We start from the raw sequence: 288,358 nt of genomic DNA on the forward strand, positions 1-288,358 counted from the left end.
CCGAAATATTAGTAGTAGTAGTAAAAGACTTTATTGAAGCGCAGCACTTAGGCGCCTAATACATCGATAGTCTGCTGTACGAGCAGACGCTATTCTTCTTCACCCTCAGCACCAAGCCAGTCCACCCAGATCCAGATAGTATGGGAGGAGTGGGACATAATCCAGATTGGCATGAAAATAGGTAGTGTGAAAGGTTGGCATAAGGGAAAGGGCAGTTGGGGCATGATGGATCACGACGGAATTTGTTGAGATATTGAAGTGCAGGGGTTTTGAGTGTATTCAACTGTATTTGCCGAAGGATATGAGCCTCCCGAACGGAAAAATTAGGATGAGGGTCGGGGTAGAGCTTGCAGTCTAAACGAGCAGCATTGTAATATTCGCTGATGGTGGCGCGAAGAGACAGTCTCGACCCGCCCTCCAAGGATCTTGGCCAATGGATGAACGGTGCCCGGTTACGAGTTTCACGGGCGAGCTTGTTCGCCAGCTCATTGCCGTCAATCCCCGAGTGGCCAGGGATCCATCGGAGGAAGACGGGGCAGGGCTGCAGCACAACAAGTGCAGCCTCGAGCTCCGTGGACAGATGATGTGTTAGACTTTTAGATTGAATGGCACGGACAGCAACCTGGGAGTAAGTGTATATAATATACTGAGGCACAGGTGAGAGAGTATGAAAACTTTGAATGGCATGAATGATGGAGAGGACCTCAAGCGAGATAATATCCGGAGGGTGGAGAAAGAGCCGCTATTGTAAGTGACAGGGGTAGATAGACGAGGACGAAAGAGGACCTGGCTTCCGGACCCGCGAGGAGCCACATATGAGGCATCCGTGTAAGCGACTCCATGGGTATTGAAGGGCGAACTATGATGAGAGGCAGCAGCATGTCGACGGCCAGCATGCAGGACCAGCGACATATTGGCTGGAGAAGAGGAAATATACGGATGTCAGTGGCCTCTGGAGTGGAAGGAGTTGGCAGAGGGACTGACTGGATGGGGGAAATGTTAGCCTGCATGGTTTAGAAGCCAGCGTTCATGAACTGTGCCGGAGAGGCGAGCTATCTGTCGGTCACGGTGAAGAGAAAGGAGACTGCGAAGAGGATGAAAAAGCCCGGTGGCATAAAGCTTATCGATGGAAGTGGTTATGGGAAGACAAAGAGCAGCTTTATAAAGGACGTGAAGAGCTGTATCAAGTGTATCTATCTGGCTCTGGGTGAATGAAAGATATGGTATCCATGACTCGGTTTGGTTTGGTTTGGTCGATGAGGTTTAACATCTCAACGAGGCTAAGGCTATGGAGATGCCGTAGTGGAGGACTCCGAAAATTTCGACTGTTTTTAAACATGCACTGACATCTCATAGCACATGGGCGCCTTACTTTTCGCCTCCATGTAAAAGCAGCCGCTGCTGTCGAGATTCGATCCCACATCCTTAATTCGGCACAGAATTCGAGCGCCATAACCACTGCACCACCACGGCAGGGTCATCCATGACTCCCCGTGTAGCTGCCATGCTGCGACTGGCTAATTATGAGACACACCCTTTGCCAATATAGAAAACTTGTTTTAAAAGTCCACGTGCATCTACTGACTGAAGTGTCAAGTACATTAGAAAAGAAAAGAACAAAGGAAAAAAGTAGTCTGCGGGTGATGAAAAATTTGAGTCGCGTACTTGAATGACAACCACGCCTATATACCTTTTCTATTTTTTTTACGCCCACCATGTTTCAAGTCCGTATGAGTAAAAGCATTAAACAAAGTTCCCGAACTGCCCTAAGTATGAAACTGGCTGAAAGGGCGACGCTCCCTTTTCTCTTATAGCACCCAAGATTAGGGAGTCACCCATACTCCAGAGACAACAGCGGCGTACGCAACCTGCCGCAGTTGTTCTACGGCTAAGTCATTCGCATCTAAAGCCTAAGACTGCGAGATCGATCGCGAGAGCAACATTTGCGTTTCAGCGAATGCCGATTAGGTGTCCATCCGTTGTGCAGTGTCAGCGTACAGCAGGGAGGGAACTTTGTATAGAGCACTCGAGCCGTATGCTGCGGGTCAAACAACTCAACATACTCGCGAAGCTGCCCTGTTATGGGCGCTGGGCCTTGGCCATTTGCATGTCTATGCGGTTGCTCTTGAAACCATGCATTGCATATATGAAGCCCAATTCCTTGTTTAAAATTTCGCTTTCTTTGCTTGGCAGAGCCACGGTGCAGTGCCCTCCACAAGTCAGCTCATGACGGTACGTTGGCAATGAAAACCGCAGCGTTCTATGTAGCCTTTGTCACGTAAACATTCATGCAGTCAGCCAGTGTTACTAGACTGCGATCAAAAGCGCGTAGATTTCCTTGGACGGTAACCACAGACATTTCCGAGAAGTCAGAGACCGAACGGGATGCTAGCCCGTACTTTTCAATATATCAGATGTAAAGACCAGAGCCCGTATTCCGAGTTCGCGTCGTTATCTGTGTCGCTATCTCACGGGACCTAGAGTCCTCTGATTGGTCGTATCGCCGGAACCGGGTGTTGCCATTACACAACTGGAAAAGGTGGCAACATCATGTTACGGCATTTCTACCAATCAGATGACTCGAGGTCACGTAAGATAGCGACACACCGATAACGACGCAAACTTGGAATACAGGCCCTAGAGGATAACTAACAAAGCACTATAGACCCTTTACAGCACGAGCGCATGGGCGCTGCCATAGTTAATCATGTGACCCCTCCGCCATCGCCGGCCTTCGGGCCTTCTGGTTTGACGGCTTTAGGCGCGCTGGTACTCGGCTGCACGGTGCGGCGTACCCGCTATCGCTGGGGGCAACGAGCTAGTAGACAGCCAAAAAACTTCATGTGAATGACCATAGTATGTGTAGGTGCTAAAAATGTTTAATTTAACCATGCAGTTCATTTATTGCGTCCTCCTAACTGTCTGCATTGGCTAGAACGTTTCGACAAACCCGTCAGCAGTCGACTCGTTTTTTTTTTAATATTATTATTTTAACTATTCCCTCTCTAGCACTCTTTGTGGAAAATATGATTTTCGGTAAAACTGAACAGATTACAAACTGGTTATCCCCTCAAACTTAATTTTTTTTTAATTTTCTTGCGCAAAGGGCGAACGTGCATGTTTAGACCGTGCTGGCTGAGACGCGCATTATCAATGTTCCCCATTTAACATTGTGCACAATATTTACTTCTCAGTGTGGACGCGCGTGTAATCCCTGAACAATTGATACGTTATAGGTTTATCTCCGGTAAATATCCTGGCTTCAAAAGGCTATTACGCTGCTTGAAGGCCACATCAGACGCTCAGCGGCGTTCACCTGCGCTCGGGCAAAAGTGACTGGAAACTGCACCAGAGTTCAGAACCCACAGCAGGGAACCCAAGCAAGCGGGGATATAAAAAATCTTATAATAGTAAATTTCATCATTGGCCTGTGCATTAGTTTCATAAAAGCAGCAGTCATTACATGCATTGGAGCAGTGCTTGCCTAATTAAAGCTTGGTTTGGTTTATGGGGTTCAACGTCCCAAAGCAGCTCAGGCTATGAGTGTAGGAATGCGGAAAACCTCACCCCCTGGGGTTCTTTAACGTGTGCTGATATCGCACAGCACTCGGACGCCTGGGTTTTCGGCTCCATCGAAAAGCAGCCGCCGAGGCCGGGATTCGATCCCCCATATCCTTGGGAAATGTAGATTCACTAAAAGCAGATTCACTGACATGCCCACACTGACTTTCCTTCTCTGCACAATCAATTCTTATAAATGAATAGACATTAATAGCCATATCAAGGTACTTCTTACCGCCCTGCGAAAATGAAGCGGCAGCAGTGCGAAGACGCAATATATACAACTACTCAGAAAACGTCTGGGTCGTTCTCGCATTCCCATGGCTACTGCCGGTACTAAAATGAGCTGGTGTGTGAGGTATAGCCTTTCTCTACAATTCACAGGCGATTTCTTGCCCCAGAAAGGAACATGAACTCATGCTACACCTCCGAGAAAAACGGTGGCCTAGACCATGATGTGCACCTTATGTAGAAAGCATCGTCTGTTCTTCCGCCGATAAACAGGGTCATTAGCTCCAGGGTCATTACATCTACTTCCTTGCAGAATGCTTCGACAATATAGATGACACCTGCATCAAAGCAGCGGTGTTTAAAAGTCAGCCGGCATTCTTACACAAGATGCACAGCAGCAGTCCGCACTGCTCTCCGATGCGTTCCGAAGGCCAGCAATGACGGCCGTCCTAGTGGCGCCACCTGTTAGGAATAGTGGAACTACTCTCTGTAAACGGTCTATAGGGCTTATGTCGGCGTATACAGAGCCGGCACGCTGCTACAATTGCCTTTCTGGCTACGTAATCAGGATTGCATTGCAAAATATTTCGTCGGAAAAGGCAGAATGCAGATGCTCCGTGCTGGGTGGCTATCAGTCCACGGATTACAGCGATATAAGTAGCCCATTCAATCATGTATGTTTGAGCTCACCAACACAGCCTCCCATTGCTCGATAGAGTGCGAACTTGTACTACAGATTCCGGGGGTGGCTCTTCTTTACACTTCCACAATACGGGATCATAAGTGGCTCTGTCACCATATAGTGTACATTCTGGGTCGTAATTACCGGGGTATAATTCTGACAATAGGTAAGGAGTCATTAAAGATCGCGCCTGGAGTTTCCTCGAAGTGTTCTCCTGCTCCTTATGTGAGGCTTTCTCTCGAGGGGGGAATGTCATCCTTTCAAGCTTAAAATGATTGGTAATGTCGTGAAATGATACTAGGCCGTTCTGCGAGAAACTCTCAGTAACTACCGCGTCCCCTGCTCGGCTGACGAATCATCGAGCTTTGATGTGTGCCGCATCGTTACCAGGGTTCCCCGAGTGACGTGATCATGAAGCACACGTCCTAATCCCAACTGCCCTCTCGCGATGACTGTTTCATGAATACACCAACTGTCGTCCAGCCTCCATCCCTTGAAACAGAGTTGATTACCCAGGAAGACACGTGACGCTGGCGTTTGGACCTGGCAATCGAGCCCCGCTCCGCGGAACTGAGGAACTCGGCCGAAGTTATTACGACTCCCCTACATCGAAAATGTCCCATTCTCGCCACCCGCGGTTGCCGTTTGCGGCGGTTAGACTCAAGTCTGCGTATTTCGTTGCGCTCTCATTGGCGTTACGATCGAGGGGAAAATGAAGACCGGTTACGTCAAGCTGATCCCCTTGAAAAAAACCGGCAATCATGGCCTAGATGCCAACCAGCAGCCAGTCCTACGATAATTCACTAAAAGAACGACTAGTTAGGAACGGCTGTGGACCGTTAATAAGACCGCCTATTCCGATCTCTCTCTTTCTCTCTCTCTTTATCTTTCTCCTTCCACGTCCCTCACAAAATCACAAAGGCGCCTCACATTCTGTCATTATTTCCGGCTCGCGCTAGAGGGGCGACGGTGCATTACACTTCTAGCCTCCCCCCAACCACCGTCCGCGAGCAACAAGCCAGAAATAGCGGCGTAGTATCCGCAGCGCTGCGCCCTGAAACAGTTTCCAGGCCCCGTGCGTAGCGAAAATGCGGGCCCTAGGCGTTCCAATCACGTTCCGCGCATCGCGAAACGGGTGCTTGCCTCTTTGGAAAGCGTCCGTGCTCGCATATATATGCTGCGATACGCGCCTCGGACATCGTCCAGGAATGGAGCGCGCACGTGGCCCCGCACGTATGGGCCAGCTTCACGCTTCTGTCTGTACATTACACGCGGACGTGCCGTCGACGTCTGTACCGTCTCGCGAAGCCAAGCGCTGTTGTTGCTGCGTTGCTTGCTTGCTGTTGCGTCCACTATCGGCTGCGTGAGCATGACGCTGTCGCCGCGGGCTGTGATTATGCTAATGCGGACTGCGTACAGCGCTACATCCAGAGAACAGCGATGGGAGGAAGTGGTGGAGTGCGATGTGCGTGTGTTCATACTTCGATAAGGCTTTTAGCTCGATTGGAGGCCCCCTTATACCGAAGAGCTCCGTGCCGCTGCTGCTACTGCTGCAGCTGCTGCTGCGCACACGGCTGGTATTAACTCGGCTCGAAGCACTGGTCCTTCCAAGGTGGAACTTCTCGGTTTTTCTTGACGTTACAAGGGTACATGCACCACTAACGGCAGGCAACTTGTAAACTTCAGTAATGTGGGCATGGCTCGCGCAGTCGGCCGAACAAGTATAGATCGTGGTATAATGGTGGGATTACTAGGTGCTGGCTAATCTTCACCCGCATGCAAGTAATTACGCAGGAGTGTTTGAAAGAGATAAGACACGACATCGCATACCTCCCCTCTCTGCCTCACTTTTGTTACTGATTTATCGCCGTTTCTTCGACGCCTGATCTCCCTCAAGGAACCTAACAAAAGAGTCAGTTGGAAGCTGCGGCGACTCACGTCGGACTTGACCCGACACGAGAATAGCTATTCTCGTCCCTAACGAAAATGAGGAGGTGGTACGCATCACCTCAAATATTGCTTTTATTTTTTTTTTTTTCACGACTTAGTTGCGTACGATTAGGTGCAGCATCACCTGACTGCGGTGACAGGCGTGATGCACACCCTTTCTCAAAAATATGCAGCTCGACGGTTTTGCATCCAAGTTATGCATAGTGGGTTCCTCTAGCACCCTTTTGGCGAGTGTTCTCAGCTTCCAGACATCTAGAGTGCTTATGATGCAAAGAGAGCCACTCTGCTTGGAAAGGTGCAACCCCGTTACGCTGTTAAGCTTTATATTCTATATATAGTGAGGCCCTGCATATGCGATTTCAGTTCATTGTTATTCCCAACAGAGCATGCTAGGGATAAAATGGAGTCGCGCTCACGTGTGCCCATGCTAACTTGCGCATCGAGCCACTTATGCACTTCCTATATAAAACGATGACGGATACATGAGATGTTATGACATAAATCGGTGAAAGTTAGACAAAACCTTAAAACGAAGCAATTTTGGAGCGGAAAACACTAAAACGAGGGAGATGGGGAGTGTTGTTTGGAAATAAAACATTTCTCCCTGAAAGAATTCTCAAGGCCCACTGGGAAGGTCTCCTCATCAAAGAAAAAAACGTCTCCACCGGGAATCGAACCGCCAGCACTCGGATCCCCAGCCGAGCACTTCAACACATTGCGCCACGCAAAGGAGTGTTTTCTTTTTTCAGCATGGAGCATTAAATCAGTACCATACGCAATAGGATACAGCAAGTCAATGAAACTCTAAAAAAGGGGCAATGTAGAGCACATCATAAAGAGTGAGTTGCCACTCCGGTTGAAAGTCAGGCTGTGCACACAACTCCCTTATATGGAAAATCGTCCTACAGAAGTGGTCTTTTGTAGAAACAACAGATTCGATCGTGAGTATAGCGCACCTTAATTCTCCTTCTCTAGCGTGAGGATGATAGTAGCACAGCTGGCGGCATCGCATTACTAACTAATGACTAAGTAGTCACTAGTTTTATTTATTTATTTATTTATTTATTTATTTATTTATTTATTTATTTATTTATTTATTTATTTATTTATTTATTTATTTATTTATTTATTTATTTATTTATTTATTTATTTATTTATTTATTTATTTATAGGTACTGCGATCTGGTACAGATCATAGCAGGGTGGGAAAAACAAAAAGAAATACAAGCATATAAACGCACTCAAATTCATAAAATTTGCAGGCACTTTTCAAACATTAGTAAAGAACTTTGAGTTACAGTCTCGCTATTAAGTTTATTCCATTCCGTAATTGTCCTCGGAAAGAAAGAATATTTAAAACAGTTATTTCGCGCGTTAACAGGGGTTATTGTTAGTGCATGCCTTTGTCTCGTATTATAACCTGAAGAGTAAGTAATATAATTGGAAGTGTTAATATTATAATGACTTTTTACGAGCTGGAAAAGAAACTTTAATCGGCAGATACGATTGCGCTCAGTCACAGAAGGTAATCCACTACGCTTCACAAGCTCGCTGACAGACGCACGGCCATATGAATTAAATACAAACCTAACGACCTTATGCTGTATGCGCTCAAGTTTATGAATGTTAGTTAAGGTGAAAGGGTCCCATATAATTACGGCATATTCTAACAGTGGACGGATGAGGGAGTTGTAAGCTAATAGGCGGACACTGGGCGGAGACGACTTCAGTGAGCGCCTCAAGAAAAAAAGTTTGCGCAGTGAATTAGCTACAACCGCATCTATGTGTTTTGTCCATGAAAGGTTGTTAGTAATCCATAAGCCCAAATATTTATATTCTGTTACCTCCAATAATGATGTGTTGTTAGTACCGTACACAAAATGAAGAGGACTTTTCTTGTGTGTAATTCTCATGAAAACGGTTTTCTCACAATTAATACACATCTGTCAATCGTTGCACCACGCAATCACCTTTTCTAGATCATTATTCAAACACACCTGGTAATTAACTGAAGAAACCTCTTTGTACAATATACAATCATCTGCGTAAAGCTTCACTCGGACAGAAAGGCCAGACACAATATCATTAATAAATAGCAAAAATAAAAGTGGTCCCAAAACGGATCTCTGGGGGACGCCGGACACAACCTGGGCACTGTTGGAAGAAGTATGGTTTAGGGTGACAAACTGACATCTGTTTGAAAGGTAGGCTGTGATCCATGTAAGTATCTGGTCGTTTTTTATATAATAGCTTAGTTTATGAATTAGTTTGTTATGCGACACCTTGTCAAAAGCTTTGCGAAAATCCATGAATATGGCATCGGTTTGTTTTCCCTGATTAATCGATTGAGCGATTGACTAGTTAGCACTAATTAGTCAGTAGTCATGACTAAATAGTCATGAGTAATGACAATGACTGGCTTTAACGATATGTCATCACATGGTGACGCCATCTACTATGACGCCATGACTAGATTTGGCGTCATCATGACGCCATATCCGGTCATGTCTAATTAATTGAGATAGTAGTAGCGCAGACAGACATGGACGGACAGAGGGAGGAAGACGAACACAGCGCTGTGTTCGTCTTCCTCCTTGTGTCCGTCCATGTCTGTCTGCGCTACTACTATCTCAATGAATCACCAACTAGCCCCAAAAAAGAACTATGTATAATAACCAGAAGTGACGCCGTGATTACGTAACATCCGATTATGACGTCACGACTGGCGATGACGTCACCAGGCGAAGTTCACCCCGCCGGCCGTTCGATCCAGGCATCCGTGCGGCGCCATTCATTTGGGGCTTCCTCGAACGCCGCACCACACAGCATATAAAAGCAGACTCAGTGCAGCAGGCATCAGCGGCATTTCAAATTGGCTCACAGGAAATAAAAGACGCAGTATCGGTCACAATTATCTATAACCGAGTCGTAAGAAAAAGGAGGAAGGTGTGAGCGAAAATAGAGAGAAAGAGGTGCCCGAGTGAAGGGCTTAAGAAAACCGCGCAACAGACACTCTCGCCTCATTGCACTTTAGCAGTCAAAAGTGCCCCCTATGTCATGAATAAACCTGAAACTGTAGTGTAAACTACTATGTGCAAAAGCCATGTCTACTTTGAAGCCGAACCTAGGTGTAGCCATGCAGATAGCTCTAGCTTAACTCCAGGTTTTTCCACAAGCTAAACCACAGCGTTTTTTTTTTTTTGTTTTTTTTTTTCACTGACATTTGTCGCTTTGACAGGTAAACTACCTGGTTTCCTCAAAATCTCATTAAACGTACGCGCACCAGGTTGGTATGAGATCGACGCTAACACGCACAACAAAGAGCACATATTACAATTACTGATTTTTAAAACACATCTATGGCCCACATGAGTCGCATTAGGAGCCGGTAGAGAAAAAAAAAAAACTGTTTCAACAAAAAGGCGTCCTTTTCAGATGGTAGTGAAGAATGAATGCCATTAAACAAAAAAAAAATTGTTTCTTGCATACACTTTCCTAATGCATATAACGTACTACATGTTGCAGCAGTCTGAGGCAAATAATTTTAATATTAGGTGACCGCGACGGCGCAATCTTTCACGTCCAGCGGCGGCGTAACGGAGCTGTCGATGAGCTGGCTAACACACATGTGTCCATCCCACTCACAATGGCGAGAGAACGGGATTCTTCTCGGGCCGGTTTCGAAGAATCCGAACGCGCGGGCGCTTGTTATACACTTGCACACAAGAGCACACGGAAACCGGCTGTGCGGGTTGTTTCCTTTAAGTATAGGCAAGCGGCGCTGACTGAAGAGCACGAGAAACGGCTGGAGCAAGGCCAGTGCGAGCTATCAGCTGGTCCGAACCGGGAATGCAGTCGAAGCAAGTAAGCGAATACAACTGGTCTCTTCTCCTGCTGCCCCGCGCACTGCTTTCCTTTGCTGGCGACCGCGGAAGGCGAAGAATTCAAAGAGCGATACCTCTGTGGAGCCTGTGAAAGCATATGACGGGCAATTAAAGCCGAGAATTATGTGTCTACATGAACAGAGGTAGTGTGATGCATTAAAGATAGGAGTGACAAGGTCCTTAAATAGTTTTGGTTGGTATATATAACCCCATTGTTTTCCTAAGGGGATCTTCAGGAAACCGTGGTGGGTAAAAAGTTATACTGATTAATGAAGGCAAAGACGGATGATGGTCTAGCTGGGGACTGGTACCCATGATCTTCGCACCGGGCGTCGCTGGCCTTATACTGCATCAAGACTGTAGCACAGAGTTAGAAATGAAAGAAAAAACGTATATGTCGTGCACAAACTCTAAGTGACACTTATGAAATCAAAATCGCACCGATCATTACTGGCGAACTGCGTCGTTTTGTTATGAAACAGCCCGAAAAAGGGCGAAAAAAAAAAGGCCAAAGTACTCAACTTGCAGCTAATGAGTCAAAATCCCAACCTCATTCAGCCATCCAGGGGCGAATTCAAGAAGGCAGGGATATGTGGCAAAAGTATTCTGAGCGTTACGTGGTGCGACATGCGGTAAAGAAAAACACGAAACGCAAGATACATTGCAATCAATTACTGAGCTGTTCAGGCCCGCTTGTCAAAGCTCGGAGTTTATAGGGTGATATATTTTTCTTTTATTTACTTTTTTCACTGAGATCGCAAGGTCAATTGACAAGATTCCTTAATTTATAACCTGCAGAGCCACATGTACTGCTATGCTTCATTTCCTTTGTGTTACGCGGTTCGTAATGCCAGGGAAGCTGTCTCACTGCATGCAGACAACTCTTAGAGTACGTACAGCTGCATTTAGCCCTTTACGTTGTTTACCAACCAAGACGAAAGAGAAGTTACCAGCAAAATGTGCAGACGATTTGGCTGGCAACTATGACGAACGCTCACAGACCTGTGGACTGCCGGAAGTGATCGGTGAGCGCGGGCTATTGGCGCCGGCCCGCAAAATTGAAAGCTCAGCCCTCACGACTTCGTTAATATATCGAGCCGCATATACAAAGGACGTCGACACGAGAATCACTGGAAATCGTGACTGGGTGGGACAGCCGAAGACGCGTCCCCAGCTCCAACGCTGTGGTGGGCCATTGAGCAGAGAGGACTGTTTGTTGCCATTACTACATGTCTCTCATTTCGCACTCCATTGTTGCGAAAGTCACGTAATTGCGTCAAAACGCTCACAGCTGCTCGACTGCGTAAGCCCTCAATGCGTTTGTACAACGAGGACACTATGCTGTACTGCTATACTACAACGATCAGCGTGCCGTCACGACTGACGCGCAAGTAAGCGGAGAGGAAGCGTCGACACTGTGGACCGGTTGCTTCTATGCATGCTCCTAATGGAAGGTTCCGTGACGAGCGTGATGATTTGTTGGGCGTGTTCTGCTGCGGCGACTGCACTGATTCCGCATGGTCTGACCGACTCGTGTACGCAAAGCGCACTCCGTTCAGCAAGAGGGGTTGATGTATGTCTTGAAACTGGGACCGCTACGTTGTACATTTCCCAATCCTTATTAGACTATGCGTCTTGCGTCTGCCCGTCCTTGTCTGCGCCTCTCGGAGTCTCATCAGGCGTGATCGGCTCGGGTCTATTGAAAACACGTCTGCTGCAGCTCACAGGATCTCTGCCAGATCACCTGGCTGTGACAGCTGTCGCGGCGTTGGTGTCTGGCCTTCACCGCGATGTCAGCAGCTCAAACGAGACGCTCTGAACGGATCCTGTCCTCGTCCGTCTTACGTCACAAGCTTTCGTCACCGCTAATGGGGCGTGTCCCTGGTTTTGCGCACCTGGGTGCTTCGAAGTAACCGCTTAGAGGCCTAGAGTTCTGAGCATTTGCATTTCTGCAGGTGTCATCATGGTACTAATGAGCTTACGACTAGCCATTCTCTCAACCACAAGCCGACCTTATATGAACACATTTAAAATGAATTCATCATGCGACTAGCGGTGGACTATAACGAACTACCAATATATAGACGTCTTGGGCCATTGTGCAGTCCTTGGCGATGGAGACAAGTTTTTTTTTTCTTTTTTTTTTGTCACTGTGTACCGGGAAGGAGGTGCCACTTCCCAGGTGGCGGCGTGCTCTTTATACATAACTCATGCATTCTCTTCACTGACATGCCAGGAACTGCGAAAGCTCTATAGTCACTTGCAGTTCAACGTAGCACTCGAGTCAGACATCTTCCTTCATATGCGCTTCACGAGCGCTGTGTTTCCTGACCAACCTCTCAATAAAATCCTCGTTCAAGGGGTAATTACATAAGGTATAGCGGTAGCTAAAGAGATCACATCTGCTCTTCAGTGCTTGCCTGCAGCCTTCCGGTCTCTTCTAATAACATGAATAGAGTAATTAGTAATTAAGAAATTAAGGGCAGGTTAAGACACTCGCATTGCCTTCGATGACACAGTCACGCTGTAGCGGCTGCGGACCTTCCGGAAATATCCTACTAGGAGAAGGACGGCACGTCTAAAGTAAGGCTATCAAAAGATAACGATATACATCCGCGCATGCCATGGTGTGATATACCGTAGATAAAGCAGTAAATGATCTGCGGTAAATTAAACCACTACATTTTTGCCACAAATACTAGAGCATCCTTTTAACAAGGACCGTCAAAATTCGCAAAGTAAAAATACTGCTCTTCAAATGCTCCTTGGAAAAAAATGGCACTCGAAGCCTTGGTTCAAAAACAAAAACGGCATCAGGAGCAAAATTATCCGGACGTAAACTTACTATAAACCGACATTTCTTGTTGAACATAAGCGCCGAAGAGACGCGCATAAGATCATAAACGAATGAAAGCGCGACTTCGCAAACTTCCCTGAAGAAGTGGCTAACAGCATCGACCGAGACACATTGGTCCTGCTTTGCGCTCTACAATACAGTTGCTTATACGCGTCTTTTTCGGTGGAAAGTCTGAAACAGCTGTTTTGGCTTCGCACTGACACCTGCGGTTCTGTGGCGGAGGCTCTGCGCTGAGGCTAACTTAGCCACGTCTATTTTAGGCGCACGTTTGGTGATGGCTTGAGCTATGCGTCTTAATCTCCTTCCGATTAATATTGGTCGCTGTGCACTCCATGAACTTTTATTGATCAGAACGATTCATGCGAACTCCGCTTCAAGAAACATCGATGACTTCCCAAACGAAAACCACGCTGAGTATTTTCATTTTGCTTCGTCGGGCACTAATTCTGAAACTTTTTATTGGTAGTGCAAATATTTTTTACATCTTTGTGTCGCATCAAACTGAAAGGTTTGAAGAACAAGAAGAACGCACGCAGCAGCGCTCTGATGTGTTCTCCTCGTTCTGTTTCTCTTGTCGTTTGATGCGCTAAAACCATGCCTAGGTGCATATTCGTCAGACAGTTTGCCAGAAAACGTTTCTTATCTCGACAAACCGCGCTAAAATATCTGCACGAGTGAATTAATTTCGCTTCGTCTGTGCAGTGTATTCCAGCTGCTAACAATTTCTTCATATCTTCAAATATCCATATGGTAGATATCTGTTAGACTTTCCGAGAGTAATGATTGCAATGAAGAAGCCGCAACAAAGGATATTAGGTCTTCATATATATTTATACGTTGCCTCTTTGTATTCGAACGCTTTTCATCTATGCACTTTTCAATCCTTAGCCATTAGCCTTTCCACTTATATACTTGGGTAGTATATGAGTATTGGGCAAGCACTCGCAGATTATGACTAGCAGCTTACCGATCGCTCAAGAGGAAAGTATACAACAGTTGCATCATACCTGTACTCACCTATGGGGCTGAAACGTGGAGGCTAACCAAGAGGGTTCTACTTAAGTTGAGGAAACGCAGAGGGCTATGGAATGAAAAATGGTAGGGGTAACATTAAAAGATAGGAAGCGTGCAGGTTGCGTACGAGAAATAACTCAAGTTACTGTCATTCTAATGCAAATCAAGAAGAAATGGGCATGTACAGGACATGTAGTGCAAAGAGAGGATACCCAATGGTCGCTTAGGGCAACAAACTGGATTCCAAGGGAAGGAAAGCGTTGCAGGGGGCGGCAGAAAGTAAGGTGGGCGGATGAGGTTAAGAAGTTCAGGGGTCAAGTGGCTGCAGCTAGTACAGAACCGGATTAATTGGAGAAATATGGGAGAGGCCTTCGCCCTGCAGGGGGTCTAGTCCAGTTGTTGATGATGATGATGATGAGTTGGGTAGTAGTTGGCTCCACACTATCAACTGGACGGTTCATTAGCATTTTGTGTTCAGCAGTACAGTTGCCGATTTTGCCATATCTGAAATAATGCACAAGTTTACCTACACCAGCGAAGCATGCCCCAACCAGCTGGTAGTCTTCGGGGTATACGTATTACTGCATTATTGGTACAACCCTATGCGGCGAAAAAGTCATTATGCGTCCATGTGTGTGTATGTGCGCGCGCGGGTGTCGGTATGTTCGCATAATCAAGCGCTCGCGCGTGTGTGTGAGCCCGCGCATGTTTGTGTTATTACCCTTTTCGAGGAAATGATGATACACTGGTGGCCGGCTCCTTTACACAACGGGTGGACACAAACGATGTGCCTTGCTTTAAGAAATAAATATTACAAAAACAAAAAAATGCATCCGAGGAAAAAGAACAAAGGATAGCACGAAAGTAAATATATATATATATATATATATATATATATATATATATATATATATATATATATATATATATATATATATATATATATATATATATATATATATATATATATATATATATATATATATATATATATATATATATAACACTGTCACTGTTTTGACTCCTAGCTTCAGGATTGGTGGGCGGAGGTCACAGTGAAACGGAAGGACGGACGGATGGACGGATGAATATAGGAGCGTCCCCTATGAAACAGGGTAGTAGCAATTGCTATCATGCCCGTTTTTTCCCCCTATATCTCAATTATTGTTTTAGATCGGTTAACTATACCGTTATTCTATTTATTGAATTTTCCTGTCTACATTAGTAACATGTTGTTACTTTCCTGCTTTTAAGCCACCAATCTTCCAATCGTTTTTTGCTAGCTTCCACCGCAGGTTCATTCACCCTGCCACTGGTATCTCTAAACCCCAGGGCCTCAGGAAGGGTGACTGCGTCTGCATCGACTTCCGGATGGATACCATCACATTCGAGTATACGATGGTTAATTGTGTCTGTGGATTTTCCACATACTGCACATGTGTAATCTTCATGGTTAAATTTCTTTTTGTAGCGGCGTGTCTTAATTCACCCTGATCTAGATTTAAAAAGTAGGGCACTGCCTCTTGAGTTATCAAAGAAAGCTTCCTTCCTGATCTTCCTTTTCCACTTTCGGTATAGTTCCACGCTCTGTTTCTTTTCCATAGAATTTATCCAATTTTTACCTTCTGTGTTTTTTACTTGTTGCTTAACGCTCTTTATTTCTTGGTCCTTGTGACCAGCATACTTACTGATTAGTTCCCTAGTTATTTTCTTCCATTGTGAGTCAACACTTTTTAGGTATAGGTATTTAAATACTTTAGCTGCCCACCTGTTACTGTTCAATTTCCTCAGGCGTTCCTCATATAATATTTTACTCTGAGCTTCCCGTACTTCGAAAGATGCCCAGCCCATATCTTCCTGTACCGCCTCATTTGTGGTTGGTTTTGCTGTGGGCACCCAGTGCTAATCGTTCGGCGGCTCTCTGATTTATTTCTAATGTCGACTGTACCTCTGCTTTTAGGCACAAAACTGCATTTCCGAAAGTAAGCCCGGGCACCATAATTCCTTTCCAAATACCCCTCGAGACCTCATACTTGTTGTATCCCCACAATGCCCTAGGCTTCATTATCCCGGAATTTCTTCGCCCTTTTGCCATAAGTGATTGTTCATGCTTTTCCTTCCCAGAGATACCCCGAGATATTTATATTCTGCCACTCTGGGTGTTTCATGGCCTTGTATTTTAAGACCCTGATCAGTTGAGCCGCTGAAAATCATCAGACCCGACTTAACTGCGCTAAAACTGAAGCCTAGAGCACCCCCTTCGTCTCCGCAATACTTAACTATAATTTGCAAGTCTTCCTGGCTACCTGCTAACAGCACAATATCGTCTGCATACATTCAACTGGGGAGACACGGCTCTACACCCTTTCCGGCTAATCTAATTGGCTTTGGCTTTGGAAATTGGCTTTTCATGTTTCGACATATATCGGAGCTTGTGGTTTGACTTGGCTTTTACTTCACTGCAGAGAGAATAGTCCAATTTTTCGCTACGGTTTGTCCGTGGATAACTTTGCTGGGCATTTGTACGGGTTGGCGAAATAATTTGCTTCATTCAGCCTTTGTGTTCCGTCGCCGTTTGCTTATCTCAGGTTCCCTGTCATCTGTGGCCTGTGAACGACATTGTTCTGAATTTGGGATTGTGGACATATAAAGTACTCAACGGGCTTACAGGAGAGCATTTGCTTTTGTTAGCTGCGCCACGAAGCGCTGAACAATGAATTTCGGAGACTAGTGCAAATGAACATCCGTTAGTACGTATAGACGAGAAATCTTGCGTAGGGTTCTCAATCTGCAGAATTCCTGGAATTTCATGATGCAATTATAAACGAATTCTATTCATTCTTACGTTAAAGAAAAAATAGATCAGTTGTACAATAGCTGTGCGCAATCGCCTTTTTCCTCCTTCTTAAAGTCTTGTTTCTGAAAAATAAAGCAGTAAAACTAGTTTTCTCATGTGTCCTCAAATTGTACTAATTATTAAATCTCCAATTTAGATGGCAAAAACCTGAAAGTATTCAGTGAATTAAAGTGTCAAAATTGTTCACCACCAAGGTATCACAAAAGGTATTGAACCACCGCCTTTGTAGGCAGGTGTTAAAGTTTAAAACATCCAAAAGCAATAATGCCACCGAAAGTCAATTTAGTTTGCATTAACTGAAATTGCAATACAATTTAATTTTTTCTTCAACAAGTGTTTGCTCAGGAGCGAAGTGCAAATAGTGACATAAAATAAACCAACAATTGGTATAGTGATGACAGGACGGGCATCGAAGCGACGCCAGCACTTACTAAGGAACCCTGAGGTCACTGGAAGCAACCTAAAGAAAAATAACAGCGCTTAATGAAAGGACCAGTCAAGACTCCATTTAGTTAAGAAAACTCTAAAAAAGGCGAGCACTCTATTTATTCAGTGGAGTCGATGGTTTCCACTGCATTATTCCAAAGCTGTTGCACAAGTAGAGAGCAGGAAAAAAAAATCAGCAGTATTAGATCGCGCATATCGTTGCATCGTATTGCTAATCCTCCTAAACGAACGGATCTACTGGGTACAAAAAGGAAGTATCAATTTTAACCATGTGGCTAACTGATCAGTCTCTAATTTGAAATGCACACCATGCAGTAAATACGGAAATATTAAATGCCGTCCAGAGAGGAATTGTGGAATTCGTTTTTTGTTTTTGTTCTTTTACAGAGCGAAAAATCACCTTATTATGCGTCATGTGGGGATGAAATCAGCTAAAAACGAAATTAATGTATGATACGAAGGATAACCATAAACATAACCTTAAAGAAAATAGGTTTCCAAAGGCAATATTTAAATAGAAACTTGGAATGTGCAGTCTATACTAGTTCCTGTTGGAAATTCCAGTCTGAAATGCTTACAACCATGATGTCATTTATACATACATATTTTTACCTCCCAATAAAAAGCTGGCGAGATGCAAAACGTGTGGCGTATTAACGGTGTTCGATGATATACAGTGTCAGTTTGCCACGTGCTGGACGCCTCTGGAAACGCCCATTCATCATTTGTGACGTGCAGGATCGCAGATGGAGAAGTGCAGGAGTTAGGTACGGTGACACCCGCAGACCTGATCGGCGCCCCCTTCTGGATGGCGCCTTGTGCAACCGCACTGGTCGCCTACTTCTGAGGCCAGCACTGCCAATCAGTGTCCGATCATGACATCGTCCAACTACCACCTTCGAGAGGCATGCTTGTGACATTTTCTCTCATAATGATGATGACGTGCTATCGCGTTAAATATGACGGAGAAAGCGAGCCTCTACACACCAACCGCCTACCCGCCACTATGCCTCAAAATGTCTGCACATATACCACCGATAAAACTGCTATCTTACAGTGAGGTCCCTGCTCACGAAACTTACTGATCCAACGCTCCCAACCACGCAGCAACGTAACGGTTGTAAACGATGGCGAAGTAAAATTAAAGGCCGCAACAGGAGACGCTCATTGTGAAGGCACGCGCCACGATGACTAAACGACTTTCATCATCATCATCATCAGCCTGACTATACCCACTGCAGGGCGAAGGCCTCTCCCATATTTCTCCAATTAACCCGGTTCTGTGCTACCTGCATCCACTTGACCCCTGCGAACTTCTTAACCTCATCCGCCCACCCAACTTTCTGCCGCCCCCTGCTACGCTTTCCTTCCCTTGAAATCCAGTTTGTTACCCTAAGCGACCATCGGTTATCCTCTCTTCGCACTACATGTCCTACCTATGCTCATTTCTTCTTCTGAATTTCCACTAGACCGTCGGTAATTTGAGTTATTTCTCTGACCCACTCTGCACGCTTCCTATCTCTTCATGTTACCCCTACCATTTTTCGTTCCATAGCCTTCTGGGTTGTCCTCAACTTAAGTAGAACTCTCTTGGTTAGCCTCCACGTTTCAGCCCCATAGGTGAGTACAGGTAAGATGTAACTGTTGTATACTTTCCTCTTGAGCGATAGCAGTAAGCTGCTAGTCATAATCTGCGAGTGCTTGCCAAATGCGCTCCATCCAAATCTTATTCTTCTTGTTATTTCCTTTTCATGGTCCGGATCTGCGGTTACTACCTGTCCTAAGTAGACATATTCGCCTATTATTTCCAGTACTTCGCGACCTAATGTAAACTGCTGTTCCTTCCCGAGGCTGTTGAACATTACTTTAGTCTTCTGCATATTGATTTTCAAGCCTACCTTTCTACTTTTCCCGTTTAGGTCATCAATAAACGACTTCGGCTGTTGATAAAGATGGTGCGTTTAACCCAGGACTCAGAAGTCACATGTCGATGGAGCTGAAAAAAAAAATGAATCAATGAATGAATGAATGAATGAATGAATGAATGAATGAATGAATGAATGAATGAATGAATGAATGAATGAATGAATGAATGAATGAATGAAGCTCTTATTTAAAGGAAGAGATGGCTCTCGGCTGCTGTTCGGGTACTTAGGGAGTTAGGAGGGATGGGAGTGTAGATTAGTCTTCACGATTCTTCAAGCTGTTGCTTACTGCTTGCCATGCGACCGATCTTCGCGCTGTAAGTCGACCTCTCTCAGACTACTCGAAGCAGGCCGTTCTCGGTGCTTGATACAATCTGATCTGCTAGGGTGGGCATGTCACCGTGTGGAAAATGTGTTAAAAAAAGAAAAAAGAGAAAACATCCTTGTACTGTATGTACAATCTTTGTCAAAAATATACAGCCCAACGGTTTTGCTTCTAAGCCGCGTAACGGGGCTCAGTACGCATCTGCACCGTTCGCAATTTAGTAGACGACAAATCTAGTCCCGTTCTTCTCTGTGCTTACCTATATACTCCAGTATTGCTTCCAGGGGCTTAGAGTGCTTAGAAGCGAACCCCTTGGGCCGTGTATTTTTGACAAAGGCTGTACTTCTTCGGGACGCTACAAGTTACATGTCGCATTGCACGTTGCAAAAACCAAAGTGGGAAAAATTAAATATTAAGGTAATATTGCTAATGTACATTTATTGTGTCATATTGTAAGGTCTCCTGTAACTTTTTCTTTTTTTTTTTCTCTTCTTTTGCGAGCGGCACAGTTATCTTTGCTCACATGGAACATTAATCAAAGAAGGCAGTTTGGCTAGTTGGTGTGTTTTTGTAGACGACTGCGACATTGCAACTAGCGTGGAAAAAGACAAGGGGCAGCAACAATAAGGTGCCGACAGGACAGCACGCTAGACGTCAACTAACGTTTATTCCACACGCGAGGGAAATTTATACTTGACATTAGCGCATGCTCAGGAGACTCATTGAGCCAGAAGAGACTCTCACTTCTCTTTCAGGTATTGTAAGAAATACATCAAACCGTGCTAGCAATGAAGAAAAGGGTAGATGTGTGTCAAATGCCGTTGACTGTCTCCCTTCAGGACCCCGAAAACCTGCAATAAGATTAGCGGTCAAAGTTACGGTAGAACTTTAAAAGGTAACTTTCTGACTTTGTTTCCGATAAAGAAGATGGTTTTGTTGTTATCCGCAGCTATCGGCAAGAATCTTGTCCGTGCTATGAGCGATCCTCCTAAGACGAAAAAAAGAGCTTCAGCCCTATATGCCAGGAAATGAACCTTGAAAGCCTTAGAAAAAGTATTATGGGTTCAGAAAAGGATAGGCTGAGCTTGTTTTGTTTTGTTTTCTGCCAAGTCCCGTAAGGAAGGGATACTTCTTAGAGCAATAGTAACTGAAAAAGACTGCTGGCAGGGATTAGCTTCCCAGGTTTCTGCAAAAGTGCCTTAACGTGTTGTCACCAGATGATCCGTTTCTAATTCGGAACTCCAATCAGGTCATAGGCTTCCTATCAGGACATGAAAGAACCTGTGATGGGTTTTATGCTTTTTACATTGACGCGGTGGATCTTTTCTACTACATACCACGGACAGAACTCTGTGCTGTTGTCAGGGAGCGAATTGAGACGCAAGGTGCAGCCGACTTTATAATTCATCCGGGATTTCAGTAGATAACTTTTTAAAATGACTTAGATTTTACCTTTCTTCAACCCTTGTTGAGTTTGACGATGCCTCCTGCTTACAGAGGCAAGGCATATGTGTTGGCACACGAATTGCACCGGTTTTAGGTGACTTTTTAGCATCTATTGACAAAGAAATTTCTTCGCGTCTTGACAAGATTTTCGTCGCTAAGATTTTTAGATATGTTTATGACTATCCTGTTGTGTTGAAATGCGTGACGCCCGATGGAAGGGACGGCATTGTGCAGAGCGTTTTTAGTGTTTTTCAAGAGTGTGGAAAGGGTTTACGTTTTACTCGTGTGGTTCCTATTGAGGGTTGCTTGCGTTACCTTGACCTCAGCATTAGCTTTAGCCGTCGTTCCATATGCTGGACATACTTCCCTCGATCAAAAAAGCCAGTTATTAGATATAATTCGGAGCATTCAAAAACCGTCAAGACAGGGATAGCTCTGAACAGCCTAAGAGCCGCTCTTCAGTAGTTCTTTGAGCACAAAGTGAATGTGAGTGTTCAGCAGCAGGCTCTCCGCCTGCGTATCGCTGGCTTCCCTGACAGCATACTCGTGTCCGTCGCTGACAGCCTTATTAAAGAGCTCCGCGATAGGGACGCAAGACAGCAGGCTGCAGTAATGACGGCCCGCGGGGACGTCCGGTGCCTGTGCCTTACATGCACAACCTGTCTCATCGCCTCAAAAAGGCGGCGGGAAAGTGCGGCATTCGTGTCGTTTTTTCAGGCCCACAAAAGCTGTCAAAGATGTGCCGCATGGTAAACAATGTTCACCAGGGAAACACCTGTGGAACAAAACACGCTACGCGGTTTGTGAACTACACAATTGGGGTTGTTTATCTGATATCCTGGGCGTCGGCGCTCAGCGTCGGCGCTGTTGGCGTATGCAGAAACCGGTTTGAGCATGCGCACGGTACGAGACGCCAGCAAACTTGAGCGGAGCGCCGAGATCTGTCCGTGCTAGATTTCGGCGTCAGCGTTCACGCAGGCGCCGAGCTGCTCACCCGCGTAGGTCTCTCATTGGCGCACGTCTAGGCGCCGTACACCAATGAGAGGACAGGGTGGCCGCGACCTCTGAATTTTGAATTTTCGCTCGCGCCGGGTCTTCGCGTGCTTTTTCTTTTTACTTTTTTTTTTTTTGTCATCGCTTTGCATCGTCGCACGTGGCCGTGATGGTAAAACCCTTCGCCGCCCATCGGTTGATCTCAGCCGTGGAGGAACAAAACTCAAAAGACTCGTCTCAGCTACGGTCGCGGAAAGCGGGACAAACTGATGTTGCGTCGATGGCGTTGCAGACTGTATTGAAAAGCCGAGAAAAATGTGGAAGATGTATACATTTATTTGTGCAGAAGTAGAAAGTGTAAACTGTAATTAAGTTCCATGCCTAAATTACATCTCTTAACGCTTTAAAAAGCAGAAATTATTGGGTGAATATTGAAACTGCAACAACGCACCAGCGCGAATACAAGCGTCAGCAGTGAGCGCCAACTACGCCAGCGCCGACTCCCATGGAGATGCGCACCGCTTGTGACGCCCACTGTGGCACGGCGCTGACAGCGCCGACGCTGAGCGCCGACGCCTAGGATATGTCGTTGGAGTTGGGCCTTAAGGCCGCAGTGAAAAGCGACTCGCACGTGGAGTCGAGCTGGCGGTCGAACCCCCCACGCGCCGAGGCCAAAAAGCGAGCGCTGTTTTTTTTTTTTTTTTTTTTTTGTCCTTTTCTCCCCTTTTCTTGGGCGCGGGCGCGCGGGAGGCTTGGTTTGCTTTGCCCGTTCGCCCCGAGGCGTCGCCAAGAAGCGAACGGCAGACGCATCCTTATCAGCCGGGAACAACAGCAGCACGCTTCTGCGAACCACTTTACGGCCAGCTCGTCCAGCGATGTCCCGCCGTGGCGCCAAGCATGGGTGCAGGGAGACGCCGTTAATGAAGCTTTTTGCACTGCCACAAGCGCTCACTAAATGTCCTGCATAAGGCGACAATAGGCGCGACCCTTGGCCCTCCCAAGTAGGCAATCAGCCCAGCGGCCTCCCGCTGTGTCGCGAGACCTTTTCCTCGTACGGGACGGCTGGGTGGCCTGGTCTCCAGATCCCCCGCGGCGTTTCTTTCACAAAGGCGCCAGCTGCAAGGTCGCGTCGCAAACACGCTGAGGAGGGGAGGCAAAGACAGGCGCCGTGTGAGAGGATTTGGGGACCAGCGAGTGGAGAGAGTGCGTGTTTTGAATGTTGTATTTTTATTTGACGTAATTAAGGACCTGGGTCCGAGATTATTCCCAACCCACTGGGGTTGTGGCATGTTTTTAAATAATTTGATTGGTTGCTTCATTTTCGGGGCGGATCACCTAAGGTGACCGCCCTTGGGTATTTGTTGATGTCTGGTATCAAAAAGCGGTCCTCGGACCATGTTGGACAGTCAAGATTGAGGCTCCGTGCTTAGCACGTATTTACACCCCCTAGGCTTTAACCGAAACGCTCGGTAGGAAAGTAAAGGCCTGTAAAGTGACTTCTCTGTGTGAGAGTCTTCATTTTCTTTTAAGTTACAGTTGTCTGTGTGACTTGTTGCTGTAACTTTGCCTATGTATACTATTCTGCTTCTGTAAATATATATCTCCTCCTGACCATCATCAGATCATCGTCTTCTGCTTCTTACCTGCCGAAGACAGCTAAACATCACTCCGTGACTTCTGGCAAGTCCTATATTGGACAAACAGGCCAGTACCTGAATGAAAGATTGCGTAAACACCGGACAACTGACGCAGCTCTGATAGCCGGCGGCCATTTGTCGGCACATTGCCGCAAATGCAAAAATAAAAAATAAAGGCAGCAAAGAAGAAGAATGCGCTCCACATTTTCGCCACACGAGAGTGCTGAAGCGGTTCCACAGGCAGGTTAATAGGGAAATATTTGTGGGTTTTTGCATTGATAAGGCAGGGAACAAGTGCGTGAGAACTCCGTCAATAGCCCTCACGAAAAAAGAGATTACCTATTTGTCAAAAAAACACGTCCCTCAATGTGGTTTGAATTTTCTTTTTTTTTTTTTTAATTATAGCTTGCTTCTTTGATAAAGAAATGTGTTTGTGTGTGTGTGTAAAGGGGGGGGGGGTGCAAAACGTCTCCTGAGCATGCGCTGATGTCAAGTGTAAAATATTTCTATTACTGTGGAATGAACGTCAATTGAAGTCTAACGTGCTGTCCCGTCGGCACCTTATTGTCGCTGTCCCTTGTCTTTTCTCCGCGCTAGTTGCAATGTCGCAGTCATTTACATACACAGAACATCCGGTCGAATCTATGGGGCGTCACTAAAATTCACTGCTACCTGTGCATTTGCTTCTTTGATGGACGCTCGAGCAGTGCTATTCAAAATGAAATTTCCAGTTTATTTTAGCGTCGCTGAGCTTGCAGATTGCCACTGAAGACAAAACTAGGAAACTTTTTTTTTCTTTTTTTGGCGAGAGCGTTATTGTTTACCAATAACACGCCACAAACTCAGATGAAAGAACAGTACGTTGAGGTACCTGATTGTCAATCGTTTGATGCTTATTACAAAAATAAAAACGTCTGCTACTTGCATTAGTTTGCAAACAGCGCCTATGTTTCGGTAGCGCCAGAACCTCACAGTGTTCCGCGTTTCCTACCCTCGGATACGCCGCAGAACACGCGGCGCTTTTACCTGCTGGCGGCCTTTCTCCAAACACGGCAGAGGAACGGCAAGCTGGCGAGCTCCAGCCGGCAACTATGGGCAACCGCCCGCGCATGCGCTCCGCTTTCCGTCCGGCCGATCCCGTCGGTAGCGGAGCTCCGTGATGTGTCGGTCGGGGATGCGGGCTTCGCGTCTCGTCGGCCTTGTTCTTCGGCCAAATTGACGCCAGCGAAGCGGTGAGGTGAAACTCACGAAGCATTACGCTCGTCGTGCTCTGGACGTCGTTCCAGGGTCACGCCGCGACGCGACGGACTTTCGCACGGTCAAGCTGGACTAACACCTAGGAAGCCCTGGCTTCTCCACTACACCAGGTAAAAAGCGGTGGCGATAAGCCTGGCTCGCACGACGCGGAGGTTCCCTTTCTCAGCGCCCCGAGGCCTGTGACAGTCGTGCGGACAGTCGCCCCGCGAGATCCCGCCTCGCAAGGGCGCGTGCATAGCGATGCAAGCCGCGAGATTTCACAATCCCAGGTTGCATGCTATCGATTCAGCGACCCACTGGTGCTGTGCGTTGCTTCGACTTAGGCTTATCCGTTGAGTTCGCGTCCCGCGACGGAAGTGCCGTTGCCAAATTTAGCGGCAAGGAGGCTTTATATTCGGGGCGCCCAGACACCCCGATACGGTCGGTACGCGGGCCCGCGAGCCGCTCTCGAGCGCTGCGCCTCTGCAACCGCGGGTCGACCTCGGGCCGTACGCTGCGAGCCAGCGCCGGACCGTCCCCGTATCGATTGTCTTACGCGAGTAACGTAAGCTCGGCGCCGAGATCCCCGGGTCGACAAGATATAACCCTTTGCGTTCCGGCGTCATTTCTCCTCTTATCGCGACATCCTCCTGACTTTTCCGGTGCAGTGGCGAGCGCAGGCTACTTAGGCAGTGTCTCGTTGCGCTGACAAGCCGGCGCGACCTCAATCATAAAGGCATTGCGCTGTCAAACGGCCCGCACTTGTGGCGTTCGTTTTTGTGGGCGGAGCCGCACGCGTTGGGGAATGCCAGGAAGACCGTGACGCGCGCGTCAGAACGCTGTTCAGCTCAGCGGCTGGACGGCCTGCTTCGCCGGTAATGAGAAAAGTAGAAGTGGCCTAATCAGCTGTGAAGTTCACGCGAGTAGCGTGGTGGACCTTTGTGTAGTTTATTTTTCTGCTTTTTCGTAGTTTCAGTAGGGTGCGTAATGTCCATCCTACTGATGACTGCAGTGGTTCGAAAGCCTCCGGTGTTATCGCTCACGGAGAGAACAGTTTGATTACCGATAATCAGCTCCCTGTGAAGCAGACGCCAGCTGTCAATCATTCGCGACCTCGCATGCCTTGTTTGAAACGGGAAGCATGCACTAGCGGGCCTGTTCGTATCGTGGAGTGAATGTTGACGGCTGCCCAGTGTAGCGGGTAGCGTTTGCAGGAGGCAGCTGGAAATATTTCACAGTGTATTTTTTTCCGGGGCGATAATCGAGGTGGTTGGCCTGTCTTCTTGGAACATCGCACCATCACTGTCAGTTCGCGCTGTATAATAGGCAGCCTGTGCTGTGTGGCAGCTGTGTAGAATAGGCAGCCTGTGCCTTTGTCTTCGCAGTTTGAAGCCATGTAGAGCGTGCAACAAAAGAGCAGTGCACCTTTTTTCGTTACTTTTCGCCGAGCGGATGCATTACAAAGATGTTCAGGTTTGACATTTTAGCGGCCTTTGGTGCGACTTGAGAGCCTGTATGTATCTTTTCAGGCATGTGCATGATTTGAGTTAAAGCAGGACCTCAGAGTTTAGAGATTATATATAGACAGATGACTGAATGTTTTCACTTCGCTTTCGGTTTATTGCTGGTAGGAAGGTGATGACAAGTTACTACATTTAACGAAAGTGATCAACTGCAGTGCTTTTAAGTTCTGTTCTATGGCATGTTTATAACAGCCTTAGCAAACTTTGGTTGTGTCTAGCCATGCAACTTAGGGACTAATGTTTTACTGTAGCTCGAGCTTGCTATCTTGCCGTACAAGTTAAAGCTCATTAGATGAGGCACTGCATTGTGTGCATCTGTGTGAGGCACACTGCCCATTGTCACCTAATGCAGACTACCTTCTCATGTGCCCCACTCATCCCTCTATTGAACAATCTGTGAATGTAGAATCGCATTGCTGTTTACTGCTCATGTCTTCATCTACGTGAAACAGCATAGTTCACATTAATGTTCAAAGATGCTAGTTCCTTCGATGGTCTTGTGGTAGTCGGGTTATTTGCACTCGAGATGAAAGCTCGGCACTTAATTAAATGTTCATGTTCAATTCTGAGATGATATCTAGCATTATGGAACACTCTTAGTATCTTATGGGGCTCAGCTGCAGTGAAATGAAGGCCTATTTGGGGTTACACACATGATGGATGTTTTTTTATGTGCAGCATCACCTAATGTGCGTATTCAGATGAGCTCGCTTTTCTATAGTATTCTGGCTGTTGAAACATACTGCACCTTTGGCTGCACTGCACTGTTTTGTAGTGTTCTGTGTGCTTCACATTGCTTACAGCAGTGCTAAGATATACTAGCTTTATCAATCATGCATGGCATTCATTTATTCATTATGCTTCAGTATACAGCCTGGCTTAAGTTGTGTTAGATTGGCGGTTTGTGCAAAAGCCATATTAGCTTTCGTTCAATGTTCTTTAGGCGACAGCTATTTGAAACTGGAATGCACTTATGTTGAAATACAGTGCCACTGCAACTAAGCTTGTGTGAGCATCATCCTTTGCTTGCTGAAGCATTTGCACACTATTCCTCTTTACTGATAGGCTACAGAATATGGTGCTGTTTCTAGAATATATACTTCAAATAGCTAAAATGAATTTTGTGACCGTGCTGTTAAAGTAGAAATCATGGGATGGGAGCTGATCACCGTGGTTTTCGCTTCTTCATGGATTCTGAGCATAGCTGTTCATGTGAGAAGAAATTTCAGGGGCTCATGAGAGGGCTTTTATGTTTGTAAAAGCATTCTTTTTAAAATGGCAGCACAGAATACTCCTCACTATAAGGCCTGAAAGTTGAGCATGAACCGTAGGCACTTTCACAATTTTTGGTTTCAATCTCTCCTGCCTTTGCAGGGAATCACAAGTGACCTTAGATTCGGCTTATAATGATGTATTTAGCCTGAGGTCAGTGTAAGGCTAAGGGAGAGCAAACCAAATGGCTCTTTGTCTCGTGCTGCAGCATTCTCGAGAATATGCAGTTGTGCATAGTAACTATTTATTCTGCCCTTTTTCTTCATCCGCCAGGAGAGTCAGGCCCCCACAATGCCGCCGACGACGATTGAGACCGTCACGGTCGTCAGGCCGCTGAAGGTAAGTTGCCACTGGGATTTTTTGTAAAGGTGCTGTTGAATCTCAGGGTCACTGCAGGGAATTTGTTGCCACGATATTTATTTCTTTACAGTTACTTTCATGACAGTCTGGTTGCTTTGAGAAATACTTCCAGGTTTGCGGCGAGCACTTGGTCGTGATGACATTTTTGGTTTGTGTGGGGTGTGAGAAGTTCTGTCGCCTAATCTGTGAAACCACACAACACATTGTCTAGATGTCGGATCACACCACAAATGAACATAAAAACCAGATTGCAAAGGAACCAGGAACTTGTAAAGCTAGACTGTCGAAGGAAATTTATAATTTTATCTAACAGTGTGTTGTAGATTGAAAACATTTGGGTGGGCATTTAGGCAACCCCAAGTATTTCAGTGACATGCATACTGAGGGTTTTTTTATTATAGCTGTCGCATGGTTTTCTTTGCAGGCATTCTTTTGTAAAATTTCTTTCGTGACATGATTTCAATTTCTTGAAACAATATCTACGCAGGGATTGTTGGTAGTGTTCCATTTTCATGAAGTCTTTCCTTTCATCTAACCGTGTGGACCGCAGAGTGATGGTTTCCATCCGCAGTTCGACACAGTGGTCTTTATGTGCAATATTAACATGATACAAGGAAACTGTTAAATTATTGAACTTTCCTTAAAGTATCAAAGAGCTGTATTAGCTGGGAATTATTTTTTGTGTAGGGTTAGACAGCTGTATTGAAGATGTGTTGCTGAGTTCATGGCACCTAGTAGATTTTAACATTGAAAGGATTTCTTTTCCATGCCGTGATAGACTGTGCAAATGGCCTCTTCCATTTTGTAAGAGGCAAAGAGAACTTACGCATAAAGTAGAATGAAATTGTGTTATGTTTCACTTGCATTTCATGTGCAGTCATTTCTTCAGACTATAGTTCCAAATCAAGGGATTGGACTCTGCTGTTTATTGTAGCCATTTTTTTTTATTCAGTACTGCTATTCATTGTAGGCAGGAGGAGCAGTAGATAATGCAAAAAAGCTGAAAGAATGTTTAGCACAAAACTAAAAAAAGAAGCACACAAAGGGCTTAGCACGCGTGGGTTCGAAAACTAAGCAAGGAAATTTAAAACGGTAGAAATGTTGTGGAAGAATTTCACATCAAAACGTCAAATTTACTCATGAAAACTGTCAGTGGTCATTAGAAAAATGGGAGCTGGTTCCTATCTCTTACTTTTCGAGAAAAAGAAAAACTATTTCAATGTTGGTTCTTGAGAGATAATGGCGTAATTACTGAGCGTGACTATGTATTGTTAATAGCTCATTGATAACTTGTCAGCCCTCAGTGGAAAGAAAAATTTCAGCTGCAGAAGCTTTCTTCGAGTAACCAGTGTCTGAATGCTGTTTCATCAAAGTTATCAAAGTTTGGGAGTCTAGTGCATAATTTTGAAGTTATAGAATGAACGCCCTTCTGGTAGGCCATCTTTATGGCACAGATGTTGGCTTTAGTTAATCGGTACCACATCTCATGCAACACTAGATATTCAGCACCTACACTTAAGTGGCAGTACGCTCCCGACACAATTCCAAAGTTGCTTACGTGCCACAAAACTCCATTTAACTAACTAGCTCCTGACACAATTGTCACTCTTTAGTTGTGTACATCCCTTGTTTTGCACATGTTACTACACAGTCACTATTTTTATTTTGTTACATAGACAAAAAAGGCTTCAGAGAAGGGTGGGCTACTGTGCATATTTGCCGCTCTTGTTAAAATTTGTCTGGTGTTAACATGCGAGAAAGGTAATCTCTCGTCTTTGCGTTTGTACTAGCTTCAGATATGCTTTCTGAATATGCACTGAAATGGATTTTTACCATTCAGGAAGAGTTCCTTATTGTGTATTCTTCCTTTGGCATATTTTATCAAGATGTACGCACTTTGTTTTTTAGATTTCTTTTTTTTTTTTTACTTGCCCTCTATGTGAACATTGCGCACCTATTGCTTGCTTGCATTGGTGGTTTCATACTTACTTAGTGTCCAGAACAGTTAGAGGCCCCCTGGAAGTTAGAGGCACTTCTGTACTTCTGTGAAGCGTACTTAACGGTGTTGGCGAGAACCTGCCTGAAAAAAGTACTTGGCATCAAGGGCTGCGATGTGCCTATCATTGAGTGCTGTTGCTGTGTTGCTGAACTAAAATGCATCAGAGTTCTCCAGACTGCTAAAGCAGCAACACAGTCGTACGAATCTTTGGCAAGGATGTATCTTAGTGGATTTTTAAAAAAGTTCTGCTGTGAGAGGCTGAACACTTGCTTTGCAGAAGCTTATAGCCGCAGTGCGAAGCGCGTCACATGGTAGCATTTTTTGTTTCACTTGTCTCATAGCTACTTTTTAATGGTATGTAGTTGTCAGCAATATTTTTTGTGTTATGTTATAGGCACTCCTTATTTGGTTTGAGTGTCTGATCAAAGGTGAAGATGGCTGAGCTGAGCACGGAAGGCCAAACAACTCATTATTATTTGCATACGCTTGTAGAACGTAGTAGGGGCAGCCTTTCAGCCAGTCTGGCTCTGCTTTGTCATCATTGTGCAGGCAGATGACCCGTATTAATTGCTCTTACTCGCACTAGGGATATTTGTGTGAATGGGTGGCGGGGGCTCCTGTTAAGAATCTAGTGCACGGATGCGTTTCGTGGCTCTAGCATATGCCTCAAGACCGACTGGCGTGGCTCATAAAGTAATATTGAGGGCCGCCTTGTCACGTCGAGAACGAGGGCACCCGTCCGTCTTCACGCAATGTCGCACGCATGACGGTGCGGTCGGTCGGTCGCTGCACCGCCAAGTGACCTCTCTCTTTTGCGGTCCGACACTGGTCGGCTCTCTTCTTTGCCGCCGTCGACGACCTGGAAAAGTCGCGACCTTCCTGCAGCAATGGAGAAGAGGCCTTCTTTTTCGTTCCTCGGCTGTGCGTGACATGCTCGTCGGTACGACGTGCTGGCGTCTCTTCTTTTCAGCCCCTCAGGGCGCTCTCATGAACTCTTCATTTTGCCGCCATCCGTGCGTGATGATCCTTTTAGCGTAGCGTTTTCTTTTTGTTGCGCGCTTTGGTTTCGTGTGTGTTGTTTCTGAACATGATTTATTTATATTTATTGCTATATAGTGTTTCCTTTTTATATTCTTTCCCGATCTTCTTTTTTTCTCCTTTTGTGCTTGTTCGGTAACTTTGGGGTCCCTTGCATTCCATTGACGTGGCCCGCATATAATCTTTTCATTCTTGTGTTTCTTGCTTTTTTTTCCCCTCCACTCTTGGAAGCTCTGGTTGTTGTCGCCAGTCTAGTTCGGTTTGTGCCCTCTTCGGCGGAGTCACGCGAGGTTTTAGTCTTGACCGCTGTCCGAAGGCTTAGCTTTGAACTCTGGACTCTATGCACTTTCTTTCTGCTTTTTGAACTCTATACACTTTCCTTCTGCTTCCAAAAAGAAAAAAAAAATTGTTTCATTCCCCGTTGTTTACCCGCCCGGAGGGCGACTGTCAGACGGCGCCCGATCGCGGGGGCGCGGTGGGAAGGGCGCCCCCTTTTAAAAGGTCAAATGGCGATGCGGGGAGTGACCGCTGGTAGCGGCCACTGCGAAGGACACTGCTGTGCGCCCAGCACGGCTTTTCGGCGCGCGCTCTGTGTGTTGCCCTATACACGCCCATAAGCTCCGCGATGTGAAGTGGCCCAGGGCCGCGGATGAGCTTCGGCGAAGTCGGTTGTCGGCTTGGCATTGGCTTATTGGTGGGGAAGCGGAGCGTTTATCGCGGCTTATCCGCGTTTTATGAACAGAGACGATGTGGGCGGACATATTATTCCGTTCTTTGCCCGCGTATTTTGATCCGACGAAAGCTTCGCGAGGTAGGGAGTGTTACTCTTGCCGCGCGGAAGCCGCTAGCAGAAACACTTTCGGCGAGTTTGTCTGGGCTTTTTGTAAAGCTCGACTTCATCGGCGGACTGCTAAAAGGCCGCTCCTATCTACGGCAAGAGCACATAGCAGACACTGTGAGAAGTGAAAGCCGAAGAAGCGAAAACGTTTTTTTTTTTCTTTCTTCAAATGCATTCGCTCAGCAAACTTCGCGATTTCGGTGAGGTATCTTCAGATTGGTTCCTTTTACTTCACATGGTTTCTTTCACTTCACAGGCACTGAGCAACAAGACAGGGGAAGTGAAACGTTTCATTCGCGCCTCTAGCTGGGCCGCGTCAGTGCAACAAAGGTTGCCTTTCCGTAAATCACTTTCTATTGCTGGGTCGCGTCGATAATTAAGATGTGCTCCCTTTTTGGTAGATCACTTCTCACGCGTCGTAAAACCGTCCGCGGAAGCCGCGACATGCTAGAGGAAGGGAGCTTTGGAAACAGAGGCTGCTAGTATGTTCATACAAAGCAACTCGTCTGTTTGTATCATAGCGTTCTCGTTTCCTCCTCTTCCTCTTCTATTTGTTCATTTTTTTTGGTCTGAGTACAAAAGCCACGACAACCTTTAACGTAATTTGAAAAGGTAGTGTTTCAGCTCCAATTATGTTTCAGGCCCTGCTGTTAACGAGCCATTTTGGGCATGCGCTCATTGCGAACAGCTACCTTGTGCTGGGAACAAGAGTGTCAGCGTCTGACGAGACTCATCTCATGGGTGATTTTATTTCTGTTTACTAGTGTGTGCTACACGCCGGGTGGAATTTCTTCTGCTGGGTGTAATATATTGGTTGAAACTCGAATAACGCAGTTGCATTAACGATTAATGACGTGTATTGATTGCTGCGTGTCCCTTGATTTTTTTTTTTCTTCTCGTAACCCATTAAACGAGGCTTGCATGTAGTATAAAGGGAAAAAGAAAAGGAAGTGAGCTTGAAGCCCAGCACAGGTGATCTTCCCATCGCCGACGGCACCGTACTGCTAAAAGGCCGCTCCGATCCACGGCGGGAACCCTCGGCGGACCGTCTCTGTGGGCGCGTATGTCTGTAGATTCCAGCAGCCCGTGAAATCTCATCACTTCGTGCGTGGGATAAGAACCTCGGCGGTGCGTGGCGCATGTCGCTTCCCGTGGGCTTTACCGTGTGCCTCTTTGTGCCGCCCTCTTTCGACTCCCTCTCCTAAGCCCTTTCTTCCCCTTTCACTCTTCTCTGTTCACGATTTCGGGACGTCAGTCGTTCCCGCGACTGCCTGCGCTTTCTGCCCGGTGGCGAAGCTTTCACGCAGCGCATCACTGGGAATGTCCGTGTGTACTCGCTCGGCGTTCCTTCGACGGAGCCACGCGTTTTCTGGCGAAACGGGCGTATTCGCCCAAAAGAGCGCGGCGCACGCGTGCCGGCAGCCGCAACTTTTGTTCGTTTTCCTCTCTCGCCCGAACTCGGGCCTAAAGCCGAGCCCCACCTCCACGCGTCCTCTCGCGGTCGTCACTCAGTCTCCCGTCCCGTGCGCCCTCGTTCTGTGAAGAATCTCTCGCCGCCGCATTATTGTGGGCGCACGCAACAATGGCGGTGCTTCTTTGCTCGCATGCCAACGCTCATTTTCACGGACGGCGGAACGAAAAGCGCTTTCCTGCAGACACCCCCTTCCCTTCCTACACTCCTTTCTTTTTCCCCGGAGGAGCTTTCATAATGTACGCACACGCGAGCTCGCCGCGTTTTTTTGGGGCGCCCTCCGCCCTGCATCGTCTGCTTCTCTGAGCAGATGGCTTCGCTTTGCAGACGCCCCGCTGTCTGTCCATGCGTTGTGCCACGTGCTCACCTACCTACCCTCTGAGCGATTTACCGAGCGCGCGATGCGGAATCATCATGCTCTGCTCCTGTCGCTGGGCGTTTTGCGGGAGGCGCGCGACCGAATTACGAAGGAACGCCGCGCACTACCGCCGTCGTAGTTTACTTCTCCCGTCGGGCCTTGGGTTATGTGGGCCTTATTGTTGTTCCCAGCTGCGCCAGCTCGTGTCTGCGTCGTAACTCGGCGCCGAGGAGATTTTCACCGGCCGGAGTGGTAATTAACGGCTCATATCCCGTTGCAGCCACGGTGTGCGGGCCGCGCGTGTAACACTGTCCCGAGGTAGCAGGCACATAAAGTCCGCTTCAGTGCGCCCGAATAGGTGCATTTTATTTTTATTTTTAACCTCGTCGTGACGTGGGGAGCTGCAAAAGAGTGGTGTCAGAAAAAATATATATATCCTGCTTACAGAATACATTTAATGCGTTTTGAAGCGCCTGCATATGATATGACTAACAGATCGCAAACTGGCGAAATGCAACCCCCCTGCCGCCATCTACCTCGGAGCTTTGAGGTGAAGGACATTTGAGACTGATGTCAGTTGAGATAAAGGACTTGTGAGATACTGTGGAACTTCGCTGATATCGCATTAACTGTACACGGTACTTTAAGGGCACTCGGTAGGGAGTTTTAGAATAGGGGGACCCTATCGGTTAGGGGGATAGGGTAATAGCGGGGCGCGAGTGCGCATGCGCAGAACCCAAGCGGGCCTTGGGTTTTTGGGTCAGCGGACGACGGTCACCCTATCTTGGCGAAATAGCGTGGACCCTATCGCCGGATAGGGTCGGGGAAAATGGCGGCGTCCGGCCAAGCGGCGGCCGCTCGCCTCGGCACACATTCGTCGTTACCGCTCCGCGGTGTCACGCGTTCAAGGCAAACGAAAGGCCAACGAAGCTTGTGCTATGTCTCATGATGCCCGCACCACCAAATATAAGCGATAAAACGCCCTATATTTCCTGATTGCTTCCGGATTTACCGAGCCGCTAGGCTTAGCGACTTCGCCTCGTTTGGTTGCCATGGGGACCAGGCGTCGGAAAGCGCGGAAGGTTCAAATGAGGTTTCCCGGCTCAGCCTGGATTGGTAAAGATTGGCCGATTTCGTCTTGTCTGAATAAAAGAGTTTATATAACTGGTATTTTTAAGATAGCTTTGTACAATAACAGCAGTTTCATTTTAATGAAATAGCATTGGTTGGCTTTTATATATTTCTATGCTTTCACGGTTTCCCGTCTCGGCGCTGCAATCGACAAACGCATAGGGTGCCTCGATGTAGCGCGCCGGCGGCGCTGGTATCGAGGCACCCTACAAACGCAAGCCCCGCTCCGCTGCGTCGGTAAAACCCTATTCTAAAACTGGCCGGTCGGCTGGAACGTTGCGCCACGGCACGCTATCTTCTTAGGGGCCCCAAGCCTTGGGTTCCCCTATTCTAAAACTCCCTGGTGAGTTGTTCTTTCGTAAGCTGGATTCTTGCAGCTTCTTGATGTCGTTCATGACAGCTAGTGACAGCTACTTAGTTATACGCCACCCAGAATTAAAAAAAAAAAAAAAAAAGAGGAGGGGTGGAGGGGGGGGGGGGGGGGTTCTCTGGTCTCCGCCTTCCTCGCAACATAATTACGGTACAAAGGATGGGAATTCCGTTACACTGGGAGACGCTTTCTGTTGCTTGAACAACTTACACAATAAGGCCGGTCGTGAGGTCGATCGGAGCAGCTTGCGCCGACCCGGGAGCAGCTAAAAGGGTAGTGTTCCCTCCTAGCATTAGCGTCACGTACGGCTCGCTTAAAGGTCCGAGCTTCGGTTGATCAGGCCATGCCTGGAAGCTTTCTGCACATGACTGGCGGTGCTGAGTAGAGGTGCTGGTCGCTGAAAAAAGCGCGCGTCGCTCGGCAGCGCGGTGCGAGACAAAAGAATCTGCCGGATCTTTTGTCTTTTCTCGTCGGCTTGTTGGAGGAAGGGGGGGGGGGGGGGGGGGAGAGGCTAGTGCACTGGGGCGGATCGGATGGGGGTGCGAGGCGTTGGGAGGGCGGAGGTGGTGGTGGCACAGGTTGCGTCGGTTCGAGGAGGGGAGAGGTGAGGGGAGAGGGCGCGTAAAAACAAAGCAATTGCTGCTCAGCGACCGCGCGCAGAACCGGGACGCGTTGGCTTGGCACTGACGGCCGGTTCGGTACCGAAGTTTGCTGGGTCCGAGGGGAAAGAGTACGCAGGTAAGGGAAGTGGCCCAGCATAAATTGAACCACCGTGCGCGAGACACAAAGGCTGCGCCAAGGCGTGGTGCACACCAGCCGCCGGGTTCGATGTACACCTTGAGTCATTTTTTTTTTTTTTTTCATATTTCCTCGACGACGTTATCGACAAGGTCTGGCCTTTATCGTCTCGCTCGTGCGGAGGGAGGGGGAAGGGGGGGTGGGGCACTGGCGGGTTTCGGAAGCGATCGCTTCTTTGTTTCGGCCGTGGCCGGTCGTTTGCGCGCGCCCAGGCGCGTGTACACGCGCCTGCTGTTTATCCGTTTTCATTGACTGCGAAGTCTCTCCTCGCTGATCCCAGCGGGGCTGCTGCAAAGCTTGCCATTGATGCAGCGTAGGTTGAACGCGGCGCGAGGCAAACCCGACGCGCAGACCCCGCGTTGGAAGGCGCGCGTGTGTCGTGTCGTGCAAGGTCGGGAAATATAGGCAGACGCGTCTGGTTTGGGCGGGGGCGACCGTGCGCTGAGCATATTTGCGCGAGAATTTTGGATATTTGATACACAATTGAAAGTCATGGGCTACTTTGGGAGTCAAGACACTAAGTACGCTTACGCCATGCGAAAGTTTAAGGCTGTTTGTTATTGTTTGATAAAGCAGTTTTGTACATATAGGATTTTTATACGCGTAGGATGCCCCACATCACGAGCAATATCCTTAATGCAATCTTGCAGTTTCATCTTGCCCATTGCCGAGCCTCTTTAATGCGATCGCCCCGCGGCGGTAGTGCAGTGCTTAGACGCCCGACTGCTGTGCCGGAGTATCCGGCTTCGAACCCGACCGCCAGAGGCCGCGTTTCAATGGAAGCAAAACGCAGTGGCGCTCGTATGCTGTGAGACGTCAGTGCTCGTTAAAGTACTCCAGGTGGTCGAAATTTCCGGAGCCCTCCACTACGGCATCTCTCATAGCCTGAGTCGTTTTAGATGACACAACATAGTCCGGCAATGCATTGCACAACATGAACTGGACAAAACACTGTAGGAAAGGGTGTCTTTGGTCGCGGAGAAGCATGACCTTTAGAAATTTCCGGAGCCCTCCACTACGGCATCTCTCAGAGCCTGAGTTGCGTTGGGACGTTACCCTGCAAACCGAATCAAACCATGATTATGCCGATACAGCCGGAGTCCTCCACTACGGCATCTCTCATAGCCTGAGTTGCGTTGGGACGTTACCCTGCAAACCGAATCAAACCATGATTATGCCGATACAGCCGGAGTCCTCCACTACGGCATCTCTCATAGCCTGAGTTGCGTTGGGACGTTACCCTGCAAACCGAATCAAACCATGATTATGCCGATACAGCCGGAGTCCTCCACTACGGCATCTCTCATAGCCTGAGTTGCGTTGGGACGTTACCCTGCAAACCGAATCAAACCATGATTATGCCGATACAGCCGGAGTCCTCCACTACGGCATCTCTCATAGCCTGAGTTGCGTTGGGACGTTACCCTGCAAACCGAATCAAACCATGATTATGCCGATACAGCCGGAGTCCTCCACTACGGCATCTCTCATAGCCTGAGTTGCGTTGGGACGTTACCCTGCAAACCGAATCAAACCATGATTATGCCGATACAGCCGGAGTCCTCCACTACGGCATCTCTCATAGCCTGAGTTGCGTTGGGACGTTACCCTGCAAACCGAATCAAACCATGATTATGCCGATACAGCCGGAGTCCTCCACTACGGCATCTCTCATAGCCTGAGTTGCGTTGGGACGTTACCCTGCAAACCGAATCAAACCATGATTATGCCGATACAGCCGGAGTCCTCCACTACGGCATCTCTCATAGCCTGAGTTGCGTTGGGACGTTACCCTGCAAACCGAATCAAACCATGATTATGCCGATACAGCCGGAGTCCTCCACTACGGCATCTCTCATAGCCTGAGTTGCGTTGGGACGTTACCCTGCAAACCGAATCAAACCATGATTATGCCGATACAGCCGGAGTCCTCCACTACGGCATCTCTCATAGTCTGAGTTGCGTTGGGACGTTACCCTGCAAACCGAATCAAACCATGATTATGCTGATACAGCCGGAGTCCTCCACTACGGCATCTCTCGTAGCCTGAGTTGCTTTCGGACGTTAAACCCCGCAAACCAAACCAAACTATTTTTAATGTGATCATGCCGATCCCGCTTTCCTTGAGTGCGTGAATTTCATGGATTGCTTATAAACCATCGGTCTTTCGCTGTTGCGAGGAAAAAAGCCTTCCACAACTTCTTTGGGCCTTCGCGTTCACTGTGTATATGGTTTGTTTTTCATTTTTTGTTATTTTTTGCCCAGTGGCAAGAAAGGCATTAGGTTTCCGGGATGAGTAATTTTACCGCAGTTGCTTTCATTTTCTTGCAGCAGCGCCCGTTGACACCACTGTCCGATACATTGCCTGCCGCACGATGTTAGAACGCTGTAACGGACCATGGCCCGGTGGGATTTCGCCAAATGCACTGCAGAGTGCACCCGGCGTGTGCCACGCACCCTATCTGCTGTATACAGTATACGAAGGGACAGCTGGCTCGTAGGGCGGGGTTCGGCTGGTTAACGTCGTGTCCGGGATATGGTGGCCACCATATCCTATGGGGCTGAAACGTGGAGGCTAACCAAGAGAGTTCTACTTAAGTTTAGGGCAACCCAGAGGGCTATGGAACGAAAAATGGTAGGGGTAACATTAAGAGATAGAAAGCGTGCAGAGTGGGTCAGAGAAATAACTCAAGTTACCGACATTCTAGTAGAAATTAAGGAGAAGAAATGGACATGGGCAGGACATGTAGTGCGAAGAGAGGATAACCGATGGTCGCTGAGGGTAACAAACTGGATTCTAAGGGAAGGAAAGCGTAGCAGGGGGCGGCAGAAAGTTAGGTGGGCGGATGAGATTAAGAAGTTCGCAGGGGTCAAGTGGATGCAGCTAGCACAGAACCGGGTTAGGTGGAGAAATATGGGAGAGGCCTTCACCCTGCAGTGGGTATAATCAGGCTGCTGCTGCTGATGATGATGATATCCGGGAGTCCACTCCATTCTCGCTTGCGACGAACTCCTCTAATTTTCGCGGGACAGTGCGCCAAGGCTTGTCTTTGCAACGAAGTTAACTTTAAGAGGGACATTTATGGTCAGTGGGGGCGCTGCGGTGAATACTGCATTGCGCAGTCATGCCAGTCTGACCAGGGTTGTGCTGAACGACCGGGAAGTATAGTCACTGGGTCAGTGCAGCTTTCTGGTGGACGCCCCATCGTATACTATAGCGAAACTGTCTGCTAACCGACCTGACTGGCGCCGCGGTCGTCTCGGATGGACAGCGAGGACTGTTCGATTCAGTTCCAATTAATCTGTTGTTACTTGTCCGGGGCCATTTCATTGACAGAAAATTTCGGGTTGAAAAGGCAGCATTCCTTCATTCCCTCTAGATCGAACATGTGGCGTCGACGTTCGGTGCTTTAGATACGCGCCGGCTGGAAGTGCGTGACAGCGCGCGAGCAGAAAAACGATAGCCGCTGTCGCAGTTTGCCCTCTGAAAATGGTCTGTGGTGAGACGGTCGGGATTGGGATGCCCGCAATTCGTTCCTGCGGTGCTTTCCAGTTTATCGCAGCTCCATTCTCAGTGGAAGACGAGTAATCGATCAGCCTCGCTGTATATCACTTGCCTCATCCATTGACCTTACCCCCTGGAACTTCCTGCTCTCATCCTCCTACCTCGCGATTCGTTTTCCTTTCCTTGGGATCCACTCTGCTTCCTTAGTCGGCGATCGCTATCTTTCCCTTGCTTTAAATTGAGTTTGTTCTCATGGCAGTCTGCTTTCTTCCTGCGCCCGCCATTCTTAATCGTATATCTTTCCGTTTCCCTTAAAATTTTATTCAAATCCGTTAGCCCCACTCTCCTTCCTCCGCCTCCCTCAAGTGCACGCCGCATGGGTGAGCTCCGGACCGCTACTACTGTTATGTGCACTATCCCCTTGAAGCGTATTGGAAAGCTGACTTGGGCGTATGTACCGGTCAGCTGCACCCCATCTATTGATTTCTCCCTCGATGTCTCATCTGGGCTTACTGCTTGGTCCTGGATTCGATGCTCTGCATCACTCTATATGGCCGCATGAATTAACACCAGATACCCGAATCTGACAGAGAGAGAGAGAGAGGTTTTATTGGGAGCAGGCATGAAATATTAGCCTCAGGTGGACAGCCTCCTCGATCTAGGAAGCCGTGGGCCCGAGCCATCATCCTAGTCTTGTCGACGGGACTACACGTCATCCGGGCTAGGTCTTGACAGTGGGCCTGGCGCTGTTCTTCTATTAGGTCTCTGGTGACTAATGGTACCATGTGGTCCCTCCTATCTGCACAGCATGTTTTAAGGTGTTTGGCACGTCACATAATGTGCATTCATACTTGTAAGTGGTGGGCGATATCCTGTGTAGTAAGGTGCCGTGGACGTGGCTGCTGGATTGGATTCTTCGGAGGGTTACTGCAGCTTCTTTGGTTAGTTTCGGGTGAGATGGAAAAATAATTTTTTTCTGTGAACTCTGTAATGGATGAACTCTGTAATGGAGGAGGATATGGAACCTGTGTATACTGTCGACGATGTTGTGTTATTGAGGTCACCTTCAACGCGAGGTTCGTGTAGGGGGCTGAAGAAGGGGGCAGTTTCTGTCATAATTTCCGGCCAGCTGCGCATTCGATGAGGTGCGGTTCGAGTTAAATGCGAAACGGTGGGGACTCGATGCATATGCGTGAAAGGCGTACACGCGTGGACGCAGTCGTATAAGGCTCGGTGCACAGCGTTGGTCAGAAGCGCGCAATTAATTTTCCTGCCAGATGCGTCCGGTGATTGATGTGTTCTGCGCATGTGCCACGCGCCTAATTGGTGATCCCAATGGGTCGGACGGCCGTAACGTTCAAGTGGCTCGCTTGCTTCGCCCATTAGGCTTCGTGGAAGCGAAATCTCCTTGACGAAGCGGGCGAACCGACATATTTTAGCCCGCTGATCTTTCTAGGCTGTGTCGGCGGGGTCCTGTGTACAGAACGTGTTCGCAGCCTTTGTGTCGTTCACAAAGCTACGGTCAAACGTATGGTTGTAATAGATAGAGGATGATGTGAGGATGCTGCAGGAAAAAAAAAATATTTCAATGGGATGATAATTAATTAGAGCGAAACATTTTAAAGTAACATCAATCAGACGCCGAAATAGCCATACCAGTAATGTCGACGTTCAAGGGACGTGACGCCACGCCAACCGGAAGTGGATGTGTTTCTGACGTAATGAGTCAAATAAATGCGTGATATTGATCAGAAGTGTGTAATGAGTGTCAAAATCATCTCGCCTCGGCGAGATTCCGCGAGTGATCGATATTGCGCTTTTCCTTTGCTGAAAATCAATTATATAACTCTGATGAACACTGATACGTTTAAGGGGACGCTAGTTGTGCTCCACAAGGGGCGCGCGACGGTATGCAGCAGCAATGCTCAGGCTTCCGCATTTTTGAACTGGAGATTTTTTTCTTACTTCCTTTTTTTTTTCTTTTTTTTTTTTTTTTTTTTTTTTTGCAACCATGCGGTTAGCACACTCCCAGTCGAGACGTGTTTGTCTAGAGCTTGTGCAAACGGTCGCCATTTGTTACTGTTTTTAAAGGCTGGGCGCGGGAAAAAAACATGAAATAGCGAGGGAGCCGTATTCAATATTTTCCACCGCATGCGGCGTCTTTTTCTATGGTCACGTAGTCCGGGTTGTGTCTAGGCACATCGGGCACGGATGCGCGCAGTTACGCAACACCTGTGGCGGCGGCGCGCACGCTTCGCTGCGCGCACGTCCCACTGCCGCTGAAGGCAGCGTGGGAAAGATAAGGGGGCGCTCGCTGGGTGAGGCGTTGGCCACTCGGGGGGTGCACTGAGCTAGACCTGGCGGTGCATCTTTTTCCCCTCTCTTCGCGCTCCTGTGGCCACCGTTGGAATGGTTTGCGCGCGGACGGGCGCGCTGTGCTGTGCTTCCTAGTTGGCTGGTTGGATCTGGCCGGCATATGAGCAGTCCCCGTATCTGTCTTTTTATCTAAACTTAGTTTCTTCCCTTTTGGGGGGCAGTGTTGCCTAATTTGGCGTGTGTCTCATGGGCTGTTGCGGAACTCTCCGCCCGCGTTTTTGGTGCCGGCTCGTCTAGACCTTTTATCCTTGCAGCTCTTGGCTGTCCCTTTGCAGGGCTCTTTTTTCTTTTTTTTTTTTGTCTATCTCTGCATGCGTGTCGCCCTCGCGCGGACCCCGTCTCCCTACGTGTTCCGGCAGACCGGACAGCTCTTCGTTTAATGAGCGAGCTTTCCGACGTCCTTCCCAGCGCTGAGGAGTGGGACAGGGAAGGATAATCTGCTTCCACGATCCTCCGCGCAGCTTCATATGCTGCCCCTCCTTCTCATTCAGCGTAACCCCCCCCCCCCCCCCTTTTTAGCTCTTACTTTTATCCCGGCCCTATGCATTATGCCGTGCCTAGCCGCTGGAGTCTTATCTGCCTGCTTCGTGAAGCTCCTGGGCAAGGGAAGAAGAGAGGCTCAGAGCAACTTTGGCTCAAAGTAGTGCGGTAACGAAAGGCACTCTTCGGGAGTGGGACTATTACGGGTGAACTCTGCCGGCATGCGTCACGTGGTTGGCTGTGAGACAACGAGAGGGAAGGCGCGGCAGCACTCCGGCGCTCGGACTAGAATGCGCTTATTTTGCGATAAAGGTATGGATATGAGGGACGGTACATGACGATTGCAGAGTCCTCTCCCCTTGGCTCTGTCGCCCTGGCTCTGCAAAGAGGGGGACGGGGCCGAGTGGAGATTTTTTTGCCAGGAAGCCAAGGGAAAGAAATGGCGGCGAGTCCCTTACTGTCCTCATTGAACAGTGAGTGCCCGAACTGTCGCACTGTCGAGCAAAAATAAAGGCGGTACACGGATATGTAAATTGTGTGGTGGAATACTGAGCAGTGCCAAATTAAAAGGGGACGCGGGCGCACTGGTGATAGAGGGCGCTAGGGTGACCTGCACAGAGCGCCCCCTGACCGCAAGGGGCACCGGGAATAACGGATAATTCACTCGTCCTAGCGCAGCTAGTTTGTTCCGAGTGCTGTCGCCACAGGGTGTAAGGAACATGCGCACTCTCAAAGTGGACACTTCGGTAAATATATAGTGTCGATATTTGCTGGGCTGTCTGCGGTCTTTGCATACTGAGTACTTGACAAATACTCCGCGCTCTTGCGTTCTCTCGGAAATATTGGAGCCCTCCCAGCCTTCATTTACCCCGCTTGCCTCCAGCCTATTTGCTCCGCTGTTTTGGGGAAACCCCGCGAAGGTGTACGAATTAGGCGACGGGGCTTTTCTAGCTCATGCCTGTTCCTTAGTTTGGATGTCTGCGATGCCACGCACCCACCCGTCTCGCGCATTCTTTCTCATTTTGTTTCCATTCGTCACACGAAGGAACGAAGGTGCGACGAAAAATAAACGAAACGGGTGGAGCGAGGAAAATAAAACGAAAAGCGACGACGCCAGGGTGGAGCACGGGCACCAAGGATGCACGAAGGCCGCCGCAACAACAGCAAGGAAGAGGGGGAGGCAGCTGCAGAGCACTATGATCTTGAAGGCTGTCTTGCCGCTCATCCGTGTTACCGCGCTGCGGTGTCTGCCTGGTTGGCCCACTGCCTGGGGCCGTCCGTGCATGAGGAGACGCTCACGAACTCCACTGCCGACGGCGGGTCCAACAACGGTGCCCGCCGGGAAACCCCTGCCAAGGCTGTCGCTGTTGCTGCCTCCCCCTAGCGACGGCGAAGCGTTTTTCGCGCTGCTTTAGGACACGCCCTGCTCTCTCTCTCTTTCTCTATTTATGCATTTTTTTTTTTGTTTGAATAGATTGCGTAATGGGACGGTAGCCTTTGTCTTTTCCATATTTTTCGTCATATTTTGGCTTTTGCGCACCTTTTCTGACCTTGTTCAGTGTTTTTATTTGCCATTGCGGAACTCACCGCGCCCTGCAGCGCCTTCGCGGTGCTTTCCATATTTCGTTTGCTGCATCGGGCTATCCATCTTGTGGCTCTGTTGGCGGCAATCTGTGGCTAGTGAGTGCGTGCGTGTACGTTCCGGCCTTAGAGCAGGTTACTCACCCGAAGTTCGCCGCAAACTCTCGCGCAGTTTGGAGCATGACAGAGCACTCGAATGATGAACCGTCGCTGCCTCATTGTTTATGCGACACCCCTCTTCGTTCCTTTCTACTGGCGCGTGTGTCCGCCACAGCGCGCTGCTCTGAGTACTTGAAAATCTGCGCTACTGTGCAGCGGCTGGTGCGCGGGTTTCCCTTCTCTAATTCTTCTCATCATTCATAATTGTTGCCGTTTTACCGCGCAGCTTTCAAAATGTGACGCGGTGTACAGTCGCCGGATGACTTCTCCATGCCCTGCGTTGCACTCTCGAGACTTTTTCGCAATTCGCGCCGCACGTGGCGGCGCTCGGCATCGATTCGTTCGATCCACTGCAGTGGCTGGCGCGGGCTGAGGGAACTCGATTTCGTTTATTGTTTGAAAGCCTTGGGGTAACCTTTTGTCGCTCAGCTGTGTTGCAACTGTTCACGATCTTTGTGCAATAAGCTAGAAGCGTTTCGACGACTGCTGAGGGAAGTTGGTCGCCACGGCCCGTTGCGATTTCGCGCTTGTTGACTTTGTTTAGGAAAACTGTTTAATTGAGGACTCATTACACGAGGTTTAACGATGAGTTTGAAATTCGCACAATCACTTTAGGTCTACGTCTGCCTATATTTCGTGATACATGGAAAGGCGCTCCGGAAATTGCTTTTTCACCGAGACTGCATACTATAAACTTGGGGATACGAGACATGCGTACGCGACGTCACGAGGAAAGACATGTTTCACATCACCGAGCCGTTTACAGCAGCAACACTGTTGCGTAGTGTGTCTTGATACCGTCTTGATTGAGCGGCGTCATCGTATTGAGACGTCGCTTGTCTGATCCTCGAAGTCGCCGCCTTCAGTGGTGTATGCGGTGCAAGAGCATATCAGCGCGAAGTGGCGAACAAAGTCATTGCTGTCATTAATCTCGTTGCTTGTAGACGAAGTGCGGCTTAAGTTTAGCACAGTGACTGCGCGAGAAGGAGCTGAGGACAGACTTTCGCGGTGCCTCAGATGGCGCTGGTAACCCAAAACCAAAAGCTTTCTCACGTTCACGTATTCGCGAAAGAAGGCATTCACGACACGAGGCCTGCACGTTTTTTTTTTTCTTTTTTTTTTTTTTTTTTTTTTTGCTCTTTCCGCTTCCGGTAGTCGCGATTTGTGACGTCAGGATTGACTTCGAAACAACCAGTGTCATTCGCTGGCGTTCAAGACCCCGATGACAAATCGCGTATGCGATGCCAGGTGGGGAAGCGTGCCACTCAAGGTCGCATGGGGCCACGCGTGGTCCGTTTATGATCCGCAAGAATTGGTTCACTCGTGAGAGCGTCGAGCAATGCTCGTTTACAGCTGCCTCTTCTCCTTCGCCCCCTTTAAAAGGGCGAGTGGGCATTGTTTAGGTTCTTCGCTTTTGCGTTCCTTCTGGCTTCACGCAATCCCGTCAGAAGTGGCGCGGTCGTCTGGAGCACGCCCTCCTCGCGTCGTTACTGAGCGCGCCGCCTTTTGATGATGTCGCGATTCTTTCCTGTCACTTGAAGTCCATATGTTCGTGGAGAAGACAGGAACCCGGCGGGGTCTTTCGAGTTGGCGCGCTTCTCTTTGACGCGTCCCCTTTGTGCGGCGCCTTTCGACGTTTATCGTCTTCCCGCCCCCGTGAGGCCGCAGCCGCGAGCGAAATGCGGAACTGATCTGAGCGCAAGATATATATGCCCGTGTGCGTGACACCGCCCCCCCCCCCCCCGCCCCCCCCCCCCCCCCCCCCCCTTCTCTATCTCTGTCTGCACTAGAAGGCGTCCGCACTGGAAGAAAAAGCGGGCCACGGTAAGCGCACTTCGATCTACGCGTCTCTTCTCTTCTCCCCTTCTCGCGAGCGCTACTGAACGCAGCTGGCGTTGCAGCCGTCCCATTTATATAAAGGGAGTAGTTTGTTTAACGTACGCTGGCGAGAGTAGGCGTTCATACGTGGGGCAGAGAAAAAAGGGGTTCTATACGCTTGCTTGGCTGTGGTCTTTTTACAACCGTGTTTATTGAGCTCGACGAAGTGGAAATATGCACCCGTGCACGAGTGTTGTCGGGTCGGCGACTACTCCGGCGGCGTCTGCGTGGACAGAGCGCTGCGGATGTGCGTGGTCGCACCGCTTATCGCGAATACTCTGGCTGGTCGCACCTAAATGTTGTCAGGTTCTCAACAGTAGTGTGTTTCGTTTCTGTAGAGCCGATGGGCAGCACGCGTATATGCTCTCGCGAGAAATTGTTTGCAGCAGTCGTTGCCTTAAAAACAAGCGTAAATTCTGAACTTTACGAGCTGCGCAGTGACAGCTTGCTTTTGTGACCAGCACATATGCTTCGGTTAACTTTCGCATCTAACGGGAAGTTACAAATGAAAAAAAAAAAAAAAAAAGATCTCTAGCAAAGCATTGAGCCGAAGCCACAACTTCACTACTTGGCAAAGATAGTCCTCCGTCAGTTGCGTTTCTGGTCCAGTGATGACGTCACATATATAGTTGAAGGACGCTCGTTGGTGCTTTGAATGACTGAAATGCCGCACGCACGCAAACACGCACGCAAACACACGCACACACACACGCGCGCAAACACGCACGCACGCACGCACGCACGCACGCACGCACGCACGCACGCACGCACGCACGCACGCACACACACACACACACACACACACACACACACACACACACACACACACACACACACACACACACACACACACACACACACACACACACACACACACACACACACACACACACACACACACAAAGAACGGTCGCAAACGATGACTCCGTTATTGAAATACAGGGATCGAATGTGTACCACACCTAATATATTTTCTTCATTCGGCATCCGTGCCCAGGGAAGTCATTCCTTATAAAGCATCACTTTCCTTCGCCGACCTATAAACCGCGATTTTGTCATTCCCCGGGAGCTCCTCGCTGCCCATCACCGACAAGAGCGAATCCCTGATACGATTGATATATACACCGACGCATCGATTACAAGCGAATTTGCATCTATGGGCTGGGTATGCGATGACAACCCTTCCCTTTCAGGCGCCTATGCCTGCCACATACCTCAAGGTATCCCTCTTCCCTCTTCATGCTGAACTCCTCGCGACTTGGGGAGCCTTGTCAGGAGTGCCTTGCACCGGAACTGCTTCAATACGTATTCTTACTGATTTCTATGAAGCTTATAAGGAAATCGCTACTCCGGGTTCACAAGATGCAACAGCTACGGCCATACAGCGCCTCCTTAAACGCCACCAACTCGCGACCAGAACTGTCGCTATTCACTGGACCCCAGGTCACTCGGACGAAACAGGGGGCAATGCGGCGGCACACGCCGCAGGGATGTCCACATTTACTTCCCCACCCCCCTTGTTTCATCCTTACTCGACCTTGGGCGGGCAACTCACCCCTCTCTTACCCTTATGCCCTATACTCGGACCAGTCTTCGTAGCCTCAGTCAGCATCGCATGCAGGTGGCCACACCAGACCCACCTTTTACGAGAAGAACCCACCTCACCCGAAGTCAAGAAGTCTTTTTGAATAAGCTCATCGCCCATGCGGCTTACACGCCACGTATTATGGTCCGCTGGCTTCAGTATACGGAGAAAATGATTACGTGCCCCCATTGTACGACTATACTCGCGGCGGCATATCTAATCTACTCTGGGATTGCCCTGCTTTTTTTTATGGACGCTCCGAGATCAAACCCTACCGCCTGAACTACCGTTCCCTTCTAGAAACTGATGCTAACACACAGATGATATTTGCCAAGTATGGCTCGCTTAGTAGCCTGGTTAGAGCAATGTGATTCGAGTGACGACCTAAACAATGAAGATTCTGTCTACTCCCCTTTATCCCCATCCATGGCCATGAGCCTTCCCATTTAATAAAGGACATTCAATCAATCACTTTCCTTCCAGTCACCAGGTGCGCAGAAGTTCGAACTGAAACTAGCGAGAGTTTCCTAAATGTATCCTTGTTCTAACGCTAGACCGGTAAAGTTAGCTATATATTGCCATATTTTATAGATCGAATTGTCGATATATCGAACTGCCTCGCGATTCCCATCGAGTTGGAAATATCGGTGTTCGACTTTGGTCCTAAGCCGGCTTGGAATTTAGTTGCCGCTGCATGCAGGGAGCCATACTGCGAAAATGGATATGCGAAATGAATAGAATATGAACAGGAAAGAATGATATGAAATGTCGTCAAACACTTCAAAAGCGCTGCTTATGACCTCAGCCGCTTATGATTAGACCAGATAACGTGGCGTCGTTCCTTGAAAACCTTGGGCAATATTTTTGCGCCTCCGTTGCGTTTTAGATAAGCACATGCTTCTTAGAGCAGCATATGCTTATGTACCTATCCGTAACTGCATCGACATAGCCTGTTAGCACCGTTTTCTCGTGCTGTGTTTATTATTATTATTTGTTTTTTTTTTGTTTTTTTTTTGCACACTGTGTTTGACTGTAATCGACTGTGGCGACGGTCAGTCGGTAGTGTTTGTTTGTTTGTTTTTTCTGCACAGCGCCGCCCATGAATCGGGGAACTCGTGTTCACGTCCATCGATGCTCCTGGAAACTGCTCAAGGCTCTGCAGTGAATTTTTTTTTTTTTTTGCCCTCCCCTTGATTTCGTAGTTTGAGTTCTGATCACGTTATGAGGGACGACTTTCTGCGCATTATAGCGTCTTGTGTGGCAACGTGTATATACGTGCCGGTATGCTTTTCTTTTTCTCTGCTGCTTACTCAGATCGTATGTGGCCTGCACTGGCGTCCGTCTACGTATCGGTGGCGATACGAGCTGCTCCGTATGGAAACGAAACGCAGGCAACGTTGGTGTGAAGGCCAGCCGCCGCCACCGGCCGTTAAACCTTACTCGGCCAAGAAAAAGAAGGCACGGCCAACTCGCGGTGCCTTATCGGACAGCGGTTCCGCGGCTGGATCGCAGGCGGCGCGCATATATAGCTTCCGTCCTTGGCACGCTGACCTGTGCATGCAGCAGCTGCTGCGGCTGGACTGCGCGGTGCGTGCAGAGCTGACGCCCGCTGGTTTTGCCTACATATGCAAATAACCCGCGTACCTGTGTATCTGGGTGCGGCTGCCGCGTAAGCAGCATGGTCGGTATGCATAGTTAGAGACAGGTGATTTTTAGACCTTAGTTCTGCGGCTTAGTCCGCGTTAACCCGATTCTCTTGTCTTTACCTCGCCGTATAGAGCTGGTTGTTGTGTTGGGCTTCTGTGCGTTTTATTTTGCTTTATTAATTCACAGGGAAGCAATGGCGCGTGTGTTCCCCGCGGAGCAGTTCTGCACGGATCACTTGCTTTCTTTTATTTTTGTGCTGGTCGTGAAGTGTTTACATAACACTCTATGGATTTGCGCTCGTGGAAATTTCGTACGATGGCGTCGTAATTCAGTGATCGCGCGGCTTAGATCGGGTGACTGGGGAGAGTAAGCAGAGCGTGCTATTTGTACCGGGATCGACGTCATGCGCAGCCTCAAGTCGCACAGTGGGACTACGGGATCGCCGAGTTTATCGTCATTTATGGTATGCGACAACACCGAAGCGTAAATAATAGTTGTCTAAATGAGCGCACTTTATCGTGTGCAAGAAAAACACCCACGTTCACAGGTTTGAAGTATGTCGTAGCGATATTCGGTTGCTTGCTCACTAAGTTGTTTTTCTTGGGGCGCTGTTAGCAGGTAAGCAGTTCTCTGTTTACTGACGTTGATCCACGACACGTACAAGGTTTTTTTGGCGGCTTGCGACGTCTTGATGCAGGCTGAAACTCTGTCGTGTAGGCTGTCCTTCGCTTCATGGTGGATTAGTCGGGCGAAACAGCGAAAAGACGGGCACTCTGCTGAGTGCGTTGCTTTGACTTATTTACAAGGATTAGGCAGTTATGCGCTGCCAGGTTGCCCAGATCATTTTGTTAACCACGTTGATTATACTGTCTGATAATTACTGTTTTGGGGCCAAGGCGACCCCTCTATTAGACTAACTCAGCCTTGAGCGTTTGTCTTAAACGTGTGCTTAATCTTTCTTCGCGCGAAGTTTAATAGTTTGCTTACATGCCACGTACGCGTCACCTTTTAGAAACAGTGCATCCTATTCTGTAGCTTCATACCACCGGGTTAGCCTATGAAACACGTTTCCGGGCACCCTATTAAGTCAACTGCCGTGTATTTCATGCATCACTTCAAACTTTTATTTCGCTTTATCGAGCACCCTAGAAGGATGGCGTCATATTCTTACGCTTTTTAGATAGTAACGATGGCTGAGGTTTGCCTCTTACCTTTGTACAGCGTGCGTTTGGCGCCTCGCGTACAAGCGCGCAGAGGTGATGCACTGAGAAGGGACCTGGAGGGCATGAATAACGGCCACAAATTGGTCGATTGCAAGTGTGTGTGTGTGTGTGTGTGTGTGTGTGTGTGTGTGTGTGTGTGTGTGTGTGTGTGTGTGTGTGTGTGTGTGTGTGTGTGTGTGTGTGTGTGTGTGTGTGTGTGTGTGTGTGTGTGTGTGTGTGTGTGTGTGAGAGAGAGAGAGAGAGAGAGAGGCTGAGTATGTGGTTGGCTTGTGGGGTTTAACGTCCCAAAGCGACTCAGGCTATGAGAGACGCCGGAAATTTCGACCATCTGGGGTTCTTTAACGTGCACTGACATCGCACAGCACGGCACACGGGCGTTTGCTTTTCGCCTCTATCGAAAAGCGGCCGCCGTGGCCGGGATTCGATCCCGCATCCTTAGGGACAGTAGTCGAGCGCCGTAACCACTGCGCCACCCCGGCGGAGTATCGTATGTCAGGTGTTATCGATTGCGAATAAACCAGCGGGAGAAATACGCAAAATATATGTTGAATCCGACCACACCTTCCTGTTTGGGTTGCGCGCGTGCGCATTTTAATGTGTGCACGCACTAACGCAGGTATCTGGGCGGATTTCCGCTCTTGGCGCATTCGGGCCGAGGAGTTATTTTCTGCGAAGGGCGCTGGAAGGGAATCGGCTTTATTCGAGGTCTGCGCAGAAAGTTACACTGTACGGGAGAGGTTTGCGTGCGACCAACAAATAATGAAGTTGCCCTTTATTGCAGTTTAAATAAACGATATTGCTGCCAATACTATGAGCAGAGATTCGCTGTTTATCAGTTTAACTTTCGTAGCTGGCTTACGTTACTTCTGTGCCATTAGCGTCCAATGAAACACGAACAGTTTAAAACACAGTTATCTCCCGCTGAAGAAAAATAGGTAGGGCCAAGTGACACGCAGTGGTCTTCCTGCCGCTGGAGCAAAATCCTCTCTGTATTTTACTGAAACTTCCACGGTAAGTTCTGCATTTTGTGGTCATTTGTGTTAAATTCCGCGGCGCTTTTAAAATTCATTTACGCTGCAATAATAAATTATCAATTTGTGGCATCAATCCGGGAGTTTTGTACGAGCAAACTTGGTCGCGTGACCTAACTGGATATGCACGACCGGCCGTATTCTCTATGCGTTTGCTGCAGGACAAACATTTGAGCTTAATTTCGGTCATTTCAGACCACTATATATAGTTACCCTGTAGCTGTCACTCACACTTTCCATTTTAGCTGGTTAACACGCGCACGATTTTTTTCGCGGTCGTACCCGTGCCGTCATATATATAGCTTGGTATGTCGCGACGTCATTGGTTTGCCGAAATCGACTTTCAGCTTCGATTTCATCGTTCTTGCTATTTTAAAGCAATTCGACTTCGTATTAAAAAAAAGAAATCTGTTCTTGTGCAGGAGAATGGAGATTTTAAGAAATATGATGTGATTACGAACTCGGAATTAAAAAGCGGTGTCTCCCTTAAGCTCTGCTTATGACGCGATAGCGGCCTGTCGCCAACTGGGGTGCTTTAGCATTGAGAAATTAAGGAATACGAGCCGTTGATACTGTGTAATAGTTAAGAGCCAAATACGGCATCCTGTATCGTCTCCCGGCACTTTTTGCGGTTCTCTTTCCGCTCTCTTGTTCGTGTTTCTTTCAAAGCGGACTACGCGCTTTTGTTATCTTCGCCCTTTAGAACTTTAGACTGTCGATAGCGGAAATGCTGAGCTGTCACCGCCCCCATGCTTTTCGTACTTCGTTGCAGGAAGATGCCCAGGATCAGTAACGACTTTTCTTTCCAGCTTTGTCTGATTATCGTTTTTATCTGGAAAACATATCTGGCGTGCATAATTCTTCTCTTATCTGCGGCCCTGTGTGCATCGCCAGCGCTGCAGCTCCTCTGGCATGCTGCTTGTCGGCGGAATCTGTGGAATTTCCTCTCAGTGAGCCGAAAGCTACGGGACCGCGTGCCGTCGCCGTAAACGAAGGCGCTCGATGTCGACGACGTTTTTTCCTTTGTCGACTTCTTTATTGAGTTATCCATTTGGTGACATTGATGCTTTGGACGTTGCTTGTCTTTGGGCAATGCCGTTTTCAGAGAGGTCGGAAATAGCGGAGGATGAGTTGCGAAGCATGCTGAACTCGTTCTTGTCGCCTGGGTATGCTTTTGCTGAGAGGCGTGCAACAGCTATGACTCAATTCTGCCCACATAATTGTTCCAGGTACTCATAATTTCATAGAATAGCTGACTAGAATAACATTGCTAGGATTGTCGCTTTCATTGCTCAAGTCACACTTATTAGTTAGGAATGCTTTCGGGACCGAAGCAAAAATTGGCAACTCTGAGGGAGTTGGCAAAGAATTGAATACGATATTCTCTTAAGGAACGGCGCTAGGAACAACACAACACTCAGAAGGAAAGGACGGGCGCAGGCGCAGTCCTGCTGCTGTATGTGTTCGTCTGTGTTTTTGTGTTATTCCTAGCGCTGTTTTTTAAGTATGCAATACCAACTAGCCCGGCGCGTCTGAGAAAATGCGCAGAAATATGTTTTGGCAGCACATGAAAAATCATCAATCATATGGGGATGTCTTATGGGACACTGTAGATTCTTTTAAAATGTTGCACCTTTATTTCCCAGCAGTGCTAAAATATCAAAATTAGAATTGAAGTTAACATCACAATTTCCTTTGCCTACGAAACACCCGATGCTACAGGTCGAGTACACTTGCCGAAACGTTGTCTCGCCCACTGAGAGGCCCGTTCCCTTATCCGCCCTTTTTTTTTTTTTTTTTTTTTTTTTTTTTTTTTTTTTTTTGAGATCAAGGATGATGTTTTCCTGATTTCCCTCTTCCATTGTCAAAGTGTTCAGCACAGCACTTGAAAGACGACGACGACGAAGGGGTAACGTCCGAGATTTGATAAACGCCACTATTCACTATAGAAGGAAAAGACGTTGATACGGGCTCGTAGTATCCTGGCAGCACAGGTTCAGGTGGGGCGAGGCTGCGTCTGTTTGGAAACATCGCGTGGTTCGTTAGATGAGAAACAGCCATGAAATTACTGTCCCTTGCGCAATTTGTGTGAGTGAGAGGTGCTAAACAACCAAGCATTCCGTGCTGAAGTTTGATTGCGAGGGCATGTCGTATCTGTTTAATTTTTGGCTCATTCCGAGCTCGAAAAGTGAGTGATAACTCCAGATAACGCACTTATAGAGCGGAGTAGCTCGAGCGGTTTCGTTGCCTCCGCGCAGGTAGAACGCCTGCCGGCGCGATATGACCTTCGAGCGACCGTTGGCAATGCTTCGGTGTTGCGGCAGCCCTGAAAGGGCGGGGGTCGCTAGCTTCGTTATTTGCCGAATGATTACGCTCTTCGAACCACTTTCGGAAGCAGGTGCACGGTATCCGAAAGGGTGAATTGCGCTCATACGCAGAGCGGGCGTCAACGCGCAACTGTTCGTTGTCGCGAGTGCTTCGGTTAGTGCTGTTGGCGCTGCTTAGCGAGGGGTGTGATCGAGTTGGTGGTGTCCCCACGCGTCACGCAATGCACACGTATACGCCTCTGAAGATCACGAGGGTTGACCCTCTGCCCTGTTACTTGCGACCGCGGGTGAGTGGGTGCATCACTTGTCTATTGCTGTCGGGTGCGACCTAGTGATCGGGTATTATGCCGCCTTGCAATCAGTGTGCTCGCCTGCACTCTTTTAGACGAATAGCGACCTACCTTAAGTCGATGGTGTTGGCCTCCGAAGTAACACGTCACACTAGGCCGACGACGACACCAACACGACCGAAAACCAAATGTCTTCCCAGTGTGACAGGCTTTGAGGCCGGGGACACCGACAAAACCAGTCTGCCGACTGTCGGTGACGGAGTCTTTCCGAGATCGGCCGGCGAGCAAAAACTTTCTCGAAACGCAAAGCCGACTCTATACACCACGTCGACGGCGAATATCTTTCAGCACTAATATACGTAAAAAAGTAGAATCAATGCATAATCCCTGACCGAAACGCGAGCGTTAGCCGCCAAAATACTTGAGGCCGCCGAATGCGTGTGGAATATCAACGGCAGCGTTTTCTTTTCGGGGCGAGTGAATTCGGGGCGCATAGATTTGTGGCGCTCGTCGGGACCGTGAGCAATCTTTCCGCTTTTCCGAACTGCACAAAATAGTGCAAAATGAACATAGTACGTGATAAAGAAATGATGAAAAGAAGCGATTATTTTCCTGAAGCCAGCAGAGATGCCGATCCTCCTGCGCACTTCGATCATTGTGTTTAACGTCTAGCCGCTGCGTCGCTACTTCGCAACCCAATTTCAACGCTATGTTACGCATCACGCAATAATTTTTTGTTGCATAATTCAATGTGTTTCAAGAATTGTGTGCGCAAAAAGCGCAGAACTTGCGTTTAAACTTTACAACAGAACCAACAGCAGTCGTGGTCCCGTGGCCGGCCCTGTGAAATCCGCCTAAGGTTTTAGAAAATCCGCCGAAAGTTTTACCTGTTACTGCACAACATGGCATGATTCAAACTCTCTGCAGTTTACTCTCAGCAAGCTGGACAGTCAGTTAAGCGGTAAACGCTCCTACTACCTTCGCAACTTTCACACTGCAAAACAGCGTATTAGCTAGAACCATATCTTAACCTCTGAAAGTGCCGGTTAGGCCTATCGTGTTGTCTGTGTTTATGCTCCGAACGCGGTGAGCGAGCGCAGAACATTTTTCGAAAGTCTCGAAATGCATCTAGGTGCGACAAGGTAGTAATATTGATAGGAGACTTCAACTGTGTTTGTTTCGCTCAGGACTGCGCAAAAAATTTGCCAGTGAGGGATAAGAGTGCTCAGCTGCTGCACTCTTTAATTAATGAGTGTAATCTCGAAGACGTTGGCTATTTGTTCTCTTACGACGCACACCCTAAATACACGCATTTTCAAAGGGATAGCCACGCCAGATTAGATCGAATTTATGTCTCTGTTGAACTGGCTTCATTGTGCACAGAGTATGACGTTAAGCCCGTAAGCTTCAGTGACCATTGCTTAGTAATTGGAACATTTGGCAGGAAACAGCGGAGGTCACGATTTAACTGGCACCTGTGGAAATTTAACGTGAAGCTTTTAGAGGACGACAGTTTTCTAAGAGAGACAACGAAAGAACTCGATAAATTACTTTCGACGCAGGCCGAAAGCTATATAGTTGAGTGGGAGGAGCTAAAGCAGAGAGTAAAGCTTTTAGCTATCAAAACTGCAAGCGCAATTCGATATGAGGAAAAAAGAAAAGAGAAAGAAATGCACGAGGAGCTTGAGTTTTTGCTTAGCATGGATAGCATCCAGCCGGGAAGATATGCAGAAGAAATAAAAGCCTTGAAACGACAACTTGAAAACATTGACACTGAAAAGTATAAGGCAGCAGTGATAAGAGCAAGGTCGGAAAAATTTTGGGCGGGGGAGACGCCAACTAAGCGAGCGCTGTCAGATGAGAAACGGCACGCGTATCAAAAGGAAATACGGCAAATTGACAACCGAGGTGCTGTAACTAGTGACCCTGCTACTATCAAAAATACCTTTATAGAACACTACAATGAATTGCTTGGCCGTAAACGCGAAGTCAAAAATGGCTTTCAGGCAGAATTTTTGCGCCAAATGCCAAAGCTCGATGAGGATGTTAAAACGCGTCTAGAACGACCCATAAGTTTGACAGAAATAGAAAGTGCGATAGACGACCTTCCAATGGGAAAGTCGCCAGGACCTGATGGGCTTGGCGCTGCTTTCTACAAAGCATTTAAAGATTACACAGCCCAGATTTTGCTTAAAGTGCTGGATGAGTCATACGAACGTAAGCAGGTCCCACCTTCGTTTTCTACCTCGCACATTGTTTTGATTCCGAAGTATGATGAGCCAGGAAAACGCCTGTTGGTGGGTTCTTATCGGCCGATAAGCCTCACCAACGTGGGTTACAAAATATACATGAAAGTGCTGGCGAAAAGGCTTCAAAGTGTAATACCGAGTCTGGTTGGGCCACACCAGACGTGCGGCATTAAAGGTCGAAGCATCGCAACTAATGTGCACGTGGTACGAACTGTTTTGGAGTGTTGTGACGCGATTGGATCTCGAGTGGCAATGATACAGCTGGATCTCGCCAAAGCATTCGATCGCGTTTCGCACGATGCCTTGTTCGAAGTATTGACACACTCAAACATAGGGCGAGTGATTGAGGAAGGTGTTCGAATGGTGTATGCGAACTGCACGACACGGATAATTGTGAATGGAGAGCTCACTGACAGCATTCGTGTGCTGTCGTCGGTGAGGCAAGGCTGCCCCCTGTCACCCCTACTGTTTGCGGCCTACCTCGAGCCTCTCTGCCGGTCTATCATAAACAATGAACGTATAACTGGTTTTATGCTGCAGTCAGCACAGGTCAAAATGCTGGCATATGCAGATGACATCGCTGTATTCTGCTCAAGCAGAGAAAGCATTCAAGAAGTTACTGCCCTTGTTGAAAAATTATGCCGACAGACAGGCTGTGAAGTAAATTGGGAAAAAAGTGCCGGTTTCTGGCATGGAGACTGGGATGTTACGCCTGAATACTTTTTTCGTTTGCAATGGTCAAAATTGCCGACCCAGTATTTAGGCGTGCCGCTTGAATCGTACCAGGATCCCACCCCATTCTGGGCTGGCCAAGCAGAGAGAGCGAGAGAGAAAGCTGATTCATGGCAGGGCAAGCCGTTGTCAATGTTCTCACGCGCTTATGTGTGCAATGTTTTCCTTGTGGCAAAGATATGGTACGTAATGAATGTGCTTTCGGCGACGCGTGTTAGCATTCAAAAAATTCATCGTGTCTTTGCCGTTTTCATGTGGACATCAACATGGGAAAAGTGCAGCAGAACCAACCTCTTTCTGCCTGTTAAGGCGGGGGGCTTGGGCCTTGTGCATCTCTTTTTGCGACAGGTTGTCTCGCGTTTTTTTTTTTCCTTCGTGATCAAAACGACAAATTCTTGAGGACGGTCATGCAAGTACGACTGTGTAAAATGCTAAACGAAGTACGTAAACTTCGACACTTTCCGTCCTTTCGCCGAGAACGAGCGAAATCGGTATTCTACCCCGTCCCCTGTCGCTTACTTGCTCGCTCATGAGAGGCCTACCGCCAAGGCTAGGTTTAAATGCTATATGCTTTTTGTCGTCCTGGATTATAAGTGGTGTTTGTAGCCTTCTCATATTTACGTGCTATTGTTTTATTCCAGCCCTTTACGCGGCGTGTTTAGGATCATTCAGTTCTTTTTAATATACAGGAGCTTGCATCAGTCGATTCCATTTCGCTTGGTATACTGCGAGCAACCCGATACAAATAAGCTTTGTTTTGGAGCTGTTTGGCGTAAGTCACGCGCCCGCCTATATGTAGATATAAACGCCCCAACCTCGGCGTGCTCCTGACTAACACAGGTCATTTCGAATGCTTGAATCTAAAAGGGCCGCCGCGCTGTCCCTGCAAAACCGTCGAAGATAGGAATGACACGTGGGAACAGTCAACTCTACAGACGCTAGCTGTACGCCGAGGGCGTTCCTCCACTTATAAAGCAGTGGAGGAACACCATGAATAAAGCATGCGTGGTATATCGGATGCACCACGGGAAAAAAAGATTCGATACAAAATTTTTGTAAAGAAAGGTGTTAGGCAAGGAGACATGATCTCTCCAGTACTAGTCACAGCTTGCTTAGAGGAAGTACTGAGTCTGGGAATGAAAGGCGTTAAGGATGAGGGTAGATGGAGAATACCTCAGTAATCTGCGATTCGCTGAAGACATTGCCTTTCTCAGTAACTCAGTGGATTAACTGCAAAGAATGATTGATGACCTAGACAGAAAAAGCGGAAAGGTAGGCTTGAAAACCAATATGCACAATACTAAGTGTTCAACATCCTCGGAAAGGAACAGCAGTTTACGTTAGGTAGTGAAGCACTGGAAGTAGCAGGCGAATATGTCTACTTAGGACAGGTAGTAACCGCAGATCCGGAACGTGAAAGTGAAATAACAAGGAGAATAAGACTGGGATGGAGCGCATTTGGCAAGCACTCGCAGATTATTACTAGCAGCTTACCGGTATCGCTCAAGATGAAAGTATACAACAGTTGCATCTTACCTGTACTCACCTATGGGGCTGAAACATGGAGGCTAGCCAAGAGGGTTCTACTTAAGTTGAGGACAACGTAGAGGCCTGTAGAATGAGAAATGGTAGGGGTAACGTTAAGAGATAGGAAGCGTGCAGAGTTGGCCAGAGAAATAACTCAAGGTACTGACATTCTAGTGGAAATCGAGAAGAAATGCGCATGGGCAGGACATGTATGGTGCGGAGAGAGGATAACCGATGGTCGCTTAGAGTAACAAACTGGATTCCAAATGAAGGAAAGCGTAGCAGGGGGTGGCAGAAAGTAGGTGTTAAGTGGATGCAGCTAGCACAGGACCGGGTTAATTGGAGGAATGTGGGAGAGGCCTTCGCCCTACAGTGGGTTTAGTCCGGCTGTTGATGATGTGAAAAAGAGAGGTTATGGGAGCTATGACTTTGCGGTTTCAGACAGCGTGAGCTTTTAACGGTACGGTGAATGGGCATGAAAACATTGCGGAAACAGCGACCTCACGAAATCGAACAGAGGGTGGAGCGTGCGGCTCCGGGAGCGACTGTCACCAATGGCCGCAACGGGACAGGGCGACGTACACAGTGACGATTTGTGACACCTCTAGGTGCCCATTGGGGGATTCGCAAGCATGTTCGCGCTGTAGCGAGGCAGGCGTCCAGCATAGCTACTTATCCGAACACTGACATTACGCAAGGAATGCGACACTGTACACAGAAATTGTGGCTGTTACTGTGCAGCAGTTCCTTGTGACAGCACCGCAGCTCCAGTTAACGACGCGTACCGGTCGCCTTAATTGCACGCTGGCGGCTCGGCCGCTTCCTTTGCTTCGCCTATGCAACATTTTTTATTTGTCTTTGCATTCCCGCAGTTTAATTCACAGCGACCATGAATAAGCACGAGACTTGTGGACGCAAGTAAATTCATCACTTGTTCGTGGGCTAATAATACTGGTGGAGGTGCCTTAACAGTTGCGCCAACGGATGGTTGTCATCCGTGAAGAACAAGTCGAACCAGGGGGCGAAACAGGTGCACGACTGATGTAAGAGCATCTATGATCACACCTACACCTGTGTTGTGTGACAGCTACCTTAAAAGAAAACAGCCCGCCCTGTGAACTCGGCCCACTGGCGGCTTTCAGATGCAATCTCTCCAGAGTGTCTCACTTCGGAGGCTTTGGAGTGCATGTCGATCGCCCCTGGTTTTCTTCTGCTAGCTTTACTTTGAAAGCGATGGTAATGGCTGTCTTATTTGTGATGTTGGGTCAAGGGCCACTATACACTCATGTTTTATTAGTGAATTTATTACGCTGGTTATTTGTTTGTGTTTCTTTTGCACGCATGACTTGTGAGCCGTGTACATGTACTTACTCCTGCTGTTATCTTTCTTTACCTCGCTCGACGAGACAACAGCATTTGCAAGTAATGATGATAATAATAGCTGGTTGTAAAAAACCCTCCCCCCCCCCCCCCTCTCTTTAATGTGATCGCCATAACTTCGATATGTACATCGAAATAATTAGATATACGAATGAAAGCGTTACTCTAATTGGTCGTACTTTACATTTATCCCCTTTATCCGCAATGGTACAACTACAAAATGGATAGCGTCCAGTCCGTGCTACAAATCCCGGGAGCGGAGTCTGCGGACCTTTGTATCTTCTCCTCTCCTTCCTCCGCCAGACCATCTCCCTTCATTACGGACTTATCCACAGCGTTCCCCTCCTTCTGGTTTGACTGCCTCTCTTCGTTTTGAAACCGAAGTTCTTTTGTTCCTTCTTGCGTTCTTTTTTTTTTTATTATTATTATTTATTATTATTTTTTTTTCATGGGCGCCGGTATTGAGAAATTACGCAATTTGGCGGCGGCCGCTCGTCGCGGTTATTTATGGCCCGCGGCCGCTTCCGTCCCGCCTCCCCCTCCCCTTCCGCCGTCGTGTCCACGCTGTCTGTCGCGGGGATTATGCGGCCGATATGTGCACCGCCATCATCGAAAAGCTGGCCAAGAGAGGGAGAGAATTTAATGAAGTCTGGGCCGTTAATTCTGGCCTGAACCCAGCTTGCGGTTAGTCCCTTGTCATTTTCTTTCTCCCTTTCGCGGTATCGTACCATTTTTTTTTTTTTTTTTTTCTGTTCCCAATGTTAGTTTTTTACCTAGTGGATTTTCGGGGGGGGGGGGGGGGGGGGGGTGAGAAAGCAGAATTTACGACTTTCAGTTCTGGAGGCCGGGTAATGCACGCCCATTATACTGCATGTGCATGTTTTACTCTTGCGTGTGTTAATCTTTGATGGCGGTGTGTTATAACGGCAGTGCATGCGAAGGCGCTGTAACTGTCACGCTGGACTTTCAAGCAGGCATAAATATTTCCGGTACGAGCCAGATAGCAGTGTATATATATATATATATATAGGAATATTTTACTAGTGCATGTATGGTTATTACCGAAAGCGCCGTTAAACGTAACCAGCATCTCTCGAGCCTCTTCATTGTTTTAATTATTGTTATTGTTTTTTTTAAGCTAGGCATTTACAGTGCTCGACTCCTGGCGCGGCGCCATCTGCACTCTATTTCCTAAACCCGAGAAAGGATAAACGTATGAAGAACGCTTAGAAATGGGAGCGTTGTCCGGGCGTTATGTCCCAGACGTTTTGGCCTCGGCGTAGATGCGGCATTTGTTATTTCTCTTTTGACTGACAGGACCGAGCCAGCGTAGCGTCAGGCGCCATGTATCAGTTGCGCTCACTATACCCTTAACTTTATCGCCGCTGTACTTGCTGCCCCTCCGATAACTTTTTTTTTTTTTCTCTCGTCCTCTGCACATCGCAATGCAAACAGCGCTCAATGACAATCCTGTTGGACCCTCGGCTTGGAGAGTGTTTAGCCGTTTATAACAGGCGTGCGCTCCTCACCGCACGCCGAGAGCTCTCATCCGCGGGGCTCTGGGAACGGACTTATTACGCTGCTCACGCCATGTGTACGCGTACGCCTGTGCCTATAGTGCTTACGCGAAACGGAAACCCGTCCGACACTGTTTGGGCGAGCGAGGCCATAGTTCAGGAAGTTGGACTGTTGTGGCTTAGTCGTGGCTTAGTCGTGGCTTTGTCATTATAGGGGGCTGAGACCGAGGGTGCGTATTTCGACGCAGACAAAACGCGGGAAGCGCCTCTATGCTCTGAGGGGCATTTTAAGGGAACTGTCGTGACGCTGGGGCTATGTCGACCCGGCCTTCACTTGGTAGCGTGCAGAGACTCGGGGTTGAAGTAGGATTGAATCTTCGAAGTTGGTGAAATATGTACAAGCAGGTTTAATGGCACTTTGAGAAACTTATTTACAAGATTATTTACACGAAAAAGAAGGGTACATCAGCAAAATGGCAAGCGTTAAGAGTTCATAGCGAGAAGCGACTGGATGAGCCGTTTACCCAGGGCCCAGAGCGACATTTCGTGCTCTGCAGCGTCCTTAAAAACCCCCCTATGTCCAGCCCCTCTCTGAAGATGTTGACCAACCAAATCCAGGGCACGCCCCTCAGGTATCGGCATCCAATCGTACACATCACTGCACTGATGGTCTGAAGCACTGACTGGTCCGGCATTCATTCGTTGGGCGTGATCACTTGTTGGCGGGAAAAGCTTGGGAACGGCGAGGAGAGGAGGTACATTTCTATTCTTCAGCAAAGAAACCACAGGCTGGTTCTGACAAGGGGTTTTACTTCTCAGAAACCCGAGTGCACGTGGCGCCGCATAGGGCTCCCAACATTGTCCCTTTTCGACAATTGCAAATCTTTCCTGCATTCCCAGGAAATCACTTAATGGCCGTATGAGTCATGCTCCTTTCTTGTCCTGCACGTCAGCGGACATGTCACTCTGTCGTCTCCTTTGGATAGGAGGCATTCATCACTGGAGGATAGCACTTCTCGACTGGAAGGGTGAACAAAAGAAAGCACTTCCTGCTATTTCCCGCAGGGGGACGTTTCTTTGTGTTTTTCCAGACGTTCTCTTGACAGGGCCAATTTGGCATTTGCAGGTTGTCCACAAAGCAAAACATGCTTACAAAACAGGATTCCTGGAAACAGGCTCACTTAGAGCCATTGGACCATCACCACATATTCACAAAACTTATCCATGCCCACAGGCGAACAATAGAGCGCGCAAATGCGGATGCTTGGTCGTAACAGCCTCCTCCCCCGCCAGAAGAGACTCGGAGGGCAGCAGTCCCAGCTGCTGCATGAAGAGACGACTTAATGGCCTGCACGTGAACGCTTGAAGCTCGCTGTTGCTTGTCGCGTTGTCTTGATTGTTGTAGGCCAAATTGCTCGAGCTATCTGAAACTCAACCACATGTCGAAGCAAGCACTCGGCTCCCGTCTGAAGAGACCAGGTCAAAAGAAAACTGCCATTGTTGTTCGAGAAAAGCCCACTCTCAAGACGTTCAGGACCCACGTATGCCTCGAAAACCAAACGTGCTGCTTTACATAGTCATCTATATTCAAGCGCACGAAAAAAAAAAAAAACCTGATTATCAATTTGGATACATGGTGAGGAACATCTCGGACCGCTTAGAAAGAGCGGCTAAGCGCGTCCGCATTCCCATTTAACTTCCCCTTTTTGTATCTTATTTCAAAATTGTACTGCTGTAAAATCAAGCTCCACCTAAGAAGGCGACTGTTCTTCGATGTCGCAGTTTGCAGCCAAGCCAGGGGACAATGGTCCGTCTCTACGGTGAATTTGGCCCCTCCAAGATAGCACTGCAATTTTTGAATGGCCCATACAATGCAAGCGCATTCCTTCTCTGACGCGCAATAAGCCCTCTCTCTAGAACTCAGTTTTCTGCTCAAGTAGAGCACGGGGTGCTCATTACCGTCGTCATCTCTCTGGCAGAGAACAGCACCTAACCCTCGATCACTGGCATCACACTGGACCGTGAATTCTCGGCCATAGTCTGGAGCTCGCAATACCGGACGGCTAATCAGCACAGCCTTCAGGTTTACGAAGGAGGCTTCCTTTTGTTCGTCCCAGACTACATTTGTCGGTTCTGTCTTGCGGAGAGCGTCGGTCAGAGGGCTAGCCAAAGCTGAATAGTTAGGGATGTAGTGATTGTAGTACCCAGTCAGACCCAGGAATGCTCGAATTTCCGTCTTCGTGCTCGGCCGCGGGTAGTCTGCTACCGCAGAAATCTTAATCTCGCTGGGTTTCCTGAAACCTTGACCTACATTGTGACCCAAGTAGTCCACGGTCGCCCTTGCCAGGCAACATTTCTCGGCCTTTACGGTTAGTCCAGCTTGACGCAAAAGGCTCAGTACAGCTCTTAGATGTACCATATGGTCCGCCCATGAGTCGGAAAAAACCGCAATGTCGTCTAAATAAGGCACCGCGAATGTTTCACACCCCTTTAAAACCCTATCCATGAGTCGGGAAAAACAAAATGGAGCATTTTTGAGCCCGAAACTCATCATTGTTGGCTGGTAGCTGCCCGTCGGAGTGACGAAAGCCGCGTATCTGCTGGCGCGTTCAGTGAGCGGTACTTGCCAGTATCCTCGAGTAAGGTCCAGCGTAGTCACATATGCCGCTCTACTGACCTGTTCTACTCTCTCCTCAATATTCGGAATAGGATACACTTGATCCCTGGTGAGAGAATTTAGCTTTCGGTAGTCTACCACAGGCCTAGGGTCTTTACCTGGAGCTTCTACTAAGATCATAGGCGAAGCATAATCGCTTTCCGAGGGTTTTATTACTCCCAGTTCCAGCATGCGAGTTACTTCCCTATCCAGAATTTCTCTTTGCCTTGGAGAAAATCGGTAGCACCTTGATCGCACTGGCACGTCTGAAGTCAGCTCAATATCGTGCTCAGTCAAATCAGTTCTGCCTGGCCTGTCCACGAAGCAGGCCTCAAACTCTGTTATTATCTCGCCCAGATCGGACAGCTGGGATTTCTTTAGTTCTCCTCTCTGCTCCGTCTTTTTGAGAAGCTCCTGAGCGTTGCTTCCTTTTCCGCTGAGGCAAATCAAGTTGTCCCCCATCTCCTCGGGAAGGTTTAACGTTAGATTTACCACGGCTTCCCTCTGCACATAAGGCTTCATAAGATTGCAATGATAAATGCGCACTTCTTTACGCCTACCGGGAATTTTCACTGCGTAGTTAGTGTTAGAAAGCTTTGCAACGACTTCAGCCGGTCCTTCCCACTGTACTTCGAGCTTATTCTGCCTTGAACTTCTCAGCAACATCACCTGGTCCCCGATACAAAACGTCCTTTGACGGGCTTTCTTATCATAGTACACCTTGGAACGAGCCTGGGCTGACTTCATGCTGGCCTCAACGAGTTCCTTAGTGTTATGTAAGCGATTCAAGAGGTTCAGAATGAATTCTACTACTGTTGGGTCTTCTCCGCGCCCCTCCCAGGCTTCGCGCACCATTCGCAAAGGTGAGCGCAGTGACCTTCCGTACACCAACTCGGCTGGGCTAAATCCAGTGGATTCGTGCGGCACTGACCGCAAAGCGAAAAGCGCTGCAGGCAGGCAGGTATCCCATTCGCGCTTGTTTTCATAGCACAGTCCCCTCAGGACTCGTTTGAGAACAGAGTGCCATCTTTCTACGCTGTTGCTCTGCGGATGATGGATCGAGCTATGCACTACCTTAATGCCGCATCGCTCGAGAAAGGAGGTGGTGAGGACACTCGTGAAAACGCTACCCTGATCACTTTGGACCTCGGAAGGGAATCCAACTCGTGCAAACACTGACAGCAGCGAATCCACTACACTCTCGGACGTCACCTCGCGCAGCGGAACAGCCTCTGGAAACTTTGTGGCTGGGCATAACATAGTGAGGATATAACGGTACCCTGACTCGGTCACAGGAAGTGGCCCAACTATATCTATTACTAACCGGTGAAACGGCTCGGTAATGATTGGTACTAACACCATCGGAGCTTTCCACTTATCTTGCGCCTTTCCAACCCGCTGGCACGTGTCGCATGACCGTACAAAATTTTCCGTGTCCTTAAAACATCCAGGCCAATAGTATTCTTGCAACAGCCTCTGCTTTGTTTTCTTTATTCCAAGGTGACATGACCACGAGCTGCCATGGGAAAGTCGCAGTAAGTCTCCGCGATACTTTTGGGGAACGACTAATTGGTCCCGCTCTACTCCGCGCTTATCCTTGAATAAGCGATACAGCACTCCCTTTCTCATCTCGAAAGAAATATTGTTTGCTGTCTTAGTGGCGCGGTGGCGCTCCCTTATCTCCTGTATCTTGGGATCATTGGCTTGCTCTATAGCTAAGTCCTCTCGGGTTCCACTTAAAAGTCTCGTGAGATTACTAGACACTGGCGGCAAGAGGTTACTCTCTAGAACGTCCTCATTCCGTGTCTTATCAAGCTCACTTTCTAGTTGACTTATCTGAGATGCCTCGCTCTCAAAGTTTTCTGATCTGCTATCTTCAGCATCTACCACTGTTTTAACTGCCGTTTCCTCCGCTGTGGATTTTTCTGGAATGAGCAGTGTAGCTAGTTCTCGCGCCTTTGAACGTGTTAAGGCCTGCACATCTCTGTCTCCGAAAATCAGAAGGCAAGCTTTGACCTTCTCGTAGTTGTCCGCGTCCTCCTTGCTTAGCCGCGCGACAACCTCCGCTGCCTCGCAGGGCAGAACCGTCAATAATCTCTGAGACCACGTGTCTCGCTGGAAGGACAGTTCTTCGCAAGTTCGCTCAAAGTTACCCAGATACAGACCGATATCCCCTGATATCACATATGGCTGCATGTACTTTGACATCTTGAAATCTGCCTCCTTGTTGAGAAGAGGTACCGCTAGCTGGGGACAATTGCCCGACCTCTTGCTCAACTCTACTTCTAATTTCCGGAGCTCAATTTCTAGCTCCCGCTTTTTTGCTTCTCTTTCAATTTCACGCTCTTTCTGCTGTCTGAGCTGTTCCTTTTTTTGACCGATGAGGTTCCATGCTTCACTGAGCTCCTCATCATCGGTTCCCAGATCAGTGATTGCCTTTATAATCAAGGGTTTTCGTGCCAAACCACTTGTATCAATTCCCAATTCCTCACACAATAGCAACAGGTCCGGTTTCTGCAGCTTTTGTAGGTCCATGATCGCTCCGAGTGTCGGCTACTTCCAAAACAACTGTGCAAACTACCAAACCTAAAGGCGTTTCCACACTCTTTTTACCAGTTCTAAAATCTAACCCTGTTCTAGAACCTGGTCCACATCAGAAGAAAAGCCAAGCACTCACCCACACATGCGATCGATGTTCCGAGCTGCCCTCTTGGCCGATTGTTGCTCCTGCTTGTTGCTTGAGATGCCACCTCCGATCACAAGGTGTTGTGGCTTGTAGCTTCAGATCCACCTCCAATCACCAGATGTTGTGGCTTGTAGATTCAGATCCCAACGCTGGGCACCAGTCGTTGTGCTTGTAGATTCAGATCCCACCGCTGATCACCAGTTGTCGTGACGCTGGGGCTATGTCGACCCGGCCTTCACTTGGTAGCGTGCAGAGACTCGGGGTTGAAGTAGGATTGAATCTTCGAAGTTGGTGAAATATGTACAAGCAGGTTTAATGGCACTTTGAGAAACTTATTTACAAGATTATTTACACGAAAAAGAAGGGTACATCAGCAAAATGGCAAGCGTTAAGAGTTCATAGCGAGAAGCGACTGGATGAGCCGTTTACCCAGGGCCCAGAGCGACATTTCGTGCTCTGCAGCGTCCTTAAAAACCCCCCTATGTCCAGCCCCTCTCTGAAGATGTTGACCAACCAAATCCAGGGCACGCCCCTCAGGTATCGGCATCCAATCGTACACATCACTGCACTGATGGTCTGAAGCACTGACTGGTCCGGCATTCATTCGTTGGGCGTGATCACTTGTTGGCGGGAAAAGCTTGGGAACGGCGAGGAGAGGAGGTACATTTCTATTCTTCAGCAAAGAAACCACAGGCTGGTTCTGACAAGGGGTTTTACTTCTCAGAAACCCGAGTGCACGTGGCGCCGCATAGGGCTCCCAACATTGTCCCTTTTCGACAATTGCAAATCTTTCCTGCATTCCCAGGAAATCACTTAATGGCCGTATGAGTCATGCTCCTTTCTTGTCCTGCACGTCAGCGGACATGTCACTCTGTCGTCTCCTTTGGATAGGAGGCATTCATCACTGGAGGATAGCACTTCTCGACTGGAAGGGTGAACAAAAGAAAGCACTTCCTGCTATTTCCCGCAGGGGGACGTTTCTTTGTGTTTTTCCAGACGTTCTCTTGACAGGGCCAATTTGGCATTTGCAGGTTGTCCACAAAGCAAAACATGCTTACAAAACAGGATTCCTGGAAACAGGCTCACTTAGAGCCATTGGACCATCACCACATATTCACAAAACTTATCCATGCCCACAGGCGAACAATAGAGCGCGCAAATGCGGATGCTTGGTCGTAACAGAACCCAGTTTATGTCTACATGCTAACACCAGTGCTAAATTTGCTACTACACTACACTAAACTACACTACACTACACTAAACTACACTAACACTACACCATGCTATACTATACTATACTATACTATACTATACTATACTATACTATACTATACTATACTGTACTGTACTGTACTGTACTGTACTGTACTGTACTGTACTATACTATATAACTTACTTACTGTACTTTAGTACTGCGTTTTCATGGGCTCTACTTTGCTGTACTGTACTGCACACAATTCATCCTGATGGCCAATCGTAGTCGTGTCGGACGTTGCTTGGCGCAGTGCTTTTGTTTTCTTTCGCCGTAGTTCCGCTGTCGGTCGGAGCTGAAACAGGGCGGATGGAAACTCGACGCTGGAAGGGAGAACTGCAAGCTTGAAACAAACATTTTCTTCATTTTTTTTACGCGCATTTCACTGTGCTTTGTCTATGCGCGAAAAAAAAAAAATATTGGAGAGATAAAAGGAAGAACGGGAGGAAATACAGCTACGAAAATGGCGACAGAGCAAGGCATGCGCAAGTGGACTCGCGTAATCGCGGAGGGCGCGCACGCCCCGACCATTTTGCCGCCGTTACAAAACGACGCGCCCGTGGCGCTTAAAGGCCGGAATACATGGAGCGTTTTTGCCGCGTCAAACCGGCGTTTTACGCCCGACGGCGCGCACTCGACGCCCCGCGTCAGAAAAAACGCGCGCCGCCACCGATCTGGCCCTGCCAGATATTTGACGCGCGGGCGGCGCGGCGTCCTCTCGAACCGGAAACGACTGTCGACGCGAGCCAATAGGAGCGCGGAAAGCTGGCATTTCCGGTTTGAGCGGCCGCTGTCAACATGGCCGCCATGGCTGACGAGGTATGGGGCAGTTTGGCCGCAGAAATGTGATTATCGTAAAAATAAACGCTTAATCAAGCACGGAATGTCGCTTTTTTGTGAGTATACGACCTACTCTCGGATCGTTGTGTGTTTGTTTGCTCCCTGGAGTGAAATTTGTAAAAATAAAAAAGAAAACCGTGCCGCTGGTATCCGAGCGGGCATTCCGAAGTATCTTCGTTCATTCGAGCGAGCCAAATCCTAGCGCACCTATGTACGCTTTCTACATTTAGCGCAGTAGCATTCGAATGAGCACTTTCGGGATTTTACCACAAGGGACAGCGTCGCTTCTCTCACGTACCTCGCTCTGTGGTTATTTCCGCTCGCTGCTGCATTTGCTTTCGCATCGAGGGATCCGCGGCGGCGCTCGCGCCGCTTCGTCGTTCCATGTATCTCGAGCTGGGCGTCGCGTCGGCGCGGCAGTTTTCGACGCGCGAAAATCGTGGAAAAAAACGCCGCATGTATTCCGGCCTTAATGGGGGACCTGGAAATCGAAGTTCCTGCCCCTTGGAGACAGGTGACACGTCTTCGTCTCTCTTGTTTCCTCCCCCCTCCTTTTTAACCCTCTGCACGCGCTTTTCTTTGTTCCGCGTTTCTCTTTCTCTCTCTCCATGTCGCCTTCGACGCGTGTCAGTGCGGCCAGTGTATTTGTCTCTTGTTGGGCTGGAGACGGGAGTTCCGTGGTTCAGCCGCTGTTGCGACGCTTCGGAAACAAAAGAAGGTCGGGCCTGTCGTGCGCGTTCGACGGGAAGTAGAAATATTCGTGGAAGTGCCGTTCAAAGCTCCTTATTCATTTCTTTTTTTTTTTTTTTATTCTCTCCTCGCGGCGTCCTTGCACCGTCGCGTCGTCGGAGCCCGTTATTCACGAGACTTGCGAAACTGTCCGGGCGTGTGACGTATAATGCGCTCGTCTAGCTTACGCGGAAGGCTGCCTTTAAGGGAGGAGGAAAAAAAAAAGAAAAAGGAAGCGTTTCGGTACCTGGCCTTGCCCATAAGCGACTCCGCTGGCCCTAGGATGAGCGTATGCGTCGTCTCTCATTTTTTTTTTTCTTTTTTTTCCCCTGTTTTGCGAGGCTGCTCCTCAGCGGTCTTGATTTAGCGCCTTTCTTCCCTTGTTTGCTTTTTTGGTCGAACTTTTTTTTTTTTCCCCTTCCAAATTCTCGAGACCGTATGCTTTTCACTCCCATCTTTCTCCTTAGCTTGCCCTTCACGCTGTTGCAGGGAGATGCCCCTGGCTGTTACTACCCTCCTCGTACAGCACACACACACACAAACACAGGTCGGGGCTCGGGAATCTTTATAAATGGCACCGTCGCCGCGGCACGTCGCCGGACATTACAGGGTGGAGGGGAAGGTGGTGCTGGAATGGAGGGCGAGAGACGAAGGCGAGGGAGTTCGCGGCTTTTGATCTTCCCCGTGACCCGATGGCTAATCTATTACGTGGCCCGAGTGCGCGCCTGAGGCTGGCGCGCGGGCCACGCCGGCACGTTCGGCGCCGGAGCGCGGAGGGATGGGAGTACAGTTTTTGGGCTGTGGAATTTCCGGTGTGGTTTCGAACGGGGTAAGGCTGCTTGGGAAAGCGGCGCCTGCGTGTACGTGTTGGCGCGTCAGCCCCGCTTTGGTGTTTGTTTTCGACACTGGCTGGAAGAGCCGAGGCGAGCCGGCGTCGAGTCTTCGCCACTTCGCGGCTAAAGCGAAAACATGGACCGCAAAAAAAAAAAAAAAAAAAAAAAGAAATGAAAACAGGTTTGAAAACGGGCGTAGATCTCTTCTTTACTCATTCTCCCTAGAGCAATACTGGATTCTAACGCGGTGTCTTCGTTCGCTGTCGCTTCTTTATCCTCTGCCAACGCTACCAGCGAGACGGTCCTTGCACAGCCGACTTTTTTTTTTTTTTTTTAAACAAGCGAAACTAACAGTGTTGTGTCTAGTGGTTGTCCAACGAGAGCGGTTGTGTACGGAAGCTTTCCGCTGGAAGATAGGCGAGCGGAACCTCGCATCGCGGCGTCTTGACGGCGAGACCCTTGCGCCAGTGTGCCGTCCCTTGGCGCTGGAATGATGACAGCGGCGGCGGGCGGCGAAGAAGTGGCACTTTTCGTCTTTCCTCTCAGTGCAACTGCTTGGCTCGCTGCGTAGGTGCACGACGCCGTATGGTTGTGCGTTGACATTTACGACATTTTTGTTATTTTACTTTCGCGCCGCCCTTTTACCTGACGTATGGGAAACGTAAAATATGGCTTCGGGGACGAACGTTTCGAGACGAGCTAGCGTTTTTCGAGAAGTACCGCGCACTCAGCAGCGCCACTCTAGATCTGGTATTGGTATAACGGCGCAGGAAGTGCGTTGCGCGTATACCTCCCGTACTTGCCGCCCGGATTTCGCTCGCAGCGAACTCGGGGATGCGTCGATTGAAAGCGAGCACTCGCGCGACGCCCATTTCTTAGCAAACGCGCGCCGACTGCACGCCTTCTGCTGTTGCTGCTGAAGAATGCGCGCGCAGACGCATACATATATACATGCATGCCTGCCTGCAGGAGAAAGCGTGGACGCAGCAGAGGAGAGCACTTTGACGTATGCGCTGTGGCACATAAAACTCAGGCCGACCCACTGCTCCCCCTCCCCCCCCCCCTTCCGCCTTTTTTTTTCTTTGCCGCTGGTGTTGACGACCGCTGGTACGCGCGTTTTCGGCGATGTTTTCGTAGTTTGCGTTTTGCTTCCCCACTTGTGCGTTGTTTTTTTTCTCCTCTCTCTTCTCGTCTACACTCTAACCTGCCTGCGGCTCATGTTTTAAGCTGCGGGGGCTGCCGGCTGTTGTTTTTATTGCTGTGCAGCGCGCGATTCGTTTGGCGCTGCTTCCCTGCTGCGGCGTTTTAGCGCGGTGCTTTTCCATGTCGCTGCGAGAAGAGCTGGAAGCGCCACTTCGGGCACACAGGCACGCTACACTGCGAATACGCAGGGCGTCGACTGTAGTGCGTTTAGCTAATGTGGTCCCGATGTTTAGAAAAAAACAAAAAGAAAACGCAACACACTTCGCGACTCATCAACTACGTGGCTCTAGGCAGTCATCTTGACAAGGTCAATATGTTTTATAGAACTGCTTTCGATTTTTTATGTGGCGAGCACAGATTAGTTCGCTTTTAGTCGCTAACTTTAGCGCCGAATTCTGGAGGTCGTACGCGTTCCTGAGCGCGCTGCGCAACATTAACATCGGCGGGTACAATAACATCGACTCGCTTTGCGGCCGGGGAAAGCCCGCTTGGTTTTCGGACGTTTCTTGACGTCGTATTTGTGCGAGGATGACTTATTTTTCGGCAATGTATATTCAACATTGGAGATATGCGCTTACGATAGGCCGCGTGCGCCTCATATTGTCCTCTGTGAAGCGTTGCCAGACTGCCTAATTTAATGGGTGTCTGTGTGTGCCTCCAAATTTCTTTGTCTTCTTTCCACCATTTCACCGGTCGCAGACTGACGGCCTCGTCTTCTGTGCCGGACACTGACCTGCCGGCGACCTGCTGTCCCTCGTCGGCAGACAATGCGCCTCGCGAGTGCTCCAGCTTCTCGCGTGCGTTCGAATCCCGCGTGGTCGCGTTACGTATGCGAGCTCCAAAATCCGCGCGTTCGTATTGGCGACGACGCGAAGTTGACACGTGCCAGCATTTTCTGTACGCGTCGATGAGAGAGAAAGCAACGCCTGTCGTCCTCAGGCCCGTGCCAAATGGTCCTGCGCTGCCTCCGTGCCCCGCGCGCACGTGCTCGCAGATAGGCGCTTCCGTGTCTTAGGCTCCCAAAGCATCGCTGGGCGGCGCTGCGGCTCCTGATGGGCAGCGCCATCTGTGGCAGAAAAATACACAGTGGGGCGCCGCCGGCTTGGCTCGCTGCCTTTGCGGCGTGCGCCGCGCGCTTTCTCTCGCACGAGCACGCGCCCTGACGCGCCCCCGCAGGCGCATCGCGACATGCCGCCTGCATTCCGTCTTGATTATTGGACAACCTGCCGCGTATTTCCATTGAGGAAGCGTAATTATAGGCGAGAAAACTTTTATTCACGTTTGTACTGCACAGCAGACGACAGACGGCAATGAGTAAATACTGATTGTGAATGCGTTTCCCACGTTAGCGAAAACGTAGGAAGTGTATTTCGACGTAAGTCTGCTATGTAATTATATTATTGTATATAAAATGTTTAAAAACTGCAAACGTATTATCAGTACTCTGAAATAAAGAGGCTCGCTCGTTGATCATCGTTTTGGCCTGTAGCATTAGATCTGTATACGGTTTTGTTTTTATTATAACGACGTTGCTAACGCAAATCTTGCAGTAGAAGAATGAGTTATAGTCCGAAGGAGGTGTTTCTTCAAAGGCACGAACGCTAGCAGTCTCAAAAGCACATGTGTGCTGCACGCGACATAACCAGCTCGCTGGCTCGGAAGGCAGGTGAGATCCAAGCTTGTACTACATAGTGTTTTATTTCGGTTCTTATTAAATGGTTGTGCTTCATTTCTATTTGGTTTGCATTAACGAAACCTGTGACGCGAATAGGGTGCTCCGCGCGAGTATTGTCAATCGAGCCATAACTAGGATCGCTTTTGTATTGCACTTCCGACATATTTTCGTTATGAATAATAATAATAATGTTGGTTCATTTATTGGCTAATTTGCGGAAATCTGTAAAAGAGTTTCAGCTCAGCAAGGCATGTCCCCCCCCCCCTCCCCCCTTTCCAAGAAAAAAAAAAAGGTCTCGTTCCTAGATATTGTCTTGGTCTTAGGGTACATTCACACAACATTGTCGATCGTGGACGTCGCACGCTGGATATCTGTTGATTTGGTTCCTTTCAGAGCACTCGCAAAGCAGGGAGAGAGCACAGAACAAAGCAAGACACGCGGGTAGCGAAGAGCTGGATATTCCTTCACCCCCTTCGCTTTGTATGCATGGTGTTAAACCACTGTACTCTTTCGATGCCTCTCCAAGCCGTCTTTACCAACTGTCGACATTTCTGAGTTTATGGAGGAGGAAATTAGCTCTTTTCGTTTCCACAAAGAACGCAACACTTCTTAGAACGCTGTCACGCGGTTGGAAAACAGGTTTTGTGGAAACGCTTCCAAAGGAATCTGCAAAGTTTCACACATGAGCCTCGTCTTTTGGCGCTTCGCCTACTATTGTGGCTGCCAATAACACAATGCTACTTAGTACCTCCGTTTCGCATCAGCGGAAGCGTTTTTGTATCGCCAAATAACCGCCAGGCGCAACTCAATCGCCGCACGCGCACGGGAAGCTAGCGGAGCGTCTGCTCCGGCGACGTCCCATCGTTTCACATTTCGCCACCATGCCAGGAATACGGCGCTGCCATCGCGCGGCGAAACTTGAGCTTGGGTTCCCGGCTCTGCCCCGTGGACTTCACGCATGCCCATTGTTGTTGCTGTTTACGGGGACAAGAACGCGAACGTTATGATGACCGCCCCCCCCCCCCCCCTCTCCCACCCCACCTTCTCGGTGCCGTATCCTTCTTTCTGGGTGCAGTGCGCGCGTCTTTTGTTCGCGGCCGTTCACTCGGCGCGTTGATGTCCGCCCTTTTCCTTCTTCTCGTCGTCCTGCGCGCTTGCGGCTCCCTCCTCCGCGGTGTCACGAGTGCCTGTGCTGTCGGACATGTTCCGGGTGATCGGGCCGGCCGCCGTTGTGCGAGGAAGCAGAAAGTGCAATTCGAGCAGCACTTCCACTTCCCTTCCCCCATCTCTACCTCGGCACACCGGCGGTCGTGTGACGGACGCGCATATACATGCGGCTGTGCCTGCTTCTTCCACTCGCTCGTCTCCGCGCCGGGGTCCCACGGTGTCCTCGCCGCCAGGGGGAGGTAATGACTTTACTTGGAGGTTAGTTTGATGGACGCTGAGGCGCCACCGTTCTGACAGAATGGCGGACAGTTTCATGGAAAACGCAGCTCCAAGAAATGAATAAAGCAAAACAAAACCGCGATGAAGTGAGGTAGTTATTTTCCCGCTTCCCTGAGACTGTGCTGCGCTGTCATTCACTGTCACAGAGCCCACAGTTGAGTCGACGTCGTCATTAGCCTTTCGATTTTCCGACTGCAGGGCCAGTCGATAAGTTCATTTTAAATTCTTTGTGCATTTTCGAACCAAATTTCGCGAGCGACCTGCATTCCCGAACTGTTCGCATACATTCCCCACTACCCACGTTCCCTGCTCGGGAAGCGCACGTGCGCGCTTTTTTGTGAGTTTTTCTGAACGCGGCATGCATGCGCCGCGGCCACCACAGATATGCATTCGGAAGTCTGGTATCGTGCGGAAGGCGTGTGTGCGCTGTATATGCAGATTGGACCGTGCCTTCGTTCCTACAACTTCGTGTCTGTATGTCATAACACCGTTGTTTCGTTGTTGACCGTGCAACCACATGGCCCGTTGTGTTGTCATATATTTGGTTTTTCAATCATATGTCAATCCCGGATATCGAACTCGAATGGGATCCCGAAATCGTTTGATATATCGATTATTCGATATTTATTTGTTTATTTACTCACAGGGTCGAAGCTTTGCAGGGAGGAGTGAGTCAGAATTATTGCTACAGGAATTGTAAAATATAGTGAGTAACAGCAATTCTGAACAAGTCGGCATTTGTAGCGGAGGCGGGGAGGTGTTTCCATGCCTTGGCGATGAATGAACCGAAATGTAAGTTGGTGCGACTGCTGGGAATCAAACACTGAACTGGCGGTCGCTGCGGGATAAAATGTATGACGTCGGCACAAGTAGCGAATCTCTGAGGTGAGGATGAGAATGGCAGACACTGTGGAAACGGCATACGCGAAATTGACGCACTGTAAGGTCAAGCTAGTTTATATTTCATTTCATTAGAGTCACGCTTGCAGTTCCAGTATACAAAGAATGAAACTGACGGCACAACTTTGGATAGATTGAATCTGTTCATTTCGCGTATTATAGTATAGTATATAGTATAGTATAGTATAGTATAGTATAGTATAGTATAGTATAGTATAGTATAGTATAGTATAGTATAGTATAGTATAGTATAGTATAGTATAGTATAGTATTATAGAAGGCAGCATTTGAAACTACCCCTCCAGACAAGACACTAGACGGGAAACAGATGACGGCATGGAGTCGCCTGCAAGCATATGTTTATCCAAATCCGGTTTTAAATAAATATATATTCTCAGATTTTGAAGATGAGAGCTGCAGGATTTGCGGGCAGAGGGGCACCCTTAACCATACAATATGGGAATGTTTGCATTCCCCAGGCAGGGCAAACAAAATTGATAGTAGAGAAGCCTGGGAGGCTTTGCTGGAAAGCTCGCCCTCGGAACACCAGTTGCTAGCGGTTCGACTGGCTGAAGGGGCCGCCGAGATCCAGGGGATTTTGGCCGGCATCTGAAGCGGATTCGCACCTGCCCCAAGGCACCTCTCCTCCAGGGTAGAGAAGAGCCTTTTCTCTTGGACGATAAAGTTGACTCACTCACTCACTTCGCGACTTAAGGCGTGGGTCCTATTCTGACGATGCATATTGAAATTTCGGTCTGGCTTGTGTTTTGTAGAGTAAAAGTTTCAAGTTAGTGGGCGCCATCTAATGGTTCCGTCGTAAATACCCGAGTGTTTGGTTTACCCTACTTGTTATGTAGTCCGCGTGTGCTTGCCAGGAAAGGTTACTAGAAGTGCGCACATCTAGGTACTTAGAAGAATAAACATGGGTTCGGGGGCGAGTCATTAATCGAGTAATCACGAAGTGGTTCGTTAGATGCATAGCGGCGAACCCTCATAGACTTGCATTTAGTAAGTTAAGCGTCATTAGCCAAGTGTTACACCAAGGAGAAATCTTATAAGGTCGCACTTAAGGGTAAGACGGTATGCAGAGCTTGTGTTTTGACGATAAATAAGGCAATCTTCAGCAAACAGTTTATGGAAGAAGATATGCTATTATTTAAGCAAGTCGTGAATATATGCAAGAAATAGCAGTACGGGGCATCAGAGGAGCTCGACTGTGACCCAAAAGTGGAGGTACGGTGTACCCACGCTGGTGCCGCACTACCTGGAGTGACGTGATGCCCCCACCGCACGTGCAAGCACATGCGGGTCGAGATTCGAGCGGCACCTCGCAGCAGGCGTCAAAAAGAGGGGCCACGGAGCGCCGGGCCTCGCGTTGTTCGCGCCGCGTGGCACAAGCACAGTTGTGGTTGGGAGTGGCGTCAAAGCTGGTGCCGTTGATGCTTTGGGAAAAGCCGCCGCTAATCATGAGAGGCATACCATAAACGCTTTAATGCATTCAAAATAAAGTACTTGGTTCCTCCGCCTCGTTCTGCAGCGATAGACGGGCCAACTTCACCGCACGACAAGTGCACTGAAGCTTGGCTTCTCCGCATGACAGAAGTGTCGCGTTGAAAACAAACCGCATGACCGAAAGGCACCTTCAGTCGGACTCGATCTCCGCCAATTCAAGCTCTTTTACAGCGTTACCGTTACCAGCAGGTCCCCAAGGCTATGCACCTGGCCGATCTGACCCGGCTATCATCTAGCATTTGGCAATAAGCGATCCGGCTCCTCGCTCGACAAACGATCGGGGAGGCGCTGTTAGGAGAAGCGCCCCTTGCGGAGGCACGGCGCGTAGTTCGATATATTGGATGCGCCCCTGAACGGGAGCATCTCTCATACTTTTACATGGGTTTTTCAAGAAGATATTCGGAGAGTTCGATGTAAGCAGTGATTCGATATATCCAGGATCAACTAGAGTATATTTTACGCCTCGCCTTGTGTTTTTTCGTGCCGTTGTTTAGTCTTGTTTTGTCTGTGAAGTGGCTCGTCGGCCCACTGCGCAGGCTGGTCTCGCCGCCGTTCTGTATAAGCTAGTAGTGACGATGGTTGCTAAACTATGGTTACGCTGCGAGTGTAGTTATCGTAAACAAACAAGCGGCTTGTGGGCGCGCCTGCGGATTTAGAGACAGTTGCGTTCGGCTTCCAGCGGAGCTGTCTTATCGACCTTTGTAGTTTTCTTCGAGGTCTGGTGTGAGGTCTGGTACGAGGGGACGCTCTTGTTGAGGCATTCGTTTAAGAAGGTAATTGTACGAGAATTTGTGCTCAATGCAAGGAGCGAAAGTGTTGGGACAGCCATTGATCAAGAAACGGGCGGCGAATGCTTGTCACAGGGAGCCCTTCAGCCGTTTGCGTCAGCCAGTTTTCATGGCGCGGCGCTTAATCTGATATGAGGCTGTGCTGTAAGCCCTCCTTTCATCTGTCGCACCCTGCATTGTTACTCCAGCAGCTCCAAGACGATTTTCCGTGGCGTCGTGACAACTGGTCTGTACCTTTTGCAGTGGAGTTCTGTGAGGGTAAAAACTGCTTTTGTCGTGAGTTGTGTCCGACCGTTGTGGTCGGAATGGCTTTTGATATCTCAGTTTGGAGGGCTGCTGCCTTCCCCTGGTAGCGTGGGCTTATATTATGCTGCAGTGTGACTTATATTATGCTGCAGTGTGACTTATATTATGCTGCAGTGTGAAACTGCGCGCTCCGAAATTCTTGTGATTGCGCACAGATGAATGAACCACGGCAAGATGAAAAAAAAAAAATGCATTAACGCGTGCTGTCAGAGCGCTGTTATGCGACAGCTGAATGAATGAATGAAAAACTTTATTTACACAAAGGGAATTCTCCCGGCGTTGGTGGGGCCCTCAGTCCAGGACCCCAGTAGACTTTGCCGTCCTGCGCGCTCTGTCAATCAGCTTGAGCTGGTCGTCAGGCGTCGAGCAGGACAGCGCAGCCTCCCACTGCTCCGGTGTTGATGTGGTGTTTATTGGTGCTACCTGTGTTTCTTGACAGGCCCATGTAACATGGTAGAGTGTAGGGGGCTCTCCGCATAGTGGGCATTTATTTTCACATGTAGTGGAGTGGATTTTACTGAGTAGACTCAGATTGGGGTATGTGTTAGTCTGTAGCTGTCTCCAGGCAACCGACTGCTCTCTATTGAGGTCTTCGTGGGGAGGTGGATAGATCCTCCTTAAGGCTCTTTGATGTTCAAGGATGACCCGGCTATCATCTAGCATTTGGCAATAAGCGATCCGGCTCCGCGCTCATCATCTCGAATGCTTCTCATCATCATCATCTCATCATCTCGAATGCTTCCTGGTGCATTTTCTCGGGCCGCCAAACCCGAGCACTTTCGGATGGATCGCGCTTGTTTCTTACGTTGGAGCCAGCAGTCGCTGAGGTGGCAGTGGCGCTGCATGCCGCCTGCGTGTTAGAGGGGTTTTACCTGCATTAGCCATTGCTGAGACCGCGCACTAACGCGCACGCTACGCGGAAAGAGGCGGAAACACTCCTCTCGTTTGTCAATTCCCGAACGGCCAAGAACGTCGCGCGCAACATTTGCTGCTTATCTTCTCTCGCTCTCTATACTGCGAGCCCAACACGCCCAAAAGTGTCCTCCATGCCTGGTCTGCCTTTCTCCTTTCCTCTTTTTCTTCGCAGTGGTTGCGCATTAGCACTCTGTTTATTCTCGCATTCCAATATCCCGGATGTGAGTCAGCGATCGCACACACGATCCGGTCGTTGCTGTAAAAAAATGAACGATATTGAAAACAGTCGCGGCGGTCGTGGAACACAGCAGGTTTCCTTACGGGATGCGCTATGCAACCTGGAGACCGGGCGCACGGTCGTCGCGGTGAGCGGGCGCTGCGCGTCTTCAGCTGCAGTGTGTAGGTCTCCCGTGGCGATCAGTGGAGCCCGCCGCCCTTCCATTGATTCCTTTCCGCAGCTGTTCGGAATGGTGCGCGGTAGTCTCATTTCCGAAGGCACTCTGGCGCGGCGTCGGCGAGCGAGTGAATGGGCGGAAGACGGTGGTGAGCGACTACCGCCCGTATGCTCCGCGCCGGAAGGAACCCCTTCCGTTTCCCGTCCTCCTCCTCTCTTTCGTCTCTCCATTTCCGTATCCTGCGGTGAAGGGTGCGCTGCGAGTTCGCAAAGTGGGCCTGAGGAAGGAATCAAAGTTGCTTTATAGCCGGTAGTAAGGTAATAGATCACATCTGTGTGGGACGCTCCCAGCGTTCACCATCAGCTTGCGATGGCAGTGTTAGTGATGATGATATCACTGACGTACACAGCTAACATTTGCATATCGACAGTATAGATGAACTGGCTTCTTAAAGAAATGAGATAAAGTTATCGTTTCGGTTCAGTTTGTCACGGAAAACTGACCGATTAGTAAAGGCGTCATCACCTGTCATATATAATGTTTGCAACTACAGAGTAGGCTTTGTCTTCGTGTGTGAACGTGGCTAATTTTTAGAGTGTACCTATGCATTAGGCGCTCACTCCTGGCTTGAGTGGCTTCGCTCTTGGCGTAACCAGTGGGAAGCTAGCTTTAGTGTGGCCTAGGAGGCCTCCAGTGCATTAACTCTGGCTACATCGGAGGGGGTCTCTATTTGTTCGCGCACAGGGGGAAAGGAAATAAATAAGGAGAGAGAAAGCGGCTGGTGACCTGTCTCACACATAGTTTTATGCAAATTTAAGGAGAGGAACCGTTTTTGTCCTTCTAGGGTTTTATAAAATGTGTTAATATTAAAACTTGCTGAGAAATTACCAGAGCAACAGAGAAGGAATGTTCTGGCAAGCACTGACAAGAAAAGGAGATGGCAGCCTGCTTCGCATTCATGCAGTCCTTGTAAAATATTCGAGCGTGGAGGAGTCTCAGATCCCTCTTAAATGCCGATGGGGGGTTCAGGCCTCCCGAGACCCCCCTGACTTTAAGCCCTGGAGGCCTCCCTCTAACACTTGGCAGTGGCCTACCTGGGGCGCCAGATTCTGCTCGTCCTCCCGCAACCCGCCATGGCCATCCGGGACGCAGGCGTCACGGATAGTCTGGGGACTGGCAGCGTTGAGATCGGGTGCCCCGGTAGGCCACCCTGTTTCAAGCATTGTGTAGGTACTGCTGTGGTTCCCGGATAGGGGGTGGGGACAGAGGAGAATGTGGAACTGTAATTCGGAAAGCGGAGGAGGGGAGAGTAGGCGGTGGCTGTAGCCGTTGGGAGAAAAATCACGAGAATGCGTGCATCTAGTAGAAGTTGGCAAGTCACGTGGATTGCAGTCTTGGGGACGGTGTATGTTGGGCTGCCCGCGTGTCCAACTCGCTCAGCAGCTGCTTGATGGGAAGACGACATGGAAACCGAAGCCCAGGTCTTTGGATGCCAAGTCAGGCATTCATCCCTGGGCTACGTAGTGGTGTCTGGACGTCTTGGTTAAAGCGGGGCTTGATGTCTGTGTCCGGTTGCCTTTCACATAATGTGACACCTTGCGACTTTACGCTACGTGTGTTTCAGATGACGCGCGATATTGGGGCACATAGTGATTGAGCAAGTCGCAAAAGGGAGCCACAGACGTGCCCCGTTAACGCAACCGCATAAGACAGAGCTGAAGGAATGCACAAATTATCCGCGGTGAAAAGCGTTTGCGGGGAATAAAAATGCGCACGCATTGCTCGAGAAATCGTCGAAACACGATGGCGGCGCTGGCAACTATAGGTTTCCTGAAAGCACCTACTTTATAACAGTCAAGAACTGGGTAAAGATTGAGTGTTAGTTCGACGATGTTAACGGGTTGCGTATATAGGCTCGACCTGCACATGTGTAAAAACACTTCCCTAAAATTCTTTACCTCAGCATATTGCAAACTTACAAAAAGCATATAGGAAAGGAACCTGGAGAGCCGTGCTCGAATTCGCATTGCCGAGTATTGCAGTCGTTGGCCATTTTATGCATGTAATGCGTTGAACATGCATTAGGTACGTACTCCACCTTTACTGCAGTGGGGTGGGGCAGGTATGCAATATCGTGTTTATTAGTTTATCGCAAAACATATTCGGAGTTCAACGCTGACGATGTAAACGTATGTGCCAGTATGAGGGATGAGCTAGAGCTGGAAGAAAATCTTTAGCTAGTAGCGGATACGATAAAGGGCAGTGCTGAAAAAAAAAGAATGTGACTCACTTGCTCGCCTCAGAAAATCCGAACTTCTGATAATGCGTGGTGGAGTAGAACACCAAGCTATTAAAATAGAGCTGGACGGGAAATACATACTGAAAGTAAAAGTACTCATGGACGTCCAGACGGACATGGGCCAAAGGGCATGGACCAAACCGGAAAAAAAAAAAAAAAGGAAAGGGGCTAAGCCAAGAAGAAAAATGCATATTTTGTGCAGGAGTGACTGACATGGGTCACATCGTCAGAAAATGTGAAGAAGCTCAGGGTTAGCAGAGCCTCTTCCAAACGCACACCCGTAAGAGAGCCGGGCGCCGGGGGACGCTACCCATTTTACCGGTAGGTGTCCGGCGGCAGGTTTCGAACTGACCACCTCCCGCAGCCGAGACGGCCGCCCAAACCACTCGGCCACGATGATAGATGCACACCCGAAAAATGTGAGGGCAGTAAGCGGCGCGTGCATCCCGGCAGCGGCAGGAGTATGGAATGAATCATTAAGAAGCCCAGCTAGATCCGAGGGTGCAAAAGGAACCGACCCAACTGGCAGCTGCAGCATCACTTAAATTTAAGTGTTAGTCTGGCAGTAAATAAACCCCCTACTCCTCTCCCGGAGGCCTGCGTGCTGTGCCGGAGAGGATGGGTAAGGGGGTGGGGTTTTGAAACAATAAAATTATACTGAACTGAGCCTCTTTCAATTAAAAAAAAAAACGCGTACATGTACTGCGATCCATAAGCTTGGCAGCGGTAAAGGCTTGGTTACACTAATGCCTGACAAAATTTTTAGTTTTCTCGACCCAGCGCTGAAGCGAAAAAAACTTAATTTGCGAATGCTGCCCATAAAAATCGGAACTTATCGCTGTCATTGTGATTGTTCCCCCGCCTCCAGAATGGAGGCGAAAGTGCAGTTTTCCAGCTCGAAAGCTGTATGCTGGCCTGTTCTAGTGACAGTCTGCGGTTGTGCCAGCCGCTGTAATGGAAATTTGGCCGCCGTATTGTCCTTGAAGTAATTTAGGCTCAAGCACCAACAGCAGTTACTGTGTTTAGAAAAAAAGTATGCAACTTATTTTCTATTGCTGCCATAGCAGCACGCTCTGGCCGAAAGTTCGGGAGGGCCATTTTGATGCGCCTGCAGATCTTGCATTCTTGCGGAGTACCTCAGTGGCATTCTAGTAGTCTTATCCCGTGTCCACAGTGGAGTCTCGCAGTCTCCAATGCAGTCCCGTGTGAAAACCCGCGCTCCAGTCCCGCAGCAGCCTCCCATCCAGTGTCGTCTCCGATCCTGTTTAGTCTCCCATCCTGTGCAGTCTCCGACCTAGTCCCATCTCCCTGTACAGCCCCCGGCACTGCAATAATCTGTTGTAGAACTTTACTGTAGAACCGGTTTGTGTTCGGCAGAGCCGTCGGTAATGGCCCGAAGAAGAACGCTGTGCGAAAGAGGAAAAGCGGGAAGCGCAAACACTGGATAACAGAGCAATGAATGCAGCCGTGCACCCACTTTTGTTTGACCTTCTGCGTGCCCTCGTCTGTCTTGGCCTTCCCGTGTCCCTGGGGAAAAAGTGGCAGAGAAGGAAGAAAATGGCTTCGTTTGAGGCCACTATTAGCGGGCAGACGGTTGCGGTATACGTGCGGCCAGGTTTTGCTGCGTTTTATGCCAAACTGTGTACGTTTTCGCTCCCTGCGGGCAATTCCCCATGTGATTTCGCGCGCATCTTCTGTTTAGTGCGCTTACAAAAGACATTGGCGCATTTCCTCGTTCCTCCGCCCTTCCCCTATTTTCTTTTTTTTTTATTCCCCCAAGCGATGGGTGTAGCCACCTTTTCTTCTGCGACGTGCAGATGTAGCAAGGGAACGCACGTACGAAGAGACCGCACTGCTGTGATTAGCCAGTGCGGTAGTAAGGGGCACTTCGAGCAAAAGAACTCGGCCTCTGAGGTTACAGCTGAATCAGGAGAGAGCAATTAGCGTGGAGAAAAGTATAATAAAAGACACATGGAAGCGCAAGAAAAAAAAAAAAAAACGCGGCGTGACTTGCGGTCGTTCGATTCCTGCGCGCGTATACCAGCCGTCCGCTGCGACTGCCGCCGAATTCGTATTCTTGCGCACGCTTTCCTTTTCTTCTTCCCGGTCGTCGTTAGTTTCTCTTTTCTTTTAGAAAGCTTAAAGTAAACGGATGCAGCCGCGCGAGCAGGGTTTGTTTGCTCTTCGTAGCGTGCGGTCTGGGCTTAGAGAGTTCAGCAAACTGTGCTACTCTTTTGTACCATGCCTCATTAGCGTTGAAGCCGGGCCAGGCCTGGCTGGGGTCTCGGGGAGCGGGCGCCCTCTGTTTTCGTGTACATGAACCGCGCGCTTCTTGTCTCTTTCCGCGCGCCTTTTTTGACCGCAGCGTGACGCTCGCCGTCGTGGCTCTTGGGTGCGGCGCGGGTGCTGCGCTTACATCTCTCTATCGGTCGGCTAGTTTTCGGTCTAGATTTAGGAAGGTGAGGAAAGAAAGTCGGCAGAAAGAAAATGATGAAGGCATTTAGAGCCGATCTTCAGCGGACAAATTTGGGGTTAGTTTTCGCGTGTGTTCGCTTGCGGACATCGTTTCTTGCATTGCTGTGTGGTCTGTGCAGTGACGTTGCAAGAAGTTATTTAGCGCGCAGACCACAAGGGGCGGACGAGAAGTGACCTGATAGCTGGAGTTCTACAGTCCACATGTCTGTAATCTTTCACATCAACATCACCAATTTCGGTGTCCGTTGTCTTGGTGCGTGAGAATGCGGTTATGTGGAGACTGGTAACTTTTGTGTGAGGCCTGTCACGTTTCCGGTCAGGAGGTAATCTTGGCCAAGTTTTTCCGTGCTCGCTCCAGTCGATTCCGTCTGCCTGCGCTCTATACTATATCCCGGCTATCGATGACTTTCCTACCCGCTTGTACTCCTGACTTTGGGGGGTATGCCGGAAGTCACGGCGGTTGAAGTCCTGTCCATCATCGCTCCATGAATTGTCAAGCTAGCTTCCGCCCCCTCTCTTGAATGCGAAGCAGTGCGGTTGCGGCATGTCGAATATGTAATCAGCTTTAACGCCCACTTTTGGGTCGTGCTGCGCTTACAGAAACTAAGTATAGAGAGAGAGAGAGAGATGGAGAGAGAGGCGGAAATCGGCTAGGTCGCTTTGATTCTCGGACACAGTTAGCCATTTGTTCAGAGAGGAGGAGGTTTAGCATACACGACTGTGGTAAGCGCGGGCCAGATATGTAAACGGGTCCGAGAACAGACGAGTCGCTGACATGAAGCTGACAGGAAAAGGCCAGCAGTGCACTATTAATCGACGTCGATTTTTCTAGCGTGGTTAGCACCGCGTACAACCGCTGCGACCTGGATCGCAGAATTTTTGTGCACAGTTTTCACAACACCCTCCTTTCTCTGCATTCTTGTGCAAGATCACTAAATGCTTATCCGCACCTGGCTGGTCGCTACAGGGGCCAAAAGTTCTTACTACGCGGCAACCGGCAGCAGGAAAAACGAAAAGGCAATTTTTTCGCTTACGTGTTTTTGTGTTTGTGTGTGTGTTTTTGTCCGCTAGGATTCCTCACTTCCATTCCTTTCACTCGCCTTACGTACCCGTGAGCACGCCACGCGGCGTTTTATTGCACCCCCCCCCCCCTCCCCCCCGCCTTCCCCTTCCGTTATTTCTCCATCTTATGTTTTCGTCTGCCCGTCAAGCACAACTGGTGCATTTATCGCCCCACGCCTGGGCTGCTCTCTTGGTTTCGTGCACAAACTGTGTTCTAGTCTCGGATGCCCGGGATGAAAAGTGTTCTTATAACGAGCCTTTGTCTCTGCGCGCTCTGCGAGGCGGAAAACGAGCAGTGCTTTGTTCGACTTTTGCATTGCTCCCTTTGCACATTTACTGCTCCGCCGTTCGCTGCGGTCCGATATTCGGAAAGCGATCGAACCTCGATTGCTTTTACACAGCATTCTGGAAAACCGTTTTTCCCATATTTTTTTTTTCTCCTCCCTGTCGCTCCTGCCTCTGTATTATAGCGTTTCTATTCTTCGCCCTGTCTTCCTACACTGAGAACTGGGCCGTGGATAAGTATATAGGCGGGCGTGTGGAAGACTTTTTCTATACTTTCTCCCTCTCTCCCTAGTCCCTCGATATTTTCCGTCTCTTTACAGGCCTTTATAGCTACTTGCAGCTTGACTTTGGTCGTTACATTTTATTTTCGTTGTGGCTTTTTTTTTTTTTTTTTTTTCTCTCTGCTAGCGCGTCCTCTCATTGTGCTCGAATGTCTGCGCTACTAGGTCTTTCCGCGATCTCGCACTCTGTGCTTCCTACTTCGTCGCTTCTTCTTCTCCCCCGAGACGTCACTCTGTCATTTTGGCGGCGGCGGCGTTATCAACGCCGGAGAGAGATGAGAGAGGCATCGTTATCGAGTTGCACCTCGCCGACTCCGCGTTCCGATCGGGGCTTGTCGAAACGCCTCCTCCTTCCCTACTGAAAAAGCGATCGAAATCACGTTTTCGATTTATATTTCGCCTGTAGACCATTGGAACAAAACACGGAGGAGGGAGAAAAAAGTGTATATATAATATAAATAGACCGAGAAAAGACGGGAGCAACGGTCGCATGGACGGGCCCGGAGAGAGCTGACAGGGCAAAGGAACTGAAAGCGAAAGCACTTTCTTTTTGTGCCGACTGTGCGAGGAGCGGATGCCGCGAACAGGAACTGCTCTTGCCGACGGGTGCCGCTCGTGTCACCGCAGCTTAGTTTACGGACAAGACATTGCGAAAAAAGGAGACTGTGACAGTGTCTATAATATCGCCACGGACAAGGGGTGGTTTGAGGGTGGCCTTATACGTGGGCCGCGTCCGCGATCGCAGTGCGTATGAACAGTGCCTAATGTTCATCGCGGAAATGTTATCGTTTCAACTCTTACGAGTACCTAAAGGTACTTTTTTTTTTTTAAGCCTTCTGGAAATGCCACGGCATTTATGACTCTTGCACTACATAAGCTTGGTCATTAATTCACACCTTGCTTAGAAGAAGTACTCAGATACTTGGAATGGTAGCAGTTAGGGATAAGGGTAGATAAACATTACCTCAGTAATCTGCGATTCGTTGATGGCACTGGAGGAGGAGGAAGATGAGGAGGAAAGGCAGGGAGGTTAACCAGTAAAAACAACCGGTTTGCTACCCCGCACTGGGGGAAGGGGATGAGTGGATATAAAAGTTGTGAAAGAGGCATAGTTGAAGTTAATACAGTCACATAATGTGACACTGTCTTTCTAAGTAACTCAGAGGATGAATTGCAACGATTGATTGAGGGCATAGGCGGGAGAAGCAGAACGGTGTGGCTTAAAAATCAATATGCAGAGTGAATGATAGGTTCTTGCCTCGCTGTAATTAGCGTTCTTCGGCACCAACACCTTTTCGTCGGTGCCACACCGTCTGATCATAGAAGACAGTTGGGCTAGTTGGTGTGTATTCGTTAATGACTGCGACATTGCAACTTTTGTCGCTGTCCTTTGTGTTTTTCCCCGCTAGTTGCAGTCGGGCGATGGGTGCAGTCGGCGTACAACGGAGTCGGCGGTGTTCGCAGTTCTTTACGCTCTTTTGATAAAAGATCGAGCCCTGCGCGCAAATAAGCGGCGAAAACTGCCTGTCCACGAGTCTTGGAGCGCGACCGCAAAGTCCTCGGAAGAAGGGACTGCTTTTCCTCTCTGCCTGCTTTTCCGTCGTGCGCTCCTTCCCGACTCCTGGGAAGTGGGTAGGGTAAGTGGAAGACGGCCACAGCTGGGCGTTGAACAAGTGAACCCCAAAAAGAGTGGACGGTCCTAATGGCGCCGCGCATATCACCGACCCCTTACATGCACAAAACTAAGTTAATGTTCAAACGCCTTGCGAAGGAACAGCTTTTGCATTCGGTAGTAAAGCACTGGAAGTGGTAGGCGGATACTTAGAACAGGTAGTAACCGCAGATCCGGACCATGAAAGGGAAACAACTACGAGAATAAGACCGAGATGGAGCGCGTTTGGCAAGTGCTCGTAGATTATGAATAGCAGCTTACCCGCATCGCACAGGAGGAAAGCATATGGCGGTTGCATCTTACCTGTAATCACCTTTGGGGCTGAAACGTGGAGGCTAACGAAAAGGGTTCTGCATAGTTCAGGACAACTCAGAGGGCTACGGAACGGAAAATGGTAGTTGTAATATTAAGGGATAGGAAGCGTGCAAAGTGCGTCAGAAATAACTCGAGTTAATGACGTTCCAGTGGAGATCAAGAAATGGACATGGGCAGGACATGTAGTGCGAAGAGAGGATAACAATGGATTCTAAGAGTAACCAGCTAAATGTCAAGGGAAGGAAAGCGTAGCAGGGGCGGCAGAAAGTAAGATGGCCGGATGAAATTAAAAAGTTCGCAGGGGTCAAGTGGATACAGCTAGAGCAGAACCGGGTCAAATGCAGGAATATAGGAGATGATTCGCACAGCAGTGAGTGTGGTCCGACTGATTATGTTTTACGATTTCCTTTAATTGGATGTTTTTTCATGTTCGAATGTGTATTAAGCGAGGCACATACTGTGCTCGTCACGCCGAAACGTCGTCGCCGTACCCCTTTTTTTTAAGGAACATTTCAAGGACCAGTCCAAATCTCGCCGGATAAAACAATTGGGTGCGCCGCCTGCCAAGGTAGATGGCGCCTCCGCGTTCTAGCGCATCATCGTCAAACTACACATCTACTTCAAGGACGAGTCGAAAAAGATAACAGAGAAATGGTGGACGCCGTGTGTTAAGTGCTTTGGTTGATTGATTGGTGAGCAGTGAGTGGCGCTTAGTGAATGAAACCAGCGTGGAGTAGACGAATAATCTCTCTCGCGCTCGTGCGTGTCTGAGTCGCAGAGTTTGAGCAAGTGTGACGGAACCTGTGAGTGGTAATATAGTGCGGCAACGTCGTCTGACGTTATGCCAGATGCGTGTAATAGGAGTGCTCGACGGTGGTGCCCAACGAACAGGGAGAATTCGTAAGACGGATGCCGAGTAGGCAAAGAAGAACGCTTGGTATGGGGCAGCTAGACGGTTGAAGCCAAGGCGGGATGCCTAGGTACGAGTATTAGAAACGGAAGCGAATAAGAGCCGCAAGTGTGCGGAGGGAGCCGAGCTGGAACGTCAGCAAGCTGCCGACGATTGTGAACGCAGGGCTGAAGCTAAGTTTGTCCGTAAAGAGAAAGATGCCGTGATGAAATCTCAACGTCGTAATAAGCAAACAAGCCTGTGTCGAGTAGCAACAGGTGCGGCAATGAGGGTACGCTACGTGCCCTCTTAAAACGGATCATCCTCCTAATTAAAGAAAAATATTCGAGCTATGTTCACGAACTCTGGCTAATTCTAGTATGTGCAAGTAGGTACTCTACTTCAGTGTACTCTAGCCTTCGAAAATATCGCTGAGGGGCGTTACTGAATAGATTTAGGCGTGCTCTTTGTAACGGGCGTGCACCGTTGTGCGCCCTTGATGTGTGGTGCCATCTGTGGCGGAAAGGCGAAAACTTGGACGTTGACCGCTTCACTCATTTCCTTCGCCTAAATATTCTTGCGCGCTTCCTTGCAAGTGTTCGTGCTCGCGTCGCAGTGTATCGGCTGCGTCGTGACAGCTTCGAGAACATCGACCAGGCAGAGGCGCACTTCCGCGGAGCGAACTGAATTAAATTGCAGAAACTCATATTAGGCGATTGGTCACGAGACGGTACGCTTGACCAACCTATATTTCTCAATTCAGAGATCGCATCGTGTACGACTTGTACTCGCATTGCTGTTTGCTGGCTGTGGCAGTGGTCCTGGCACGATATAAGTTGTGACCGTTTGTTGGCGGATGCACGAACGGAGCGGGCTTACACTGATGTGCTCTTGTGCACTGCTTGTGGCGTTCTGCTTCCGGCACGAGGTTTTGATACCCGGTGGACGTGGCTGCGCGTTGCGACGAAGATAGGCAAAGGCACACGTTAGTACCGAAAAATAACTGTCTGAGACTGTCTACTATCGAGCCTGTGATCGTCCACGCCAGCTGCGGCTGCTTCGAGACCTCAGAATATTCTTTTTACTGTTCATGGTCCTTTAAACGTTGGAACCAAGAGTAACGTTAAGGAGAAGTGGAAAGCTTATACCAGTGTTCTACAATGTTGAGTATCTTTATATTCCGTCCCAACAAGTTGAACGAAGCGGCAATTTAGGTTAGAAATTAGGAAAGCATTCTAGGAAAATAAAGCGCATGTATGTAGGGTACAGGGCGGAAAGAACGGAGGGGCTTGTTAGTGAGCCGGTAGGATTAAAGCACGGAGAAGGAGCATGGGAAATTAGGGAAAGTGGGATGCAGACGTGTCACTGTGAAACAGAAGCGGAGCTACGCTCGCACGCGTGTCTCCTGGAAAACCTCTCCGGGATAGCGGCGTCGGGTAGGCTGGAACTGAAGTAGGGTTGGTAAAAAGGGTAAATGGTATGGCAGAAGCAACAGCGCGTGGAAGGCTAATTGCTATACCACTGCTGGTGTGGGTCGGTGGGGAATGCGACCGCGCCGGTGCAGTCCCTGCGGGGATTAATAACCGCCCAGCTGCGCCACCTCCGGCGTTGGTGCGGGAGCAACATTGCGTGGGGAGGGGGTCTCCCGAACACTCACGGGAAGAGAACACGCTTCCGATGGGAGAACGCGATGCAGAGGACTCTTAGCGGGAGCTATGTTACATGCCTTCTGTGGAAGTGGATAGTGAAGGGATGAGAACGCTGCAAGGCACCTCTTGCGAGGGGATGCGTGTTGAGCCGGGACGAATAGGGAGTATAGGGAGGCGACGGGTGCTTAGGGAAAGATGGGTTGCGATTTGTGGCAGGTTATTGCCACTAGTACTCATGTCCGCGCTTCTCTTTCTTTTCCTAAATGGAGGCAGTGTTAGCCGAGGAACGAATAGAAATTGTAGCAGCAGGCAAGTATATAAAAGCATGGCTGGAAGAAAAAAACCTATGTTAGTTTGCTGAGTCCTGACGTCATCACTGGAGCGTGAAGGCGAAGCGGAGTCCACGACTTCCCGCTCGCATTTACGCTGTCAGAAACCATTTGTAGCGGCTGGGGAGCGTAGATATAATATGAATCGTTTAAAAGAGAATCACTTCAAGAGTCGTTGTATGGAGCGGAGGGGAAAACCTCGGGGCATTTTGCCTGCGAATAGGGTGTAAATTGAAAGCGGTTTGCTGGCTACGGTGTGGAGAGGCAGATGGTGTCGGTGCTGACTGTACGCACACACACATGCAGCCCGATCCTACTTCGTTAGTTACCGCTCATTGCCCCGCCTCCGCGCCGCTCCTCTTTACCGTGACGTTAGAGCACTGGTGCAGGGTTTTGAGAAGAGCTTTAAGCGGCCGTTCACAGTTGGGGCTTCTCACTTTGAACAAATCGGAGGGAGCCTGTGTATGATGTGGCCCTTCCCCGGTTCCCTTTTATCGCCTTATTAAAGAAAACAAAAGGGTGGAAGGCGACTGCTGGTGGGCGACGAACTGGATGCGCAAAGAGCATGTTATTTTCGCGCATGATTATGCAGGTCGAGAGGCGGCTTTTACTTTTCGGTAATATTATTTTCCCGGGAGCAGTCACGCCGAACTTATGCACCGCTCTCGTCTTAAAAGAAAATAAGATTTGTACTCTCCTGCCACATAGAACGGTTCATAATCGCGGGTTTGTTGTGCGGATTATCTTTCTCTTATACTCACGCAGAGTGAGCTAACTTCCGGTTCATTTTGCCCGGTTCACTTTACTCTGACATGCTCTGCTATTCGCAGAGCCTTGCGTATAGCCGATGGAGAGACGCACTGTTCACGTAACCCCTGTAAAGCTGACGCGTTCGTCCTGACTGCTGCGCTATAGCGGAAGCGCACATGTCCCCTTCAGTGAGGTTTTTTACATACCTGTTCGTGTGCTTTTCAGATTAATGCTATTGCTGAAGCACTGCCGGGTATTCAGCCTCCGTCTGCACCGCAGTTTAAAAAAAGGAATGTAAAGACTTACTATGAAGAACTACCAAATACCAAGGCATATTCGGTGGCCTATTTCCGACCATTTGCCAACAGGCAGGCGTTCCGTTTCATGCGCGCTTATTTTGGTTTGGTTTTTTGGTGTTTAACGTCCCAAAGCGACTCAGGCTATGAGAGACGCCGTAGTGGAAGACTCCGGAAATTTCGACCACCTGGGGTTCTTTAACGTGCACTGACAACGCACAGCACACGGACGCCTTGCTTTTCGCCTCCAGTGAAAAGCTGCCGCCGAGGCCGGGATACGATCCCGCATCGTTGAGAACAGTAGTCAAGCGCCGTAACCACTGCGCCACCCCGGCGGGCTTGTTTTGAATTTCCTTTTACGCGTACTTGAATGCAGGAATGTGACCGGGATTGTTAACTTTCTTGGTGTTATTGTGCATAGGATGCCTTTTAACTGATTAAAATAAAGCGGCGAAGAAATTTAGTGATGTGCTTCGTTCATACGTTGGAGTCATATCTGGGGAATAGTAGGACGGCTCGTCCCCAGCTTGTTTCTAGGGTCCTGGTGGCACCACATCTAGGGAACGTCTGATCGGAATGGTGGTATTTGGGGAACGGCGTCCCGTCGCGCTCCCGTCGCTCCTTCCCCGCTAGGGAGCTAGCGGCATCCCCGTCGGGGAAAGCGGCGTGGAGCGCTCCGAGGCTCTTGGCGCGCGCGCTCCCGGGAACCGCGTGCCGTGCGTGGCGCGGGGAGGGAGGCGCCGCCGCTCACTGGCATGGCGGCCGCGCCGGCGGCGGGTCGTCGCCTGGCGAGCAACCACGTCGGCGGGGCGGTGGGGCGCGGCCCCATCAGGCCGCTGGCCGCGAGGCCACCCGCCGTGCCACCTCCGCCCCTCAGGGCCCCGTCCGACTCGAGCGACGAGGATTACCGAGAGTGCTGCTGCCTCACCCAGTGCATCCGGACCTGCAACGCGAAACAGGTGCGATCGCCTCTCTTTGGGAGAGGCACGTCGGTCCCCTTTCCTTACGTGTGCGCGCAGCGTTGCGTTGGGTTAGCGAGCCGTTTTTGCGTGCGTTATTCTTATGTACGACTGTTCGTGCATACTTTTATGCTCGATTACGTACTGGCTATATCAGCGAACCTGCGGTCCTTTCACTCTTGCCGAGTCTACTGACGCGACTGTGCAATCTGGATGCAAGATGCGCATCTTGTGTACACGTAGCAGCTGCAGGGACCTGCCTGATTAGGCGGCATATGCAGGCTTTTGCAAACACTGTAATAGCTGGCATACGCGGTGTGCGTACTCTCGAGAAGGGCATGTTTGCGGCGTCCTGACATTGGTACCTAAAAACTGACCTCTGATGTGAGCGTGGCGGTCGCTGCCGTTACAGCGGGAACAGGCGCTTCCTCCCAGAGGGGGGGATCGAGCAGTACACGCCGTATGTCAACTGCTCGCGTGCGCATTTTGCATCGCGTTGGGGGCCGCACTCACATCCTACAACTTCGGTTCTGTCCTCGGTTCGTCCACAGAATACGCTATTTCTGCGCATTGAGCTGCTGTAATTTCGGCTGGTCATGTGGAAAACTAGAATGGTGTGTCGATTCATGAGTGTAAGTTCCTGCGATCGGAAACTCTTCCGCTGCGACCCATTTTTGCGCGATTGTTGTAGATGCGGAAGGGGATGTTCGTCGTGCGCTCGTCCACAGAACAGGTTGTTTCGAACCGTACGCCACGTTGTATAGCTGGCCTCGCGCTTCTGCTTTCTGGATGCTCATGAGATTCTTTTCTCTCACGCCAAAGGGGAATGATGCTGTCGTTACTTGCAGTTCGAATAAGGAAATGTGTTAAGTTGCTGTGCTAGTTTGGTTTGATTCATGCGATTGCATTTTCATTCGAGGAAAACAAAGCTTAGCTGCGATCCCGGAGCATGAGGTCGTGAAGGTTTCGAAGCCTAATTGAATTACGTGATTCGTGCACTTTCTAAGAAGGTAGTAGTACTTCAATGCTCGCTAGGTACCGTCCTCTGTCTGGCCGTGTATCGTAACCTCTGGTAGAGCACGTAGTCGGGAACAGGTTGAGACCAGTCTTGTCGTTGTTGTATGTGGCGAGAACGTTGGGTGCGGCTGAACAGTGTTTCCCTCAACTCTTCGTTGTACTTTACCGTTCCAGTTGACGTGATACTTCGATACGATACTTCCTTAGTTAAACGCAGTCGGTTTGTCCATTGAGTTCGCATTCGCTTCGAATTACTGACACAAATAGAAAAGTCGATTATTTGGTTCTGTGCACTCTTCGGGGAACTTTTACCCTCAGAAAAAAAAAAAAAAAGCGAGTGAGAAGTTGAGCTCATTCCCCGTGTTATATTGACGTTTCCATATCCACGCAGGCCCATGCATACTAAGCAGCAATCCTTCTGCGAAACAGAGAGCACGGAAGGAAACAATTTTCCCAACCACGTTACCCTGAGTCTTGTTGGGGCTATTAGTATACGCGGTTCCGCCTCCTCTCCCCTCTTCCCTTATTTCTATTTTATTTTTGTTTCTTTTCAAGACAAACCTCTGTGTACTGGAATCGGGGGACAGTTTTAATTCGCTGCCATGGGTGTATTAAATTTGACTTTCTGGCAGTCGCAAAGTGGCGTCACAGTGGCGTTTCGTTGTTCTCGATGTATATTGTACGTCATATGAAAGATACGCTCATCTCCTAGGCCCGCATTCTGTTGGGACCCGTTATCCATTAGATATCCATTTGGTCTTCTTATGCATCGCTCGCTGTAGCCGGGCTTTCATCCGGCCTCTGGAAGCGACCGGACCTCGGCATTGTCTGCATGACGATGCCAGTGAATAGCTTGCGTGCGCCGAGTGGCCACGGCTACGGTCCACGGTGCGGGACCCGCTGTCTTTTGATTTGTCACCGGCCGCTGTCTGCTTTCGTCTGACGCTGCCCTCATGCAGGCGTCCGACCAAATGACGGATAATGTGCTCTGGTCGAATACGGCCCTTTGTTTAAAGAGTCCATCCATGTGGGCCGGTCTACTTGGCCACAAGGACTGTGTGAGAGGGGATGTGTGGCGTATTCGCATTAAGATAGTGCCTTTTGCGAACTCGTGACGCAAGTACGCGCTTCGGGGAAGAGGCGAGCACAACAGTTATCGCTCTCTCCATCAGATATAAGCAAGCCCGTTCGCCCGCTTGGCAGCTGGCCCGTCGTGCCGGACACGGCGGGACGTGATTCGTCGCAGTCAACCGTTCGCGGACTCCGTCGCTCGGTGCACGCATATCGAACGGTCTGCTGGTGGTCCGACGGCGCGAGCCGCTAGAGTCCTCCTCCCGAGGATTCGAAGCGCTATTAATACGAGAAAAGGGGCGGAGGGGGGGGGGGGGGGGGGGGGGGGGGGGGGGAGGACTGCCGACATCGCGTGGCGTCTGTCGCGTCCCCCCTTCTCTGGGGCGCCTAGCAACGAGCCGCTCTCCTGACGCGTGTCGTCGTGGTCCGTTTCCCGGGTCAATCGGCGCAGCCCCCCTGAGAGCAGCACAGCAACAAAGCAGGACGCGCCGATTCGCTTCTTCTGGGCGCCGGCTGATCAGCTTGCGCGCGCTTTCTTCTTGCGATCTATTATTGGTTTGCCATCTGCATATATCCGGCCGTGGCGACGAGAGACGTTATCGGGCATCGTTGAATATAGTTTGATGGCGATTATCAGATTTTAAAAGCCCGCGGTCAGCTTGGCCAGGAAGCGTTCTTGGCTTGTCAATAACCATTTTGTGCAGGATTTCGCCCCACTGAAGCTTGACACCGAACCATGGGAAGCTTGCATCCAGAGGAAAACCAGTGGGGACCAGATGCCGCGGGGAACGAAGCTCCAACCTGCCGCATGCGGGGCGGATGCTCAGACTGTTTCGAGAAACGCGGCCCATCATCTGAACTTAACCGCATCCCGAGACACTATGAGCAGTCGTGATTTCAGGCTAACTTGTAGCCTGGGTGTACTACATATAGGTATACCACCGAAACGAAATCTAGCCCAATCGTCATAAGCGTTGCGCTGGATAGGTCACTGGTAGCGTCATCGTGTTTCAAATCGTTTCAGGGAACCTTGAGCAAAGGTTCCTTGTGAAAGCCTCAACGCGTTGTACGAAATAATTCGGCGTGTACTTTCTCAATTACTCATACTACTGGGCTTTGGGCGTTTAGCTGTCATACTTCTTGCATATTCCTTGCCTACTTCGTTAGCAACAATGTCATCCCTTTGCTGAAAGACTTCCGCCACGCTTGTTATTTGTCACTGATGGCATTGAGCAGAAAGCGTGTTGGCGCGCAAATGAGTGGGATCGTTTCCTACCTTCCTGCTCCCCCCTCCCCATTTACCTCTTCTCTGGGTTCTCCTGTAGCCCACTTTCCTACTCTCGTGAGCTCTTCGAGCTTGCAGGCGTTTGTCTCAGTCTCGAGTCGTTTGAGGCTCGCCTGAATAACGCATCACGTAAAATCTGTGTTTTTGCTGTGAAGCGAGCAGCGACCGGTGCTTCAACTTGGATCTGTTCGGGCTAACTGTTATATATTGAGGTTTGGTCGATCCATTCTAGTCTGCGCTATATGGCCAAAATGCCTTTAGAAGCAACACAAGTAATCCGCTTTCGTATGTCTATTTAATAATCCACCGAGAACGTGAAAGCAAGTCGCTTAAATGCAGTCATCGAATTTGACGCCTAGAAATCAGCTGAATCGGCGCAATCACGGCCCGCGCTAATTCATACTGCGCATTTGAGAGGGAACCCAAAGTTGCGGGCTGAATAACTCATCTTGTTAGCACTGAAAGGTGCTTCTCCTGCATCAGGTGCGCCTGCCGCAGAGGCACGGCACACTTTTTTTCTCGGATAGTGTCCCAATCGCAGCACTCCAACAGGAACGAGAGACGCGCAGGAGACTAGATCGGAGAGTTTCGAGAACTAAAAAGAAAAAAAGGTGGCAACATCCCCACTGCCGGTAAGCGCGGGTAGCGGGAGTTAACGGGAAGGGGACAGAGTGGGGAAGCGTTCGGTCGTTGCGGGGATTTGTTGGCTGCCGTGCCGAAAGAGACAGGACACGGCTACAACCGTGAAATGGAAGCGCGGCGGAGGCAATACGTTTTAATGACGACGTTCCGCGCGCTCTTCCTTTCCCCCGGCGCGCCGTCCATGGTCGTTCTAGATGTCCTGTATCCTCCCTTTGTTCGGCGCCCCCAGCTTTCGGTTACAGCTGTAAGCGGCGGGAGAGACCTCGGGTTTCTTTCTCTGTAGTTGAAAGAGGACGGATCATCGCGAGCGCGAACTGGAATGGAGGAAGGGTAAGAGAGGGGGAAGCTAGGAAGGAACCCGCAGTGGCGCTAGTGGGTTTGTCAGCGACGCCTTCTGCGTTCCCCTCGCGTTTTCCCTTCGCCGCTGATTTTTTTTTTCCCCTGTTGTCCTCTTTTACCCCATCTCCCTTCATGGCACCACTGCGTCGGCGATGCCGTATTCCTCCTCTTCGGGCACAGTTCCGGGAGGTCGAGATGAGAAGGGAGAAAGACGACGCTAGCGCGTCCCGACGCGGGAGTGCGCGCTCGCTCCGCGAGGGCGTTGACCCGCGCGGAGAGACTCCGTTTTCTGCTGCCGCTGGAAGATGGAGCACCGCTTGGGGAGGGAGAAAGGCGAGATTCTTGCCCTCTCTTCTCGTTCGCGCGCGCGGCGAGCTCCCTTTTGCGCTCTCCTGCAAAGCGGGCTTCCCCGCTACGGAAGCGTCGCTGCGGGGAAGCCCAACGCCTTCTTCGTCTTCGTCCTCCGCGCCGCTGCTGCCGGCCGTGGTGCAGTCGCCGTCCCGGCGCGCGTTCGCGTTCCCATCGATTATTCGCATCGGCCGCCGTTTGCTCTCCGCTCTTTTCTCATTCTTCCTCCACCCTCCCCTTGCCGTCGCCTTTTTCTTCGCTCTTCGGCCTCTTCTTTCGTTCACGTTCCCTGGCACGCTGCTTTCGTGCTTTGGCGCTCTTTCATTCGCTTTTACTTACTGTGCTCTCTCTCCCTCTTCCCACTTCCTCACGGGCTTCCCCGCGGCGGCGAGTTGCTGCGTCCTATGCTGCCCGCATTTTCTCTTTCGGTGATGCGTGCAGGGCACCAGTAGTGTGGCCGTGTCTTCGCCTCGCCCCGCCACGTTGTTTCCAGATATTCCGATCCCTGATCTCTCCGCTCCGGGCGCGGGGAATAAGTGGCTTGGCGTGGTGGCACGGAAAAGAAAAATAAATGGAGCCTATTCCTCTCCCCACTCATATATAGGGGCGCCAAGTGGCCTACGTTTCTGCCGCTGTTCCGTGTGTATACGCGGCTGTGAGCACCCTAGCGAACACGCGACGGGGTGTTTGGAGGTGAGACTCGCTCGATGGCCATGACGTCACGCTGCCTCCCGTCCGACTCGGCAGCGGATATGTGCGTTCTCGCTGGTGCCAACGCTCGGACGAGGGAGTGCGTTGGGGAAAAGGGGGAGTCCACGAGGACGCCGAGGCAGCGCCGGTCTGGCCCAGTTTTTCCGGCGCCATCTGATGGCTCGAGACGACGCCAGCAGTACATCCTGGGGCTCGTGACCCCCCCCCCCCCCCCCCCTCCCTTTTACTTCTCTCGCGTCTGCTCTTTTGATGCGCACGAGGGCGCTGGCTTATTTACTTCTCTTTTGCCGAGTAACGTGCCTTACCCATGCTTGACAGCGTCGCTCTGCTCTCCTCCCCTCGACCGCTCATAGCCCACGCGCTTTTTCTTCCGCATGCGATGCGTCTGTTTCTTTCGCTGTCCCCATTCGCACAATAGCGTGTTCCCTTTTCCCTCTCGACTCTTCCCCTGTGGCCCAAATATCTTCCCCATACCCCCATTTTTCTTTGTCTCCACAAAGAACTCTCACTGTGGCTTCCACTCTCCTCTTGCGTGGAGCCGATTTCTTTCTTTCCTTCTTCCTTTTTATTTCTTTCCGTCTCTTTCCCTCTCACTCTGGTGGCGCTTGTTTTCTGTTTTCGGCGTCGCTGATGGTGTTTGCGGTTTCAGGGATCGTTGAACGCGCAGTGGCGGACGGGCGGGCACAGGGGAGACTCGAGGCGATGTGTTTTATGAAGTCGCTGGCAGCGACTGTCTCTATCTGTAGTATAGTTTGCCCTCTTATGTCATTTTTTTCTTCGGCTATTTTTATTTTGGCGTAAGCTTCGTTGCTTTTTCTGTCGTTGTGTACGCCCCCGGCCCTTGTTGGCCGTCTGTGTTGAAGCCGCCCGTTATGCATATATCGACACTGCGCCTTCGGGGCGCTTTGCCTGAGTAGACACATCCGTTTTTTTTTTTTTTTGTTTTTTTTTTTTCTGCCTTTCTTTATTCTATTTTTTTACCCGTACTGAAGTCACAAATAGAGCGTAAAAATCGTGAGCGCATTCGCTTTGCATTTCTTTTCGGAAGCGGCACAAGGAACTTGGCGCGGCTGTAGTGTTGCTGTTGGTGCTGTTTCCGCGTAGTTTCGTTTCGTGTGTACCTTTTCTTTTTCTTTACCACGAAAGTGAAGGGTGCTCCTGCTGCGAAGCTTTTTTTTTTTTCTTTTCCTTCGTTTTCCAACACTGCGTTATCCGCTTGCGCTTTGCGGTCAGAGCCAGGATGAAGGATTCGCCGGGATTTCAATTGAATCCAAGGAAGCGGGAAAGTGAACCGCTATCAGTCTTGCTTATAAGTCGGCCGAGCCACCGAGTTCCCTTCTCTATCTCGAATTTCGCTCTAAAACCGCGGTGTGCGGATTTTGTTTGCTGCTTATATTTCTCGTCATTTTCTTCCCCTTCCTTACCTTTCAATATATATATTTTTTTAATCCTGAACTGCGGAGAGTTCCTAGCGCAGATGAACGAAGAGGCTGACCAGAAAAGAACGAAAGCGGTTTCTTCTCAATACCTCGCGTATGTCTCGATTGCCTTAATCCGCGCGGATTGTTTCGGCTCATCTCTCGCCGTGGCGCATGTAGACCCTCCGTTGTAGGTAGTGGCCGCAACCGGCTGCCAGCGTACGGGATTTTTTTTTTTTTTTCTCCCTTTGTTTTGGGCTTTCATGATAGCGGGCGATCGCTTCGCGAGCCGGAGAAATTGAACTGTCACGGATATGTCGTGTCTGAGAAGATTTAAACCCCCCACTCACTCCGGTACCGGTTTTTGCTCGAACTGGTCGCTCCTTATATTTCGTTCCCTGGCAAAGTTATTAACCCCGCAACCGCGGCGCGTCGTCGAATTGTTTCTGGCTTCGACTGGGGCGCAAAAGAGAGTCGTCGGTGTTTTATGCGCGGTCAGTGGGGTGGGACGTACCCGCTCGTTGAACAATCCATTTTTTGCCGTAATGACCTGGCCTGCATCAAGTCCTCGTTGCGTGATTGAAATTGGAGCAATGTCTGCGTATAAGCAAGGTCAACTCGGAAGCTCCGGCGCTTGAAACTCATCAAATGCATTGTGTAACGGCGTATGTTTACTTTCAGTTCACAACCTCGTGTGCCTGCCATTTTGTTCCCTAGTTTCGTGTTCGTAGTTAGAAATAGTCCCTATGATCCTCCCTCCTGGTGCTCCTGGAGTTCCCGTCGCCGTGTGAGTGATGGAATGGGAGAGATAGAGCGTGCGCGTGCTTGTTAAGTTAGGATGGGTGCACTTTCTTGCGCTAAGGGCGCTCACTGACGGAACAAGACGTGCGCTGGAAGCGAAACACCTGCACCCTGCCTAGGGGAACGTGCACCGGACGCGCTGCTGCAGGGAAGCGCCCTTCAAGAAGATGCCAGCTGCGAGCTCGGAGCGTCCCCTCCGCTGCATCCTTCCCGCGTCCCTCTGCTCTAATATAGATGAGTGGGGATGAGGCAAAACTAGGAACTGGGGAGAGCGTGGAATTCGAGTGAGGCTGCGTGGCGTTTCCGGGGTGCGCTGGGGCTCCGCTAACAACGTTTGAGCGTCGGCTCTATTCCTCCCTTCTCACCGCAGTGGGATACTAAGCCGCGGCAGTGAAGCGCGCTCTCCAGGAAAGGGGCTGCCTCGTCGGCTAGGTGCGCGGAGCTCCCCTTTCCTGTTGCCTCCACTCGTTGGTTGTAGGAGGCTTCCGACCGCCGCGCGTGGCGCCGCCGGCGACATAACACCTGGAAGAGGGAGCTGGCCGCCTTGGGTGTCGCGCAGTTCGCGGCTTCGAAACTCGTCATTGTTGTTCGGGCTTTCTTTTTTTTTTTTTTTTTTTTTGGTAGTTCGTCCGCTCCGAGCGTGTCAGTGCGCTTTAGTGAGTGCCAGAGGGTGATAGTACGTACTGTTTGGTTCTAGTGCGTACTGCCGCGTTCTGTACCGTCCCGCTTTCCCCAGAGATGGTGATGAGGCCAGAGGGACGGGCCGTATCTTCACCGGGATAAAGAGGTGATCACTATACTCAGAATTGTACCTACATGACTATACACAACAGTAGATTGGTTCCTGAACTTGTCACCGTCGCTTGACTTGGGCCGGAATACGGCACTCGCGCACGACCGCAGTCGTCTTTGCTGCACTCAGCGGAGGCGTATCCCGAGCGGCCGGGCTTCGAGCGCGGGCGGCGCTTTGCCCGAGCTATCCCGACGCGTTCTGAATTCCACGGAGCACTGACACAGATCCGATGGTTTCATTTTGACAAACGGCGGCAGTGCCAAACCGTAGACTTCGATATGTGGCCAGAGCTTATCGTAGTGTTCGCTCAAGGGTTAGTAGTATGTCCTTGTGGCTTTGCTATACACACATGGGCTGTGCAGTGGTAACCGCTACCACCCCCACCCCCCTCTCCGTCTGAGCACCGAGAGTAAACCGATGGCAGCGTATCATCTGCTCTTCGGCACAAACGCTTACGCAGGTGGCGGCTCTTCCCTTGAGCCATGAGGTGGCGACTTATCCTGGCGGCGGCAGCAGCAGCAGCTGCAATCTAGCCGAGCGCCGGGTCTGCGGCTGTCGCATAGGTAATGACGCGCGAGCGGCATTGAACGTGTGACGCCCTCATCGGGGGCTGCGACAACCCGATACTCAAACCCATTTGCCTCTTCCTCCTCTTAACGGGCAGTGCGGCTATCTCGGCTCGTCGTGTGGAGTCTAGCGAGCGACGCTTGGAAGGGGATCACTTAGATCCTCCCAAACCCCTTTTCGAGCCCCCCTTCTTTCTCTCTCTCTCTCTCTCTCTCTGAAGAGGCAATGTATTGTCTCTTCTCATTTTACTGGAAGGCGGTCGTCCACCGTCGGACGGATTTCTCGGAAGGCGGATCAAGGTAGTCGATGGCGAAATAAAATACGGGGGAACTGCAAGGGCCGCCGCCGTGCAGTTAAGTCGCCGCTGGGGACTGTGCTAGCGAATTCGACGCTTCGATGTATGCAGGGCCAGTTCGATTGAATTTGGTTTCGTTGATTATGGGGAGCGCTGGCATCTTAAAATGCGTAGTGGCGGAACCAGCCAGTTTGGTACCATACTTTCGAAGTCTCGTTCACCAGTAGGTGATAACGAAACCGTGCGTAGCTGATCCCTTATAAAAATGGGAACATCCTTTGAGTTCAATGTGAACTCAAAAAAGTCAGAAGGAAGCAACTTCCTCTGAACTGAGAATTGGCTACTGATTTTGAATTCACAGTGAATTAACTTTCTCTGACCATCCTGGGAATTTCCTGTGAATTTCCTTTGAGCTCCCAGTGAACAGGCAGTTGTCAGTTTGAGTTGAGTTCACAGGCAGTGGCCAATTATTAGTTCAAAGGAAGTTCGAAGGAATGATGACTATGGGATATTTGGTGGATGTTCGAAGGAAGTATGTTCAGACTGAAACATTTGTTTGTATGAGCTTATATTTATTTGAATAGATGTACTTCCTCTGTTTAGGCCTTGCAATTAGGCCTGCTTTCGAAGACCCTGCGACAAAAAATCGGATCACTGTCCACAATCCCAGTGCAAACATGCGCAACTGCCGGTGACCACCTTGGCCAGTACTCCATTGAGCAAGCAGGTGTAGTCTGCAAAAAGAAAAAAAAAAACATTAGAAGCATGACTTCAATGAACAAGCTAGAGTCCATCCAGCCTTCCTTAGTTTTTGTAAATTAAATATACAGAGCACGGAAAGTGTGAGCGCCATGCAGGCACCACAGCATCATGCATTAAGGCAAGCATTATGGCCCTGACCATCACTGAAAAGTCAGCTGTTTGGACAATATTTCAGAATGCTCTTGCATCACATGCACAGGCTATGAGCTCGAGGACTTACGGATAACAGCATCCAGTTTTGGGCAGTCCAGTGCCTTTTTTTGGAGCTTCTTCCTTGCGGGCATTGCAGACACGGCCATAAAGTGAGCTTTCTTCCAGTTCTTCGGGTGAGAACACAACCCGCACCAAGTTACACGCAAACTTTGCTGCTTGATTGCCCCCACTGAGTTTCATGCGGAACCATAATACTGCTGCCAATGTGCACCTGCAAGAACAAAAAGCAAATATTAGTACTATGACCAGCATTGTAACATACAACAATATTCCTTGATATGCAATAAGAAAATGAAGGGGCTTTACAAACAACAAAAAACTTAGACCAGCTTCAGAACATTCTAAGAAACCCCAAAATGCATAATTAAGGTCATTTGTTTGCAAGTAAAAATACACATTCAAGAAGCCGTACTTTAACATGTACAACAATGAAGGCATACGAAAACTATTGGATGTTTTTGACACCTTCCCGAGCAGTGTTTTGATCTAATTTTGAATGATGCCAAACATTTTTTAACGTTTTTATTAGCGTAACCTGACAATTGTGTACTATGTATTTAAGGTAACTAGCCAAAAAGAGGGCACATAATGCCCCGCAAAGGATTGAGCGCTAATAGTGCATTGCTATAGCAGAAGAAAAAACAAGAAATAAGAGATTTTTTAATGACCTAATTTATGCTTGCATTTCAACAATAAAAAAAAAAAAAAACAGATTTTAAGTCACAAAATAAAGGGATTTACTCATAATTAACATTGCAAAGGCCATTAAAAGCCAGTTTAGACAGAGCACAGTGCCCACATTGTTACCTCCTGTTCAAAAATACTAACATCTTTTTCGTACATCAGAAGCTCAACCAATTAAAAAAACTGCCAATGAAGGTTTAGTAAAAGCATGCACTCCCTGCTCTGTATGTGCTACTTTGAGGCAACATTTAGTTTCCAGCTTGCACAGGCAGCTTTCATAATTTAACCCCTCAAGCGCTTTGGACAAGCAGCTCGTCCTTGTAAAGCTGCCCTCAAGCCATTTTGGACGAGTGTAGCTTGTCCTTGCACGATAGATCCTCACCCTGAGAGTTTTAGCCAAGTACAGCGCTCCTCTGTGGCTTAGGTCATGCGCCATTTGACAGATGGCACCACTGACCCGTTAACTGCTTTTTGTTCTACCGCTTGAAAGCCTTTTAAGCAGCCTTAATGAGAAAAATGGTGCCTGGTAGAGGCAACGCATGCACTGTTGGCCCGTCATGGCGGGAAAGAAGCTTTTATTCGTTGCCCTCCTCGCCATCCGAAGATGGCTCAGACACCAATTTTTGCATTGTTATGGGAGGCGAAGACGACACTGATGACATGAGCAGTTCTTCCGACGAAGATGACAGCTCAGACGATACTATTGCGAGTTCTGTGTCAGTGAATGAAAATTGACAACATTCCGATGAAACCCCCTGGGCTTCCATTCTTGGTCGTCCGTTGTAAAACATTTCCAGTTACCTCGCTATATGTTACTCGACTAGATTTCTGCTTATTGGCGGGCAGTTGATTTTTCACGTAATGAGCAATAAACTTCACTGCGCTCATTTGACTTAGTTTCTGGTTCAAATATTTTTGTCTCGGATACCTCCTTTTTTATTACACTACCAATAGAAACCAGCAGTAAAAATAAAAACCAAAGGGACACTTAAGCTCCGCCTCTAAGGGTATGATGCGACCAGTGTAGGCTACCACCCAACATATAAAGCCCTGCTTTAACCAAGCTGTATCAACATGTCTGCGTAGCCTAGGTGTAGCAAGCCTGACTCAGCATTGAAGAGCACTGGAATGTTGATTCGTATTTCACCTTCCCACCTCAAATGAACGACCAGAGTTAGCAGCTCCTCCTAACTTTTGGATATCATGTGGTCTCGTTAAGCCACACAAATCATCGAAGAATTTGTGTTCGGCCATGCCACTTGCCAGCGCCATGCTCTTGATGTTTCACTCACAACACAGACAACAAACTTTCATGTAATGGGGCCTTTAACGATATCGTAATTTTAAGCAATTTTAGCTAGAAATCTCGAAATAATAGTGCTCAAGGGGTTAAAGTGAAATTGAACTATTGTTGAATCAGCTTAAGAAGCCACAACTTCTTCTCAAAGGAGACCCTACTGGCAATACCATGGTGGTTAATTGTCTTTGACTTGCCAGAGTGACATTGCAGGTGGCTGTCAGGTGCAAGTGGATTATCTGCACATTAGCTTGAATACCATGATGACTGGCCCAAGTCGCTAAAATGACTGATTAGAGTAGCACTAGCTGCGTCATTCGAGTTGTAGAGCAAAAAGATGGCCTTCCGAGATCGATAACCTAAGAAATTGCTGAATATTAAACAAGCTAATTGAAATCTCTTTTCTGATGAAAAGGGCTTTGCTATAGCCCAAGCGAAGTATGCTCAACAGGAAGCGTAAACAAAAGTAACCTTGCACTTCCGATCACTACAGCTTTCACAAAAACTCTTCCAAATCAATGTACACACGAATGAAGTAACAGTCACTAAAATGAAAGGAAGCAGTTGGGATTTTTTTTCATGGTTGTTTTGACGAATTTAAGAAAATAGCACTGTGTCTTTTGTCGTTTCTATTAAATTGACATTCATTTAAAATATCATTATGCTACCAATTATGCAGTCTGTGAGCCCAGCCTCATCAAGAGCATCCCGGCCACGGCAGCCGCTTTTCAGTGGAGCCGAAACGCAAGGTGCCCGTGTGCTCTGTGTTGTCAGTGCACGTTAAAGAACCCCAGGTGGTCGAAATTTCCAGAGCCTTGCACTACAGTATCTCTCATAGCCTGAGTCGCTTTGGACATTAAACCCTACAAGCCAATCAATCATAAAGAGCATTGCTTCTTGCCTATCTCTGAATTCAGTGACTGCTGACTTCATTCACATGGATAATGAGCTCCTCGTTTCCCTATCCCTGCACACTTCTCAATGGAAGTGCATGACTTGTGGCAGTGCTATCATAAAGCTAGAACCAAGTTCTTGTGTGACCCTTAAAAAAGTTTCATCGAGAAAGGCAATAATGAGGACAACCATGCAGACACTAGACTAAAGCAACTAACCTGAGCCTCGGTTGGCGGCACAACTGCTTGTGTTGTACACGGAGCATTATTAACGGATTCCGTCAGCTTATTGACCAGCTCAGCAACATCTGAAAAAAACAAAAAAGGAAAGCTGAAACAAAACATACTATTTCATCACTAGCAGCAGCAGCCCATGCAACATTCACCACAGGAGAAAAGCCTTTTCTTTGCCCTTGACTGCATGACCAACCCTTTTTTGTCACCAAATGCGCCATTCAAAATTTAGCTGCTAGACACTGGCATCACTCGGCACTCAAGGCGCCCTATCAGCGGTACATAATATAGGGGATGCTGATAGCAATTGATGAAGCCAATGCTGACATCCCACTTCTGATCTCTTTGTTCGTTGTGGAAATGCCTGGATTGAATTAACTGCGGAGGACATTGTAACTACAGTGCAACTGACGGGAGCTGCTATTGCTTAGAATGAATTCATGGGTGCGGATGATGATGCCGAGATAGCTGTGAGCGCTTTAACAGAAGTTAGTCAGATCACATCCCTCAAACAGTTTGTCGGTAGCAAGGGCCTTGAAGAGGTCAGCATGCAATATACATGTATGGCGGCAGCAATACGCCATACATTTGGACAAAGGCTGACACTCGAGTGTGTAGCTAATACTCGATAGCCCAAGGTTCACTTATCTCGTGCCTGTCTTTCGTGTCGACATTTGCTAACATGGTGTAGTGACCGAGTTAAGTTAGGCAGATTGCTGAGCCAGGTGCCGAGCTTGGACAAGCATAAATTTCCTGTTGTGAAAAAAAAAACGCCACCTAAGTGACCAAAATGGCACAGGAAAATGAAGCACATGCCATAAGGACTCCAAGGTCCAAGACAGGACGAGGCCACATATGATAATTTCATAAAAATTTAGATTTTTTGGTGTCCCTCCTGCGCTCATTCTAGATACACCTCATCATTTGCAGGAGACTCCGAGGTTAAAATCTGAGGGAATCAAGGGTTCCATTCAGATACGCCGTCCACAGTAACGCAAGAGCACCACAGACCTGCCGCAGCCATCTGGCTACAACTTATACCCCGTGAATGTGTTTGAACCTAATGCAGCTCTCCGGGTTCACTGGAGCGTTGTTGTCACCGACCACTCCAGAACAGAAAGGAACCCGATCCCGCGCCTGTTTTTCGGCCTCGGCTTGAGCAGCACAAACCAGCACAGGTGCTCACCTTGAGTGGCATTTGTTTACCATGCATTTTCATGCAGCTATCACATACGACAACAGGCTCAATCTCAGATGCATACCGATCCCAAGCAATGACATGTGACACGCAAGTCACTGTAACACAAACAAAGCATGCTTGCAGAGCAGGAGTGGCAGCAGTTCATCTGCTACATGCACTGTAAGCATGGTGGTTGGTGGCGTCATGCAGCAGCGCCACGGTGTAGCTGAGCACTGCTGTACACCACCTATAATGTGTTGCAAAGACAACTACAGGAAGAACACCAATCCTAATCCTCAGTGTAGGGGGAACTTTATTGCAGCAACATAATCTTACTGGTGCTTTTACTAGGACGTGCTAGAGACCAAGAGGTCTTATTCATTTAAGAGTTAGCACTTGAATTTGTTACGCTTTACGTAGCATCTGGTGACACAGCAAATAATTTCAGTTTCATAGCAATGGAGATCAGCATTCCAATGGCTTCAGAAAAAAGCGATCACATACCAAGCATATGACGTGCTTCATCTCTTGCGGCCTTATATTTCTTCATTCTTTTTTTTTTTTTGCAGACTCCACTTCATCCTCAAGCTCCAGGACTCTCTTTTTTGCATCTGTTGGCTTAGACATTTCGTCACAGCTGCAGTTTTCCTGCAAAACGACATGTGGCAAGGTCTATTCACTAAATTGTATTTGCAGTCAAATGCATCATACAAAAATTATTCAGTATAACGCATTGTGCAGATATCTGGTTCCACACATGAGATTAGCAAAATAGTGACCAAATGAAGACCACTGACAAGAGAAACGTAGCATGGACACTGTTTAGGGTTCAAAGCAACACTTCTTAAGGAGGAACATTAGCCCTTGAGCAAACCTTGGCACATAAAAGGACACGGTAATGTTTAACTGCGAGCTGACACCATCCAGCATTACTACTGCTCAAGTGGGCAGAATGCCCACTTGAGCAGTAGTGGACAAACAAAGGATGCATTTCCAGAAAAACAGTTTGAGCTCCCACGCATACCGTAAAATGTAGCCGCTCTGCTTTATGGTAGGTTCATGGTGTTTTATGTCCCAAAGCGACTTAAGCTATAGCTGTGAGGGATGCCGTAGTGGTGGGCTCACCTGGGGTTTCTTAATGTGCAAATGACATCATACAGTACACAGTCAACTTGCATTTCACCTCCACTGAGATGCGGCCATGAATGCTGGGATTGTACCCATGTACAGTCGTGAGCTTTATGAAAGGGAGCACGTGATCCCGTGGCAGACAACCTCGTCCTGAACTTGTGGCAAAGCGCAACGGCAGCATTGAAAATGAAGTGGAGAGAGTGGTGCTCTTCCACCTGTTGGCCGTACCTCATGCACTGGGAGCAACTTTTAGATCGGCAGCTAAAAATCATTGCAGCATTATGCTTTGAAGTAGGATGGACAGTTGGGCGAGTTGGTGCAATTGCATAGTCGGTGGAACAGCGCGAAAAGACGAAACACACTCTCTTCGTGTGTGCTTCGTCTTTTCGTCCTGTTCCACCCACTACGCATCATGCTGTTGGTAACTGATATCACTGCTTGCCTTGCTACGCTCTGACCTAGCGACCCAGCGTAGTCTGGTAACTCAGGCAAAAGCGGCAGCCCAGGCCACTGCGGTCTTGGAATGGCGACTACATGCACTGCACCCCCCCCCCCCCACACACACACACACTTCTTTTGTTTTCCTTTTTTATTTCTGTTTGAAATAAAGTTTTCTCTCTCTGCGCGAAATCTGGAGAAAGGCTGGTAGCGAAGAAAGGAAGCATGTTTGATGCTTCAATAAAAAGAAACAAAGAAATGAACATGAAAATAAATGAATGCGACAAAACGTTGGGCGCTTTTATCTGCTTAAACTTCAGTCGCCTGCAGCAGTGAAAGCGTCCATTTCGCTGCTACACTACCAGTTGTCTCGGAACGAGCACCCTGGGCATCTTTAAAACTTGTTCTAAATCAGCTTCAATAATCAAGGAGCTGCCATTCTCTATGCCGCACCGTATCGAGGCAACAGTAAGAACAGTTTTTTTTTTTTTTTCGGAGCCCAAATTGGAAGCCTACTCCTGTTATCACGAAACACCTAGAAATGCCATTTGCTGTGTAAACAGGGAGAATCAGGTCCACGTAACGACAGCAGGCGCGTTTATTCTACTTCTTATTTCCGCAAATTCTGTTCATTAGGCTTTTTTTTTTATCATTTCACGTAATTCCCGGAATCACCTGTCTGTCTACCCCGTGCACCATGTGCACTACTGTCACCTGCCGGTTAACACAATGCGGTCGTAACGCGGGCATGTAAACGACTTCGCGACACGACTCACCGCGAGTAGCAAAGGAAGGTGTTTTCACCGGTGAACATTATTACGAAAACGAAAAGAGACAAGAGACGTTTGACTACTTACCCACTCCGAGGATGAACGCAGGAGAGTACAACCCCTCCTTCCATTGGACATGTAGTACTCCTTGGTTCAGAATAATCTTCCAGTATTTTGGATTATCGACCAGTTTCGCCTGCAGTTCTTTTGATTGTAGGTTTCTTACGGGGTATGCGTACCACTTCTGAGCGGTCGCCCATTTAACCAAGACGTGATCGGCCATTTGCACTACTCACGCTGTGAAAACACGACGAACACAACGAACGCGAACAATCAACTTCCTACAGTCATGAAATACATAGTGAAGTATGCCGCCGGCTGTTCTCACGAAAACGATAGCGCTAGAGTCTCAAGCGCCATTTCGAACGAATAAAAATTTTAAATTCACTTTTGCAAATTTAACAAACTTTTAAAATAAAAATTATGACTAAAAACAACCTTAAGAGTTTGTTTTTTTTACTAATGATATGTGATGCGTAACAAACACAAATAATTTAAGCAAACTATTGTCACTAGCAACAGCAGCGCTCTTTTTTTTTGAAGCGGAATTCTTGTGGTGCGTGTCAATCTTCATTGGTTTTACTCAACCTGAGAACGTTGGTTTTACTGGCAGTACTTGGTAACCTCGGCTGCTTGGGCTTCTTGTGCACGATGGTACCGACGTCGCCGACGTATTAATTGCTGGTATTTAAACTGTGATAGGAGGTAAACGAGCTTGACTTTCGTGAATAGTGTGACATCCGGCACTAGGCATATCGTGAAGTGCATTTAACCGCAGGCTTTTGAAGCCATTATCGATGGTGCTGCGATAACCGCCTACCCGTCGCCTACCTGTCGCACGCACTGGAAGTGCCACCACGGTAAAAGCGTACTTGCGCGACTTCAACGCCGCGCCGTACCGAGGTGCACTAAATCACGACGGAAGCAGGCCGCGCTTGCTAACAGCGTCGCTGCGAGCCAAGCGTTGCCAGGCTGCAGTGCCGACCCAAATACTGAAGAACCCTGCCAGCCCTACGCCGAGCTTCGTTGCGTACCGTGTCAGAGTGCTGAAGCAGCGGTCACAGATGTAGACGCCGTCTCGAGCATGCATCGCCATCGAAGCAGCGGGCTGCGAAAGCAATGAATTTGAACCACCTGGCATTCTTTAACATGTATGAAAATTCTTGAATGTGTTATATTTTATGTAAAAAAAAAAAATCAGAGGGGCAAGACATAGACCAAGTAATGCCACACACACACAAAAATAAGCACAAGAAATGCATGAAAAGAAAGTTATCTTTACACTTAAGGACAAAGGGAGGAAGGGGTGAATATTCTTAGTCCTTGTGTGGTGACTAAGAAGAAACTCGCGCTAAAAATAAGATCTAGCGCATGAAAAAAAAAAAAAAAGCATGGATTAAAAAAAATGAAAAAAAATGAAAATGATGTTTACTTGCACAGCAAAGAAACGAATGCGATTGTGTATATTTTGATAAATGTATGATTGGTTTATTCTAAAAAGTTCAGAAGTTAAAAAAGTGCAAGTGATAAACATGAAAGAAAAAAACGATAAGTAGAGCTGAAAAGAATGAGCTTCGTATGTTTTCACTTAAGAACAAAAAAAGAAGGTTATGATGCATAAAGAGTAAAGGGAACTTACTTCCTCTTTACTTGAGGACAAACGAAGGAAAGTCATTATTGGTATTGTCAAAGAGAGCCAGTTTAAAAATGAGCTTCCTTCTGTCAAAAGAAAGGAAAGTCTCAACAAGGTGAGTTCAAAGGAAACTTCCTTTAGTCAAAAGAAAGGAAAAGGCTATAGGAAGGCTGTTCAGGAAGCAAAAAGGAAAAACAAAGGAAGTAAAAAGGCAAATTCCATTTTCATAAGGGATGTAGCAGGAGGAATGGAGTCTTCGGCCTCGTTCCTGTGACACGCTGGCTCTTTTGTTCATGTTCGCAATGCATAAACTACCCTCAGCGCGAGCACGCTTCTAAAACAGCTCTAACACTGCGCCCGGGAGCGTCCCGATTCATTCGATCTTGTTTCCGCTTGATTGTTAGGCACGGACAGGTAAGGACAGCCTTCTTTTAGCGCGTACTTTCAGCCGGGTGGCTTGTACGTACGCCACAATGTTTCACTCGTCTGCACGGCAGGAATCGATCGATGCTGGGACGGTATCCCTTTCGGCGATGCAGAAACTACTTCGATACCCTATCGTACTTTTTTCTTTTTTTATCTTTCTGTCGATCCGCGGGTATTGCACACAGCTCCAGCGGCCGCAGACGCGTACTTTATCCTTCCGCGTGATTACCTCGCTCCCCTCTCTCCTCCCATCGTATTTTCTTTTCCTTACACTGAGTTTAAGTCGGAGAAGAGCGCATTTTCCTCTCCGGGGCCTGTTTTGATTCTCTAAATGCTGTTCGCGAATTCTGCTGGGCTCTGCGCAGCGAGGGTGTATGCGGACGCGATTAATGGTGTGTTAAAGATCCATTAATCAATCTGCCTTCTTTCTTTGTTCTCTATTCGTCCGCCGTCGCTCGCATATGACGCGCCTTTCTTTTAACTATCTTTCTCTGATCCACGTAAATTTCGGCGGTATTCCTCACGGCGAAGTGCTTTATGCATAGGCGCTTCGGTGTTTCCTTTAATCTTTCTTTGTGAGTTGCTGACGTTGCATGTATCATTGTTCTTTTTGCACTGATTTATGACGCGGTATTAACCCGCACTCTATTCAGCTCTGACGATGTTTCTTCTTTTCTGCGTTCATATTATAACTTAAGATTATTTTCAGGTCTTCTTGGCTAGTTCAATTCGTTGGTTCCGTAATGCGTTCCACCAAAACATTTTGCAGCGCCTGAAATATGTGGAGGAACTTGCTTTATATGACTTCTTATAAGTGAAATGCCTCAGAGAATAATTCTGCCATCGCGGGGCACATAAGCCACAGGCGAAGGATGCATTTTAAAGGGGAGATGGTGGTGGCCGTCACTCGTGCTACAGAGGCTGTAAGCTTGCGATCAGCCCGTGCGCCATGTTGTCTTCGGTGCGTGCTGCGTGCCACCTATTGCCGGCAGTATCGCCGAGATTTTGCGTTAGCCATGAATTATATAATGCACCGCTCACATTTTGTACATAACAATAGTAGAAGTGGCACAGCAGTGGTTGCGAGAGTAGCACCGACGGTTGTAGTTCGTTGCGTGCTCGTCCACGTGAAAGGTATGACTCCTGTTCAGTCAAGTTCAGTGACTTCAACTAGACTGTGCCTGTAATGCTGTGCAGTATTGTGCATATAGTATGAGCAGTGTTGAAATGATAATGTATTATCTTGCTCGTGCGCATTTGAGCTGTGTCTTTCCTTTAAGGCGCCGATATTTGTAAAGCCGCGCTGACAAGAAGCGCGTTATAAAAAAAAAATAGAACGAGTGAAAGAAAACCAAATATTACGAAGAAGACTGATTCGACAACCTTTCGTGCAGTCCGCGGTCGCTCTCTTTGCTTTGAGGTCCTTCGACCTCCTGCCTATGCGTCTTACACGATGGGGGGTACAAGTGGAGGGGCAGGCTTCGTTAGATATCGCCCTCAACCTCCGCTTTCCCATTCTTCACTTTGGGGCAGAAATCACCGGGGGTTCTCGGGAAGCGGGGTCGTTAGGGGCGGCTTCCCCACGGCGTTCCTCTTGCCGTGGTAAAGCCAGCTTCGAAGGGTGCGGAGCGCTGAGCGGCGCGCTTCGACTGGCGGCTCGACTTACACCACTCGTTCCCTTGCTTCCTTCTTCCGAGGGGGACCTCCTGAACGCTGCGCGAGAGATGTAGTTGACCGCGTTGGAACCTGTTTTTAGAGTTCACGTTAAAGTTTTCAGGCTACATGTCGTGATAGCCGGGTCGTGTAGGCGGGAGCTCATGCACTGCCGAAGCTCTAAATCATTTATACAGATGAGGAAAGCCCTCGCCAGCACTCCTTAAAGGCCCACTGTCCACCCTCCGGTCGAAAATATTTTCTTCCCCGGTGACTGGGAGACTTCGCCCCTAGAACGCAAGGCAGCAAAATGTTTTTGAAAAGAGTAACTAATCGCAGTCACCCGATTCTGTCATGCTTCTCTCCTTCCGTTCCCTCGCAAAGGTTTTTCACTCTCCTGCCCGAGTCGTCTAGCCTCCGCAAGACAGATTCCCCTTCCGCCTCTGCGTTTGGCGGCAGGTGGGGCGTGGCATTCCGCGTGCGCGAAAAAAGAAAAAAACGGTCGAGGGAGCGCGCGCCGCTTGATTCAGTCTGGCCGTGGCGAGGGAAAAGCGCAGCGAGCGGTAGACACCCATCCTTCTCCCGTCAGTCAGCGAGACGGACCAATGGACGTCGTTCGCGGTACGTACGTCATCACTGTAGCTCGACGGGCTAGCGCAGGAAACGGGGAAGCTGGCTTCCCGAAGGAGAGCATGAGAGAGCTTTGAATTGTATTTTCGATGCTTTGCGGCGCGTGTGTCACTGTAGCATTTTGCACAGACTATCTCCGGTACCTGATCGAAACACTGGGCTCCTTTGCTTAAAAGGGTTTTCCCTGGGCAGTGGCCCTTCCTTTGTGGTATTTTGGTGCGCTATAAGTGCTACGAGGCTCAAAAGCGAACCATGTTTCTCGGACACTTTTCACAGATGCTGTACCTGCGAGAACTGTACAGAACGAACTGAGTTTAACACATGTGCGGATACCCTTGCATAAGTTTAGAGTGCTTCTGTTCGTGCTGTGCTATATTCTGTGCGGCGCTTTTTTTTTTTTTTTTGTGCATTGCTTCTTACTTCTCTACAGCGCAGTTTAATAATGTGCAGTGCTGGTGTTTTGGACGCCGGCTGTGCCGTGCCGGCTTATGGAATGGCTGCCTTCTAAGTTAAGAAAAGCTTGTGATCCAGGGCTTTCCGCACGGGCGTTTCACGAGTGTCTGCCTGCATGACGTTAGCGCCTCTTTACCCACGAGAACGCATGGCTAAAAACAACATTGCCTGTCGCTTCAGAGTCCGCGTTCTCTCCGAAAGAAAAAAATATGCATGGTCTTTAGTCCCCCTCGGCTTTTACACTGTTTTTCTCTCGCCAATTTCAGGCTGCGCTAATAGAACGACATGACAACAGCCAGTGCAACGTACGGAACTGGGGGAAGTTGAAGGTCACTCTGGGCAACGCTGGTTCCTCTGTGTTGCCAGTTGGTGTTGTAATTCTTGGGGTCACATAACGGCCCGCCGAACTCTCCAACTCTGGCTTAGGGTTGCGCAGTTTGGTCACAGTACTCGTCTCGTCTTTTGTTTCTTTGATGGAAGACGTGCTTTCGAAATAAGGGAATTTGAGGTGCTCTTTCCCCCACTTTTCACTCGCGATGCGAGGGCTTGCCGGCAAACAAAAATCTGATGCCTGTGTTTATCGCAGTCATAGTTATTTTCTTTCCGCCCCTTCTCTGCTTATTGTTTGCGCTCAAATCGAATTTGACGACGAGGCCAGCTCGACCGAAGTTCACAAAAAAAAAATAAATAAATAAAAAACATAGCACTCTGGCAGTTCTCCCCCATAGGCTGGCGCGCGGGCAAAGCGTTGGGCGTTGTGCAAGTGTGCGTGGACATGTGCGCGGCCGTGTTCGTGCCTCCACGATCCTCTTTTGTTTGTCACCCCTACTCCGCTGGCCTCTCGCGAAATCCCTGCGGATGATTTTGTTTTCGTTATAGTTTTATTCTAGATTCTCGCACGGAGGTCGATGCTTTCTTTCTGCTTCTCCTAACTAAATCTGCTTTGACCGGCAGCGAGACCAACTCGAACTCGCCGCCAGGTGGCGTAACCACGCGGGATTCAACGTCTCCACAACACCTCCCCCTCTCCCCTTCCCTTTCCTTTCGGCTCCCGGTGCTTCATTTTTTTTATAATTTTTCTTTTGAGTATTCGACGGAGCTCTCGCAGCTGCTGGGCGGGACCCTGTTTCCCAACACACTCTTCACTGCGCCTTCAAAATCCAGTGTGTGGCAATAATTTTAAACAAAGAACAAGAAAAAATAAGGACAACAAAAACGGATGGTGTGGTAAAGAGGGGGTCAGGGTGGCTTGTTTGTCGTGTTTTTTCAATAGCTCCAAAGCTCCGACGCGCCTGCGCAGTATGTGACCCTGAAGGTCTGTGGCTGAGTGTGGTTAACGTCCGTCTGCTTTCTTCGACCGTATTGTAAACCTATGAGGGCACGCGCCAAGCCTGCGCTGTACACACCCTCGGTTGGGTTTCATAGATTATTTTTGTCTCTTGCTCTAGACATTATCCTGTTTAACAATTACCGACTTTCTTCTGCGAAAGAGACGCAGCTGGACCGCAGTAAACGAGACCTTGGTCTATTTTCGTTAATGACCGCTGACACGGTTGATGTTTTGTTCCCTCAGGTTAGCGGAATTTGACACATGACAGTGGATGCACGCACATCAATCGACGCACCATACCGCGCATTGTTCAATCTGGCACGCTCAGTCCGCATCACTGGTCTTTGGGGCATAACGAGGCCACCTCGCAGCCACGCGGCTGGAGAAAGGGACCAGCGGCGTTCATATTTGTCAAGATTGTGGAGCTGCGCAGTACTGAGGGTACGCGAGTCTCGTTAATCTGTGAAAGGCGCTTTGCGTGTGTGTGTAAAGCGATCTCGCAACTTTCACGATGGCGAAAGCAGGGTTTTAAATATGTTTAAAATGCTCGTGCTTTTCGCGTATGTCTGACGGTGTTCCTCAAATATCCGCGCACTAGTTTCAGGTGAAAGGAACAGCGATTATGCGGGTCCGATCCCCCCACCCCCTACACACACCTTTTTGTCCGCGTGATGCTGTGCGGTGTTTTCGAACGTAGAGGAACCCTTTCTTTGAGACGTCGTTTCATGAAAAATTGGCACATCTGTTAACTTGGGAGCGAGAAGTGCCCGGTGATGAAAATTTGACGTCGGAGGTACCGCTTCTTTCGTTGTCTTTTTTTTTGTTTTCATTACTTTCGGAAGCTCCAATTTCGTGTCATCGGGAGAAACGTCACGGGCTCAACTATAGATGGGTCTCATTCCCAAAAGCAGCTACGTACGGATCGCGCGTTTTGTTTCATCGACGCGTAATTATTTGTCGCCCGATTTCCCGGCGCGTGCATTGGTTGCGCATCCTGTCGCCCCGCTTTGCCAGCCTTCGTCGTTGATTTGAAAGTGAATCGATACGGCCGAAGAGCTACCGGCGGAACGTGTTACGCGAGGGTTTTTGTTTGTCCGTCGGGCATTCTTGGCGCTTTCTTTTTTTCTTCTTCTTCTTCTTTTCGAACGGGTACGCCTCGAATCGCTAGCCCCTTTTGCTCGTTCACCTGGAGCGCGCCACTTTCGTGGCCGCCTGTCTGAATTCTGCTGCGCTTGTCATGCGGGCGTCGACACGATCGCGTCGTTACCGGCGCCGGGATCGCGCCGCCGTCGCCACGCTCTAATTCGATTAGGACTGCGGCGACCGCCGTGCGGGCTGCTCCTGCTCCTGCCTGGCGCGGTGGGGGCCGTTTTATTTTTTTTTTTTTCTGTCATTCTCTCTTTCGAACTCTTTCCCCCTTTCCACACGCTGCCGGGAGCTTGCCATCGTCGCAATGTGGCACGAAATTGGGCTGCTGCTCTCACCGTGTGGATTGGCTGGTGTGTGGGGACTGATGTTGTCGGGCGAGTACATACGTGTTGGTAGCTGCGAAGCGAATGTACCGGTATTTATCAGGCGAGTTTATACCCTTGCAGAGCAAGCCAATAAACATTGGTGTACATGAATACATCAAGCAAGTATATACTGGCTGGCATGTAAGCCACTTGTATATGCCGGGCGAATCGGCTCTTTCATTTAAAGCTTTCCGCTTGGTACTGCTGGCTGACATATTATCGGCGGAAAAGTACGAGGATGCGTCACGACAGCGGCTGACATCCTTTCCGTTGGAAAAGGGGCAAAGCGCCCATGCGTGCTACTTGTGGAGCTAAGTGCGAGCGCACTGGCCTGAGCGCGCCCGCTTCTTAAACGTCATTGGCAGCTCAGGTTATCTTGGGGAATTGCGAACAGGCTTTTTGCTCGAACACGGTGCAGCTTTCCCGTTCGAACAAGTGACCGCTTATATGTCGTGCGTTGATTTCGTTTGCCCGAAGCGGCGCCCTGTATTCAGAGTCGCGCCGCTCTTCTGATCGGTTTGCGGGCAGATTTAGGGAAAAAAGTGTGGCTGGCGACGTATCCTGCACGAAATGCCCATCTTCGAAGGTGACTGCTTCTCCCCGCAGCGGTGATGGACACCGATAGCTCCTGTTGCAGCCATGATTAGATAAGCGGAAAAGCAAGAAAAAAAAAAAAAAGTGCCTTTCCGGAAAAACTTGAGCTCACATTTTTGAGCGCGCGCTTTCAGGCCATCCTTCCTTCTCGATTGTTGCCCATCACGCCACCATCCTGTTTGTGTATATCGCTTCCGATATCCGCTCGATCGATGTGCTCCTCTAATACAGGTGTAATTTCTTTTCACTGCAGCCACAGCCAGCGTAGAGTGTGTCTCGCGTCATTTCGTCTCTCCGTGTACTCGGTAATCTTTGCCGTTTCCCCTTAACGACTCGGACAGCGATGGCTCGCTCGGGGCATCTTCGTTCATTTTTGATAGTGGGCCGAGGGCCCGAACTGGCGCTTTCGCCTTGGACCACGCTGAAACAGTGCACGCCCCGACGACGCGATCCCGATCAGTTTCTGCCCCATCTAGCTTCGAGAAAGTCTCGTCCATCATCGCGGAGGCGGCGCGAAGACTTTTGGGCAGCCATTGCGCTTTAGGTAGTGCGTCGTGCTCTGCGTGTTTTAGTTTTTTTTTTTTTTTTCTAACGGCTTTACTTTTATCTATAGTTGCCCGTCTCTTCTCACCCACAGATCGCTTTCTCTAATTCTTTTTAGTTATCACTGCCTTTTCTTTTCCTCGGCGTGTCGTGTGTGACTTAAGCACGAAGAGTGGGTGAGACGAGATAAACTTACGTCATCGGGTTGGCTCCGAAATTGTTGGCTTGCCCCGCATGTGTTATCCGCAACTTGGCGTTGTGCGCAGTTTACGGTCTTATCGTTCTCTCCTTGATCGTGATGTTTCCCCGCACCTTGAAGAATGATGTGAACGCGCTGTGGACAGGCCCCGTACACTGCAACCCATGGAGTTCACGATGCTCAGGATTCTGTCGGAACCAGCTTCGAAGGGAGTCTGATACTGTGGTCATTGTACCGTCGTATTATACCTTTATGGTGTTTTCCCAGAATAGGAAGATTGCTGAGGGGCTTTTTGTGGGACATGGAAATAACTCAGGCAAAAGGAAAAAGAAAAAAACGCTTTTTTTTTTTTGCTTGTTGTTACAGTATAAAGCTGCGTCTTTATGCGTGGACGGCAACAAAATGCGTTGGCTCCCGCTATCCCCGTCTGCCGCATCAAGATTCTGGTTGCGCGGATGGTTTGCTCTGCGTATTAGAAAAAAAAAAAAAAAAAAAAGTGGCAACGCCAGTTTTCTATGTTCTCTTGTTGGTCCTGCCTTTTAATTTGTGGCTCTTTTTTTTTTTCGACGTCCATCTGTCGCTGACACCCCGACGCGAGGGCGGGTCAAGCAGGCTAATTTTTTTTTCGTCTTTGCTGATACCTTCTCGGGTCACATTGTGGCCTCATTCGTCTTCCCGAAAATGTAAACTTTTCCCGGAGAGTTAAAAAAAAAAAGTGCACACACATCGCGAACTATAGAATGACGAGGCGGCACTACTGCGTTACTATCGTCTTGCTTTGGCGCTGTTGTGTGTGTGCGCGCGCGCTCCGTGTAGGCTTGCAGAATGAATGCAAACCATCTAGCGCAGCCTTTGATTTGCTACACGTTGGAGACGGGGGGCGTTGCGAAGACTTTCCGACCCGCTTTTACGCAGAGGAATGAGAGCTCTGCCGAGGGGCGCTGGCGGCCTGCCAGCTCTTCTTGGCCCAGTTTCGACGGGGAGCTCTCATCTTGAACAACGTTCACTTTCCACTACCGCCGGAGTGCCCCCCCCCCCCTCCCCCCTTCCTCCGGCGCCTGCGAAGTCCTCTTGAGCAGATGCCGCATTAATCTCATTACTCGGCACGTCCTGCGGAAAGATCTTATATAAGCCGCCGAAAACTGTCGTTTGACAGCAAAGAATGTCATTTCAGCGTAATATCCCTAGTCAACCCCCCCCCCCCCCCCCCCCCCCCTCTTTCGCCCGAAGCGATCTGAATTTCATCAAAAAGTGGGGCGGGCGACGTCTCGCTGACCAAACAAAAATTGGAGAAATCTTGAAAATAATACATCTTTTTTTCCTTACGTCTAGCGTGGCATAGAAAAATATACACTAAGCTTTGATCAGTTTATCTTGGTTAAATAAACCTTTGCGCTGAGAACTATGTGCTGAAATCTGGACTACAACTAGCCTAACAACTCTACTGAACTGTAACTAGGTTCGGCGCCATTATGCAATTGTCGTCCGGCAGTCGAACTGCGACATCTGTGTCGGCGCCTCACACCACGGTTGATGTTTAGAGCCACTTCCTGTTACATATCTGGTGCAAACAAATATGGGCCTACGTTATCTCGATCGTGTTCCTTCTACACAACCGCCTTTGGATTTTGAAAATTTGGGAAGACGGGAGAGCTGAAGTGTATTTCTGTCCCCTATTTCTCTTTCTGTGTATTTTTTTTTTTCTTTTCAGTCGCGTCGTTCGACAGGGCATCTTCGTATAAATGGGTAGGCCCGTGGTTTACGTTTCCTAGGAGTGGCCGATCACTGCCTAAATGTGTGCGTGCGTGCGTGCGTGCGTGCGTGCGTGCGTGCGTGTGTGTGTGTGTGTGTGTGTGTGTGTGTGTGTGTGTGTGTGTGTGTGTGTGTGTGTGTGTGTGTGTGTGTGTGTGTGTGTGTGTGTGTGTGTGTGTGTGTGTGTGTGTGTGTGTGTGTGTGTGTGTGTGTGTGTGTGTGTGTGTGTGTGTGTGTGTGGAGAGGGGAGGGGGGGGGGGCGTGTGACTAGGGGATGGGTGGTGACTCCGGTTAATGACGCGATAGCGTTAGAGTGCAAAAATCCGGCGTTAGAATCGTGAGCGAAAAATTACGAGCATGGCGTTCGCTGGCATCTGACATGGCCGAGCACCCTGACGTTACGCTAGGCAGGAGCTGCCAACCCTGGCATCTCATTTCACATGGGAGGGTGATATCAGACTGCCAGGACACTTGGATTCACGTTATACCCCCAGGCCACACGGTCACGCTCATACGGATTGCGTACAGCGGGGCTTAAGGGGTGGTAGCCTAGCTATCGCTTCATACCTTTAAAAGCGGAGCTTGCTGTCCCCCATGAGTTTTACGGTGAGTTTTGCATGGTTATCGCTTAATGCGTCTGTATTGTCACGCGCCTATACGCTTCTGTTTTCCCAGCCATTCGTCGGTATCTTTCTTCGGGCGTCTGATGAAAACCGTCCATCGCAGCGGAAACCTTTGCAATAGCTGAAAAATATTCAAAGAAGCGGAAAATATAGAAAGAAAGCGTATTCGACCCTTCTAATTCGCAGCAGCGCGCATTTAAAAGGATTCGTATACGATTATTCGCATCGTGTTCACAAGTCGCGAGCGGAAGTTCTTCACTACAATGCACGAAAATGTTCCCGCTCGAATATTGCGAAGCACCCGTTGTCGTTCAACGGGGACGCAATCCAACGGCGCCTGTCTGTATTCGTAGCGATTTGGGTTTGAAGTTCTATACTTGGTTTACCGATCTGTCTGCACGTCTGTCGGCATCTTTACTGCCTGGCGTGTTGGGGGACAGTTGCGTTGGCGGAGTCTGTCGGCCGACGTCGTTCGCACCGGGCTGTGCGATTGAACGCGTTCGGTCGTAACTGAGGACGTTCCCCAAACGCTGTTGCCGCCAACCTCTCTGGCTTCCATCTCATTAAGCTCTCTGTGTCGTGGTTTGTCTCTTCTTACATGCATGTACAGCGGTAGTCAAAAGTTCCTAGGCCACGAGTTCTGTTTCTGGTCAGTATATTCTGTTACTTGAAATCTCATTAAACCTATTAATTATCTCAGAAGTTAGAATAATGCTTCTTCTACCCTCCAAATATATTTTGAGATTTCGGGGCGTTGTAGCTGCCTGACTATACTTCTCTGAAGCAGACCTTGCGGCTTGGGAACTTTTGACTACCCCTGTACATACTTGCACAACTTGAGCCCACGACTTGCTGGTTTTGTCTAAAGAAACTGGCGCATGTTTATCAGCCCACATTCTGTGTCGAGGTGCGGTGGTTGTAGAGAGAGAGAGAGGAAAAAAGCGTTTTTTTTTTTTTTTTTTTTTTTTTCAGCGTGCGGAAATAAGCGTAAAAGTCCGAGGCTTTGTGCGGGACCTCTCGACTTTACGCGACTTTTAATTGTCCCATGAAATTTTGTCGGCGGCTGCACGCACGTGAATTCTCCCTATGTTACCCGTCATTCCTGCGTCTCCCTTTGCCTGCGCTGGCCGCATAACTCGTAAATAGCGAGTACATGGCCGAGGCAGCTGTCTCGGCCCTCCGCCGCCGTCCCGGAAGCATCAATCGTAACGGATATCCCAGCTGCTGGCGGGATGGTCCCGCGGGATCGGGTTCCTTCGTTTACGACGTGGCCCCTTTCCTCCCCCGGGCCCTCGTCCTATTCTTCTATCGCGCCCCACGGGAAGCCGAGCTATATTGCCTTTTTCTTGGTCTCTCTCTCTTCATCGTTCCCGGCGAGGGATATAAAGGGACACAGGCCGCAGGAAGAAGCCACTAAATGGGAGGAAGAGGAGAGGACCCCGGAAGCGTATACTTCTCGGCTCTGGCCTCTGGCTGCCTTTATGAGATCTCTGCTGCTCTCCCTCCCCCCTTCACTTCCGGCCTTGACATCACTGTCTCTTCCCCCTTCTTGTGCAAGCAGAGGTGTGCGAGGCTGGGCCAGTCGAATTTGAGCTCGGCGGTTTTCCTTTCACCTTGCAGGGCTGTCTTGACGGCTCGTCAGCGATACTACATTTCTCCTCCCCGCCTGTCTTCCTTTTTGCCCGTTTCTACCACACTTTTAAGAACGTATATCAAAATAGGGATGGCCCATTTAAAGCGCTTAGTGGAGGCCGCGGAGCAAGCTGTGTCAGAGGTCATTGCCTGGGGTTGCGGAATGCGCGTGCGCCGTCGATTAGGTGAGCGGCGATTGTCGGCCTTCCTTCTCCTTTCCTTCCTCTTTGGCGTTCTTGAAAAGCGCTCTTCTGTACAAGTTCAGTCTTTATGTTCTGATATGTGCGGCATGCCGTCCACCGATCTTGCGACTACAATGTATTAGGGCGAAAAATCCTATACGACTTGTGAAGTGTGGAGGTGGTTAAGTGCGCTGCATATGCCTGGTAATTTCCCAGCAGAGCCGCCGTGACATCATCATCTTACCCAGAAGTTCGGCACTCTGAGCAGGGCTAATAACAATACAGTAACGTTGGCAGTGACTGGCTCGCAAATTGATTTCCTTTCCCCGGTTATCGGCCCGTTTAGTTCGGTGGCCGCTTTCCACACACCTGAACGTGACAGGCACTGCTCAGGCAGCCGCCCTGGCTCTCCCCTAACAAACGGGCGGCTGTCGGGTCTGAGCAGTGTCTTCTGCTGTCTTGCACCACCGCGTGCAGTTTACGCTCAGTACGTCCCGCTATTTGGGCCCGAGGTCGTGATATCGAATGCTTCCCGCACTTCACTGGCCAAATGCCGGCCGCGCTTCACTGGAGGCGAGGTTCAGAAGACTCTCGTGCTGTCCGATGCCAGTGCCCGTTACAGAGAACGCCGCGGGGCGGTCTAAACTGACCCGGAGCCGCCCACTGCGGCGTTCCTGAAAAGTCAGCAGCACTAGTTCGAACGCTTAAAGGTCTATTCACACTTGCGACTAGATGAGGACGCGCGACCAGAGGAGAGGAGCTCGCCACTACCGATGTTGACACTTGCGACAGTCGCCTTCTCGTTCTGTTCTCGTTCCGAACGAGTTGAGAGTAGAAGAGCTGCTGGGCGATGACAGCGAACGTCGGTAGCAGCCGCTTTCCAGACACTTCAGCTTTTTCAGGCGAGCCGGTGCGCATGCCGCGCTCTCGTGTTTCCAGGAGAACGCCGACGACGAATAGACGGTGTCAATGTAAAATGTTGCACCTGCGTGAAAAACCCATTTCCATGGTACTAACCGGATAGCCTGAATATCTTTCCAATCTCCTCCCAGGCCATATATTCCTTCTCCCTGCCTTTGAATTCCGGGTGCCGTTTGTTGAAAAGGTAGGTATTCTTTAATTGCATTGAGGAAGTGCTCGATCGAGTACTCCGGGTCCTCGCTGATTGGTGAAATGGTTTGCGACTAGTAGTCGCGCGACTGGAAATTCGAGCAGTGCCCGAACGGCCCGCGGCAGTCGCTTTTCGACCGATGCGACCATTTGCGACTGTCGCTTTTCGACCAAAACGGTCGCGGGCCCGTTCACACTTGCGACTAGCAGCGGTCGCGCGACCGTTTTGTTCGAAAAGCGACAGTCGCAAATGGTCGCATCGGTCGAAAAGCGACTGCCGCGGGCCGTTCGGGCACTGATCGATTTCCAGTCGCGCGACTGCTGGTCGCAAACCGTTAAACCAATCAGCGGCTCAGCTGACGTGAACGTGTTAGCTTTACTCTGTGCGGTGAACAGTCGAGGTAGACACGATGTGGAAAGCAACCCGCAAGTCGCATTCGCAAGTGTGGACATCGGTTGCTCTCTGGTCGCATGCGACTGCCGGTCGCGCGTCCTTCGCGAGTCGCAAGTGTGCATGGGCCTTTAGTTCGCACAATGTAATATATGCGTGCTTCGCCGACTTGCGTTACGGCGCGACGGTGCAGAGCTAAAACCTTCGAGCTCGGGCGCTCTTCCGCCCAAAGTGCGAAGCGAGCCACTTTTTATTCTCCTCCCTCTGTTTTCTTTCGCTGCCAGCTGCCGCCGCTCGGCCCAGTTCCGCGTTCGCTTCGCCAGTGTGAGGAGATGGATCGTTCCTGCCGTCCAGCGATGCGTGCTTTTCTCTGCCCGCTGTTCCGTCATGCCACGCCTGTCACGGTGCGCAGTGTGGCGCGCATTTGACTGCTGTGCGCGGGAAACGCGCTGAACCCTCGCCGCGGCGGGATAGAGGCGCTCCGCTCCTTTTGTGCGTGCGAGCGTTCCCTGTTCGTGTTTGTGTGCGTGCGTGTGTGCCTTCGAACTCGTACGCCCGTGTCGCTTCGCTTTCGCCCAAATTTTCGTGGCGAACGGATGCCGAGCCAGAGGATGCCAGAGTTTTCGTTGTTGTGTGCTTGAGTTTTGATCGGTGTAGTGCTTCTGGTTTGAGGGGCGTTTGTCAAGAGCTGGCAGTGCTGTCACTTTCTTTGTCGTCGGTAAGGGGACGAATCGCTATCTCGACACCCCCAAAAAAAGGCAGCGTAAAGGCGTTCGTTTTCAGCCGGTAAGCGAATTGTGTTTATTTAGAGTGGGCCGAGAAGTTCTGCTCTTTATCATCTCCCTTGTGCGTACTTGGGCACTTAAAAGCGCTCTGCTCAGTCCGTCCGTCGCCCTCGTCGAGCGGTACCGCCAAACAAACAAACTCTCTCTGAAGTCAGCTGCGATACTGAAAATTGCGGCTAAAATTGCATTCGTCGCAGCGTGTAGTCGCGGCCTGAATACCGTATACGGAGCACTTTTCGGCATCCTGACTCTTGCGGTGAAGAGAAGGTTTTTACGCGCATGCGCTCAAACGGCATTTCTTTTTGCGATTGAAACCCGCCGCCCAATTTTTGGTGTGGACAATAATCTCGGAAGAGGAGTTTAATCGGGAAATTAAGTATGTTCCATTCTACTCGGTTGCACACATGGCTCATTCACAGGAGTCTGGCTGCTGGGCAGAAACGCTCGTTATGACAATTTGTTATGGTTTGGTGTTTAACGTCCCAAAGCTATCCAGGCTGCGAGGGATGCCGTAGTAGACTGTTTCGGAGCTTTCGACAACCCGCGGGGTTCTTTAACGTGCACTGTGTGATATCGCGCAACGCACGAGCGCATTGCTTTTCGCCTCCATCGAGACTGGGCCGGCCGCGGCTCGCATTGAGCCGGCTCCTCGGCTTCAGCGGGAGAGCCCCCTGACCGCTAAGCCCCAGGCGCCGCGATGGTTCAGTGGTTAATGTGCCCGACTACGCCGCCGGAGTACCCGATCCCCACCGCCGGCGGCTGCGTTTCGATGGAGGTGAAGCGGAGAGACGTCTGTGTGTTGTGCGATGTCAGTGTACTAGTGCTCTCAAAATAAAACTGACGGAGCACACAAATGAACAATATTTTTTTTTTTTTTCGTGGCGCGCCCTGCAAGCGGATGCACTTTTGTATATCATGGGGGCATGTTGGACACCCGGATGTTCAGCTTGACACCCTTAGTGTTTGCCTCATCAGCAGCCCGGACGAAGAAGAGTACTTTTTCCACACGCCCGTGCTCCGTTTTATTTTGGGGGACACTAGTACGTCAAAAATTCTCAGGTAGTCAAAATTACTCCGGAGCCCTCCACTACGGCATCCATTTATATCTTTCCACTTTCACTCCCATTTTCCTCTCTTGCTTTACGGGGTGGTTCAGGTGTCCACTGGACAAGTGCGACAGATGCTGCGCCTTCCGTTTTCTGTGAACCAGTTATGTATTTATATTAACAGCTAAGTCATATGCCGACGACGTGACCTTGTGGTTCTGTCATCCAGATGCGTCCGTACAACAGTCGATGCTCCAGCACGCACTGGATGTTTTAACATCTCAAACATCTCAACTCCTTGCTTTGGGTCTGTCCATATCGTGTAATAAATCATGTTTTATTCCTATCGGAAACAAATCTGGCTTACGGAAAGCAGCCCCTTTCACTTTTACGGTGGATAATTCTCAAATTCGTCAAGTAGAAAGTGTTCGTGTGCTAAGTCTTCTTCTTCATACATCTGGGACTGGAACGTCTTGCCTAAACGCTACCCGTAAATCGGCTCACGCCACACTTGGTCTGATTCGTCGCATAGCTATGCGCTCAGGTGGAGCGCGTCCTGATACTGCTCGTCGGCTCGTGCGCTCCATCCTTCAGCCGCAGATAGTGTACTAGGCACAATTTCAGCACCTGCCCGTCGTCAATTTGACTCCCTTGAAGCTATCAATCGCGAAACTATGCGCGCCATAACCTGCCTCCCTAGTCTTACACCCATACCCGTTCTGCAAGAGTATGCTCAACTTAATACATTAGCTGAACTCATCGATCAGCGTGAGACAAGCAGAGCACGGAAAATGTCGCTTCAGCTCCATCGCTTACACACTCTTCCTCCTTGGTCGTACTGTCAACTCACAGACAATCACTCCACTGCTTCACCGTCAATATCAGCCGCGCATTTGCCTCCAGGGTGCATAATATACACCGATGCATCACTCACGGCTCTGCAGGGAGTTACCGCTGTGTACAGTCTCTCCCATCCTTATCTTAACTTTCGCACAACGTATGGCGTGGATACATGCAACCCCCTTATATTGGAGCTTCAGGCGATACACAACGTAATTAGTTCCCTCCCACTCGAACCCACATTTGATACTGTTCACATTTACACTACATTCAAAATTACACAATCCATTCACCAGCTTTGTAAAAAATAATTACATGGGTTCAACGCTGCTGAACCAAATATTGAGCGAAAGCATTAGCTGCGGGTGACCGAGCGTTCTTCTTTTTTTCTTCTTCCTCAGCCCACATATAAAGCCCCGCTTTAACCAACCCATATGAACGTGTCTTAGTGGATTGTAGGGTAACGTGAATACCAGGGTCCAGCAGGCTGATTGACATAACCGTTCCACGTGAAATTAGAAACCCAAGTTGGCAGCTCCAGCCAGCCCGTGTGTCACGTGGGGTGTGACGTCACAGCGCCACGTGGGTAAGACGTACCTGGGGCCGGGTCACGCGAAGGCTTGAAAGTGCGAGTAGTATTGCTTTTGCAATAATATATTCTGTGCGTATACACTGCATTCGCGGCCATGCTCACGATCTACATAATATCCATGTGGATAAAATGACCCACCTTGACACAGTGACACATCAGACATCCCATCACCTTCCCCTCTTCCCCCATATCCGCTCATGTCCCATGTTTCCGAGAAATAATCTTTGCGCCAGCGAACACGCGCTCTAATTCCTCCGTGTTCGTACCCTCTCCCCCTTAATCTCACTCGGGAGGAGGAGGTGTCTGTGCGCCGGATTCGGGCAGGAGCGACTATGACCCCTTCTGTGCGTCATCAGTGGCGTGACCAACGCTTACAAGTGACCGAAAAGTGCCCTCATTGTGGCGCTTCACCGGAACTGTGCGATGCGAAGCATCTATTGTGGACTTGCCCAGCTACGGCATCCGTGAGACAATGCTACCTACGGAAAATAGGCCTGCGGTGGGACCGTGAACGTGATTACAGGAAGTGGATACTGAGCAATCAGTTTATCGGCAACCTGTGTGATTATTTAAGGGATGCCTGTTTGCACTCTTTCTTCTAGTTTCCTTCTACTCCCCGCTCCTTTTTCACAATGCCTGATGGCAAACTCCTCGAATAAAAAAAAAATAATAAAAAAGTCATCGCGACGGGGACGTTACGAGTGTGTCCCTTGTTCTACAAGACCGCCCTCACCGGCGTCCTGCGCCATCTCCAACGATTGTTTCGGGCGTTCTGTGTACCCAAGCCCAGCGTATTTGAACCGGAGTGAACACTTTCGGGAGAGAGAAAAAAAAAAAAAAAGCACGTCCTCGCGCCTACGCAGTTTTCGACAAAACCATAACGCACATAACGCAGCCTTTCTCGCAAGAGGCAGAGAAGGAATCGGGCCGGGCTTTAGCACCTTCGCGCGTATTGATTCGATTTCGCGCGGCAGTTACGGCACGGCGCGGTATACGCGCGATGCAGCGGGAAAAGAAACGAATACAAATTTAGCGCCGTCTTCGCCCACCGTGCTCCAGGCCTGCTTCTGTGCTCGCGGCGGACGCTCACCCCTCCGCTTTTATTTCTCGCGTCGGCCATTCTGTTAGCGGAGCAATTCGTCGGTATGGAACGACCCGCCGCAGGGCGTCGACTTTCGGTGCGCCGGTCAGTGCCTTCTGTTCGGCGCGTCAATTTGCCCCGGCTACCTCTACGTGATCGGATCCGGAAATGGTAATAATACTTTATTGCGCCAGGCATAGGTAACTGTTTAGTCTTGGTATTGCGTTAGTGGCGTGGTGGGGGTCTTTCGACGGGAATTTGTGCCGAGGAGTTCTTTGCAGTTTGTGCGCGCGCTAACGCGCGCGCTACAAATTTAAGCGTTTGTATTTTCATCGCGACAGTTTGAGTGTCTTCCGCTCGCACATCGCACTATGCAGGATCAACTTCCGAACGAATATATTCGTGTCGAAAGCCGCACGAACAAACGTGCCCGTCGCGCTCTGTGATTGTCGCACATAACGGGAAAGACGCGAGGTATGTGAAGTCGATAGCAGCTACTGTACAAGAAAGCTGCTTATCGATGGCTCAACCCTTTGTGGCCTTAATTAGGTTAAAGGGCGCATGAGTGGATTGTTTCTAGTTAAACTGTTACTACTCTGATATATCGTACTCGTATATTTTCGAGTATAAGGTGTGCGGGTAATGTTGATACCCTGTATTCATACTCCGCATTGGCACTCTGTATTCATACTTTATTTCGTTTGTATGGTTTAACGTCCCAAAGGGACTCAGGCTTTGTGTTAATACCATGTCTTGATACGGATTATATTAACCATTCCTCCCTGTGTCGTGTGTTTTGGTGGCAGCATAAACGGACTCAGTGCTGTTAGTTTAGGTTGTGCTGCGCAGTTTTTCTTCGCCTGTAGTGTTGGCTTCGCCACGCAGCTCTGATGCGCTGCGTGGTAGTGGATTTGACGAACGCGCCGTCTTCGTTCTGTTCCTTCGTGAAGAGCTAGGACCATGTGCATGCCTGTGCCAGCATGCGTATATGACGAGAAGTGTGAGGTTCATACAACATGGTACGTGAGAAAAGAAAAGGCCGCCTTTTCGCAGGTACAAGTTTACTGGCACTATTTGCTATTTCAGCGTGAGATTCTAAGTGCTTTCTGCGTACTTTTTGCTTCTTCCTACTTTCTACGATGCCCCTGTGACTACAAATGAGGTTGTCCTCCTTATCTTCCAGCGTCAGTGGTGAGATTTAGCGTTTTTATTTACTTGCGTGTTATCGACTTTCTGGCTTGACGTAACCTTTTCAAGCCGATTGTGTGCGTACAGCCTGCTCTATTGTCGCAAAGTATCGGGCAGTAGCGCATAATGGGAGAATGAAAATGACGGGTCGAACTTAGGATAAAATAATAATAATAAAAAAAAAAACCTCGGCTTGACGGGCGCCTCACTGAAACCTGAAATGCACGTACGAAGTGTGCCTGCCGACGTATTTCTTCAGTCTCGCTCTTTCGAAGCGTTATGCGTATTGCCGCCTCATCCGATCAGGGTGTGCGCGAGCGTGTCGGAGCCAGAAAACGGTAGCCCGCGGCCAACCACCTGTGGCTCGCCGGCCGACGGCGCGCGCCTAATGGAAATTTCGCTCTCAGCCGTCGGCAGTTCGCGTGCGCGAGGACGATCAATGGTGCGAGCGCGCGCCGCGTTAGCACCGCCGCAAGCTCCGGGAGCTGCGCGTATTTTTAAAACCTGGCTCCCGCGCCCCGTAACCTCGTTTGCTTCTTCCTGCACGTGCTGCGCGTGCTCGGACCTCGCGTGGTGATGATCGCAGAGGAGTAAAGATGGTGCCTTGTCCTCGGCCGAAGCCGCGTTGCTAAAATCGGCGCGCCCTCGGGTTAGGGAAGAGCGGTCGCCTAGTGGTCTGTCTTCGTATACCGGGGTCACCGAGCAGCGGATACTCGGATAGTCGGTTCGCGCCTACCCGCTGCGGAAGAAACTCCGCGTGGAAACAGTTCGATATGTTTCTTCCGCTAACACTGCTGGTCCGGAACCTGAGGCAAGAGTGCTGTTCTAAAAGGCCTTGGCGTTCGTTCTGTGATGGTAGTCACTTTTACATTCGCGGTATTCTTCTCTCTTGATAGATGCGCCGCTGTATAAAATATCCGACCGAGGTTGTGTGGATAGCATCGACAGTTACTGTGCTCTGAAGTTAACCGTTGCTTTGATTCGCTGGCCACGAGCGTCAATTTCGATTAATTTTAAAGTATTGACATGGTTCGATAGTTTTTTTTTCTGATTTTTTGAGCGCCCCGCTGTGGTGGTGCTACGGTTAGGACACTCGACGTCTGTGCCCCAGGATGCGGGATCACCTCTGCCACGGCGGCCGCTTTTCGATGGAGGCGAAAAGGAGCGCTCGTGTGCTGTGCGATGTCAGTGCACGTTAAAGAACCCCAGGTGGTCGAAATTTCCGGAGCCCTCCACTACGGCGTCTCTCATAGCCTGAGTCGCTTTTGGACTTTAAACTCCATAAACCAAGGGGCAGAATATGTCGCATTCAGGGCACGCTCGGTGTCACAGTTTGCGTAAAAAGAAATAAAAGCTTTTATTTTTTTTTTATCTCTCGTCTGCGGAACTCCGAAGCCGCGATGCGTAATTGGAAAAGCAATTACGGAGCTCTCGTTGTTCGTGCGGAATGCTCAGAAGCTTTCATTGTTCAAGAAAAGAGAAAGGCAAGGGAGTCTGGCGGTGAATGTGGTCGGGAAGGGTCACACCGCTCTTCCACTTCACGAGCTGACACCATTCTTCGCATTTCGCCATAACAGACCAAGTGCTTGATGTAGTGCTGCGATTTAATGCTGTTTTGCCACGGCTACGCACCGGAGGGGGGGGGGGGGGGGGTGCTGGGCTGTGCTTCCCGAAATGGCTCGGTCCTGGGCCCCGAAGCATCTCTTCCGCACCCCGATAGTGGGGAAAACGAAGAGCAACGGGCACGCGGTCTAGGGAACCCAACTTGGGGACCTTTACTCCCTAGGCGCTTTAGGGACGTCGCTTCCCACGTGCCTGACCGGGAGCGCGGGGAAGCAGTAGGTGGGAATGGGGAACTGCGCGTTCCCCACCGGTGGCGTGGGGGGGTTGGGGGCCCGGACCCGAAGGTCATTGTCCTCTCCAGCTCGCTGCGCTTTGCGCGTCGAGGCTCGCCAGCGCTGCGATCGCTGTCGGAGGTTTAAAACACGCGGCATGTCGCCCCGGCCCTGGTGCGCAACAGCAGCATATATATACGAGCGTCGGAGGTGGCCACTTGTTCGCGCCGGTCGCACTTCATAAAATAAAGTGCCTGCGCCGTCATATATGTCACCCCTCTCCGCTCGGCAGCGTCCTTTTCTCTTCTGCTTGAGAAGTGTGCAGCGTTTCTTGATTATATCTCGTCCGCAGTCTTTTCTTCTAGCTTTTCTGTCTCTGCGGATACTTGGTATGCGGCGTCACGCCTTCTGTGATGATACGCGTCGCTCTTTAGGACGGCGCTTCATGCTTTCCTTTCGGTTTTCTTTCGCTTTTCGTGGGTGGCTATACGGGTTGATGTTGGTGTTTATTACACAATGAAGGAAAAAGGCGGCTGGAGTAGCGGGAAACTGGCTGTAAAAAAAAAATAGTAAAAAGCTATCTTCTTGAAGCAAGGAGCTGGGACATTGGGTATACAGATGCGTGGTTTCGGTCTTTCGTCGTTCTTTTGTCGCTTTTACAGCGCTGCTGGGAACTTTTATTTATTTATATGGCTTGAAGCAATCACTCGACTGCATATGCTTCACAGGACTTTCGTGGTTTGAAATATAAATCATTTGCATTGCTTCCTGGGTCTTTGACATCTAACACTGCAAAAAAAAGCATGCTGAGGAGAAATATTCTCATACGCGATCAATGATGTTCATGCTGCATAATACGCGTGAGCGTTACTTACGGAAGAAAATAGTCGCCAGCGCGCCAGTGCAACTCCGACGACTCGGTGCCCAGCAATGTCACGTACCTGCCCCCAACAGCACAGTCCTTGGGCTCTGTATCGGTACGGTACTGACAATGTCCGGTCCGGTACATAGGACATATGGTCGTGATTTTTTGAGACTACGAGACTTCAAGCAGGGGACCCAGTGGGTGTTCGATTTTCACCTCAGCCATCCGTATGAAAAGAGGTGCCCGAGTTGACGGCTCGGTCCTTACAACTTGGCCATTTCATCCGGTCTCTTGACATCAGACAACCAATATGTGCCCGTCCTTGCCGCCTGCAGTGTCACTTGCCACTGGCTAGAAGAAAAAATGCTCTTGATTTTTTAGCTGCGCGACTTCACATTTTGGGGGACGCCGCTTCTCAGAGGCTGACACCGAGTATTTTTGTCTTGAAATTATGGGATACGTTGCCTGCGGTACGTTTCCTGGAGGCCGCGTGTTCACCGCAGTCTTCACGGAACGTCTGCTTACAATGATGCCTTTATTATAAAACAAAGCGACATGCGATTTGTGAATTCACAAGGTTCATTTCCGAACCGCAGACGGAAATGGACGACCGTGCCTGGCGCATTTTCGCTTTTTTACTGGTGCAGGCAAAAGTAACAGGCGCTGTTGCCTGAAATGTTTTTGTTTGTTTGTTTGTTTGTTTGTTTGTTTGTTTGTTTGTTTGTTTGTTTGTTTTAGGACAACTCTTTACTTCCTCACCTTTGTGTCGCGCACGTGGTGTATGTGTGTATGCGCGCAGGTAACTCGTCTGATAACCGCTCGCTAGCTCCTCTAATTGAGCTCTTTGTTGCCTCGAAGCGCTTAACATAACTTGTGTAAGAGTGAGACATTGTATCATATTCGGATAGTGTCATACTACATTTGCCCCTAACATCTTACCATCCCCCTCTTGGCAGGTGTTCGCCTTCATCTGCGGCCTGATCGTGATCCTGCTGATGATCCTGTGCCTGGCCTCGTCCAACTGGCTCATCGCGCACAAGTTCCGCCAGGGACTCTGGGAGCAGTGCGTCGAGGAGGACGCGCCGCTCCCGCTACCCTTCGGCCTCAACGTCAAGCCCGGCTGCTACGTGGCGCGCACCGTCGCCTACATCCAGGCAGCGGCCGCGCTCTGCGTCATCACGCTGCTGTGCGACATCGCGGCCACCGTCATGACCGGCTGCGGCCTGTGCAGCAAGAACCCCGTGCGCAAGTACCTCATGTACCGGCTCGCCTTCTACGTCATGGTGTGCGCGCTGCTGTGCATCCTCATCGCGCTCGTCATCTATCCGGCCTGCTTCGCGGCCGAGATCGAGGAGAGCAACCGGCAGCTCTGGGAGTTCGGCTGGGCGTACGGCGTGGGCTGGGGCGCGGCCATCTTCCTGTTCGGCGCCATCCTGCTCCTGTTGTGCGACAAGGAGACCGAGGAGATCTACTACCGCGAGCGCGCGCTGCCGCACGACGCGGCGGACTCCAAGGCGTAGCCTCCGGGCGTCCGCCTGGGCAATGGACGCGCCGTCGCCGCTTGAACCCTCGCGAGCGTGCCGAGGAAACGCCCAGGCGATCGTCGCCCGCAGCGCTCCACCTCAAGTCCGCCTGCCGATGCGTGCCACCGCTGTGTCCCCTTATCCTCCGGCCCCCGAGCTCTCTTCATCATCGAGGGGGCGATTGTTGTTGAGCGGGCTCGCATTTGTTGTGCCCGGCGCTTGCTTTTGGTACACTTCTTTCTCCACTGCCGGGCCACAGCCGCTCGCTCAGGAAGCATGCTGTGCATAAACTGTACCAGATTTCGGCAGCTTAGTGGGCGAGGACAACCTGCCTATTCCACAGCATTCAGTGCACGTTGGTTGTGTAGACGCACAAACCGTGTTTCTTTTTTTTTTTTTCTTTTTTTTTTTTAAGGCTTGTATTCATTTGCTGGACTGAGTGAGGTTAGACTGCGACAGGATTTAGATGTGTGATGATTGCTGGCCTTTGCATTTTATGGTCATTGGCCGATCTCCCTCCCTTTCATGAAGTAGCACTCCTTCAGATTCATAATGACATCCTATTTAATACATTGATCATTTCTGACATCACAAGGCATATATTAGCAGCATACGTGTGGCCCTGGCTCTTGCCACTGCATGCAGTTTAGCGTCACGGTGCTCTCAGTGGCTTTATCGCAAATACAGACCCGTGTTAACACTAAGAGTGTATAGCTATAGTTACGAATACAAGCCCCCCACATTCCTCTGACCTCGATGTTTTGGGCTCCTAACTTTGTGACAGGCGGAATGTTAAAACTTGGCAACCCACCAAAATACTCCTTCTGGCAACTACTCCAAACTGCACAGCATGCTTTTTGATCGAGTGGTTGTGTGGTCAGAGGGGGAAAGCAGATTTGCCTCACAATCCCCTTGACGGTGTTGCCGCCATCTGTTGACACTGTCGTAAAACACAGTGGAAAGCAACTGAGCTGGCACAGCCTGCGAGACATTGTTTTTCTTTTTGCTGTTCTACCATATGAAGATACAAGTGTATGTGTGCGTGTAGTCGTCCAGCACTGGCTGTGGCTTGTTGATGTGCTATGCCCTATGAGCGAGTGAGTCTGCTTGTGTGGCTGGAATCTCCACCTTCTCGCATCTTAGCCAAGCCTGCCATGAGTCTCCTCTGCTGGGGATCGACGACAGGGGATGCCACTTGTCTCTGCAATCATCATTCTGCTCTGTGCAGTAGTAGTAGTTGCCAGAAGTGAACCGTGCAATGCTTTGGTGGGTGCAATCGCGGCCACACCATTGGCACGCAGCAAAAGAAGATACGGCCTTGACTGTTCCACATGACCTTCTGCGAGACATGGCAGCTATTTTTGTTGTTTTCTTTTCATTGATACTTTTTTGTTTGCTGCCTGGGCGCTGCAGGCTTGTTCACTGATAATGGCTTTGTGGACTTGCACCCTGTCGTGTCCACCTTCCCTGCACCATGGTTTTCATTGTGGCGAGCCACGTACCTCCTCTGACACATCATCATTCTGGGAGAATAGAAGACCTGCTCTCTCCTCGTTCATCACCATGAGGAGTAAGATTCCACCAGCAGTTCAGGGCTGCCGCGTGTGCCCTAGTGTGTTGGTTTGCCACATGACAAGGTGCTTGCCACTCTGTCGAACAGTTCAGTGGTGAAGTGGAAGTGAATGTATTGAATGTGGGATGAAGACAGACTGTTGAAAGCGACAGGGCTTACCGGCCTTCGTTGTGGGCGTGCAAGTTCGATGCTGTGTTGAGAATGCCAGATTGTGCATAAAGTCTAAGGTACAAGAATGAGAGCACCTTAACAAAGCATTGGTTTGCAGTCTTCTTGGCCTGTGGGCCTCTTTATGAAGTGCTCCATGTTTGCTTTCACCCTGTTCCTCGCTTCACAGCAGCGCCTATAGCATCGTGCAAATTGCGGTACAGTCTTGCAGTTCTTCCGAGCTGACTGTGGTAAATCAACCAGGTTGATTAACAAGGCCTTATCATGTTTATCTTAAGAGGGGATATCTGGGCTCATGATTTTGTACTTTCCTCCCAGCTAAATTGAGTTAACATTTATCTAACATTTACAGTTATACGAAGCCTTCACATTATTAATTACTGTTGCCAGAAAAGGTAGAATGTTTGGAGCTTTAACAGAGCCAAAGAAGGCTGCTTAGTTGACCTGAAACTTGGCCCTTGTATCTCTCATAGTTGCCATTTGTCTGCAAACCAGTGTTAATTTGGAGCAATGAGATGGGGGACTGTACCTTTTTTTTTTTGCTTGCTTTGCGAGCTCTTTATGTCTACCCGCTTCCCATTGCTTATGGAGATTGTTGGCTTTGGTAAGCCAGGAAGTGAGAGATGTGCCCACCAACACCAAGAATATGCTGCTTTTGTCTTTGTAGTTAGGGACAGTGTGTTCTCCTTTTGTATTGTTATTTTTTTGTTCTGGTTTGTTTTCATTTGCAATAATTTGTGCGCTGATCATTGGTTCAGGAGGAGTGAAATGGTGATTTTATGTTCGGAATAGAGCTTATACAGTGGGCTTTCTTTAACCATGTGTGCGCCGTTTTTATTGCGAGGTCATGCAATAAATAGGGTAGTTAAGCTTCCAGTTATCTTTAATGGCAGCTGCAATGATATCTGGCCTTGTTTTTAGTTTTAGGTTGGCACTGGTACGTTGCATTAATGACTGCATCCGTGGTTTGTTCTGTTAATTACCGCTTGCGTGTTGGACCATCTGCCTTATTGTTTCTTTCTTTTTTTGTGTGTGTGTGCAATAGGTGATCCGTTCCTTGAGTTCTTATCCGGCAGCTACAGTCACTTTCTGTGTAGTAAGAATGTCTTAAGTAAAAAAGTAAAAAGATAGTGTTGCTTACTCTGCACATGCAGATGAGGCTAGGCTTCGTAATTCAGTGAAAGCTGGCTCTGTAGTGCAGTGTTTGTGCCAGAGTGTGTGTAATCAGTAAAATATATATTCCTTTGCATTTAGACCAGGAAGGTTACAAGGAATTTGGTTTGTGCATGCGTTGTCTAAAAGAGGGCTTGATTTCCTTCATGCTTAATAATTGCCAGGGATAGCTAGGCTAACATGTTTGGCAGCTCAAACTAATCGGCCAGACATTTTTATGTGGCGTTTAGTATTGGTACAATTTGCTGTAACTTCTGTCATTGCTCATGAAGCCTGCAAGTACTTAGGGTCCTTTATTTGGCTTTTAACACACTGGCCGTGACTGTTGACAGAATCGCTCTATGGTGTTTAACAAACTGTTGATAGCTTCCAGTTGAGCCGGTTGGTGTGTGGTGTTTGAGTGGCTGTGCCCCTGGAGCTGAGTCTGCATGGAACACATGGCGTAATCCTGTTTTACTTCCCTTCTCCAAAGTCCTTCGTTAGGAACCTTCACATGGATGTACCTTGACAGCATGGTGTCTATTTGCAGGAGCCTTTTGGCATTCTGCATTTCATATTTGCTGCCACAGTGAGCGAACAATTTGTGATCAAGCTACTCGAGGAAACTTCATTTTTGGAGTCAATGAAGGCAGTGGTAAATGTGCGAAGCAGTGTCTCTCTTTCTGCCTTTTAAATCTATGTGCAAGTTTGCAGAGGGCTTATACAGTTACACTTCCTGAATTGCTTCTCAAGTCCTTATGCTCTTCAAATGAAAGTTTACATGGGATGGGGTTCAAAATACTGGTGGGGATTGTGCTTCATGTAACATCTCTGCAAACTTTTTATTTTTATTCATCCCTTTAATGCCGTAAAGCAGACTGACATTTCAAATAGGTCCAGGGTTATGTTAATCTTGAGCTGACTGAAGGAAAAAATGTTATGCAGCTTATCGCTGCTTCACCAAGCTGTCATGGTCACTTTTGTGAGGCTCATGTTTTCTTTAGCTGTGTGGTTCTGTGACGTGTGTGTCTGTAGGGTCTGTGGGTGGAAAATGCAGGGAAAAAAAAAGCTGGGAAAGGAACGAAATGTCGTCATGCAAGAGAAGGCATCGAGCATGGTAGAGTTTCTGGAATGTGCGCGTCGTGCTGACCTCCTGCAGCGCTTCCTCCAAGTTCCTGTCTCTACATTTGTCGGCTACCTTCTTTGTGATTTTTCCCTTGTCCTTTGCCTGAATTTTTTTTTTTGAACCAACTTTTTTTCTAGTGTTGCTTGTCCATAAGAAAGTCGTGCTCTCTTGGCAGACAGAGGAAAGATATTTTTTGGATTCCTTGTCCACTGTCGTTGTTTCCTCCCCCTTGATTTTCCCACCCCCATTTGCTAACCTAACCTAACTACGATGGAGCATTTTCATATTTCAAATGTGTTTGGAATACCGGAGCATCACTCCTCATCGATAATTTCGTAATAAAAAAAAAGCGCTTAAGTTTAGCCAAAAGGAGCAGTGCGACCTTTAAAGTTGAAAATCAGGTTTGATGAAGGAGAAACACTGTGCAGTCTGATGAGGTTAAGGTTTGTGTTCATCTGTTTTGTCTTGGTATCAATGCTCGTTAAGTCTGTTGGTCTGTCGGGTAATCTCCTAAGAAAAAAATGTAACTGCCTAGCAACATCACACACCTTCAACTTCTCCATCTGTTTTGCCAAGGTTTCATGCGATATCTGGAATTTAATTCATTTTCACTGCATGCAATTTTCTCTTGTAGCGTGACAGTTTGGTAATTGTTTCATCAACCTCACTTGTAAGGGTAAGGAGAAGCTGAACTCAGCATTGTCTGAAATGCCTTCAAGTAGTAGTGAGTTAAATTCTAAATGCTCTATTTTTTACTTCATCCAGTCATCACATTATAAAAGCTGATTTGGTTCGACACACATCATTGCTATCTTTTGAGTCAAGCCTATGTTTCTCTGGTTTAACATCCTGTAGGCAACGAGGGACATGGGGATGGAGGGCTCCCAAGCAGCTTTGACCATCGTCGATTTTTAACGTGCACATTATATTTTGCCTCCACCAAAATAGGACTTTCATGTCTGTGATTTCATCCCATGACATTGGGTCAAGCAGCCAAATGCCATAGCCACTGAGCCATCGTAGTGGATGCTTAACTCTTTGTGGACGGAGATGACATTCCTTGGTGGTCTCGTGTCATGCCTAACAAAGACAAAACGGCAACTTCTAATGAACAGATCGGCCACTTTGATTCGGGAGATGTGGGGTCCTTCTGCTGAGAACAGATCAATTGATTTGGTACACAGGTGCTTTGATACATCTTGATCGAGGCAAGGTGCAGAAATGCTTGTACGTAAAAAGTTTTGTGCGTGATAATAGGCTTCACATGGTTTCATCTGGTCTGGAGCCCTTGACAGCTGTGTGCCCATAGCGGAAGTATGGAATGTAAAAATCGTTTCTCACTTTGTGTGCTGCTGTGTCTAAAGAGAGGAAGACTGAGATTTGAACTGCTGAACCATGTTTACACTGATCCTGTGCTTCCTTTGCCTTTTTTTTTGTTTGTTTCTTTCTCTTGGCGGCATCCTTCTCCCCTTGTATTGAAAACCTAAATAGAAAGAAGGGAAGGCTGTCGAGGCTTTGGATTTAACGTCCTAGAAATGAGAGTGTCAAAACCACTGCCAAACAATGTGCCCCTCTACTGTGGAGGTAGACGCATCTTGTCTGTCTGCGTTTTGGTGTGAGTCGTCCTATGCTTCATTTGTTTTGGCGTCCCCGACGCTTTTTTTCTTGTTATTTGTACGAGCTAGAATTGATGAGTGTGACTCTGTATAGGTTCTGCTACCTGATCCTATGGAGTTCATGTGCCTGCATGTTAAACACTTCCTGCTACACTTTCTGGATGTCAGGACACACGCACCAATTGGTGTGTTGCTGTCTAGCACGTTCGCATGTGATTAATTTGGGCAAACTTCCGACTTGATGATAGTCATTTAGATTTGAAAAATGGTGTTTAATTCTGTTCACACCATGTTTTCTCATGGTTACTTTCATCTTCTATATAAAATCAAAGACGAATTTTCAAATGCGGCGGTTAGTTGCTAGTTGGCATACACAGGTTCAGTACGTCTACTTGCTGTGTAGCTGTGATTGAGAATTGCAATTGGCTCCAGTTGTGTGCAAGTTCTTGCTTGTGTACTGCAATCATTGCTGTGCAAGCGAAATCTGTGAACATTTTGATTTTGTGTCTGGCGTAGTATTTGTACTTTTTAGGATGACTTGTTGCCGTAAGAAAGGTAATTCTTGTGCAAGGTTTTACTATGTACTTGCAAGCTGATGTATATGCTTCGATGCAAAATGAGTGTATTGAGATCATTAATTTAAGTTTGTTTTTGCTTCATCATTATTGCTCATTTGGCACCAGCACTTCAGAAACATATGAAAGTCCTTCTTTCTTCCTTGCAAAAATATGTTCTTTGGGAGGTACACAGTATATATGCTCATATTGGTTGCTTGGCTTCATTTCTGCACTTGATTAAGGCGTCAAGACAGTTTTGCTTACTTTTTCTTTTTTTTTTTTGTTATTGTATTTTGTAAGACTGCCACATTACTATATATTCTTGGTTTAAAGCAACATTTTGTTTTTTATACGTAATAGGTAGGAAAAAAACTCCCATATGCCCATGAAAGTAGCCAAATTACAAGCGAGTGCTCGGTAGGTGCTGCATCTAAAATTTTACATTCAAAATGGAAGCAATATCCTGGAAGATGCATGCACTCTTGTTTTCCAAACTGTCATTTAGCTGTGCATCCTCTTCTCTGATTAATGGACCCCACTACGCTTTTGAACCAATTTCATTGACCCACCATCTAATTGTAGGGAATTCAGTGCACCAAAAAGATTGATCATGGCATAACCCAATAACCCCTCAAACAAAACCAGAGCTCAGCACCGTAGTGAGGCTAGTAGGAAAGCCTAACTACTAATTGTTAAGAACACAAATACTTTTTGCATAATGTCATGCATTGCAATGTTTTGTTCATTTTTTAACACCAGCGGAGCTGCTTGAGATTTTGATAATTGAAGTTATTTGTTTTGTTACTCTTATGTTTGAACAAGACTGTATTAAAAAATTTTTTCTGCAACGTGCTTATACATAGAGATGCATTGCTTAGCATGCTTTTGTGTTATGGTCTTAAAAATATATTGGCACATGATGTTTAAGTGAGCTGTATAATACAAGAGCCTTTCTTTGTAAGAAAGCCTTTGGATATCTTCACCCCGTTTGGTTATGTTTCCATAATGTTAGTTCACTGCCTTCCTTTGCACTTAGCGACATGCCCCATGGGTTTCACTAAATGAAGAAAAAGTGCTTGTAGGAAGGTTCCTCATTTTGCTGGTGTTTTTTTTTTTCTTTTTGTAAATAACAAGAAAAGGTGAATGCTTTTCCATTGTCATTACAGTAAAGCGGAGACAAAATATGAAGAAATATTACCATGCTGCTAGAGTCTAGCTTGTGATGATGTAGGGTTGTGCATTGCATTTTTCTTTCCTTTGTTCTCTGTGGTCATGTCTTGAACATAGTTTGTTTGGATGCTGGCCTCACAGTTTGGCCAGCACACACCGAGTTTACCACACCAGTTGTTTATATCAGTGTAAGATATTAGCCTTTGTCTGTGGGCCGAGTTTGAACTGCTGGAAAAAAAAAAACTGGCGAGGCATTCAAAGAAGAATGTGGGAAAAGGCTGACATATTTGTAAATACATTTTAGCGCTTTACTCTGGTTTGCTGGCAAGATTGCTCCAGCACTGGAGGCAGTCTCAGAAGAGGTCTTATCATTTGTATTTAGAACCTGCTTTAAAATGTATACGTCCCTAATCAAACTTATCTGATTTGCTCCTTTCGATGACACTCTGTGAAGCATGCCTTTTGCTGTGTCCTCAACCACTAGATATGATTGAAGCCGCATCATCATATTTGTGTGTAAGAGCCTCGCTGCAGCCCTTACTTGCAAAGGGACACAACTGCGACACTGTCACACCTCCTCACCACCACGGGGTTCCGGTTTTGAATGAGTAGAGACTGAACAAATCTCAGGAAGTGGTGGCGAGAATTATGCTCTAGCAAAGTCATTTATACGCACACTCTCATCTGTGAAAGTTGCTTTGCGGAATATCCGGTGGAAGGGGGAAATTGCAAACAAGCAAAAAAAATACAAAGTATTCAGCCTGTGCAAAGGGACTCACATATATGTCTGTTCATCTTTCTGAGTGTTTATAGGACTTGACATGCTTGGCGCCGAGTGTTACTGCCTACGTTTGTGTGCTGTGTGTGAACTGTTACATGTAGGCACGAATTGTTTTTGTGCGGGAGAGATGAACATTTTCAATTACACTTGCAATAGAACTTGTTTTGCTACTACTACACTCCTTCTTGAATATTCCTGCCCGAAAGTGACCGTGTCTTGTATATGCAGATTCCTGAGTTGGCAGTGCTCTCCAGTTTGCCTCATATTTTTTTTTTTTCCCTGTCCAACTCTGTTTGGTTGTGTAGCTCTTGCGCCGGTTTGTTTTCAGAAAGATCAAATAAAAGTTACATTTTCGACTGTTAGAATGCTTTTGCAGTTGTCTGAATCATTTGAGGAGCATAGGTGTGTAATTTTTATTTGGCTGTTTTATGCTTTGTAATGATGTGTAAGGTATTACTGTACTCTAAACACCATAAGCTTTTTGTCTATGGCCACTAAATAACTTGTGACCAAATTTCTTTTCTCACCTGTCTCGGTTTCAAGTACAGAAATTACAACAAGTATAAAGAATCGATGATTGTTTTTTCAACCCTCTTGTTACCTATAGTACTTCACTTTACGTCATAGCCATTGTTTGTCTGTTGAAACCGAAACTGGTGAGAAAATAAAATAAATTCTTCAGCGCTCATAGGCAAAAACCATGTGGTGATCCAAGTACAGTAATGTCTTTTGCATCATTAACAAGAATAAAAATGCAGCCCATATTGGTGTCTATGCTCCTGTACCATCTGCCCAGCATAAGTCTCTTTCAGGGGAGCTTGAGTGCGGTCTTGATAGCCATTTTGATGATGGCGTCCGCTCTGTCTTCCTCTCCTTTGGTCATATTGAAGTAGGGTAGAGCATACGCTACTCTGCTAATAACAAGGCTCCGGACAAGTTTGAGTGTGTCGGGCTCCTTCATCACCATCTTTTTGCTGGTCACCCGTGCTATCATTCGGGCGACCTGCTGGGTCGAGGTCTTGAGCAGATTAAGTGTGTGTTTACACCATTGATTCGATTGGAGCCACATCCCCAGGATCCTCATGGTTGTCTTTTCTGGTACTGTCTCCCCTTGCAGCCGGATCTCGAGCTTGTGGCCTTGATCTGTATATCCGGAGCCGCATAAAAAGCTCGGCAACGAGAAGGCCATAGATCTGAGGCGGCTACAGACGAGCACCTTCATTAATTTACACATATTACACATGATGCATCCCACGACATTCAGAGACGAGTGCCGGTGGTGCGGGAAGACCCCTACCCTGTACCACATAACATGGGAATGCAGCTCACATCAACTACAAAAAATTGAAAACTCAAATGAAACACAGTGGGAGGCTTTGCTGGCCAGTTCTGACCCGGAGGCTCAGCTCTACATGGTCACAAGAGCTCGCAAACTGGCGAAAGCCAGTGGTGCCCTGGACTGGGGGCGCCAACCGCTCGTCAGCCTCGGTTGAAGAGGCGAAGAAAACGATCCCCAAGCAGTTAATAAAGTTCACTCACTCACTCACTCTCTCTTTCAGGTACTGTTCGCATCAAATGAACATTTTGCTGTCAGATGGTCGTGATGGGTCATCAGCACACAGAGTTTATAGCTGGGCTGTATTCACAAAAATGCAATCGTATACTACTAGCATCACAAAATGCTGCCTACCATTGTAATCATACATGCAAAACAGCCCAGCCAGGTGGCGCAGTAGTTACGGCACTCTACTACTGTTCCTAAGAATGCAGGATCCAATCCCGGCCCCGGTGGCCGCTTTTCGATTGAAGCAAAAGCAAGGCGCCTGTATGCTGTGTGATGCCAGTGCACGTTAAAGAACCCCAGGTGGTCAAAATTTCCAGTCTTCCACTGTGGCCTCTCTCATGGCCTGAGTCTTTGGGACATTAAATCCCACAAATCGAACCAATACATGCAAAACATGCCACAGTGTATTCCTATTAGCTACTTTAACTGGCCACAAAGCCACTGAATTAGGGAGAGGACTGCAGCGATCTCAAGTCAATACAACATTGAAACACACTTAAAAGAAAGTGGAAAGCACATTCTAACGAGTGCATAATTTTTAGTTGCAGCATATAGAAAACTGGTTTTAGAAGTTTATTTTTGGAAATGAATTCAGGAAAACGGTTACTGTAAGCAACAGTGCATGGATGTAATGAACAAGTACTGCATATTGCTGCATGGTTATTCTAATGGTACATTTGCCATTAAGAATGAATGAACTGCCAGAAACTGCTAAAGTGAGTTGCACCAAGCACAAGAATGTGGAACATAGCTGAGCGCACCTCTGGAGAATATCGAAGCAAATTTTTTTCGATGTTCCAAAAGGCAGGTCGAGTGTTCGCACACACTGTGTTTCTGGTTCTAAAAATATTTATCTTCTATTTCGAACTCCTTATTTTTGTAAATTTGTAGTGTTTGATGTAATGCATTTATTTGGTATAGCTCTCTCTGGTCTTCAATCTTGCCACCTCAGTGGCAGTCGCTGTGAACCAAAAATCAGTCTTACCCCTCCAGAAACATGCATACTCTGAATAAGCCCTAGTTAAGAATTCTGCCATAAAAATTTTAAATTAAACCCGCAATTTTGTCATAACAGAAATCTGTGCAAGATACACACTTGATTTTAATGTAATGCAGCAAAATTAATGTGATAGCTTAAAGGCTCTGTTACTCGGAAAATCCGGCATCAGCGTTGTGAGTGAAAAATAATGGGCATCGCACTGACAGCAGCTGGCATATGGCCATGCACTGATTCTTCTATGGTTTGTGCGACTTATAATGAGACCACATGATATCGGAAAGTTCGGAGGAGCTGCCCAATGAGGTTGCTCATTTGAGGTGTGAAGGTGGAATAAGAATCAACCTTCAAGGGTTCCTGGATGCGGAATCAGGCAGGTTTTAAATGGCTGAAGCACTTTGTGTTTCAGGTAGTTGCCTTGGTTAAACGCTTAAAAGTGGAGCTTGTGGCCCATAACTTTTGTCCTTCGAGAGGACACCTGTAGGACATTTTAAAGATTGTCGTCCTCTCGTTGTGCAGAAGTGTACAAGTTGAGGACATCCTTTTGAGGAATTTTGACCATGAAGCCCTAAAAAGGTACCGAGAATAACTGCACCATTTCAAGACATCCGCAGGCCAGGTGTTGTCTGGAAGGTTGCATCATTCCTCTTTCGAAAATTGAGTACGCCTACACATGAGGAGCTGCAGACGGTACAATTGGGTACAAGCGTCCCACGGACCGGCGCCAGGCTCTTTCAGGGATGTGCGTTTGGAAGAGGCTCTGCTAATGCTGCTGTGCTCCCTCGAGGGCTTAAATTTTCGAACAACTAATGGCCTGCAAACAATAAAAATGGCAACTAATGGCCGGGCTGACAGTGAAAAGGGCACTTTCTGGCAACTTCCGCCTAAAATGAATTTTTTTAGTTCTGAGATTCGCTCCGGATGATCGGGAAAGTGTAATAATCATGGCATGGGGTGCTAGCGCCCCTTTCCCGCGAGGAATTTGCACCTCTTGGCCGTTTACAGCGTGTTAGTATCCTTGATAATATCGTCATGTGCAATGACACCCGCCTGTCTTTGCTACGTAACATCTGGTTCAACGGCTCAACCTTTGAACTGGCTACCATATCGCGAGGCGGTGCGAGGAAACGACCGGATGCATCTTTTCTGCAAAACATAGAGGTTATGTGCGTGATGCTTGTTTTTTTAAGACCTGAAGTGAACGTATTTCACCACGAAGGTTTTAGAATCACAGCTAGCGCCATGCACGCAAAAGCCAGCTTGAAAACCCGCGGCGATACAAGTAAGTTCGGCCCGTGGTTCGACCATGGATTGGCGCGCGCGGCGACCTCTGCTCAACTTTACCCACCTCCCTACCGCAGCTGCCGCGGCTGCAAAGCTCACCCAAATAATATATCTACTACATTCAGAACCAAGGATATAGAGCCATGGTTAGAGCAAAGGGGAAGCTTGAAACAGCAACACACACACACACACGCGCGCACATACGCACACACGCACATACACATATCATCAGCCTGACTATTATACCCACTGCAGGGCGAAGGCCTCTCTCATATTTCTCCAATTAACCCGGTTCTGTGCTAGCTGCATCCATTTGACCCTTGCGATCTTCTAAACTTCATCTGCCCGCCTAACTTTCTGCCGACCCTCCTCTTGGTTAGCCTCCACGTTTCAGCCCCATAGGTGAGTACAGGTAAGATGCAACAGTTGTATACTTTCCTCTTGAGCGATACCGGTAAGCTAGTCACAATCTGCGAGTGCTTGCCAAATACGCTCCACCCCAGTCTTATTCTTCTTGCTATTTCTTTTTCATAGTCTGGATCTGCGGTTACTACCTGTCCTAGGTAGACATATTCGCCTACTACTTCCAGTGCTTCGCTACCTAACGTAAACTGTTCCTTCCCGAGGCTGTTGAACAATACCTTAGTCTTCTGCATATTGATTTTCAAGAGTACCTTTCTACTTTTCCTGTCTAGGTCATCAATCATTATTTGCAGTTCACCCCCTGAGTTACTTAGCAACGCAATGATATCAGCAAATTGCAGATTACTGAGGTATTCTCCTTCTACCCTTATCCCTAACTGGTCCCATTTAAAGTCTCTGAATACTTCCTCTAAGCAAGCTGTGAATACTATTGGGGAGATCGTGTCTCCTTGCCTAACACCTTTCTTTATAGGAATTTTGTTACTTTCTTTATGCAGAACTATGGTTGTTGTGCAGCAACTATATTATATCTTCCAGCACTTTCATGTACGGCTCGTCTAACCCCTGATTTCGCAATGCCTGCATCACCGCCGAGGTAATCAATGAATCAATTTTCGTAATCAATGAATGCTATGTATATGGGCTGGTTATATTCCGAGCATTTTTCTATCACCTGGTTGATGGTATGGATATGATCGATAGTAGGGTACCGTTTCCGAAAACCTGCTTGATCCTTTGCTTGATTGCAGTCTAAGGGTCCTGATATTCTATTGGCGATTACCCTAGTAAATATATTTATACGTATTAGACAGTAAGCTGATTGGTCTGTAATTTGTAAGGTCCTTAGAGTCCCCTTTCTTATGAATGAGGATAATGTTTGCATTCTTCCACGGTTCCGGTACCGTACGTCGATGACACCAGGTATTGCGTATACAGGGTGGCCAGTTTTTCTAGCATGATATCTCCCCCCCCCCCCCCCTCCCGTCCTGTAACAAATATGTAGTTATCTGATCCTCTCCAGCTGATTTCCCCCTTTTCATAGTTTCTAATGCTTTATTGACCTCGTCCTTCGTCACATGGTGGAACGTACGTTCCACCAGTGACGAAGGACTACGTCTGACTGTTTTTCCCTACCGCCAATCTCATTACGGTCTTGACTACTTTGGTTGCTGTAAAGATCTGTAAAGAACTCCTCGGCTACTTTCACTATCTTGTCCATATTCGTGATGACGTCGCCCGCCTTGTCCCTTAGCGCATACATCCGGTTTTTGCCTATGCCCAATTTCTTCTCTTTGAGGCTCCCCCCGTTCTTTATAGCATGCTCAATTTTCTCCATGTTATACTTCCTTATATCGGCCACCTTGCGCTTATTGATTAGCTTTGATATCGCCAATTCTATCTGGTCAGTTGGATTGGAAGCTTTCATGCTCTGGCGTTTCTTTATCAAATCTTTTGTCTCGATCCTTAGACAGCTTACTGGTATCCCAACTATCCTACCGCCTACTTCTACTCAGCGCACTCAGTAATATCTCTGGTTGGTTTGGTTTGGTTTGTGGGGTTTAACATCCCAAAGCGACTCAGGCTATATGAGAGACGCCGTATTGGAGGACTCCGAAAATTTCGACCACTTGGGGTTCTGTAACATGCACTGACATCGCACAGCACACGGGCGCCTTGCTTTTCGCCTCCATCGAAAAGCGGCCGCCGAGGCCGGGATTCGATCCCGTATCCTTGGGAACAGTAGTCGAGCGCCGTAACCACTGCGCCACCCGGCGGAGTAGTAATGATATCTCTGAAATTATTGTTCATTGCTTCTAGGGTAATGTCGCCATCCTCGGTTAAAGCTGAATATATCTATTCTGTAGCGAGACGCGAGACCCTGAACTCTTCTGCCCTCCCTCTCACCGCTAATTTATTGATGGTTTCTTTCTTACTAATCTGTTGCGTTCCTTCTTCAGATTTAGGCTAAATCAGGACCTCGCCATCCTGTGGTCACTGCATCGCACTTTTCCGATTACCTCTACATCTTGCATAATGGCATGGGTTGAACACAGTATGAAGTCAATTTCATTTTTAGTCTCCCCGTTTTAGGACTTTTCCATGTTAATTTCCGGTTCTCCCGTTTGCCGAAGAAGGTATTCATGATTCGGTTTGGTTTTGGTTTTGTGGGGTTTAACGTCCCAAAGCGACTCAGGCTATGAGAGACGCCGTAGTGGAGGACTCCGGAAATTTCGACCACCTGGGGTTCTTTAACGTGCACTGACATCGCACAGCACACGGACGCCTTGCTTTTCGCCTCCACCGAAAAGCGGCCGCCGAGGCCGGGATTCGATCCCGCGTCTTTGGGAACAGTAGTCGAGCGCCGTAACCACTGCGCCACCCCGGCGGGGTGTATTCATGATTATTGTATACGCTCTGCAAACTCAACTAGTAACTCCCCCCTGCTATTCCTAGAGCCAATGCCATATAGTCACCTACTGCCTGGTCTCCTGCCTGCTTTTTCCCTACCTTGACATTGAAGTCGCCCATTAGTACAGTATACTGCGTCTTTACTTTTGGCATTGCCGATTCTACATCTTCGTAGAAGCTTTCAACTGCCTGGTCATCATAACTACATGTATAGGTGCATAGGCCTGTACAACCTTGAGTTTATACGCTTATTAGGCCTAATTACGATGCCTGCCACCCTCTCATTAATACTATAGAGTTCATTTATATTACCCGCTATATACTTATTGACAAAGAAACCTCCGGTAAACCTCGATAAATACAGTACATGCATGCCCATCCTTCAGCACAGTATGTATGCCTCGTTCGGCCTCCTAACCTCACTAAGCCCTATGACATCCCATTTCATACCCTCTAGTTCGTGTTCTAGCGTTAAACGTTGCCAAGGTCAGTTTACATTAATGGCGGCCTGTCCAGCGAAGCCAGGAGTTCTTAGCACCCCCTGCTGCGTCACAGGTCTGACCGCCGCCGTGGTCTGTTGTTCCGCAACCGCTGGTGACTGAGGGCCGGCGTTTTATGGAAAAAATCATGAGAGGTTGCGGCCAATTACTGCACCACGGTGGCTGACTCCTGTTCTTTTGCGTGATGCCCCAAACCTATTTATGTAATTCCATCGACACGCTGATTTTTTTTTTATTTTTTATCCGGTGGTGAATTGCGCGGCACCGGGATTTGAGCCCCGGTCCTCTTGCATGCGACGCGAGTGAGTGAGTGAGTGAAAAACTTTATTAAGTATATTTAAGGGAGGGGGATGTGTAGGTGGGGTCCCTATAGTCCGGGACTCCAGAGGCTGCCGCTGCTACCCGCGCACGTGTCACGATGGCCCGTTGGGCCTCTAGTCCAGAGCTGGATAGGGCAGCCTCCCACCCCTCAATTGTTGGAACTGCATTCGGATCATCTGCAGGATTGCGTGGGCAGGTCCACACCATGTGGTGCAGGCCTGCCTTTTCCCCGCAATATTTGCATTTGGGGTCGCAGAACCCGGGGTGTATTGTGTTTAAACGGGCTGGTGTGTTATAGGTACCTGTCTGTAGGCGTCGCCATCTAACTTCCTCCGCCTTGGAGAGCCCCTTGGCTGGGGGTGGATATTTTCTGCGAGAGAGTCTGCAGTGCTGTAACCTCTCCGCATACGTCGCCAGAGGGCTGGGATAGGGCGGTGTGGAGGATGGAGGGGTCGAGTCCCGGGGGAGGAGAGCTCGGGCAGCGGCATGGGCGCACTCGTTCCCTTCCACGCCTTGATGTCCCGGTGTCCAGACGAGGCATTTGTCTTGTTCGGGGTGTCCATAATTTTTCAATATTCTGGCAGCCTGGGGACATATTCGCCCTTTGATGTAGTTGCGGTAGGCAGCCATAGAGTCTGTTATCATATAGGCGCAGGTGGTATGCGTGGCGGCTAAAGCAATGGCCACCTCCTCCGCCATTTCTATATTGTCATCGCAGATGGTGAGGGCATCAACCAGTTGTTGTTGGTGAATCACAACCGCTACCGTGTACCCCGCTTCTGACTTTGCTGCGTCTACGTAGTAGGATTCAGTGACCGTCCCGTACATTTCCTGGATGTATTTGGCCCGCGCCTTCCAGCGCCCTTGGTGGAACAGAGGATGCATATTGCGGGGTAGGGGATTGGCTATGAACGAGTCTGACCACCCGGGCGGTATAGCCTGTTTTTGTACGAGACCTTGCGGGCTAGTCAGGTTAAGGTCCATAAGAACGGTCTGGCCCGTGCAGGTTGCTGCTAGTCGATTTATCTGGGTGGCGCGTTGGGCGGCAAGGAGTTCTTCGGCTGTATTGTGCACCCCTAATTGTAAAAGACGTTCTGTGGAAGTGCTTTGGGCAGGCCCAGCGCATTTTTAACTGCGTTTCGTATAATGACGTCGATTTGCTTATAGTCTCCCGTTTTGAGGTGCAGATACGGTGTCGAATACACAATTCTATTAATGATGAATGCTTGAACCAGGCGCAGGGTGTCTTGTTCGAGCATACCCCTGTCGTTGGTAGTGACCCTGGCTATCATACGCGCAACCTGCAGACTGGTGTTTTTGAGCCGAGTGAGGGCGTACACATTTCTGCCCTTGTCGTTGATGTAAAGCCCTAGAACCCTGATGGTGTCCTTCTGTGGTATTGGGTTTCCATTAAGGTTGACTTCAACAGTGGGTCTGCGTTGGCGGGAGCTGTGTAGTACCAGCAACTCCGACTTTTCGGGGGAGCAAGTAAGGCCGCAGTTAGCGGCGTAGGCTTGCACGATGGTTACGGCCTCTTGAAGGCGGTATATATATATATATATATATATATATATATATATATATATATATATATATATATATATATATATATATATAAAGGTTAATAGCGCAACAAAAAGACACTCATAAATAGGCGCACTAGACGCACAGGCATCAGTTTAATTGACACACACACACACACACACACACACACACACACACACACACACACACACACACACACACACACACACGCGCGCGCGCGCACACACACAAACATAAGACGAAACAAGAACTCGACAATGGCAATGCCTCTTTTTTTTTTTTTTGATGTTTCGGTTTCGCCGAGTAGTACTGGAAGTACGAGTAGTACCATCTAGTACACATGTCATGGTAAAAATAGCATATGCGGCATATGCTGCGTAGAATCGTACAATGCTATAGTGGCCTATGACGGCGAAGGAGGGCTGGAGAATAAAAGCAGAAATAAGTGGCGCCCAATACCGCCGCTCAAAAAGTATCTGTCAAATAAGTAGCAAGATTATGGTGTCTTCTTCTGGTGTCCCCTTCTAGCCACCATAGCAGTATTATCATTATGGCTGTGGCTAAAGGTACGTCCGACGGACCCGATCAGTGGTCTTAAAGGTACGTCCGACGGACCCGGTGCGTTTTTCTTCGGGATCCGTCGGACGGGTCGGACGGATACGGGAAATATTTTTCAGAGGTACGGCGGACGGACCCGATCGGTAGGGTTCTTCCGACGGACCCAACGCATTTTTCTCCGATATGGGCCTTGGGATCCGTCGGGAAAGCCGGACGGATCCGAGATCCCCAGATGTGGTTGTAGCAACAACATGGTAGCCATATGTAGCCAAATCGAAGTTGGTGTGAGGTGTACGCATGGTGTACATACGTACGAGGTGCAAGAAGTATGTATACATACTGCATGCGTGAAATGTGAAATTACAAAGAATAGTACAGTGGCAATAATAGTACCTAGAATGGGTGATATACTACGTGATGGCATGATGATAGGTTTACGTGAGTTGGACCGCGGCAGGGTGGCAAGCAGTAATCGCGGTGTTGACGGCCAGCCCGCGGCCCGCACGCCCGCTCATTTGGTCCTCGTTATCATGTGGATTAACGTCTACGACGGTCGTTATGTAGTTTTGATTCTTCAAAGTTTCCTCACTTCCATATGTGATGAGATGCGTCACGTAACGCATTGCTTTCTGCTCGCATTGAGGTTTGGTGCTGCAAGTTCTACGTAGTACAAGCGGCGCTGAAAAAGCTGGGCACCGCCGGCGTGTCTCTAGCCCAAGCATCGCGTCATTCGTGTTTGTTGTACAACTGGAGGTGTGGTTTGTGCTTACCGTGAGATGCTGTGATTACGGATTACGTCCTACTAGAGTGCTGTGTGAGACTACGAAGAGTGCTGTGATGAGTGCGCCGATGCCCGGACGGACATCAGTGTGTCCGTTCATGATCGGCGATGTTGCACGTGCATGTCAGTGTTTATTAGGTGCAGTAGTAATTTATTTACACGCGCTGTGCAACAATCAGACGAAAATAAGTCATCGACAATTTGTTAGCCTGTACTACAGAGCTCAAAACTCGGAAAATGGGAATGCACATGATGCAGTTTTCGCATGTTGGAGTGGACCGAAAAATAAGTGCCCAGCCCACACCGCCGGGATGCGCATTCCTACAGGTGAAATGGTTCAGGTTTCTGTAAAATAGCTGCCTGGCACAGCACTTTTCGAAATTTTCAGGCTTTGTACTATTGTTGAAGGCCACTTTATCATTAATAAAGGAACGAATATGCTTTATGTGTTAATGACTAGTGTTTTTTCAACATATTATGTTCATTTTTTTTCGCTTTTCCTTAATTTCCTTTGTTTTTCATGCTAGAAAAACACAAATAGTACACTTTTAAACTTGTCAGTCCAAAGCTGAACATGAATATCTGCCATGCATGTGACAGCTTTAATGCTAGAAAGGTTGACATGTATAGCATGTACGTACACGCTGCGACATCTTAGTGGCACGTTCGGCTACTTGCCCCAAGGTCGTGATGTTTAATACCAGTGATGGCAGTCGCACTTTGGTGCAGGTGAAATGCAAATGCTTCTGTTTTCTGCAAGATGTCAATGCAAAGTACAAAGCCTGGGCAGTCAAATTAGTCTGGAGCTCTCCACTACGGTATTCTTCATAGCTACATATGTCACTTTAGGATGTGAAACCCTACATGCCACAGGTAGGCTGCATTGTTTTTTTAGATTTTGTAACCTCTCATCAATGTTTTGCAACATTTGGCTAATTTTAGTTCCCAAACAGTTGCTAAAGATGAAACTGAAGCAGTTCTTGGCATGGTTTGCTGCTTAGATTAATTTTCTAATTGCAGTTCTTTGAAACTTGCATCAATGCTGGACTGTTCAAATAGCAAGCAGTTGAATTACAGAAATGATGTGGGTCATGCATTTCAGTTCTGACAAGTGGAAAGTAATGGTCCCCTCCTTGCATGCATAGGTGCCTTTAGACAAATACATACTCGGGTGTGTGATTGTGACGCATATCAAGGGTCAACAGAAAGCCATGTGGAGCCAGTGTGATATTCTTCATGAAGGCTAAAGTAAAATTGTACAACAGCTGCTGTACCATGCAGAAAAAAATTGATCATTTAGTGTATGATTAACTGACCATGAATAGCACCTTACTCAGAGTATGATGTGATATATATCTGGTTTAGCATCCCAAAATAACTACGGCTATGAGGAACACAATAGTTGAGGGCTCCGGTATAATTTCGACCACCTGGGGTTCTTTTACATGCACTGACACCACACGGTGCATGACAGACTATTGTTTCGCCTCTATTGAAATGCCTCTGCTGTGGCTGGAACCAAATCTGCATCTTTGGGTTCAGCAGCCAAGCACTCTAACTACTGAGCCAGCACAACGGGGCCAAGTATCAAAATGCATGCCATTACATTTCCTTCTAGCCTGTGGTTTTCTTCACAGAACTAATGTATACAAGAAAAAGTAAATAGCAATAAAACATTAGTTTTATTGCACATTATATTCACATTTCAGCAAACATTCTCTAGGAAAAAATTTCTCATAATGTTTGCATGGAAACCATGAACATCTTACAAAAACAAAACAATGCACTTACTCCACTCCAATTATTAATGGGCAAGGTTGCATCTATGCTACTACACTGCACTTATCACAAAACCACAAGCCCCATCTGCTTTGGCCAATCACTTGATGAAACTAACGGAGACAGATGTCGCACACCACAGACTGGTCGTCTCGCAACATATCTCTGCATATGTTACATTTCAATTTCATGCCTTTCCACTTAGCTTCAACTGTTGCCAGCATTACTAGTTACCCATCTTTTCTGAAATTCCTTTTTTACGCTGTTGGGATCAGCATCCTTGTTAACGATGGTCTCTGGAATTTTCGATGCTATCATTTTCACATCTTCCTCATCTGGAAGAACGAAGGAAATGACAAGCGTTGAGCAGAAAAAAAATTAGGGAGGCTCCTAATCTCCACCTTTAAGGGTATGGTGTGCCAGCATTAATGGTTCTTGTCTGCAGATCCCACTGTGGATTCCCGTTAATTTACATGCCCTTTGCTACAAACATAATTACTAATTCCTTAATTCATGTCTCTGTTATCTCAGATATACTCATTAGCATACGGTCGTAGGCTGCCCTGTTAGGTGATAGACAACCTGGCATAGACCTCTGTAAGCCTCAACCTTTCTTAATTGGAGCTGAAACGTCGCAGAACATATTTCAAATATAACTTTGCAAGCTCGACTTAACAGCTCCTGCCATGTCGTGTGGCCTCGTGACATTTGGCTCGTGGCACTTTTGGCTTGTGCACAGGGGTCATCTGTTAAATACTGGTTAACATGCATGACAAATACATTTTCACACAAACTGGTGGCAAATGGTCAAGTGGTGCACTGCAGATTCTGAAATGTATACCTAATATGCATGCAAGGATCGCACCATCACATAACATGATCAAGAGTTCTATCAGTACCTGTAGTTACATAGCATTTCAATGCCCATTAAAGGACCACCTCAGACAATGGTTGTTGTTACCACAAGACCTATTCTAACAGCGTACTGACACCATTCCACTGAGCGATGGACATGTATATGCACACCCTAGATAGCTCATGATTGTGGATCTCATTTATTTCTACGACTTCCAAGGAGTTCCTGTCGTCAGAAACCCTACACTTTATGAAATCGGGACAGTTGTCTTGAAAGGTGATGAAAAGAAATAACTAGGTTACCTTGACGCAATGCTAAATTACAGAGGGTGAATATGCTGCATGAAGATACCAAGAAGCTTGTACAAAGAAAAGTGAGAGTGAAATGGCAGGATTTTTGAAACAATGAAATAAACTACAAACTATACTTGTCAAACCTGTCATTAAGGAATGGAAATCATGCAGTAATCAAAAACACAACATGGAGGCCATTTTAGGTCATCTTCACAAAACACATATCCACACTCACACACACAGCTTCATACTTATGAAAGAGGACAAACCAATATGCAAGGAGTGTGGAGATGAACTAACAATAAACCATATCTTACACGTGCGCCAGAGTCGAGAAAATAAGAGGAAACATTTTGTACAATTTTGCAACAGATCCTTTTCCATACCAGCATGATTCTAGGAGAGACGTGAAAATTTCCTGCATTTTTGGTTTCCTAAAATGTTCCTAAACAAGCTACATCCTAAAGAACATTTTAGTCATTACACACAAAATAAATACATTACACCTTGTTCTTGGTGCATGGCAGCATTAGTTGCTTATGCACCATAAAAATCAATACAATGCTGTAAGGTATACCTTGGTTAGCTATGTTATATGAGACAAGCTTTCGGTCTGGTGTGGTCCTTATTCACGTGACAGCGCTGTCATGAGGGTCTATGTCCCAGCGATCGGAAAGTGACCTATTCCAATAATTCTACAAACTGAAGGCGATTCTACAGATTTCTAAAGACTGGAGTGCTCAACTGTTTTATCAACGTCCGCCTGCTTTGACAGCCTGGAGTGAAACTGTTGAAGGGAATACATTTTTTAACATTTAACGCGTTTCTGAAGGCGTTGCTTTCAATTACGGGGCCCACAAAAAGCAGCTGAATGTCAAACGCCGCCTAGGTAGGCTTTCTAGCTAGACAGCGGTGTAACGTGGAAAATCGCTCCGCCGGTCCATCGCTGGCGCCGCTGACTTGACAGGCGAACTGTTCAAACTTATAGCTACAGACCACACCTGAAACACTGAATTGCGCATGATCAAGGCAGAATTTCTCTAACACTGAGCACTGGTAACTATCGATTTCGCGCCCAATATTGTGAAAATCTGTCCTCTCTTCGATCATTGATACGTCCACGGTTGAACATTTATGCGCCTCGGGGTAGGCCAGCCGTTGGAACATGGATGCGTGGTTGTAGCAACGATCACTTGCATGGCACACTCTGCAAAATTGCAAGAGTCAGCTTCTGCAACGAAATGTGCAGCGCACATTTTCTACCGCGTACCTAAGTCCGGCGATGCATGCATATCGATCCCGATCGTTTCAAAGCTGCGCGGCCGTTCAGTCGGGTCACGCTAACCTCGAGCATGCGGAGGTTTAAACTACATGTACGCAAAATTCAACGACAAGAAAAAGATGCAGGCTAAGCACAAAGAACATTGCTCTTCACATGGAAATCGGATCATTCGCGCTTCCGTCTTTCCGGTTGTGCACTCTTGCGGTGCGGTGCAGTAGGTCTTCGCCTCGACGAGTCGATGTGCAGCTCGCCGCAGTAGCAGCGCAGGCCTCTAGTAGATTCGGCATGTCTTCTGCCACGACTCTGAGGTAGAATTTAAACGAAGAATTTAGCTAGAAACATCCTGTTTCCTCGGTCTGCATGTGAGGAACAAGCATAATGCCATTTCACATACATACTTTGGACTGCTGAATGTTCTGCACGGCGAGGTGTGTGTGTGTTGTGCCAGCGCTAGATCTTCGGAGGTCGATGAATGCTAGGAATAGCTCGCTCGCATTACGGGCAGATCGAGGTGATAGTTTAGTGCGAAGCGAAAGCTGCTCGTGAATGTGCGTATCTCGATGCCAGCTGGTGGAGCTGGTGCAGTACGTAGCATCGCCTGCAGCTATGTGCGTGACAGCGATGCTTGCCGTACACAACCCTAAGTGAAGACCGTATTCTATGTTAGAACGGATGCACTCTTCGTAGCACCTCATCGAGAGTCCGGCTAGCTGATATCATAGAGGATAAGATCATTCACGCGTAGCAAGCGGAATGTGGCCGCGTTCGACGTGCATATAGCCATGAGCCTGTATATCGACGTCCGCCGTATCTTTACAAGAATCGAATGGATACGTCGGACGTACCTTTAGACACTTCGTATCATTATTGAAGCGTTTACAGTCAGACATTTCATAGCATCTCAAGTTTCGGTTTCGAAACTGTGGTGTTGCTGCATGCTCTTTCCACATAATTTCCACGCATTCCACTTTCGCTTATGATCATCGGTGGTTGTGCGGTTGCCTTTGTGTCGCTGGCAAAGCTTCAAACGTTCTAACAGTATTTGTGGTTTCAACGTCACGCAGCCGGTGCCGCTGCTGTCATCTTAGTCGTGAAAGCAGCACGACTCCGTGGCAAAAATGGTGAGCCAACCTGTTATCTCGTTTTGGCGCGGAGGGGTGAACGCACTCGGTCCGGATGTTTCGGTGCACGGGCTATTCAGTGGTTCTGCGTGTGGACGAGACCATCTCTCGCTTTCAAATGTAGCCCAACGATTGGTGCGAAATGAAAGCTTATTACTACGTTGTAGAGTGCCTGACAGCTGAACAAGACTTCTTACGAAAGGTTATTTTCGTGTTTTTGTTCTTCATTTCCGGAAGGCAACTTTGCTTGATAGTTGCAGTAATTGAAATGTACACAAAAAAGTTGATTGCTGGTTGGAGAATTCGTTGTGCCCACCTTTGCTGTGTTGATGAAGTGCAGAATCGCCCCCTTTACATCAGTTTGCATGACCTTTAGATATTATATTTGCCTTTAAATTAGTAGTTTTTGTCTGTGTTCAGAGGTAAGCATTCGTGATCTCTTACTTGTATATGTTTTCCGTCGACTAGCAGCGCAGCTCACCTACAGCTTTCGCTGACACATGACCTGCTCAGGTGTGCAACGTTGTCAAAATTGCAGGAAACTGTTTCTGAAACTACGGATTGCTTGCCATCACCGTATCTGGCTAGCGAATTGCGCAGCCATGCAGTCATTTTCATAGCAATATCTTAAGATAATATAGCATTACTATATATAATCATTTTACACCTAGGTATGTACGTGTGCACTGCAGGGCGAATGCCTCTCCCGTTGGCCTCTATAAATGGTCCTGTCCAGCGCCAGCTGCGAGCATGTCATCCCCGTAGGCTTCCTGATTTCATTAGTACAACCGAGCCTCTGTGACCCGCTGTTATATTTTAATTGGAATGTAGGCCAACAGAATTATCTGCCCGGCGCATTACTTGCCCTGCCCATGCAGGTTTTTAAAGTTACTTATATGTGATATTCTTCCTATTTGCGAATCCACTAAAATAAGTGTCACAAAAGCTTCAAAAATATTTAAGAAGTGTATGATAGTAAAGCTATTGGATGTTCTACAGTGAACAAGAGACAATCACAAATTTCAGAATCATGCATCAAGAAATTTGTGCACTGATATTAATGTACTATCTTTGTCAATAGTTTAGAGCCCAGGGGAACTGCTTCAGAGCCCTGCAGTGGCACTCCTTTAGCATTCATAGTAGCCTTTCCCATTGGAGAGGGTATGACAAAAAAAAAAAACCTTACCTTCAGGATTGAGATTTAAAACACTGGGAATGCATTTCAAACCAGACAGTGTGGCTCAGCAGCAAACACCTTGGGCTCTGTACATATTGTATGCACACTGAGACATTCCGCACCATGTATTGTCTTTTATCAGATTGTCCCACGTCAGTTATGTGGCTTCATGTTTTTGAACAGGATGGTCTGTTTCATTATTTCTCCCTTCCCAACTGCAAAAGTTATGTGACTGTCGCTAACTGTCTACATCATGGTGCTCAATTTTGTCGTAAATTCAGCTAGTGTTTCTGAATTTGTGTTCTCTACACCTACAGCATTGGTTGTTAGCTTAACCGTTGCAGGGCAGGCTGGTAACACCATGAATGTGCGACCTATGTGGCACCTTGGTGCTTGACTGCAGGACCAAAGTTCATGATAGAACTGAGCTCTACTATGATGTCTTACTCTACACCAGTTGCTTATCACACTCAATTCAGCTATTTAGACGTTTGAAAGATATGGTGTCAGCTGTAGGAAAATGACTAGAAAGGAGCCTACTGCCTGGCATCTTACTGTTAAGTGCCACTCAGTAAGATGCAGTTTTCCACATGAAGCTGCGAAAAGTTCAACTTAGGAAGATACGGATTAATAAAAAATGCTATTGTTCCACACAAGTATGCAGCAAGCTCTCTTATATTTTCTCTTTAGAGTAGGGATCAGTGTTTTATGGTTGGCAGGAGGATGCAAAACACACAGGCACGTCTGCTTCTGAACATCTTTCCACACATTTCGCCCTCCCTGTTTCTTTGGGTGAGGTAATGATAGGCATCCATCTTGCGATAACTTAAACTGAACCCACCACTTCCAGTGGACGCATATTACTTTAATATTAGCTGTCGTTTTGGCTGCACAGTACTGCATGCATGAAGCAAGGAAGTTCCATATGAAAAAATTTATAAACTGCTTTTAATCACTTTTTTGTTAAATAAAGGCATTTTTCTTTACTTCATACATATTGCTAAGGAAGGCAAGAAACATTTCCTGAAGCCTTCTAAGTTAAATAGCACGATATGCTGTTTGTTCATGGTATGCTCATTTAAAAGCCTAAATGGCATTGTAACAGCAGAATATAATAAGCCAGCACTTCTGTACTTCAGTAGCATTTTTTTTTTCTGGTGCTCCGATTCAACAGTGTGAATTGCATCTGGGTTGAATTAGAAATAGCCAGTGGTTTCATTTCATGATCTCGTGTTGTAGTGAGTTTCTGTCTTGACAGCTTTTTGCATGACACTACGTGAATGACCTGAATGCCAAGTGTTGCTCGTTGAGTAGGGCTAATTTAGGCCACACTACAATGGTAAAGTCTCGTTTCGCCTTGCAGCGATCTGTTTAAGCAGCTCTTTGGCAATGTGAATTTGAAACTTCTGCAATTGTTTTCAACAATGTCGCTCTCCCATCGTTTTCTTTCAGAACCGGCTGCTATGTGTTCGTCGGTACTGCACAGCCAAACGGCTGTTTCCTCCCGTCGTGACACCAATGCTTCCACCGGGCACCTTCAAAGACAAAGTTGCTGTTATCACTGGTGGTGGCACAGGAATTGGCAAGGGAATGGCCGAGATGTTTTCACAGCTTGGAGCAAATGTCGCCATCATGAGCAGGTGAGGCAAGAAAAAGAGCTTTTAACTGCACCAGACTTAGCACACCTGGTAGATATTTATTGCGGAGTATAAATTCGGTTCCAAAGTGCTGTGCAGATCAGTGTGTCAAGGGGAGAAGAAAGAAGACAACGGAAAGGCACTGCAATCAATTGTCTCCCTTCTTTCTGTCAAAGACAGTCACTTTCAGTCAGTTAAGAGAAGAAAGTTGCGATAATTGGCTGTGGTCTAAGATTGGTATAATTTTACAGCAGTAAATAAACAAGGCCAGGAAGACATGGGCAACACAGATGCATGAATGTTGTCCATGTCATTGAAGCCTGCTGGCAAATCCCTTCCAGTCATATATAAATAAATTTCCTTAGTGTCAGTTGGATAGAGAACTTTGCGAGTTAGTATTGTGTTGTGGTGAAGCAGTGCAGAAAGATAAGGCAATTGGAAGAAGATGTTGAGTGTGGACTGGTGTGAAAGCTGGTTTTTACTTAGATAACAACAGATTATGTACGAAAATTCATCTTTGAGGCATGAAAAAGAACTAAACTAGTGTAACTTACAAAAGTAACGAAGTAATGAAAAGGCGTCCAGGAAGCCTTCTGTATCATAGTCGGCATGCCACTTTGCTCTGTTCACAGTTTTTCCATGGTCCCACAAGGCGCACCTTAATAAGTTTTACTGTAGTGGTACATGTATCTTGGTGAACCCTAATGGTTGTGTCATTGATATTACTAGCCTGCAGTGTCACCCGTATACAACAGTGTAGCTTTATTTTCTGTTGGATGTTGACAATGACGGTCCCATGTAGGCAGTTCTTACTGCGACACTGTTCGGCTACCTGTCATCCGCACGGCGGGGATGGCGCAAGCTTTCAGGCCTTACTTTGCTGTTCACTGAAAATGGTACGCTTCAAGTCCTCAAGAACTCGTGTTTTGTTTCAACAAACAGGAAACAAGAAGTGCTGGATGAAGCTGCCAGAGAGATCTCTTCTAAAACTGGTGGAAAGGTAAGTGTTCTCACATGTGGCGAGTTTCTGTTACTATATATTGTGTATCACAGGTAGTGAAAACAATCTGTCCAGGAAATATTGTACAACTCTCTGAGGGTTAAATTTCAGCAGTGTTCTTTACCCGTTTTTGAGTGTGTGGACAGTCTTTTTAGCATGAAAAATGCAGGCTGTCTGATGTGACAGATCATGGGGTTCGGTTACTTGGCACAGTAGCAGAATGTTGAATCTTTCGTAAAGGCATGACACTGATTTAACATTGTTATAAGAATTGTTATTTGCCATGATTGGATTCGCTTATTTATTAAGCCAAGGTGCTGAAATGTTGCACGTGATGGTTCGCTTGTATTCTTTAGTATATAGCCCTACAGCTTTGTTTTAACTAATTTCCCTAAACATTCATTCTGGCTTATTTTTATTGTGTTCTCATTTTGGCCCAGTTTCTACTAGATTTTATTAATTCATTAGCTGGCTGGCTTGGGGGGAGAAACATATGTAAAACGGTTGTTTCCTAGAAAGGACATGTGGAAAGGACCTTTGTTATCAGTGTGCAGTAAAATATCAATACAGGCCAACTCCAGTTTGACCTCGTGCTTTCCTCCAAAGCATACGATACAAGTACTGTAGTGCAATGCGATTGCTTGTTGCTCTCTTTTTGTACAGTATGGTCCACTGTTAAAGGGAACTTGCGATTGCGTGGCCCAAACACTATGCAAAGCGGTGCCGCCGACAATTGGCGAGAATGGCGGCATCATGTGCATGCTTGGGAGGAGCAGTCGGCTGTGCTTACTGCGCATGCACCTTGTACGATCGTTTCTCAACTTTCCAAAGCTTTGTAAAGCGCGGCAGCCATGCGATCTCGTGTTCCCTTTAACAGTGGACCATACTGTACATGTATACAGCAGCCCACTCAGCTGACTGGGCTTGCTTTGCGGTGACAGAGCCCAAAGGCATCATTAACTAGAACAGACTTCAATTTCAGCCTGTGTGTATGACTCTGGTGCAAGTAAGGCAGGGCTGTGCAGTCAGTGGTCGGTGAAAATGTTTCAGCAGAAATGTGTATTTTTGCGCATGCTGTCAGCCATCCTGTGGTGTGTGCAAAATATGCTTGTTGAGCATTGGAGTGTTATTGGCGGAGTTGGCAATCATGTGCAATTGAGCGACCTAGAACACAACTGCTGTTTGATGGCATCTAGGGTGTTGTGGCTTGTATGTGTAGAAAGTGTAGGACAAATATTGACGTGACTTGGGAGTGAGGAAGATGCAGAGTCATATTCAGTTGCTGTGTACAACTGTTGTGCCGCCAGGTTTAGACTGCTTCAGAGAGACACAAAGGGACTAAGCTTGCCTTGCAGCCTGTCATGGCAGTTATATCCACACAGATGTCACTACTGGCACAGATAGGGTTCATCGTACGAATAGGACAACTGCGCTAGAAAAACTCACGGACAACGGGAAATGAAAGATGGGATGCACACAAACTTACATCTGAAGTTACTAGATGAAAGATGACACATATACAATGAATAAAAACCACGTGCTCAAGTCTATCAATTCGCCTCCATCATAGCCTCGCGTCCAAAAAGCGCACCTCGCAGTCATCAAGCATAATCAAAGGATCGCTAACACACACGCGTCTTTTTCTAACATATGCCTTGTATGCACCTGTCGTGTACGACAGTCCTTATTCCTGTACAAAATTTCTGCCTACGGATGGCACTTCTTTGCCTTCTTTTTCGCAGGCCCTACGATGTTTGGTGACATGGGAATATTGATTGGAAGACAGATTGTTAAAATGCTTCTTTTACCAAATGTGAATGCGCCTTCCCACTTGACTGACATAAGAAAACCCGCAGGAAAAAGGAAATTCATAGACTACACCACACAAGCTGGGAACATAATGTGACCTGTGGTTTACATGGCATATAAAAGAATTGTGGCTAGTTATCAACTTTTTTCTCTGGAAACGGGCACACAAATGAACCTACTAGCCAAGCTCATCACTCTACTACAGATAAGGCTGGGTCTTTCTACTTATTTATTTATTTATTTACTCAAATAACTAGGAGCCTTTTTTCACATAGGAGTATTGTGTAACATATAAATGAAATATCAAAATATATGAGCAGACATAACAAATAAAGAAGAATGTCACAAAATAGCAGGAGTTATTAAACACAGCAGTGCGACTGTTTGACGTGGTACTGGAGATGCAAGCGATAGAAGTGACTCGTTACTAGTCACTCTGGAATGACGCTAGTCATGCAAGTCACATAGCCCATGGTATGCCTGGATGGAGAGTGCGCTTAAAATCGCATCATGGCATTTCTTGAGATCACATGAATTTGAATTGCATGCATATATTTTGGAAACATTGAAGGCTTGTAGTGGAAGCAAGCCTCGGTATGAATTTACACCATCTTCCGCTGCGTATACATGGTTATGAAAGTTGACAGTGGTTACCACTCGGTCTACAGCGTAGCCTGTGCTAGTTTATCTTGCTCAAGCCTTCGCATATGGCCAAAATGTTTCTTTGCCCTCGTTTGTATCGCATCTGGCTTATAGTATAATGCGCACACAAATATAGACAAGTGCTCAGAAACTTTTATTTTGCTTTTTTTTTGTGTGTGTTTATGTATTAAGAGTATTTTAAGGCTGGAGTATCTTTTACAGAGTTGCACTAACTTTGCTTATTGTTCTGTTTGTGCCCTTCCTTTCGTATCGTGTAGCTAAGTGGTGTTAAGCTTGGCTAGCTTCCGTCTTTCCTTATCTTGTCTCTCTCTCTTCCCTTGAATTTCTTTATCATTTTCAGATTTCATTGCAAACGTATTTGAACTCTTCACTACAGTGCTTCTTTCTCTCTTCCTTTTTCATTTCCTCCTTCATCCTTCCACTCAAGTTGCGGTTGAGGTGTCTACCAAGGGGTAAGGCAGTCATTACACCCTTTCCTTTCCTCAATACCCAGACAGATTGCAGTCTCCAGGATTTTTCTTGTAATTGGGTTTCCTGTGAAGCCTAAAAAATTTAAAAAAAGAAGCCTAGTGGGGCCAATGCGACATTTTCTGCAGGTCCTGGCGGTTACAGCAGATGTCAGGGATCCTGCTGCTGTGGCTGCAGCAGTGGACAAGTGTGTTGGTGAGCTTGGCCTGCCTGACATCGTCGTGAACAACGCCGCGGGGAACTTTATCAGCCCCACCGAGGCCCTCTCCACCAATGCCTGGAAGACGATCGTCGACATTGTGCTCAATGGAACGGCCATCGTGACGCTGGACATTAGCAAGAGGCTGATCAAGGCCGAGAAAGGTGAAAGCTAACATGCTTACCGATGCCTAGCTTGCTTGCAGAAGATGCCAGCTTGCCCTTCTGGAGAGAGGCAAGATGTAGGATGTTGGTTATAAGATTCAAAAGTGTACTTTGGTTATGCAGGCTTGTGACTCCAACATTTAGCATTCGTCTTTTGCTTCCTCACTTTATTAGGTGAGCTTTAACAGTTATACAGCTTCTGGGGTAGACACATGTCACGTGTTGCACCTTCAGTTGCTTGTTCTGGTTTAAGGATTAGGTGCTCAGAAGCTATGGATAACCTCCTCTTAGTACTTTACATCTGAAGCATTTTGTAGGGGAGACAGTGTGAGTGTATGTACCTGTGCAAATATTTCTTTATCTCTACATCTGAAGCATTTTGTAGGGGAGGCAGTGTGAGTGTATGTACCTGTGCAAATATTTCTTTATCTCTACATCTGAAGCATTTTGTAGGGGAGGCAGTGTGAGTGTATGTACCCGTGCAAATATTTCTTTATCTCTACATCTGAAGCAAGCATTTTGTAGGGGAGGCAGTGTGAGTGTATGTACCTGTGCAAATATTTCTTTATCTCTACATCTGAAGCATTTTGTAGGGGAGGCAGTGTGAGTATATGTACCTGTGCAAATATTTCTTTATCTCTACATCTGAAGCATTTTGTAGGGGAGGCAGTGTGAGTGTATGTACCTGTGCAAATCTTTCTTTATTTTGCAATAGTGAACAGCTGTTGGTACTATTTGGCACAAGCCATCAATCAGCAGTCCGAGAACTGTGAATCAGTTGAAACTGTGAAGCGTGTCTTCATTAAATACTTAGCTTTTGAAGATGAAGCATTGCTGAAATTCCGTTGACAGTGGAAAGTATATGTAGCCGGTCCCTTCCACTATCATTTGCAGGACCATCATGTGTTCAACTTCTTGTTTTCCTGCTGTGTTCACGTCATTGGTATTTTTTTATGAACTCAAAAATCTCATAACATTGTGACTTGAAAGGTCTGCACCTTAATTACTCAACTGCAGTGTTCGTTATGCATTTTTTTTTAGTATACTTTCTTTGGCCTTTGCCAGTCACCCTGATTCGTCCAAACTTCATCTTTGCATGCTTGCGAAAATTTCAGCCTTTTCATTACAAAGGTTTCTCGTTTCTTTCTCTCTGTATTGTGGCTTTTTCTCTTTTAGACAGCTCACCTGTACGAAAGTGGTAGCAAACAAGGAAGATTGAGACTGAATCATGAGTGCAGTGTTCCAGATGGGAATGACACTCATTGGAGCCTCCTCACTCTGTTTTAGCGTGCTAACTTTATAGCCCCATTCAAAAAGTTTCCTAGTGTCTAGTTGCCTGTCTGAAGCTGGCCATGAAGCCATTGTCAGGAGCTGCCACTTTGGGCACCATTTTTGTGGTGGGAATCGAATCCACTAGGCCCCTTGGATTCCGATTCAGGCACACTACTGCTTTGCTCTGGAGGCACATTCATACGGCTCGGTTAAAAGGGGACTTTATATCCGTGCTGGGTGGTCTCTCCCATAGCGTGGTCGATTTCAGTTGTATTCTAATGACTATGTGTGATCTAAAACTGAAATTGAAGCGAGACCCAAACTGCTAGCACACACAATTTGCATTTGACCTAACTGCCCTTAATCAGCTATACTATTTATTAAAGTGATGGATGGTGTTAAAGGTCTATTTACTTAAAGAATCTAGCATCGGTGTCAACGTCGGCGTTGTAAGCATAAAGTCACAAGCATGGCACTGGCAGGTAGTAGCTGGCATGGCTGGGCACCGGTTTTTCCATAGTTTGTGCAACTTAACGTGACCACATGACGTCAGAAAGTTGGGACGAGCTGCAAACTCGCATTGCTCATTTGATCTGGGAATAGGTATAAGAATCAACCTTCCAAGGCTCTTGGATGGTTAGTCAGCCACTTCTTTTTGGCTTGGCTAAAAACAGGGCTTTATATGGGCTGGTAGCCTGCATTATGGCCTTATAGACCTTTTACAGCACGAGCGCATGGGTGCTGCCATATTTGATCATGTGATCCTTCCGCCATCGCCAGCTTTCTGGTTTGACGGCCTCCGGCGCGCTGGTACTCGGCTGCACAATGTGTACCCGCTATCGCTGTGTACCCGCTATCGCTGGGGACAACGAGCTTGCAGACAGCCAAAAAACTTCTTGTGAATGCTCATAGTATGTGTAGGCGCTAAAAAATATTTAATTTAACCACGCAGTTTGTTTATTGCGTCTGCATTGGCTAGAACGTTTCGACAAACTCGTCAGCCGTCGACTCGTTTTTTTTTTTTTTTTTTATCAATTACCTCTCTAGCGCTCTTTGTGGAAAAAATGATTTTCTGTAAAACTGAATAGATTACAAACTGATTATCCCCTCAAACGCATGTTCAGACCGTGCTGGCTAAGACGCATTATGAATGTTCACCATTTAATATTGTGCGCAATATTTACTGCTCAATATAGACGTGCGTGTAATCCCCGACAATTGATATGGTATAATTTACCTCATGTAAACATCCTGGCTTCAAAATACTATTATGCTGCTTGAAGACCGCATCAAGCACTCAGCGGCGTTCACCTGCGCTTGTGCAAAAGTGATTGGAAACTGCACCAGAATTCAGAACCCACAGTAGGCAGCCCAAACAAGCGGGGATATAAAAAATTTTATCATAGCAAATTTCATCATTGGCCCATGCATTAGTAAAACCTCGTTACAAGAGACACTCAAAGGACCCGAAAAACAAGTCTCTTGTAAGCAAGGTCTCTTGTAACCAAAAATTCTAAAATCACTGTGTTGATCAGTTTACTGCACATCAGTATATAAATGCATTCACATGCATTAACAGGAAATTGTTCAGGAAAGCTTAAACAAGTTATACTAGTATGCATTTTTGTGAGTGCAGAATGTATTCCTTCCCAAATTCTGGAGGTAAAGCACTTCACTTTGCAAGCCTTCCTGTTGCTCTAATACCGTTGAGGCGCTCTTACATGCTTGTCACCCTCAAATGCTTACAGGCTCGTCACCCTCAGATGATTCACAAAGAGAAAGACATCAGGATTCTAAGCTTTCATCTTGTGATCAAATTTTAACAGTGAGGAGTTAAAAAATGCTGGGTGGCATTTATGCATTTTGATTTGCTTCTTAGGTAACAGTAATGTGATGCCATTTTGACTTTCTAATCATGGGGAAGCACTCCTCAGTTCCTGACATACACAACAAAAAGGACACTGAAATGGAACAAAATTTAGCTAAGGGAATCTGAAGTGCATCATGTACGAGTTGGTACGTTCCAGATGCATTGCATGAGCACACCTTGACATGTGGAAAGTTGTACGTAGGCCAAACTGGCCGATGCATCAACGAGCGTTTGGGGGAACATGCATGAAATTTGTCGTGTGCGCACGTAATCAACTGCAACGGATGCGGGGCCAGGTTTAATGAGACGAAGATTCTTGGAAAGAGTAAGGATAAAGCGGCACATGTTAGTTCGGAGGCTTTCTACATTAAGGAGTTTGACAGCAGGTGTATCAGCATCCCCTCATTATCTCTTCTGACCTCCGAAATTAGGTTTTTATATTCTGTTATCCATTAACCGAGTTTGCGTTTTTTGCGTTCTTGATGGTCGTTTGATGATTTCCTCTATCTTTCTCCCCATCATTCTTTCCCTTTGGAAACTTCGCCTATATAAGATCACTCATGGGTTTCAATAAATTCTGTTGTGAGTAGCGCCTTTGTCTCGTCTTCTTTCCTGTGGTGTGTTAAGTTCGGCGCAGTTTTTCATAGTATGAGCACGCCTGGGTTGTGTCTCTTGTAAATTGTGAAGAATTTACTCCAGAGACCTGAAAAAGTCGTCCTTAATAACCGAGTGTCTCTTGTAACCGTGTCTCTTGTGTGCAATGTTGTTAACATGACAGACATAGGAAAACCAACCAAACCATTTTCAAATGTCTCTTATAACCGAGTGTCTCTTGTAACAGTGTCTCTTGTAACGAGATTTAACTTAGTTTTATAAAAGCAGCAGTCATTACATGTATTGCAGCAGTGCTTGTCTAATTAAACTTTGGTTTGGTTTGTGGGGCTTAACTCCCCAAAGCGGCTCAGGCTATGAGTGGAGGACTGCAGAAACTTCCACCCCCTGTGGTTCTTTAACCAGCACTGATATCGCACAGTACGCGGGCACCTGGGTTTTTGGCTCCATCGAAAAGCAGTCACCGAGGCCGGGATTCGATCCCGCATATCCTTGGGAACAGCTTTAATTAAAGTAAGCCGATTCACTGACATGCCCACACTGAGTTTCCTTTTCTGCACAATCAATTCTTATAAATGCACAGACGTTAATAGCCACATCAAGGTAGAGGCGCCCAATTCTTTATCTGGCGTGCGCGAGCGAAGACTTTTCCGTGCGTCAGCGCCGTATGACGGGGCAAGGCTGCAAACAGTTTTGAGGCTAAGTGCACGCCGACAAATCGCGCTCAACTGGGCCTGTCGTCGGCTAGGTTCTTCCTTCTTAAGGACGTCACCCCACATTATCACACCTCAGACAAATAGGCAGCGTGAATAGGCGAATGGTTTTGCTCAGGTTTTATCTTTCGAAGATCAGCTTTGCAGCAGCCAAGTTGTCAGTAAAATATGAAGATACTCCGAACACGCTCCATCATGCAAAAAGACGAAGAATGCGTATTGTTGATTTGTTACTTCCTGGCGTAAAGGCTCTTTTCATATCCAGAAAGAAAAGGTAGTTATCAGCACGCTGAGTGCTTTATGCTTCAACACGGCGGTGAAGCACATATGATATGATCTTCAAAATGCTGGTTGTTTAGGGTTGTTTGTAATATTTTGCTGTTCCACTGGTTTTTAATAGTGGCTGTATTACTCTTGCAGCTATGGTTACTTTTCATTAGCACCTGAGTCATACTGATCCAGTTACTCTAGTATTAAACTTTGTTTCAGGGGCCAACTTCTTGGCCATATCTGCCACCTACACCAAGCACGGCTCCGGTTATGTTGCCCCAAGTGCAGCAGCCAAGAGCGGCGTTGAAGCCCTAATGATGTACGCTGAGTCTGCATTGATTTTGTAGTTGCCGTCCACCTACTTGTTTAAATTTCCAGGACTCGGTCAGTGAGAGGTACTGTAATAGATGGTTCTGATATTAATTTCGACATTCTGGGGTTTCTTAAACATGTGCTGTTATCATACGGTGCACAGACGCCTTGCATGTTGCCCCTATCGAAATTTGGTTGAACTTTGTTAGGTTCGAACATAAGTCTCTCAGCTCAGTAGACAAGTGCCTTAACCTTGACCACTGTCATGCAAACATTCATACAGAGTTGAAATTCTCATCCAATACTACCCATTGCAATAGCCTAGCAGCTTATTTATTCTGTAATTATAATTATTGGTTAGAAAGGAACTGAAAACCATGGTCTTTAGCTCAATAATATTCTTTGAGGGAGGACACAGCACAAGAAACTGCAATATGAATTCAGAAGTCTCTCTTTGGATTAATATTTTTTTATTCCTGGACAGGTATAGAACCTCTCGGCTAAATTTTATTTGTGGAAGTGCAATACAAACACAGCAATTCTCGTTTATTGATATTTCGCAGCAACACTTGCATGCTCTTTTGTGTCCTGTGAAATGGCCAGAGGGGGGGGGGGGGGGAAGGGGGGGGTGTTGTTGAGCACTGGAGCTTGGGCAGTAGAGTGGGGTAGTTTTCAATCTTCGAGTCCGTTTTTCTCAATGTCTGCTTTTTTAGTAAACTGTCAGCTTAGGAAGACTGCCCTTCCGCCATTAGTTGGTAGTTACTTAGTACTGTACTGGGCTTTCAGAAGCGAAACTTTGTGACGAACACGACTTTACACTCAGTCTTTCTAGTATTTTTTTTTCTTAATAAAAAGTTTTATAGAGTGGCTGTAGTGAAGTAACCAATGTCACTTTCTGTATGCCATAATTCTTTTCAAATATAACAGAAATTAGCAAAATAATTGCACATTTATGTGCTCTGGACATTCATAAGCCTATGAACACACAAAAATTTGGAAAATTGTTTCTTTTCTGGGTGATAGTTTTCCTAAGCAAGCATAGTTATCCTTGTCACATAGATTACATAGTACGCTTTGTAATTATTGTATAGTAACGAAATATCATAGAAGTATTTTCTGCAGAACTATAAACTAGCCCTGCGACTTTTAGTGAAATCGAGGCAATGGTCCAAAACTTCACTATTTTGGGTAGCAACAGAAAAGGACCAAGAACTTCTACTCGTGTAAGCGCCTTTACTGTGTGTGGTGAGCATGCTAATATCTAAAAGATGTCTTTGGTGCTCATTGACAAGAACTGCTACATCACTTTTCGGTCACTGAGAATGTCATCTAGGTTGGTTGAGTCTGAAAGGTGACTTGATGTCATGGGTTACGTGCTCTTGAACCATCACCTGCTGTCATGAGGTCCGTGTAGGCATTCTGGGTATGGAGTTATTGTGTAAAGAGTGCAGAATAACGGTTTCCATTATTTCTTCCCAGGGAATCGTGAGAAAAGGCAGGGAAATTTCTTTCACTTTGTGGGCTGCTCTAGATATTACTAGTTTTTCTATTGTTGTTTTATAGTACATAATAGTGTGCATATGTTTAATAAGTGTACTGCTTTCTTTTGTCTGTGCATCATAGCTAAAAATGCCGTTTTGTTGTTTCTCTTCTATTAAGTGGATTGCATTCTTTTTTTTTAATTATTTCAGGTCACTAGCAGCAGAGTGGGCCAAGTACGGCATGCGTTTCAACTGCATTGAGCCTGGGCCTGTTTACACTAAGGTATACATGTTAATGCATGTTTCATTTCACGTCTGATAACTTGACCAAAGCATGCACAAAAACATTAACTTGAATAATACAGCATTCTAATCTTCGGATGTTTTCGAAATTATTAGGAAATATAATTTTGTGTACTCTAAATATCTCGGAGCGGTTTTCTGTCCTTGGAAGTGGATGCTCTAGAGGTGGTCTTGAAATGAATTGGATTTTTCTCAACTTCTGTCGAACTCTGAAAATTTGGTTCACAGTATGCAGTCGAACCCATTTATAACAGTATTGAAGTGCCATGGAAATATCATTGTTATAACCGGGTTAAGCCGAAAAAAATAACAAAGAAAACATTATAAACTACACATTTAATGAGGACAATGTAGCTTACACTTGTTATTTCGTAGCGGGAAGAAATCCGTAAGTGTAGTTTGTTTCCCGGCAATCTGGCCTAAATCTTTCTGCAGGGCATCCAACTGTGAACATTGTGCAGGGGAAGGTTCTGAGCAAAAACAAAGTTCCGCAGGGAGTAGATCATTTTCAAAGCCTGCTGCTGATATGCGACCGGCACAGGTTCTGGTTCATTGTCGTCGTCGCTACTGTCACCGTCCTCCACGCCATTGACTGCTGTGACAGTAGCCTCGTCTGTCAGCTCTTCACCTTTCGCGACTGTATCGTCAACATGTAAAAATTCCTCAAGTCCCGACGCGTTGCCATCACTACCGCTCACTGTGGACCAAAGTTCGGTCATCGTTGTATCAGCAGGAACTTCGTGAATGAACTGTCGTCAGGAGCAAGGCCTTCAAGTCAGGTACCCGTCGGCATTCTCGGACAGAAATGTCAAGGTTCAGCATGAGCCTGTCAAAACACGTCGGTGATACAGTGCCTTGAAACAAGTGATCACACTTGCTTCCATAGGCTCCAAGCCTGCAGTGGTGTTTGGTGGGAGGAAAAAAAACTTCCGCATGCGAGAGCTTCTGAGCTGTTTGGTGCACAGTGCAATTGTCGAGCACCAATGCCTTCTTCCTGCCTTCGCGCTGCATCCGCTGGTCAAACTCGACCAGCTACTGGTAGAAAAGTTTTCTCGTCATCCATGCTTTCCCGTTACAACGGTAGCGAACCGGAAACCTCGCGGCATCACGAAAACAGTGAGGATTCTTGAATCTTTCTGTGACAAAGGTGCGGCACACTGCTGTCCATTTTGGCACACAAGAAAACGGTCACGCGCAATTTGCTTTGCTTGTCGTCCTTACAGGCATCACCCTTGGCAGCATGCATCTTTGGCGGTAGCATCTGGAAAAACAGCCCAGTCTCATCACGAGTACAAGTCCCGGTCTGCGTATGCTTCTTGGATGCAGGGCAGTATTTTCAGAAGTCACTTCTGCCTAGCATCGACATTGAGTGATCCTGCCTCACCCATGACTGCCTTGTAGACGATTCCATGTCTTTCCTTGAACGGTTGAATACAACCCCCACCAGGCTGGAAATCAATGTTGTGTAGAAGGTATGTGAAGTGCTTCGCCTTCTCCGCTAAAAGCAGGCCACTAATCGGCAGGTTCGCTGAACGGGTGTTCAAGAACCATTGGTAGAGTATCTGTTCTACGTCTTTGTAGGCCCGGTGTTGAATCCTTTTCCGGCCGTCGTCCATCGCATGGGCCAGTCATCGTGTATCAAATCAATCAAATCGAAAATCAATTTCGACTCTGTATCTTGTATCAGTATCGGAAATACAATTTTTCAGGGTATCGAGTATCAGCATCGAAGATACTTTTTTGGGGTATCTTGCCCAGCCCTGGCATGGGCAGCACTGGCATTGCTTTCGTTCTCAATCTTAAGCGCGTTGCGGGTGATTGTCGATACTGTCGATCGCGTCAGGCCGTGCTTGCGCACCAAGTCGCACACTTTTACGCCGTCCTTGTGCTCAAGCGCAATGTTCCGCTTAACTTCTAGCGGTATTGCCATTCGCTTCCGCTTCTGCACTGGTTGTGTCGCGCTTCCTGAAGGAGGATCCTCCATTGCTGTACACGGAAAATCCAGGGCCAGCAAGATCATGTCAACGATAATTGCACACTAGGAGAACCGTACTAGAAGGACACGTACACGAACGCTGCTGCATACCTGCCACAAAACGTGTAACTGCGAAACGATGGTCTGGTCAAAGCAAATAGGGCAGGATAGTGCAGCACTGTCTCATAATGGACGGCTCCACCATGCAGAGGCAGAGAAGCCGCGAGTTCCTTACACCTCGGGTGGTCTCGAGTGGAAGCGCTCAAAGCTCTCCTTCAGAACGGCCGTGCCTAGCAGCACCTTACGCCTTCTCTCCTTCTCCGCATGAGGAAGCGCTCCGTCCTCCCTCACGTCTCCACGGCATGGAAGCTTCCCCGCCGTGCCCAATCAACACATTAAATCGATGCGCTCTGTCCCCATTTCTTTTTTTTTTTCTTTTTTTTAAATTTTTTGTCGCTGCATTGGCGTTGTCGGCGTCTCCGCGTACTGACGCACTTTTGTGGTCGCTGCATTTCCGCATTTTTGTTTACTTTCAGTGACCATATTTGATCGTTATAACTGATAATATAACTTCATTGTAATAAGTGGATTATTTTACCATAGAACACATGGCAAACCCAACGGGGCAGCGGCTGCCCATTGTTATATTCGGTATATTGTGAAAGCCGGTATTGTTATAGGTGGATTTGACAGTATGGCGATTGCTACTGAAAGCTTTTGTCCAATTGGGCCAATCACACGTGGCAACACTAACCATTCATTGTTTTGAGCACTTGAAAACCATGCATTTGCAAGCTTAACGTGTGACATCACAAAACAATTTTTACTATTGAAATGAACTAACAGCATTGTTTTGGACACGTTCAAGTTGAGTACATGCACTATAAATAAGGAGATTTTAGGCATTATTGTGTCTCTAGGGCGTGGGCGTTTGACACTCTGCTTGGGGCATCGTTGTTTTAGGAGGGATGTTTTTTTTATTTCGACAGAGTTAAATATATTTCTTAGTTAAGTAACCTTTCTGGAGGTTTATGCTGCCAGCGTTTATACCCTGCATGCACGTGAAGAACAGCAGTTTGGCACAGCTGAAACCTTCTGAAACCTCTCCGGCATACACAAAGATGTTTTTCCTGTGTTGTGATGTTGACCTCCAGGTTTCTGCAATTTATCAGTTGGCCCAATAGTCTGCGTGATATGTTGTTGATTACTTGAATCGGTAATGGGGAAGTCAGGAACTGTCAAACTGGACAGAGTGAATTTATATATATTGCGCGATAGCATATACAGCTCATTCGATAAAAAAAAAACCATTGCTGTCGTCGTGACCGTTACCCAAAATAGAGAAAAACGTGTCAGGAAAAATACACCTGCAATTTGGTATAAAAATTGTGACACAATCGTTCATTATGCAGCATTCAGAGTAGTATCATATTATTTCGCTTTCTATTTATCATCTTTCTGCTTGTCAATTAAGTTGGGCGGTTAGTTTCCAATAGGGATTTGAGTCGACAATATATGTAATTGTCCTGTGCAAATCTAAGTTTGCGCAGTATGCGATGGCATTAAATGCAAACGTCTTGCACTTCGATGCTTTGACTTTTCAATTGGTGACAGCAAAACATAACTGCCACATAATAGACGATTACTCTCTAAATGACTTATTATTTGCGAGCTGAGCATTTTGCTAATATGGTTAAAGTTGCGCGACGTTAACATGGTATTGTGGGCACTCATTTTTCTGAAAAAAGAAATTTGCAGGCTCTTTAGGGCCTCCCTCTCCTGTTAAGTCCTTTCAAGCAGGGCTACGCTGGGTACATACAACAAGAAGTGGAGCAAGAACAAAGAGCTGTCAATATAAACTGAGAGTTGAGAGCATGGGTATTAATAAAGCCCATTCACGTTGCACGGCTCACTAAAGTCCATCATGAATGCAGAGGGCACACAAAGACATTTACATGGAATGGATAGATGAGCTGGGGTAAATATTGTGGAAAAAAACTGAAGTTGAGTTGATTCTTATTGTTCACATTTTCTGAAGACCAAAGAGAAGCTTGACTCAAAAATATCTTTGGCTTGCAGCATTTATTTGTATGAAATGCACTTCGAAGACGTAAACAGCATGCTTTGTGACAGTTTATTTTTGCCAAATCATAGGTTGACATTTCAGCCAAATTATTTACCAAAAAACTGTGTTTCATGGCGGTTTGTGATTTGTGAAAAGTGTGACAATTAGTTCCTCGCGAGAGTTAAGCCATTTGCAGCAATTTCTCTGCATGTGCTGCTGCAAGTGTGCTGTTTTCGTGCACTTTTGTTTACCACCTGTTGAATGGTTGAACTATCTGTCGTAGGGCGCCTTCAGCAGGCTGGACCCGGACGGCCGTTTCTCTGAGCAAGCCGTGAAGGGCGCCATTGAGAGGCAAGGGGAAGTAGGCGAAGTTGCCAACCTGGCAGCATACTTGGTCAGTGACTACTCAAGCTGGCTCACTGGAGAGGTAAGCAAGTGGCTGTTCTACTCCCTAGGAGGTAAGAGGGAAAAAAAGCATTGAAGGAGATTAGTGCTGAGAGTGTCGGGTAGCTGCATGATCTCCGAGACTAAGCTCGAAGGACTCAATACGTCTACTTTTGTAAGATTATTGCGACAAATGTCTAATCATCCCAAATTGTTTTTGGTCAAATAATGGTTACAGAAGTGAAAGAATGCTTTCCTGAGGTTGCACCTTAAGCAGCCAACCAAGTCAGTCAAAAGGGCATTTTATTTTTTCTCAGTACAGAAGGAACAAAAACAAGATTGGGGAGAAGCTTAATTAGTCCTAGGAAAGTAAAGAAAATGAGACCAAAAGTTGAGAAAAGAGGGCTGGGATTTGAATACATTATTCTATTACCCCTGTGATTGTTGGTTTGATGAAGTTTCGAGAAAACGACATGGATGACTGCGTGGCAGTTCTTGTTTACTGACCTTTCTTTGCTGCAGGTTATTCGCATGGATGGAGGTCACCTGAACTACCATGCCAGTGTTTTCAACAGGCTGTCTGAAGTCCCCAAGGACCAATGGAAGGTCCTGGAGGCCGCCATCAGGAGTACCAAGGGGTCTTGATGGTTTGTGCACCTGTAGCAGTGTAGGGGAACATACGATTCTCATGTGCAATGCCACTGGTGAATTCCTTCCCCCCCCCCCAGCCATATATATTTAGCACATAGAAGACAACAGATGACTCTGGGCTTGGAGCCAGGAGGAGGTGCTGACGGTCAAAGGTGGATTTATGAGCTAAATTTTGGGGCCAAAGAGTAGGGGATGGTCTCACATGCACTGTTAGGTTTCTAAGTATTTATTTGCAGAATTTAAAAAGGAGCTAAGTATAGCTACTTTAATGGGAAAATTTCACACATAAGTGGGCACTCACCCCTCTTGAAATTTGCCGGTAATAATGGTCAGGCTTTTTCACATTTCTGACAAGTGACCTAAAATGTTTTTAGTGCTTCGGGTGCAAGCTCAGCCATCAAAGTGTGTGTGGAAGCCAGGAGCCATATGCAGTAATACTTTGGTTAAGGCTAGTTGCCAGTGATAGTTGGCAAGGTATATAACTTTGGAACCAAGCTGTTATGTTATGAGTATGGTATTTTTGCTGAAGCAGCCAGTTTTTGCAGGCTAAAGAAGATCGGGGAATCTTTCTTACTTATGCAGTATATATGTGCAATAATGTTTCCTCGCAAAAATTTTGTGGTGGTGGTTCTCAGGTGACTTGCAGGCATTGTGATCTTACGAAAATGCATCAACACAGAATATTTTGAAAGATAAAAAAAAAAAAGAGTTTGTTTCTGGTAGAAACAATAAATAAAAAATATTTTCACAGTTATTTACTTCCTTTCGTTTTCACATTCTTGTGCATAAGTATTTTGGGCAGAGAGCTGGCCAAGGTAGTATAACTGCCTCAAACTTTTAATTGATGTCATCTGTGGACAAAATATTGTTGGGCTGTGTCCCAAATAAATCAGAAGGAGAGTAAGAATCCAGGAAGCTTTATTTAGTCTAGTTTTCTCTCAAAATGACACCTGTGCAAGGATAATAAGTATGTAACTATTTGCCTGCAATACATTAAATTGCATTTCTTTAGGACGTGCAGTTTTTTGTGTCATGAATTAAAAAAAAAAACTGGGAGTGATTATTGATGAGAATAAGATAAAAGGCCATTCTGTTCCTTGCCTAAAAAAGCTAATTTGCCAGGCCGTTTAGCAGTGATACATCTAGTTTAGGTTGAAAAGGAAACAGTGTTGGGTAAGTCAGGACATATCTTGACTTGTAACTACAGTAAAAGCTCGTTAATTCAAACTTCTAGGGACCGTAAGATATGTCCGAATTAACCGAATGTCCGAATTATCAAGAGAACAAAAAAAAAAGACATGCACGATTTTATCTCAACATACCTTTATTACTTAAAGTAATCACGGATGCTTGTCTGCTTTCCCGCGGAAACCCGCGCAGATACTATTTTCCTCAGTCCTTCCAGGTGCTCAGCAGCGCGCATGCCATCTGCAGTGCCCCAACAAAATTCCTCTAACACAATGAGGGTCTCTGCTGCTTCCTTCACAGTGCGAGGGGGCCGAGGCTGCTCCTCTTGTTTAGAGGAGGAAGAGCCCCTCTTCCTCCTCCAAATCTTCGCCGTGCAGTACGTTCCGGACAATTTCTTCCTCAGTTAGAGAGCCGGCTGTATCAACGCTGTCATCAATGCTGATGTAATCTATGAGTGTCACCGCATCCGGCAGCACACCTCCGAAATCCGGGCAGTCATCTGCATTGTCGTCTGGCGACACTTCTGCCACTGTGTCATTGCAGGGCTCAGGCAAAACGAAGCCACTGTGTCGAAAACAGTTAGCGGTGACGTGCGCAGGCGTGTTCTTCCAAACGTAGGCAAGAATGTTGACCGCGCTCAGAAAATCCACGTCGTACTGCTTACCGACTTCATTGCACAGTAGCATGCGTTCCAGCACACGCCTGCTTTAGTCTTCACATACTGAATTATACCTTGGTCCTTCGGTTGGAGGGCCGATGTAGTGTTGGGCGGCAAAAAAACAACTTCTATGTTGTTCAGTCCGGTGGCACTGTTATGTGCACTACAGTTGTCAAGGACAAATAACACCTTGCGGTTCTTCGCAGAAAACTGTCGGTCTAACTTTTGTATCCAGCCGCAAAAAATTTCCGATGTCATCCAGGCCTTCTTTTTAGCCCGGTACTCCACCGGAAGAGCAGGCACGTTCCCAAAGCACCGTGGCTTTTGTGCCTTTCCAATGACGACAAGCGGCAAGTGCTCTGTCCCTGTCATGTTTGCGGCTAAAAGAACGGTGACTCGTTCTTTACTCCTTTTTCCTCCGATGCAGGGATCTCCTTTCATTGTCACAGTATTGTCAGGCAGTGCCTTAAAGAAAAGTGCTGTTTCATCAGCATTAAAAATGTCATTTGGATCATATGCTGCGATATGTTCCAGCAGCTGAGCGTTCTTCCAGTTATTGGCAACATCTTCGTTGACGGCACCTCTTTCGCTGCACACAGTCTTGAAAACGAGACCATGTCTGTCTCTAAAGTGCGCACGCCACCCTTCTGACGCTTTGAATCCATCGATATGCATCATCAGTGCAAACCTCTCGGCCTGCGCCATGATGAGGGGTCCACTCAATGGGAGGTTTGCATCACGCGAGTTGACTACCCACCGAAGCAAGGCTTCTTCCAACTCCGGATGAGCTGCTGTTCGCAGACGCTTTCTTGACGCTTGGAACTTCTCGCTTTCGAACGCCTGAAGAATCTGTTCATTTTTTACATATGTGCTTAAAGTACTCCTTTTCACGTCATATTTTTTCATTGCTTCTTGTCGGGAGAGCCCGTTCTTAAGGGCCCGCAAAATTTCCACTTTGGTAGCCAAGTCCTTGGCCTCGTAGCTCTTTGGCCGTTTCGCCGGTGTTGCCATCGGGGGCGAGTGCGGTGATACCAGCGCATAACAGAGAAGCAATGAGCCTCACTAAAGCGAGCAGTCTTCAATACAACAGCGTAGCGCACAGACAGCAGCAAAACGACAAAATGGCACCGCCAGTAATGTCGACTCGTGAAAAAACAAGAAAAAGCGCCCATCCAGCCACAAGTCGAGCCAAATTGATTAATTGATGTCCATGGCGATGCTGCTTTTGGGTATCGCTATTGTGCCGCGTTCGTCTTATTTTCGTTTTCTATCCTCGGTAGCTGCCCAAAGTTGTCAGAATTATCCGTTGTGCGGTCAAATTCGTCCGAATTAACGAGAGTTTCGTCCCATAGACTCCTATACATAACTCTGGGGACCAGGCGCGAAGGTCGAATTATTCGATTTTCCAAATTAACGGGAGTCGAATTAACGAGCTTTTCTGTATTAGCAGTAGCTCCAAAACGTGGCTCTCAACATGTGGTTTATAATCCCCTGACAGTTTGCTGACGCAGCAATAGATCAACTGTTGCAAAGGTTTCTCAGACTATACGTTCGTTTATTTGAGAAATTTGCAGGAAGATCCAGCAAGTGCAACGACAAATTGTAAAGAAAAAAGAAATATATAACTGCACTTAAAAGCCACTTTCAGGACTGTTTTCACTGGCCGCATCATAGTTGTCATCACCACTTTCATCTAAATGCACAGTCAATGTCATTGCCATTGCCACCATCATCATTATCACTAAGTGCAGCTCATATAACACTGCTACTGTCATCATTATCATCACTAACTGCATCATCGTTATCACTATACAATCATCCTCGCGCTAGACAAGAATTATGATCTGTTTCTCACAAGCCTGGTGTGGCATAGTGGTTTTCGTGCTCCACTAGGGACTGAAGGGATTGCAGTTTGATTCCAGGTGGAGGCAGATTTCTTTTTCTTTAAGTGTCAGTTCATGTGGAAATGACATTTCCTGCTGACGCTCACTGTCTACGCTGCCCATGAGCCACGAAAGGCTGTCACCTTAAAATTGCGGACTTCACCCTATCCTGCAAATGACAGCAGCAGCTGTGCAATCCTGAGATGCTATTTCTTTATGGGACTTTTCATACTGTATTTGTGCCTCTACCACACCTCATTGGTTTGTCGTATTGCTCTCTCCTCCAATGCTTGCCGTTGGAAGGCATGCAAACCTGGTGGCGCATGGGCACACCTGGTGAGAGCTGAGCTGACAACCGCTGTTGTGGTAGCTGCACTCTAGCTGTGGGGCTTGTCTGCGTCGAGTGCAATGTGGCAGTTGCATAGAGGAACAGGGACCGCGAGCCCATATATCCCACCTTTACTACACTTGGCAACAGTGTCTTTTGGCAATGAAGGGTACGGAGAGTATTCCTGTAATAACACTCCAAATGGCTAGCCGCAGTGGCCCCTGTCTAGCACCAGCGTGCCAGCCCTAACAGTCAGAAGTGTGACCCCCAACCTGCGGTGTGATAAGTCACCACCACAGCGTGTTTGGGCCAGATGGGACAAGCACAATTTGCGTACTCCAAGCAGGCTTTATTCTGGCTGAGTAATTGTATATGGTAAAACACAGCACTGAGAAAACAACCACTGTAGCTAGCAAACATTCATACATAGCAAGCGCTAGGTGACATTGTTGCAGAACCCTAAGGACACCACCGTCGCGTCCGACCCCAAGTGATATCATGGCTGCTTCCATCGCATGATGGTGCGGTGTGATGTCATTAAGTGACTAATCACAAAGCTCCCCCCTATCATGGCTCTCGCAAACAATAATTGAAAGGTCACATGCAAGGTCTAAAGTTCAAAGTCATCTCGCTCATGAGGGTGAAAGGAAACCACCATAAAGGGGGGAAGTGCACGAGAAAAGGGGAGAGGAACATTCTACTCACCTCACCTGGCTTTGCGCTGATGGGCCAAAGCAGTAAGTGCGTGCGATGACTAGGTGACTGAAATGAGGTCTGCAGAAAGTCTGAACTGTGCGTGTGCGCATCCATCCTCCAAAGCAAAGCTGGGAGGAAATCGCGGGAAGTGCTCTTCTCCGGGTTATAGAGAGGAGCCTCCCCAGCTAAGCCAGGAAGAGAGAAAGTCACAGAGGCATCGCTGCGGGAGACTAAGAGGCAGTAGAGGTGGCCGTTCTACCCTCCTCTCACCATCCTAACGGCTCGCACGCAACCTCGCATGATAATTACGTGCAGCCACTATAATGGGACAGAGGATTCATGTGTATCCTCACAAGGGAAAGCCACAGAAGCGGCGATAAAGAGTAATTAGCTGCATTTTTAATTAATGGCTTCACAAACAAGACAGCTGTCTGAAATGTTTGTCACCAAGATGAAGCTTTATCTACCGATGTTTCAAGAAATCTACCATTTGACCAGGTGTTAGTGCCTATTTCTCGCCTGACTCACATCCTGCTGAAAAAAGTGAATTTTCTTTCCCAGAGGTCTTCTTGGGATGCTGAAGGAGTGCCACTGTCACATCGAAGCTTTTTTTTATTGTGCTTGTTTTTAAGGCAAGATAAAAGCCATATTTTACTTTATGTAAAGACACCTAGGTGAAATCTTTTCACCCAGCTGTTTTTCAAGGCTTTTAGCAACTTCTGCATTGACACTCTGACCCTTTTTTTAACTTTGGGGAAATTAACTTTGGGGAACGAAAAAAAATTAAGATTAGTATTTCTTTTTTGTATCTGTTTACTTTATCTTTCTATTTCATTTTTGAAAAATTTGGCTAATTTGGCTGGGTCACCTAGCATATATTACAGCACTTGTGAGCGCCTTGAGATGTTAACATTACTATTCGAAATGCCCAACATGAGTCTTCCTGGTACATCACACCATATCCCTGAACAAGGGACACTGCTTTTTTCAGGTTTGTTGTCCAAACAAGGGATCACCGCCTTTTCAGGTTTGTCTCCCTGTTATCTACCACTCTACAAGTTCTGCAATCACAGATGCAAGAAATTTTTTCAGACGCACCAAGTAGGGTCTCTGCCGATTGACTGTAAAATTGGGTAACGAAAGGCGCTTATTTAGTTATGTATTATTAGAACCTCAAATGCATGTGGTGAGGGGAATTTGATACTAGGCATGCAACTTGCATGACATATTTATATCATTATTCTAGTATTTGGAGCTACCTGACACAAACATATCTTTAGTTTGTGGATTTATGCCCCATGACAGTGTGAGCAATCGCTGCTTAGAGAAAGGCAGACAGTGTCAGTAACAATTTGCTTTCGCAGAACAGTTTCAGTTGTGTGCATTTTGCCATTCGGTTTTAAAGCCTGCGCACCTACATATGCATTCACGCACTGTGATGTGCGGCAGCATTTAAGGGTGCTTTGATCTTGCCAACTAAATTAGTAGGTTTTCTAAAGTGCTTTATAGGTGTTGCCTTTTAAAACTGAAATAAAAAATTCCATTGTAGCTAGCCCCATCCTAAGTCTCCTTTTATTATGTTATCCCTGACTGAACATTTCTTCCTTCTGTTAGCAATATGAGACACCACCATGAAAAGAAAAAAAGATGTGAGGCATATGATGCCTTTGACCGCTGCTGCCCTCTGAAGCCGATGCACAAGGAGATTCTGGTGCAAACGACTAACTTATTCCCTTCCCTTAGGGCGCGGTACAGGTGCCCACTGATACAGGTGTGACAGATACTGGGCCTTTTTCTATCCTGTGAACCAATTGTTATAGCCTTCAGCCTCATGGAAGTTTTCACCTTGAACAACCTTGAAGATCGAAGACACTGCCCTTCCTTTCTTATAAACCAGTGTAGAATGTACAAGAAAAAATATGAAAAATGACTGACCTGGTTTGGTGTAGGTGTCCACAATTCCGCGGGACATCCACTCAAAGTTATAATGCTCCTCCCTTTCTCTAACACATTATTTAAATAAAAAGTAATAAAAACTTTGGCTGTGGCTTAGCTCTCAGCTATGTCGGGCTATAGATATCCAGAGATGTGTTAGACTGCCCCTCGTCGTCGATCGATGCACCTTCAGAGGCAAGGCGAACCCGTCGAGCTGCATCTTTTCGCCATCGCTTATTGTGACTGCGCGTTCTCGGTCTCTTCAGCTCAATGCCTTCGCCTGGTTTCGTTCCGACGGCTAAGCCTGGCTTGTTCCAGGCTCTGACTCGCTCTCCATTTCTCGTCACAGCGGTGCGACTGTAGGAAGAAGGAAAAGAAAATTTGGAGGACGCTTAAGCTTCGCCTTCAAGAGTGGAACGCGATAGCGTTATTACATCGCAGGGGACGCTTTCCCAGCAGAAGCGCTACGGCGCAGCGATCACGTCAGACGTCCGGCATCAGACGCTGCACCTAGCAATCGCGCTGTGAGCGGAAAGAGGAGCCGCGTCGCCTAAAGACCACTGTTCGAGTGACGCTCGCTGGATGTTCGAAGGGGAGAGAGTTAAATAAATAGAAAACTTATTGAACGCAAGGGTACTGGGGCATCCTCGCACCGGTACCCGCGCGGCCCGAAGGGGAGAAGCGGGTGAGCGAAGATAGTGATCTAAAGAAAGGAAAGACGCTTGATTCTACAACCCGTGAGGGTGCACGGCGAAACGTTGATGATAGTGTTAGCTAGTCCTTTTGTAACGGGTGTCAGGGGCGAGTGGCGCGCCACGTGTCGGGGCAGCGCCGCACATTGCGAGGAGGAGTTCTGTGTTTGCCGCAAGATGGCTCTGCATGTGCGCAGAGCGCAGAAGAAATGTAGCGGAAACGCTTCGCTACTCGTGTAACTGCGACTTCTGTAACATGCTCATAAGTATAACGTTCTACGGCACGTTTCTAAGGCAACACCGCATTCACTAGAAGCCCTTTTGTACCGCTTTCGAGCATCGAACTCGTGGCTGAGTGGTAGCGTCTCAGTCTCACACTCCGGAGACCCTGGTTCGATTCCCACCCAGCCCACCTTGGAAGTTCCTTTTTATTTATGAGGTGCATGCCGGGATTTATCGCTCACGGCCAATGCCGCCGACGACACCGGCTTTTCTGCGTCACGAGCTCCTTAACGCTACCGCGTTGAAATGCACGGGCCTGCTACTGGCTCTGGCTCTGTAATTGAGCCGCCTCCGCTGCCTCATGCGGACAGAAGACATTATAGAGAAGAAATAAAAAAAAAGAGGGAAAGACTCGTCGCAACAGCCGTCGTCCACCACCGAAGCGGTGGCGGGTGCAATGACAGCCCACAACCGAAAAATTAGGTGGCAGGCTAGCCCACGCCGCAAGCGGCGTTCACACAGCGGCTCCGACGAACCGCGCTGCTGCTATCTCCGGCTCTCCTCCTCTGACCTTACGCCAGATGACTCGGATGATGCTGATAACAACTTACTCACATAAAGGAAAGGTCAATAGCGCAACAAAAAACACTCACCAACTAGCCCCGCAATCAGTTTTAATTGATAATTATTCCACCAGATAAGGAGGCCCCCAATTCCCGCCCCCGGCACGCAGGCCTAAGGGACGGGAACCGAGACTTCCGCGATCAGAAGCAGGCAAAGAAGTCTTGGTTCTTCACGGCTTCTTCCGCCAGGCGGATGGCTTGTTGCTGTGGACTACTGTGGAGCAGGGACCTCGCTCCGCAGCAGGTCTTCCCAGCTACTTCTGTACAATTTAAATTTGCTTTGCCCCATGGAGAGCTAGCACATTCCGAGATTATATTGTCGCTTTCTCCCCTCAGTGCTTGCATTTATCTTTTTTTTTTATCGTCCATCAGGACATAATACGCCCAGACCAGGTTTACAAAGTTCCCAGCTTGCAGGCGCCGCCATGCTACTGCCTCCCTATTAATTAGACTTTTATCCGGTGGTGGCACCAGTCTCCTGCTTAACCTGTAATTTTCAAGAATCTCCGTATAATTTTGCAGACGCTCGTCCAAGTTCCGGCAGTCGGACGGGTCCACAGTTACCCGGAAGTAGAGAGCTCGGGCTAACTCGTGGACCGCTTCGTTGCCAGGAACGGACGCGTGTGCAGGGGTCCAAATTAGGCGAATTTTCCTGTTTAGTCGTCTACTGGCCAGAATCCTTGCCGCTTCCGGCGAGACCCTATACCCTTTCCAAAATTCCAAATGCCGCTTTGCTATCGCTGATTATAAAATTGGCTTGCGTTGAGACGCAAGCGAGCGCTATTGCAACTTCTTCAGCCGTTTCCGTGTTGCGGCTTCTCTCCTTGACGTCTTACCAGATGGCGAGTGACCGGTTGCTAGGCAACGGCGCAAGTAGCGGTGCGACCACGGCGCGGCAAGCCTCCACATCGAAAATGCGGCTTTGCGGCCAATGTAGCTCTCACTTCAAAACCGTGGATTGAGAGGCGGGTGTCTATCGCTGCAACACTCGCAGCTTTCGCTCTGTTACTAGGTTCGAGCCTTGCTTAAATCCCCGCAGAAAGAGGGAGAGAAAACTTTATTGTCGGGAGTAGTCTTAGTGGAAGAGCCAAGTGGCTGTTAGCTGGTGGCTTGCGGCGACTTCTTCAGCGCGGTTTATGGCGCCCAATTGTATATCGGGGCTCGCGTTATGCAGCACTTCCTCCCAGGATTGAAGTGAGGGAGCTTCTATGAGAGCCTTGGGAGGCGGGTCCTCTGAGCAGTCTCACAGGATATGATTAAGGTCGACTTTCTCTCCGCACTTAGTGCATGATGAACTTATGTTGTTCGGAAATGTGTGAGTAAACAGCAGGGTTGGGGAAGGAGTTCGTTTGTAGTTTCCTCCTATTTCTAGTTGTCTTGTTAGTGATTTGTATGGTGGTGGGTATACTCTCCTAAAGAGTTTGAAGTGTTGTGTAAGGTCGCTGTATGTGAGCAATCCTTCCATTTCAATTAGTTCCTCGGCATTAGGTCTCACCGCTCGGTCGACAAAACCTCGAGCATGTTGGTGAGCAGCCTCATTGCCTCGGTTCCCTGGGGTGTCCATACGAGTTCTATCTCTCTGTCGAATCTGATATCCGCGAGGATGTTTCTGGCAGTATTTGATATTCTGCCACGCGAGAAGTTACGTATGGCAGTTTTTGAATCAGTGACAAATATGTCCGCATCTGTTGTAGCGATGGCTAAAGCGATTGCGGCTTCTTCCGCCTCGTCTGAGTAGCGGACTTTGACCGGAGCGGCTGATACGCATTTACTGACGTTACTGTACTGCTTAATTACACAGATGACAAAGGCACCTTCAGCCATATTGTAGTCCGAGGCGTCGGTATACACCACCCCATCGTGATTTCGATACTTTCTGTTTAGGGCCCTAGTTCTAGCTTTCCTCCTGCCTTCATGGAAGGAGGGATGCATGTTTTTGGGTAAAGGTTTGGCGATAATTTTGTCGCGCGCTCCTCATGGTAGTGATCCTGGGTGGTTGGCTAGTGGTTAGGCATTAATTCCAATGCGGTTGAGAATTTGTCTGCCTGCTTTAAAGTTCGTTAGCCTTTGCAGCTGTGCTGTCTTATGTGCTGTGATCAGCTCCTCTACAGTGTTGTGTATCCCAAGTGAGAGACGTTTTTCGGTTGAAATGTTTCTGGGTAGACCTAGCCCAGCCTTGTAGGTGCTTCTAATGAGTCTAATTTCTCCTTGTCAGATTGAATGAGGCGGAGATAAGATACTGAGTATGGGAATCGACTTAGTACAAAGGCATGGATAAGACGACAAATGTCAGCCTCTTTCTTGCCGTTACTCTGTGTATCAGTCTAGTGATTTGTTGCACAGTCATTTCCAGCCTGTCGATAGTAACATTGCTCTTCCTATTGCTCTGGATGTACAGCCCAAGTACTCTAATAGTATCGACTGTAGGTACGCGTAGTCCGTGCAGGCAGACTTTTATCTTTACTTTGTCTTGCGGTTTCTTTCTGACTGCTAGTAGTTCAGACTTAGGTTGTGAGCATTTCAGCCCATTTTGTTTTCATACATCCAACTGAGAGAAAGGGCTTACGGCGGTGGCACAGTGGTTAAGATGCTCGGCTACTGATCCGGAGTTCGAAGCCGACCGCGTCTCTATACGGCGCGTGAAACGCAAAGGCGTCCGCATGCTGTGCGACTTAAGTGCAGGTGAAATAAATATCCACAGGCGGCCGAAATTCTTCTGGTGCCCTCTACTACAGTACGTTTTTTTTTCTTTCATTCCCATCTTCCTTCCCTTATGACACGGTTCAGTTGTCCGCCTAGAACTGTGACAGATACTGCGCCTTTCCGTTAAACCACCTTACATTTTAGTGAGTAATTAACAGCGAAAGAAATTAACCCGCAATAAGGGCTGAGTGGTTAAGGAAAATTTGGCGACCGAACCGGATTACCCGGGCTCGAACCTGGCCGCGACGGTCGTGTTTCGATGGGTGCAGAGTACAAAGGCGTCCATGTCATGTGCTATGTCAGTGCACACCAACGATGCCCATGTGGTGGTGCTGGATGTCACTCCTAAGCCCTCCAGCTACCGCATCTCTTCCCTTTCCTCTTTCATTCCCAACTTTGACATTCCGCTTAGAGCACGGGTCGGGTGACCGCCGAGAAGTGTGACAGATTTCAAAGAAAGTTTATTGAATCAATGTGCTACTATTTGAGAACAAAAAGTTCTCATTACAGAGTCATAAAACCGCGCACTGCACTGCAAAACCAATATACAAGCGACAACGGGGTTGCTTCGTGGCGCAGGACACCACAGGTATCAAATACAGGCCTATGCAGTCCAGTGTCTGTTCAATGAAGCAAACCATGAATTTCTGAGCACACAAAAAAAAGTGAAAACCTGGTACAATCTTTATAGATGATCCGCTTGTAAGGGTTCCATGCTCCTAGCTGTGCACACGGGCGAGCAAATACACTCGATTAAAGCAACATCACAATATATATCATCAAAGCATACAAACATTTAACGCCCATTTGTGGGAGCGCAAGAAGTCGCTCGAAGCTCTACTTGCCACTCGGAAATGGGACCGCGATATCCGACGTAGACTGGCGCGCGCGCATACAAATATCGAGAACTATGCAATAGAACTCACTCGACAGAGCTGGCACAGCATCTGTGACCAGATGAACAAGACTCCAAACGCTCGTAATACGTACGTGGAACCTCCGCCGACATTTACTCGACCCAGCTGGAGGCAAACTCCAAACACGCCAAAAGCTCGAGCGAATCTTCCACCAGTATCCTGGCGCGTCTGACGAGCTCTAACAAGAGCTCATAAATACTTAGCCGCCCCGAACCAGCAACCAACCTCCCATTCTATCAGGGCGCGGACAATCTCTGTCTAGACGCTCCAATCAATTTTGCGGAGGTCCGAGCAGAACTCAATCGCCTCAAGACGACTTCGGCGGCCGGCCCTGACCGCATTTCAAATAAAATGCTTAGGAATCTAGACGACGCATTCATTCATGCTCTTACCGACTATTTTCAAGAATGTTGGGCCAGCGGTACCATCCCTCAGGAGTGGAAATGCGCCAATCTAGTCCTCATCCCCAAGCCGGGCAAACGACCAACCTTGGCCAACCTCCGTTCTATCTCTCTCACGTCCTGCGTTGGGAAGTTGATGGAACACGTTATCCAGACCAGACTCTCACAATACCTTGAAGACAACCATCTTCTACCAGACACAATGTTCGGCTTCCGCCCTCATTTAGCAGCCCTGGACATAATGCTTCTTCTCCTCCATAAGGTAGTCATGAGGCTTACACTAGACACGAAAGTCATCGCCGGCCTCGATGTTGCCAAGGCATTCGACAACGTCCTCCATGAAGCGATTCTTCAACAACTTCAGGCTGTCGGTGTTGGACATCGCACATATGCGCACGTCCGAAACTTCCTCACTGACCGCACGGTGCAACTTAAAGCCGGCGCGGGAGATCCTTCCATCATCTCTCCGGGAAACCGTGGCACGCCACAAGGCGCCGTACTTTCGTCGATGCTTTTTAACGTCGCACTGATCGGCCTGCCGAAGCTACTGGCCGACATCCCCCTCCTGCATCATAGCATTTAAGCTGACGACCTCACACTTTGGATCATGCGCGGCAGTGACGGCCAGATTGAAGAGACTTTACAGACCGCCATCGAACGGATTGGAGATTATCTAAGTACAGTTGGCCTCACCTGCTCGGCGACAAAGTCCGAGTATATCATCATTCCTTCCCCGGGACGACGCCCTCCAAAGATACTTCCTGACATCAACCTCCAGGTGCAAGGAAACCCGATTCAACAACATCACGCTTCAACGCATCGACCAGTCGGTGGTACAGATCGGACGCCTCCTTAAGCGAATCTCCAACAAACATCATGACATGCGAGAGTCCAACCTCCTGCGTCTCGTTCAAGCTTTCATCTGCTCCCACATCACCTACTCTGGACCTTACGTCTCACTCGTGCCGAAAGCTAACGGCTAGAGGCGTCACTTCGAAAAGCATACAAGACGGCCCTAGGTCTTCCCATGTCCACAGCTACCCATAAGCTCATGGTTCTCGGAATCTCCAATACCGTGAACAAACTGATCAAAGCAACCCTCCCTTATGATCACCGCCCAGTATATGAGCGGCTCTCACTCACACACGCTGGCCGAGCGGTACTGCAGCAAGTTGGGATCTCCTCGCCGAGATCGACCCTAAGTTACGCTGAACTTACGCCGGAATATCGCTTAAATCTCCGCATTCTTCCCATTCCCAAACGGATGCACCTGGAACACCACGCCGAGAGACGGGCCGACCGGGCTCGTCGATTCGAGAAACGATTCAGGGGACCTCCGTATACGGACGCCTCTTACTATCCATCAAGGTCAGCGATGGCGGCGGTAGCTCTCGCCCCTCATCGCAGCTGGTACACAGCCTGCTGCATTCGCAATGCAGAAACAGTCACCGCAGCTGAGGAGGTTGCCATTGCGCTAGCGCTAGCCCACCCTAATACCAAAGTCGTCATCAGTGATTCTCAACAGGCTATTCGCAACTACGATGCTGGCCGTATCGCTTGCCAGGCGTTACACATTCTACGTTCTACAGCATCTTCTTCCACATCTCGCTTACTTCTTTGGGCTCCAGCCCACGAGTCGCTCAGCGGAAACGCCCAGGCGCACACTCTCGCTCGTTATCTCAGCTGCCGAGCCGAGAGTATGATCAGCCGCCCTGCTTCCACTGACACTAATATTTCACGCGCTTGTCTACTCATCACTTACACGGACATACTCCAGCACTACCGACTCCAAAGACGCAAATATCCTCCTGCACATCGCGATCTAACATGACGCGAGGCCCTCCAATGGCGCAAACTACAAACTGGTAGCTTCCCACACCCCATCTTATACAGCAGGATCTTTCCGGATCAGATAGCCCCCATGTGCAAACACTGCTCAACTCCGGCCACTCTCATACACATGGCGTAGACTTGTACAAACTCCCCAGAGACGTGGGAGTCTCTCCTGCGTACTTCCGAGCCAGCGGTCCAACGCTGGCTTATCCAACGCGCGGTGGAGGCTGCGGCATTCCAAGGGAATGCCGCAGCCTCTAAGCCAGCGCTACCGCCAGCGCTAAGCCAGCGCTACGCCAGCGCTACCGGCCCTTTGACTGGTCCCCTCTTTTTGGGCACAATAAAAGAGTTCACCACCTAGGACGCGTATGTTACTGTGAATTAGCGAGTTTTCTCACTTGAATGCGACAGTTCTACCATACGGTCAATTCGAGGGCCACACTCTCCCGCGTAATAGGTGTGTGACACGTTGACCACCGCCTTAGGAAGGCATCCTTACCCAAAACAATAAGCCGTGTATTAACGTCTGTGATGACTCGTTACTTAAAGTGGTCCTGGGTCCACACTGGGCATGAGGAGATGAAGGTAGAGGCTGGGGATATAATGTGATAGATGTCAGAAGAAACCGCTCCACAGTGTGGGCAGCTGCCACTAGAGGAGGGGACAAAATGTTTTAGGGCCGCCGGGCACAGCAATGTATTGGTGAAAAGGCAGGAGCTGCTCATCCGCCTTTTTGAGGCCTTTACATGGCCTGGGGTAAAGGTGATGACAATTTCGATAGTACTTCGTAATATCTCTGAAGGTGTAGACCGGATTAAAATCTCGTTCCTGATCGGGTGGGGAGGAGAAAACGGCCCGGTGAGAGAGCGCGCGGGCGGCTGCTCAAACGATACCTTCATAGTACGGAAGGATGGGCGCTGTCACCCAGCCGTTTATAACAAGAATAAACTTGCTAGAAAATCGTCGGAGAAATTCTTCCTCCCCCAGTGTAGTCAATTCCTCATTACAATGTGTGCATAGCATTCTCCTTAGCCTATAGAGCATTGTAAACATGTCTCTTTTGCGGGCGTCCCTGCAAAACATCTAGGTTCCTCCGCCTTCAAAGCAAATGCATGCCTATGCACAAGACAAGCTCTATGAAATTATCTCTGTGGCGACCCTGCCACTGCATTCTTGCATGAAACGTGCGCGTCACTAGGCGCCAGAATATACGCACAGTACAACAGTTGTGCAGGACGTGATCTAGAGCTTCTGTTTGACCGCACAGCGGGTATGAGGCGGAGGGCGCCACACCCCACGCCGCGAGGCGGTCGGCTGTTGGTAGTGCCTGTCATTCTTTTAACGAAATTTCTTTTAACCGAAAGCGGGGAGAGAAGCTGTAATCATCGGCCTCCGCTTTCTTTTGTAAGACTTCCTGCGCTGATCGTTGTCTACTTTCAGTTGCCATGCTTTCACATGTGTCTGTGGGGGTCATTTCATTCAAGTTACAATTTGGTAATGTGTTTGTAGTAGGTTCAGTGACTTTACAATGTGTATGTAAAACATTGGTAGTCTTTCACCCGCCCAACCCGTACACGTTGCAATTCCAAGCAGACGGCGAGAGGTCCCCATCAGACACTCAATACGTTCTTTGCCACGGTATGTTACATCCGCAATGTCCCAAGTGGCTGCTTGGGTCAAGATGCGGCACATTATTTCAAAGTCTGGAATACTGAAACCGCCCATTTTTGTTGGCAAGCGTACAAGAGCCCTTGAAATACTCTGTTTTCTCGTGTCAAAGGAACGACCCACAAGCAGCAGCTAACCTATGCGTAACTCTACGAGGAAGACGGACTTTGGCTACGTAAAAAAAGGGGCGCAACTACTGGTCTTGATTAGGTATGCCCGCTCAGAAAAAGGGAATGTCTTGGCTACCTCGATACGTTCCTCATCCTTCTATTTTATTTCTTTACAGGTGGTGCGAGCTACCGCACCAGATGCCCGGAATGTAACACCTAGTACTTTCATCACGCTATCTACCCAGACGACACCATCAGGTAAGTCTTCGTTGAAAACTCCGAAACGCAGGGCTTTGCTTTTTGCTGGATTGAGGCGGGCGCCTTAAAAGCAGCTATATGTGTTAAAAAAAACGCAAAAATGTCAATTTCCCATATAAATAGAGAAATGTCATCAGCATATGCTGAAACTCTCACCTCACCCTGACCTGGGAGAGGGAAAGCACGTGTATATCTACAGTTATGGATCTACTACAATAAAGTCTTTATACAAAGCACGAAGAGGATAGATGAGAGTGGGCATACTTGCAGTATTCCACGAGTGACAGCTATCGGATCAGTGTACTGGCCATTGACTACCAGGCAAGCTTCGATAACATTCAAGAACAGCAAGTAGATAATCTAGTTGTACACTATCAAATGCCTTTTCCGGGTTTAAAGGGCCACTTTCCACGGTATGACGTTTTAAGCAAATGAGCCCAATGCTTCGATCAAGTACTGGAGATAGTCTGTGCAAAATGCTACAGCGATACACGCGTCGCAAAGCAGCAAAAATACAAATCATCCTACCCTTCGGGAAACCTTCCCCGTTCTCTACGAGCCGCTAGGCTGACGTCGGAGTAGCGACGACATCCATTGGTCCATCTCGCTGACTGACGGGTGAAGGATGGGCGTACACGACTAATTGTGTGCGCAGCTTGCTGCGCACTTTTCCCTAGCCACGGCCGAACTGAATGCAATGAATGCAGCGGCGCGCGCTTCCTCACCCGTTTCGTTTTCACGCACGCAGAGTGCCCCTCCCCACCTTCCACCAAACGCGGAGGAGGAAGGGGAATTCGGCTTGCGGAGGCTAGACGACCGATGTCACCCGTTAATAATTAGAGGTTTATTAACGATGCGCCCTTAACGGTGCGCGCGCTCCCAGTCACCCTTTGAGTGAGTGGGGGTAGCTGTTCCGGTCGCGAAGAAGATGCCCTCGACCTGCGTGGCAAGCTCAACCGGAATTCAACTATCTTGTAGTGACAGAAAGGGGTGGCCGTTTGGTGCCCAGCTGTCGCCGATTCAAGCCAGAGTAAGGGTCGGAGTCAGAAGTAACAAACAAAACACACTTTATACACAGCAAGAGACGATACAAAGGAATACACAAGAACACTTGAAATGCACAGACGAGAGGTTCACAGAATACAAACGCTAAGCATGCAACTACAGAGGTATTCAATAACACAGAGGCTTTACAACACAGATCAAACACGAGAGCGTCACATAAACAAACACCAAATTGTTCACCGGGCACAGTTTCAGTCCGACGCCTCGAGAGTCACGATGTGGCCGCCATACAAGACGAGCGCCGCTCTCTAGAAGGTCCGTGGGCTTGCGAGCAGCGGGTGAACCCCAGGAGTCCAGTTTTCGCACATGCGAACACGCCGCAACCACTGACTGACTACACAAGCGGCGCGGTCTCCATAAATAGGGCGCGCCGCGTCTGTCTGTTATATGCGCCAAAGCTAGCGCGCACACACACTTAGCTTCGCTGGTTAGAGCACTCCCTTTTCCTCCCGTAGAGCCGTGCGTCGTCATTGGCTAGGACCCGTAGAAATGAATCGTACGACTGGAGAAGACTCCAAGCTCGAAATTTCTTTTCGCCCCTGTGGAGGAGTTGGACGGGTGCCAGAGGGCGGAAGAGGGACGGTGCAGAAACCGAAATTTGTAAATTTTGCGGCCACGTGGCAACATTAGATCACATAATATGGAGATGCGTTCGTGCCCCAGGGCGCAACGCGATTAAAACTAGCGATGAATGGGAGACCACGCTAAGAAGCTCCGACGAAAAAACACAGCGATTCGCCGTCCGCCTGGCGGCCGAGGCTGAAGACCTCTTCTCCTAGACGAGGCCGGGTGGCGTATTGACAAACCATATCCCGTAGGAGCACTCGAGCAGACGACGCTCTGACGCGCAAGCACGTGATACAACGTCACTTCCGCGAGTAGCAGCAATGCTGTTTCTCCCTAGCGCCTTGTGACGAGACTACTCATGGTTTCAGTTTCGTTTCACGCAGTGCTCGCATTTACGTTTTTTTTTTTTCCCGCTGGCGTTTGTCAAAGGTACTCATGTTTCGGTGTCGTTTTCGCGCAGGGCTCGTATTTCCGCACGGCTGTCAGCTGAAGTTTACGTAAAAGTCACGCAAATTGCCGCCGGCTAAACGTTCGGTCACGCGATCACGTTAATTTCGGTCCAGTGACCACTCCGCGGGCTTTTTGCTCTGGTGTTCTGTAAACGTCGGTCGGTTACCGGTCACGTGTCACGTAAATTTCAGTCCAGTGGTCACTTGCGCGGCTGTTCTTGTTTATGTTCTGGAATCGTCGCTCGGCTCGGCTACACCCCGAAGTTTGCACTTCTCCCCATCCGCATAGCTCCGCGCAGTTCGTCCGGTGCTTCTGGGTTGTAGGCACGTGCACTTGGCTCATCCGTTGCGCGCTGCGCTAACCAGGGTGATTTGTGCTTGGCGAACTTGTGTGTCTATTGCGGATAACTAGAGATGATGGACGAGCTCCCAGAGCCGCTCGAGCTCGTAAAAGATGAGCTCGCGTCAAAAGGGCACGGGTCAGTGTATCTATCGCGCGAACCTGGCAAACGAGGCAGCCGTCAACTAATGGCTGGAAACCTACAGCGTCGAAACCAACACGTCTTGGATTGTGCAAAAGGTTCAAAAGGATGGAGAAAGGTACGTACATTGCCGATAAGCCCGTATTGCTCTTAGCAATATATTTCAATCATTGCCAAATAATTTATACTCAGCTAGTGCTATATGTGGGTTGAATGTTAGTCAATTTAATAAAAAGCAGAGCTACATTTCTCGCTTATACTCGAGTCGAAAGTACACGAGCGCAATATATTAGGCGATAGTTTCCATGCAGACCTATGCAGTTAGCTGGCAAGCGCAAGAGGAGACTTTTGATGGAAGTCATCACCTCGAAGCTAAATGACTAATTGTAGAAATGATGACACAAAGTGCGAGTCACATGCCGTCAATCTGATAACTTTCCCTTGTAAACATTCGTAAAATCAGTTTACAAAACAAAAAAATCTTAGCCAAAGAACTTATACTCAGTGAACATCCAGTGAATATCTGCCGCAAATGTTAATATATCATTATAGTATACATTATAATGTCCACGTTGAAGAGAGTAGAAAGTGGACATGTACCGAATAGCCACATATGCCCACACATATCTTGATGATATAATAAATGATATTCTACAGATATGTAGCCAACAGCTTTTTAGGGGTTGTGAGCTGTGTAGTAAGAGTACAGCACTTTATAATAAGAGCAATCAGAGCAATTGCTGAAAAATGCTAAAGAAGATAATTGTTTATCCAAGGTAAAAATTTTATACTGGTTTCTTGCTGGGATCTTACTAGTTCCAGTAGTACTGGCTTATTAACACATTCCCCATAGCCACTGGAATCGGTAGCGGCTGGGTCTCCCTGCAGAAAGGTCGGTTGGGTGCATTGGTTCTGGTGGGCCTGTTGACCTATGAAAATCTTGGCGCAGCAGCTGCCTATAGGACCGCACTATCAAAACAAAAACAAGGTTTCATAAGTATGAATCATACTTTATTATGTTCCTTGTCTACAAAAGTTCTGAACTTTTGTCTTGCTGTCTGATACTGCTGCAGGTGTTCCAGCTTCAATCAGATGTTGCAATGAAGTTAGCTGCACAGAAAGATTTTTTCAGAAAAACATGCTAGCAACACCACACTACTTTAAATATCAACAATTTGGAAAGCAGCCACTCAAGGACAATGCATTTGGATTACGTTTGTGGACCTGCATCGCCAAGGGCTTAGATTGCTTCCAACCAAAGCCATCATCTCAGCTTTTAGACATTAGTTGATGGCCTGATACCCTGCCAAATTAGCAGTCAAACCATTACATATGTGACACACCACAAATTGTTAGTGCTGTGCTTCGCATGCCTATGCAGCTGCTTACAGTGCGATCAATCATGTTTCTGTCTAGTTTGAGCTTTTTCAGAATCGTGCTTGGCGAGCCTGTGTATGCATTTGGACCAGAATATGAGAGTTAATGTGTGTAGCTGCCCGGTGTATGTGTGCAGTGACAACTGGTGCATGTGGAGAACATGCACTTCATGTGGTATATGTTGACTATGCGAGACGAGTGCAATCCACTGTGTGCGTGGTCTTCTCTATAACTCGAACCAATTCACTGCCTTACAACATTGTCATCAACCATTTGTATCCTCATTCTCCTTTTATTTCCCTTTTCTCCCTTCTCTAGTGTGGAGCAGCACGCTAGGGTCATATTGCTGCTGGCCGAATTCTCCACCTTTCTTTTCATTGAATTATTTTCATCGCTATCTTGCTTATTCACTATGCTTTAGGCCTCCTTGCAAGCACAAATGTGGCTATTTGCAATTCAAAGTAGGTTCTTTGATGGCTGAATGGCTGTCCAGTGTCATTTGTAGAACTGAAGTCACATGCCACTTTTTCCTGCCAAAAATTTGAAGGCATTTGCCAGTAAAACAAACTGCTTCCGCATAAATGGTTTACAATGTATTGCTTGCCATGCATTTACTAAACAGCAAAGGCATTGTTTCACCTAAATTTAGAAGCAGTGCATTTCAGTTTTGTTTAATATAGTGTCCCAAATTGACTTAGGCTCTGAAGGATTCTGTAGTGTAGGTCTCCGGCTCATTTTGGACCAATGATTTTAACATGCACTGACATCACACAGTAAATGGGTACCTTACATTTTTCTCTATCAAAACGTGGTCGCTATGGCTGGGATCGAACTCAGGTTCCTCAAATTTAAATGCCTAAAACTGGTTGTTTCATACTATTTCTTAGACGACTTTCATCGGGGTAGCCTTGTAGTACCTAATTTACTATAGCGACAAGTCCTTGTAGTACCTAATTTACTATAAACACACTTGTGGCACATGATGACATTAACAAGCGTTTCTTGAAATGTTGGATTGCTAGCTGACCTGTGTGCAAGCCATAAGGGAGTGATGTCAAAATACTCTGGTTCTCACCTCTTCAAGTGTTGCTATAATTTGTGAGCTTAATCCTTTAAATTTGTACCAATGCTTCCTTCTTCAAAAAGATTGGTAGACATAATGGTGCAAGTACAACATGTCACCTAATTCAGAAGCTTTTGAAGCGGCTGTAACATAGTTTGGAATTCAAGTTAGCCAAGGTCACTTTGAGATGTATACAAGGAATAAACGGTTGTTGTGAAAGCCAGCACTTATTTGACTCAATATTGAACTGCACCATTCTGCGTAAGCATGTTATGAGGTGCCCACGACCTCAAAAATAAACACTCTTGTTTCTTCTTGCCATGACACTTGAGAAGAATACCAATCACATACATAAAGAGTTACAAAAAACAAGTTACACAGCATGCTATGCCACTGCCTCTGCTTAACAGGTGCAGTTAAGTTAGCTACTGCGCTCAACAAATGCCTATTCAACGCAGTGCTCTCAAACAAGCGTGAGTAACTTTAAGAGGGTGGAAATTCTGGCTGGTTGGTGCATGATCTGTGGCTAAAAACAGCGCTAACACGAGACGAAGCAGACGAAACAGCGTCGTGTCCCATCTGCTTCGTCTCGTGTCAGCGCTGTTTTTAGCCACAGAAGCGTGAGTACTTGATTATCGAGTTCACCTAATATCCCACTACTTTCAGAATCAATAGTTTGACGTCGCCAGATTATGGGCTTCAGAAAAGGGCGGTTGCCGCTATGACCAGGGCGCCGTAATTCACAAAACGAGAGCATGTTTCCATTTCAAGGATTGTCACCGTTAATTTCAGAAAACTGGCTTCGCTGTCCCAGCATGTTGGCATATAGAAAGATTTCCGCATTTATATGCCGGAAACTGGAAAAAAGATCCTGAGTGCAAACAACTGCTATCACGGTAGCATAAAATGAGAGATGGCCTTTGAGATGTAATTTAGCATCGATAGTAGTCTACATACGCCCTTGGGTAGGCCAGTAGCTTTAGCATCCTTAGCGAAGACCCCCTCGAGCAGCGATGCAGCATCACAGCAAATGTTTCACAAATACACCACGTAACCATGTTTTTTTTTTCTCTTTTCCCCCCCTTTTTACCCCCCATATTCCAGAGGTGCTTATCCAAATATTGCAGTGCTACATAACCAAGGCACTTTCAGCGACTAGTGGCTCCAAGGCGAGCATCCAACGGCGCTGCGCAACTTTCTTGGAATCGACGCACTTTCACATCCAGCATGCTTAGGCAGCAAAAGTTCAGCAGTCGTGGCTTCACAAAATCGCTTGCTGTCAGAGTCAAACACCAGACTTCGAGATGACAGCCAAAACACTTGTTTCGAACTGCAAGCATCACAGTATCCAGCATCCAAATGGCATGGCTTGAGCCATTGCGTTTATAAAGCCTCAAAACTGCGGCCGCAGCACCCCTTAAGCCACAGGCAATACCACTAAGCCATGGTAGAAGGATACGCGCTTGTCTGGCTAACCAACGCCGCAACGCCAGCGTCGGGAAGCAACGGCGCACGCGTGTGCGCCGCCATCTTTCTTTGGCGTAAAAAAAAAAATAGAAACAAGCAAAAAACAACTTAAAGGAAAGACGTGGTGTCACGTGCTTGCGCGTCAGAGCGTCGTCTGCTCGAGTGCTCCTACGGGATATGGTTTGTCAATACGCGGCCGGGTGTCCTCTGGCCGCGGTGTGACAGACTGCCTCCCCGGACGCCTGCGTGCGGACTCGTAGGTGGCTGCTGCACCATATTCGGCGGAAATAAATGTTCTTCCTCCTCCTCCTCCTTCTGGAGAGCTCTGGCATATTCCAGACTGATGAGTCACCTTAATCGCCGGGTGATGAGAAAGAGGGCTACGGCAACGCGTACAAAGCTACGCGCTCTCTCGCACGGGGAAGGAGGTTTTTCTCGAATCCTGTGGAAGTTTCCATGCAGCGACGCGCGGGCCTCGCGCTGCGCCGGCTTAGTAAAAATGTGCGCCGATTTCGTTACAACCGGGCAGGAGAATGAAAAACCTTTGCGAGGGAACGGGAGGAGAGAAACACGACAGAATCGGGTGATTGCGGTGGCTGTAACTGCGTTATTTATTACTCTTTTGAAAAACATTTTTTTCGGCCTTGCGTTCTGGGGGCGAAGCCTCACAGTCAGGGCGGAAGAAAATCGTTTCGACCGGAGGACGGAAAGTGGCCCTTTAAGGATACAAAAGCGCCTGAAATCTGTGTACGTGTAGCAAACGTAAACAGATTACGGGATGAGCCAGAAAAGAAAAGATTGTGAGCATTACTGAGTGCATTGCAGCAAATATTTTATAGTCCGAGTTCAGTAAGGAGATCGGCCTCCATGCTTTCGGGTCAGATGGTTCAGCACCATAGAGAATTTATTGGGTACATACATACAAAAATGCACATTACTCACAAACCAAAGCACTATACAAACACTAAAGGTTACATATGCACAATAAACTAAGCGCCGCTTCTCTTTTTGCGTTGAACTGCAACTAAAACAGTCTATGAATCACCTGAGCGCCCAAAAATCCCGCGTTAAAGACAATGTTGGTGGACCCACTAAACAATTAAATTTAACCGGAAGTTTCACGTAAATCAAATACAGAGCTAACACAACAGAACCATCGCATTTCGGCTCGAATATTGCGCATTGTTCTTTGGAAGAATCCGGCTAGCAAGGAGAGCTATTTGAAGCACCGTGTGAAAAGCCCGCTTAAAAACTATAGGGTTTCGACGCTGCTGAACCTAATGTCGGACGATAGCTTTTTTGATATGACAAAAGGTTGAATTCGAAGTTTAATGATCTCTTTCAAGCTGTAACGATTGCGAAGAGAGCCTTGAAATACCTATAATAAACTCCCGTGGTTTCTGTGTTCATTAGCAGATTGAAAACTTTGGTAGAAAATAATAATTGGTTTACAGGAACGTAAATGCACAGTATCAGTCACACTTGTTCTGTGGACACCTGAACCGCGCCGTAAGGGAAGGGAGGAAGGTGGGAGTGAAAGCGGGAAGAGAGAAAGCGGTGGGTTGAAGGGTATACGGAGTAATTTAGACCACCTGCGGATCTTTAACGTGCACTGCCATGGCGGAGGTGGTGAAGGGTGGTAGTTCCTGGCCCTACGGTGCTGGGACGGTAGGTCAACGGAGCTTGCGGCGGGGGCTAGCCAGCCACCGAGTTTTATCTGTTGCATGCCGTCATTGCACCCGCCACTGCTTCGGTGGTGGACGACGGCGGTTGTTACGGCGCGCGTCTTTCTCTCCCTCTTCTTTTTCTTCTCTATTTTCTCTTCTGTCCGGCCCCGCCGGGGTGGTGCAGTGGTAAGACGCCGACTACTGTGCCGGAGTACCCGGGTTCGAACCGGACCAAGGCGGCTGCGTTTCGATGGAGGCGAAACGAAGGGGCGTCAGTGTTCTGTGCGATGTCAGCGCACGTTAATGATCCCCAGGTGGTCGAAATTACTCCGTAGCCCTCCACTACGGCTCCTCTTTCTCTCTTTCCACTTTCACTCCCTTCTTCCTCCCTTCCCTTACGGCGCTGTTGCGGTGTCCAGTGAAATCAAGTGAGACAGTTACCGCCCCTTTCCCTTCCTATAAATAAATCATCAAGCAGCACACGGAAGCTTCTTCGTTTCGCCTCCATCGAAACGCAGCCAGTGGCGGGCGGGATCGTACCCGGGTACTCCGGCACAGTACCCGAGAGATCCGAGATATTATTACACTCCTGGGTGTACATAATAATTGATAATTGGTTCAAAGGAAGGGAAAGGCGCAGTATTTGTCACACTTTCTCTGTGGACACCTGAACCACGCAGTAGGGGAAGGGAGGAAGGTGGGAGTGAAAGTGGAAAGAGAGAAAGGGGAGCAGTAGTGGAGCAGTGGGGAGCAGTGCGTTCCATCGAAACGCAGCCGCCGCGGTCGGGTTCGAACCCGGGAACTCCGGCACAGTAGTCGGGCGTCTTACCACTGCACCACCCCGGCGGGGCACCTAAGCCATGCTGCAAAGGAAAAGAGGAAGGAGAGAATGAAAGAAGAAAGAGAGTTGACCAAGGCAGGCAGAGCCATACTAAAGCGGCGTGGAACTTCCACCCGAGGATACGAAAACACAGCTACCCAAACTCCTTAGCTGTGTTTTCGTATCCTCGGGTGGAAGTTCCACGCCGCTTTAGTATGCTACCCAAACTCCTTAGGCAGCGCCGGGGTGGCGCAGTGGTTACGGCACTCGACTACTGTTCCCAAGGACGCGGGATCGAATCCCGGCCTCGGCGGGCACTTTTCGATGGAGGCGAAAATCAAGGTGCCCGTGTGCTGTGCGATGTCAGTGCACGTTAAAGAACCCCAGGTGGTCGAAATTTCCGAAGTTCTCCACTACGGCGTCTCTCATAGCCTGAGTCGCTTTCGGACGTTAAACCCCACAAACCAAACCAAACCAAACTCTTTAGAAAGCGACTGACGATCAAACCACTACCAAAGAATACGCACCCTTCCCACCACGAAGGAGGAAAGCTAGAGCAATAGCTCTATACGAAAAATTCGCAACGAGCGAAGGAGCTGTGTATATTGACGCGGCAGAATACACATCAAGCGGAGCGTTCGCACTGAAAGTGGTGGACGTGCACGGTTGGCTGCAGGCATCAGGGTCGGTAGTGACAAGATCTTCGAAAAAAGCGGAAGAGGCAGCTGTGGCACTAGCCATAGCTAACAACGACGCGGATACAACCTTCTTCGATTCTAAATTTGCCGTCCGTAGCTTTGCGGGGGACAAAATCTCAACTGCGGCACAGCAGGTACAGAAACGGATCAGGGAACCATACAAAGAAATAGAGGTGATATGGCTGCCGGCTCACTCGGGGAATCCGGGAAAGGAGGCGGACCAGGACATGGCTCGAGGTTTCGTCAACCGAGTCGGTGGGTCGTTCGTATCCATGGGCTACTACAAGGAGGGGCTGGGATCTTTTTACGTTATCACAAGTCATTACAGTTTGGAACGGCACAAATTTTCACCATCTGAGAAAATGGATAAGGCACAGGAGACCGCTTGGAGGAGACTCCTGACAAGATCCTTTCTTCTCCTATCTATTAGCAAAAATGTGCCCGGAGGACTTTAACCCCGCGTGCAGGTTCTGTGGCGAAAGAGCCACGTATGATCACATACTATGGCAATGTAAAGAAGAACCTCCACCGGAAGATCTAGTACAAATTTCTTCTCTTGAGCAATGGGAGGCCGTTCTGGTCAGCTCGGACCTGGGCATTTAAGCCTTGGCCACCGAGTGGTCCACTAAGGTCGCCGCCAGCCATGGACTGGAGGCCATCTAGAACGGACCGTCTGCATCTGCATTTTGACGAAATAAATATTTCCAATCCAAAATGCCCTAGCACAGCACCGTAAGAACGGCGTTTGTGTGGTGACTCCATAGTTCGAACTCGGGTGCTGTTGATGGGATAGTGCAGAGTAAAGGTCACTAGGTGGTCGAAATTACTCTTCCGGATTTACTGAATTCTATTAGGGCCACAAAGGTGGTTCTAGTTCGATCCCGAACGCTGGCGGCAGCTTTTCAGTGGAGGCGAGTCCGAGTCCGAGTGCTGTGCAATGTCAGTGTGCGTTATAGATCCCCAGGTGGTGGAAATTATTCCGTAGGCCTCTACTACTTGAGAAGCTTTATCCACTACGGCTCTTCTTTCCACTTTCAATCCCATCTTCCTCGATTCTCTTACAGTGCGGGTCAGGTGTACACAGAAAAAAAATGTGGCAGATACTGCGCCTTTCCCTTCCTGCGAACCAATTATTATTATTATTATTATTATTATTATTATTATTATTATTATTATTATTATTATTATTATTATTATTATTATTATAAACACTTCAGTGCCTTTCACTATGCCAATATTCCCTTTACTGATGTTGTTAATAATAATAATTAATAATAAATAATAAGTAGGCTGTTCTTGACAACCCCTATGGGGGCGCCATCATCCCATAATTATCATTCTAACTCCTTAATCATAAATCATCCTAACTAACCCACGGCGTTGGAAGCTGGACCTAGCCGACTGGGCGCTCTTTCTAGAAAATGACGATTTAGAAAAAATCTTCTCGGATATCCTCAATGTTGATGATTTAAATTAGACGTTCACAGCTTGTATCATTGCCGCTGCTTTTTTTAGCTATTCCCTAGACTACGGGAGTGGTACGAACAAATCAAAAGATATGGTATACACATGAATGTAGAGAGGAAAAAAAGAAGCAGTTTTCGCAAGGTTAGCTGTCTTCAATAAACAATGACACCGCATCAAAGAAAACGTGGGAGAAAGTCTGCAAACGTAAAGGCAAACTCTCCCTTTTTACAGTTCCTTTCCTTACACCCCTTGATGCACTAACAAGTATCCTTGAGTAAGCTGACTTACTGAGAGAGAAGCTCTCGTGTTTCTAGTTCCTTACACTACACTTACTCCTTCTGAAAGGATAAAAACACAGCAGAAAAACAGATTTCCTACAAGTGGCTATACTGATGAACCGTACAATAGCTTGATTACAGTTCAGGTACTTAATAGAGTAATGACTAAAGGCAAACGGCCCGCACCAGGCCCGGATGATAAATATTACGAAATGCTAGCCCATCTGTGCAAACCTGCATTAGAACCATTTTTTAAAATGTTTTACAAAATCTGGGTGTCGGAGAAAATGCCTGAGGCTTAGAAAAAAGGCTGTTATTGTACCATTTCTGAAGTCTTGAAAACAGACAACTACCAGTTACAGGCCAATAGCACTAACCAGCTACCTTGCCAAATCTTTCGAAATCGTAAGAAACACTATGTTAATGCTTATTCTGGAAGCTCGTGAACTCCTTCACTTCCACAGTGAGGCTTCAGAAAAGCTTATTTAACAGTGGACAATCTAGTTCGGCTCAAAAACACAGTCCGAGATGCTTTCATGTGTGAGCAACATTGTCTCCCAGTTTCCTTGGATATGGAAAAAGTTTACGATACCCCCTGGGCCATTCTGTGCGAAACGTCCCAGGCTCAAAAAGCGAGCATCACTGATTCTCATGAAAAAAATTGGGGCAATTGTCGATTGTGTGAATACGGTTGTAAAGTAATTTGGCGAAGAAAAATTTGTTTTTTCACGTAAGCGACTTTGAAAGTTTTCGCGAACACGCAAAAGGTGCGTGCAGTTGAACATTTTTAAATCAGGTTCTAAAGCAGATACAATAATAAATTCTATTTTATATTATTGCATATGTATTGTCCTTTAATGTAACTTCATATCTGCTCTTATATAAGGCTATTCTGTGTTTCCTTGGATCCAAAAACAAGCAAGAAACTGTGCATTTGCAGTATTTATTATCAAGATCTTCTTTCATGTTTCACTGACAATAAACGTTTGCATCGTTCACCTGTTGGTAGAGCTGATGCCAAAAATAATTCAAACATTCTTTAAGAAGTTCTTTTTGGGAACATCAGTCCCAAAGTTCGCAAAAAGCGATGATTTTGTTAAATTGAGAGATAAATTAACGATAAAGGCCTTCGAGATAAAATTCTTGACATAGCTCATTAACCACACAAACTTCTAAGATTACAATCCAGAACTTTTTGTTCGAGTAAATTGTGTCCAAAGGGAGAAAAAAGTTTTTGAAGTTCGCAGTCAATGTCACTGCTCGGCACTGCCGAACTGGGCTTTCAGTGCATAAGTCCTACGCGGCCCAGCTCAATTTCATAGCGCCTCTAAACTCTAGATCTCATATATGTTGGTGAATGATATTTTCTGAGCGGAAAGTGGCATTAAAATCACTACTCTATTGCCGCGTTTTTTACATTGCAATATCATTTTAATAATATACATTTGTGTGAAGAAAACAAACAATAAACGATTTCTTCGTCTACACGGGAGGTGTTTATGGTGGTGAAAGACATTTATTGGCTAAAAAGGACATTCGCGGGGAGGTATGAATCGTCAGACTAGAGAGACGTTCTGCATGGCGCTGATTCATTGTTTGGTGCATAAAACAGCTGAGTTTGTTACGGGTCATGCAAGAGCCTGATTCTCGCCACTAAACACCAACCGTAACATATAAATTTCGAAGCGAATTATGCTCACATTATGCTCCATCAATGCGCAGCGTCAGCATTACTCTGTCACGCACATCTTCAGTCTAAGCTCGCTTACCAGCTTGAAGCAGTTTTCGCAAGTCATCACTCGACAGAAAGTAAGGGCAGCAGGTAAGGCGTCGTTGGCAGCGCTTTAAATCCTTTCCAACCTGGAAGGCTCACGAGCAAAGTCGCAGAAAACGGACATATGGATATAGGAGACTGGAACGCGTCTCGGTACTCTGAAAATGGAAAGAGGCAAGTTGCATTACCAGGTCCTCCTGCATCGCCTACTTCTCAGTATGAAGGCAAGAGAAAAGCTTATAGCGATAAATTAGGAGTTCAAACCACTGTGCAGTTGAACTTAAACGCCAGGACTGATTTCCTTCCTCTCGAATGAAATTTTACCACGCGTCTGAAAAATGCGTGCTGTCAGATATGTGCGTTTTAGGAATTTGATCATTTTGTCGCTGCTTCTGTCTAGGTCATGGACAAGGCGAGTTAGTTTGAGCTGCTGCAGATTCTTTGTGCGAGGTACCGCAGAATTCACCGCGAGTCCTCAATGTTTCCAGCAAGGCTGCCGTATATACTTGGCCCCACTGTTGGTTTCTGAACTGTGCCGCATTTGTCTCCACGTCTCATAAGCGAGAGGAGATGCATAGCTTTAGGCTGTGATTGTGTTTCTTTTTTATCCATCGCTTCTGCAAGCTTGACTAAGCTTTCCACATGGGGAATACGCGGCAATCAATCACTTCCGAGTCTTGCATGCACAGCATTTCTGATGTGGCAATGTTTACTTCTTTATTGAGTTTAGCTAACCAATTTGTAAGGTGGTCGATTTGCATTGCGGTCGCAGTGCGAAGATCACGAAAGCGATGACTGCTGAGATTTGTAGCTTGCTATGGGGGGGTTATGAAGGCAAGCTGGAAAGATGTCTGAATTTTACAGTGGTCGCTACCGAGAGAGTGTTGCGCGTTTGTTCATTGGCATTGAGTGACATTCTTCGTTAGTGTAATTTCAGGGGTGGTGTTGTTTGCTACACTATTGCCGAGACGCGTATATTGTTGCGCATCATTTGCTAGGATTACGCCTTCGTTTTAGAGAAATGTCCACAGTCGGGCGCTTTAGGGCAGTTTATTTTTTATCCCCATCTGGCGTGACGGACATCAGTCTCCTAGCAACATGAATGGGTGGTTGGCGCTGATGTGAAGAACTTGTTTCATAGCTGCCTTTAGAGGCGCAGATTTTGCTTCGGAGGGGGGGGGGAGGGGGGGGGGAGGAAGAAAATTACAGGACTTTACAGACTGCTGAACCGAATGTGGAGCGGATGCCGAACCCGAGTACCCGGCTGCGAAGCCGACCACTGGCAGCTGCGGAGAGGCGTCCGTGTGCTGTGCGATGTTAGTGCACGTTTAAGATCCCCAGGTGATTAAAATTACTCCGTTGTAAGAAGAATCCACTTTCATTACCTGCGCATGCAATACCGGCAGACACTTTCCTGCTGCACTGGGTCAGCTATCCGCAGTGGCGCGCGCATGCGCAGTGCGAAAACTACCCTTCTCTCCGCACCCGCACGCGCATCGGCTCTGTTGCCACTACCCTCCTCCTCCTCTGTAGCGAGCGCAGTAGCGGAACACCTTTGGAACGGCGCTGCTGATCGCCATGGTTACGGCTCATGCGCAGTAGCGGCTTGTGCCACGCATGGCGACCATGGCTTCACATGGCGCAGTGAAGCTTTCGCTTCAAATAATTTAATGAAATGCAGTATTAACCGTCCAGAATGTCCTGGGCCAGGGTCACCAAGGTCCACTGGTCCTTCAGGCTGACCGAGCCCGCCCCGTTGGGGGAGAAGGGTGTGGAAAGTAGTTTGTTGGTTTATGAAGTGTGGAACTGAGCCGTTTTACAGGGGCATTTGTTTTCTGCAGTGTACTGATTATTTCTGTTTCGGTGACCAGATAAAGTGAATGTAGAGCTGCTTATTATTACCCTTGGAGCGGAAGCCTTCGTAGTTCCACTGCCACCTTAATTTCTTGTCGACGTCCTGCCATCTTGGGGTTTGAAGGCGGGTGTAATGAGATGCTGTTGTCGAGGATAAATATATTTTCTAGGGCAGTTTGAATTTGAAGAGTTTGTTGTTACATCTGTTGCTCCAGCACCATTATCTGCTCGCCCATGCGTTCATGATGGTGGTCATGGATTCGAATTTTTCAATAAGCTTCTCTCCTGGTAAAGCTATGGAGATGACCAGGTCAGCTTTTGACGAGCCAATCCCTGTCTTGATGGGGTGCTTTCCGTTTTGTGGCTGTATGAGCGTTAGTGGTAGGTTCTGTATTTTTGGCTTTGGCAGCTTCAGCGCCTAGCGTCTTTTTGCGCCGTCGGCAGAAGGTCTAGGAGGAATCGCTTGGCTGGTCCCCAGACTGCCGAACCCAACCTTTCCGTTACACCGTCCCGTCCCCCGTCCCGATCACAAGACACGACGAAAGAGAGGCTGATCCGACACGCCACCCACACGACCACAAGACATGATGAGAGAGCCGAAGGACCATGTCCCCCCCTGACCCGATGTGCTGACCAAAGAACCCATCGACCCGTGACACTGCCACACATGAGCACATTACCCCTGCCCGTGCCATTCGATGCGTGCCTTGGCTGCAGTCATCGGATCTTGGCGGGCTGTGGCCCGAAAGTATCCTAGGTCAGCCTTCATCCGAGAAGGCTTCATCCGGCCTTCATCCGGCCAGCCTTCATTCAGCCTTCATCCGACAAACGGCAAGCCGTTGTTGTTGGCCTCTTGAAAAATGGCAGTATCCACCATGGGGGATTGGCCAAGGTGTGGTGTTGTCCACAAACACAATTGCAGGCACAAGCTTGCCACAAAGCGAGAATGGAAAGAATTATAACAATGCAGCTATAAGAATGGTGGTAATAAAATAATAAAAATCATAATAATTTTGATGAAAAATACCTGGAAGAATTTCGAAAAGGATTAACAGGTTAACCTACCAGTCGGTATAATATAGTCGCGTATAATTCCACAAAGTGCCCAACTAATTCCTTTGGCATTCGCACCGATCGGCAGTAAAACGGGTTGTGACAAGGGGAGTCCTAACCTAAAGAGGGGGATATCCTGGTATGTCCTTCTCTGAAGTGTGAACCGCCGGCATGAGAGAAAAAAAACGTTCTATGGATTCTACTTCTCTGCAAGATGCACATAGGTTTGTTGGTGTCCACCCACATCCGCACAGGTATAAATTCAAGCTCGACCTGATTTTACGTAAACGGACATTCCAATTATGCGATAAATGCTGATAATCTGTGGTATTTAGTAAGGAATCCCGCAGCCTGGCTGATATATGCTGGAACCACTTAAACCTGGAAATCGCCAGAATACTAAAATTAGGGACGGGATATACTACAGACGCATTAAGGGCCGATCTCGCCAAGTAATCACCCACCTCATTTGAATGAACACCTGCATGACCAGGAACCCAGAAAAAAACAGATTTTTTTCAAAGTGCACAGAACAAAAAAAAAAAAACAAAAAAAAACTCAGGAATCAACTGAAAAAATTTTTTTGAGGTTTCAAGAGAGATTAACACAGATAAACAATCGGGCAAAAATGATCACTTGTGATACATGCCATATAATTTTGTGCAGAGCCAGTCCAAGCGCTAAACATTCCGCAAAGAATATAGGAATATAATCTGGAGCACGGACAGAATAACTCCTTGTCAAATCCTGTGAAAATATGCAAACTGCAGTTTTTTTTTTTTGGCTGAATGAGGCATCTGTAGATATAACAGTGTATGTGGGTACTTTTCTAGGTGATCAGAAAGAATACCGTTTAAAATGTTTGCAGGTATATATTTCGCAATGGAGGGGAAAATGTTATAGTGAAAGTCCACTGTGACCTGCGTGTCATCAACCCCTTGGAAATAGTTCAGGTCGACACTGATTGGTGCTAAAACTTCCTGTGTCGCCCTAACTTGTGGCTGTTTATAGCGTGGCCAATGATCACATAACATAAGGTCGGTTGGGATGCAAAAGTGGGAGGGATGACTTCAGAGGTCGGTTCTAGCGACCTGATAAAAGTTTGTCCCGTGCGTAGTTGGAAGCGGGAGGTTAAGTTGGGGATACGAACTTCCACTTAAAGCCGAGCGTTTGAAACGAATTTTGGAAGACTAAGACAGAGACGAATAGCACGCCTTTCCAATAACAGTAAAGGATATAGCTTGTAGTTTGCGCTGCCAGGGAACAGAATAGAACCAAATTCAAGTATTGGCCTTACATAGGCTTTGTAGAGAAACAATAACGTGTCGCAACGTATTCCAAACTTTTCATTGCTAATTCTTATCAGCCGCATAAAAGCTTGTTGTCCTTTAACCACACTGTATTTCAAGCAATCTGCAGTGGCCAGGCGGCGCTTATGGAGCGCAGCGTTCAGCGCCGCCAACGGCGGCGCCGATTAATTTGAGGCGGTCGGGTTGCATTCGCGTTGTTCGGCGGCTCTCACTTTCTGCGGTTTTAAGGCAATCGAATGTCTTGAGAGCTACTTCCGAACACCAATACTGGCGAAAGGACATCACCTTTTTGAGAATGGTCATGTTTAGAACGAGAACGGTGACGACGTCACAGCGAAGTGCGCGCTGCTCGCGACGGAACAACCGCGCGCACGACGTTAAATTTCGGGTGATAAAACGGAGCTTTTGTTTAACGATATTTATTACCTAAGGGCCCAGTGGGATATGTGATGAAGAATTAAGAAATGATTAAATGAATCGAAAATGTTGGCTGACGTAGACGGAGTTTTTTATTGACCTATTACGTTCACACCTCATACCCAAACATTGAAAGTGCAGAAAGAACCTGAGAAAATATTGAACGCCTATTTTTTGTTCTTACTGCTTGATTACATCAGCACAATAATTTACACGCGGTTTTGCTTTACAGTTTAATATTACATTTTTGTTCGTGGCGCGCAGCTTTCGACATGACCGTGGAGGTTACAGAAAGGCAGGTGAGGTTCCCGCTACGGATGTTGGGGCGATTTCAAGCACTGCGCTTGTAGCGTGCGTCAGCAATGAAAGCGGGCATGCATTATGTACCTCAGTACCTCAAGCGTGGGCAAAGCCGGCGGGCAATGCTAGCACTCAATGACAAAGTTTCCATAAGTGAGGTCGTGTTAGAGTTATGATTTTTGTCAGTTGCTACTAATAATAGAACAGTCTATCATCTGGGACAAGAAACTCCTGAACAGCTTGAGCAGTCGGTGCAAGAAATTTTTGGACGCAACTATATAGAACGAAGTTCCTGCTCCGCGTATACGGTATCACGGGACACCGCACACCTTTACTTCGACTTTTTCAGCACCTTAAGAACTAATTTACAGATAAACATGATTATAAAAATCTGTAACTGGAAGCTTTGAACGTATTTTGGCTTTAAGGTTCCGATTAGACATCGCTTTAGAAGTCCGGTTCAGAGAGCCCACGAGCATTTTTTTTTTTTAAATTTCGCCTCCGATGAACTGCAGCTGGAATTCGATGCTGCAGCTGCGCGACTTTATTGCTTTTTTGGACGTTACGTCCTCTAAAAGAAGGACAATGCCACTCGATCTTGCACAGCTTACACCAATACATGTCAAATGTTACAGCGCGGAGCGTGTACTGTTGAGAGTACTCCCAGCGTGCGGCGCCCCGAGTCAGAAGTTTATACCGTCTCCTCCGCTCAACAGGCAATCGTCTTATTTTAACCCCTTGGCGTCTGTGCGCCATTCACCTCAAAAGAAAACGAATTTGATTTACATTACTCTCTCACAGCTACTATCCTCTTCTCTCATCATTTTCCTCAGGTTCTCCCCAGCAAGCGATACGCTTGGGTCCCCTTCGCGATTGTGGCAGTCTTTCTCGCAGCCCCTGCATCCGTAGTAGTCGAAACATCGCACGAGACCACTGAAGCCACTAAATGAGTAAATCACACTCAATGGCATAAAAAAACGCTAACGCAAATGAACACAGCGGCCGCAACATACGCTGCGTCTGCTTCTGGGCCGCCTCATTGTTAGCTCCCGTCGGCCGCTAGGTGGCGCCACATGTCGCAGCAACCTTCATTGCAGGGTGTCTATGGAGCCTACAATTCAATGTTGAATCATACGTAACACCTAAATATTTAACCGACTCTAGCTGTAGAATCTGGTTGGAGCGCTTAGCTAAAGAAATGTCCAAAGGTATATCCGGCGGTAATACAAGTTGATACTGTCCAACCAGGCTTCAATCTCATCCAAGTATTCTTGCAGAGTGTATAGGGCATGAATACTCCATGTAGAGGCGAAAAAAGCTACGTCGTCGGCATAAACAAAAAAATTATGACCGATTTGAATAGTTAATCAAATACGAAGCAGGTGCGTAGAACCGCTTATCACCGTTATACCTTTCATGCATTACCAGACACATGTTCGATTTACACTCTCTCCAATATCTTCCCTCAGTTCACGCAAGAGGAGGCCAGCAGTCACAAAGACAAACAGCGCCGACGGTTGCGCTTCCAAAACAAACAACTCGCAAACCTAAGGCCCAAGCATTCCGATCGCTGCCCTTGGTCGGTTGCGCGCGGGCGGCGGTTTCAAAGGGATGTATGTCCAGGCGTCTTCCCGAGAAGACACCGACAACAGCTCCCTCGGCCGCGCATTCTCTCCAGCCCGTGTTTCGCCACATTTTATGGCCTCCGCGCGCTTTCCCCTCAAACCTAGAGACAGCAGTTAGCGCCGAACCCACAACCACTGCGCTTACGCTGTACTTTTTAACTGCTCTGGCTTGCCCCCTTCGCGGCACGGTCGAAGCGCGACTTTTCCGAGAATCGGAACGGACCGAACGGCTGGCGTCGCCCGTTTCCATGTGTTCCTACATCACTTCCGAAGTGCGACCGCCTGCGCGACCATCATAAATAAACTTGGCCACCCCTTCGGAATCCTCCCCGCGACAGTGAACCCCCGGCTTCGGACAGACACCGGCGAAATCCGTGATTGCGGCTAGTAGTGCTACACACTAAAATTATGTTTGGACGGATAGGAATGTAATTTACCAAAATATTAAAAAGCCGCGTTGAAGGAACTTATCCTTGTGGCACACCCCTCGACTGATGATACGTGTTAGAGCAGAGGGTTCCGTCTGTGCAGTAAAGATGCTTATCCTTTAGAAATTCACATATTCATACATAAATACACAATGTAGGATGCAGCTGAGCAAGCTTGTTAAGCAGGATAGTATGCTCTACGCTGGCGTAGGCCTTAGCAACATCAAGTGTCACCAGAGCTGAGACTTCCCTCCTGCGTAGCAAAAGACGGATTCGACTACCTAGATCTACGTGCGCGGACCATATGGAGCAACCGTGCCGAAAGCGAATCTCTCCTGAGCCGAGACCATTAACTTCATGAACATGCTCTGTTAGACGACTGTTCACTATGCGTTCTATTAATATGAACAAATTTGAAGTCAATGCAATTGGCCGCATATTGTCTAAGACGTGTGCCTTCCCTGCATCTTTCAACAACAAAATTATTTTCGCCACCTTCCAAATGTGTTGAATCCAAGTACTTTGATTTGATTGATAGCAGCTCTGAAGAGTAAACCTCGGCAAATTCTGAGCAGGAAGCCAGTGTACACAAATGAACTTGTCTCTGTTTCTGGAATCGTAAGACCAATCCCTGAGTAATGCACTCCAGGGTTTGCTTAGACTACTGTGGCGCAAGCACTTTTGAATTAGTGAGGTTGGAGACTGGTGAAATCTTGTTATGCTCCATGAATCTATATAGAGCCTTCCGATTACCTGTACTTGAGAGATATGTGTTTAAAGTTTGGTTATACTCCTCCTTTCCTCTTGCAATTGCCCCTTTGAGAGATGCAGAGAAGAATTTATAATTTAACCAATTAGCTGGACTCTAGTTGTCCGACAGGCTGTTCCAGACAGATTTTCTATGATGATAGGCTTTCTCGCAGCCTTGTGTTCACTAGGGAGACGGCTGTTTGGTAGAGGTTGCTGCGTTGTACAGTTGCTGTACTGCATTTTGCAGAAAGGAAACTGCCTGCTTTGATCTGTCGGACCAGCTTGTACTAACTACTGAAGTAAGAGAAGTGGATATCAAAATGATATAGGTTACGTGGTTCACAAATTTGTGTGTTGCACCTATATTTGTGAGTGAAGATAAACGCACATTGAAGGTTATCGAAAAATGATCACTACGTGTGCCAGAATCATCTGTGAACCAATAAGTTACCACTAGCCCACCCATTGATAAGGTTAAGTCAGTGACTGAGCGGAAAACTCCTCGCATAGATGTAACAGCTCCAGAAGCACAGCTGAGTACAAAATTTGTAGACATCCACGACCAGAGAAGCTGGCCGCAGAAATCTGTTCGATTGTCCCAGTCACTATGATTCGAATTAAAATCCCGTGCAATTACAGCACTGCTTGCGGCGGCCAATAACTCATCCAAACAGTCTGTCTTGAGCAAGCCTAAAGGGAAGTAGACATTAGCTATCTTTATTGTGGCACACTGCGGTGGCAAAATACTGATCGCTAAAAGCTCACGGTTAGGACGTTTAATTTTATTAGATATAGATCCATGATGATATATATTTCTGGATATCACTATTATCAACCCGCCTGCTCTGCTGATACTGCGATCGGCTCTGAAGATTCTGGAATTTCACATTGAAAACGATTTACAGGGAGATAGCCACGTTTCGTGTTGAACAACGATATCAAGGTTATGCTTGCGAATAAGTCATTCTAAACCAGGAAGGGGAGACAGAACGGAGCAGCAATTCCATTGTAAAACTTTAAGACCTGCCATGATTACTGATCAATGAAAGAAGCAGTAATAGCCTCTTTGAGGACGTCAGTCTTAGGGAGGACTTTTATTGATCTCTTTTTTTTTTTTGTTTTTACCTGAGGTAGACTAGTCATTGACAGTGAAGAAGCACGGCGCTTCTGGGACGGGTACGTCATCTCAACGTCTGTTGCGCAGATGTCAGTGCGATGTTTATTACTGAAACAATTGATGTAACCTTGTGCCTGAGAATCATCAGGAGGGGCCGTTGAACGGGTAGCACTGTCTCTACAAGCTTGCAGAGAAGCAGAAGCTGATGCCGGGTCCATTGTTGACGATGATACTGACTGAGTTGACTCATCCTGAGCCAACGCCTCAGAAGAGGTGGGCATCATACGCTCAACCGCTGTACTGAGGGCTTTCTCCTCAGTCAATGCAATTGATGTTCCCAAACTGGACTCAATGTCCCTAACAGAGCAGCGCACACAACTGGCGTACGATTCTTTTTTCCTATCCAAAAGCGCATATGTAGCGCTTCTCTCTGATTATCTCTAATAAGTCTATTGTTCACTACGTTTTGGGCAGTCTGCATCATCAGCTGTATGGTTGCTATTGCATAGGCAACAATGAGGCTGATCTGAGGGGCAGTTGTCAAGTGAATGTTTCTGTGCACACACACGGCAGCGGGTAGCAGATTTGCGTGCTTTAACACTATGGCCGAACCGTCAGCAGTTTGTGCATTGCAGAGGGCGAGGAGGCAGGGGCTCCACACGATATGCAATAGGCCAAATGTTTGATTCATCAGGACAAGAGGAACCCACAAAAGTTGTTATACCATACCAGACGCCAGAAAGGGTGAGGTCCAAATCTCTCACAATTCCTCAACCTACCGGACACTGTCGGAAACTCATCTGCCTCCAGTGCTATTCTACTGGACACATCTGACAATGGTGTAAATTACGGCGTTGCTGTTCTTGCCGATGGTATAGACACAAAGAGAATTGAAATGCACCGCACGGTACGCGCAACAGGCCTCTTGCGCAAGGAGGATACATGCGACCTGTTTATGAACGAGGTGGAATAAGGAGCAAAATATGCAAGCAGTGCGAACGAAACTAAGATCGCGACATTTTCTGCTTCATAATCCAAGTCGAACAGAAAACTTGAAATGAATTCTTGAGCCCAGACCCATCAGGCAGTGGTCGATGGCTGCGAAAAGGCTTCTACAGCAGAAAAGAATAGGCCAGCTGCTTGAAATTCAGCACACACGGTACATCAGTAATATCATACCATGGACACCAAAGGTGAAGGCAACCAGCGCTCAAACGTGAAAACATCTGCCAGACGCAATAAGTGACAGAAGGGATACGCCAGGAAACAGAATCGGCGACGAACCGCCACCAAAAGCGGTTAAGACCAGATGGTCCAGCTTTATTCCGCTCCCCAACATCCCGGTCGATACACGGCCGGTGGTGGAGGAAACTGCCACCGTAAATTTTGTGAATCTGTAGATTTATGCTAGCTAGCTTGCAAATAGCTGACTGGACTTTGTGCGGATAGTTCCGAGCTGCTTTCGCTCATCGCATAGTTTTGCTAAGTAACTGAGGGCACAAACTGTTATGCATGATTAATTACTTACCCTGGCAAAGCTGTACAGTAGGTCAAAAATTAATGTTCGAAAAGAAATCAACATCCTCGAAATAGATCAGCAGTTTAGGCAAGATAGCAGTTCGCTTAAAATTTTGAAGGAATTAGCGTACTCTGGACATGTAGAGACTGCCGATCGAGACCACTACCGTTAAATAACGAGAATGATAAGTACAGGACGGAGAACTTTTGGCAGGCATTATCAAATTAGGAATTACCTTTTACCAGTATCCCTCAAGGTGAAAGCCTATAAACGCTGTATCTTGCCGTTACTCATCGATACAGAAGTATCATGGATATTAAAAGGCAGGAATCGTACAGTGTGCCAAGTCGTAAACGCGTGTTAATTCCACTGTAGTCAAAATCAAGGGGTCTTAATGGGAATCAGCAGGTGATTCAGTGAGAAGACAACTTAACCTATGATCTAAAGCTAACAAGGAATAAGGGAAGCATGCCTGGAGGTGGTCGAAAATCAGGAGGGTTGTTCAAATTAGGAAGCCTATGGTGATTAGGCGCGTGCAGTTCGAATACGGTAAATGAGAGAGGAAGGAGAGCGCTCGCAATATTTTGCTCACGGGCATATTTTGATGGAACAAAAGTACAAAAGACGTCTTTGTGCTTTCCGATGGAATTTGACGCTGAAGAGATCCAAGGCATCGAAAGTAATCCCATGTCAATGCCAGCGTAACATGGCATCTCGCAAGGCTGACCCGCGCATTCAGGACGCTATACTTATCATATCTTATGTCGTTGCTTGCTACGCTGCATAGTTTCACAATAACACCCTAGGGAAGGCGCGGAAATACTTTCTAGGAAATGAACCCACTATTTTGCCACTGAAGCGACAATCTGATAGGTTTGATTTTGCTTGTTGGCCTTTAATGTCCCAAAGCGGCCTTGACTATGAAAGACGCCGTAGAGGGCTCCGGAAATATCGACCACCTGGAGCTTTCTTAACGTACACTGATAACGCACGGCACAAATGCACCTTGCTTTTCCCCGGGATTCGATCCCCTGTCACAGGGTTCAGCAGTCGAGAGCCGTAACCACTGAGCCACCACGGTGGGGTGACTGCGATGTGTATTAAGCAATACAAACTTTGCGGGAAGTGTGAAACCTGCCCTGGAGAAATGTAAAAGTATGAGTGCTGCTGCTGCTGCTGCTGACACTAGACTTATAATATTTTGCATTACATCGTGCTCATTGGACTTGTCACTTGACTTCATGACGTCGCTACTTTTATCTGGGTCCCCTTGATCACATGACGTTGACACGTGGCTTGATGACATCATTACTTGTGAAAGTCGTCCTGGTGAGGGGAATTTTCGATGTGACTTTATGAAGTCATCACCTTTTTACACGTGACAGTACGAGGCATGATGACGCGGTAATCTTTTTGCGAGTGTATGTGCTCATGTGACTGCCACCCGTTTTGATATCATCACCTTTTTATTAATGACATACTAGTACACTATTTTCAAAACTTATCCATGTCATATCGTTGTCATGACACTACTGGCGAACATTTCTTTCAAGTCACATCATGAGACCGTCATGTGAATTGGTGACGCAATCAATTACTAGTTATGACATACTATACCACTGTATTTTACAACCCATCATTTTCGTATGATTTTGTCATGCCACTATTGTCGTCATTATTTTTGCAGCTAGTAGTTGTCATGAGATGATATCATATAAACTGGTGACGCCATAAATTACTAGTTATGTCATACTACACAGCTTATTTACTTTATGCTTTTCCACGATCGCATGCCCTGTATCCGACTCTTGTATTCACGCGACTGGGACAAGTTTTCGTGAACACATTTTGCAGACGGACTTTGCGGACAACTTCCGATCATAGATTTCGTGTCTCGTAAGCCATACAAGGCTTTTAGCGATAAAGGATTAGCTGATTATTCGTTAGATAGCAAATGTTAACCTCTCGTGAAATCAAACCATTTATTCCCCCGCGACGCGGCGGTTCAGTTCGGCTTTTCTTTACAAAGTGCATTGGCCTTTCATGTCGGCGCAACATACGACGACGCTATTACCGGCCTTTCAAAGCTGAGTGACATGTGAGTGCATTTCTATGTTGTTATTAGACTGTCACTGCTTTGAATTGCCGTATTGTTCTATTAATCTTGCAATAAGAGAAATAAAAACGTCTCTCTCTTTTTTTTCACACATATACCGCTACGTGGCCGGACGATGTGCGTATAAGGCGCAGGGGGGCCAGTTGCGTGGGCTTCAAACATCCTGGTTCTCGCCATGGCATCCCAGCTTCTACCAGCTCTGCTCCTTGCCTTCGCTGCTTCAGCTGCTGTTGGCGACGACATATCGGTCAGTACATAAAGACCTTGTAAAGCTGCAGGAGTACGCGATCAGCGCTTAGAACGCTTTCTGAACACAGAATTGTCGACACCTGCCTGCGTTTGGTTAACCCTGCGTGCTCATCATCTTGTGTTAACTCTAAGAAGGCAGCATTTAGGTTCAATGCCCTTTCCTTTGCCAAAACGCTGCTAGAATTGACCGAGAAGGAAAATGCGCTGAGTGCTGTTTATGGATCATCTGTATTCAAAGGATGTAAACTAGTATTTCAGAAAGAATGAGTGTATAGGAAGGACGGCGTAGGCGTGAACATGCGCTTGGTACGAAAACAAAATACTGATAGATGTGGTTCCTCCCAAACAAAGTTGACAAAAGTCAGGTACAAAGAGAGCAAACACGACCTAGTGCTGTTAAATTTCACTGCTTGTGTTGCAGATCTTGAACGCTTCATAGGGCGCGAGAAGTTGTCATGAGCACCTAAATCTTCGCATACTATGCTAATAACACACCCAATAATAATAATGATAATAATAATTGGTTCACAGGAAGGGAAAGGCGCTGTATCTGTTGCACTTGCTCTGTGGACACCTGAACCGCGCCATAAGGGAAGGGATGAAGATGGGTTTGAAAGTGGAAAGAGAGAATGGGGAGCCGTAGTGGAGGTCTGCGGAGTGATTTTGACCACCTGGGGATCTTTAACGTGCGCTGACATCGCACAGCACACGGACGCCACTTCATTTCGCCTCCATCGAAACGCAGCCGCCGTGGTCGGGTTCGAACCCGGGAACTCCGGACAGTAGTCGGGCGTCTTACCACTGCACCACTCCTGCGGGGCTAATAACACACCCAATGATTTTAATGGTTATTAAACATTTTTTTAGGAATGAGCTTCTTAATTAACTATTTCAGATACTCATGCACGTCACAAAATTTAATATATCTATATATATTTCTTCGGAAGGCCTATTGTCATCTGCTATGTAAACAAAAAACTAAGCAAAAAACGCCCCGCGGTAATTTTATGGCAGTTCTTACTGAGCGCAGAGAAAACTAAAATCTTGGCACGTATTGCTTGTTCTGACCATTTTATCAGTATTTTAGCGGATGAAATGGTTTGAATACAGGTGAAGTCTTGACGAATGAAAGCTGGTCGCTAGCGTCTCAGAGCCCAGATTAGTCTGCGCGGGCCTCCTTTTTCTTCTTTCAGCTCCAACTTCTCAGTAAGCCGCTACGTGACGTAACACTTTCCCCGGGGCAAACGAATCTCGTTCTAGAGAAATTAGGCAGATCGACACCAAGAATGTACAGCAGAAAAATGTGACGCGTCTTATCCATGGCATAGACATGGACAACGATAACATTATTCAATCCTTAAAAGATACATACCTCACAACCACACCGAAGACACCCTTACCACAGTACCTTGGAACCCAAAACCATGAGCTAGACGAAGACATCACAAAGTATGAAGTCAGAGCAGCCATGCTCCAACTCCGCACTACGTCTGCTCCAGGAGCCGATCAGGTCACGAACAAAACACTTAGAAACCTCGATGAAAACTCCATCCAGGCAATAACGGAACTCTTTAACAAACACTGGCAAGAGGGAACGCTTCCCTCAGAGTGGACGCACGCTCAGGTTACCTTTATACCTAAACCCGGCAAACCGCTCACTCTTTCAAACCTTAGGCCCATTTCGCTAACTTCATGTCTTGGTAAACTTTTTGAACACGTCGTCTTGAATCGGCTACATACACACATGCAAACCCGCGACCTTTTTCCTCACACAATGCTGGGTTTCCGCAGCCACCTATGCACCCAAGATGTTATGCTACAGATATCAGAAGAAATTCTCCATCCCCGACACTGCAAACGCACAAGAGCATTGCTGGCTCTAGACTTGCAAAAGGCATTTGACAATGTCTATCACTCCTCTATATTGGATGCACTATCCACTCTGAATGTGGGAAACCGAACACATGCTTACATTTCAGCCTTTCTCCGGGATCGCACAGCAGAAATTCGGTTCGGTCCCCTAAAATCCCCCACTTTTACCCTCGGTAATAGAGGCACCCCGCAGGGATCAGTCCTTTCCCCTTTTTTATTTAACATCACACTCATCCCCATGGCTAAAAAGCTGTCACAGATCCCAAACCTCTCCCATTCTCTGTATGCAGATGATATCACCCTGTGGACCACCACTGGGAATGTAGGTAGCATGGAAGAAACTCTTCAGGAGGGGGCAGACATGGTGTCAAGATGCGCAGCTTCAATAGGCCTTGCATGTTCCTCCACCAAATCCGAGCTCCTGATACTCCACCCAAGCCCGCGGAAACACCACCAACCCCCTATGCTCATCACCGTAGATGGTCAGCCAGTACCACAAGTTCACAAACTTCGAATACTAGGTATGTTCATACAAGACAACGGCCTTAACACGGATACACTCTCCAGACTGACTAACACAACACATCAGATCACCCGCCTAATCAAACGTATAGCCAACAAGCACTGTGGAATGCGCGAGCATGACCTCAGACGCTTAGTACAGGCATTTATTATAAGCCGCATTCTTTACTCGATTCCGTATTTATATCTAACAAAAACAGAGACAGACAAGGTGGATGCTCTCATCAGACACGCTTATAAGGCAGCTCTCGGCTTACCTAAGCGCACCCCAACTTATCGACTCTTAGGCATGGGAGTTCATAACACCCTCAGCGAACTGGTGGAAGCCCACCGCATCGCCCAACTAGGACGGCTCTCCACTACCCCAACTGGTCGCCACATTCTTTCCTTTCTCCAACTTAGACCATTAGGTCCCCCTCCAGTAGAAACTTATGAAGTTCCAAAGACAGTCCGCGATCACCTCACTGTCCACCCACTTCCGAAAAACATGCATCCCCTTCATAACCAGGCCAGACGAAAAGCGAGAGCACGTGCCCTACACAGAGCACATGCGAACGAACCCGACACGGTCTACGTGGACGCCGCAGAATATCCACAACGCTCAGCTTATGCGATATGCGCGGTATCCAACCGCTTCGAACACATCACATCAGCCTCGATCATTACCCGAACGTCCGTAGAAGCGGAAGAATCCGCTATAGCCATCGCGATAGTCTCTTCCACTGCCACCCTTATCCTCAGCGATTCTAAAACTGCCATACAAAATTTCGCCCGAGGCCAGCTACATGCTGCCTCTCACAAAATCTTAACTACCAACGTTCAAACCCCCCGACCCATAGACCTTGTCTGGGTACCAGCCCATTCGGGCAACCCCGGTAACGAAGCGGCCAATGCTGCTGCTCGAGCATACGTCGACCGAGCAACAGATACCGAGGACCTAGGCAGTGCCAGAGATCGGCTGATCACCTACAACGACATTACACTACACTACCGGTCTGAAAGACTTCACTACCCTCCCCCACACCCCTCCTTAACTAAACCACAACAAATAACATGGAGACACCTTCAAGCCCGTACCTTTCCCTCCCCAGCACTGCTGGCACTCTTCTCCCCCTCTACTCATCAGTCCGAATGTTCCCTCTGCGAGGCCCCGAGAGCTACATTCGAACATATTATGTTCAGATGCCCGGAGTTTCAACCACCGGCCGAATTGCGCCTTACGGACAACGAGGCTTGGGAGATCGCGGTCTCCAGCTCAGAACCGGCTCCACAAAGGAGACTGGTCGACTGGGCTGAAGCGGTCGCCGTCAGGCACTGCCTGCTGGCCACCACCCGTGATCAGGAGCCGGCCCAGCCCTTGTAACGAGTATTTCGCGGCTCCACTAAATAAAGTTTTTCACCACCACCACGATGACAGCGTTTAATTCTAGCTACATGAACGACTTGTTTCTTGCGGGAATGGCGGTTATCCACCGTCACTTTGGCGACGACGTAATTCAAGATTCGTCATTCAATCGGTCCAACACGACAAAGGGGCCACCGCACTTGTACAGAAACCTCTCATGCAGTCCTCCCTTGTGGGTAGACGTTCAAAGCCAGATGAAGTCTCCAGGAGAGTAGGTCGCTGCATGATGATGCAGGTCGTAGTATTCTTTCGCGCGGCTTTGAGAGATCAGTGTGCGTAAGCGGGCTGTACGACGAGCTTCTTCGGCACGGCATAGCATCTGGGCAACGGATGCGTTGTCGCTTGGGGAAAAAGGGAAGATGGTATGGAAGAGAACGTGAAAAGGTCTGGCATATAGCAAATAGAATGGGGAATACTCTGTAATCTCATGATTTGCCGTGTTGTAAGCAAGAAAACAACCTGACCATAGCGAATACTCATTTTCAACAGCACAAGAGGCGCCTGTAGACATGGACTTCACCGGACGGTCTGTACAGGAATCAGATCGATTATGTTATTTGCCGGCAGAGATGGAGAAGCGCTATACAAGCAGTAAAAACAAGGCCCGGGGCCGATTGTGGCACCGATCATCAGCTTCTTGATGCCAAAATTAAGCTTCGATTGAGGAAAACGCAGAAAACTAGAAGGCCTTTCAGGTATGATCTGGATCAAATTCCATTAGAATATGCTGTGGAAGTGAGGAATCGATTTCAAGAATTAGATCTAGAAGACAAAGAGCCCGAAGAGATGTGGACGGATGTTCTTGATATAATACAAGAAGTTGCTACTAAGGTAGTTCCAAAGCAAAAGAAATGCAAAAAAGCAAACTGGTTATCTGAAGAGGCTTTGCAAATAGCTGAGGAAAGGAGGATGGCAAAAGTTATGGGGGAAAGAGAAAGATACAAGGTGCTCAATGCGGATTTTCAGAAAATAGCAAGGAGAGATAAAAATGCCTTCCTGAACATACAGTGCCAAGCAGCTGAGGACAACAGCCAATTAAGGAACACAAGAGCTCTGTATAAGACAATCGAAGATATCAAAGGAAGCTTCTGTGCTAAGCTAGGCGTGATAAAGGACCAACGAGGCAAGGACCTCACTGAAGCCTCAGAGATAAAGAAGAGGTGGCAGGAATACACAGAAGAACTGTACAAGAAGGACCCGAATGTGCAAACCCAACATAAAACGGTTGTGATCACTGACCTCGAGCCGGGAATCCTGAAGAGTGAAGTTGAATGGGCCTTAGCCAGCCTTGCTAAGAACAAAGCTAGCGGAATTGATGGCATTCCAGCTGAGTTGCTTCAAAACCTCAACCATGACGCTGTTAACATTCTGCATACATTATGTCAGAAGATTTGGACAACCCTGCAGTGGCCACAGGATTGGAGGAGGTCAGTTTACATCCCCATTCCAAAGAAAGGCAGAGCCAAAGATTGTTCCAACTACCGCACGATCGCGCTTATTTCACATGCTAGCAAGGTGATGTTGAAAATCCTCCAAGGTAGGCTGCAGCAGTATGTGGATCGGGAGCTTCCGGACGTGCAAGCTGGGTTTCGCAAGGGCAGAGGAACTAGAGACCAAATTGCCAACCTTCGCTGGATCATGGAAAAAGCAAGAGAGTTCCAGAAACCCATCTACCTCTGCTTTATTGATTATGCGAAAGCGTTTGACTGCGTAGATCATAGCAGATTGTGGCAAGCTCTCCAAGAGATGGAAGTTCCAAATCACCTCATCTGTCTCCTCAGGAACCTGTATGAAGGGCAAGAGGCCACAGTCAGAACTGGGCATGGTCTTACTGATTGGTTTCCGATTGAGAAAGGAGTGAGGCAAGGCTGCATACTGTCGCCCTGTCTATTTAACCTATATGCAGAGTGCATCATGAGGAAGGCCGGTCTGGACGAGTCTTCAGCTGGAGTGAAGATTGCTGGAAAACGTATCAACAACCTTAGATATGCGGATGATACCACTTTAATGGCAGAAAGTGAAGTGGAACTCAAGAGACTTCTGATGCGCGTACAAGAAGAGAGTGAGAAGTTTGGGCTTAAACTGAACATTAAAAAGACAAAGATCATGGCATCTTGCCCTATCAAGTCCTGGAGCATCAATGGACAAGAAGTGGAAGCTGTGACAAATTTTCTCTTCTTGGGCTCCAAGATTACCTCGGAAGGAGACTGCAGCCACGAAATTAGGAGACGCCTGACCGCCTAGTAAAGAGCAGAGACATTAGTCTGCCAACCAAGATCCGTATAACTCGTGCTATGGTCTTTCCAGTTGTGATGTATGGATGCGACAGTTGGACTGTGAAAAAGGCTGACCGCCGAAGAATTGACGCGTTTGAATTGTGGTGCTGGCGAAGACTCTTGAGAGTTCCTTGGACTGCCAGAAGATCAAATCAGTCGATATTGTCGACCATAAACCCTGACTTCTCATTGGAGGGTCAAATTTTAAAGTTAAAGCTCAGCTACTTTGGTCATCTGATGAGAAGAGAGGAGTCGCTGGAGAAAGATTTGATGTTGGGAAAGGTTGAGGGTCGCCGGAGAAGAGGTAGGCAGCGAACGCGATGGTTAGACGGCATCCTCGAGGCACTGCAGATGAAGTTATGTGATCTTAGGAAGATAGTGAGAGACCGGAAAGCGTGGCGTGACATGGTCCATAGGGTCGCGAAGAGTCGGATACGACTGAACGCCTGAACTGAACTGAAGCCTACGTCATATACGGTAACATTGCGTCCTAGTTGCGATGGTCACACGAGACGTACATGGACAACATGTTTGTCAGGGTGCGGTCGGTGATGCCGTTCGTCTTTGGGGGTACGGCGTGTAGTGTCGGTAGTCTGATCCACAAACCTGTAGGACTTCTTCCACGATATCAGCAGTAAATTGTCGCCCACCATCACTTATTACAAAACGGGGTGCGCATTGACGAATAATAACAAAGTGTAGAAGGAAGGACGAAACATCAGCAGTTTTTGTGGTAACGAGAGCAGCGGTCTCCGCTTAACTGGTGAGATATTCTACGCAGACAATAACAAACAAGCTGCGGCCCTCTAAAATACTTGGAGGACTAAGCAGGTCAATTGCAGCCTTTTCAAAAGGTGAAGTAGGTAGTTTGACGGGCTGCAAAGGACCGGTAGGTGTAGTGGTGCTTGCCTTAAGTCGTTGGCATTGTTCGCATGTTGCTATGCACTGCTTGGTCGTCTTGTAAACGTGAGGCTAATAAAAACGCAAGCGAATTCGGTGTAGAGTACGAGAGAAGCCTAGATGTTCAGATGTGTGTCATCGGTCATAGCGTTTAAAATTTGCGCGTGAAGACTTTTCGGGACGACAAAAATCACGGCAGAACATTCGACTGAGTAGTTGCTCTTGAACAAAATACCATCTTTGATAGTAAATGGACTTGAATCTGCTCCTCCTTCTGCCTCTTTTAAACAGGCTGCAGTGAGAGGTCGCTGCGTTGCGCTTGTCTAAAGGTCGCCGTACTGGGAAATGTTGGATCGAACAAGGATAAACACCCTTCAAACCGTCTTCACCTTTGAGTGAACCTGGCAATGGGTGGCGTGACAAGCAGTCTGCATCATTGGGATGTCGCCCACTTTTGTACGTGTCGCCAAAGTTATTCTTGTAGGCGTAATGCACAGCACGCCAGAAGACCTGATGGATCGCGAAGTGCCATGAGCCAACATAGAGAATGATGGTCAGTAACGATAGTGAAGTGGCATCCATATAGGTACTCATGCGCAGCGAACGCAACAACGAGTTACTCCAACTCGACGATTGTGTAGTTGCGCTTATATTTTGTTAACGTGCGGCTGGAATAGGCAACAATGTACTCAGCCCCACTATGAAGCTGGACAAGCACCTTATCAAGACCGACGCCACTGGCGAAGGGTCCTTCAACCAACTTCAACCCAGCCTTCAGCCAAAGCTGAATGGTCGAAGTGGCTCAGGAGTGGTGCTGAGGTTAGAGAAGACTTGAGAATTTTGGAAAGAGGGCTCGCACTCGAGGGTCCACACAAATTGCGAATTATTATGCAGTTGAGGAGCGAGGAGATGAACAATTTGCTCAACGCCAGCAATGAAGCGATGAAAATAAAAAGAGAATCCGAGGAAGCGCTGAAGGCTTTTCAGAGTGCGTGGAGTTTCGAAGTCTCGTACTGCAGCGATCTTCTGCGGATCCGACCTGATACCATAATTATGGACGAGAAAGCAAAAATAAAAGCTTGTCGGTTTCGAAAACAGCACTTCTCTGAGTTCAAAGTAAGTCCCACTTTGCTGTTGAATTCGAGAACGATATTGAGGTTCTCAGTGTGTTCCTGGGAGGTCTAGCCGAAAATGATGACATCATTCGGGTAACACATGCGTATTTCTCATTTTAGGCCACAAATGATATTGCTCATAAATCGCTCGAACGTCGCGGTAGCGTTGCGCAATCCGAACGGCATTACATCAGATTCGTACAAACCATTTGGTGTTAAGATAGCACCCTTCTACGGGGTGGGATGGATGCAGAAGAATTTGACAATAGCCAAGCAGCACATCAACGGAGGAGAAATATGACGCTGAATGCAGACACTCGTCTGCGTGATCAATGCGAGGTATACATCTTGCTTTGTTATCGCATTTAAACTACGGTAGTCTGCGCAGAATCGCCAAGAATTTTCTTTCGTATTAGGATCACAGGTGAGGCCCACGGACTGGAAGATTCTCTGGCGATTTGCTTCTGCAGCATTTCGTGCACCTATTCATGAAGTAATTACTTTGCGCTCTGCCAGGGCGACTGTAAAGGTTTTGGCGAATAGGTGCTGAGTTTACTGAGTTAATTTTATGCTGTTGTCGAGAGGCTGGGAAATGGCTACCCGATTCGTTGGAGGCAAAGTCGAACACTTGGGCATGGATCGCCAAAATGTCTTGCAGCGTATGGCGGTCAGTGGAACAGAGCGATTTGATGACCATACGCTCAAGCTCGGCACAATATTCCGACTTCCCTTTCATAGCTTCTCTGCAATCAGAAATAGTTTCAACGGTGTGGGTCACATGGTCCTCAAATCTCGCGAGTGCCAAACCAGAAGGAAGACGAACACGCTCTTCTGATACGTTCACAGTCCAGAGGTGTGCGCAACCATCCACTGCATCCGCAACGGCGCGTGGCACCAAATTATTTGTTTTTCGCTCCGTTCGAGACATCTGGCTCGACGACTATTGCGTGTTTGCCCACATGTCCTGGTGATTTTACAGGCACAAATGTTGCCGTCATCGCAAGCAATAGCACATCTTCCTTCGAGAGAGAACTGCATGACTCTGAGACATGTTCTCCACTAATTCGGGGATAATTTTCGGCTTCAAAGAAATTTCACCGGGACCGAAGTTTAGTGTAGCACCCCACTTGCGCCAAAAGTCAACACCCAAGCTCACGTCACGTGTGGCACGTCTCAACACTCCGAATTCTGTTCTGTAGCGCTCGTCACCGAGCAAAACGGAAGTTGAACACAGGCCAACCGGAATTAAAGTTCCATCCTAAACTGCACAAAAGGTACTGAATGTCCCACACAAACAACTTTCTGTCGAAGGCGGTTCATAAATGAAAGGGTCGTAACTGAGACAGCGGCACCAGTGTAAACCAAATAATAATCATCATCATCAGCCTGATTATACCCACTGCAGGGCGAAGGCCTCTCCCATATTTCTCCACTTAACCCGGTTCTGTGCTAGCTGCATCCACTTGACCCGTGCGAACTTCTTAATCTCATCCGCCCACCTAACTTTCTGCTGCCCCCTGCTACGCTTTCCTTCCCTTGGAATCCAGTTTGTTACCTTCAGCGACCATCGGTTATCCTCTCTTCGCACTACATGTCCTGCCCATGTCCATTTCCTCTTCTTAATTTCTACTAGAATGTCGGTAACTTGAGTTATTTCTCTGACCCACTCTGCACGCTTTCTATCTCTTAATGTTACCCCTAACATTTTTCGTTCCATAGCCCTCTGGGTTGTCCTCAACTTAAGTAGACCTCTCTCGGTTAGCCTCCACGTTTCAGCCCCATAGGTGAGTACAGGCAAGATGCAACTGTTGTATACTTTCCTCTTGTAAGCAGTGTAAACCAAAGCATCCGTTTTAACACTGTCCATACAAACTGAAACTTTGTTTTTAGCATGGCGACAGGTAGATGTATTTCGTGAAATTGACCGCCCGGCTACCTTACTTCCATCGTTCACTCCACCTAGTTTGCCAGCCGTGGAGCAATGAAGCGGCGATTCGGGGGTGGTGAACCACCTTGTCGCTGCGGCGGAGGAGCGATGCTGGGTTCGGACACAGGGGAATTATCATGTGGCGGCGTTCTGGGGAAGAAGGCCGATAGAAGGTAGCAGGTGGCTGCTTCCACTGAGTGTCATTCCTGAAGCGTGGTGCTCATTGCACAAGAGGCCGTGCAATTTGGCGACGCGGGCAAAAGTGGGAGATGCGTCCGCTGTACCCACAGCCTTAACATATCGATAGCTGGCGGCTCCGGTAGCTGACCGCAGGATCCCTTAGAGGCCGAGACGAGGCGACAGACGTGAGACGAGGCGCACTACAACGTACTTCACTCGGATGGGATGAAAGCTGCTGGTAATAAGGGAGGTGAAATCTGTTCTTGAGTTCACTCAGTACCGTAGTTATAAGACGGCGTGTTGTTATTTGGTGCAGTCCATGGCCTACGCTGCTCCCATGATGGCGTGAACCTCGATGCCTGGTGCTAAGGTAAAGAGAAATGTGTACGTTGCCGCTGAGTTAACTCCTCTTGAATTAACTCCTCGCGTACAATGCACCTTAGAAAAGAAGCGATATCTTCAGCCTCCGAGATGACGATGTTGGCAACGGTTGTCACATTGGAACGGCGGCCGAATTTGGACGCTATCCGGCGTTCTTTGAGTGCCTAAATACACGGCACTGCTTGATGACATCTGCAATCATAGCAAGCGTGTCTCGCGAAATAAGGAAGTTATACACAACCTCGGCAATCCCCTTGACAAGATGGTCTACCTAGTCTTCTTCTAATATCTGTCGGTTGACAATTTTATAAAGTTTCAACACTTTTTCTTTCCTTCTTTCTTTAGTGATACTGCCAGCCTGTGGCAGGGCCATTACTGGAGTGGAAACACAAAGAGAATGAAAACAATCAATGGCAACACATCTAATTAGGTCAAGTGCGCAATACATGTATAAGTAACAACTAATTACACGGACAGGGAAATTTGTGCAATGCATAACATACACTGCATTAAAAAAAAGTCAATCTCTCTTAGAACCATGTAATAAAAATAATACACTTGAACAAAAAGAACAAAATAACATAATAACGCACATATTTAACACACTGCAGTCTCACAATAAATAAGACTGCCTAAATTACTCAGAAAAGCATTGCAAGAAGTATACCGAACTACGAAATCATGTTCCATTCTTTTATTGTTCTGTGGCGAGAGAGAGAGAGAGATACAATGCACCTTATTTCTACAAAGTAATTAAGCGGGTGGTTCACCTAGGTCCAGGAAACCATTGGCGAATACGGCCCTCCAGGCCTGACCGATCAACTAGCGCTGAATGGGGAGCTCTGTGCGAGCTAGCTTCGCCTCCCACTGCTCATGGCTAATTTTCTGTAAACCGCATGATTTACGTTGTTCGGGGCAGTTCCAAACAATGTGGAGGATGTCGGACACCACTCCGCTGGCCTGACATGCATTTGCGAGGTATTACGCGGGCCAAATCTCATTAGGTCAGGTTGGGTTTGGTAGTGTGCGGGCTTGCATATTTCGCCATATAATGGCTTCCTATTGATCTTTGTTTCATTGTGAAGAATAAGAAATAAATTTCAACCTGTCACACTTGGGCCTTAACTCTAAGCTTCCTCGATATATCGTGTGCATGTCTCACCGGGCAGCTGGGCTCGCTTGAAAAGATGCTCAGTCATTTCCTTCTTCGAAAGAGTATCTCCAAAGGACTTAGCGATCTCATCAATGATGATAATAATAATAATAATAATAATAATAATAATAATAATAATAATAATAATAATAATAATAATAATAATAATAATAATAATAATAATAATAATAATAATAATAATAATAATAATAATAATTGGTCCACAGGAAAGGAAAGGCGCAGTATCTGTCACACTTGTTTCTGTGGACACCTGACCCGCGCCGTAAGGGAAGGAAGGAAGGTGGGAGGGAAAGTGGAAAAAGAGAAAGAGGAGCCGTAGTCGCACAGGTTTGTGCGACTGCTTCGCTCACAGCTGGAACCCCTTACTTCAGTTCAGGCGTTCAGTCGTGTCCGACTCTTCGTGACCCTATGGACCATGTCACACCACGCTTTCCGGTCTCTCACTATCTTCTTAACATCACATAGCTTCATCTGCAATGCCTCGAGAATGCCATCTAACCATCGCGTTCGCTGCCTACCCCTTCTCCGGCGACCCTCAACCTTTCCCAACATCAAATCTTTCTTCAGCGACTCCTCTCTTCTCATCAGATGACCAAAGTAGCTGAGCTTTAACTTTAGAATTTGACCCTCCAATGAGCAGTCAGGGTTTATGGTCGACAATATCGACTGATTTGATCTTCTGGCAGTCCAAGGAACTCTTAAGAGTCTTCGCCAGCACCACAATTCAAACGCGTCAATTCTTCGGCGGTCAGCCTTTTTCACAGTCCAACTCTCGCATCCGTACATCACAACTGGAAAGACCATAGCACGGGTTATACGGATCTTGGTTGGCAGACTAATGTCTCTGCTCTTTACTAGGCGGTCAAGGTAATGGCAACCCACTCCAGTATTTCCTGCCAAGAAAACCCTATGGAACCCCATACAATAGACGGAAATAATCTAGTGTATCTTTTGCCGTATAATACTACTTGAAGCACATATCACTAAGGTTGACGACTGGGCACGTTGGTAGGGGTTTATACTTAACCAGCCAAAGGACGAGACACAGGAAAGAAGAGGACAGGACAAGGCTGGACTAGCAACTGAATGTTTATTGATCAGAAGAAAACAACGAAGACTCCATCCACCGGTTTCGACCACCCTACTTGCCCGTATTTTCACGGATACGATTGTTTTCTTATCTCCAGTAATCTGTAGCATCAAGGTAGTGCTCGAGTGATACTCCTAAACACTTTGATCGTGTGTTTGCGCAGTGGACATTCTGATAAGTCTGACGCGAGTTGTCCCTGTTGCCATACCAGAATCGGAGACATTTTGTCCAGCTAATCAGTCTACTTGACAACTTACAAAACCTTTTCGCTTCCTTAACTGCCCCAGAAACACTTTATCAATGAAGAATATAGCGACATCTTGTGCTCAAAGAGAACTTTGACCTCGTTTTAAAATAAATCAAGTCATATCACTCGTTACACGCTATGTCGAGGCAAACTGGCTCGAGGTATACAGCAAATTGACAACCATGTCTTACTGGTGATGAAACAAACAAAACACTTAGTACTGCGCTTGTGAACAATACTCCCTTCTGTGCAACCCGCATATGTCTTTCTCACGCTTTTAGGCAGCACTCGATTGACACTCATGCGCTTCAGTACGGTCAGGAGATTGCTATACGCCACACGGTCGAAGCCTTTTTGTAGCGTAAAGCTACACTATGCGGGTCAGAGCCGAGTTTCACGTGAGTGTGCCCCACCCATTATGCGCATGCGCGAGAGCCGCGTCTAATTGAGAAGAAGAAGAAGAAGAAGAAGAAGAAGAAGAAGAAGAAGAAGAAGAAGAAGAAGAAGAAGAAGAAGAAGAAGAAGAAGAAGAAGAAGAAGAAGAAGAAGAAGAAGAAGAAGAAGAAGAAGAAGAAGAAGAAGAAGAAGAAGAAGAAGAAGAAGAAGAAGAAGAACAACAACAACAACAACGACAACAACAACAACAACAACAACAACAACAACAACAACAACAACAACAACAACAGCAACAACAACAATGCTCGGTTACCCGCAGCTAATGCTTTCGCTACATATTCGGCTCAGCAGCGTTGAACCCTTCAAATTTTTTTTTTATTGCGTTGCTTCCTGCCGGTTGTGATGTTACTGCAACGAAAACGCCGATACCCACTTTTCTGCTACACGGTGCTCTTACGCTATTGGGTATTGTAATGTAACTAACAGTGAAACGGTCTTTCCTGTTTTCTCAAATTCTGGCTATGAACCTCTGCGCAATGCTTAGCGTTTTCTTCCCTAAATTACTCTACAGTTTCTTTTATCTCCTAAACTAGCCCGCAAAAGTTTTCTTAATCCACTTGAAGCAAAAAAAAAAAAAAGAAAAAAAAAAAAACAGGACATAATACGAAGATGCTCATAATGTATTTATTGACACAAGGGCAGCATTGGTCAGTGAAAGTTATGGCATTATTTATCTTTAATTGACTGAAAGTGGAGTCAAGGACCCATCTTTGAAGCTCTTCATCCAAGATGAGTCAAGGTGGTGGACATCCTGTACTCCACTCATCCCGGGTCAGTCAGTGGAAATGGTAGAAGCTTCACTGTGCTGATTTCGATTCTTTTTTTATACACAGGCCGTCCATGGGACTCAAACATTGAAAATATAATACCAATAGTACGTGCGAGCGGGCTAGTTGGTTAGACGACTCCGAAGAATATCAACCTCTTAAATATTTACTTGAAATAAGAAATTTCAACGTTTCAAAAAATCGCTTCTTTTTATGCCCACCTACACAACACAACAACATCATTAAAGTTCTTATTAACTGAACCACACCATATGAGTCACAATAACCTAATACAGATTTCTCATACTAAACTCATACAAATCTAATTCTCATATATTTCTCATATGATGAATGAGATAAGTATGATATTATATGACATTTGTATGAGATTAGTATGAGTTTAGTATGAGATTTTGTATGAGTTTATTGTGACTCATAAGGTTTTTTCACTAGGGTGTACCTATGCCTATTCAGCCGATACATCTAATATTTTTTGTTACAATCGCTTTCTTTCTGAAACGTTTGATCTCTTTATCTATCTCTTTTTCAACTCCTTCCGAATGCAAAATAGGGCTTTACTGGCGTTTCGGTGCTAGCTGGATCGCCTGCCCTCATTAATAAAGCTTCGCTGTGTTTTTCAGAACTTGTCATGGCTAGCTTAAGTTGACACAGTACAAGTCGTTTTTTCTCAGCAAGGAAAGAGAAGTTTAAGGGATGAAAATAATTCGAATTTTGTGCCTATGGCAATGCTTTGCTTGGGTAATATTTAGGTTCGCCTAAATGAGATTTGATTAAATAAGATTCTTTTCAAATGTGCCATGCATGCTGTGAAAAAGAAATCTCGTTCTTTATAAGCAGTAGATATTGCAACTGAGGTGAAAGTGTAACAAAATAAATTTTCTTCTTGTGCTCTAGCCCTAGGGCGCCCAGAGCACAAGGCGACTCTTAGTTGATAAGTCACGCGCTGCTTGAAATTGCTCACTGCGAACTATAGTATAAGACAGTAGCCGGGAAGTGTATTAATGTACGCTGCTGGGCAAGTTAGGAAAGTGACATCGTGAAGAACACAGTGCAGATATGTGGAACTGAGGAGCTGCCAAGCATATATGCATGACATCGATATACTTAATATCGTATTGCGTTTTTCTAAAAGGTTACACAGCTGTAGCACACTTAGACAAGTTACCTTCACGCGACATCACGCCCGCGTAATAAACGATCGGTTTCCTCAATCGTCTTTCTCGCTATATTACTGCAGGGCGGGAGGGCATATTTGCTCGCGGTACGGCAGTCCGATACAACTTCGCCTGCCCTGCGCTCTGCGCCTAACACAAATTAGTGCAAGGGGAATGGGAGAAAACACTTCCGTCATTATACAGTATTATTAAATTCGAGGCCAGAATATGAATATCCTCGTGGCATCTCTTATTATTCATAGCCGACGAGACTGGCTGGCGCTCGAGTCTGCTGGCGTTTTGTGTCCGCTGCTTTTCAATCTAGTACTGTAGCAGCCCGCATCCCTGCGTGCTGTCTTATCATGTTCGCGTATGCGACTGACAGTAGGCAAAATGAGGCCGCAGTCCTCGTAGTTTTCCTCTGGCGCGTAGGGGAATAATGTTCATCTTTGCCAGCTGCTTAGTACAGCGCGGAACAAATGTTTGCAACTACGTCCGTACAAATGGATGACCTTTGAACGCAGACCAAGCAAGCAACATTGCTGCGCAGCAGTCCTTATATGGGACACGTGCAGTGCATATACTCTGGTATTAAAAAATTGCAATAAAAACAGCTATCGCGGTGATAACGTTGTGGTTCGTGATGCACATTGGCTTATGTTTAGAGGGAAGCAGTGTGATGAGGTTGCCCAATTTGATTAGAAGCCTAAAACAGACCCAAGGACTTAATATACAATGTTCAGTTCTCTTTTCAAGTTTTAGGCATTTACTTAAAATAATTGTCTTCTTTAAAGCCTAAAGTAGTTTGCTCTTTAGAAGAACTCGGGGTACTTGTATGCGTTAGTCAATTTATGTGGCTTTCGGCGTCATTTTCGGTGTCATTTACTTATGGTATATTGTTATTTTTGTTTTTAATATTGTTTCGTCTAACCCTTGCATTATTTCTCTTGTTTCTGTTTTCTTTTCTTGTTGTTTTAATGTTTTCCTGTTCTTGTTCGCATTGTATATTGAGTTTGCTCCCCACTTATGTAATGCCCTCGGGCCTTTGGGGGAAAAATAAATGAAATGAAATGAAAAACAAAATTGCGTTCGACTTCGCTATTTCGACTTCGTTCGACTTCGTTCGACCAGCATGACAGGAAGTGTCGACTGTCATGCTGGTCTCACGGGACTAAGGTTTAGATGAGACATATGCAAAATTACTAAAATATATCTTTAGTGGGTGCAGTGCCCCCTTCCATAAATAGACCTAAAACCCTTAGTACTCAAAGGTATCATACAGGAAGGCACACTTACTGCGGTGCTATTCGCCACCTGATTGCAGGAAGCGTTAAAGACCTACATTAGGTAAATAGCAATCTGCGACTGGTTAAAGATATTGCTTTGCCAAGTAGCTCAGGGGATGAATAGCAAGGCATGGTCAAAGGCCTATGGAGGCAAAGAGTGGTGAGCCTAAAAATTAAAAAGCACAAACCTAAGGAAGGGTACACATGTCGCGGAAGTTAATAGCGTTTAATATAGCTTGCAAGCCGCTGCAAGTGGCAAGGAAATGCATCTACATACAGCGAGTAATGACAGCATATCCGGATCACTAGACAGAAGGATGGAATGGAGAGCATTTGTTAGGCATTCACATATATTATGAATGGCAGTTTATATTTTTCCCCAAAGAGGAAAGGATATAACGATATTAGGTCCTCATCTATAGAGCAGAAGCAGATTTGATTGAATTGGATCTGATTAAACTGAGGCACACTGAACGAATTATTGAAAGGAAGACTTTAGGTATGGCGTTAATAGACAGGAAGCAAGCAGAGCGGTCCAGAAACTAAAGCAAGGTAATAACACTACAGTTAAACTCATGAATAAGAGTAAGAGAGAAGCAGCAGAAAAGAAAAGTAGGAAGATTAACAGTCGATGTCCAGCATGCTACCCTACGTGTGGATAGAGAACAAGAGTGAAAGGAAGGTAAAAGAGGAAGGATTAATCAAATATTCGCACCTCAGCAGGCCGTTACTGTGAGGGTGCGCAGGGCTCACACTGAAGGTTAATAGCCCTGAATTGAACCCTTGAGTGGTTTTGTACTGTCAGTAACACATTAAAAGCTCTCCTCTAGGGTAAATGTTTAGGCCACGTAACAAAAATCGTGCACAGGTGAAGTGTACAATTGTAGCACTCTGGGAGAGGCATTTGTCATGTATCAATGAGGTCAGACTGATAGTGATGATTCTCTAAATTAATGAAACGTTGAACAACCGCTGTTCCCGCCACCTGCTATGGAGAACAAAAGTATGGGACCACTGCCAGCGCGTCCGTAGTGTATGCTTGCGGCACATGGCGTAGCAATCCCTGTGTAAATGTACCGCCACTGTTTCGCCAGGGGGCGTCCGCATTGAGTACGGCATATACGCTGCTCAAAATAGTACGGCCCGGTTATGCACCCACAGTCAGGGGCCTCTCATTCTTTCATGAGATATTATATCTGTTTGTAGGGTCACTGTCTTATAATGAAGTCCCATACAGAACAAAATTCCGCCATTCAATCAATCTAGCGTTGCTATATGTATCATATTATAGATGTTTTTATTTCTACCCATTCATCTACCTATTCATTCTTACGCACTTCCCGTTTATACGCAATAAAGGTTATCAGCTAGCATTCCCATGATCCACCTGTTTTCCTCATTGTACGGCCTACAGCTAGATAGGAAAACAAGTGGCTCATGGGAATGCTAGCTGATAACCTCTATTGCGTATAAATGGGAAGTGAATACGAATGAATAGGACGGCGTATAGCATCGAGCTGCTGTTCAACCAGCAAGCAACAACTCATAGTAGCTGCTAACAATAATAGTATTATGGCTACCAGTAGAGGTGCGTAAGAAAGATAGCAATGGTTAGCCTTGACCGCCTAGTAAAGAGCAGAGACATATTAGTCTGCCAACCAAGATCCGTATAACTCGTGCTATGGTCTTTCCAGTTGTGATGTATGGATGCGAGAGTTGGACTGTGAAAAAGGCTGACCGCCGAAGAATTGACGCGTTTGAATTGTGGTGCTGGCGAAGACTCTTGAGAGTTCCTTGGACTGCCAGAAGATCAAATCAGTCGATATTGTCGACCATAAACCCTGACTGCTCATTGGAGGGTCAAATTCTAAAGTTAAAGCTCAGCTACTTTGGTCATCTGATGAGAAGAGAGGAGTCGCTGGAGAAAGATTTGATGTTGGGAAAGGTTGAGGGTCGCCGGAGAAGGGGTAGGCAGCGAACGCGATGGTTAGATGGCATCCTCGAGGCACTGCAGATGAAGTTATGTGATGTTAGGAAGATAGTGAGAGACCGGAAAGCGTGGCGTGACATGGTCCATAGGGTCACGAAGAGTCGGACACGACTGAACGACTAAGCTGAAGAGGTTCTTCCATTCTTCTTCCGATTGGCATTACGCACAAGGATGATGTGAAGACTGAGACGTTGAAGAGAGAAAACATTATGTAGCACAATACCATCGTTAGGGTCAAAACGGGAAAAATAAGATGACTACACAGTATGAATGAGCACAGAACAACGGTTGAGGGGGAGCCTCGATTTGGCAGCCGAACCAATGTTTCGACAAGGCGACCTGTATTCGTCTGGGCAGCGAAAAAGTCAATAGGGGGAGGGAGGACGAGAAAGAAGCAGGGCAAAGAGCGAAATATTGTTTCACTTCTTGCCCTGCTTATTTCTACTACTGCCACTTTATGACAACAGTAGGTACTGTCACCACCGTTGTAACTTCCACTGCTTTACCGCGAAAATTGCCGCTGAAATTACTGCTGCTCGTGCTTGTACCGCTACGGCTATAAAAATTACGTCTACTGCTGCTGCTGCTGATACTTCTACTGCTACTACTACTACTACTACTACTACTACTACTACTACTACTACTACTACTACTACTACTACTACTACTACTACTACTACTACTACTACTACTACTACTACTGCTGCTGCTACTGCTGATTTTACTGCTACTGATGATACTGCTCCTCCTCCTCCTCCTCTTCCTACTACTACTAATACTACTACTGCTGCTACTAGTACTAGTAGTAGTAGTAGTAGTAGTAGTACTACTACTACTACTACTACTACTACTACTACTACTACTACCACTTCTATGGTAGTACTAGTACTAGTACTAGTAGTAGTAGTAGTAGTATACTACTGCTACTACTAAAACTACTACTGCCACCACTACTACTACTACCACTACTGCTACTGCGCGACATTGAGAGTTCAGAACCATGCTTCTACCTATCTTCTACAAAAATTCAAGCTTCGTGGATGTCGTAATCTCGTGATCATTCGACCCCAGAAGAAAACACTGGGGCCTCGAAATTTTAGACTAACCTTGCACATATGAAGGAAGGCAGCGGTCATTGAAACAAAGGTTTTGTCGATGTTTTGCAAGAAATGGCAGGCAAGAGTAAGCAAAGACCGAATACGCCGTGTCACCTCTTGTTTCAATTACAGGCAACGAACACCAAACAGTTGGTGGAAGCGCTAGGAGTGATGGATGACACCGTCGCTTATTTGAGCTCGGTCGATGATCCTAGGCTCATGTGTCTCACAAGCGTGGTGACAGTGTACGAGCCTGAGAAGCACTTCGGCGTTTACCTCTACCAGTACAAGGGCCAGAACGGAGAACCCGGGTACGTAAGCAACTTGTCATTTGTATATTTATTTCTGAGATCATTTAGGTCATTAGTTTTCCAGCTTTCCTTTTGTTAAAAAGTATATATTTTCTTATTCTTTCTTTCGTGTCATACGAAACCACTGTCAACACTGAAAGAGCTTGTGCATAAGGCTGCTTTGTCCTTCCGAAAGATGTGTAATGGTAGGTACATAAACGCGAGACTTAAAGAGCACACAAATTCTATCGACAAAAATAAAAAGAAGAGAAGATTCTCTTCATCTAAGCTTCTTCTACACTGCCATGAGCGGGAAGCACGCGAGGATACTCACTGCGGGCAGGACACAATGCCACGTTTGATAACAACAGCAGCAATCACACATGTAGGCGAATTCTCGAGGCATTGTGTATCTCAAAAATCCCGTACGCGCACGTGTGTGGCAAAACAAAACCGCCTTTTGCTTCAAAAGAAAACGAGATAGCGTTCCTGATTGGCGAATTCGATTGGGAGAGCAGGTGCACTCGAGAGCACATCGAAAGTGCTCTCAGACAAGCGGGCGCCCTCCAATGGGAGAGCAGGAGTAGATTGACTGGCTTCCAATGGTAGAGGAGGAGGGCTTTTCCTCCGCTGAGAGCAGCCGAGTGCACTCCCGGCTGTTCTCTCGTCTTGAGCGAGTGTAGAGGAAGTCACAAGGTATAAAGCGTCATATCCGCTTCTTTTTTTTTTCTCTTAAGTCGGCGATGCTCAAAATGGCGGCTGCAAAGCGTCGGGTATCGGCGAGCTCTTCGGAATGAAGCGAATTTGCGTCAGGAGCGGAAAGCATTGCTCAGATGCTGTATGCATGTTTGAGAGTTGCTGCTGGCATTGAAAGAGCCAAAGGAGGCAAATCGCCTCGCTGTGAGAACAAAGGCATACAAAACACGCGGTTATACACGGAGCGTTGGCCTTTCCTCGGGTTGCGACTGCTGCCACTTCGGGCAGGCGAGAATGCAGGGAAGGAAAGTGCGGTGACGTGGTCGTGCCGCTGCTCTCGACACGCAGAGAGCGTTCCTGTGGGAGGACAATTACACCCTCGCTCGGCGGGCTCCTGTACTGCTCTGCAATGCTAGGCGAGCAGCTCGGGTTCAGGATCCCCAGACCCGATTTCTCATATGGACTTCAGGCCACCAGGGTCTATCAGGTAATGAGGCCGCCAGCTCGGCCGCCCGTGCACTCCCTAACCGGGCCCCCGGCGTGGACCCTACCGATCTGGACCAGGACACTTATCCTCTCTTATCTTTCAAAGGAATATGTGCCTTTTACCGGGACTCGCACCGTCAGTACCCGGCTCCTCTCAAGAGGCTAGGGAAAGCGGGCGAAAGACTACTTCTCATACTTTTTACTAATACTCTATTGTACCCGGCAGTACTCAAACATTTCGGCCCTCCCTTTTCTGGCCTCTGCCCTTTCTGTGGAGAGGTGGCTGACACCTTTCACATGGTCTGGACATGCCAGCTAAATCCTTCTCTATTACCCATAATCCCTTCCCCTACCCGGGAGGACTGGGAGGCGGCCCTGCTCGGCTGCCTGGATCTAGCGGCACAATAAGCGCTGGTCCAGCGAACTAGTGTGGCGGCCCAGACCAATGGAGTCCCGGAATAAGGAACTCCACCCCGTATTGTAAAAGGAGCGGCCCACTAGGGGTGGCTCTCCAAGCAACCTGTCCTTTTGCAATAAATGCTTTCCACCACCACCACCTCTGCTCTCGTCGCCCCAACCGAATGCGCCAGATTGCATTACAATATGTGTTTACAATATACGTTTTTCTACTCAGTTATTTCATTGTTAAAGTGCTTCGCTCGCAATTTTCTTCATATATTCATGCGTTGTTTTGAAAAAAATTACAGTTGTTAGTCATGAATTGATGAAGTGATTAAATGAGTTGCAAAGGACATGTACGCGAAGGAGGATACGCGAGGGCATCCACTTATTGGCTTTCGTTGGTACAGGGGGATGATTATCCGTCAGCTGAACTCCCTAAATGTGTCGCGTCATAGCCTTAAACATTTATCTTCAGGATTAATTTATCATATCGAATTGATCAAAGCGAAAAATCCCCCACTTTGTTCCCTCGGACGTGACTATGGGAGCTGAAGTACCTCCTTCCTTTGTTACTAGCAAGCCGTCTCATTACAGGGTGACCATTAGGGCTCAGTACAACTGGTTTATGTAATAAACGGCAACTTGCTACAACTATTTCAGTCAGATATTTTTCACGATCCTCTACAACTCATAAATAATATTTGTTACAGAAGTAAGTAAGCCTAAATTACCTAACGACTCATTGGTAATAGGCAAACTTCGTAGAGCCAAAAATACTGCAGACTGGGCGAAAGAACACAAAACAGCCCTCAGTTATTTTCGATGGTCTACGGCATTCCATCTTCTTCAAATTGTGACTGAATTTATATTAAACATCCTGTACGTGTGTAATTTCTACGAAAGACGCAGCTAGTAGTGCTCTCAAAAATTCCTTTTCTTGTTGCGCAGCCCTTGCGTCGCAGTGCGGCGTCGTTAAAATACGCTTGTCAGTAAAATGTTCTTATCATTTTCTGGTTAAAACAAACGCTACTGAAACAGTTATGACAAGAACCTCGTCGATATCTCTAGAGGCATAGGTGTATATTTCATGTATTTTCAAAAAAAAAATGATAATACTGACGTCAGGTAGGAGAATTAGAACAGTCTGGATTACAAACAATACAAAGCTAGCTGATGATAGCCTACTGAAATAAAAAACTTGGCAACAAGCAAATTGCAACACGCAAAATACGGCCAGCCTAACGCCTTTTGAGGGAAGGTAATCGATTCTACGCGAAGGAAATGTAGATTATGGAGTATTGTAGCATGTAGTAATAGATGAAGATACAGTAAAATAAGTAATGCAGACGAGCAGATCATGAAGGAGACCGCAGAAAATGTTATTAATGTTTTTTTTTTCTTCAGTTATCTAGATGCTGCATCTGAGGAAGCCGGGGAGAAGAAAAGAAATCATACCATTAGTCATGCGCGAGATATATGATTTCTGGTGATAGAAACGGAACAAACGAACGATATCAGGGCTGGGTGGCGACCGGGAGGATAAATATGAATAAACAAAAGTAAGGGGTGGCATCTGCGTGTTACTTTGAGTTAGGGGTGTTGGAGTAGTTTTACGCTTAATGGAAGACAGAGGGTGAAATTGTTTGGTGGACTTCTTGCATGGGCGCCACAAAACAATCGCCACCCCATTGCAAGCTAACTCCCCTTCAGCTAAACAAAACAGCCCGTATATACAGTGATAAAAAAAATATTGTAACATTTCCTTTCGCAGTGGCAAACTAAAATGGTCCGATCATTGCTGCAAGGGAGTGCACATAACACTTCCAAACCTCAACTGCCGTAAAAGCAGGCATCTTGGCCGGAGATCAATATATGTCAACCTCGCGACTTGCTAATGGTAAAAGAAAAAAAAAATCTTTTCTGCCTAAGGTATTGGAAGGCACTGTTTGTTAGCAACAAATGGCACCGAACCGATTGCACATTGATTATACTTTCGTTTGCATTAAATTTTTTAATATAAGTACATGTCACAAAGCAATGAAGTGCGCCAACTTTACTTTGAATAATCCGGACTGGATTAACTTGAGGGCTTATCAGTGATCTTGTTCATAATGCATTATCTGCATTATAACTTCTGCCATGAAGCTCGTTGCTGTTGTCGCATTTGCGAAAAAGGTTTCCTCACGATCTTTCAGGGGCGGGATTCCGATACCGACGACAGCCAACCACAAACAGTCGTGTACGGTGGTCGTCACAGGCCGTCCTCTGTTCTGGTCAAATTTGTAGCACTGCATCCGTGCGGCCTTCATAATGTTTGTTCGCGCATTTTATCTCTAAATAACTTACTTGCGACTTTTATTGCGCGATGTCATAAAGTTACATAAGCCGATGGTGATGTAAGCCGTTGACTTCAACACCCCATTCTTACAAGATTCTGCGCGTGCACACACACACACACACACACACACACACACACACACACACACACACACACACACACACACACACACACACACACACACACACACACACACACACACACACACACACACACACACACACACACACACACACACACACACACACACACACACACACACACACACACACACACACACACACACACACACACACACACACACACACACACACACACACACACACACGCACGCACGCACGCACGCACGCACGCACGCACGCACACACACACACACGCACGCACGCACGCACGCACACACACACACACACACACACACACACACACACATGCACGCACGCACTCACGCGCACACACACATACGCACAAACACACACAGAGAGAGAGAGAGAGAGAGAGAGAGAGAGAGAGAGAGAGAGACCTGGTTACATTTCGCCCTGCCATGTTTAAAACAGTGCATCATCATCATCATCATCATCATCATCATCATCATCATCATCAGCCTGATTATACCCACTGCAGGGCGAAGGCCTCTCCCATATTTCTCCACTTAACCCGGTTCTGTGCTAGCTGCATCCACTTGACCCCTGCGAACTTCTTAATCTCATCCGCCCACCTAACTTTCTGCCGCCCCCTGCTACGCTTTCCTTCCCTTGGAATCCAGTTTGTTACCCTCAGCGACCATCGGTTATCCTCTCTTCGCACTACATGTCCTGCCCATGTCCATTTCTTCTTAATTTCTACTAGAATGTCGGTAAACAGTGCAACGCATATTTAAATTTTTTTCAGATCTGTGCACAAGTCAACTTTTCCCTTTATTTACTTCCCAAAAGCTAGACATATGTAAGCAATGTAAACAACTCCGGTTTTACTACGCGTAGCCCCAAACCAGTTCATTTTCCTTGAGTTTTTCACGTGTAGCAAGAAGAAAAGCTGTTAGCTTGCCACGCCTAATTCAGGTTTATTTTCTTTTTCAGGTTTGACATAAACTACTGCGTTAATCTAACAGCAACAGAGTCCTTCAAGTTCGGCTTCGCCCCTTGCGAAGGTAGGCCTACGTACCACGAGCCACTAACCCACACGTTAGGACATGCGTTGCCATGAAGCTAAAACATCTGTGACATTGCATGGTGGTCGTAGCGGCGGCAGTGATATGAAAGTGTTTAAGAATAACTCAGCAAAACACGAACAAAATAACTGGTCAGGAATAAAAATTAAATAAGAATTTCGTGGAAATTTGAATGTAGTTCTAAGTTGGATAGATTCAGAGGTGTATTATGATAGCGAGTGAGAGACAACGCACCAAATTCGTAAGATAACCATAAATATCATACCGCAGTAATTGAATGGAAAATACTAATACGTCTCGTGCGCATCAGTCTAATTGATTGTCGCTTATTCGTGTCTACTATGTATTGGAACGTTGTCATACTCAACAACACAGAAGCGTTTGCAATTGATCTAGCCGCACTACCTTTATGGCACACGAAAAAAAAAAAAAAAAACTCTTGTCGCACCTCTCTTCTGGAACTTCTCTTTTTGCCGTTGCTATCCGAAGTGCTCGCCAACAAACCCAGTGTTCAGCTGATTCTGTCATCTGAATCGTGACGCACTTTCATCACTGCGTACCGGAGTACGTATTGCATTTCGTGGGATACAAAACTGAGGACGCACTAACGCTGCATTGGGTGATGCGGGAACCTTACCGCTAGTTGAATAGGCGCAGGCTTGCAGGAAGCGTTCCAAGTGCTTGATTTTTACTCCGCATGTAACGGGCTCTGCAGCCTCCCCATGCCTTCAGCGTCCAAGGGTCGATCCTAGCCGCTTGATGGCCTTTTCCACGCGTGAGCCGATATAGGCATGTACCGAATAGTCACGTGAGCACGATCAGGTGCTCGTCATAATGGAGGGATGGCGAGCGCGAGGGCGTCGAGGTATCCTAGAGGAGGACCACGATGGTAGCGGGGTGGCTGATCCTGGTCCTGAAGGGGCTGGGACAGGTAGGTCTCTGTCGTTGTGGCGGGAGCTAGCCTGTCACTGAATTTGTTTCTGTTGTAGGCCGTCATTGCACCCGCCACCGCTTCGGTGGTGGTGGACGACTGCTGTTGTTGCCGGGGTGCGTCTTTCTCTCTCTTTTCTTTTTCTTTCTTACTTGTCTATTTTCTCTTCTGTCCACACGAGGCAGCGGAGGTGGCTCAGCTACAGAGCCAGTAGCAGGCCCGTGCATTTTCTTTTTCTTCTTCCTACAGCCACAACAACAACAACGCTCAAGTTCTCGCTTCTCGGTTTCCAGTGATGTGCGGTCCACACAACTGTCAAAGCGCTCTAAAAACTACCGTTGTTATGAAACTGGTTAGAAACGAATAGACTGAGCTCACATTAATCATCGGGCCAATGAGCAAAGTATATTTCTATGGGATATGTGGAAGGACATTGCTGCTGTAGTACGAATGCAACTTGCTTCTTTTATCTTTCAGATGATGCATTTGATTCTGCGAGCCAGGGGTACTATTTCAACGGAGAGAACTGCTTTGTTGGGCAATTCCCCCTTTTGGGAAACAACTGTAAGTAACGGCAGGAAATAATTTTTGATGGACATGATGGACATGACACTTTGGGCGCCCATGGGGGCTGAATTGGTCGTCAAGAAACTCCATGTAAACTCCCATAGATAGCGACACAGCTTTCACTGTAGGTACGAGTAAGAAACTCTATGCGTGTAGCCCATGGAAGGTAACTGAACAACGTAATCGAGTACTAATGCTTTATTTGGAATTTTTATTTGATGACATAAATTTACCCGTGCTACAAGGAACTAGTGTCAATTACATGGCGTTTTGTTACAGTTGCTTTCATAATTTTATATGATCAGTCGTTTTTTTTTATTTTGAAGTGGCCAATAATTATGCTCGTGTTTCCTTCTCAAGAGGTGAGCACCTATACTGCATACTCTATGTACGCACTACATGGAAGCCCAGTATTATATCAACAATTTGCTTACTTGCTTGTGGACAAAACCCTACAGCATTATGACTGCATGGTGTCAACAGAATTCCTGCATTGCGCACATTTTTGACGAATTGTGCATTTGGTTTTAATGGGGTATATGTTGCTGCGCCTCTAACAGAGCAGGGGGGGGAGCGAGTGGAAGGGGGGGGGGGGGAGGGAGAGGCGTGCTCACAGAGGATACACCTGAGCTCTCTTGCAACGGGAACTGCCCTAGGAAGCGTTAGTGACCATTTAATTGCAATGCTTCTTCTCAGCTGCCCATCGTCGCTGTGTTGCGAAGGGCACATTCCCGCTAGCACCTTCGTTTGGAGCCACTTGCATTATCTCGAAGTTGTGCGGTTAGTTACAGCTTGTTTTTGGAAAAAAAAATTATCTCACTATGAGGAATAGATTGCTTTCAAATATTAGCTTATATACCCAAAACACTACTGTTTAAAAATGTAATTTAATGGTTGCAAAACTACAGGTAAATGCAAATATTTACAAGTAATTATTTGTGACGCCTTACGCACATCTCTGCCTAATTTTTCTGTTCTCTTCTTAATATATCATCAGTAATTGCTACGAACGTTAGTTTTGTCGACAATGTATTCCATAAGGGCAGCATTAAAAGTTAAAATGCACATTTTTCTACCGAAGCCTGCTCTCTGGAACCTCATCTTCGGGAAATTTCTTCGTCTCGCTTGCAGTGAAGCAGCCAAATGCTTAGCGAAGCGTCGTGTTATTGTTGTTCCTGCAGATTGCCTTCTGTGGGTGAAACGAGGCTTCAAGGACTCGGTTCCCGAGGAATGTGTGGCTCAGTTTGATGAGAACTGCGGCCCGAATAGCTTCACGCTGTACGACAAAGAGCGGTGTTCCTAACAATGTTTTAAATGATTCAGACGTTCTGCTGACAGCTGACACGCGTTTGTATTCAGTTCCCAAGCACATTAAAATACTGTCCTAACGCAATGTGTGGTTTATTCTAAATGATTATTTCTTTTTCATTTTATGCCGCGGGCAAATAACACATACTAATTTAGATATTTATGCAAATGTGTATAAGTGGGATTGTGATTGTGTGCAGTACCCGTCATAAGGATACAGAGCGTGCTTCTGCGATGGAACTCTTCTCGTCCTTCCTAGCGCAAATAGGAAATACCTTATAGGCACTACAACGGATGAGATTCGTTTAATCTGTAAGGGTGCGTTCAATCTCAGGTCGGTGTTGCGGTCGAACGTTCAACTAGAAAGTCAGTCTCTTGCGTCGTCTTCTTTGTCTGAAGTCTTCTTTGTTAGCACGCGAGTTTCGACATACGCTCGTCTTTGCGACAGTCACCGAGCGTTGGTGCGACACTACAAATCAAAGGTTAATGCTGGATGAACTGTAGCCGGAACATGCAGCAAGACGAACCTCGTTCCCGCCTCCTCCGCCTCTTCCTGTTTCAACTCAGTCGATTGCTTTTCTTTCCATTCAGTCGCTGCGTGGAATGCTAAAATGTATTTCCTCTATATGCCAAGATAATCGCGCCCCCTTTGTTAAAAAAAAAAAAAATGTTCCAAGATTGTTTAACGAATTTTAATTGAAAGGTTATAATAATTACTGCGTTTCACTGTGGGAAGTAAAAGAAACAAGAACTTTTTCCTTTCTTCGGTACTTTTTTTCGTATACCAGATTAAAGTTCTATTTATTTGGCAGAGTTCCTAGAAATGATTTTTGCCCTGCTTAGGTCACACATACGCTTCTTAAAGACATAAGCAATAGCATAGACATTCTGATTATCTTTATCTGCATGATGTTTGCCGCTTAAGTTCTGGTACCTCGACATGCCCTATCAGTGTGCTGATCGAGGTTTGGTTCCTGAACATAGGAGCCTACCTTTCAGGGAAGTTTCTGATACTTCAACGAAAGCATCTCTGATTGACCCAATGATTCACCCCTTTCCGAGCTATAAATACACTACAGCAGCTAGAAGGTACGCGATACCATGTTTAGAGTGTTTAGAGAGGATTATGAATCCCTTTTGTTCCTTGGAAACAGTAAACATTGGCGATCATGAAAGATGCAGGTGTCAGTTACGCGCATACGTTGTCGAATGCTTTAGATGACTTTTTGCCCTTATATACTTATCCCTTTATATACTTACCTTTATACCTTTAGCTTTTATAGCTTTATATACTTTACCGTTGCCTTTTATACCCTTTATATAGGTTATATACCTTTATATATGCTCTAGTTTATATACTTGAGCTGTCAATCACGCCATTGAGACCGTATCGCGCTAAGCCTGAAAGAATATATAATTTTCTTCTCTTCTGTCGCCATTTCTCTACGCGAAGACGTGGTGTATGCTAGAACTACCACTTTAGCAACGTAATTTGTGCCTGTCATCTGTGGTCATTCTATTTCTTGGTGTATCTATGCTTGGACAGAGCACCAGAGTTATATGCTCTGCAATGAAAAATTCTCTATTTGAAACAAAGCACCTGTCTACATATTTTGTGTACTATATTCTTTCATCGTTATCGTCATCAACCGGACTATGCCCACTCCAGGGCGAAGGCCTCTCCATATTCCTCCACTTAACCCGGTCTTGTGCTAGCTGCATCCACTTGACTCCTGCAAACCTCTTAACCTCATCCATACACATAAATTTCTACCATTTCTTGAAGCCCTTTGCTTCCCTGGAATCCAGGTTGTTACCCTAAGCGACTTTCGGTTATCCTCTCTTCGCACTACATGTCCTCCCCACGCCCATTTCTTCTTCTTGATTTCTACTAGAATGTCATTAACTAGAGTAATTTCTTGTAAGTCACCCTGCACACTTCCTATCCACGTTACACCTACCACTTAGAGTCAGACTTGCTGCCCCTTGTCCACGCAGGCACGTTTGCTATGCTCGGTTCAATGGACCTTTTAAAATATGTCAAGTGGCCTTTAACATACGACTGCATGCACCGAAAGAACAATTAAGAGATAAGTAATACGGTAAGCAGCAAATTCATGTACGCTAATAAGAATCTGCAATGAGAGCCTGCAAACGCGAGCCACTGGCTCTCTGTTGTCCTGTCCTTAATGGTGGTGCCAAGTGTCCCCCTTTACTCCTTGTGTCCCCCTTTTACTTCTTGCATCCTATTCTGGCTTCTGTACAATTTATTACTTTATAATTAAATGGTAGTTACAGCCTGGTTATGGTCAGTCACCCTCGAGAGCATGCGCCGTTCACTTGTAAGGCAGCAACAACTTCGCCCCGTTACGATTGCAGTGAGATTGTGGCAGTACGCCTTTTGGTGTAGACGCAGCCGACAAAGAAGTAAAGGAGGACATGTTTACTAGCAAAGGCAAGTGTTGACTGAACTGGCGTTAGCTTGTGCCGTAGGTTCGATTTGCCGTGCGAGTTATTCAGCAGGTGGTATAAGCGGCTCGACGTGGAAGGTCCTCTCCGCCGACATACCACTTGATACCGCCGTGCCTCTCTCGTTATAAACGGAAGCGTGATTTGCAACACTCCTATATTGCCCACATGTTCGCAACAGGTTGTTAATAATGCACGAGCAGCGTATTCGCGGACACCTCGTCGAAGACTTATCATTGCTACTGAACACCCCGACTATAAATTCTATTCACTAAACTTTCACCACAACACTGCCATAGTTGATGCCATTTGCCGCGCTAAAGCCAGCCTATCCAATCATTGGAGTCTGCACAGTGAGCTGCTTGCTCCTTTTAAAAAATCTAGCCCCTTCCTCAGCTACCGAATCTGTCACCATTTTATACACAAAACTCCATATTGAGGCTGGCGGTAACTAAACGGGTCTTTCCACCAAGCTTCTGCACTGCAATCGCACCAGTTCTGAACTCCTAATCAGTCCTTTCACAGCTCTTCAGTTGCCAAAAGTGGTCCCGCCACTTGCGCTAATTAAAAAGGAAGCGATATTTTCTCGAACCTTCTTACTGATCTCTTTTCAGGCACACCCTGTCCAGAACGCCTCTATAAGTGTTACCAATACCATCTGTCGCTACGCCTCTATAAGTGTTATCAATACCATCTGTCGCTCTATTCAAGTTTCGGTAGAAGCCACAGTTGGGCATTACCACTATTTCGTCCCCTTTTCTACAACCAGGTCCACTGCGACGTCCACACTCAGGACTTTTTTATGACCACGACAAGAATCACCTGCATTGTTTACAGTCGCAATTGGCCGGAATTGTCATCAGGCTATACTTCGGCCCGTCACCAAGATTATTTGTGCAAAGCACATTCTAATATGCTTGCCTTGAGCATTCGTAATTACGGACCTGTACAGGTACGGCCGTACGATGGGGCCAAGTACCCCATTACTTAAGACGCATCAGGTGAAGTTGAAGTTTATTTGCTTTCTTTACAGGAAAGGAGGGGGCTAGGGGATAACACAGCGCGTGTATCAGCTTGCCAAGGCACTAGCTCCAACTTGGCAGTCATCAGTGGGCGTCGATTACTTTAGAATGGGATTGCATACCACACAAGTAAATAAACAAATAAATATTAAAAGCTAAAACATCGGACTTAGCCAAAATTAGAAATGTAGTGAAAACACGTAACACAAGAGAATACTGTTACGTAGTACATAAAGACAAATCCGGTATATTTCTAATATTGATTTGAGTTTAACCTTTAACTGCAAACTGCATGCACAGCGGGAACATATCAGTAAGCTATAAAAAACAAACAATAAAACAAAGGTGTACAGAAGAAATAGGCATAGAGAATGGTCACAAATTGAGCAGTGTGTTGAATGCCAGATCAAACTATAATCCTTAATACATGCGGCCTTTCTGCTTTAAGTGTTTTAGTAATGAAGGTAACGTGTACTTGATTAATGTGAGGACACAGTTGGTACGCATGTCCGGCATCGTTTAAGTCTCACAACCGCGCTCCAACGCGCGCACCGCGACCCTCCGAGAACTGTGGCGGAATTTGCAAAAGAGACAACTGGTATGGAACGCTCCTTGCAAAAGCGGGACGCAACCTTCCGGCAAGCGGTTTCTCTGCACTCCAAACCGGATCCAGTCATGTTTTCTACAATTAACCTTCCTTCCTTGCCACAGCTGTGATGCTGCACTACATGCTCGCTTACAACGTTCAGACCGCCTGTCTAAAACATCTGCGAAATTCCCATAGCATGTGTGAGGCTCACCGGTTGATATGCTCGTATCGATAGCAATGCTGCTGGGTTATCAACTTTTCTGTCCAAGAACGTGGCTGTGCCTGAAGGAAGGGGGCAAGTTTTTAGTTTTGTATCCTTGCTTTATTACACTGCGATGGAGCATTGCTATGTTCGATTTGACAGTTTTGTAGGACTCTTACCCAAACCCGTTTGGCCCTGATGCCCACCCGGCAGTTGACTAATTCCCCTTTCTATTTATAAAATGCTAATTATCGCTTCAAAGCTTGTCTGGTATTCAAGCTTTGGCTTGAGCTTCTTAGTTTTCAAACCTTCCGCAGTTCGCAACGTAAATGTTCTTTTTGATAGTCGACAAAAGCGCGGCGTATCTGCTCTTCGTTTCACACAATTTCATTTATGTATCGCGTCATTTTTGTCTTTGGCGTGGCCTTTTTGTTAATGCTCGACGCGCCGCCTTTTTTCATCATATAGGGAAGTTTGGTGTGTCATTCGCCAATGCATAGCTTTTACGAATGCGCGAATATCTTTGCTCATAGATCTGCTTCAGTTATTTCTAACTTGCTTTTAACTTGTTTTATTTCTCCGAAGAGTCCACAAGGAGCTGCGGCTTCTACACCCAAATTAATTTCATGTTGACCTTGTTGTTCATTTTGCTCTTTTTTTCTGCATTCTGCGCAGCACACGGGTTCTTACACAATGGAATATTTTCGCATTGAAGAAATTCTGTTCTTTAATGTAACATCCTGGTTCACTGGCTAAAACGTCTAGGTTATACTTTTGGCAAACCCAATTTATACCCTGGGCCTTGTTTGGGAAAGGCTGGCGTTGCAGACCAGGAGACCATGTGCCCATAGTACAGGTATGAGTGCACAACTGTGCAGTAAATATTAGGTTCGCTCTACAGGGTTTAATTTCCCAAGGCGACTTAGGCTATTAGCGACGACGTTGTGCACAGTTTCAGAAATCTCGGCCCCCTCGGTGGTTTTAACGTTTCGTGACGTCGCACAGTACACGAGAAACCTTGCCGTTTGGCCCCATGGGACGCGGCCACTATCAACGGGCAACCCTATCGCATCTTGAGCATGTTCAGAGATCTATAGGCTTCTTTATTGTGATTACATGGGGCTTGAATGACAGTTTCATTTATCAATACTTACTTCAAAATTACTATTTTTTTGTTTCACAGGTAATACGATTTAACCTAGGTATTGGATGATATAGGTGTTCAGGCTTCGTTCAAGCGATAAAAAAACAGCCACCGCCTTACTGTTATAACACTAATGCTTGCAACATCTAAACAAATCCCGTTATTCTAAACCCTCTTACTTAGAAAGAAATGTAGCAGGCATTGCCGCTACTAAACTGATGCCGCGGCGGCGTATAATGGTGCGCCACGCCGGTCACTGCATGAGAGTTCCTGTGCACTATCACCGCTCTTGTTTCTTCAACTCGGTATTTATTACACTGAGGCAATGTTATATGCATCACCGGGAACAAACGTGATATGCTCCGCGCGGTCTACGGCTGAGCAAAGCGAAACTGCATTTCAAGGTTGTTTATTGGCGACATGTGGACAGATACTTAATTACGGGCCTCGTTTATCAGCAGGCGCGGAGTTTGGCTGGCTTTAATGCAACGCCCTTCAGTTCGCCAAACTTCCAACAGTCACTGTAACAGTACCGATCATGTGGTCGACTTTTCATGTCATGTCTTTATTATTGAGGTCTTCAGACCTCAATAAAGTCAAAACCATATCGCAGCCAGCGCGTGATCCAGCATGACAGAACATTTTATAGACTGATGTTGCGATGGACCACGGGCACCTTATCATACCCTGAACTCACAGATAAAAAAAAAAAAAGCATAAGAGGCAAAATACTGCGCCTGCTGCAAGATTGTTACTGCCCCGACACCACTTGGCATTTTGGAGAAATGGAGCGGGTTGCATTGAAACGAGCTAAATACATGCTTGCTGATAATAACAGGCCCTGCAATTGGCTCCCTAGATCACAGATGTCAAGTCTAGATGGCCCCGCATTGCAGTGCTACTGGGCTTCACCATATGCCGCAAACGGAATAATTCTGCTCCGGCACTATATGAATGACAGACTGTTACAGAAATTGTTTCAGAACAACGCATTGATGAACATGGTGCACCTAAGTAAAAAACCGCCCGCGCACTAAAGACGAGGCGACACAAATAATCCTAACAACACCTCCCGGTTGACCGCTACTTAACTGCGCTATATCGTGGTTTCCATGTCGTCGTCTTCATAAAATCCATCCGTACGCTATGGATCCAAACACAACATTAACGTGTGTTAAGCGGTCCAAAGTGTTAGAACTGTGCAACCACTAAGGAACCCAAACCCCAATTTCACCGAACTTTGTCTTATACTTCGTCTCACAAAATGTTTGCAGCACTGCGAAAGGCGGAGGCACCCCGGTCCAATCAGGATCACGAGCACTACATAGGCAATTGTGATCCTACGCGCCTCTCGCCCCTCAAATTGGCGGGGGTGACAGTAGGAGCACAAGTCTCTATTATAGTGCGCAGGAGCGAGAGGCACTTAGTCGAACAATTGCAAGGGCTCCTCTGCCTTTCACAGTGCTGCAGATAACCTTGTGAGACGAAGTATAAACATGGCCCTGAAAGCCTAGCCTCGAAGCGAAAGCGACACGATTCGATTGGAAAATATGTATTGTCAGCATTGAGCTAAAGGACGGCACTGCACTTGGATGGCCTCGAGTCCATGGCTCTCGGCGACATTATGAGCCCACTGAGTGGCCCGAACTTGCTTCAACGGGTCTGAGTTGATCAGTATAGTATCCCAACGCTCTAGAGAAGGGACTGATAGTAGGACCTCCAGTGGTGGTGCTTTTTTGCAGCTTCATAATATGCGATCTTATCCGACTATCTCGTCGCATTTTTTACAAGTTGGATACAACTGTTGGGTACATGTCTGGTAGTTTCGAAGGGCTAAAGAAGGTTCTCGTCTGAAGCTAACACCAGGTTACCTCCTGTGTTTTGTCAAGCTTCTTGTCTGGTGGAAGATATAACTGCCTTTCTAGATTAAAGTGATGAGTGTAGTTAAACGATGTGATTGCATCTCTCGAAAAATTTGGAGAATCAACCTGGCTCACTGCTCGGCTGACACAAACTTGAGCTACACTGCGAGCCAATTCGCTTATCTTTTTCCCCGACTGTGCTGGCACCCGTATTATTTCCACCTCTTCTTTGTTCAGCACGGCAAGAAACGCGGCGTGCTAGCGCAAACACTTCGGATATGTCCAATTCAGCTAAATCAGCTACAGTGTGTAAATATGTGTGTGTGTGCTTGCTTGCGTACGTACGCGTGAAATTCAATAGTGACTTGGTAAAGACAATAAATTCCATATTTTGCATTGCGAAGCATGTCAATTTTCAAGAATTTGCTAATGAATAATCCTCATGAGGATCATAAAATTTCAGATTATCGCACACCAGAAAAGCGAACTATGGCACTTGCTGCAATAAGCATGCTGTAAATCCGACAATATGGCACCAGACTGGCTTCACCACCGCACCTACCACTTGAATATCAGATAGGACTTTGCGATACATCAGTTTTGTGCTAACTTCGCTTGGAATACTATTTTCACCGAGTAAAGTCTCGTCAAAAGTCACTGACCACTGGGCACCACAATGCGCAGAGCAGCAGTGAAGTAGGCAGGCCCAGCGCCTCAACGGAAGAACTTCGGTTTCCTAGCCTCGAGGAGGCATGCGCTCTCTATCAGCGTAGAACGAAGACAAATACTGCACCATGGCATTGTCCCGCCGGGTAAAATAGGCATCGTCCTGATACTGGAAGACTGTGCTGGAGAGATCTGGTGAGGCAGAAATCACAGGCATGCATCTTGTAGGTGGCAGTTTGCAAGTGACAGGGCGTGAATATTTAAGGCGAAAGCCTTACTTCCCTTCTGCATGGCGTCCACAGGAAGCGATATCAAAAATCCCACGTTTTCTTGTATCCCAATTAAGAGCAACAGTTATTCGTGCGGCGTTCAGGGTTATGTCGTACCATTTCGCTTCCCATGTAACATCGATTTGCCAGTTAACTTGGAGGCCACTGTGAGAGAGGGATTCCAATCGACAACATATCCACTTCCGATTGTATGCAGTTAATTGTAAGTGTAGGCGAATTAACTGCATACAATCGGAAGTGCATATGTTGCCGATTGGAATCCCTCTCTCACAGTGGCCTCTAAGTTAACTGGAAAATCGATGTTACATGGGAAGCGAAATGGTACGACATAATCCTGAACGCCGCACAAACTGTTACGTCCGAATTGTGATACGAGAAAACGGGGGATTTTAGATATCACTTCCTGTCGACGCCACGCATGAGGGCTTTCGCCTTAAATATTCATGCCCTGTCACTTGCAAACTGCCTTCTACACGATACATGCCTGTGATTTCAGAAATGCATGTACCCCTATATATTCTCTGCCTGCATGTAGTACGGTAACGTTTCGTCGCTAAGGTATGGTAGCAGTGCAAGGGCTTCAAAAAAAAAAAAAAAAAAAAAAAAAACACCATGCACGGAGGGCAGTTGTTCGGCGCACGCAGATTTATTACTACCGGTCGTAATACAATTTCAGGCGCACCACGATGATCCCCGCTGGAAACGTGGAGCATCGGGGCTTTTGAAAGCCATCAGGAACAACTTCGTACGTTAGGTCCCCAAATGGTCTTAGTACTTTGTACGGTCTAAAGTATCGACAGAGCTGTTTCTCGCTGAGGCCTCGTCGACGTGTAGGAAACTAGAATCACACACAGCCTCCAGTTGTGTACCAAGCATCATGGAATCCGAGGTTGTATCGTTGCGCATTTCGGTGCTGCTGGTTCTATATTTGCACCCGGACTATCTGACTGGCCTTTCGGCGAGGTGCAGTAAGGTGTGAACATCAGCGTGTTGGTTGTCGTCGTTGGTAACATGACATCAAACAGTGTGGTCACCTCACGGCCATGGACTAGACAGAAAGGTTACATGTTCGTTGTTTCCTAGACCGTCATATTGTATGCGAAGGTGACGTATAGTAGCACTTCATCCCAAGTTTTGTGTACATTGAGAGCATGTCAGCGAGTGTTTTGTTCAACCGTTCGGTCAAGCCGTTCATTTGAGGATGGTATGGTGTCGTCTTCATGTGTTCGGTATGACTGTGCAGCAAACTCTGCTGCAGTAATTCGGCCGTGAATGCGGTGCCCCTGTCAGTAGTCACAATCTCCGGTGCACCATGACGCAGGACAATGTGATGGATGAAACATTACAAGGGTTCAACGCTGCTGAATCAAATATTGAGCGAAAGCATTAGCTGCGGGTGACCGAGCGTTTTTCTTCTCCTCTTTTTCTTCTTCCTCAGCCCACATATAAAGCCCCGCTTTAACCAACACATACAAACGTGCCTTAGTGACCTGTAGGGGTAATGTGAATGCCAGGGTACTAGCCGGCTGATTCTGACATAACCCTCCCATGTGAAACGAGAGACCGAAGTTGGCAGCTCCTGCCAGCCCGTATGTCACGTGGGGTGTGACGTCACAGCTTCGTGTGGGTAAGGCGTAACTGCGACCGGGTCAAGCGAAGGCTTGAAAGTGCGAGTAGTATTGCTTTCGCAATAAAACTTTCCGACCTCGAGAGGAGTAGCGTTGGGTAAAGCGGAGGTTTCCGCCTATGTGTAAAGTAATCCGCAGCAGCGAAGACCCACCAATTACCGGAGTGTGAAAGGGGAAATGGTCCCAGAACATCCATGCCCCTCTGTTGGAAGGGCCTAGATGGCCAGTCTATTGGCTTCAAGAACGTCGGCAGCACCTTGCGACGCTGCCAGCCTCGACACGTTTTGACAGTGTGTGAAACGTCTGTGTTAAGACGAAGCCAGTAGTAGTTTTCCTGGATCCTTGCAAATGTGCGGGTGACTCCAAAATGTCCACAAGTTGGCTCACCATGGCAAGCTTAAAGGTACGACCATCACGTACGTTGTTTGGGAGGCGGAAAGGATTTTCTTCACGAGAACACCATCGCTTACACATAGCGATGGTAGAACAAGCTTGAAAGCTCCCGGGGTAGTTGTAGATGTAATTGTACAGTTCTCGAGGCAGTTGTACATAGTCCATGGTGTGAAGAAACTCGGGATCAACAAATTGTCGTTTAAGGAGGCACTCCGCGTTGATGGCATTTAAGAATATGGCGTCATCAGGAATATCACCGAGCGGGGATCTACACGGGCACGAGAGAGGGTGACGGCATCCGAGTGCTGGCAACCAGACTTGTACGTGACACTTACATAAGATTCGTGTAGTCGGAGACTCCATCTTACAAGACGGGCTGAAAGGCCCTTGAGGTTCGCGAGCCAACACAGGGCATGGTGGTCAGTAACTACTTTGAACGGTTTCCCGTAAAGATATGACCGGAACTTCGACGTCGCAAACTCAATGGCTAGACATTATTTCTTTGTGGTAAATAGTTAGATTCAGCGTTAGACAGACAGCGACTGCCATAAGCGATCACACGTTACTGGCCGCCATGAATTTGAGCTAAGACATCGCCCAGGCCCACGTTGCTTGCGCCGATGTGAAGCGCCGTGTCGGCGTTTTTGTCGACGTGAGCCAGTATGGGAGGTTCTTGTAAGCGGCGTTGAAACTTTTGGAATGCTTGAACCTGCGGTCTGTCCTGAATGAAAGGCATGTCTTTCTTTGTCAAAAGTGTCAGTGTCTCGGGGAGTCGAGGGAAATCTGAAGAATCGCCGACAGTAAGCACATAAGCCAAGAAATCGTCGAACAGCTTTCTGGTCTTGCGGCAGAGTGAGGTTATCAACAGTTGTTTTCTTGGGAGACGGTGGGACACCAGCATGGTTTACGACACGCCCCGGGAACGTGAGCTTGGTGTAAGCAAAATGACATTTCTCGTTGTTTAAGGTAATCTCAGAAATGTCATGACTTGCAAAAGTGCTTCAAGAGACCTCAACATCGTCAAGGTAAACGAGACATGTCTTCCACCTCAGATCTGAGATTACTGTGTCCATAAACCGTTAAAGGGTAGCCGGCGCAGATCAGAGGCCAAAGGACATCGCCTTAAGCTCGAAGAGCCCATCCGGAGTAATAAACGCCGTTTGTTCTCGGTCCTTCTCATCTACCTCTATTTCCTAGTATCCGGACTACAGGTCCATCGAAGAGAGATATTTCGCGGAGCAGAGGAGATCCTGAGAATGGTGCAGACCTACTTAGTGCAGAATGGCCCCGGTATCCGCGAGCGCTGCCACGTCGGTTCCATCCTGTGAAATGTTCAGGTCGGCGTTTACAACAGTGATGGTGCCGGAACGTCGTGGGGTCCGGTCACGGCGGCGATGCGGCACTAACTGGTGTCGTGTCATCGGAGAACAGGAGCATCGAGGCAGCGGATAAAGGTGGTGCGTATCGTGTCGTCGTGAAACGGTGTGGCTATCCGGTTGCAGTGGTGAAGAAGCTTGAAAGTTTCGCCGATGAGCAACCTTCACCCCAAAGGGTGCCACTTTAGTTTCCCGACGGGGGCTAGGGGAGCGGATCCGCGTCAGGCCGGCCTTTAGACGAGTCTGCGAGGAGTAATGGCGGGTCGACGGCGACCGGGAATAGTCGTAGGGTATTCGCGATGTTTCAGCCAAATACGCGTCAATGGCAGGTGATGTTCACCACGCTGGGTTTTTGCACGTCGTCACTGAATCCCGATAGACCCATTCTTAGGTAAAAGCTGTTGCGATAGAGGTGACCCGCTTCACCCAGTGATAACACACTAGGTGATGATTGAAAATGCACTAGACGTCGCTTTTGCGTGGACGCACCTTAGGAGGTTGAGCGGGAGTTGCTGGATGGATGTATGCAGGGGCTTCTTGGTGCTGACTGGGAGGCGGACAGGCACGATGGGCGACTTTGGCGTAGGGTGGTACTTGTTGGAAAGGGTCGGGTCGATCATGCGCACCTGGTTGACTTCTTCCCGAGCCATATGCGAAAGGCAGGATACTTGTGGCGGTTCTGCCGTCGAAAACAGTTTTTTCAGCCTCTCGCGTACGACGGCCCGTGTGGTATCGCAGAACACGTCGGTGCTACCAATGTCGACGGTGGCAGCAGCCATAGGGATGGACAGCCGCTCGTGCTCGGATTGCATCTCTAGCGCCACCTTGATGGTAATGGTCTCGGACACAAATCCTCAATGGTCTTGGGGGGACATCGCAGTAAGTCGACGAAACTCTGTCCCCTAATTCCCCTAATGAGGTAACGAAACGTTTTTCTCGGACATGTTTAGATCAGCCAGACGGAATAACCTCATGTCGTGGAAGTAAACGAGAACGCTCTCGTAGGGAGCTGAACTCTCACCTGTAAGAGCAGCTCCCCGCATTCCTCGTGGAGAACGGTGGTGAAATCTTGCTGGAACTGTTCTATGAAGGAACACCCCGTTTTGATAGTAGCCTCACGATTTTCAGACGAGCTGCACCATCCAGAAAAAAATACACTATGTAGCTTTTGCTCGTCGGCCTAGCTATTCTAATGGGCTACCAGCTCATATTTATCTAGCCAGTCTTCCGGGTCGTCACCTGGAAACCCCTGCAAGGTATCTCCCGTGGCTGGTGCAACACGAAGGATGGTGCAGCGGTATCGACCTGCATCAGCATGGCTAGTTGCGTGGAGGAGGAGGAGGAAAAAACTTTATTTGCAGAAGAATTCGAGGCACGCAGGCCTCCCGTGGTCGCCGAAAGTGGAGCTGGAGAAGATGGAAGTGTCGTCCTCGCTGTACTGTGAAATTGCAGAGGCGCGAATGCCTGCTCAAGACCCCGAAGTGGTCGGTTATACTGAAGGGTAGGCGTAATCTCGATGGTAGGATATCCCTGAGGGCTGGAGTCAAGGCTTATTGGAGGTGTTCGGAGCTAGGTTGCGTTACCCAGCAGCTGCCACCAAATGGCACGGAGTAAATTCTCGTCGAAAGTCACCGGGAACCACACTGCACAGAGCGGCAGCGAACTAGGCAGAGCAAGTGCCTCAACAGAACTTCGGTTCTCTTTCCTCAAGGAGGCACGCGCTCGTGATCAGCGCAGAACGAAGAAAAAGCTTGCACCATGTCAATATGTTGTCACTGTTATAGGTTAGTAGCAATGTAGCTGTGTGGACAAATCTGAATGCATTTGAAGTAATTATCTGCTTTGAAACAAAGGTGTCTTCCTTGTGAGATCAATTTTTATTGTGAAAGTTTTCTTCAATGGCGTGCAGCGGGCAGTGCGCCTTACAGCAGCTGCTCCCCTCACAGAGGCCATGAATCACTCGGAGAATCAAGAGAAATACTAGCGAATGTAAGTGGCCTTAGGAGCAACACTGTTTCAAAAATAATTTTTAACTTGTAACAACACTTGAATCGCATTTGTAACAACACATCGCACTTGTCTCTTAGAGTGTCGCTCAGATTCTGGTGTGTCGACCCTTTTCTATTTCGAATCCGAATTTCGGAGCATTGTGCAACTAAGTGAGAGACCCTGGACATCCTATATTCCTATCGCACTACAGCTCTGACCCCTACGTCAAACAACCCCATGGTTGTGAAGACGAGGCGCGTTGTTGCAACGAAAGAGAGGAGCAGACAGCGCTGGCGGCGGGTCTTGAAATAGCCCGAAGAGTAACTTAAACATTATATCATTGCCCCAGCACTGATGTGACTATAACAAATTTCCTCGGAAACACAAGAAAATAATCGTATTTGTCTTTTAATAGCAGTGTTATCACAATTTTTGTTCGAGAACGCGTGCACCATCTAGCAGAGCGTTCAAAATGGCGGCGGTAAGACCAAGCCGACAACCGGTTGTTGAGCCGGTAGGTGCCGCAGCTATCCGGACAAGTTCTGCGCAGTCACCGATCCGTTGGCGAAGTCCTTGTCTTGGCTGTCTGCTTCCACTCCTCCACTGGAGGAGAGCAGCCTCTCTACACGAGGCAACTTGACGAACACGTCTTGCATGAGGTCGCCGCCGAGGGACTCGGTAGTAAGCCGCCAGGCGACCAGAGCGATCAACGCCGACACCAGCCCCAGCACAGCACCCGCCACAAGGAGGGCGCGCGCAAGCCCTGACAGACGTGGTGGCGACGACTCTTCCATAAGACTGCCGGTCAGATCATTCACCTCCATGGACACCTGGATTTTAAAATCGGCGGTACATTATTTAAGGTTGCATAGCGCAATGGGCCCAGCAAGTAGAGATGGGCGAATGCCCTCCTTTTTGCCTCTATATACCCTCACCATCACTTTCCTGACTCTCCTTCGTCCTCATTTTCACAACCAACATTTTTATTATTATACGTTTTTGAAAATAAAGTTAGTATTAAAAGCCCCGTCCTCTAGAAAATTTGATGTTTTAGATTTGCCATTGTGAGTAAAACATCACGTGCAAGCCTCTGTCGGATGGTAGTTAGAATGTGGCATGCCCGGGCTGCTAGAGTTGCCAACTCTGACAGCCCATTCTAAATGAAACGGTGCGGACGAGAGGCGAACCTTCCGAGATCATTGCATCTCGAGTCAGACATGTGGTACTTTAACGCCACGTTGACACGTTAGTAAAACTTGGTGAAAGTAATGCCACATCTCACGACTATGTAATAATGAGTGTGTTAGATACTAGGGAACACATTGGCGGAATAACAATTACGTGCGCATCAAATCCATATACGCCAACGATTATTTGCAAGGAGAATCACTAACAGAAGCTGTTAATGTCGTTTCAAGCCCTCAAATGGCAAGCGTATTAGACGTTTTTTTAGTTTTATGAGCGAGCGCTGTTAGGCCGCTGACGCCAATTGTTGTTTATTGAGCTTGCTTTCGGTTGTGCCAAGGGACCGGATTTTTTAACCATAGCGTTGCGAGGTCATCGATATAACAATCTACCCTCGAAATAATACATGGAGTGCGTTTTCTTTAGCCCATCGCTGGAAGGATCGGTGTCAGTGAGGTATTTCTTTTGGCAGAGGCCAAGACAGAGTACACTGGAAACTCGCGGCAATGAAAAACGAGACTGTTATTGTCATGACACCCAAAATAGAATCAAAAGGTGCTTAGATCCGCGAAACTACGATACTCTGGTCACATGGTGTGTTAACCTCTTTAACGCGATGCCCAAATTCTTCACACGCAGAAACTGCCACTCAAACAGGTATCCGATGGAGGTTCACGGGACATCAGCCCCCTAAAACTTTGCTGCATCTCCGTCCGAGGGGAGATATGGAACATACCTAAAGCTGGTCGCAGAAAATGAGAAAACTGGCAGTAGCTACGTGGGCTTATGAAGTCGCTCACGTCTCGGAGACACACAAAGCACACTTGGCCTAAATTACCACATCGTAGGCTGTAAATTGGTTTCACTCACAATGCGAGAAACCTAATCGAGAAGACAATGCGGCGTCAGTGAAAAAATTTCCAGGACTCAAAATGACTTCACCATACCTCAAGTGATGATTCTTTGCTTTGAAGTGTCTTCACTTCGTCTGTGTCATCAGCTCCAGAAACCTTCGCGGAAGCATTTAACGATCAGCTGGTGTGCAGAAACACGTGTCGTGTGTACATATAGACGGGCAAAAGTGCATCTTCGCTAGCAAGAGAAAGCTATTCCCACATACATACTCCTCTTGATGGTGATTATCAGTGTATGACTCCCACTAGCATTAGTGCTGAACGCATAGGTCGAAGGTATATTACATTGTCGCATGTGCTCATACTATCAATCCAATATTAGAAAACACTCTGTCGATATCTAAGCCAATCCTTCGCCTTACCTTTCAGAAGTCATTATTACCAGCTATGAGCCCTGAAGAAAAGAAATTTCCGGCAATCACCCGCGTGTTTCTCAAAAACGATTTCTGGGGGAAGCCTAAACTTTGCATTTAAATTTATGACCCAACAAGTGATTCCTTTCTCCGGCTACCTTTGCGGATCCTATTTCGCGCAACTGCACATTTCAACTCGCTTAACCACTGATGTGCTAATGCAGCATCTATTACACTTCCTATAGTCATCAGTATACTCTCGTAATCTACCACTTCATGTTAACCACCACCCTATATAGATATTGTTACTCTGTTTACGTGGTGTGGCGCGGCGTGGCGCTGCGCACAGGGTAGAAAACAACGCCGTCGAAACGCGAGGACTAGGACACTGTTGAGCTTTAGGTTGGCCGTTCTGTTTTCAGGCGAAAGCATTTATATGTTCATGGAACGAATCCCGTGAGTGAGAGTTCTGCGCGAGATGTGCGTGGGATCTGTGCGCTAATGTGTCCATTGTCAATCATACTGATCCCGTCAACAGAAAAATAAAAATACCTTTTCTCCATCGGGAATCAAACCTCCATCCCTCAGATCCTAAGCCGGGCTCTTTAACCAACTACGCCATTTTCAAGATCGTGACACGCACATCATAATTCTCCTTGTGTACTCTATAGATTACAGTAGCAATTATATTAATGGTGAATTTAGTTGATAATGACGAGAGCGAACGTGATCACCGTGTGCACCAGCAACGCTGTGGCTTTCGCATTTCTGCGGTGTAGATGAATTAATTCCTAACTGGTTCACAGGAAGGGAAAGGCGCAGTATTTGACACACTTTTTTTCTGCGGACACCTGAACCGCGCCGTAAGAAAAAGGATGAAGGAGGGAGTGAAAGTGGATAGATAGAAGGAGGAACCGTATTGGAGGGCTACGGAGTAATTTCGACCATCTGGTGATCTTTAACGGGTGCTGACCCACTTAGTTTCGCCCTTTCGGCCTTTTGGCTAAGATCAAAGTGTAGATTTCATAGAAATGTTAAATTGTTTCACCAACTAGCCGCCCATTATGTAAATGATCAAATTCACGTAACAACTTGGCAGAGGAAGGTCGTCCTGGACCCTGCAGAACCTCGACGGAGCCGTCTCTTCCACGTGGCAGCACAGTCATGGCGAGCCACGGCGGATATGACACGCTTCGCATAAAACTGGAACGGCTCCCAGTCAAGCTCGCGGTCATTAGGCACCGTTCAGTTCCTGGCTGCGTCAGTGTAAGCCTAGGAGGTTTTCCGGCCTAATCAATGAGGATATCAAAGATTGCCTGACGCGCAACCAAACTTTCGGTAAGTAATATCGCTGGAACTCATCCATGCAACTCACCAACTGTCTTATTTTTGGTTGGCAAAGCGCTTGTGCGGTCCGACAACTACTGGAAAACGATATCTACATGGAGAATTTCGTAGACGCGATCACTAAGTGATTTAGTGACTCCCACAGCTTGCATTGTGAACAGGCTCATGTCCGATAAGACAAGGTTGGCCGTCTTTAAGGAGCGATTGCTGAACATGTTTATTGCGTTCGGGTCTCCAAGAACACCCTTGCCAGTGCATCGGATATCACTCAGCTCTGCCGTAGATTGAGGTATTAGAAATCTGGGAGCTCCAGAGAGCTGTTCGTGGAGAGTTGACCAAGAACTTGCAAGCCGACGGCGCACCAACGCACGCCTCCAACACATGAATATTCTCGGTGGGACTTAGTGGGCTAGACCTAGAATATCGGCGCTGCTCCTACAGTCATGACCGCGCCTCTCACACGTGGTTTCCACTACACACGAACGTGCGACGTTCAACTCCTTCCGCCCATCAACAACCATCCACTCCACCGGCACCTACGCTCTCGCGGACTGGCCGATATGTTACAAGTGGAGCCGTCATGAACACATCGCGCGGTTTTGTCAGCACAGGCAACACTAAGCCGCACGCTCTTGTATTCAGTTTTCGCCGGTTTTCCGGGTCAACGCTGCCTGTAATCACCCTCGTAGACAACTACCTTGTTCTTCTCTACCCTTTGCGCAGCGCCGCGCCAAGCAGCTAATAGGAGTCACACTTGTCCCCGGATTCTAGCCACCCATTCAAACCTAGACGTAAGGACGTGCCTGTGAGCAATAGGGGCAGCGTTGGGCTCCAATGGTATCTGCCTCAACTACCAATTCACCTTACCATCTCTTAGTACCTGCTTAATATGCAGCTCCTGCAAACTGCACCATGCAATGTGTCCTCGTGACAGGGGCATGCCCGTGATTTTTTGCTGAAAGCGCTGACATCGACTGCGCTGACGCCCATTTTGAGTAACGGGACATTTAAAGCTGTCACGTCGAATAAAAAAATACCGGACAGCTATCGACCAAATTAGTTAACATCATCACCATCGCCACACGCCTGGAGGTCAAATATATTTCCCATATCTCTGAAATTAACTCGGTTCTTTGAAAAATGCATCCATGTAATCTCATTCGCCCACCTAAATTTATTACTCCCACTACTAGGCCTCGCATCACTTGGAATCCAGTCATTTTCCATAGGCGACAATCGGACACCCCAAGTTCGCATTATATGCCCTTTCCGCGTCCATTTTGCTTGATTTTTCTATGTCACGAACTTGCGTTCGTTCCCTAAGCAGTGCCTGCCTTATTATTAACGACCCACGTGAGGACACGTAGCTGCTACGTCATCAATCAGCTTAGCCAATCAGGGCGACGGCACAAGAGGTTGGACGGCATTCGGTACTCATCTCATCATTCCACTTGAAAGAGGCTCCTTGAGCTGAGCTGGCAGCTCAGTCCAACTTAGAATAAGTTGACCTCGCTCAGTCTCGTGACGTCGCTCAATTCGCCGACCAATAAGCACCCGGCCTGCTGACTTTCAAATGGATGTCGAATGGATGATCGTGATTTTTTCAGGCGGTGAACTCCAAAGAGCAGTTGCTAGGGTCCCGATGGTTGATATGTCAATGTCCTAGTGCAGTTTGCTATGGCAAAAGGTAATGACGCAATTTTCATTGGCGACCACTAAACAGCTCAGTCAATAAACGCGCCGGCAAACACTTCCAATGCTTGGATTAGAGGATCATGTGAATATATTTTCCAATGCATTAAATCATTTTCTTTTGCGTGAGAGACTAACTTAGAAGTGATTGTCAGCGACCAAGCCAAATTACACCATGATGCTTTCGAGCCGCACAAATTTATTGGTCTTACTGAGCCCTTCAAGACCAGGTGCTAAAACCTAATCATCTAATGTAGCTACGTGATACCGTTACAATAATGGCATTGAAACAGCAACCACTCGTCTTATTTGCTCAATTTTCCGCACGGAACTGCGACGAGTTTGGGACAGGTTTGTTCAATCACCATTATATTCTTCAAAAACAACACATTGTTGTTCATACAGATGGTAGTTCGAGCTCAAGAGCAAACTTTACCCAGACTATCACATTGCTACAGTGCTACAATGCTTGGCATGTCTTGGTTGCAGTAGGATAGAAACTCGCCGTGAAGCGTGTTACATCTGTCGAAGGATGAAGCTACAAATAGCACAGCTAATGAAATGCCCTTTGCTGCAACTATGAACTCCATATATATAGAATGCTAGCCGAAGCAACGTTCGGAGCCTGAAATTCTTTCCAAGACCCAATGCTTTCGCTTATTTTCAACTGTAACTTTCATGAGCCGCAGCTTGCGTTCCGTTTAGTCTGTAAAAATGCATATCATGTGAAGTGCGCGCGAATGCCAGATGCCAAGCAGTATCCTTATATAATAAAGTTTTATCGAAATTCCCACATTATCACTGCTAGCAATAGATCCCTCTTAATTATATGGACGGCTTTACCATGTGCAACGTGATCAGGAGTTACCAGCTCGAACAAGCTCACGGTTCAGGATGGAACAAAGCGCGCAATAAATTGCTAAAGAAGTAGAGAATTGAACGGCAGGTGCAAGAACACATGGAGAAAGCTTTAAGTGCACTGAAAAATGGATGCCATAAGCTTGCCGAATAACCAGTAGGCATTGTTGGCAAGTAATGAACTTAATATGTTGGTATCTAGCAGGACGTAGTACTAGTTCTAAATAGTGTTAATCAGCGGTCCCAATTAAAGTGCCACGTGAGGCACTTTGGAATCTCAATAGCGTATATTTTTTATTGGTCCATAGATTAATGAATGTCACAAGGGCACATGAACAGGTCTAGATCTGACTGCATGGTTATGTGCGCGACTTCGCAAGACTACGTGGCCTCTCTAGTAAGAATCAGAAATTTGGTGACGTAGCCTGTTTGTTCTCGGATTGGGGATTAATGCTACCGCTCTGAAATGCCAGAGGTGGGCGAGTAATTCTTTGCAGCACAGCTTACCACATTCTGGCTATGGTTACGATACCATCGAGCAGAGTATGTCGCGGAGCCTTGTTGGTCGAGTAATACATTCAGCGTGTACTAAAGGCTACTGTCTGAAGACATCTAGTAGTTGACAAGATGCTACGACCCAACTTTCTTACGCTTGCGAAGCACAGCTGCACAGAGTGCAGTGCATTTTATTTTTCTTTAGCATATGCAAGGACTGTCAAACTCTACCTGGAACCCACTTATCTCCACTGGTTATTCGGTGCCTTTTGAGAGTACGCATGGACAATACCAACTGCCTCGTTATGACGCGTGCAACAAAGAAGAGTTACTACTTTGCGGTGGCTTAAATTAGTAGCAGCTCGAGTTCTATACTTCCACAGTGAGCCAGAAGAGGCTGCTTTTTCTTCCATACCTTGTCTTTGAAAATGAAAGTTCTTGTAAGCCGCGATTTGATTAGGTCTCCCTCATCCATCTGGTTCCTACGTGTTGTAACGAAATGGGACGGCATACTTTGAAGTTTGTACACAGCTACCACATTCAAGAGCTCGTGGGAATCTCACGCACTGTAACTGCAGCCTTTTAGTAGAGCGGTAGGGCCCTAACATAGGCGAAAAAATATTTACCGCATGGGGATAGGTACGCTGGTGTAGGTCAATGTTAGTAGGTCTCCGCTTAAATAACAGTCTCTATGTAACGTATTTTAGCCTCAGGGCACATCTATAAACACAAATGCTGCGCTGCGGTCCCTGCTAGGGTGAAGCATGCCTGTCTCGTTAGCGAGTTCTATTTGTACACAGAAAAAATCGCACCTGGCGCGAAGGAATTCTTCCCGGGCCGGGACCACCTTCGTGCGTTTCGGGCTGCGACAGCATCCATTGTTCCTCGTCGAGACACGGCGACAGCCTGCCTGGAGACCAGAGGGACCGCGTCGCTTCAAGCACTGAGGGGGTGGCTGAGATGAGCCGGGGACCCGTGCGAGGCACCACAGGTGTCTCTCGCGCCGAAAGGGGTAGAGCAGTGTCGAACTCTTTGGGGCTGCTCCAGCAGGCCGGCTCCTCGAAGGTCTCCGTTGAAGGATCTGCGAATAAAAAAAGAGGACGGAGTATTCAGAAAGTACTCCGCATGGCTGACTTTTCTGCAGCGTATCTCTTTGGTCTGAAACTTAATCGTGCCCAAACGTAAATTCGCTTCGTGCATAGCAGAGACTAAGTTCGAAGAGCGGTTCCAGCTCAATATTCAGCGGTGAAAGAAAACTGAATGTATGATGGCATTAATTAAGCTGACTTCGTGTGTTGCCTCATCTCGGCGAGCAACTCCGAAGAGCTGAGATATCAAGAGAATCAGTAGCAGTTGTAGAGGCCATTATTAAAGCGCAGCATTTAGGCTCCTAACACATCGATGTCACCTATAGTTCTTTCATCCGCTTCGCAGACAACCATCAATATGCTTGCAGGCCTGCTATTTCGCATAGCTGTCCATGGACGTGAAGATAAGGACCATTCAGAGGAATTGTGCATTCTCAGTTTATTCGCATTCCCTCTAATCCGCAATGACAAGTATGAATTTATCAGACAGCATCCGTTTTCTGCGGCCTCTATGAACTTCGACATTTTGGCGCGCGAGGTTCTGTACTTAGCTGAGAAATTCGTAATCGCGCTGTGCATACAATGAAGCCATTGAAATGAGCGCAAAGTTCATGCCATGGCGGGTGGAGGAATTCACAGCCCAACACTTCCTCTCCCCCTTCACTTGCTCTCCACTTCTCTTGATATATGTCTTCTCATAGAAAAGGAACGTACGGTGCTCCGCACAATCACTTTGCCCAGCACGTGGCACTGGACTCCAGGAAGGGCATCCGCCTTTGGTGGTGCATTCCACTCCCATTGCCAGTCGACTACCCACAGGCTAGCCCAAATGGATGCGAGCTTACTTCCTCGCAGGAGCTTTGTTCTGTAAGACGTTCCGCGAGAAAAAGGTCCAGCTTTTCAAATGGTTGGTAAAAGGGCCCAAAGTTCCTTCACAAGCATTTTTATCTACAATAGACAAGCACCAAAAAAGAAGAATGTGCGTGGCTGTGAAATATTAGTTGTCAGTGCAGCATCGTCCTTGTTTTTGTGTGCATGTCTCTGTTCATTGCATTGTTACCTGTTTAGCTGCTTTTTTATCATGTGAGACAAGCCACAGGTTAGGGAAACATTGTAGCCGTAAGAAAAATTGAAGGTACCTGATGACTTTGAGGATCGCACCGAATAATTCCCGAATGCAATAAAACTCATCTAGAAGAGGTTTATATTCGAAGGTTACGCTTCCGCGTCACCATCATCCCCCCAGTATCAGCCATTTTGCGGTCGAAATAGTACCATACGCCCCCTTTGCCGGCTCCTGAACTTCTATTTCCTGTCATGTCTGCAGGTGAACACCGAATGCCTGCCGTCATCCTGGCCCTTGCTGTACTTTCGCACAAACACCTGCTCCGGAGCGGCATTTATACGTCAACTTGCGGAATTGTGGAGTACTGGATCTGCGAATCCCACAGCGGCCCTTGCCAGATATCGTGCGGAAAAGTGATGTGTGCATGAACGTTGAAAATGGTGCCCGATGATAAAAAGGCACCAACTGAGGAAGCGAGCCTAATATCAAGAGCAAATGTACATGAACGAAGGCATCTTCACTGAGATTTAATCTATGAAAACGATTTACAGCAGTAAATAGTACAGCGTTTTCTATGCAAACAAAACATCTTCAAGTGGTGCAGCGCAACGGCACGGGACCTAGTGACTGTGTGACGGTGACTGTGTTTGTCCCCTTCTCTCGACTAGGCCACGTGCCGTTGCTCTGCACCACTTGAACAGGTACAATGGTAAAGAAAAGACAAGGAAGCAGGCAGAAAGGAACTGTGCGATTAATAACATTACATCAGAGGAGACTGCTACTATCATCAAAGAAAGCATCGTTATTTTAACGCGATCGCGTTAATGACCCCGTGCACCGAAAATCCGATGAAGATGCCGGCGTTGGCGTTAAGAGGGAAAAATCACGATCATGGGGCTGGCATGTGGTAGCTGGCCGCTGACATGGCCGCACTCTGACTGGACGTAGGGTTGACTGACAATAAAGTCTGTCAGGTGCTACAATATTGGGCCTGTCCTTTGATATGGGAGGGTGATATAAGAATTAGCCTACTTGCATTCACGTTACCCATACGCCACGCCGGAAATTTATAAGAGGCTTTAATGTGGGCTGACAGCCTGCAATCGTGGCTTGCCCCTAAAAGGCTGAGCTTAAGTGTACCCTATAATTTTTTTTTCCCGATTGAAGCTTCACAGGGAAATGTCGGGTGTCTCCGTGAACACATTAAAATTCTTAAACACGAAGTGTTCAAAAAAGAAAAATCTTCAGGAACAAAGGCTCAGCAACGGCGTACGTAAAGCACTTTAAAAATATCACCAAATGCAAAGATATTCGGCGAACTGATAAATATCTTTAAAATTGATCCCTGTGGGAATTAAATGCAAAACGGGAGTTCAATGCTAAGGACCAGGCGATGCCATATTAGATTCTCAGTGAACAAATAAGCACTTTCAAAATTCAGCAATATCGGTAAATACGACAAACTTTGCCGAAGACTAACGATTTTGAGCGCTCCAGATACGCACAAGGCAGAGTGGAAACACGACGCCCGGACACCCGGTGTAACTGTGACACCGTGCCTAAACAAAACTTCATGCCTTCTTGTTCCGCGTCAGGTACAATCGTTTGCCACGCTTGTAATAAGGAAACGCGCAGTCATTGTAAACCGCGTGTAGCTTAATTTCGTGTGCTATAGAGCGAATGGAAGCGCATCACTCTCCACAAGAGATTGCAATATGAAGGTGGCCGTGTTGTTATAGCAATATATGTCATTATCGGTAGCTGGAATTTCGCTGAGCTTCTCGTTCCTGTTCCTGTTCCGGTTCCCGTTCCACAGTAGAAAACAGAGCATCATATCTCTTCGTGCTATGGATCTTGAATAATCAGGTTCTGTTTGTTTGTTTTTTTTTTGTTTCAGAAACTGATATGACGTCAAATGATTTATGGCATCGAACTTCCCCTTACGCTAACCAGCAATCTGACACAATGTAAAAGGTAACTAGTTGGTTTTAGTCATTGGTTGTATATACCTGAACCATTTTATAAAACAAAAGTTATATCCACCGCTGCTCAGAGTTTATTCACCAAAATATATTTTTGATTCCCAAGTCGCTTCCTTTAGTTTTTTAATTTGGCTGTTTAACACCATGTATAATAGAGAGACTAATAAGGAAGGACTGAATTGCAGAGAAATCGCATGCACCGTGGCGACGCGTGTTGTGACATATTGCCTGCCAGCTTGTCCACTCTATCCTCCAGCCGCAGATATCAAACGAGTAAATATCTCGTTGCCTCACCCGCAGACAGTGGGACACCCTTGAAGTAATCAATCATTGGCTTACGCGAGCTGTAACTTATCTCCCTCGACTTAAATCTTTTACGCTGTGCTCAAGACTTGGATAAACTTAATACAGCCAGTAAACTAATCAACTAGCGCGATACAAAGGAGCAGCAAGCAGACTGTCTCTTCGTACTTTAATTCCGTGGCTATACCCTGAGCTCACAATCACCGGCCGATATCAGGCCGGTATCAGTAGCGTATTTGCATATTTGCGGAGTATTTGCCGTAGTAACGTGATTGCATTAACTCCCCGTAGTGACGTGACTGCATCGCTCACGTCACTACGGGGAGTTACCGCTCTCTAGAGTGGCTCTCATTCTTGTCTTTCCTCTGGCAACATATGCCGCGGACACGCATGCACCCCTTTCCTGGAACTTGAAGTTATTTTAAATGCAGTTGCTTCCCGTCCACATTCACATCCACATTCAATACAGTTCACATTTACACTGAATACCTCGCAGTCCTTAAACAGATTATGGCAGTTCAAAGAGCGTTCCAGACTACGAAATCCATTCATCTGCTCAGCATAAAGTACCCTTGTCCTGTGCAAATAGACTGAATTCGCGGCCATGACTGCGATTCGCGCAATAATCATGTGGATAAATTGCCACACCAGACAACCCGCTTCCACCACTCCTAACGGAGATCCATTCATGTTCAGTATTTCCTAAAACAAAGCTCGAACAAGCCAGCGAACACGCGCTCTGATTTTTCTGTCTTCTTGCCAACTACCTGTAGTCTTACTCGAGGGGAGGAGGCATCTGCGCGCCAAAACTCGGACAGGAGAGGCTGTGAGCCAGTTTGTGATTACTGATCTGCAGAACTTTTTCTTATTTTTTCTCAAATTCCGTCCCACTTTCTCACAATGCATCGGCAAAGATCTATGATAGAAAAAAATCCCAGCACGACAGAGATACGTGCTAGGTACGCTTCTTTCATTTCGAGGCAGAAACAAAAAATATAAAGTAAGAAAACAATGATGCACGTTAGGCGTTCAGAATCTCATATAAAATAGCTGCGCTTAACTAGCGCTTCTGAACATGAGAAGATATGGTGATGTGAGTCGCCTCGCAAGCCCCATATATCGTGAAACAATTTTATGCGCGTTGTTAATGGTTCGGGTGGCCATCGACGCCTCTTTTTTTTTTTTTTTTTAAGATAAAGAAGTCGCTAGGTAGCGTACTAAATATGCGAAGACAACGCGTTTGCAGTGCATTCTCCGTGCTCTTGTTACCTTAACGGATATTTTTAAACAATTTGTGAATTCGTGGAGAACTTTGCGGTGATATTTTATGAGACGCTCTTCGCCATTTCCTTTATCGCAGAGTTGGTCATTATTAGTCAACAATATTAGAAAACAATTTGGGGGGGAGGGGGGGGACAGTCTTTCCAGACCCAGCTGCCTTCTGGCCTTGCCTCTTCTCCCTCACACGTAAATAGTGGAATTTCCCTCCCCGGACCTTGACACCTTGGCACCAGTGTGGGTCCTGCGTGTACCAAAGTGATAGGCGGTGGTCACGGCGTGGCATGTACTGGTGCCGACATTTTTTTTCCGGATGTGGCTTCTTATAATAACATATTAAAAGAAAACGGGTGTGTGCCCACTGAGGTGCAGGAATCATATTTCCAGATGTCGTTATCCTGACATCGCAGTCCTAGTCAAAACATCACTCACAAAGGCACTTGACTGGAGCGCCTGGAGCCGCCTCGTTCTTTGTCTCGCTGAGCCAAACAGTGTCCTCATCCAACGAGCCCGCAGAGTTCTCCGCGGAGGCGGCCAGATATCCGGCGCTGGAGACGGAACTTTCGTCCAACGACGTGGCGCTGATAACGTTCCCGAGCGAGTCGATAGCTTGGGGGGAACCGTGAGACAGCATGGCGGCGTTGGTCTTCTCTTCTTCTGATTACGTACGAAGGAGTCGCAGCGGAAGAAATGCTTCTTTATTTGTGGCCCTAAATATGCCCGCAGCTACATCAAAAATAAAATTTATTTTTATGTTATATCTACAAAATTGAAACGCATACGGATAAAACAAAAAGTTAAATGTGGATCAGAGCAAGTTTTTTTTTGACGTTGTAAAAGAAATGTTGGAAACATTTTTTGTCCTTCATGCACGCGATGATGCATGCCACGATCGGACCGTGGCATGCATAGGATGAGGACGAGGAATAAATGAAGCGATTTTATGATTTATGAAGGTCAAAACCACTCTGGTTTTAAGGATAGTGTTGTACAGGACTGAAGATATTCTCAGCCGTCTGAGCGCGTTTAACCAGGATCGGCATCGCACCGTGCATAGGCACCTTGGTTACACCTCCAGCGAAATGGAGCCGCCACGGCTATGATTGACCCCGGGTCGAAGTGTTGGTGGCCCCTCGGAACATAAACTTGTCCCTCCATACGCGTTTCCAATTTGCATAAATACATTTGTTTCTGAAGCCATTCTAAAGCGCTCCCGGCGTCGGCGGCAGCTTTTCGGTAGGGCGATGGGCTAGGCCTCCGTGTGCTGTGCGATGTCAGTGCACGTTAAAGAACCCCAGATAGTCGAAATTTCCTTTGCCCTCCACTACGGCGCGTCTCATAGCCTCAGTCGCTTTGGGACGTTAAAGCCCAAAACCAAACCAAGGCATTTTAAAACGCAGGACATAGCGTAGAGCAGTCAGTTCCCGATCGAGAACCTCACTGCTGCATGTGTCTGGTCGAAGATCCTATGATCGGTGTGTATACCTAGATGTAGCTCAAAAAACGCACTTGAAGGATATAAACGTACAGCTAACCAGAGGAGGCAAAGCGTACTGTGCCAAATTAGATAAGGCCTTCCTTTTTCTCCCTATTATTAGCTTTAGTACAGGACTCACTCAGTGTCATTCGCTAAAATGATAGTTTTACTGTGTTGCGACTGACAATTGCAGTTCACCGCTATAGGACTTTCCATATGCCCTCCACAATGAACTTTCAGGCTCGAAAACATACCAGCATGTCTTTCGCTGTGTTCCGTACCTCTGTTGTTGACAGCGTACAAAAGAGTGTAAGATTTCTTCATAAATATTGCCTGTCGACGAAGAAAATCTATGGATAGTGAGCTACTAGTAAAATATAAAAGCAGAAAAAAGCGGTATGAGTAATATGAAAACGATTCTGATTCTTTCTTTATGAGAAATGTTAGTCTCTAGCGGGTCACCAAAACAACATATTACTGATGTACTTTCTCATTTGTGCTCTGTTGGATTGGTAATGCAACCGGCTCACAACCATGTGACGTTTTGCGTTTCTAAGGACACGCACAGTATGCCATGGAGTACACACCTGTCTACATAACTCGAAAGGCACTTCCCGATGGGAATAGGTGCTCTTTGTCGGCGCTTGTTAGTGTCGACATAACTGTCTTTTTCCCGCACAAAGAGACCGCTGTCTGTACCAAAGACATCGCCCACCTTATGGTAAGCATGGGAAGCTCCAGGCAGTTTGTTTCGTTAACTTCATCTCCCCTCGTTACTGGAGGAGAACAGATGTTTAAAATCAACAGTATTCCAACATGAACGCCGGCGAGAGCATGTGGAGCTGGCCACATAATCTGAAGTACAAAGCGCTAAGGAGGCTAGTTTTCGTCTGTAGTGGTTCCCATTTTTCTCGGTCAAGGTTTTCTTCTCCATACCGTTGCCATGACAATACGAAGCTACAGTTGGCTACTCTCCAGCCCCAATGAAAGGAACTGGTTGCAGTCTGTTATATATGAAAACCTCCGTGCACTTCCCAGTGCCGCATTTAAACGACGACCACCCACTCCGATGCTTGCGTGCACTAAAAATTCGTAGTAGGTGACTGCAAACGGCCACATCTCGAATACTTGTGCCCGCATCAGTGCATTTACGACCTTAAATCACCATTAGGGGGACAAAAGGGCGGCTGTGAGTACTATCAGCGCTTTCTTGGCCTTAGAATCTAAAGCTGTAAACAGAAAAATAATTGGCGCAACAGTGTATCTAATCACAACAAAATGAGTGCCAAAATTTTATTCCCTGGCAGTAATGTTGAACTATGTGTCTGTATTTTCTTTAATAATTTCTATATTCCTATTCTTCTTGAACTGTGTGGATATTAGGTGTGTTCTGTAGCTCCAGTAGATGTAAAGTGAAAGCTACAAGAAATACGCTCTGTACGAAAGTTCTTCAAAAATTAGAACCTGAGGATCCGCGAATAATGCTTTTGATGGGGAACAAATGGGGTAAAAATGACAAGGCTTTCGTATACATTGTTGCCTTAATTAGGATTTGAACATGACACAGCGATTCAGCTCTCGACACATTGCGGTATTGAAGTTATTGCCAGATAAGAAAGGGCGTTGTTTTCCGCAAAGCAAGTTTACAACAGGACACTTGATCAACACGAGGAAATCTGTGAAATCGAGGAAGTGAGAGAGAGAGAGAGAAGGAGGGAGGGAGGGAGGGAGGGAGGGAGGGAGGGAGGGAGGGAGGGAGGGAGGGAGGGAGGGAGAGAGGGAGGGTGGGTGGGTGGGAAAGACGTGCGGGTGCGCGCGGTGCTGTCAGTGGGGTTGTACATGGCCGCGGTCATGGGAAAGCTCAGCCACACAAAACTCATACTGCGGCGCCGAACTCCAAGAAGGAACCGCGCCACTACATGGGCAAGCCTCGGGCAGGGTAGTTGGCGGGGGACCGGTTCATTCGCTGCCCGGTCGTCAGGTTGTGAGACGTCGGTGGGATGACTTGGCTGGCAGGGTTTGTCGCTCACTGGGTCGGTATAGGAGTCAATGAAATAAACCTCCATTTACACAATAAGCCAAACAGTACAAAAGGAAATCAATTAGAAGATCTGATATATGGAAAAGTACGTTGACATTGCATAGTACATGCGTAACGTCCAGGAAGGTTGCTTCTAGTGCAGGGCAACGCATGCTGCAGGAAGACTTTAAATATATATTGGAACAAAGAAAGAAATGCCACTCATGACCTCCATGAGGCAGATAAGAATGCATTGCGTCATTTTAATGTGAATCTGATTATAGGCGCAGTCAAAGAAATACTACTGATCCACTGAAATCTGAACCATGGTCTCAGGCTTCTGGTCACTGCGGTTTTCCACTTGGGAGTTTTCTTCTGGAGGAGCCATGCCTTCATCTGAAGGCGACATTTTTCTACCAGCTTCTGCCTGGTCCCTGCGTTGCACATCGGACAAAGTACGCACTGTGAGTGATGAACATTCCTTCGCAAATGAAACAGCATCAGAGAAAGAGTGTATACAGCGCAAAAGAGAGAATTGTTGGGCTAGTTGGTTCCTGATCTAGAATAGAACAGCGCGAAAACACGGAACGACAGAAAAGAAGCCCTAACACGTGTGTATGTAACGCACAGAGTCCACTAAAGACCGTTGCAGAGCAAGATTGATCGCACACAAAAGAAAGGATAATGAATAGGCGTAGTTGAAATCACTTCGGTGATTTTTTACGAATACCATTTACGGCATTCTTTGAGAGAAGAGGCTTAAACAATCAGGCCTCAAGTTTGCATCTCCGTACGGGAAGAATGCGGAGAACTTCTGAAAACATGGACTATCAGGCGTAATTGGCCAGATTTCATAAAATAATTTGTAATTGACTTTTTCGCCCTAGTTTCAGTTTTGAATTTAATTGTCTGATGGTAGCTATAGTGTTTAAAATGGGTATCGGATCACATGAGGCATACAAAATATGCCATACAACCGCTGCTTTGTCAGTTCATTTCGTCCAGATTCTTATGCTAAAGTAGTATGGAAGCAACAAAACAGGAGGTGAGCAGACAGAACACAAGAGTATTCGCGCGATCGCACGTTCACTTATGACGTCATAAACATCTTTCTTCCACTGGAACCAAATCTGCATAGAGCAAGAAACTCAGTTTCAAATTAAGTACTTAGTGCAGGCAAATTTTTTGTGCTGATTTATGTTTCCTAATGTATTACGGATACTTTCACAGGAAAAAAACGTCTACTACGGAAATTGCAATGTCGCAACCCCTTTAACGTAGATGTTTTTTGTTATACGCATGAAGTACCGGTTGTCGTACATAATATTGCAATCTAGGCGACTGAAATACTACGAACTGTGCTTCGTAGTGCGGCATGTAAATACAAAATTGGACGAACTTTGTCGACTCCCATCTAGTCTTTGCATTCAGTAGTAGTTTCCTAACCAAGATTCATAAAGTCATTGTTATTGTTTTAAGTTTAGCTATCTGCTTGTTGTTGTTCTTGCTTTTTTTTTGGCGCTCGAGTTACTTTAATATCTATTTGTGCTGTGGCACGATGGTGATGTGTGTAAGAAATGTTTTGAAATCACATGGAGTAAGCACTGCATTTAACTCTGCAGTCCCAATTCAAAATTAGCTTCAGTCTGCTGACTTTCGACGATGGTCCTGCGATGCTCACAAGTGAGGGATTCTACAGCACTGTCAAAACGCATCACGGCTGCGCTTGTCTTCTATAGATAGATAATGGGATTTTTCTCCTCATGCCCGTGTTCTGCAATTATTGATGCTGCTAAATGGCGAGTGAGAGCTATATTTCACTGTTAAATACGGATAGGTAAAACGCCACGTGCATTTTTTTTTTTTTTTCAAAAATTCGGGTGACACTTGAGCTTCGCCTTTAGGGAATGCCGCGATAGCCTTTATGGCTCCGTTCAGCGGTTCTTGGTCACTTATTTAACACTATGAGTCCTCTATTAAATTAATTTCCTTCCAGTTCATGATGTCACTTGTGACTCGGGTATAACTACACGCTGATGCCACCTGGACTAAGGCGTGTTTCCGCTAAGCGGAAACCTCAACGCTCTTGTCTTAATAGACACCTTTAGCAGACCGTGTTGCATTTTGCCGTCTGTGTTACTTGAGTTGCGGATGTCCCTCTCACCGGCAATGCGTACAAGCGTTATTGGTCCTGACGCGTGGCAGCTCGCCTTGAAGGCGCTGGATGGCGCTAGCTGCTCGTAAGCTTAGCGCATGCCCACTGCGTCGAGACCAAAGATTGCGGGAGCACAGCCAGTGGAGGGATTCCGAAACTCTAGTAACGCAGACAGCAGCACGCTACGCGAACTGCTAATGGTGTCTAATGTTTTATCGGCTGGAGAGCAATCATAACCCTACAGAGGGAGTGCGAAAAAAATGTCACATAGGAACGGTGCCGGGCCGGCACTCACGAATATTATTCACTGCGTGTTTGCAAGTAGCACTTTTGAGAGCTGAGCAGAGAACAGGTGTGATCATATGCTGGCTAGAGATGCGTTGGTAATCCCCCATATAGGACCTCCACAGTGTATAGGCGGCACAGGAAAAGCAAAATGTGTGCCTAAAGGTTATATCCAATCATTAAACTCTAGTGTCCAGTCGTCTCGAAAGGAAACGAGTTTTCGAAAGAGGGAGCAGCGTTAGAGGTGTTAGCGAATACATATAATCAGTATAGGTGATGAAAGTAAATATCGGCTACTACAGTGAAATAAGCACACAGATAAACAAGCCGTGAAGTGGCATAAGGCATGTGCTCTAAAGTGGAGTGTTGCGCAGTTCTGGCTATATGTTTTGTGCGCACTACGGTTTTGTGCGGGTCTCTGCAAGTTCACTCAACTTCAATTTCATATCTACTATTTTTTTATATTGCACTTACGTTACAGCTAAAGGCTCCTCTACACATATTCTATTACCAAGTGACTGATTTCTGGCATTCCATTAACATGGTGTTGCCTGGGAAGAGGGGTAGAAGTTGCTTTATTTGAATGTGATTCAACGCGTTCTCAATAGAGTGCGCATTATCCCTAAATATTGCCCGGCGTTTTCGTGTAAATTTCCTGGAGGAAAAGCACATGAAAAGATATCCGCTCTCCGCTTTCATTGGAGCAGAGGGAGAGAGAGAGAGATAATGCGGAAGAGGGAAGAAATGAATTCAGAATTGGGAGGCGACAGTTGGTAACCGGGAAACAGAAGTTTTAACGTCAATGGACTCGAAAAGTGGGGAGAGTGGCGTGTCACACCTTCATTGCCGGGTTGAATCAAAAGACTCGAGAGGAGCTGCGGCACGTCACACAATCATTAATGGAGTGGAGCATGCCGTACACTCGCACTGTCTGTACGTTCAGCGGCTCCTCCGTCTGTGTGAGTAACAGCAATGCTAACGCATTCTTATACACATGAATCACGTTTTGTCGTCCGTCATTTCTTTTAGTGCTTACAAAACGAAGTTCGTTATTTCAAAAAGCGTTACCAATAGTGTGCCCTAGTTTTAAACATCGGAAATTAACAAGGGTTCACAAACACAATGTTTAATGGTAAACAATATTTAATGGCATATATTCCGTCAACCAGAGGCAAAACATGCAAGGTCATACTGTGCTTATCTTTCTCGCACGATTGAGCGTTTCGGTCATTTTTTGTTGAGAAATGAGACGACACCAGTCTATCAGAGAACATACAAATGCGCGTATGCGCTAAATGCCCCTTATATTACCGCGAACCATTCAAAGCTCTATTTGTTGTTTCTTAAGCAGCCGCCAGCATTTGGCCTTATCAGTTTGATTGCAGTCCTTAGATTGATTATGTATTTTTTGTTTGGTCATAACCATTGTAACAAGAAGCGGAGGGATCACTTCCTTTATTACAGAAGATGCTTCGAGATATATCCCCAAGGATTCCAGCCACGCGCTTGTGTTTCTACAATGTTCGAGGTTATTATGCTAGTCATTGTTCGCGGCTTCTTCTAGATGTTTGTTCTCCACCTCTAAATTGAGCGCTGACGAGTAAAACAGGCATTCGTTGTTCGATGACCGACGAGCACGTTTGTTGCTATCGCCGCCGCCGAGATAGCTATAGTTCTATTTGCGGGCGCATGTCATCCCGATAAAGAGTTAATTTCAGTGCTTAACACCTACCTGTCTGCTCATTTGGGGCCTACGACACTGTCACCACTACGTGACAAGATATTTGCGTTAAAAGGAGCAAGACGCTGTTGTGAGGTCCGACCTCTTAGCACGCCGGTAGTTATCCATCAAGAGGGGCTTCAAACTATATTCAAACAAGATAATTAGACTAACCATTTAAATACGACAGTGTTAAAGGCACCATTCTTCAAAAAAACCTTATTTGACGCTGGAATTGTGAATGAGAAGTTTATAACACGCCTTCTTGTACGATAGCTGGCAGATGACACGGCGTGCACTAGCTCACTGGTATGTTGGGTTATATCACGAGACCAAATGAGATGATAGAGTTGTCAGGAACTGCCAAATAGGGCAGTTCTTTTCAGACGGGTACCCTGCCCTCTGGGACTCATGGATACCGAGTCCCACTGACAACTCCGAGACCACGCAGGCACGTTCATGCGGCTTTGCTACAGCGCTGTTTCACATAGCTTCCCCTTATATATGAGCTCTTACATAACTTTCACTTATAACTGAAACTTCGTTAACGCGTATGTGAAAACAGTTTAAAGTTTACCTTACAACTTAGTATTACTAAGTATACGCGAGGTAGCATAATCTAAGGGACTCGTAATTTATTGAGTACGCCAATGAGTGTTCGAAAAGGAAGGTCTATACTGAAAACCATTATCATGGGTCGCGTCATACCATTAAAGACGGAGCATAAGTATGGCAAATATTTTAGCAATCTTTCTAAATGCATAACCACATGAAAATTTTCTTTCAAATCCAAATATACAGCAGAGTGAAACGACCTAACTTGAACAGTTCTTGTAGTTAGATTTTTGTGTTTTGAATTTGTGGCCATTTTTTGCAGTGTGTATCTACTGTGGAAGTCCCGATACACGACAGAACGCATTTCGTCACGCCAGTTTCACCCTAGATGCGCACATCTCATATTAGGTACCTCGGATGGCGTTGTCGTGAGAGGATCATTTTAGCGGAAAATTCCACTACAAGCATTTCAAGGCTTATCAACAGTAACACTAGTAATACGCAAAATGTTTTGGTCACAGGCAATCGAAGGAATACGCGGCAGTCATATATTCCGTACACCGTTGTTATAGTTGTCACGGGGCCCTATCTGCCGACACGACCTACCAACGGCATTTCGACCAGGCTGTTATATGAACCATGGCAAAGCGTTGTCGTAACTTTGTTGTGCACAGACTAAAAGTGCGGTAACTTTAGCGAGCAGAAAGTTGCCTCACGCAGTGTAATAGCAATAAACATCGCGTGTGGATTGGCAGTGCAGCACAGAAAGTGAAAACTGAAGTAACGTAGAGGCTGAATCCATTCAAGCAGACAACTTAGAACAGAACTATAATTACTAATATTCAGAATATAGCCTGAAGGGATTAAAGACGGGAGTATGTGGTGACCAGTTCCATATCAAACTTTAATTACCTGTGTTATTATACCTGCGTTATATATGAAAAAATGTATTGCAATCATTTAGGGAAGCCGTTGTCCAATGTTGGAATCTATGTGTGGCCAAATCAGTAGTGCTCGAAAGGCGCCAAGCTCTAGAAACGGAGAGTCGCGTTAAGACAGTGCCGACTGTACGGGCAAAGGAAAGATAAGTAATGCAATTCCTACCAGAAGGTGGCGCAACTTTACCGTTTCACGCTTAACATACAGAAAGACTATTATCTAACATTTTGTGCATGGCGGAAAAGCAGGGCGAATTGTTTGCCTTGAATTTACACATAGTTTAAAAGCGTGAATAACACGCACAAAGACAACATCCCTGCGTTGTTCCTCTTCTTTTACGTCCAATTTGTTCGTGCTGTTGAAACATATCTAGATGTTTTGTATTAAAGGCTGGGGAAACCTCAAAACACTAATCAGTCACATCAGCGGTACATGCTTTTGTGGAAAGTTTGTTCACGTTGTCACTCTTCCAGCCATAAAGAACTTCGTCTCTGCAATTGTTTCGAAGGCGAGTTGTCTTTCGATGTACACGCGTCTTTCCTTCTTTTTTGTTTTCCGAACAGCAAACGCTACTTTTAAATGAAAGGGAAGTAGCAAAATGGCGAGACCAAGCAACGTGTTCTTTACCTTAAGCCTTCCAATCCAGATGAAGAAGGGTTCTGCTCTGCGATACTATGGCGAGATGCCAGCGCCGGTTTTAATGGCGAGGGGAGCCCAGTCCTCTTATCGACGTCAGCCGCTTCCTCGTTGGAGATCGGGAGGCTGGACGAGCCGAGTGAGGCCTCTGTCAGAATCTCCAAGGTGACAGCTCTGCGGCGCCACTCGCGAACGGGCTCGATACAGACGCTGTACAGTGATGGGGCAGGTGGGTGACATGCATTTCACTCTTCCCTACTCTATATACATTAGCTTTGCCTTGATGACATCCAGCCGCTTTTGGCAACTAATTCTTACAAGATGCCTAATTTGCCTGTTCAGCTGCAGTTGGCCCTTCGTTTCATACATGAGCTAATAGCAAAAATGACTGCAAGTTTTCAAACTTCATGTCACATCCGAGTTCATAGCTAACGTCGTTCGAAAAATTGTGAAATGTGACCGTTATCAATGGACGCTATTCTTATCTGCGTAAAGTAAGGTCGAATTTGAGCGTGAGAACTACGCGTGAAGCAGGGGCGGGCAAGCAGTCATAGTACTCTATTACAGCCATGAACAACAGGTTCATCTCGGTCAGCGTCTCACAGATGTTATACCCGCTACCAGTGACTCAGAGTTAATAATTTGGTGATGAGGACGGTTTGACTCCGTGGACGCTACTAATCAGCGCTATGCACAGAACCCAATCTGAGCTTGCCAAGCCACAATTTAGTCGATCAACTACTGTGTCACATGTCGTAACTCTTCTCCGATCTCCCCTCTCATATGCTTTGAGGAACGACTGCGGATGGCCTTTTGCAATCTGTCCCATATCTCCCTCTTCACACATCAACTTTCGCTCCCTCTACAATTCTTTCTCTTTGTTAACTTCGCTTCCTCTGCATTGAAGGTTCATATGCCAAAGCAGCATATGTTTTGCGATAATAAGCGCTCTGGTGATCTCGCTTTAAAATGATGGATGTAATGCTTCAGATCACATATCATCATCATCAGCCGGACTATACCCACTGCAGGGCGAAGGCCTCTCCCATGTTCCTCCAATTAATCCTGTCCTGTGCTAGCTGCATGCACTTGACCTCTGCGAACTCCTTAACCTCATCCGCCCACCTAACTTTTTGCCGCCCCCGGCTGCGGTTTCCTTCCCTTGGAATCCAGTTTGTTACCCTAAGGGAGATCACAAATAGTCTGCTATAAAAACACAGATATTGGGTAATTCACTCGCCACTCATCTGGAGAACAGACCCCTTCAAAATCTACCACGATAAAATCATCTCATAAGGGTTATTCCGAGGTGATCTACTACTAGTCATCATCATCAGCCTGATTATACCCACTGCAGGGCGAAGGCCTCTCCTAGTCACCTGAACTACTAGTCACCTACTACTAGTCACCTGAACGCAATCACTTGAAATCTGCTCACAGGGTAGCCGAAAACGCATCGCTCCGCTACCAAGGCATGCTGAGACATAAACGCAGAAATTACATTGCACAGCTATTGCTTCCTATGGCATTTACCGGGGTTATCATTTACTGCCACCATTGTGCACCAAAAACGAAGATCTGTAAAACGAAGTATGCTATGATTTTAAAATGGAAAGCCTCTGAATCGCACTCACAACAAAGCCATGTTAGACTGCTATTGACATCTAGCTAAGCATTACTTACGAGACCCTCGCGCACTCGACGAGAACCCAGAAGAGGGTCTGGATGACGAGCAGCACTACCACCAGTAGGTATAGGAACCAGCCGAGGCCACCCAGGAAACGCGCGGCGTACCTCCAGGCGAACACCACCACCACGACGTCGCCAACGCCCGACACTAGGTTGACCACCATTCGCAGCACGTGTCGCCGGTTCCTCCTCTCGGCGAAGAACATGCGCAACGGCTGCCCGACGATGTCCGACGCAAGGAGGCAAAATTTTATGGTTTCATTTTTGTCGTACGGCCTTTGCACTATATGAACCACAAATGGCAGCACTGAAAGTTGCACAAAAATCGCCGCGTTAAAACGGCAATGACTTTTCTTTGAACTGGTACCCCCTTAAACTGTTTCACTGCCCATAAGCTGCGGGTGTCTTTACTGAATCAGCCATCTAAGGCGACACCATTCTCACTCCAAAACACAAAGTTTGTCTGATTGCTAGCGGGTTCAGTTTGACATTGACCGTTAGAAAAACCATGGTGGCTGCAGCGGTCGTCATCTATCAAGAGATTAATGGCGCCTCTGGGTTCAAACAGAGCCTCGAACTGTTACGAATAAATCTTATGAGGTTGTATTTTGGTTTGGATAGTGGGGTTTAACTTCCCAAAGCGGCTCAGGCTATGAGAGACGCCTATCAGAGGGCTCCGGAAATTTCGACCACCTGTCTTTATTTAACGTGCAGCTGTGCGATTGGCTTCGCTCTCTCGACTGTATCTGATGACCTCACAGGATCACCACTTGGAAACGCCATTGGACACCATAAAATATAGTCATCTCAACTTGCAGCACTGATCAGATTTCAAGGCACTGAATTCCACCGTCTAAGAACATCCTCGAAATAATATAGTATTTTTATATAGTCTACTGTCCGCATATTTTTAGAGTACTAAATTATTACAGATGAACGGGAAACTGAGCGAGTTGGCGCATCATTGGAGAGCTAAAAGCAGCGCAGCAATGACGGGCACTAAAAAAGGACAAGCGCTCACTAACAAGTTTATTAAAAAATGCATAAATATCAAAAAACTAAAATTCAAGTTTCTGCAAAGCAATGCGAAACAAAAATACGGGAAACTCCTTTCAGGGTGTTTAAAAAAGCTTCAGTACCGGGTGCTGTCGGCGGACCTTGAAGCGGTCGAGGCATACGTTGCACTGGTCCGTGTCGCGCTCGCGCATCCACCTCTCCAGACAGGACCTGTGCGTGAGTCCCATGGTGCCCTTGCAGCTGCAGGGCGACAACAGTTCTCCCCCGCTGCGGGATCCCCGGTAGCAGATGCGGCACACGGGACCCGCCTCGATGGTGCTCTCGTCGTTTTCAGCGCCCTTCGAGGACTGCGCACTTTGGTCCATCACTGGTGTGGACGCGGTGCACCCCTCGGCGGACACTGCAGATTGGCCAACGTGAATTATTCGAACAGAGTCAGCGGCTCTGGCACTATGTCCTTTTGTGCAGTGACGCCTCCGCAGGAGGTTTAGTAGTGGATAAGCGAAGGTAGTACGCAGAGCGGGTCTGAACCAGAGGCTGGTCAGGTGTTCTCTGGTTGGGTGCAAACCTTGCTCTTGTGAAACCAAACAGCTTAAAAAACAAACACAATTGCACCCCGAGTACCGGGTTTTCACAGAAGAAAGACTTCTTGGCACGGACCAGCAGGCAAGAGCTTTTGGACATACGTGGCAGCTGGTAAATGCACCACTGATCTTAGACGTTAAGGCGCGCTGTTCCCATTCACAATCTATTACCGAGGCCGCAGGTCCCCGAGGCCAATGTACGCGCACAATGCACCGACCTTTCATTGGGGCCCCATTTTTTTCTCGCCGTAGAAGTACGTCTTGTGGGTCCCGTGTCTCTTCTTCTTCTACTATCGCCAGAGCGACCCGAACTCTCTTCTTCTTCTTGACCGTGCCACATACCAACATTTTCTGAGGGCACAACAACCACAACATATCCACATAGGGGATTGGCCAAGGTGTAGTTGTATAGGCGTGGAAATTTCCAAAGGCAATTACAACAAAATAATAGCGCCAATCTGGAATTTTGTAAGTGTATTGATGAAAAGCGAGAAAAGAGTATTTAAAGTAAAGCAATAAACAATATTTTGGGGGAGAAGAAGATGCAGAGGAAATTCAGAAGATTTAGCAATTCAACCTACCAAAAAAAAAAATTTCTTTGCTACCCAATTCTTGGCCGATCCCCCTCTGTGGGTATGTGCCATAAGTTATTTGGACAACAACAACAACAACAACAATTGCAATGAAGGAGAATCACGTAGATAAAACCCAATGCAAACCCTTTGGCGCTCACATTGGTAGTGTCAATGGTGGGGCTAACCTGGAGAGTGGGACCTCCAGGTAAGTCATTCTCTGAAGGGCGGACTTCTGGGAGGAGAGGAGTAAACGTTCCATAGATTCAACTTCCACGCATGAGTCAGATAGGCGGTCTCCATCCACATCTGCATGGATATCAATTCAAACTGGGAATCCTGCGCCACATCAGCGTCATCTAAGCCTCGCAAATCCTGGTTTTACATTACCGGACGTTCCAATTATATGCTAAGATTTGATAATCGGTGGTATTTAGTAATGGATCATGTAGCCTGGCTGATATCTGCTAGAGTCGCTAAAACCTCGAAGTCGCCAACAGACTGAAGTTAGGGACGGGATATGCCACTGACGCTTCAAGATTCGATTTTGCTAAGAAATAAGCCCTCTCGTTTGAATCAATAACAGCATGGCTGCGGAACCAGACGAAATGAACCTCTTTCAAAATGTATGGAATAAAAAATAGAAGGAAATAGGTCAGATAATATTGAAGTGGATGAGATTTATTAAATGCAGATTAAAGCTTGATGAATGAAAGCTTGTCATACGCGGGTCAGTTATTGTTGTTTACCAGACAATACATAACACATACCCACACAGGAGGATTGGCGAAGAATTGGGCAGCAGAGAGTTTTTAATGTATGCTTACATGTCTCAAAAGAAAATGATTGAAGGGGTAGAGAAAAAAAATGAAAAGGTGAAAGAAATGAAAAAAAAAATTAAAAGTCATAACACAGTGGAGATTTATATAACAAGTAATGTTAGAAAAATTTTGCAAAGTAAACGCTTTGATTCATCTAAAAATTTTGCATGGCGGTAAAAACAATCCTGTGACTGTGGCCAAAGATGTTGGTGCCAAATGATAATAATATCGGGCTACTTTAACTGAAGCCAAGCTGTTGCAATGGCTTTTTCATCAACTGTCTTCTC

The 288,358-nt window shown here is 47.3% G+C and overlaps 5 protein-coding genes across 9 annotated transcripts; 3 read left to right on the forward strand and 2 right to left on the reverse strand.

Annotated features, from left to right (window-relative positions):
- The first annotated feature begins 24,912 nt into the window (after positions 1-24,912).
- Positions 24,913-142,899, forward strand: LOC146195780 (transmembrane protein 47). Of its 2 annotated transcripts, none has more exons than XM_084597915.1 (3): positions 24,913-25,176; positions 28,114-28,179; positions 133,890-142,899. In XM_084597915.1, exons 2-3 carry the CDS (start codon positions 28,132-28,134, stop codon positions 134,451-134,453), a joined length of 612 nt encoding a protein of 203 aa, XP_084454041.1. In that variant the 5' UTR covers positions 24,913-25,176; positions 28,114-28,131; the 3' UTR covers positions 134,454-142,899. The 2 variants fall into 2 exon arrangements, with proteins under 2 accessions (XP_084454041.1, XP_084454042.1); XM_084597916.1 differs by lacking the exon at positions 24,913-25,176 and adding an exon at positions 25,895-25,920.
- LOC146195781 (uncharacterized) lies at positions 102,721-110,401 on the reverse strand. Of its 2 annotated transcripts, XM_084597913.1 has the most exons (5): positions 110,064-110,401; positions 108,142-108,285; positions 106,443-106,531; positions 103,357-103,560; positions 102,926-103,108 (listed from the first exon to the last, which is right to left on the reverse strand). In XM_084597913.1, exons 2-4 carry the CDS (start codon positions 108,185-108,187, stop codon positions 103,486-103,488), a joined length of 210 nt encoding a protein of 69 aa, XP_084454039.1. In that variant the 5' UTR covers positions 108,188-108,285; positions 110,064-110,401; the 3' UTR covers positions 102,926-103,108; positions 103,357-103,485. The 2 variants fall into 2 exon arrangements, with proteins under 2 accessions (XP_084454038.1, XP_084454039.1); XM_084597912.1 differs by lacking the exons at positions 108,142-108,285; positions 110,064-110,401 and having other exon boundaries at positions 102,721-103,108; positions 106,443-107,306.
- Positions 142,900-147,416: 4,517 nt separating the features above from the next.
- LOC146195782 (2,4-dienoyl-CoA reductase [(3E)-enoyl-CoA-producing], mitochondrial-like) lies at positions 147,417-183,650 on the forward strand. 3 transcript variants are annotated; one of them, XM_084597918.1, is made up of 9 exons: positions 158,120-158,312; positions 160,942-161,129; positions 162,069-162,126; positions 165,195-165,429; positions 170,386-170,485; positions 172,170-172,242; positions 176,586-176,729; positions 177,209-177,333; positions 183,082-183,650. In XM_084597918.1, the coding sequence occupies exons 1-8, from the start codon at positions 158,310-158,312 to the stop codon at positions 177,329-177,331; spliced, it is 924 nt and encodes a 307-aa protein (XP_084454044.1). In that variant the 5' UTR covers positions 158,120-158,309; the 3' UTR covers positions 177,332-177,333; positions 183,082-183,650. The 3 variants fall into 3 exon arrangements, with proteins under 3 accessions (XP_084454045.1, XP_084454044.1, XP_084454043.1); XM_084597919.1 differs by lacking the exons at positions 158,120-158,312; positions 183,082-183,650 and adding an exon at positions 147,417-147,462 and having other exon boundaries at positions 177,209-178,318; XM_084597917.1 differs by lacking the exon at positions 183,082-183,650 and having other exon boundaries at positions 158,121-158,312; positions 177,209-178,317.
- Positions 183,651-239,361: 55,711 nt separating this feature from the next.
- Positions 239,362-247,487, forward strand: LOC146195783 (uncharacterized). The gene is made up of 4 exons (XM_084596275.1): positions 239,362-239,535; positions 244,513-244,583; positions 246,013-246,099; positions 247,284-247,487. Exons 1-4 carry the CDS (start codon positions 239,396-239,398, stop codon positions 247,403-247,405), a joined length of 420 nt encoding a protein of 139 aa, XP_084452401.1. The 5' UTR covers positions 239,362-239,395; the 3' UTR covers positions 247,406-247,487.
- A 29,912-nt stretch (positions 247,488-277,399) lies between these two features.
- On the reverse strand, positions 277,400-286,459 carry LOC146195784 (uncharacterized). The gene is made up of 4 exons (XM_084596861.1): positions 286,217-286,459; positions 285,072-285,292; positions 283,380-283,598; positions 277,400-277,532 (listed from the first exon to the last, which is right to left on the reverse strand). Exons 1-4 carry the CDS (start codon positions 286,457-286,459, stop codon positions 277,400-277,402), a joined length of 816 nt encoding a protein of 271 aa, XP_084452987.1.
- Positions 286,460-288,358: the final 1,899 nt, after the last annotated feature.

This window comes from Amblyomma maculatum, chromosome 3 (assembly GCF_055883805.1).
Source record: "Amblyomma maculatum isolate TAMU_Amacu chromosome 3, ASM5588380v1, whole genome shotgun sequence".
NCBI classification, from domain to species: Eukaryota; Metazoa; Arthropoda; class Arachnida; order Ixodida; family Ixodidae; genus Amblyomma; species Amblyomma maculatum.

What these genes read in the sequence shown, in the direction of transcription:
- LOC146195782 (XM_084597918.1), top strand. An exon ending in GGCGTTGAAGCCCTAATGAT is followed by an intron (nt 170,486 to 172,169) that starts GTACGCTGAGTC and finishes TAATTATTTCAG; the next exon opens with GTCACTAGCAGCAGAGTGGG. An exon ending in CTGGGCCTGTTTACACTAAG is followed by an intron (nt 172,243 to 176,585) that starts GTATACATGTTA and finishes TATCTGTCGTAG; the next exon opens with GGCGCCTTCAGCAGGCTGGA.
- LOC146195783 (XM_084596275.1), top strand. Translation starts at nt 239,396, where the DNA reads ATGGATGACACCGTCGCTTATTTGAGCTCGGTCGATGATCCTAGGCTC. An exon ending in CGGCTTCGCCCCTTGCGAAG is followed by an intron (nt 244,584 to 246,012) that starts GTAGGCCTACGT and finishes TTTATCTTTCAG; the next exon opens with ATGATGCATTTGATTCTGCG. An exon ending in CCCCCTTTTGGGAAACAACT is followed by an intron (nt 246,100 to 247,283) that starts GTAAGTAACGGC and finishes TTGTTCCTGCAG; the next exon opens with ATTGCCTTCTGTGGGTGAAA.
- LOC146195784 (XM_084596861.1), bottom strand. Translation starts at nt 286,459, where the DNA reads ATGGACCAAAGTGCGCAGTCCTCGAAGGGCGCTGAAAACGACGAGAGC. An exon ending in GTCGAGTGCGCGAGGGTCTC is followed by an intron (nt 283,599 to 285,071) that starts GTAAGTAATGCT and finishes ATCACTGTACAG; the next exon opens with CGTCTGTATCGAGCCCGTTC. An exon ending in TCTGGATTGGAAGGCTTAAG is followed by an intron (nt 277,533 to 283,379) that starts GTAAAGAACACG and finishes TGTGCAACGCAG; the next exon opens with GGACCAGGCAGAAGCTGGTA.
- LOC146195780 (XM_084597915.1), top strand. Translation starts at nt 28,132, where the DNA reads ATGCCGCCGACGACGATTGAGACCGTCACGGTCGTCAGGCCGCTGAAG. An exon ending in CGGTCGTCAGGCCGCTGAAG is followed by an intron (nt 28,180 to 133,889) that starts GTAAGTTGCCAC and finishes CCCTCTTGGCAG; the next exon opens with GTGTTCGCCTTCATCTGCGG.
- LOC146195781 (XM_084597912.1), bottom strand. Translation starts at nt 106,489, where the DNA reads ATGCTCCGTGTACAACACAAGCAGTTGTGCCGCCAACCGAGGCTCAG. An exon ending in TGCCGCCAACCGAGGCTCAG is followed by an intron (nt 103,561 to 106,442) that starts GTTAGTTGCTTT and finishes TTGTTCTTGCAG; the next exon opens with GTGCACATTGGCAGCAGTAT. An exon ending in AAAACTGGATGCTGTTATCC is followed by an intron (nt 103,109 to 103,356) that starts GTAAGTCCTCGA and finishes TTCTTTTTGCAG; the next exon opens with ACTACACCTGCTTGCTCAAT.